This window comes from Crocodylus siamensis, chromosome 1 (assembly GCF_052110815.1).
Source record: "Crocodylus siamensis isolate JL-2025a chromosome 1, ASM5211081v1, whole genome shotgun sequence".
Lineage (NCBI taxonomy): Eukaryota > Metazoa > Chordata > Crocodylia > Crocodylidae > Crocodylus > Crocodylus siamensis.
This window is the reverse complement of record NC_143395.1, coordinates 271,075,992-271,332,105: the sequence shown is the minus strand read 5'-3', so window position 1 is coordinate 271,332,105 and position 256,114 is coordinate 271,075,992. Positions and strand designations below refer to the sequence as shown.

At 43.1% G+C, this 256,114-nt stretch overlaps 1 protein-coding gene across 1 annotated transcript; it reads left to right on the top strand.

Annotated features, from left to right (window-relative positions):
* The first annotated feature begins 16,307 nt into the window (after positions 1 to 16,307).
* On the top strand, positions 16,308 to 191,927 carry PHEX (phosphate regulating endopeptidase X-linked). Its single transcript, XM_090062296.1, has 22 exons — positions 16,308 to 16,990; positions 21,662 to 21,730; positions 25,361 to 25,522; positions 60,081 to 60,167; positions 63,475 to 63,701; positions 69,127 to 69,195; positions 70,545 to 70,661; positions 75,421 to 75,504; positions 75,823 to 75,968; positions 94,520 to 94,613; positions 102,679 to 102,807; positions 106,567 to 106,668; positions 140,478 to 140,555; positions 147,609 to 147,712; positions 158,843 to 158,901; positions 167,216 to 167,270; positions 172,298 to 172,365; positions 176,251 to 176,381; positions 181,855 to 181,920; positions 182,039 to 182,143; positions 183,789 to 183,865; positions 185,568 to 191,927. The coding sequence occupies exons 1-22, from the start codon at positions 16,867 to 16,869 to the stop codon at positions 185,668 to 185,670; spliced, it is 2,256 nt and encodes a 751-aa protein (XP_089918422.1). The 5' UTR covers positions 16,308 to 16,866; the 3' UTR covers positions 185,671 to 191,927.
* The last annotated feature ends 64,187 nt before the right edge of the window (positions 191,928 to 256,114 follow it).

Below are 256,114 nucleotides of genomic sequence, written 5' to 3'. Positions count from 1 at the left end.
AGTGTACCTTCAGCAAGATCATGAATGACAGCGAGCTGGTGGGAGTAATGGATACGTTGGAAGGTAGGGCTAGTATTCAGAGAGACCTAGACAAATAGGAGGATTTGGCTGAAAGAAATGTCAATAAAGAGAAGTCCTGTACTTGGGATTGAACAATCTCACGTGCTGCTACAGGCTGGGGACCTATTGGCTAAGCAGTAGCTCTGCAGAGAAGGACCTGGGGGTTAGTTGACAATAAGCTGAATATAAGCCAACAGTGTGCCCTTGTTGCAAAGGAGGCTAACAGCATGCTGGGCTTCAGCATTGCCAGCAGATTGAGAGAAGTTATTCTTCCCACTTTATTCAGCATGGGTGAGGCCACATCTAGAGTACTACATCTAGTTTTCCCCCTCCCCCCACTACAGAAAGGTTGTAAGTAAATTGGAAAGAGTGCAGCGGAGGATAATGAAAATGGTTAGTTGGGCTGAGGTGCATGACTTCTGAGGAGAGCCTGAGGACCTGGGCTTATTTAGTCTGGAGAACAGAAGACCAAGGCAAGATTTAATAGCAGCCTTCATCTTGCAGGGTGGTTCCAAAGAGGATGGAGCTAGACTAGTCTCCATGGTGGCAGGTAACAGAACAAGGAGCAACAGTCTCCAGTTGCAGCAGGGAAGTTTAGGTTAGATATTGAGAACAATTTTCTTACCAGGATGCTAGTAAAGCACTGGAACAGGTTACCCAGAGAGATGGTGGACTCTCTATCCCTGGAGGTTTTTAAAACCTGGCTAAACAAATCTTTAGCTGGGATGATATAATTGGGGATGGTCTTGCTTTGAGCAGGGGGTTGGGCTAAATGACCTCCTGAATTTCCTAATTTTCTATGATTTCCTCCCCCAACCCTCCAAAAAAAAATCTCTACCCCTTGTTTAAGGATGATACTAAGTTTGAAAAGAGCATACCAGCAATAAAACAAAGCACAAAGACCTTAGATCAATTCTACCCCCTCTCCTCCAAATAAATACCATTTTTTTCATAGCTCTGATGTTAACCTGCTCCACGTTTTTAAAATTCAGGGAGATGTGAAGCAATGATCTTCACAATGTATTTATGAACACAGTGTCCAATCTATTTAAGTTTCCATATTTTCCTCTATTGGATTTTTTCATAGAGATATAAATGGAGAAAAATGCATGGGAAATATATCTGCACACTTTATGTAGACTTGTGTTATTTATTTTTAAATTCCTTTAACATTTCTATCTGAAATAATAAAGGAAACATCAGGGAAGGGCTACCAGGGACATAGTAATTTGGTTTACCATGATAATTATATTTAGTTCTTTAATGTTTGGTTCTTGGGGACTTCTGTGACTTAAAGAAAGCAAACATTTGGTCTTGATTATTTTATTCTGTCAGACTGTGTGCAATGGTTTTAACCCAAAGTGATTCAGGTTTCCCCCACCATGAAAACTTTGCAAATAAAAGCCATTTAGATCCTTCTGAGCTGCTGCTGTTTGTAATTACTAGATGCATGCACAATCATTTAAGTAACATTAAAAATATGACCCACACAGACAATAGCTATAAATATGTAAGCCAAATACTAATGCTGACATGGCATGAGATGCGTTAAGGATGAAGTGTTTGTTTAAATTTCTGAAATTTCTGGCTGTAAACCATATGAAAGCTCTAGTTTAATTTTAATCCTGCATTGAGAAGGATGGAGGGGAGCAGGATTATGCTTTGTGAAAGACCTAAAACCAAAGTGAACTAGTTTTAGCAAAGTCCACAGATTTTTCTAATATTTTTTCTACGGTTTCTAACAGAATGGAGCAGCTTTTTCTGTAATGACGGGTATAAAGATACAGTTGGATTTAACAGAAGAGCAAATTCTTGCTATTGGTGTATGAAGATAATTAAAATGGGTGGCTAATCTGCATCACAGATGCCAGAAGCGGCATAGGCAGCTTTTGTGTGTGGCATGCAGCACACCAGGAAGGGGACAGGCAATACAGCAGCAGATAGAGCAGGAAGCAGAAAGCCAAGCAGTAAATGACGCAGGGGCACAGAGAAAGAAGCAGAGAGCAGAGGAGCAGATCAGTGAGGGATCACAGGACTGGGACCAGAAATCAGAGGAGCAGATTTGGCAGGGGGAGTGGACCGCAGTGGCTCTTGGGAAGGATGCAGGGCTAATTTGTAGCACACCTGCCAAGAAGGTTAGCTCCCATTGATTTAAAAGATATGTTCATGGAAAGCAATTATGGCAGCAAGGAAAATGGGTGAGATCCAAGCCCTTATGGCAGACTACCTTTTTCCCTTTGGACTCCCAAAAGTTCCTTACCAGCCTTCATCTGGGGCAGCAAATGAATTTGCCAGTCTTCTTTCTGCAGTGAAGGAGATGCTGCATTCTCTGGAAAGAATTTTGGTCTATTACTTTCATAGTGTTGAGCTATTTAGAAAATCTCTGTGGTTTTTTTGTCTTGGTAGCTGAGAGATGTAAGGGCACAGCAATATTAACTCACTGGTTGCCCAGCTGGATCATAGCCTGTATATGTCTGTGGTATGAGGTCCCTGAAATATCTCTGCCATCTATGCTGTGGGCACAGATGGATGGGGGTGAGGAGGAGGAGATGTGCACTGGTGCAATTGCACCCTGCTTTGTTTCCTCCTCCACCCAATCTTTAAAACCAACGCCTGGGAGGGGCAGCAGCTATTGACTTCATGGCTTATTATTGTTTACCTGAGTCCTGTGAATGTCTTCATTCCACAGGTGTTAACAACCCTTTCTCCATTTTAAATAGTGGAACATCAAGACTATTAAACTATCCTTTCTTTTGCAATATTGTTGTCTGTTAGCCATGCCTGGTATTCTCTGTCTTCTTTTGTGCAGCTCAGCGGACTGTTTCTAGCGTTAGCTAAAAACTTTAACTCAGCTGTAGCAATATTAAGTCAGATGTAGAAATGACTGACAGTGAGGTATCAGAGGTACTGTCAAGACACTCAAGAACACTAGATTTTGTTAATTTGCATAAGAGTTGTATTTCTAGCTTTAATGACTACAGGACTAATGAAACAGTGTCTTTTGACTATTTTGATTTTTTTTGTTTAGTTTCTCCTTTTTTTGCTTAATTTATAATCTAGCAAATTAAATCACATTCCAATAAAGTTATTTTTGCTTTAATTTTAATCTGAATAATAGTCCTAGCCTCCTAGCAGATTTATAAAGCTTCTCATTCTCTTTAACTGGAGAAAATGTGTCATGTTATATGTGAGGATGCACCACACCGGGGTGGGCAAAATGCAGCCCAGGGGCTGGATGTAGCCCACCAGGCCATTTTGTCTAGCCTTCAGGGCCCCTAAAAAATTTAGAAAATTAATGTTAATCTGCCCTGGGCTGCCTGTCATGTGGTCTTCGATGGCTTTCCGAAACTCAGTAAGCGGCTCTCTGTCCAAAATAATTGCTCGCCCCTACACCACACCATCTGCTCCCCGTTTTTCAAATCCTAGGGCCTTGTTACGCCTTATGCTGTAAACCATAGAACTGTTGAGCAGTTTAGTACAGTTTAGCTTGGAGTTTGGAGCAGTCTCACCTTAAGACTAAAAACTTTCTTCGGCTATCTCTCACCTGCACAGGTGTGACTTGCCACTAGAGGCCTGGTGAGCAGGGTGGTGAGCCAGGACAGGTTTCTATCCCTGGTCTATGGGCAGGTGTGTGAGAGATGGATTGCATGACTGTCAATGTTACCTGCCTTCTGTGGAGCCTGGTATGGGTGCAGGCTGGTGGCTCGCCCCAATGAGGCAGTGTTTTCCCTTTCTCCTCCTCCCCTCCCCCCACCTCTGCTAAGGCTGCAAAATGCGCTCAGCAGCCATGACATGGTGCTGCAGGAGGAAACCAGCAGGGCAGCATGGTGCAATGCTCCTGGGCCAGGCGACAATGGAGCCATCAGCACCTTGCAGGGCTGGGGAGCAGAGTCAGCACCAAAGCCTCCCCTGTGCAGCATCCTCTGCATCCTTGGTACCATCTCACAGCTTTCCTTTTTCACTTGCGCTGGGCCATGCACTGCTTAGACCATAGCAGTGGTCAGGCAGAGTACTGACCACTGGCCTACTGGCTCTGCCCTTCCATGCTCACCCCCACCCCACTTGCTACTGGCCCTGACTCACCTCAAACTGTCAACATCTTCAGCTCTGCACAGAAACCCACATGGGGGAGGGGGCACTGTACCCTGGGATACTAGACTTCAACTTGAGCAGCACAGTTGTGGGGAGTGGCCACACCTTAATGCAGGGGAGGGCAGTTATTTGGGCTGGAGGGTAACTTAAGGAGTCTGGGTAAGCTGTTGCAGGCTGGTGGGAGGAGGGGTGCTGACCCAGCCTGGCATGGAGGGGGTACTAACCCAGCCCTGTACAGTGGGGGGGGGGGGGGGCAATTGATCTTATCTGGCTACAGGCTCATCCCCCACACCCACCACCAGGGGCACTGGACAGAGTGGATGAGCAGGGTCTCCTTGAAATCCAGCTTGGGACTCCTGTGGGTAGGGTGTGCTCAGCTGGGCAGATGGGCTGGGGCTGCAGGTGGGCAGGGTGTGGTGTACAGGAGCAGGGCAGATGGGTGAGGATTGTGGGGCACTTGGAGTTCAGGACCGGGGCCTGGGGCAGAGCCACGATCTACTCATACATCCCTGCAATGGGTGCCAGTTCCATGGGCAGGCACATACAGGGAACAGACTATAGCTCTGGCCTGGGCCCCAGCCCCATGCTTTCAGCATCCCTTATTCCAGCCCTGGCTCCACCTGCCCACCCCTGCCTTAATGGAACAGGAGCAAAGTTATGTGGATCAGAGAGAATCCTGTTCTTGAGTGCCATAATTTTGAGCCACATGAGTGCTTTAAGCCACTTAAAGGTGTTAATGTACAGCTAATCTAGGGGTTAATTGCTCCAGGAATTTCCTAACATTACCATGTAACAAGCCATCTCAATATGCCCATGGCTGTGGGCACATTTCACTAGAGTTCAGGCTACTTCTATAGAGTCCCTTGGTTTCCATAGTTGACATAGCATCCACCTGGAGCTTCATCCAGACCTTCAGGAAGCATTATAACATCATAGAAAGCAATTGTTGTTTGTCTATGGGGACTTTTGACATCTGCTTCCATGTATGTAGGCACTCCTTTGAGTTGCTTGCAAGTGAGTATATAGATAGTTGCTCAAAGGCGAAAATGTAATTTCTTATCCACAATGAGTCATTTGAGGTGTATTGTCCACATATGTATTTGAATCCTACTTTGCTTCCCCTTTTCCTCAGAGTCAAGACTAATATAGGATTTTATAGTTGAGAGGAAATTGAGAAGCAGGAGAGGCTTTCACCACCTTCTCCCTTGGTGTTCAGGCACATGAAGGGCAGGGTAGGGCGCATTCTATGGGCGCTTCTGAGGCAAAAATGTCTCCAGCTAAAGCACAGGCCAAATGAGAATGGGTATGTGGATGATAGGTTTCCAATAGCAGCAGTTATTGGTAGTTAATTTCATTTTGTTGTGCATGCTAAATAAGGACACTACCCTAGAGGTGCTAAAGGATGAGTTCTGCATGCACAGAGGATGACCATTTATGAGGAACACATTTACAAATGTGAACACAGCCCTTAAGAGTAGGCTTCTTCAGTTTTGCCTTAATCCTTTCTGCTTCTTGAGAATAATTTATCCAAAGGCCTGAAGCAATTCATTTTTCTGAGCTATTTGCAAGCACATCTTTTTATTCAGTTGAAGCATTCTTTAAAACACTTTGAAAAAGGCTTTCCAAACTTGAGTGCTCAAGTTTAATCACTCAAGATGTTGGCTTTCATTGTTGCTCTTTGGGTCAGATACAAATTGTATTTGAAAGAGAGGCTACAGGTTTCATAAAATAACCCATAACACAAAGAAGCACGTTTGTTCTTATACTAATAAGAGTAGTTTAAGCCTCAGTTTGGAATTCACATTTTCAGTAGCATACTAGGTTGCATTGGTAGGTGTGTTACCAGCAGGTCAAGGAAAGTGATTATTCCCCTCTATTCACTGGTGAGGCCACATCTGGAGTACTGTGTTCAGTTTTGGGCCCCCCACTACAGAAAGGATGTGGACAAATTGGAGAGGGTCCAGCAGAGAGCAACAAAAATGGTGAGGGGGCTGGGGCCCATGGCTTACGAGGAGAGGCTGGGGGAACTGGGCTTATTTAGTTTGGAGAAGAGAAGACTGAGAGGGGATTTAATAGCCTTTAACTACCTGAAGAGAGGTTCAAGAGAGGATGGAGCTAGGCTGTTCTTAGTGGTGGCAGATGACACAACAAGGAGCAACAGTGTCAAGTTGCAGCAAGGGAAGTTTAGGTTAGATATTAGAAATAATTTTCTCACTAGGAGGGTGGTGAAGCACTGGAACAGGTTACCTAGAGAGGTGGTGGAAGCTCCATGCTTGGAGGTTTTTAAGACCTGGCTAGACAAAGCTTTGGCTGGGATGATCTAGTTGGGGATGGTCCTGCTTTGAGCAAGGGGTTGGATTAGATGACCTCCTGAGGTCCCTTCCAACCCTAACTTCCTATGATTCTATGAACCAAGCCCTGCCATGCAGCTGGCATGATGCAGGACCCTGCCATACATTCACTTTAAGGTGCAGGGGATCAAGCCACAAAATTATTTATACCTATTTTGTGGAATTAATTTTATGGCTAGTATTGTATTTTGTGGTGCCATTAATTGCTTGAATGAAGGTGAGTTAATATTTAAGATACATTAGCCAGTTAATTGTCAAGTGTAATATCTGCCAGGGGCCAAAGATTAGGAGCGAGACAGTACACAAAATAGGTATAAGCTGAATCTTGTGCTCTTCTGCTGACTCTGCAGCATCTGTTGCTGGCCAGGTTCTTCCAGCTGTCCTGATATTTTCTGAGCTGTTGCTATACCAATAACAAATTATTTTTTTCAGCTGTCTCAGAAACACATGAAGAGAATCAGAGTTTGTGCCAGGACTTGGCTGCTGCCCATCTGAGCAAGGCCATTTTTTAAAGTGGAGGAATGCAGAGTACAACTTGTGAGATTCAGAGATCCAGCGACAGATCTTCTGCCTATGTTCAAATATAGGTTCTGTGCTTTTTTTTCCATATTGTGTGGCCTTAAAGCACAATTGACTAATTCTAAAGGCAACAGATGCATAATCACAGGGTTTACAAACTTTATCCCAAATCAGTCAACTTTATTAGCTCTTTAATTGGGTACATTTAAACAAAAGAAAAGACTTTCTCTGATTTTTTTTTTCTGTTGACCCAAATTAATGTGTTTTAGCTAAGAGTTCTCCCTCAATCTGAGCTCTTCCTATCCAGAAACACAGCATTTAGTTCCATGGGTACTGATATGCCTATGCTCTTATCTGGACACCACCTTAACAGCATCTCAGTTTTTTAGATTTCTCTCAAACAGCATTAATCCCTTCTTTTAGTTATGTACTTTTTGTACTACCTTATCTTTAGTCAGCACACATTAAACTAGCTCCCAGAACTATGCATTCAGGTTTCCTCCTCTTACAATGGATTAAAATCACTCACTAGAGAAATCAAGTTATTTTTACTGCAGCTGAAAGTTGGTCTCTGAACTGCTCCTATCAAGCTAGACTGGGGTTTCTATATGGTAAACTGTCAATCAAAGCTGTATGTTCTGTCATAGACCCCATCGAGGAATCTGTGGCCTTGCAGGATGCAGATGCAAGGGACCTGAGATCCAGGCAGGCAGGAAGAGAGTCAGGAAAGAAGTGTTCCTTCTCCTGATCCCTGTATAACGCCTTTTTGAGTTTAAAGAAATGGGAAATAATTGAGTGAGGAACAAAAATGTATTTTCAGACTTTTAAGATTTCCAAAAAGGGAAGAATATATAAAATCCATCCCTTATGTAGTTAGCAATGTGTTTTAAATTTCACAGATTTGGTTTTCGTTTTGTGAGATTAAGTAACATGCTTTTTCTGATTATTGCCTTAAAATTATTATTATTATTATTTTTTTAATTATTTTAAAAATCTGAATGAGCACTGGGCAAGCATTTCTGAAAGCCTTAACTCATGTCAAGCAAACCTTTTGGTTAACTTGGGATGAGTTTGGGGCAAGTTATTCCCGACACTATGATGGAAATAGTGCAAACTCTGTGGTTTTGAATGTTTTTACTGGAAACTAGGCAAAATTTGTGGGTTTTGTGTTTCTGAAAGTTTTTGAAACTCAAAGCTCAAGAGACTGAAACCCACATGAACCAAAGGCTGGAGTAAAGGTTCACACAAACCACTGTGAAACAAAACATCCAAGTTTTTTGAAGTTTTAATTTGAGATCTTTCAGCTAAATTTTACCACATAATCAGGCATGACTAAATTGATTCCAGTGGGTCTAATACACATTTATACTGTGAATAGGTTTGTTCCTACCTCCTTAAAAAAAGTGAAGCCAACATACATGCACATCCGCAACATGTGAGTGAATAATAAGAGTAATAAAAAACAACCTAAACAATATTTCATGTTGTTCCAACTTCCAGTTGGTTTATTGGGTTTTGAAAATTGGGTACCAATAAAAATACTGATTCAATATTTTGTCCCTGTTAACTGATGCCAACATGATCCTATTATTAGACTGAAAACATGGCCAGGGTAACAGAGATTAAAGGTGTCAATAGTCAGCGCATGTTGTACTTTTCTTTCTGGGATTGCTCAGTTTTTTACAAATGTATAACTATATGTGAGAGGGGAGGCAAAAGCCGCCCCAGCATGGCCCAGACCCTCATCCAATGCACCCTGACACTCACCTTGAGCCGGGATGAACAGCAGCTGGGAGGAAACGCCAGTGCAGGCTTGGCAGTTTTGCAGCTGGGGACATGGCTTTGGAGCAGCGAGGTATTGAAGGCAGCTGGGGATTCAGCTGAGTCGGTGCTGGGAAGATGGGAGCAGAACGCCAGCTGGGACATGCCGCCTGCAGAGCCAGGACATTTCAGATCCAGCTGCTCTGGGAAGAAGTCAGCCGCCTGCCAGAGGACCCCAAATGGTGAAGCAGAAGGTAGCCTCGGGGGCCAACCAGGGCAAGGGAGCCCTGCGGAGGGGCAGCAACCAAAAGGGACGTTGCTGGGGGGTGGCAGGGCTCTGACCAGGAGCTCAGGCACCATGGCTGGGGATGGATCCTCAAGCCTGCAGGCTTCCTCAGACAGTCTCAAAGTGGGCAGAGCACAGGGGATCATGAGCCCCCAGAACAGGGAGAGAGGTGATGCCTGCTGGAAGGACCAGGACAAATGGACCTCAGTTCAGCTGGGCCACAGGGAGGGGATGCCAGAAGAGCTGGTAGAAACAGGACACAGGGTGGTCGCCTATACCCACACCTACTAAAGGAGAAGGGGATGGACGAGTATCCCAAGGGAATCAAGGGTCCTGAGAGAGAGAGAATCTTGGGATCCCCACCAGCAGGGGCTGGTCATTCTCAGTTAAGTTCATAGTTTGACCCTGGATGGGGCAGGTTAATTTTTTAGAAGAGGGGAAGCCATCCCAAAGACAAGTGGCAGATCCCTGAAGACTGACAGCCAGAAAGACCCGTCCCTTTCAAGGTGGGCAGTGTGGCAGATATGACGGGAGCAGCATCTACCCAAGGCCGAGGATGTGATAAGTGTGGGGTAAAGGGGATGTTTGAAGCCCCATGAAGACACCCCAGGGCTGAGACCCCTCCGGGTCACCAACAGGGAATTGCCTCCCCAACAATGACATCAACGTCGTGGCAGGAGAGAAAGGGGCAGCACCCAAGCCATCTAGGTGGCACTGAAGCTGGGTCTCGCCCTGACATCGCTGTGGGGCAAGGCAGTGACAAAGAGGGCCCTGAATCCTTACAACACATACCAGTGACATTAAACCACATGCAACCTCATTCCAGCTCTCTTTGGATAACAGTACTGTTGGCAGTTATAACAGGAGCATGGTGTATGATAAAACACTAGTTGTTCTCTTGCTCTTTGATCAGCTAAAGTAAGCACTTCTCCACAACATTAAACTTTTCTGCTAAAAAATAAGGCTCATGAGATTGGAGATAGCTGAGGGAGAGGGGATTTGAGTGTACTAGTCTGTCTTAGGAGAACCATGAACTGTCAGTGTGATGCAGCTATGTAAAAGGCTTGGGGTAATTCTGAGGTTTTAAGAGGGGTAGCTTTAGTACAGGCAGTCCTCAGACTTGCAATGCAATTGGTTCCTGAAAACCGTGTCTTAAGTCGAAAAGTTGTAACTCAGAGCCAATTTTCTCATAGAAACAATATTATAAATAGGGTATTGGTTCCTTTATGATGCTTGATACAGCTGCATCCAGCTGGTAAGTCTGGGGTGGTGGAAGGGGAGGGGCAAGGGAAGGGAGTGCGGGGGCAGATTTAAGTCCCCCATGGTGAGGGTGGGGCTGGAGCAAGTTGCTTGTCTGGTGGCTTGTCTGATGGCTCCCACTGCTCATCTGGGAGGGCATGGGGAACTGTTAGGGTGTGGGGTGTGAGTGTGGGGTGGGGGAGCATGTGGGTGTGTGTAGATATGTGTGGAATGTGTGTGGGGGAGTGGAAGGTGACAAGGGTCCAAGAAGGAGGCTGGTGGCAGGTACCAAAATGGTGAAAGCTTTTGACATACCTACCTGCCCCCCACACTGCTTGCCTCCCTGCAGTGGTTGGGTGGGGGGCGAGATGAATTAACGATGATTCTGCAATAATTAGATTCTATACATGGAAAATTATAACAAGTTTATAAACTTTCCATGTATCAACTATAATTATTGGGGAGTCATCTTACGTTCAGGGTTATCTTAAATTCAAGCAAATATAGTATTTGTTTTGAAAATAGTCAAGAATCATCCTTTAAAGCTGTGCCTTGACTTCATTTGACCTTTATTAATCACTTTCTACCATCTCTGACCCTGAAGGAGCCCAAAATGTTTTACAGACTGTGGGCCAGATTAGCCTGAACTGCAAGAAGATCTATGCAGATCAGTTCATCAACCCTATTCAACCTCTCATTCTGAGGTTTCAGTTTTTGGGCCAGGGCTGAATCCTCCCATTCCACTTCCTTCACAGCAGAGTACAATGTATAGCCGGTTGGTGATGCTTTTTGCTGCTTTACACTATGGATGTTGCACTATGAATTCAGGGGACTGAATCCTGCCTTCTCTGTTGGAGAGATCACCAGGGATCCTGGTTTTCCCTGGCAAAAAATCATAAATTCTCTCATTTAACACTTCCCCCCGCCCATCCGTGATTAAAATGAAAGACTCCCCCACAATCCCTCAGTGTTGCTGGTGCCCCTCACTCCTCCCCACAATCCCCCAGCCCCCCACCCACAGCTGGGTTTGCAGCCCCCTGCCCCTGGCAGGAGGCAGCAGCTGCTGCTATGGAGCGGACCCCAGCTCCCCACTTGCCTGCTGCAGGCTCGGACAGGGGGTGGGGGACTGTTCCCCACTGTGGTGCACACTCCTAGGGGGCAGAGGGGACTCTTGCCCCCCAGATCTGTGCCCAGGACAGGGGCTGCACACTGTCTGCTACAGGTTCCCACCTGCTGCCCTCCCCCAGCACCTCACAGCCCAGTGTGCATGACTCAGCACTGCAGGGAACAGTGGAGCCATGCAGGAAAACTGCCTGCTGCTGTCAGTTCTGCGTTGCCATGGTGGGGTGTCCCCTGCCTGCACAGCTGCAGCAGGGGTACTGATGCTGGGTTGCATGCAGGGGCCAGGGCAGCATGGAGCTCAGTGACAGGCAACTTCCTGTACAGTCCCGTTATTCCCTGCAGTGCTGGGCCACACATGCTGAGCTGCAGAGGCCCCAGGGGAGGGTAGCAGGGTGGGACGCATGAGCCTGAAGTGGGCAGCATGCAGCCCCCACCCTTTGCACAGATCTGCGGGGCACAGGTCTCCCCTAACCCCCAAGAGTGCATGCCATGATGGTATCAGTTCCCCCGGCAGAGCCATCAGTGGGTAGCCCACTCTGCCTCCACCCCACAAACAGATCTGGGGGGCTATGGGTCCCCTCCTGCCCCCTGAGAGTGTGCACAGTGGCTCCCACCCCTCCCACCCCTGAGATGAGCCTCTCAGGGCCCTGTCCTGCTCCCTGCCAGGGCCCTGCAGCTGTGCATTGTGGTTGTGGGCCCCAAGCCTTCTGCACCACCCAGCTGGCCAGCAGCCCCAGTCCTGCTCAACTTCCTCCCTCCCTATGGGGGCCTCAATTCCACCCCTCCCCCCAGTTTACCTGTGGGAGCTGCTCTCCAGGCTGCCTGGGGACATGTGCATTCGCATGCACAAGCAGAGGCGTTGCATGGGGGTGCACCCGGGTGCATGTGCACCCCTGAGCATGGCAGTGCACTCCCTACAAAAAGGCATGGTGCCTGCAGGCGGTCGCTGCTTGCCACTGCCCCCCACTTCCAATATCTGTGGGAGGTCAGCGATCACCTCTGGCCGCTGTCACCACTGAGGGTGGTCGCTGACCCCTGGTCAGTGCTCACTACCTCCCCCCCCCATCGCTGACAGTGCTGGCAGTGTCTGTGGGAACTCCTGCTTACCACGGCCACACTCCTGCCACCGCTGTGGCCCCCAGCCACTGGGGGCACACGTCATTCATGTGTACATGACCACTCTCTGCTTGACCACTCTCCTTCCATTCCCCCCCAGCCCCTTGCAGGCTGCAACTCTGCCAACCTATGGGCTCAATGCAAAACTGCCTAAATCCACAGGTTTCTTTGGTAGAATGAGAAATCTGTGTTTGCCTCCAATAAAAGGCAAAATCTGTGGTTTACTCTGTTTCTCTGTGGGAGATAACTTATCCAGCTGTGAAAGGCTACCAGGGTGGCCATAACATTCTTATACTAGGAATTGTATACTACTTCTCTAGGAAAAGAAACTCTTCCAGTGGAAACCTTAGGGTGAATCTGGAAAGCCTGAATGAAATAATTACCAAGACTTAATCAGAAGCCTTTTGCACAGTACTGAGTTGATAGGTATTATATAGTCTTTAATGAAGCATAATTGTTATTCCTTATTCACTCATTGATTTTAATACTAATTTAATAGGAAGCGTGTCCCTCCAATGAGTCACTTTTTTTTATGGGGCTTTCTTCTGAATTTTTCCATAATCTTGGCCCAGACACAATTAACTGGTGAGATCACTACACAAGACAGTAAGTCTGCATATTTTCTTTGTTAACACCATCTCCTGTTGGCAGCAGCTCTCAGACTCTACAGTGATTTTTGATATGGAAGTTTAAACCTCTCCTTTTTCTCATGTCCTTGCAACAAGGTATTTAGCAGACGTCATAGATTCATTGGAATATGTTATAGCTGTGCTATGAGCGCTTCTGCTATGGCCTTGAACTTGTGACCTCTGGGCTGTTACCCACGTGCCTTAGCATTTGCACCAGCTGAAAAGGCAATCTGTAATCAGTGCCCCTCAATTTGTACATGAAGTGGGTTGCTTATATGTCCCCTTCTTGTGGCCTTTGTCTCTACATCAGGATTCTCCCCTGCCTTCACCCTGCAAAGAGGATACAAGAAGTGGGTTAGATCAATAGGTGAATCAACAGCCTAGAGGGAATGTACATTCTTCCCTTTGGCACCCACCATGACTGGAAGTGAAGAGCTAGTATGGACATTTGCTGTTCTATATTTCTGCTTCACCTGGGCATAGCTTAATTCATTAAGCTTATGGACAGATATACATTTCTCCCGGAAGAAAGAAAGCCTTTTGTCCCAGGACCACATCCTGTATAAACACATCCACTGCCCCACTTCAAGTCCCTCTGAAGTATGCTGGATAAAATGTACTAACACACTTTTCTAAGATATTGTGTTGTATATCTATATGGTTATTGTGGTTCATTCCAGGGACAAGCCTGATGGGTGGTGTGCTCTCTCTGGCCACTGACGAAAGGAGCTGTGCATGTTGGAAGGGTGATCTCTAATTGACTGTGTCACTCCTGTTCTGACCCAGGTCAAACCCTGGGACAGTCAGTCCCAGATTAAATGAGATGTCTGTTTACAGACTAAGAGACTGAGAGAGGGCCACTCTTTTCTGGAGTCTCATTAGCATGTCTCCAACAGAGCTTAGGTGTAGGTTGAAGCAACAGACAGTTCCAGGGGACATAAAAACTCAGGGCGGCTTGTGGAGATTCATAGATTCACAGAAGCAGAAGCGGATTAAGGTGTCCTGGGGCCCTGGGCAAACACAAAATTGGAGGTCCCCTATCCCCATGGGAGCTGGGCTGCAGGGTGGGGGTCCGTTCCCCTCCTGGTGCTGGTGGGGGAGGCTGGGTGGGCCCCACCAGGATGGGGGTGCGGGGGCACATGTCTGCCTCTTCTGCTCCTCCCTCCCCCCGCTCTGGCCAAACATACACACACAGAGGCATACATGCACAGACAGGCATGCGCTCTATTCTTACTCTCTGCACATGGACACACAGACACAAACACACTCTTCCTGCAATGAACACAGACACATACACACATACATGCGCGTATGCACAGATGCATGCATGCACACACACACACACACACGCACATACATACACATGCACACACATGCAAACAGATGCATGCACACAAACAGATGCCCCCACACAAACAGATATACACACATGCAGAGATGGACACAGATGCACACATGCACTCACATGCACACAGACACACATGTACATGCACACACGTGGGCACACAAATACATGCAGCCACAGATGCACACACACATACACACTCTCACAGACACAAGCAGATGTTCATGCATGTGCACACACATACACACACGCGCACACTTTTCCCTTACAGGACCTCCTCCCTTCACCCTTGATCACTATGAGGCAGCCTCCTCCCCTCTTCACTCCCCACGAGCCACCTGTGGCTCTGTCTTATTCCCACTCAGCCCCTGTTGCACTGACTGGTGGGCACTGCTGCCCAGCTGCGTCTGTGCAGCCGCACACATGAATAAGGCCAGGCTGGGAATGCCATGCCATGCTTCTGCAGGTGAGTGGCAGTGCTGGGAGGGGTGGCTAAGGGGGGCTACAGTGAATTTTGTGGCGCTACAGCCCCCCAAGATCCCCTCCAGCGCTGCTGCCCACCTGCAGAGCTGTGGCACAGCACTCCTGACCCATCCCCTCCCCCCCAGGCTTGGCGCTGTGTAGCACTCCCGGCCAGCTGGGCCCCAGCCCCACAGCCACATTGGTGGAGGGGCCCCACTCCTGGCTGCAGGGAGACAAACGTGAAAGCCAGGGTTTTAAACCGCGAGCCATTTTTGTCTTTCTGCTTTTCCTTCCCTGCTGATGAGGATCCCGGAGCCCCTGGGCTCATGCCCAGTTGACCCGTGCGTTAATCCATCTATGCACAGAAGTTTAGGGCTGGAAGGGACCTCATGAGATTGTCAGGTCCAGCCTCCCTGCTCTGGGCAGGAAAGACTGCTGGGGTTAAATAAGCCCAGCAAAGTGTGTGCCCAGTCTCCTTTTGAAGATCTCCAGGGTAGTGATCTAGGCCTTCCTCTTAATGCACATGGTGGGTTGGAAGCAGGCTTTCTTGGCCTTTCCCCCTAGCGAAGGTAATTTTGCCTCTAAACAGATGATTTGGGGTGATTCTTTCATAAGACTACTGAGATTTCACTGTCTTCATTCCTCTCATTAAGTATTTACCAGCACAGGGTGTGATATGGGACAAATTAGCTGCCAGAAGAGTTACACAAATATTCCCTGCTGTCAAGGAGCATGAGTGTGGTATCTTTCTTTCTAACCTTCATACTTTATGGCAAAAGCCTAGATATGAGACATTTTGAAAATGACAGTATCAATTCCATCATTATGCTGCTATTTCACTGTTTAGCCTTAGGCCTTGATGTCCTCCATCTGATACAGGAAACTTTCAGTTTGAAATGATAAATGGTATTAAAGATTGTTCTGGGAAATTAACACTCCAGAGCTACCACCTCCAAGTTAAACCTTGTTCCTGGACATCCTAGTAGATAAAACCTTTCCTTCCTGCCTTTCTGCAGCCATACTTGTCAAAAACAGATGCATTCTCCAGTATCCCACGCAGAGTAGGAGAAATGCTTAATTCAGAAGCAGAGTATATTCTGCTAAGTTTCATAGCAGTCATTAAGGACTAAAATATGTCTTGTATGAAATAAGTCTTCTGTAGGTTGTCTTAATTACTGTTTTGTGCTGTACTTGAGCATAACTCTGATTTTTGCCACATGGTGTCACACACAAAGTTCCCAAAATAAATGCTATATGATATCCCAGGAGCTCTTAGGAAGTTTTAAAAAGGGCTTTGCTCACTGAGAGTCTCTCTTTTCTGCTGAAGCCAAATGATGCCGCAGGGTTGATTTGAGAAAGAGGAGTTGAGAGAATGTTTTTTAATTAGATGCAAGAAATATCACTCTATCAAATCAGTATTATAAATATTTGGAAGTCTAGTTGTGATTATAGAGGGTTTTGTAGCTATATATTTAAATAACCAAAACAGTTCAGCAACATTGTGAAATATTCACGGTCTGAATCTCTGATAGAGGAGTCTGTGAAGCAATTGGTTCATAGAGATGTTATAGATAGCAAAAGCTTAAATAAAGTGGTCAGTGTTTGCCTTTCCAGGTCCTGGTCAGAGTAAAACTTTCGACAGCTAGTGTTTTATGTGTGGGTTTTTATTTCTTTAGAGAGAGGGAGGGAGGGAGAGAGAGAGAGAGAGAGAGCAAGCAGAAGGGGGCTAGGAATGGTTTATGACAGGAACTTTTAAGCTCTCAAAAGAAAGAAGAGAGAGAGAAAGCTTATGGATGGCTTTTGTGAGTAACTAAAATCCTGCTAAAACCAAAGCAAAGGGGAAATAAACTTCTTGCAGAGTGAGTACGTTTACATCCCATCCTAATGGAAGGAGAGACAGTGGGGAGTTCGGTGCGAGGCACTAGGAAGACTGCCAGCAAAGCAGTTCGGATAGCCCTTGGTGCATTTGTAACTTGTACTATAGTGCTTGGCATTGCACTTTTTCTAGGTAAGTTAAAAGTTATGGGCTAATACAATTCATGCTCTCATGGGGTCCTTCTGCTTCCTGGGTTGCACCTACTTCTTGCTGTGTGGCTCACCTGTGCCTATTTTGATGCTGTTCACTATTGTTACCCCTTTGGCTTTCAGCTTAAATAGCAATGGAAATATTTCAGTATTTGTAAAAAGAAATGTTACATCTGGAAGCTGCAGCCCCAGCTAAAGTAGTGGTGAATACTTTATTTGAATTTGAATACTCTGTGGAATGTGCTGTATCTTGAATTGTGTTCTTTTAAAGAACAGGGAAACTAGCAAGACCATGCATATCAATAATGCTGATTAACATGTAGATTTTGACTAATACAGGCTAATATTCTCAGTTTGCAGAACATTGAGCAGTAATCCGCATGCTTTATGGAATCATTTTAGTTATTCATTTCATTTGGTTTTCATTAGGGTTTAACTAAATGTTCTGAAGAAGGTTTAGATAATGCATCTGCTTGCACATTTTTTAACAGCTAATGTTTTTCTCTGATTAATTGCAAAATCTTCTCTGCAAATATGGTAATCAAATGCATGCTGAATGAAATTAAACTATTTCCATCAGATTTATTAGCTATCGCTGAACATAGTAAAAGAAGAATATCTCCTCTTTGGGACTTAGGGTATGTTGTAAATGGGTTTTGGAAGTGCCCATATATTTTTATAAATTGATGTGAGGTATATTTGTGTATACCAAAAATGTCTGCTACTCAATGAAAAACATCTGGAAAAGTAGCAGTATGGAAAAGATAGCAGGGTCCAATCCTCATCTGAAGTAAATCAGCATTTCAGCAGATTGATTGACTGATTTCAACAGTTTTGCCAATTTGCACAAACTGAGATTACAGCCTCCAAGAATGTTAATATACTCTACTTCTCTCAGCTTTTCTTGTCTTATCACTATACTAGCACTAACCTTTCCAATTATAACTCCTTTTTAAAACTTGGAAAACATTGCCAGCACTTATATAGTAAATTTAAAGCAAAACACTTTCACGTTGCTCTAATTAGAAACTGATTTCATAAATGCTTCCATAGGAGTAAATAATATACAAAGAATCCAGATAAATTCACTTGTCTGAATTATTTGTAGGCATAAATATTGTCTCTTGGACATTGGTCCTCATTTTAACTGGGCAAAAAGATTCAATAATGGGCTTTAAAAGAATTTTAAAGATAATACAGTATTGCAAAACTTGCAATAAAGGAAGAGAGTGGTGTCTTTTACCGCTTGCGGAAAATGTAGAATAAGCTGCTCGGTAAGATTGATAAGAAATGCAAGTGGTTTATGCATAGATTAGATAAGAAAATACAGGCCAAAATATACAATATAAAAGAGACATTTTAATAAGAGTAAAGGGGCTGATCCTGAACCCATGCATTTTGGTTCTTGTTTTAAAAGCTCAATGGCTGAATATCACACCTTGAGTTTATATGGACTGAACATAAATTTTTGTTTGACCTTCCCCCCCTTTTAAAATAGTCAGGTAGTCATGGTCAGGTAGATTGAACCATGTTGTGCATGTGAGGCCAATTTCTCCAACTGTTTCAGCTGAAGAAAAGCTGAAATAAAAAAATTAGGTACAATCTTTTTTTTTTCTTTTTGTGGAAATTAATTTAATGAACAAATATTAACGTCCTTTCCCCCTCTTCCCTCCTTCTCCTTCCCACCCTTTTTTCAGGTCACATGCAACATTTAATTTACTCCAATATAAATTTTTGTTTCCTCCCAAAATTTAAAAAAATTAATTTTAGGACAATCTGAAACAACATTTTCACCCCCAGATTTTCAGTTTGCCCAGTGAACCAGTCAAATCAGTTATTTTCTCAACTCTAATAAGAAGCTGGAAAAAATCATGTCTTTTTATCTATCATCATTTCTAGTTTGTATATTCGCTCTAGCTATTGTTTAAGAGCTTCCAGAGAGCACTTCCCATTCTTTTCCGGGAAAATATCTAACATATATAGCAAAGGCATCCGGGTACTTACAACTTTGCTACCAGTTCAGCTGGACCTTTGCCAGTGCAGGGTAACTTTAGATTCTGTCTGTCATAACATACAATGTCATCCAGGAAAAATACTGATTCTGCACATCTCCCAAGCTTTGTAACCATACCCTCTTCTAGCTCCACCAGTTAAACTTTCATTGAGCACCTTGCTCATCTGTGTAAACTCAGAAACTCATGAGCCAGCTCTATTTCCTACTCTAAAAACAGGAAGAGAGTGGGAGAAAATTGCTGATCTCTTAGCCAGCAACACATAAATAAGGCAATTTAGTTTTCAGTGTTAACTTCCTATGTTTGCTAGCAACTTTGAAGTTGTAAGACTACTTTAATTATTTATTTCTGTTTTCTGATGTGCTCCCTAGAGCCACGTTGCACATTATATTTATGTTGTGATTAACATGTTAGTCACTTCATAAATAGTAAGGGTGCTATATGTGCACCCAATTTAAGGCACCATAAAATGGCAAATCACCCACAGAAAGGTTCCACATATAATGTAGACTATTTTTATGGCTGGTTTGTATAGTACCTTAAATCAAACCCAGCATGTCTCAGGACAGGTGCTGACAATCAGCAGATAGCTGTAACATATTGTATGCAATGGGTTCTGGTAATATCACAAGGCAGGCAATAGGGTTTAACTGAAAATGAAATGTTGTTTTAATTTTTTTAGGTAGGAAATTTCTAAACAAGCCCAAAGATTTGGGGCTGAATTTATTTTTGTTTTTTGAATACCAAAAACAGTTCTGAAATTTCAGATTTTTTGTTTCTTCATAACTTTTTCCCATTTTTCGTATTTTGCCACTAAAGGCAATAGAATGAATGAAGGCTAGGATTTTCAAATTTTCTTTTTTTTCAATTTTTTCTCTTTTTTTTCTGCTTTAACATTTTAGCACATGGAAACATTTTGAAAAGTTAGAGTGGAAACAGAAAAATCTAAAACCTCCTGGCTTCATGATAAAATGCAAAGAACTACAACATCATTACATGTTGGACTATGTAACAGAAACAAGGTTATAAGATTTGTCTATTACTTATGTCTTCAGGGTTGGAAGTATATTTTTAAGCACCTTTATAAAAACAAGATATTGAATGCTTATAAAAAAAACCCCCAATAAAAATGATATCATAGCTTCTGACACTCCTGAAGGGCTATTTGCAAACTACTAGGGTCAGGAAAAGATCACTCTTTTTAATTTCTGTACTGGACCTTTTTTTATTTTTCTGACACAAAATCTGCTTAAGGTTGCAAATACTGTAACTAATAAGTGTGAGGTCCTTCAAGCCACCAAATAAACAATGTAGTGATGTCAGTTCAAGAACTGTCAAGTATATCCTTCCATCACTGAGATTTTTCTGTGGCCACTTAACGGTGTTTGAAGGTAAGAGGCCTTCTTTTCATGCTGGTGGTTCTCCAGTTATAGAAAGCACACTGAAATACCCGTTTCTTTGGAGAAAATACTTGTGTTGTCTGGACTAGCAACTTGAACTGCGGGTTCTGCCATGGGAATTCACTTCTGACTTCTGTCTTATACTCTATCCAGCACATACCACCTACATGTACTGATAATTCAGTACGTTTCCCAGGCTGTCCTCCCTGTTTGGTTTGTTCCCTTTGTGCTATGCCAGCTAGTTCAAAGACCTGGATGAAGTGAGCATCTAGTTTTACCAGCTAATAGCAAACCAGCTGGTTGTAGGTGCTATTAGCTAGCCAGTGCAGGTTTATGCCTGATGCTCATATGTGCTCTTAACGCTCACGTTGTGTGCGCGAACGCTTGCACTCATTGTTAACTATTAGCATGTGAGAAGTTTTGTTGAAATTGAATGTTAAGCATGAGTGATTACAAGACTGGGGCCTAAACAAGGAAATGTTGTGTTATGGGCAATATTGGGGAGAGGAGGGTGGGGGTGTGTGTGTGAGGAAACCATGTAAGGTCATCTAAAGTCATGTTTGCACAGTAAATCAAGTGCACTTGTTAATAGTGCTGAGTGACCTGGACAGTTAGCCCACACTTCCAAGCTAATTAGCTTACCAGCAGTATAGTGCCTGGCTACACTGTTTTTAGGGTAAAAGGCAGCTTGCGCAGAATATGCTTGAAGGGTCTATGACTATACTGTACATTCATTTTGTTGGTTTTGCAAGGCAGTTGCTGTATCATAGCTGATTTAGTGACATTTTCATTGACCATAGCTTCAACTTGCTGGGGGTCATAACGACGGTCATTTTCAGAACTAGAAATAGAGCTTACTTTTCTGCACTCACTCCAGTGCCCTGTTTGCTGCCTTCTTCACTTTGATTATTGTTCTAGCTGGCCTGGTCCCTCAGTAATGCAGTTATCATTGCCTTGATGAGCAGAGGCTTTGGCAGAATGCCAGTTCTAGGATGGCAATATCAGTTAGGAAATTAAATCTTGTTATTTTACACAGCTATATTATATATGATTATATTCAATGTCTGGACTATGTTCTCTGTCATATTGAATGTGGCGATTGTTCAAGTACAATTGTATTTACTTAAGGTAAAAAAATACATTATTTGGTATATGTTGTGCTGGCTGAGCGACAGAGATCATGGTGCTTGATTGAACACAATAATAATAAATTCATCACAATACCTTTTTCTCATTTTGCAGTTAGTCAAGGACTTCTAAAACTTCAGCCTAAGCAACAGTATTGCTTAACTCCAGAATGCATTGAAGCTGGTAAGCAACATTATTTCTCTCTTTCATTGTGTCATAATTACAGTACCTTGATGAGGGAAGTATGGAATATTGATACTGTTTTAATAGTCCCATGGCTCTTCTTATTCCAGAAGCCTTGGTAATGGTGAATAATTTATGAGAGCCTTTTAAAATCCATGTATAAGCAACATATTGCAGATATGTTTTGTTGCTTTAATTCAACTGCATTGCTGTAGTCTCAGTTCTACTGTATTGTTACCAAAGTCAAAAGGCTCAGGTAGGACAAGAATTACAGTTGGCTACCTTAGGTGGTGTTCTAGTGCAGTGGTCTCCAAAGTGGGGTGCGCAAGATGATCCATTGGGGTGCGGGAAGAAAATATTAGAACTTCTATTTATATTTATATTTATATAAATATACGTATATTGGGGGTGAGTGCTCAAAAATTTTTTACTGATAGGGGAGCGCGATCAAAAAAGTTTGGAGACCACTGGTCTAGTGGATTCAGTTTTCCTTTTAGCAGCCAGCACAACAGTAAGTCTATATAGTTCATATTGAGAGAGGTGATTTGGTGCATGATCATATAAACACTTCATGCCACAGGGGATGACTGTGGCTCTTAACCTCCAACTTGTTACGTGCAGGGACCTTTATAGGATCAGGACCTATGGTGGTATTACACCATTAGAGGATTAATTCTTCATGGAGCTTGGGCAAAGCTTTCTCCACTGCTCAGTTTTGGCTTCAGCTTCTGCCATACCAGAAATGATTGCCATTTTACCATTGACTTAAATGGGAGCGCAATTGGATCAGTAGACAGCATTTTTGAAAATCTGACCTTCAAGGTGTCAAATTAGAAGCAAGATGACAATATATAAACAAACTGGGAACTTTCTTTCAAGTAATAAGTGAATATGATATACTGTATGATGGCCAGGTTGTATTTGAAACTGATTTCAAATTGTTTCGGAAAGATCAAAAGCTTTTTTTCCATGACATTTCCTATACTTGCTACTACTATTTTGCACTCTGCAAAATGAATGTGCCCTAACAATATTAGGCACTTTTGCTTTCATCTGAGCCCTGAAGGTTTTGAGACACAGAAAAATAAGAATTGGGACTAAATTAAATTGATGAAGTATGTCAGAACTCAAAAAGTAGGATATTCATTTTTGGAACTGGGGAAAAATAGCTTTTTAACTGGATTGTTTTTTCTATACAACATTTGGGTATGGTACTAAAATGACACTGTGTCCATTGAAAGTGTTACTTGTCTGTAGTGAAAACTCAGAGTTAGAACTGACCTTACTTTAGCATGTGTTCCATAATGATTGCCTCCAGCATACTATTGAAAACTAGCTACAACTTTTCAGATGTACAAGAATTGCCTAAGGGCAAAGCAGATACTATATTTAGTGAACATGGGCCCAATCTGTACAGTATAAATATGGATTTTACCACCAAGTTATGGGGGAATTCAGAGAGAGAATTTAGTCTGGGCCTCTGCTGTTTGAGGCATACCCCTTATAAACATCTGGAAGGTCATGTGAGGTGACTGAATGCCTTATAAAAGACTATGGCTAGCTTTGATTTAAATGCAGTGTTCTCTTACAAGCTTGTACGGTAGTTGGAAACTGAAGAAAAAATGTGCAAAGAATTTATGGCATGCCCATTCTGATTAAATATGAAACAATCCCATCTCCATCAATTCATTCTTTATGTTGAACTTTTAAAAGCTCGTTAAAAAAATATCCACGCACCTTTGTGCTATGCATGCTGAAACTGAAATATTGAGATAACACAAGAAAAGCTTTTTTTCTGAATGAAACTAGATTAACTGAATATCTGAATCTTTTGATATACAACTCACCCTCATTGTAACATACCGTGTTTATGACAAACCCCTGCATTCTTAACAGTCTTAACAGCAGGCACTAATCTGTCTATCTATCTATGTAGCTAACTAGCTAGCTAGCTATCTTTAGTAGCTAACCTTATAAACTTATATAATAGATAACCTTATATACTTTTCATTATTAAGCAGCAGCAAATTGACTAACCCTGTTACAGCAATGGACTTTTAATGGACGTTCTCTTGGCTACATTGAGTCTCATTGTAATGAAGCTGTACTTTATACCCACAAAAGGTTCAGGCAGCAACTGCCTGCGAGAAACAGTAGTGTGGTTTAAAGTCTATTCTAACCAATAGTGAAATTAGAACTAGGAACCTGTTTTATATTTTATTCTGTACATGCAGTATAAACCTTAGTTAACTGTGTCGCTGGGCACTAGTGTGCCCTGCTCCTAATGAAGGTTAAGAACTTAAGGGGGAAGGAGTGTAGCGGAGCGCTAGGGTGCTGGCTACTAGTGATGGTGATGTGGGCTTAGCTGCCAATCAATAGGGCAGCACAGCCGGGGGTTGCCTAAGCAACTGAGTGGGTCAGCTGACTGCCAGGGGACAGGGCCTAGCCTATATAAACACACAAGGCTGAGGCCTGAGGCAGTTCCCCTCTGGCAGCCCAAGGAGCAGGAGCTCTGCTGCCACAGAGCTGAGCTGAGCTGAGCTGACCAGAGTTAAGCAGAGCAGCCAGAGCGCTCCAGTGTTCGTATAATGATGAGAGGGGGTGAAGAGAACCCTGGCAGAGAGGTGAGGGAGCGCCTAGGTGGCACACAGTTTAGGTTATAGCCGGGCAGCTTCTTTTGGGTTGTAACCGGTGGGCTCAGGGCTTTATGTTGCTAGTTTGTTATCATTACACCGGAGGACCGGGTGAGGCTATAAGGGAACGGAGGAGGCCTCATTAGGAGCTCCCCAGTAAGGCGGGGGTGCTTCCAGCGCGGTAGAGAGCGCTGTGTTTTGGGGTGTCCTGACCCCAACCCCAGTGGGGGTGGCTATCGGGATAATTAGCGCGGTAGAGAGTGCTGCGTGTGGGGTGTCCCAACCCCAACCCCAGTGGGTGGTAACAGGGCGCTAGTTGTATGACAAGCTCAGGAGTGCCAGTAAGGGCGCTGGTTGTGTGACAAGCCCAGGGGCGTTGGCCAGGACGCCGGTTGAGTGACAAGGCCAGAGCGCCTGTGGGAGGCGCCAGTTGCGTGGCAAGCCCAAAAGCGCCAGTCAGGGCGCAGAGAGTAAACTGACCAGTCAACGTCTGGTACATCTGCGAGGCTTGGGGCGTGCTAAAGGGGAGGTTGGAGGCACGCGTAGCCCATAAGGCTGGGGTGTACCGGGTCACCCCTCATAGGATAGGGGCCAGGACGAACAGAGCACCGTGTCATAGGGAACAGTAAGGCAGCCTCCCTTAAAAGATATATAACACCAAGACGTGGCGGGCGAGACTGAGGGTGCTAAACAGTTAACTTGGCACGGTAGGGGGCGCTAGGGAGATCACGGCCTCTCCTAGGGCCCGCTCTGTGACAAACTGGTATGTATATTCATATCATGATCATTTACTGTGGACTTGGGTTTTAATGCTCACTATTTGGAGTGACCCTTTGGCTATATGGTATGGTATGGTATGCTAGGATGGGATTTTAATTTTCAGGTGAGGGCAAACAGCCTTGTTTTGGAAACTGGTAAATTATACTATCATTTCTGGTCTCTCATAAGTCTCTATGTTGCTAAAAATGTTCCATAAAACTAATGTGATCCTTTACAGCTGCTGCTATCCTGAGCAAAATAAACCAGTCTGTGGATCCCTGTATGAACTTTTATCGGTTTGCATGCGATGGTTGGATATATAATAACCCCATTCCTGAAGACTCGTCAAACTATGGTGTTTATCCTTGGCTGAGGCACAATGTAGACCTCAAGCTAAAAGGTAAGCTCTTCTTGAAACCTTAAGGTATATTTCCACTGTAGCTTGTCACTTAGCTCCATTTAAATTAATATTGGCTGCATTTCCTTTTTGTGCATATGTTCATGCTGAATAACAGTCAACATCACGTTCTTTATTATTGTGTTCTTGCTGAAGTTTTTGATAAAAAAATACATCAAGGGAAAATAAAAAATTACACATTTGGTGGAATTAACGTTACTTAAGAATTAAATAATTTATTCTGAGCCAAACAGAGAATGATGCCAGATGCTGTTAGATTTGAACCTTAGACTTTTTAGGACATAATGACACCAGGAAAACCGTGAAGACACTTTATCAATGGTTTATTTGAAGGGGAACGGTGTGATACCTTGTGTCAAGGAGGCTCTTGCAAACAGATCCATTTTTACAACCTGTTTAGAAAATCACCTCTTAGCAAAATTGCAGTAAAATCAGGTCAATCTGAGCTTGCCTTATATAAGGATATTACTGATTTTTAAGGAGCTGAAGAAGTGGAAGAACTAGTAGGGATTTTTTTTTTTATGGCTGTGCAAAGCTTTGGTCCCTAATTCAATTCAGCAGAGATTCAGCCTGATTTGGTGGCCAAATGTTCAAATCCAAACTGAATCCAAGGACCCTTTAATCTCTCCAAATTGATTCAGAACCCTTTGAATCGATTCAGAGAGATTCGAACAAATTCGGTGATTCAGACATAAGCAACGCTTTATATATGTTTTTTCTACATACCTGTAGGCACCCCCTTGGCTCAGCAAATGGTGCCTCCTGGGTTTGGGGAAGGCACCTGGGGTCCCCCCAGAGCTGATCACTGAGTCAGGTAGGTGCGGGGCAGTCCCCCAGCGTGCTCCCCAGCAGACCCGGAAGTGGACCGGAAGAACTTCCAGGTTCACTGCTGAGCACACTGGAGAGTCCCCCGAGCTCCTGTGGGATGCTCCATCCACTCCAGCATTGCAGCAATCACAAGCTGTGCCTGCTACATCAAGGTATACAGAAAAAAACTTTTAAAGTTGTGCCAAATTGCTGATTCACCGGATCAGCATCAAATCTTCAGATTCGGATTCAGCCATATTGAATCTGGGACAGTGATCTGAATTGACAGATCGAATCACTTTCCCTGATTCAGGCTGAATCCATATCCAAATTAAATAGGGCCCGTTTTGCACAGCCCTAATTCCCACCCCACCCCCAGTGTTGTCAAAGACTAATGAGGCACACTAGTCCTTCATTAGTGAAATGCACTAGTCCAGGGGCAGGCAATTATTTTGAGCAAAGGGCCACTTACCAAGTTTTAGCAAGCTGTTGAGGGCCGCATGGGTAGCCCCGCCTGTTAATAGATGCCCCAGCCCCTAGATCAGAAGTCACACCCCTTTAATCTCTGTCCTTTGCCACCAGAAGTCCCGCCCCTTGCCCCTGAAAGTACTTCCTTGGGGAAGAGGGTTTGCCATCTTAGGGGGAAAAACCCCAAATTATATACTAAAAATTAAACAGCCATAATAATATATTTTAATTTTTATTTGTATGTGTTTGTGCTGTGTATGTAGAAGTGATTGCATAAAACCTCAAAATGCAGTCCTACCTGTATATGGTGTGGGGTGTGCATTGCTATCAGGGGGCATGCGGTGGGTGTGGGGTTTGTGAGGAGTTGTGGGTTGGTGGGTATGGGGGTTTATGGAGTTATGTATGTGTGGGTATGGTATTGTGGGTATGGGAGCCGTGGAGTGCAGAGTGGCCAGTGGGTGGGCAGGAAAGTGGGGAAAGTGGTGGGGGGGAGCGCAAGTGGAAGTGAGTGGGCATGCAGGAACATGGGGCCTGTGGGGCCCTGTGTGGGATAGAAAGAGCATGGGGTGTGGGTTGGCAGGGGTCTATGGCAGGGGTTCCCAACTTTTTTATACTGTGGACCTACAAACTGTATAATTTACAGATTTAAATTTAATTTACACATTTAAACTTATTTTTTATGGAGGGGAGTGGGGCTGCGAGGATTGGATGGGGTTGGGGCATTGGAGGACCCTGCTGGGGGTGGGGCTGCACAGGTAGAGGCCCAGCGAAACCCATTTGGGGCTGCCCAGGAAGAAGAGACTCTGCTGCTTTTCCTAGGAGCAAGCAGCAGAACCACCTCCCTGTCCTCTGGCCCAGGCATTTCCCTGCCTGCATCCCCCTGCTCCCAGCTATGGGTGGGGTTGGAGGGCCCTTCCTAGCTTGGCACAGGGCAACCATGGTGGCAGAAGCAGGATAGGGCACACGGAGCCAGGTGCCTCCCTCCTGGGGCTGCCCTGTTGCACACACATAAATACTGGTGGTGGAAGCAATGGCTGCCACGTGCCCAAAGTCCAGCTGGCATACCTACTCACTCCCTGCCGCACGGCACAGGCAGGGATGACTGCAAGCAGCCCCAATCCTACATGCTCCACACTCACCTGTCTGGGCTGAGCAGCGGTGGTGGGTGGGAAACAAGCTGCTGCTCAGCACGAGGGGAAAAGCAGCCCCTCTCCTCCTGCCACTGGAGCTTCCTCTGGCAGCTGCCCAGAGCCCACACAGGGCTGTCCTGGCTCTCCGCTATGTCCTTGCCCCCCTCATGGCAGCAGTGGCAATGGAGAGCAGGCACAGGCAGCCCTATGTGGGCTCCATCAGCTGCTGCAGGGAGCACTGGTGGTGGGAGGGGGGGCTACTTTTCCCCCATGCTCAGCTGCAGTTTGTTCTTTGCCGCTGCTGCCAGCCTGGGCCCCATGCTGGCTCTGGGTTCACCCATCGGGGCAGAGTGGCACAGACTGCTGCTGGGGTGGAAGAAAGTGCCTCCCTCCTTGCTGCCAGTGGGCAGTATTTGCTGGGGGAGCCCACACTGTGCTAGGCTCTGCTGTGGCACCTTTGCCACCAGCTCTGTGCTGCCCAGAGTGGCTGCTCTGCATGGCCACTGCTGCCATGCTGGGCAGCACAGAGCCGGTGGCCAAGGACCCACAGCGAAGCTTAGCATAGTGTGGGTTCCCCCAGTAAACATTGCCCAGCAGTGGCAGGAGGTGGGGGCGCTTTTCCCCTGCACTCAGCTGCACTTTATTTCTCACTGCTGCTGCCAGCTTGGGCCACATGCTGGCTCTGGGCTTCCACAATGGGCTGAGCAGCAGTGGTGGCAGGGCACGAACTGCTACTGGGGCCCCCCCCCCCCCCACCAGCACTTCCTGTGGCAGCTGCTTGGAGCCCACACAGGGCTGCTGGTACCTGGTCTCCATTGCCACCGCAGTCCCATGGGCAGTGAGGGCACAGCAGAGAGGCAGGGCAGCTGTGTGGGCTCTGGGAGACTGCTGCAAGGAGTGCCAGTGGTGAGAGGGGGAGAGGCTGCTTTTCTCCCATGCTGAGCAGCAGCTTGTTCCCTGCCCACCGCAGCTTCTCAGCCCAGACAGGTGAGGTGTGGAGCATGCAGGGGCAGGACTACTTGCAGTCATCCCCACCTGTACCACAAGCCTGGGGCAGGTAGGGCTGGGAGCAAGCAGGTGTGTGGCAACCAGTGGCAGCTGGGCGGGAGTGCCTGACCTGCGTTGGTGCCCCAGGGCCAGCATCGGTGGGGCCCAGATTGGGGCAGCAGGAGTACAGGGTCCAGTTGGCTGTGGCTCTATGGAGCCAGGCCTGTTCCCCCCCTTTTCCTGCTGGCAGCCCAGCCCAGCTCCATAGACCCCTGCCAGCCCACAGCCCATGCTCCTGCTGCCCTGCTCTGGGCCCCATTGGCACTGGCCCTGGGACACTGGTGTGGGCCCCACACTCCCACATGCCCACTCCCTCTCACTACCCCTGCCCCCACCACCACTTTCCCCACTTTCCTGCCTGCTGCCCCCACCCCTTCCCACCTTAATTTCCCATTCAGCACAGGGAAGTGTGAACAGCCCCATGGTCCCAGGCCAGAAGACCCTGCTAGGCAGGGGCTTCAGCTGCGGGGTGGGGCTGGGTGGGCCCTGCAATTGCAGGAGCTTGCCATGACTTCCCCTGGGTACTACTGTCCCTGGCTCCTGTCTCCTTTGACAGGAAGCTGGGGGCAGATAAATATTAATTTTCTAAACTTTTTAGGGGCCCTGCAGGCTGGATAGAATGCCCTGGTGGGCTGAATTCGGCCTGCAGGCCATATTTTGCCCACCCCTGCATTAGCCTGATTGATGAAGAAAGTGAACAGAGGGCAGCTAATATATTATACAAATGATTTCCATGTTGCTTTGTTACATGCTGTCACGTTTTCCTCATCAATATGTTCTTTTAGAAGAATGCTGGGGAACTACATTTGTGTGATATTATTCATGATCTCTTTTTTTTTCCTATATTCCATGATTATTTGACGATAGGTATTTTGAACCAAAACTGATCTTACCCAAGGCAGTGATGTAGCTTTGCCTACAGACTGTTCCAATAACTATATTTTCAAGTCATGTTAGCATGTTTACTAAATTTGTTGGCTGAGGATGGCATGTCACAGCTCAGTATTCAGCTTCATTGAAGTTCTATTACCAACTGGTACATGAGGCACTGAAGTGGTTAAAGTACCTGACCTCTCATCAGGCAAACAGAAAAAATGCATGTCTAGAGAAAAAATAGCCTGGGGTGGAAATGTGTAGGAAGGGAGATATTTTCATCTGAATGTGACTTGACTTAAGAGCTAGATTCAGTGGCAAAACTACCTCTGCAGGAAGTTGTGCAGACTGGTTGTGGGGGGTGGGGGAAGGACAATGGTTGTTGTTTGTTCAAAAAAAAAGTGTCAGGTTTTTATAATCTTCGCTCAAAGTATGAGTCATGCAAAGGAAGGGAGATTTAATATTGTCCTTGAAGTGCCTTAATGTAGTAAACTGTAAATGTTAAGGCACTTCAAGGTACTATGTTGCTACTATATTACTTGAAATAACAGTGCTCTGGGCTCAGCAGACTAGAGAGAGATCAGCACTTTTGTGTTGCACTAAATAGATTTAGTGGATTTACTGTCTTCTGGGATTTTTGTGCATCATAAAGTCCATCTCCAACTACCTTTCTTCCATAAGGTCAGCATCCAGTGTACATTTATTCTAGACACCATAAAAGTTTATGGCTGTAGTCTATTCCAAATAGCATAGAACAGTAGTACTCAACCTTTTGACCCCATGGGACAGATGAGTGGTGTGGAACTGGTCTATGTGCTGGATTAAACTTCATGTACTAGAATTAGCTTGTCACCATCTCTGGGTACATCTAACAAGATGCTTAACTTCGTATTAGCATAGTATACTGCAAAGGACATTCCATCTATGCATGCACAAGCTTACTTCACAGTAAACTTTCCTAATAAGTAAATTTATTACTTGCAAATCCAAGTAGTAAATTTACTTAGCATTGGTAACAGCGTTGTACTGCTTGTGTAAACACCTGACTGGGAGCAAAATCTGCTTCTCATCAGCCATCTACTAGGGGGTGGGAGATAGTCCCTGCCTGGGATCCTGTGGCAGAGCCTGCCCTGGCAGCCAGCTGGGGGCAGCTCCTGGGGGCAGGGAGCTATGTCCCCTTGCCTGGGCAGCAGGGAACTCTAAGCCCCCTGCTCTGAGATTGCAATCGGGAAGTGGGGGCTGGGAGATCCTTATCTCCCACCCCCCACTTTGCCATTGCAATTAGGAAGCAGGGGGCTGGAGGACCTTTATCTCCCAGCCTGAGTCCCATGGTCATGGGACTTGGGTTGGGAGAACCTTATCTCAGTGCAACGAGACATACCCCTGTTCCTTTATTAGTTTATCTTACTAAATGTGAAACCCAACAAACTACTACCTTTCTCACAGACTTTATGTTGTGCCCTTCACTCCTAAGGACACACATAAAGGTTGTATGAGGGGAAATGTGGTCAAATATGTAGTTCTAGTGTGATTCCCTTGACTCATATCTGTTAAAGGAATTAAATCCCCAAACAAGGCTGAGGAGTGCTATATGATGGGGATAAAAGCAGCTGAGGAAACCTGGCCACAGCAAGTTTAATTAGTTTTAGCTTTTGTACAGTTGTCATTCATGCATGATGTGGATTTATTAATATGTATGTTGTTCCTATAAGAGCAGTATGATTTTTAAAAAGCAGCATGATTTTAACCTGTTTTAAACTGGTTACCACTAAAAACTTCAACATTAGTTCAGAGGTATCCTCAAGAAACACCTAAAATATCAATCATTAGTTTGTGTCCTGTGCCAAGGGTACTCAACCAGATCTAGCCACCAGTAGAGTCATCTGCTGTTTGGTGTCTCACAAGTCTGGAAATTTGGCAGCAGGAGAGCAGTGGTACCATTCTCTTGCTGCCAAATTTTGAGGCCCATGAGCTAGACAGCAGGGTCTTAGGGGACCCAATCCCAGTGTGCCAGGCCAGAACCAGGTGTGTGGGGGCACAGAGCACCCAATTCACGATCTAGGCATACAGGTATAGTGAGAGGCCCTCATCTCCTGATCCTGGCAAGCAGGCCTGGGTCAGGGTGGTACAGGGCATTACACAGGTCTAGGCAGGGATGGCCTGGGGCCCCAGAATCCAATCCTGGAGCATGGGGCTAGAGGGTGGGGAGGGGACACTGGGCCCTAATTCTGGTACATGGGGCCCAATCCCAGCACATGGGGCTGGACAGGAGTGGTACAGGGCCCCAGGGTCCAATCCTAGGACACAGAGGATGTGTCTATACATGCATTTACTCCAGCCTAGATGTACTGTGCAGTAAGCTACTGGTCACAGGACTCAGGCTGGGAGACCTTTATCTAACCTGTTTTGTGCTGTCCCCATCCAGCTCCAGACTGCACATGCAGACTCCCCCAGCCAGCCTGGGGCTGGCTGGGAATTGTCCCGGTCAGAGGCAGACCCCAGCTGCATGCCTCAATCAGGTGATCAAGGCATAGGGCTTGGAAAGAACTGCATGGGTCAGGTAGGTCCCAGCATCCTGCTGCACTGGCAGCTCTTTCCAAGCCCTGTGCCCCTGATTGGGGAACCATGGCCAGGATCTTCCTGTTGTCAGGGCAGGGGCACATTGTCCCTGCCCCAGCAGCAGGGAGCCACCCAGGGCCAGGAGACGGCTCTCTTCTGGCCCAGTGCTTCCTGCCAGCCCTTGGACTGGCACCTAGGGGGATGGGAGCACATCTTCTCCCTAATCCCCACATGTGTAGACACCTACCCAAAAACCCTTACTGGGTGCATCTACACATGCCCCTATAGTGTCATTGTTACTGCGCCATCAATATTAAATGGCTGTGCCAGCAGTGAAGTTATTTTTAGCCTCTACATTGCCGTAGAGATGTGCTGCAGTGAGGGAGTGTGTTGTTACGCTGACAGTTGTGGTGTCACGGTTTATGCCCGACACTGTTGCTGTAGCACATTGCTATGACGACATAGCATCTCTTGTAGACGCGCCTGCTATGCAGTAACCTACTGTACAGTAAATCTAGGCTGAAGTAAATGCATGTGTTGACGTGTCCACAGAGGACTTGAGTAATTAGCTTCATAGTAAAGCATTGCTATCTACATGTGTTCCAGTATTAGGTATTTGCACTTATAGATGCACCCAGTGGCTCATATATTTGGAGGTTCATACCTGATGCCATATAAAAGAGAGGGATGTGACATGTTCCATATCAGTCTGATGTGGTCTATCTTCACTGGCTGGTGATACTGGGGGGCTTAGTGTAAATTAATTGCCTGAAAAAGTATTCCATTCGTACCATTACTAAGTTAGCTAATTATGGGAGCAACTGAACAGAATGGTAGTCTCTCTGAAATTTGGCCTTTCTTCTTTCAACTTTCATTCTTTAAAATAAACTTTCCAAAAGAAATGACTTGTCAAAAGAGTACATTTCTTTCAAAGTTGGTGGTTGGTGGCTGAAATGACAGTGAATGTCTTCTGCCTGTATACTTGTGCTTTAACCAGAGATAATAAATTAACTGTACTTGACATTTCTGGTTAGCCATTTGTCCATGCTATCAAATGCTTTGGCAAAGTGTATAATTCTTACATAGCAAGAATATATGCTAGAGGTGAGCACTGGCAAGCAAAATCATTCACTATTTCCTTTGGAAATCAGGCCATGTATTTAGGGGCTTATATGTGGGCTTGGAAATGGAATTGTGGGCACCCACATTGAAAATTTTGGCCTACCACTTTGCATAGCATTTTGCATTTTTTTTAATAGTTGTATTTATTTAACATGCAGTTGTTTTTAGGAAGTAAAATTTTGAAAGAACTGATTATAAATATTTCAGAACTTGTCTAGTAATCTTAAATAATCCTGTTAATCTTACTATTTTAGCATAGCTTGGCTAGAGAATTGCATTCTTCATATTTTATGTTCTATGGTATGGTATGGCAATTTATTAAAGAATGATGTTTCTTTAGAACAGTGGTCTTTGGAACAATTCAGATGGTTCTTTAGGACAATTCAGTGTGTTTTCTGGTCTCTGAATACTCTTGAATCTGAATCAGAGAGAGAATAAGCCAGGGAAGTTTGGATATTTGTCTGTGAAAAGTCCTTGGCATTAGATTTTGATTTTGAATTCTTATTACCATGATCCAATGGGAGCAGAGGCAGATTCCCAAGCTTTCTTAGTGAAGTACTATAAGGAAAGTGCCAGCATAGGAGTGTGATTCAGTGAAGAAAAGTGTGAATAAACTGTAGCCCGACAATAATGAGAGCAGTTAATTCTTTCATGATGCTCATATGTAAAGAACCAGAATAAGCTAAAGGATGGAGGAGGTATCAGCTTGAAGATTGGAAGGAATATTCCCCTGTGTCACTGTGAAAGTGATAGGGAGCTCTGATAATGAAGGATAAAAAGAGGGATTATGGGGATGAAAAATGGAATTAGCAGATAGGCAGAGTGTAGTGATTTGGTGCACATTATTGTCCATATATTTTTTTATTTGTTGAAGCAAACAGACAAGAAAACCGTGTTTTGAGATTTTCTTTGTTTTACAAACGTATAAAAACAACACTATTTATTTGTGTTTTGAGGTAAGGTTTGAGTTCATGTGTACAGGAATATGTAAATATGATTTTTTAAAAAATCCTTTTGGTGTTTTCCCATATTCATAACAGCTTCAAATTTTAAAATAATTATATTTTACCCTTTAATTTTCCACTTGCTTTTGGACGGGGTAGAACTCAGGTGGATTTTGACAGAAGAGAAGGCTGAGAGGGGATCTGGTGGCTGTTCACAAAGTCACTGGGGGGACCAGTGGGAATTGGGGAAGGCTCTGTTCCCCTAGGCACCACCTGGGGTTACTAGGAATAATGGACACAAATTGTTAGAGAGAAGGTTCAGGCTGGACATCAGGAGACATTACTTTATAGTTAGGGCTCCCAAGTGAGTTGGTACTCTCTCCTACCTTGGGGGTCTTCAAGAAGAGGCTGGGCAGATATGTGGCTGGGTTGATATGATCCTGGCACCCGTTCCTGCCTGGGTCAGGGGCTGGACCTGATGATCTGTTTAGGTCCCTTCCAACCCTACTTACTATGATATTATGATACTAAGATTGGAAGCTAGAGACTGAAAATGAATTGGTTTCAGTACAGACAAATATATGGTGCTATGCCTAATAATTAAAAGCACAAATATGGGAAAGAAATGGCTATGTGGTAGCAAAGGACATCGGGTTTTGGGTGGATCACAGGTTCCACATGAGTCAGAAACATGATGCAGTTACAAAATAAAAGCAAACGTGATTTGAGGCTGCATCAATAGGAGTATTAGGTGCAAGACATTGGAGTTGATAGATAATATATTCAGCACTGGTTAGATCTTATTTAGAGAATTGTGAGTTTTGGTCTCTGTATTTTAAGAAGGATGAGGAGAATTTAGAGAAGGTCCAGAGGTGGGTGACAAAAATGATAAAGGGCTTGGAAGACAAAGCCATATGATGAAAGCTTGAGAAAATGAGGCATGTTCAGCCTGGAGAAAAGAAAATCCAATGGGGACATGACAGAAGTCTTCAAATATTTCAGGAGAGGTCCCAGATAATTGGAAAAGGGCAAACATGGTGCCTATATTTAAGAAAGGGGAAAAAAGGAGGATCCAGGGAATTACAGACCAGTCAGCCTCACCTCAGTCCCTGGAAAAATCGTGGAGCAGATCCTCAAGGAATCCATTTCTAAGCACTCAGAGGAGAAGAAGTTTTATTAGGAACATTCAGCATGGATTCACGAGGGGCAAGTCAAGCCTGACCAACCTGATTGCCTTCTATAATGAGATGATTGGCTCTGGGGTTGGTGGGTGTGATTTACCTTGATTTTAGCAAGGCTTTTGATACGGTCGCCCACAATGCAGGCAAGCTAAAGAAGTATGGACTGGATGAATAGACTGTAAGGTGGATAGAAAACTGGTTGGAGAACTGAGCTCAGAGAGTAGTAATCAATGGATCCATGACTGGCTGGCAGATGGTATCAAGTGGAGTGCCCCATGGGTCAGGCCTGGGGCCAGTTTTGTTCAATGTTTTCATCAATGATCTAGAAGATGGCATACAGTGTGGGCAACTGGTGCCTCCTGAGTGAGGGGGGGCAAGTGCCCCCCCCCCAGCAGCCAGTCAGCAACCGGGGGGGAAGATCTCCCCCATGGCCAATCGCACTGACCAGGGGTAGGTCTCCCCCAGGTATGTGCTCCAACCTCGGAGTGCCAGCAGCGCACCAGGAAGGGCCAGGGGTGCACTGATTTACTCCCCACAGGGAATGCTGGCTGTCAGAGGATGCACTAGTGCTCTTAGGGGTGTGCGTGCACCCCTGCTGTTCAGGGTTATATCAAGGTGAGCTTGTACTTTCTGTCTGGGTTAATAAATGTGTTCTTACCATAACACTTCCTGCTGTAAGCTATTTGAATTTCCACTAGATTTCCCTGTTGATTATTAAACGTTGTCTGGATTTTAGGTGCATGTATAATCTTTGTATTTGAATGCAGTTGGTTCTTTTGCACCCTCAGCAAGTTTTCAGATGACACCAAGCTGGGGGAGAGTAGTAGATATGCTGGAGGGTAGGATTAGGATTCAGAGTGACCTAGAGAAATTGAAGGATTGGGCCAAGAGGAATCTCATGAAGGTTAACAAGGACAAGTGAAAAGTCCTGCACTTTAGGATGGAACAATCCCATGCACCAGGACAGGCTGGGGACTGACTGGCTGTGCAGCAGCTCTGCAGAAAAGGACCTGGGGATGATAGTGGACAATGAGCTAAATATAAGCCAACAGTGTGCCCTTGTTGCCAGGAAGGCTAATGGCATATTGGGCTGCATTTGTAGGACGTTTGCCAGTAGGTCAAGGGAAGTGATCATTCCTCTCTATTCAGCACTGGTGAGGCCATGTTTGAAGTAACGTGTTCAGCTTTGGGCCCCCCACTACAAAAAGGATGTGGGCAAGTTGGAGACAGTCAAGTGGAGGGCAACAAAATTGGTTTGGGGGCTGGCGCAATTGACTCATGAGGACAGGCTGAGGGAACTGGGCTTATTTAGTCTGCAGGAGAAAAGACTAAGGGGGAATTCAATAACAGCCTTCAAGTCATGAAGGATGGTTCCAAAGAGGATGGAGCTAGATGGTTCTCAGTGGTGGCAGATGACAGAACAAGGAGCAACAGTCTCCAGTTACACCAACGGAAATTTAGGTTAGATATTAGGAAGAACTTTCTCACTAAGAGGAGGTTACCCAGAGAAGTGGTGCAATCACCATCCTTGGTCCCTCTTCATCCTCCCAAGGTCTTTCCAACACTATTTTTTTATGATTCTATGAAATGTTTGAAAAGATGCCATAAAGAAGAGGGAGAACAGATGTTTTCCTTTGCTGCAGGGGGCATGACATAAAGCAATGACTTTAAATTCAGCAAAATAGATTTAGACTCATTATACTCTCTAATGATAGACTCGTTTAAAGTTGAAGAACATTTTGAGTGTGGCCTCTCTTACTGAAAACGATTTTACAGACTGCTGTTCTTCAGGGTTAAATTAAGATGAGCTTGTACATTGTCTGGGTTAGGAAATGTGTTCTTACCATAACATTTTCTGCTGTAAGCTATTTGAATTTCCACTAGATTTCCCTGTTTTGATTATTGACCATTGTCTGGATTTTACGTTCATGTATAATCTTTGTGTTTGAATGCAGTTGGTTCTCTGCAAATAATGCACAACTGGAATCCTGGAGTGAGTAAATCGATACTTGTTGCCTATGGTGCACTCTGATCAAGTGCCAAATGATTTCTTATTGCTCCAAAGTCTGCAAAAGAACAATGTACAGCTGGTTTTTGAAATGTGTTTGTACAGGAAGCAATAAATTACAAAATTGTGCAAACATTTTTAAATCTCAGCAGTGCAAGAAAATTATTTAGAATTACATAAATAGTTTGTGAACATATCCTTCAATGCCTTTTCAAATCTAATCACCCTGTGTGTGGAAGCCATTGTATAGATTTTATCCATATATTGATCCTAGCACAATGGGGCACCTAGTTTACTCTAATTTGCTGAATTAAGCTATTTAGCATTGCTATTTGCTGATGAGAGCCCTTTTAAGTGAGGATTTTCTACTAAAGCAAATACAGAGGAGCAGATGCCTCTTGGATGATATTATATACAGTTTTTCTAAATAACAGAAAACAGGCAACAAATAAAATAACGTCCCAAAATAATTTGCAAGGATTTTCTGTAGAAAACACCTTCTGCATTTATATGATTTCAGGAAGGTAAAAATAACCCAGACATGTTGGCACTTGGAATCATCTGTGCATTGGTTCCTTTCATTCTAAAAGATTCCAGAAGGTCCAGTTGAGTAATCATTCTGTTGCCTCAAAGGATCCATCATGCAAGGAGAGAGAAATGGCAGAGAAATGACACAGGGTTCCATTTTGTTATCCATCCTCTTCAAGTCCCCAGTGTATGCAGCCATTATGATGGATAGGGTTTGGTGTCCATACATAAATTAATGCTCACTGCTGGTTTTCCATCTTCACCACTACCTAATAGATAGATGAAAGACTTGGACACTATCCAAAGAGATAGGGCATGGATGCGATACTCTTGAGTTCATGCTATTAGGATCGTGGAAGCAGGCAGTAGTGACATAGTTCTCCCTGTGACCCTAGAGCTTTCTGAGGTGGTGTTGGATAATTTGGTGCTTCTGGGTGACCAGGTAAGAAATTTGTTACATGAGGGCCTAGTTTGCACCTCAGTCACCTCAAACTTTTTCCAGATCCATCAAGATTTATAACTTGCATCTATGTTGAGGAGCATGCAGAGATGCTGAGTATGTGGGGGCCTGAGGTCCCTGGTCCCCCTCAGGGAGAGGGCTCTCACCTGAAATGTGTAAAACTTTTCACATGTCCATCATCTTAGGCTTTCCTCCCTGCCCGCCCTCCCTGGCAAAAATAAAAGTTGGCCCCCTTGGGAGTATGCGTTTAACTATTAAACTTTATTCCCTATTAAAGTCCCCAAAAAACTACTTACTTCCATTATCTGCACTGCAGGTCAGTTGATTTTGAGGGCTGTTTTGGGTGTTCACATTGCTCTGTATAGCACATAAGTAGGTATTCTGGATATATCTTGTTGGAAAAATTCCAATGGACATTTCCCCCCCCCCCAGTCAATGTCAACGTGTTATGAGGAGGCTGATTTTTTTTATGAAGTTCTGATAGAAATGGGTCAGAGGTCTGAAGGAACTTTGCTTCTAAGGAGGCTTAAAAATTAACTCCGAAGGCAGGTATCCATTAAAATCCCGCCTTGGGTTACCTATGACTCATTTACTAGGGGTGTGCGAAATGGGGCCCTATTCGGTTTGGATTTGGCCTGAATCGGGGACAGCGATTTGATTAGTTGATTTGGATCACTGTCCCCGATTTGATTCGGCCAACTCCAAATCTGAAGATTCGATGCTGATTCAGAGAATCAGTGATTTGGCCATAGACACAGCTTGAAATGTTTTTGCTACATACCTCGAGGCACCAGGCATAGCTCGTGATTGCTGTGATGCTGGGATGGATGGAGCATCCCACAGGAGTGCAGGGTAGGTCTCCAGCACGCTCTGCAGCAGACCCAGAAGTGGACCAGAAGTACTTCTGGTCCACTTCGGGGTTTGCTGCCAAACATGTGGAGAGCCTCCCCATGGTCCTGGGGGATGCTCCATCCACCCCAGCATCTCAGCAATCACGAGCCACACCTGGTACCTCGAGGTATGTAGAAAAAACATTTAAAACTGTGTCTGTATCTGAATTGCTGAATCTTTCTGAATCTCTCCAATTTGATTCAGAGAGATTAAAGGTCCGGATTCAATTCCATTCAGAAATTTGGTCCACTGAATCTGGCTGAATCTCCACCAAATTGAACCAGGTACTGAAGCTTCACATAGCCCTACAATTTGCCTAGGTCCGTGGCAGTTCAGCGGTAGTCAGCTTTGCAGCCAGAGACCACATGGCTTCCTGAATCCATTGTGGTGGCTGCTAGCCATATGGGTGCCTTAGAGCCAGGGCTCCACTGCCTTTCAGAGAGAATTTTTAAATATGTTTTTTCTTTTGGTTCCAAATCAGAATTAAAACATATTTCTAAGTGTCAAAACTCTCTGTGAAATGGAATTACCTTCCTCCACATAGTTCTATTTCTAGGAGCTGTACCTCTCATCACCATACTGATGTTCCTGAAGGTGCTTGATCTAACAGTGCTCTGGGTGCAAAAGGAGACAGGAGGGAGGATATTTCTGACAATGGATCCTTGATTCTGGAATGCATTTGCTCCTTGCTTCACCACCAAGCCTAGTGATAAGTGGCTTTCTGAACACTATGCAAGGCTCATCTCTTTGCTTTGAGGGTTGAGTATGTTGGTAGGATGTGGTAGGGGACTCTGATCGTGTTAAACAGGGAATTAGAAAGTTTCTAGATTATGAACGTTGGTTCAATTCATATTGGTTTTTTAGACATGACAGTACTTTGTATATGGGTGTTATACAGTTGTTTCCTATGGCCCCTGCTGTGGTAAAGATTTCTGAGAGTGATTCTTGTGTCTCTTGTGGCAGGCACCTGAGGCTGGTGCCCAGCTCTCTTGACCCTAGTTATGCTACTGTTGAGGCATTTCAAGCTGTGTCTATGGCCAAATACCTGCTTATTTTGTGTGTTGGTGACAGATTTCTTGTAGAGGTCTTTGCAGTACTATTAAAAGTTTAGTGGAAGTTTCTAATTGAGCAGCATATTCTGAAAAGTAAGGGTTTTACTAAGAAAGTATCAAGAAAAATTTTAATACTGTTAGCTGAGGTTTGTGCTTTCTCATCAGGCAATCTGTTTCATAGATTTCATAGACATTAGGGCTGGAAAGGACCTCAGAAGATCATCAAGTCCAGCCCCCCACCCAAAGGGCAGGAAGTCAGCTGGGGTCATAGGATCCCAGCAAGATAAGCATCCAATTTGCTCTTGAAGGTGTTCAGTGTAGGTGTTTGAACCACCTCCGATGGCAAGCTGCTCCAGACCTTGGGGGGCTTGGACAGTAAAGAAATTCTTCCTTATGTCCAGCCTGAAACAGTTTTGCAGTAGTTTATGACCATTCGACCTTGTCATCCCTTGGGGTGCTCTGGTGAACAAATGTTCCCACAGATACTGGTGGTCACCTGTGATAAACCATCAGATCACCCCTGAGCCTGAGGTTTTCCAAACTAAAGAACCCCATGGTCTGTAAGGTCTGTTTTCCTGACCTCTGATCATGCACGTGGCTCTTCTCTGGACTCTCTCGAGCTTCTCCACATCCTTTTTGAATTGTGGAGCCCAAAACTGGACGCAGTACTCCAGCTGCAGCCTCACCAAAGCCAAGTACAAGGGGAGAATGACGTCCCTGGATTTGCTCAAGAAGCATCTGTGGATACAAGCCAGCGCTTTAGTAGCCGCAGCGTCACATTGCAGGTTCATGTTCATCTTGTGGTCAATGATGACCCCCAAGTCTCTTTCTTCCATAGTGCTAGCCAGTGTAGCACTGCTGAGCCTATAAGGGTGCTGCAGGTTTTTCCTGCCAAGGTGGAGAACTTTGCATTTTTCGGTGTTAAACACCATCAAGTTCTCATCCGCCCATTTGCTGAGCTTGTCCAGGTCAGCCTGGATCACCCGCCTGTCTTGGCATGGATGCTTTGCCCCAAAGTTTGGTGTCATCGGTGAACTTGGCCAGTCCGCTCCTGACTCCAATGTCCACATCATTAATGAAGATGTTGAACAATATGGGTCCGAGGACAGAGCCTTGGGGGACCCCACTGGTCACAGGACACCATGATGAGTGACTGCCATCTATTACTTCCCTCTGGGTCTGACCATGCAGCCAATTTTCCAGCCAGTGGATCGTGGTGGACCCAAGGCCACAATTGGCCAGTTTCGCCAAGAGGTGATCATGGGATACCAGATCGAAGGCTTTTTTGAAGTCAAGATATATGACATCAATCTCTTTTCCCTTGTCCAGGTGCTAGGTCACCTGGTCGTAGAAGGAAATGAGACTGGTGAAGTAAGACCTACCAGCAACAAACCCATGCTTGCTATCCCTTAGGATGTTGGCATTGGCCAGTCCATTAAGGATGGCCTCTTTAATAAACTTTTCTAAGATCTTCCCTGGGACAGAAGTCAGGCTGATAGGCCTATTATTAGCTGGATCCACTTTCCTCCCTTTCTTAAAGATAGGCACCATATTGGCCTTCTTCCAGTCTTTGGGCACTACACCAGAGCACCAGGAGTTCTCAAAGATCCATGCCATAGGCTGGGCTATGATGTTCACCAGCTCCTTGAGTACCCTGCGATGTAGATTGTCAGGGCCGGCTCACTTGAAGGTATCCAGCTTCTCAAGGTGTTCCTTCATGAGGTCAGCATTAATAGAGGGCAGGGGATCTCCCTCACCTGGACCTCCCTGTCCCATAGCGGGCATAGGTGTCCCATAGGACTGATGAAAGACTGTCACGGAGGCACTGGGGTGCTCCGTGCCTAAGAAGGAGATAAGGTGAGCTGTCAGTCACCAGGGCAGCTCAGGTGCGGATTGTCAGAGCTGCCAATCAACAGGGCAGTGCAGCTGCAGGTTGCTAGGGCAACCAGCTGGTCAGGTGGCCAGAAGGGGGCAGGGCTGGGCCTTTATAAATAGCCCAGGCCGGAGCCTGACTAGCAGTTCCCTTCTGGCAGTCGTAGGAGTAGGAGCTCTGCGGCTGAGCTGAGCGGCCTGAAGTGGTAGCGGTAGTGGCAGCCTGGTGGTACTGATTGGCTGCGATGACGCCGGGGAGGAGAGCACCTTGATGAGAGGTATGGTTGGAGGCCCTGGAGGGGGCGCTCAGTGTTTATGTTATGAGCAGGAGGCTCTGTGTTTTATGTTGAAGCCAGGTGGCTGGAGTTTTGGTTATGGTTACACCGGAGGACCGGATGAGGCTGTAGGGGAGTGAGGAGGCCTCACGGGAGCTCCCCAGCAGCTTGGGGGTTCCCAGTGCCCAGTAGGGGCATGGTGCCAGTGGGGCACTATTGTTTGTGCCAGAGAGGCGCGGTGTTTGCCCAGTGGGGCGAGGGGGCCAGGCACGGCTGCGGCCACCTGAGCCCCAAGTGCAAGGAGCGCGGTATAGGCCCAGTAGGAGTAGGAGGGAAACCACTGCGGGGAGTGCGGCATGGGCCCAGTGGGGCAAAGGACCCAGAGAACGGTCAAGGGGGCCAGGCATGGCTGCGGCCACCTGAGCCCCAAGCGTGAGGAGTGCGGTATAGGCCCAGTAGGAGGGCAACCGCCATGGGGAGCGCGGCGTGGGCCCTAGAAAGGGCAAGGCCCCAGAGGGGGACAGAGAGCATGTGCAGAGAGCGCGGCGTGGGCCCAGAGGCAGGGCAACAGCCGCGGAGAGCGTGGCATGGGCCCTAGAGAGGGCAAGGCTCCAGAGGGGGCAGAGAGTGCGTGCGAGGAGCGCAGGTGTGGGCCCAGAAGGGGGGCAATGGCCGCGGATAGGGCGGCAGAGACCCGAGAGGCGCCGGAGGCGTGGTAGAGGCCCTGAGAAGGGCGCAAAAGCCCAGAGGTGGGCGATTCAGGCCCCAGAGTGGGGCAGTGGGCGGAGAGCCAGGCCCAAGGGGCACCGGAGGCTGGGCGGTGGCTGAGAGCCAGGCCCAGGGACACCAGGCGGGTGATGAGCCCGGGGTGCTAGTGAGAGCACCAGAGGGCAAGGGACCGTACAACGTCCCACGCGTACCCCTTAAGGGAGGGGTGCAGAGAAGCACCCCATATGGAGTAGGGGCAGGACCATTATGTACCATTCACCAGGGAGATAAAGGCAGCCTCCCATTTAAAAACTCATTTAAGATCAAAGTCGTGGAGGGCAAGAATCTGAGGGTGCTGAGTACGGCCTTGAGTGACAGTAGGGGGCGCTAGGGAGTTCACGGCTGCTCCTAGGCCCCACTCTCTCACAAAGACTAACACAAAGTACCCATTTAATAGGTTGGCTTTTTCCTGGGCATCAGTTGTCAGTTGCCCCATTCCCAAACCTCGATCTGTTTTTGGTGAGATGTCAGACCTCTTCCTTTTCTCTGTGAACCAGCTTGCTTGTCCCTTAAATGTGATGTCAAAAGATGGAAGAGTAGCGAGAAATGTTATCCAGTGATATAGATGCAGAACCTCCATCCAAGAGCTCTTAAACTCCTTGACTCTGATATTTTCAGTTTTGGTCTTTGGGCACTGTGCACTTCATTTTTTCTGCTCTGCAAAATGAAGATATCATTTGTATTTTGGAATTAGTATGAGAAGTTATTTAGCTAATAAACAGAAACTGCTTGGAAAATAAAAAATGTTACTGGGAACTCAGTATTTGTATTTCTAATTTAAGTTTGACAGTCGAATAATAGTCAAAGTAAGATCATACCAGCAAAGGAAAATAAGCAGCAAGGATCAGCCAACACTGTCTGAGTAACCAGTTAACAGTTTACTTTTTGTTAAAGTGAAATACCTGAATAGAAAGTGGAGAAGCCAGGATTTTTTTTTTTGCAGGCTGCTGTGGCTGTTAGAAAAGACAGTTGTTTCTGTAGTGGGTGTTTGGGAAACCATGGGCAATGAAAGGAGATCATTTTGGTTCCTGAATGAGGGTTTAAAACTCCACAGCAGCTGAGCCACAGGGTTCCCACAGAGTCTGTCTGGTCAGGAGAGCAGAATGACACCTTTTTTGGTTATGATTCTTCTTGGGAGTTCACTGCATTAGCACTGACTATCAAAAGTTTGTATAACCCTTTCATTCTATTTATGACAAAATATTTATAGAAGATTTAGACCAAGGTTAAATTTCAACAGTTATTTCCCCAGAATGATATACTGAATCTGTATGCAATGGCTTATTAAATTCTAAAACTGCCATATTTAGGTACCACATACTTTTAATCCTACCAAAAGATGCAGTTATTTTCTCAAAATCATAACAATCTTTGATTCATCTAATTCTCCATATTCCCTGATTAGAAACACTTACTGAAGAAGCATGGCAAAAATATTAATAACAAGAAGCAAAGCTTGATGTTGCCAATAAACATCCTGCTCCAGCTGTATTGTAACAATTATGCCCATCATATTTTTCTTTTATGCTCATATAAACTAGTGAGCCCGTCTATTCATGACATGCATATGTCATCCCCTGCAGCAGGATGCCAAGAAGAGACTATTTCTCCAAAGCTTTTATTAAAATGAATATTCAAATGGAATGCATTGAAAATAGACCCTCTTATTGCCAATAAATTATCTGCTGATATTGTTTAGTTTGTGTAATTACATTTGTTTACTTGGAGCTGAACTCTCACAATATGTTTTGACTTTTCTTACATTGACTTGGATCCGTTTAAAATTCAGAAACCTAGCTTTTACAAAATATTGAAACAGTAGCAACAAACTTTTCAAAGCATTGTCATTTAAGCAACATGCTGTATCTTATGGCATTCAAGCACCGCTGAACAGCATTAGAAAGCATTTACGTTAGCACAGCTGTCTAATTGCTATTTTCGTGAAAACCTCCGGATTGCTGAAATGGATATTCAAACTGTGGATGGTGAAATTGCTTTTTGGGGAAAAAAGGAGGACTAAAATGTCACTATTTTAATCAGATCTATTTGTGTAAATGCAGCATCTTTTCATTAAATAGGTTTTCAGAAAGATTTTTTTTTTTTTTTCAACCAATCTTATTCTCCTTCTTGAGATACTGATTGATTGATTGCTAAATCTTCATAGAATTCCTGTGGAAGTGCATATTAATTACCTCCTCATTACTGCCACATTAGTTCTCAATGATTGAGAGTGTTACCATGAATGCCAAAGGAATTAATGATGGACCAATTATTTTTGAGTGTCACTATTCATAGTAACTCCCTCTATTCATGGTAAGAAATACACTATCCTCAAGGAGGAGGTTCATGGTGGTTTATATGTCAAAACTGAAATGCGTTTGTCTGCATGGCTTAATGTGGTGTTGATGTTTGTAGCTATATGTGTCTTTTAAAGGGAAAGAGGAAGTTTTTATTAAAGCAGAATAGTCATAGATAAAAACTTGAGCCCATTTTTAGGACTTCTGGATTCACAAAAGGAGATAACAGGTTTATTTAAAATCGTGTTTTAAGCCCTCATGGATGCAAACAAAAGTCTTCAAAATGTGATTTCAGTGCCTGCCTATGTAGGTACTGTGGCTGGAGTGTAAACAAGGGGTAACTTCTGTGTCTGGAATGCAGCAGACCAGGGAAGGGACAGGCAGCAGAGCAGCAGATAGGGCAGAGAACAGAAAGCAGAGCAGGAGATCAGTCGGGGAGCACAGGGCAGAGAACAGAAAGCAGAGTATAGAGATCAGGCAGGGGAAGGTGACTGGAGTGGCATTTAGGGAGGATGTGGAGCTAATTTGTGGCATGCCTGCCAGAAAGGTTGGCCTTCACTGGTAGAAACAATCCAGTTAATTAGAACTCTAAAAATCCTGTTGCCAGCCAAGAATGGCTGGGAACTGAATGAAGTGGGAGAATACAAACAGTCCTGTCATGTTGGGTGTAGTGCTGTGGATTACCTTAATTTGATTTTGCAGGAGAAGAAAGAATATCTTTACATCCCTAATTGGACACTGTAGCATCAAACTTCTGCCTGTGGTGCCTTTGGGAGCACAAGGGAAGCTTTTGCAGTGCTAACTGCTTTGCAGGCTTTAGAAAGGTGCTTGTGATTACCAGGTGTCAGCTCATCTTCACTGACTGGCATGGAGGAGATTGTGGTCATGTTCCCGTCCTCTACCTTCCTCACGAGATTTTTTGTGATGGAGTAGCTGACAGGGTGTGCTAAAAAGGGGATAGAAAGAAGGCAATGTAGTGGAAGGTAGACAACAGACTGGATTAAAAATAGGGTAGCTAAAGATGGCATGGCACATGCTTTGGTGAAAATTAAGAATTTTATTATAAATTGCAAAAGAAGGAAGTGTGTGTATACATATGGATTATTTAAAGATATGGCTTTCACCAGGGTTAAGTTTATTTTTTTTCTGAATCCTGTATTTGTTGAAAAATGTGGTTTTAGCTCACTGAAGTAGTTGATTCTGAAAAACTTTTGGGAGAATAGATAAAGGGGGAGGATGTGATGCTGGACATTCTTGGTTTGTCCAGAAGCCATAGCATTCACCCAGAATATGGGAAATTTGAGCTCAATTTCCTCTTGACAGTGGGGACTGGCACCACATCTTCCATTTCCCAGGAACATATTCAACCAGCAAGCTAGAATAGGATTTGGAAACCTATAGCCTATGAAGTCAGGGAGCATTGGTGTTGTTTCTATGGTGTGGGACTTCACTTGGAAGCATAGGCTCTGACTTCTGTTTTCACTGTGGGGGGAGCTAAGATGCAACCTACCCCCCTCCCCGGTGGCATGGCTGGAGTGGAGCCTGTGGCAGGGGGTGGGGGTGGATGCAGGCTGCCTGTTGTGGGCTTCCAGAAGCCCTGTGCTGGCCGTGCTGCCATGGTGAGGTGCCCCCTGACTGCCCAGCAGCAGCAGCAGCGGTGGTGGTGAAGAGTTGTGCCTCCCACAGCTTCCAGGTGGGCAGGGGGCAGCTCACATCTGCCCCTACCCTGCACAGACATCTGGGGGCCATGTGCCTCCCCATGCCCCCCCTCCCTGGGACTGTGTGCAGCAGCTGACCCTGCCCCCTGGATGAGCTGCCCGTGGCTCTGTCCCACTCTCTACCCTGGCCCTGGGCCCCTTGCACTGCCCTGGCTGGCTGTCTGCCCCAGGCCCAGGTCCTGCTCCACTCTGCCGACCCCCCACCATAGACTTACCAGAAGGCAGCTGGGGGAGCTGTTCCCCACTGCTGCCTGGGGCTGTATTTCTGGCCACATGCATGTGTGAGGGCACACACATGCACCTGGCACCATGGGCAACTGGTGCCTCCTAATACTGGAGGGTCCCACAGTGGCTGATTGCTGCCACTGGCAGAAGTGCCAGCACCAACCCAGAAATGCCATCAGTGCTTCTCTCGGGGTGCACAGCCAATCTCAGGGGGTGCACATGCATGTGTCTCCAATGTCTGGCATTCCTTCTGCCCTGCTCTCCACAGCCCCTTGCAGGGTGGCATGCTGCCAGCTTGCAAGGAAAGCCTGCCATTTCCTGCATTTTTCTGTGGTGAGCAGAAAGCCTGAATCCCTGCATGATATTGGGAATCCAGGACAAATGCTGTCCTGGAGTCATGCAGCCCAGGACTGGGACTTGATGTTCCCATTTTGGGACTGTCCCACTCAATTAGGGACATGTGGTCACCCTACCCTCTTCCTGAGGTGGTGCAGGGCCCTTGGTCCACCCACATACTTGATGCCTGTATGTGAATGGGAGATATTGGTAACAACACTGCAGGGGGAGAGTGGTAGTGGCAGCTGTGCGGCTCTGGCAGTACCTGTTTGGGTCAGATTGGAAGCATTAAAAGTTGCCTACCCCTGGAATGGAAGCATTCTACAGGGGGTCGTTGTAAAGTTCTCCTGTTGATGCTGTTCCTCTTTGCAAAAAAAATGTAACTAATGAACTAGAGAAATGTGAGTGATTCTGTCACCTGTGTCTAGTGCACTCACCTGGGACAAGACACAGAGGGTTCCAGTTCCTTCTCCAAAGAATTTTTTGATATTTTATGATAAATGAAACAGCTCCAACTGGGAGAAATATATTCTGAGTATTCAGGCATGGCTATGCTTATAGCTAAGGTACTTTCCTGAGCGGTGACAGAGCTTGGGCCAAATCCATGTACTGAGTCAGGCAAAGAATAAATGTGAGCTTGGGTCTTCCATGTACAGCTATGTGAACTCTTCCCATGAATACTCGCACACAAATTGAAATTTCAGAGCTACCTCCCATTATTAATCCAAAAAATGACTAATTTTCAGAAAATATCCCATACTATTTGGTTTATTTTAGCATCTCCATCTCTTCCTCCTCCTTCTCATGTCTTGTCTGAGATTGTCAATTCTGCTAAATACCTGTCGTCAACAGATTTGTTAGAATCTGACAAGGCCACAATGTAAGTGCTTCTTCTAGGGCCATTATTTTGGTTTAATAACATAACAAGCCATTGTTCATTTTTAATTTTTAGTAAATGCCTCAATACTATACATTAAAAATCCACATCTTTATTTTTTGGATAAGGTTAATGTTAGCACATAAATTCAGATTTGCACATGTACATTGCTAAATTGATATTTGAATGATCATGCTTCATATATTTAGTTTTTAGTGACATGATGTATCCCAAAGGAAACCATAATTTCTTCTCTTTCTTATTTCTGTAGGAGAGCTGCCAGAGTTAGCAATATTGTAACCACTGAAGTTATAGGGTAAAAAAATCAGTCCATCCTAAACAGTCACCATCTCTGTATAAAAACGTTTATTTTTTTAGAGAACATGTCTTATGCTTAATTTCAGTACATGGCTAAATTTGTAATAGGTTTAACTAAATTAGCTGAATGAAAGCTGAAGGCATCCAACTTACACAAGCAGTATGCTTTCTTCTTTTGGAATCATACAGGTAACATTGCATATAAAAAAACAACCTTATAGAGTTCACCTTGGGTGAGAGTGGGAGTCATAGACTACGTACATTAGACATCTGGACACCTGAACTAGAGCCAAGGAGATGAACAAAGGGGAGTGACTAATGGAGTTGATGGTATGGGGTATGGGTGGAGTGGAAATAAATTTAGTCCAAATCTCAGTGAGGTTCCAGAAATAATATTGCCGTATACAATTTTTTAACAGGGAAAAATGGGTGGACTCAACAGTTTGACACTAGGGGAAGGTTTCATAGTTGTTTGTTTTTTTTCTAAGAGATAATGGAATAAATGAAAAACTATAAAATGTGAAAGCTATGTTAGGTTAGATAGATATGAAAAAAAACTACATGTAAGATTCCATAGACTGAAATATTTGTTTTTGCTCAGGAAGAGGCTTGCATACAGTTGAGTCAATTTTTTAAAATCTAATCCTAAGCTATAAACCTATCAATGTAAGACCCAAACTTGCAATAAGAGCCATGAGGAGCCATGGTCCCCCCAGGCAGGGAGTGGGAAGCTGCCTACCCACCACTGCTGTCCCAAGCTGAGCCCAGCCTCCACACAGCCCAGCTAGAGTGGCTCTGGAGCTCCCTTCTCCCCTGGGACAACAGGAACAGTGGTAGTGGCAGATAAAGAAAGACAGGAGGGGAGGGAGGAGAGAGGATGAGTCTCTGAGCATGGCTTGAAAAAGAAGGGCAGAATTCTTACCTTTTTGCAGAACTTACAGCAGCTGAGGACTTTTTATCTGCCCTGTGGTCAGGAAGGGGTGTGCAGCCGTGCCACTGCACCCCTCTGGATCTCTCCCTGGATGCAAAGTACCACTTATTCAGTTCTATTTGTGGGTTTAAGGCCACAGATGTGCCCTTCTGGTGATATTACAATGGCTTAATTTACCACAGATATAAACAGATGTAGCTCCATTGCTGGATCTGATGCTGTGTGACCAGACTGACAGAAAATATTTAGCTTTTGAGAGTTTGGGAGGCAATAATCTACTAGAAGAGAGCTAACGGGTAAATTCTGTTACCCAGGATGAAGCTGATTGACTGTTAGAGTGAGATGTGATTTGGAGGAGGTTTTGCAAGATCACCATACAGAATAAAGTGACAAGAGGAGCAATTGCTGCTTTGTTCCCAAGTTGTAAGGAAAACATCTACATTAAATTTGATTTCCTCCTTTTAGAATCTATACCTCAGGTTTTCCTTCTTGCAGAAATAGTATTTCCTGTTGTGTCACACTGGGCAGGTCTACATGTGCCCCTTTAGCAAGTACTAAATGACTGTGCAGTACCTGCTGGTACTGTGTAGTCCTGGCGGCACACAGGTCATTTTCAGCCCTACTGCTCAGTAGTAACAAGCCATTGTACAGTAGCTTGCTGCTACGGTGCAGTGGCAGCAGCATCACGGTTAGTGCCTGCTGATGCTATGTCACTGTAATGACAGTGATGTAGCATCTCATGTAGATGTGCCCACTGTGTGGAATTCAGCTTACTGATCTCACTTTCTGATAGAAAATACCAGAGGAAACCACTGGTAAAGTCACAGTAACAATGTTGTGTCTCATTTTTAGATGTTTGTGGTTGGCATTTTTATTTTGAGATGATAGAGCATTTTGTTAACCTTCCAGATGTCAGTCCTCTGTCTTTTGCTTCCAAGCCTTGTGGGAGCTCCCTGAAAAGTGAAAGTGGGTAGCTGATACTATATGAATGTCAGCTGATCTCCAAACCACTTTGAAATAAGCCTCCCTGGAATTTGGTACTGTAAATCTTAATTACTGTAACTTAAAGCTGTGTGTTTATCAAGCTATGACTTCCATAACAAAAGGCCTTGGGATTTGGGGGGGTTACTTTTTTTTAAGTTGTCTTGGTCTTTTAATCCTAGCCAGTGTGTTGCACAAGAATCCACCTTGCATTTTAATAAACGGGTTTATATATCCAGTACAGAGAAGAACAGCGGCAGAACAGGGCAGCTTTGTGTCCTGGGCAGTAATGGTGGATGGATTGACAGACTCCTGGCATTTGCTCTGGTTGCTATTTTTGTGCCCCTCTCTTTTGTGCCCCTTCACAACCAGCTTGGACAGCCTGGGGCTGTTGCCCCAGTCATAGTCCCTTCCCCTTTAGTTGCACTACTGGTAAAGAGGGAAGAAATTGTGGCATGAGATTAGAAAAGTAAAAGCCTATAATCATACACACAGAGACAGAACTAAGTTTGCAGTAGGTTGCTTCTTTAATGTATGATACAAGTTTTAGGATTGATTAATGGAGAGATTAACATATAAATTGGCAGTGAGGGAATGCAGGTGTTAACCTGGGGATGGATGTGGCTAGATAAAACCTATGTTGCTGTTAGTTACAAGAACAGCATTTTACTATTTATTATTTCAGGTGGTGATTGTCCACAATATTGGGGAAAGTTAGAGTTGTCTAGGGGTATGCATCTTTTTAAGATCATCTATTTGTTGCTTGCTTTTTGACACAACAGCATTGAAATCGGTAAGTAAGGTAAGTGAGAATTTGTCTATTACGGAACAATTTTTTATCCATAAATGTTGATAAGGTTGTACATACTGTAAGTTTAACATCTATGAAGTGCCTTATAATAATATTAATAATATGGGTGTAGACTTTAATGCCAAAAGGATTAGATCATCCTAGTTTAACCTTCTGTGTATTATAGGCCATTACCTTTCATCCAGTTACTCCCATATATAGCCCAATAACTTGTGTTTGGCTATAGAAATCTTCCAGAAATGTATCCAGTCTTGATCTGAATACCTCTACAAATCCATTTTCCTCTTAGTAGTGTGTTTCAGAGTTAATCTCTCTTCTTAGGAAAAAGGAAGAGAGAAAAATGTTTCATTTCTGATTTAAATTTGTTTGGCTTTATCTTCTGGCCATTGGCCCTGTCTCCTCTCTGAAATGGCCTTTTCATATCAGACATTTTCTTCACTAGGAAGGTATTTACAGATTGTAATCCAGTCATTCCTCAATATCCTTTATAATAGTTTCATAGTTTCTAGGGTCAGAAGGGACCTGAGCAGATCATTGAGTCTGACCCCCTGCCATGGCAGGAAAGAGTACTGGGGTCAAACAACCATAGCAAGGTATACATCTAACCTCCTCTTAAACACCCCCAGGGTAGGAGCCTGCACCACTTCTCTTGGAAGTTGGTTCCAGATCCTAGCCATCCTGACCATGAAGTAGCGCCTCCTGATATTTAACCTAAATCTACCCTCTGCCAGCTTGTGACTGTTATTCCTGGTCACTCCTGGCAGTGCTCAGGGGAACAAGGACTCCCCCAATGCCTGCTGGTCCCCCCCCCCCCCCCCCGACTAGTTTGTAACAGGCCACTAGATCCCCCTCAGCCTTCTCTTGTGGAGGCTGAACAGGTTCAGGTCCCGTTTCCTCTCCTTGTAGGGCCTGCCCTGCTGCCCCCGATCATGCGAGTGGCCCTTCTCTGGACCCTCTCCATGTTGTCCACATCCCTCTTGAAGCGCGGTGCCCAGAACTGGACGCAGTACTCCAGCTGCGGCCTGACCAGTGCTGCATAGAGAGGGAGGATCACCTCCTTGGACCTGCTCTAGATGCATCTGTGGACGCATGACAAGGTGCAGTTGATAATAATAAACTAAATAGATTGAGCCCATTGGGTTGCTCACTGTATAAGGTTTTTTACTAGCCCTTGGATTATTTTTGTGGCATTTTTTTGAACTTTCTCTAGCTGAACAACATCATTCTAAAAATAAAGACACCAGAATAGATATACCATGTCTGACCCAATGCCCCCTAGAGAGATTAATGTCCACTACTCACCTGTTCATAGGTTCTGGGATAGCACTTTTTGCTACATCATTACAAAGGGAGCTCATGTTTATTTCTGGTCCGCTTTCATCTTTCAATTTCCTTTATAGTCACTGTTCTCTAGGATATAGTATCATTCTATTGGGTTTTTCTACTTCACCCATTATTATGATTTATAGTATTTGTTTGTCTTTTAACTAGTGTATTCACAAATGTTTCCTTTTTTTTTCCTTGGTGAAAGGTACAACACATGTAATACATTTCAAGTTATTATCAAATATAATTTTCCAGTTATTTAAATTTGCAACTTCTACTTTTTATAAATGTTAGGAGAAAATAAAAACAAAACAAAAACAGTGCTGTCTTTATTACCATAAATACTCTTTGCCTATATGTTCTTTGGAAGATTTTCAGAAGAGTAAAAAATACCTCCTTATATTCTGTTGAGTACATTAAATAGCTGAGTTAATCAAATGCTTGGTTGATCTCTCTCTCTCTGAAGGATTTACTGTGTGTAGTAAATAGTCTGATGGCATAACATTTTCAAAGTCCACAGACCATGACTTTTTAGTAATTTGAATCAATATTTTTAATCTGAGTAAAAATGGAATACGGACCGATCTTATGCTTTCCCCCAAATCTGAGCATACAACAGATTCATTTAAAGATACTACAAATAAGGGTTTGCGGGGAGGGAAGAGATATCTCAGTACAGTAAATAAAGCAAGTTGCCTGAAAAACGAAGTGAAGCTATGTAGGACGGTAGTCTGGAAAATCAACAAGGCCCAGAAATAGTGAGTAAGATTAAAGGTAGCATTTAACAACAAAGCTATTCTTAAAACAGGGTTAGAATAGTATTAAAAACAAACAAACAAACAAAAAAAGTCAGCAAAGCTTATATTGTAGACTGAGCTGTACTCGCTTTTAACAGTAGATGATTGCTATTTACTATAGGAGTAGTAAACCTCAGAAAGTTTGCTTTTTTTAGCTCTCTTATTCTAAAAAGGCACTGTCTCAATAGAGTTTAGTAAGAGTAGTTTTTTCAAGGGAGAAATGTTGTGGTTGACTGGTTCTGTCTGCCTTTCTCTCAGGGTTTTTTATTCATATAACAGTGATATTTGAGAACCTGCAATTCATCCCATGGAGGACTGTTCCTGTTCATATTTTAGTTTATGGTTCAGGTATCAAGAGGTTTAGTTACAGCTGTACTGTCCACAGGACACCCTCCAGGACTTGTGGGATTCCATGCAAAATATGGGCCAACTTTTGCCCTCAGGCCTTTAAACTCAGAGAGGTTGCATGAATGCAACTGAGAACAGAACTATACTCAAGAGCTCTGTCATATCCCTTTTTTGTTAATAAAGTTAATTGTTCAAATGAATTAACTGCCCAAATCAATAAATGAATGAACCAAGGCTTATCTTTCCTCTTGTGAACTGAAATTGGTTATTTTTGGGCCCCTAAGCCCCTGCTGGCATGGGGGACTATAGGAGAAAGGTTAACCTGAAGGTTATAAACTTATGCTTTTAGAACAGTTTGGGTCACATTTAAGCACCAAACCTCTGTTGTTAGGTTTTCAAAAGCCATCTGTATATTGGGTACTGAACTCTTGAGGATGTGGCTGTAGGTTTTATGATGACTGCCATCTGCAGCATACATGAGGTGCCTAATTGAGCAGTTTTAGAAATTTGGCCTTAATGTTTAGTGTGGCAGGGCACTGTGTGCCTGCCACTTTAAGGGCCTGGAGCTGCCAGCTGCCAGGTGCTTGATTTAGGGCAGCAATTTTGGATCTGGGGCTGCCTATATAAACACAGCAGTTCTGCTGTGAGAGGTCAGGCAACAACATCACCTGGCTGGAGGGCTGCTAGTATCTTCTGGAGGTAAGGAAGGAGCTGTAGGGGATAGATAGGAGGCTCCTGGTCCTGGGCATGACCTAAAACTGCACCCTGCCAGGAGTGGGTAGCCTGGTGGGGCTCTCAGTGGTGCAGAAGTCCCCAGGAAATGCCAGGCCAATTACCACCTTGGGGAAAGGCAGGTTGGGGTGCCTTAACCCCTCACCCCCATGACCAGTTGGTGACCCCTTTGTCTGGAGAGCCCAGAGAGTGGACCCTAGGAGAGAGGAAAGGGACATAGACTCAATGCTTGTCTGAACTTCCCTTGACTGGCCCATGCTGGGGCCAGGACTGGAAGGGTCAAAGCGCTGGGGGTCTACCACGAGGGATGCCCAAGAGCTGCATGCCTGGGGTTCCAACTGGCCTGCAGGAGGGCCAGGGCTAGTAGCTGAAGGTCCTGGTAGGGGGAATCGCACCCAAAGGGGGAGCAGCTCAGGGAGCTATGTTGCCTGGTATGATGGAGGAAGAGTCTGCCTGAGGAGAGGAGTCCAGGTGGGGTTCAATAGTAGGATTCTGGGGCCCAGTGAGGGGCCGGTGATAGTGAGAACAACATGATGCCATCTGCGAGGCTTGGGCTGTGGTGTAGGGGAGGAAAGGAGCTGCAGATAGCACCCCCTGGCATCAGGGCAGGAAATGGGCAGCCTCCCACTTAATTAAATCTTTAAAGAATTAATTAACAACAAGGCATGGTGGGTAAGAACACGGGCGGTTAGCCCAGGAACAGGTGTACAGGCCATGGTTAGATCAGCCCCGAGCAGGTCTTCTGTTACACCAGAGCATTTGAAAACTGGATTCTGAGCCCCTTAAAATCTGCCCTCATCTGCATTTATCCTAGCCAGCTCTTACTGTTACTCTTCTTTACATGCATGATGCTGATGATAAAATTTAGAGAACAGTATGCTTTCTTCAAATAATTTTTATTTTAGCTTATGGGGAAAAAAGAATAAATGTACAGTCAGTCTCAGGGAGACTGAGACAAAGTGTCTTCTCTGTTACTTATTACAATTACCCTTGGTCTTAGATCATTCTCTGCATGAGATCACAACTTCCTCAGCCTCCAAAGGTGATGGAAGTAGATGTGAAAAAGTGAAGTTGTTTTCTAGGCAAAGCTCCCTCAGCCACCCTTCAGATGCAACAAAAAGCCTCAGTGGCCAGTGTCAGCCTCTGGGGCTAGGGACAGGCATTCAAAAAGCCTGAGCCTGAATTGATTCAATCTTTGCAAGTTAGTCTAACCTGTGTAGGTTGAATCAGTTTGCAAGTGCTTAGACATTTCCTCTGGACTGAGGAAACGCATGGACTTGTCTGTAGTGGCTCAAGCTAGAAACTGGGGAGTGCTAGAGCAGCCTTCCCTTTCCTTTCACAGTACTGAGTGGAGGGGTGGCCAAGCCCTGGCAGGACGCTTTGATTAGGGAGGGGTGTAAACCCTCACCTTGCCTGCAAAGTCCAGGCTTCTCCCGGCTTGCTGTTCAAGGGGCAGGGGTGTTGTCAGACCCCAGGCCCTGGCTAGCACTCTGAGGCAAAGTGGGGGTGTGCAGTACATTCATCTGTTGATGATACTGAGCTGTTCAATCTCCTTGCTTACATTCAATAAGGTTTACCTTAAACCAGTTTCAACCATTTTGAAACTGGTTTATGTGCTCTGAACTTCTGTTCTGTTACAGGTTTAAACCAGTTTCTGATCACTTAAACCAGTTTATGTGTAATGTCGGTCCCTAGCCTGAATGTACCACCTGAGGCAATGCCTAGGATGGGAGGCAGAGAAAGGGAGGAGAAGATCTGAAATGAGTAGCCTGTAACCCAGCTTGTGTCCCAATTTGCTGTGGCTGCTGATTTAGTTTTAAAGCTTGAAAGTGACAGTAGTAGTGTAACCAGTGGTAGGTGACAAGGGCACTAGGTCCAGTCACCAGTTTTGAAAGGGTGCAAGAATGGTGGCTATTATTGCTGTACGCCTGTCTGCCACAGCTGCTGCCAGCTAGGGTTAACATACATCCAGCTTTTCCTGGGCATGTCCTCTTTCTTGCCCCCTGTGCTGTGTCCGGGTGGGTTTTTAAAATAAGAGCAAATGTCCAGTCTTTTTGCTGTTCCCTCTACTCTCCTAGGCTGGCTGCTTGGGACTGGGAGCAGCAGGCAAGGTGACTGGCTGTCGGAGATCATGTGCTCCCCGCGTGGGCCAGTAAAGGGACAGTGTAAGTGTGCGCATGGCACAAAAATGGCTTGTTATGATCTTTCTTGTCATTCCAAGGCATAAGTCTTAGATATGGGTAGCATTGAAGGGCAGGGATAGGTGAGAAAAGAAATTGGGACTTGTGGAGAGGTATGAGAGAACTAGATAAAGGATAAATGATGCTGAAATTACTAAGAAATGGGTGAACTAAAGCTTGATCTGTGAATGCCTTTTAAACTAAAGGAAGGCAGGAGGTCTACATACACACAGAGGGAAAGAGTCTGTTGTGCCTTTGTTTCTTCCATGTTGCACATCAATACCTATAAGTATTCATCCTGTGTGGAGAGTTCAGGAGCCGTTTTATTCTCAGGGTTGCTGTAGCACAGTATGGAGGAGATGCATGCTGTGCTGTTTTCTAGAGGATTTATGTTTATTCTTGCTTCTCTCCCACCAGAAGTCCTTCAGAGAGTACAGTACAGCTGCAGCAGCACAGAGTCCAGTGCAGTCTAACCAATCAAACATTTGCTCAGCTTCCTCAGGTGGCTTTTCCAGCCCATGTTAAGTGACCAGTACCATAGCTATGATGCTATCAGCACCCAGGTCAACAAGTGTAAAACTAGGTCAGGAATGTCTGTGAGGGCAGCAGCTACAGCAGTGACTACATGTGGATATACCCACAGATAATCAAGAATGTGATACCAAAGAAAATTCTATTACTTGAATACACAAGTGAAAGAAGAAGTTTTTCTACATGGAAGTTTAAATCAGAGGAGGTTATCCAAATTCATATTCTGATATTTGTATCTGTGTATGGCAAAAGCATGGGGTGGCTTGAATTACAGCACCAGATTTGAGCCCCTGAAACACTGAGGCAGTTCAGATCTGGATCTCAACTTTGACATTCGGTGACCTTGGTAAAGTCTTTAATGTTATCTTAGAACCAAGCTGGGGGTCCAAATGCAGAGTCTGACCATGTTTGCTAAGTTTCCCCTGTTTGAACACTGGGCTTCCTCTGTTTCACAGGGTCAGAATCCAGCATTTGTCCTGCAAAACTCAATATTTTCCCAACCAAAGTGGAAGTGTATCGCTCCAAATTATTCTTGCAGTAATGTAATGAGTGTTACGTCTTTATTTTATACTATAGAGAAGTGATTCACTGGAAAGCACCAGGTCTGATTTTAATAGGATTTAATGCTAGTGCAGTTTTACAGTTGGTTTTATTTTATTGTATCTTATTCTCCTCTTCTCTCCTGGGCTTTTGCTATCCACTTTTATTAGCCTCAATGCTTCATGGCTGTTGCAACTCAGTTGCAAGAAACAGAAATGACTGCATTAGATTTAACAGGGTGCAATTTTTCTCTTCCTAACCTTATTTAGGACTGAGTTACTGTTTCCTTTGAATTACATATGTAAAACATTAATGGTTCTGTTAAAAATGGGTAGACTGATAAATACATGTCAGACTATGATTATATTGATAAATCGGGTGCATGAAATCAGTGCTTCTGGAAATCCTGTTCTGAAATAATTTCGGAAAAATTTTCAGGGAAGGGGGTGGGATTCTTAACCTACTTTGGGGACCTAGAGGATCCTGTGGTGGGTTCAAGTCCAAAAGTGGGGTGCAGCTGTACCACTGTCCATTCTTGATCTGCCCCTGGTGGTGCCAAGCTTCCTTAGCTCACATTGAGGATAGCGTCCCTTTGTCAGTGTGTTGGGGCTTGGTTTTGGGTACTGTCTGAGTAGTCTAAAACCTGTTCCTCAAGGACAGAATTGCTTGTCACTTACATGCTTCACTTTTTTGTCCTTTTTATACAAGACAACACTGGGGACAGAGCAGTAGCATAGCTCAGGGCAGGGAGCAGAGCACCAGTCCTGACCACCAACTTCATAGGAGAGCCAGAAATGTGCCCACACCCCTGCAGAGTCTGCACCCTGGTAGCAGAAGCAGCCTCATTGCATTGCTCTTGCAGCAGAAGCCAAGTGGATGGACACTGTGCTGCTGCTTTAGTAGGCACAGCTAGGTGGAGAGAGCATGTTGTGGCTCTTCTTGGGTCCCTGGTGTAGGTAAAACTTCCATGCCCTCCTTTCCCTTGAACTCTCAGAATCCCTGCCTCTAGTGCTCACAGGCACTTCTCACCCTCCCTATGCTCCTACTCTCTTGCACAGAGTTTGCATCTGGGACAGAGTTATGGGCAATTACTGGAAATGGCAAGGGCCATGAAATGAAAAGCTGGTCATGGTGTAGAAGAATAATGGCTTAACTCATGTTGAGGTGAAACTACTCACATTCAGTCACCTGAGAGTTCTGCCTTTAACCACTGAAAAGTTGCATTATAATAAGAGTGCACCAGAAAGATGTCCTGGCTTTTCCTTTTAAGTGTTCTTGTGCAATCTTTCATTTTCTTAATGTAATGGAACTTAATCAAATTTGTAACTCCAAGCTTGGTTTTGTAAGTCATTTGAAAGACTCCACATATTCAGAGGCCCTTTCCATTCCCAACCCTCCATGGTAATTCATTTTATGTACCTAGGAAGGACCAACGTCTGAGTCAACTCTGTTAGGTCTAAAGCCTGTTGTTTTGAGAAGTTTAGGTGGTATTTACATCATTAAGCCATCCCATGATAATGATACAGTTTCTAAATAAAATAAACAGTTAAGCCAACAGACAAAACCCTGCATTTTCTAAAAAGAAACATATTATTAATACTTTTCAGAACTGCTGGAGAAACCTCTTAGTAGAAGACGGGACAGTGAAGCTGTGCAGAAGGCCAAGATCCTTTATGCATCATGTATGAATGAAAGTAAGTAACTTGATTCTGTTTGGGGGGAAAAGGCATGTTGTATATTAGCTGCATCTGTATAAAGCACTCATAGAAGGAAGCAGTAAGGAAGGAAGTCCAGGTCCTGGAGTTGTATCCATTTGGGCAGATTTTTATGTTCTTTGAACTCAGTGTAGCTCTATACAGGTGAAAAAGTTCATCTACTGGGACCCAACTTTAGGTTCATGGCCTAATTTGGTAACTAAATGAGTCACAGTGACTTGTAATTCACAAAGACACAAGATACCTTGTTCATAATCATATTTCCAAAGAGAATTGTACTTTGAGGAACTCTCAAAGCAGTGTGGGAGTATTGACTGAGAAATTAAAAGGAGCAGGTTGCTTTATCACATTCTCTGATGGAATTGTTCAGGTTAGGTGGCAATTAAAGGCCAGTGGCTCAGAGCTCCCATAGCTTGTTCCATCTGAACACCTTCTCTAAACCCTTGCCTCAAAGGGCATATCTGTACTGTCTCCATAATTAGCCTGTGACCACTGCTGAGAAGCCCACCCCTCCCACTTGATCCTAGTCCACAAATGCCAAAGCCTAGAAATTAGGTTGAGAAGTATGTCAAAGACAGAGAACCTGAGAGCATGGCTCTGGGAAGTGCTGCAGACTCTGCTAAACTGGCTACTCCGATAGTTGCTGGGCTTTGCTGAGTGGTAGTGAATGGGCTGAGCTGTGCTTCTCAGTGATGTTCCTAGACTTGCTACAGCCACAGTATGGATATTCCCTCAGCAGCAAAGCTAACTTTCAGATTTCTTGTCAGATATCCATAATACATATTTGTCATGCCTGCTCCTTGGTGTTAACCACATTCTTTCCACTGTAATTATCCTGAAATGAACACAGCTGACCTGAGGATTTTGGAGCACCAGTCAAATGGTTCTATTTGACTGTAGCCCATATTCTGCCAATTTTGTTAATTCAGCCAATTTACATCAAAATTGTAAATGATAGAGGGGACAGAATCAGGTTTTCTCGGCTTTTTGGTGCACATGTGGAGCTTGCTAGTTCCATTTGACTTCAACATTAATCTTTCATCAGTTTCTGTTTTCATTCATTCATTTCTGTTTGTGTTTTCTGATGAAAGCTGAAATTCTCCTTTGCCTCCTTATTCCCTCTAATTTAGTGGGAACCAGAACACAAAGGATAAAAGCAAGACCTGCAAATAGACCCTGGCAGCGGAACCTTCTTAAAGTGTCTCCAGGATTTGGATGTTTGGCTGAGATGATCTAGGTGGGGATGGTCCTGCTTTGAGCAGGGGGTTGGTCTAGCTGACCTCCTGAGGTCCCTTCCAACCCTCATTTTCTATGATTCTGTGGTGATATCCCTGGATTATCCTCCTCTCTCTCCTCTCATTCTTGCAGCTGTGGATCTTCACCTGGCCCAAGGCTATAGTCCCTAATAATCTGTGTCTCTGCTTTATACTCCCAACCTCTTCACTGGCCATGTCCTAGTCTTCCATTATGTATATCTCTGAAACTTCTAAAACATTGCATACCAGCCTAGTGTCCTCATGCAACTAGTAAGATGACATCCCTTTTTTCTTGCTCATCTCGGTAAAATGGATAGTTGTTCGTTTTCCCTTAAAATTTCTGGGAAGGATCCGTTTCTTGGAGTCAAAAATATGGGATAGTTTCCTGTCTTTTTGTCAGAATTTCTGTAGGAGTTGTTTTCTTTCTTGTGGAGTATTTGTTCTGACATGCTGTGAAGTTGATTGCCTACATAGATTGTATGGGGCTGGAAGAGGACCTCGCAAGATCATCAGGTCCCCCTGAACTAGGCAGGAAAGACAACTGAGGTCAGGTGACCCCAGCAAAGTGACTGTCCAGTCTCCTCTTGAAGATTTCCAGGGTAGGTGATCACATCACCTCTGGAGGGAGCTTGTTCCACAGTCTGTGGAGAAAAAGTTTTTCCTAGTGTTAAGCCTGAAATGGTCTTCCAGGAGTTTGTGACCATTACTCCTGGTTTTCCCCAAGGATGCCCTGGTGAACAGTTGTTCGTCGAGCCCTGGGTGTATTCCCAGGATTTAGTGGTAAGCTGCTACCAAGTGCCCTCTCAACCTTCTCTTTTTTAGGTTGAAGAGACCCAACTCCCTCAGCCTTTCCTCGTATGGCTTACCTTACAAGTCTCTGATTATACGGGTGGCTCTTCTCTGGACTCTCTCAAGCTTTTCCACATCCTTGTTGAAATGCAGTACTCCAGCTGCGGTCTCACCACTGCTGAGTAAAGTGAGAGAATCACCTCCTTGGTTTTGCTTGAGATGCATCCGTTGATGCATGCCAGAGTATTGTTTGCCCCGCTGGCTACAGGATTGCACTGACAGCTCCTGTTCATAGTATGGTCTGTTATTACCCCTAGGTCCTTTTCAGTCATGGTGCCTAGTCAGTTTGGTGCTACTGAGCCTGTAAGTATGTTGGAGATTGTTCATCCCCAGATGGAGCACTTCACACTTCTCAGTGTTGAACTTCATCTGGTTCCAATCTGCCCAGCCTCCCAGCCTGTCTAGGTTTGCCTGTATCTGAAGCCTATTTTCAAGCATAACCATGCTCCTCCATAACTTAGTGTCACTCGTGAACTTGGCCAGTGAGCTCTTCACCCCGATCCAAATTATACATGCCCCTTCTGTTACAAATTCTGTTGCATTCTGTCACTGGTTACACCCAGGCCACTCCTAATTTTTTTCTACGCAACAATTATTCTTGTGAAACGATCCCATTTCTGTGCCAGACACTTAGCGAGCACCACCCAAGTTTTATAACTCAATTTTCAAAGTCCCTTTGCAATATTTATGACTGAGAGATCTTGTTCTCAATTTTCTTAAGCACATAACTCTGAAAACCCTATTTTAGTGTTTTCAGTATCCATCACTATATCGCCAGGGCTGATCCTTACTTTATATTTTTAATCTGGTCCATCTCATCACAACTTCAGAATCCTTTTTTCCCCTTTGGTTCTGGTGGATACCCTGAAGAAATGGAATGAGATTATCGTTGTAAGTTCTAAGGACAGGCACAGTGCAGCTTGAATACAAAGTCAGTACATGTTTGGATATGCTTTCATTTGTTGAGTTGGATACTGCTAGGAGTTGTCATGCTTTATGTTCATAGACAGCCTTTTAGCACAGGCCACCCAAGGTGTAATTGTTTAGCTATTGTGTTTAGTCTTGTCTAGAAAATGATCAAACACTATAAAGCTTGCATCTTACTGGTATGATATGACTTGTGGTTACTGCGGGTTTCAAATTATCTGGAACTTAACTGTTGTCACACCTTGACATTTTAGATAAAATTGAAAGAGCTGATGCAAAACCACTGTTAAATATATTGAAGCATTCACCTTTCCGCTGGCCTGTGTTGGAATCTAACATTGGACCAGAAGGACTGTGGTCAGAAAGGAAGTTCAGCATGCTCCAGACCCTTGCGACATTTCGGGGTCAGTACAGTAACTCTGTCTTCATCCGCCTGTATGTGGCCCCTGATGACAAAAACTCCAGTCGGTACATCTTGAAGGTACAGTACAACATGCCCAAGTGTTACTTGTCAGGGCAACACGATCCATTTTTAAAGATAGAGTTCAGCAATGGGAATTTAAGAGTAGCTATACTTAGTAGTACCCAATGACTTGTAAAGGTCCATGTTCATCAGCTTATAGGAAGTTAGAAGCTGTTAGGTTCCAAATACTTTGCTACCACAGGTGAAAACTGTTTGTGGATAGAAAAAGCAGAATTGTGGGTAATATGTGGTCCTGATGAACTAGTAAACAAGATCTATGTAAGCATGCATCTGAGGTCAAAATATAGTCCTGGGTGGTTTTAATATTCTTTATGTGAAGCACCAGTTGTGTGATACATTTTTTCTGTGCATCTTTTGTAGGTATTTTAAACTCTGGATGTTACACTTGTGATAGTAATGTATTATCCAATATTTTTATAGCATCTTTCATCTTAAATGATCCCCAAACGCTTTGAGATTTCACATATAGGATTCACTTAACCTTTTACTGAAATGCAGTCACTTCTGAAGTGAAACATAGCAGCTGGTTAACAACAATATTACACAGCATTTTAGGATGGCAAGTGAAGAAAACTGTTAGTTATAGCCCATAAAATCTTCAGGGGAAAAGTGGGTTGGCAGATGGAAATGATTATCATGGAAAATCACCAAGATGGGCCCACCTGGACTGATATGTTCCAAACCACTTTTTGTTGCTTGTTAAAGGGGAGGGACCCTAAATAACCCAGCCCTTCAGCAACCAGCAGTGACATTGTATATTAGAGTTAAGTTAGAGCAGTAATGTTCAACCAGGATGCCACAATGTGCAAACAAGAGTCACAAGATAAACCCAGAGGATGCATCTACATGTGCCATTAAGGCAACATGATAAAATGTTGGCACTGGAGTTTATCGTCATTTCTTAATAGTATGTGTAGATGCTCAAACTGCTGCAGTCCAGGGCACACATGCAGACACTGTGCCCAGGACCGCAGCAGTTTGAGCTGGGGTGGAGCAGCCCTGGGCTGGCAGGAGACCCAGAGGGATCAGCCACAGACTCTGGGTGGTGGTGTTAGGCAGCAGAAGGGCTGTGGTATGAAAGTGCCCCAGTGAGCAGAGTCTTGTGGCTAAGCAGCAGCCAGGAGGCCAGACTCCTGTCTGGGCTGACCAGGCACAATGTATGCCTAGGTCAGCATTACACATGCATTTAGGCACAATTATTTTAGCCACCGTAAGATAGTATTGTCTTCAGTACTATCTTATGGTGGCAAAAATTATTTTGCTGCAGTTGAATAGAATTGCACATGTAGACTGTGAAGTTTTACATTGCAGCGAATTAGTCACTGTGCGGTTAAGCGTGTGTGTAGATGCGCCCAGAGATTTCAAATAGTCACAGTGGACTCCAAGATGAACATGAGTTGTTAGTGTGACAAAGTCATCAGAAAAGCTAACTGCGCTTTATCATGCATCAGCAGATCCATGACAAACAGAACCAAGGAGGTGATACTTCCCCTCTATTGGGTGCTGGTCAGGCCACAGCTGGAGTACTGCGTCCAATTTTGGGCACCACACTTCAAGAGGGATGTGGATAACCTGGAGAGGGTCCAGAGAAGGGCCACTCATATGGTTAAGGGCTTGCAGACCAAACCGTATGAGGAGAGACTAGGGCACCTGGACCTCTTCAGCCTCCGTAAGAAAAGGTTGAGAGGTGACCTTGAGGTTGCCTATAAATTCATCATGGGGGCACGGAAGGGAACTGGTGAGGCTCTGCTCACCAAGGCGCCCCTGGGGGTCATGAGAAATAATGGCCATAAGCTAGCAGAGAGCAGACTTAGACTGGACGTTAGGAGGAACTTCTTCACAGTTAGAGTGGCCAAGGTCTGGAACAGGCTCCCAAGGGAGGTGGTGCATTCCCCTACCCTGGGGGTCTTCAAGAGGAGGTTGGATGGGCATCTGGCTGGGGTCAACTGAACCCAGCACTCTTTTTCCTGTCTCTGCAGGGGTCAGACTCAATGATCTATGGAGATCTCTTCTGACCCTAACATTGATGAATCTATTCAAAACTGACCTGTTGTAGTCTTCTGAATTCTTTGCAACAGAAAAACCGTTGTATAGATTTTCTCTAGTTAAAAAAAGGGTGAGAACTAAGAGCTAGCATTTTCTGAGGGCTACCTCAATTCTAATGAGAGGTGCCTCAAAACTAAAAAAGCTAAGAACCACTGAGACATAAAGGATGATGTCGAAAATTATTATATTAGTTACCACAGTGAAATAAAATTGGTCCTTATATTGCAAATGATATTCTGGCATTTTGAGTATATAATGTTGTTTAAGACTGAAGTGTCTCTTGTTTTGGTGCTAGATGGATTATTTTTCACAATGCTTTTTAAAAAAGTTATTTTAGGCAGTCATATCCAACTGAGATGAATTTCAGTTAATTATTTCCAGCAGTCCCTTAATGAGTTTGTTTCTACTTTTGAAGTCAAGTCAACAGTAAATCAAGATAAGTCACCTTGTTTTTACTAGCAGGTTTCTGTTTGAAGGTATTGATTCCATCAAAGTGATATTCAGATATTGGCAGATAGGCACCTGGCCTTTTACAGCTTCTGTTAAAGTGAGCCCCAGCTCATGAAAGCTTATGCTACATATATTTCTACTTCAGTCTAAGGTGCAAATCTACCCTGACTTCTTCAGGAGCAATTCAGCCAAAAGTCTCTTTCAAAAGGCTGAAACACTAGAATTAGCATAAGTAATATTTTGCAAGAAGCAGCTTAGGTAACTGTCTCTTCCAGTAATCCATCAGGTCCAAGTCAACCACTAAAATGGCCAATTGGAACAAAAGCATCCCTTTTTCATTTCTCTTGGCAATGGAGTATATGTGTCCTATGTGTCTCCACTGAGACTGTGTAATCAAAGAATTGCACAATATGAATGATCCTGTTATTCCCTAAGGTCATGAACGATGCATACCCCTGGAAGCTGGAGGGGCACAGCAACTGCCCACAGGCGGCAGTGTCAGCAGCAGGGGCATGATGGTGGTGAGCAGGGAGCTCCCACAGGTGGCTGCAGCGGTGTCGTCAGTGGGGGGAGGTGGTGAGCGCCAACCGATGGTTGGCAGCAGCCAGCGGCAATCGGCAACCGCCCGCAGATGCTGCCAGCAGTGTTGGCAGTGAGGGATTGGGGTGGTGAGCGGTGACTGCCCACAGGCGCTGCTGGGAGTCTTGGCCACAGCCAATTGCAGGGGGTGAAAGGCCAATCTCAGGGGTGCACGTGCACCTTCGTGCACCCACTACACGTCACCAGTGCTTAAGGTACTCCTCACATGCTGGTAGTTTGATTAGGAGCTTGATTTTCAGAATGTATTTCCAGATATTCTACTTTGTTAGTGATAATGAATTTCCAAGAAGGCAGATACAGTACAAAATCTATTTACAGCAAAAATCTGTTTCCCCTCTCTCTCAGGTGAAGATTCATGAATGAGCTGGTTTACATAATATTTAAAGGAAAAAAAATCCACTCAAAACTTTCTCTCTACTCAAACTCTTGGACCCTTTCTTGAATGCTAAAGAAGGTTGTTAATGTTTTTGCACTTTGCTTTTTTCACAATTTTCCACTTGGGTTCAACCAGAATGTTTTTCATAGAGCAGAGGGAAGGGGCCAGCCCTGCTGTGGAGCAGAGAGCCCAGCCCAGCCCGGGCCAGAGAGCGTGTTGGGATGCTGGGGGAGTCTGATTTATCTTAAACCAGCAAGGGGACTGGGACAGACATTGCATAAACTGGTTTGACCCAAATCAGTTAAGTCTGATACTGCGTTTCAACCAGGTTTATTTCAAACCGGTTTCAGCCATTTTCAAACTTATGTGCACTGAACATTTGCTCTGTTATAGGTTTAAACTAGTTTCTGATCACTTAAAGTGGTTTTTGTGTAATGTCTGTCTCTAGCCTTCAAGTTGAGTATAATATTTTTTGGTAGGAAATCTCTCTGCTCCCCCAAGAGTATAAGCCTCATTTTTGGGTCAGAAAGGTTTACTTAAGTGCTTAAACCATTGAAGATCTTATTGTACAAACGAAATCAGCTGAAGTCATTATTGCTGATGTAGATATCTTAAAAATTAGCACTGGAGTTCTCTTTTCTTTTGGGCACGTTAAAGGGAAAACTGTTAGTGTTTCTCAAGAATTTTTAAACTTTTAAAATATAGTAATGAAATTTTACACAACTAAAGGAGCCTTTCTAAATTCTTGTGTAAGGGAAAGTAATTTCTGTGAATTACTTGTTTTCCTATTGTATATGACCTTTTCTAAAAAGGTTTAAAATAGTTGGAAGTATAGAAAAGTTGATATTTATTTGATATTTGTTTGCTGCTTTATCTATTTCTTTATTTCAGCTTCTAGAAATTGAAATATTTAATATTTTGTATTTATTTTCTTTCCATTTAAAATTATGCCAGTTTGAAACTATATAAAGGAATCTAACCTTTCTTTATTGCATTTTTCTTTATTCCTTTTTAAAGAAAAAATGCTGCAGAAAAATAATCTTGTGACCATCAAAATTGCTTTTTGCAGCCTCATTAATATCTTGATCAGTGTTTTGGGTGACTAGGTTTAAATTCTGCCTCAAGACATGGTGACAGAGGGGTGCTTAAAGCATTTCACTATCACTTGTAAGGTCTGAGTTATGAGCCTTTTATTTGTATGGGTGCCAAAGACTGCCCTGAGTTTATAGGATACCCCATCCAGGTATCCAGTATCTGATGATGAGGTATCCACTAAACTGGATTCAGGCTGGGGAATGAAAGGCAGACAAATGCAATGCTAGCCATGTCATTCTCCTGCATGTTGTTGGCTACAGAAACTGAAGTGTCTTAACCATGCTAACCATTATGAGCTTGAGGAGGGACTTTGACTTCCATCTGAGCTGAGTCCTCTGAGTGCTTTGAGACGACCAGGAATAGGTTTTTTTTAATTAAGAATATGGGTTTGCAGTAAGTTTTCTCTAATTAAAAACTGACAGCAGTATGCAAATATCTTGCCATAGTTTTGTTATATTACAGAATGAAGGCAAATTAGCGTGAACGTTAATGACCGTGTTAGAAATGTTCTGTGGACTGTTTTCTTAAAAGCAGGACAACCTCAGTGTCTGGTTTTACTTTGGATTTTTCATGGTTCATATGTATTTAGGTGCTCCTGATGCTTTATTGGGGTTGACTTCAGGATGGTTGGGGTATTGTTAATGTCATTCAGGTGTAGTTTACAATGCTTTCCTTCTGTGAGCTCCTGTAGAATTTTTGCCATTTTTGTGCAATTTATTATTTGGGACAGTGTTATACTGCTACCTGTCATAATGGTAGAAAAATACCAGTCGTTCTGGAGGTGCATGGGTACAGGTAGGTTTTAATACAGATTATATAAGGACTGTTATATACTTTCCTTGTTTGTTTAAACAGCTAGACCAAGCAACCCTATCATTGTCATCACGTGAAGACTACTTTGATAACACCACAGAAGCTAAAGCTGTAAGTATTATTCACTTGAGCTTTGAGAAACCATTTGTCCACTAGAAAATTTTTCTTTTTTGTTGAGCTTCAAACTGAGAACAGACACTGATTATTTTATTTTTTTTTTCTTTTCCTGCTTATGCGCAACTACCATTAATTTTAACAGAAAACCTCTTTTTCTGTTTCTTCAGCATGTCATTCTTCCTCTTAAACAATAACAATAAGAATTTACCTCTTCCTGCCTTTCCTCTGAAACAGTTTTGGCTCGGTTCAGTTGAAGCGCATGAGGCAGGTCAATCACGCCAAGTATCAACCTTGTAGCAAGCTCTAGTATTTTAGATCAACACTGTCAAATGTTTTTAGAGTTACCTTAGTCAGGGAATAAGGTCCCTAATTCAATTCCATGGTCTTCAAGCTCCTTTTCTTGCCATGACCCTTCCCTTTTGGTATACTCTCTCTCCTCACAACCGCTCAGAGCGCCATCATAGAACCATGATAAGTCTGCGGCAACTTTTTCTCTGGAGTCTAGCTACTTCGGAATTGTGAATGAGTTGTAGTGTTCAAGCTTTCAGTGAGTGTGTTGATATCTGGCAACTACAACACCCTTTCCACTAAGTATGATTGAAAAATATTTAATGTCCAACACTAAGAAATTATGACACAGCTGAAAATAATCCACTAAACCTTTCTGGGGGAACAGTGGCCATTACTATCATCCATGTTGTTATCCTTCCTCTCCCACATGGTTCCTGTTCCATGAAGGGCTAGTGAATTTTACAATGCCATCCCTCTGGCTTGGAAATATTGTAATCCATTGAAGTCTGTTTTCAGACAGTGAAATATTGGTAGTTTATTGGAGTACACATTTATTCCTGGGATTCTCTGGCTAGTAGGTTCCATAAGACACCCTCCAATCCTGTCAGGGGATCTGGGATCTCCAGAATGACAAAGCCAAACTGAATGTGATGCATGAATTGTTGCAGCAGTGTCTTAGGACCATGCGTATATATTTAATAAATAAACGTGTATTGTTTGTGTTTTCTATTAAACTGCCTCACTCTAACACAAATGTCATTTTGTATGATCTGTAATTTGCAGTCCTTCCTTTCCTTTTTCAGGTCTTTGTGACAAGGTATTTAGCAGATATTTATATTTATGTTGTCACAACAATACGTGATGCAGGGTAATTTCCTGTTGCTTCCTGTCATGGAAATGAACTAATCTCACAGAATGCTTATTTTGCACTTGAAGTATAGACCTAAATGCCGAATATTTTTCTTGAGGCTTTAGCTATGCTCTTTGATACTACTAGTACAGATGTGCTCAGAAGCAAATGCAACATTTATGCAATTCTTCTTTCCTTACAGTACAGAGATGCCTTCTTGCAGTTCATGATTGATATAGCAGTACTTCTGGGTGCCAATGCAACACGAGCAGAGTCAGATATGAAGTCAGTTCTAAGGCTGGAAATTAAAATAGCTGAGGTTAGTAATGTTCTAATGTGTGATCACAGCTAACTGCTAGAAAAGGTGCATTAACAGAAGAAATAGCATATTAAAATAGCACAAGAGGAAGCCATTACTTTAACAGCTTTTGTAATTATTTTTCATGGAAGATGTTGTGGAAGGGTAGGGCAAATACAAAAAAGAAAAGCCTGGAGCAAGCCTCTTGCATTAGTAAATGGTTTAACTCACTTTTTGGTCTAAAAAAAATAACCATATTAGTAAATTCCATTCTTTAAACCTGAAAATAATTATTAGTTGTTGTATTTTGATATAGGGTGTTTTAGCCACATATGTTCCCTTTTGTGCAGTGAGATACTCTTTTATAATTAATTCTTCTGAAAAGGCTTGACAAGTAATTGTATGCCATTAAGGATTATTACATGTTGTCAGTTTTATAGCTAGCCATCCTCCTGGCATTTTTTATTTTATTTTTTTGCCATCTCAAAGAATTTTATCTCCCTCTGAGCTGTTGGGGCCGCCTTGTTTGACAAAACCAATTGTCCTACAGTTGCACAATCAGTGTTCCCATTGTAATTGCTTGCAGCATTTGGCTAGGATGGAAAAAACAGATATCCAGTTGAACCTATCTAGGAAGTGCGGAGGTTGCATGAACCAACAATCTTTGTTCTAAAATGGAATACTAAAGAGAGGATCTTTCCTTCCCTTCTCCCTTCCTGCCCACAACAGTAGGAGTAGAGATCAATACTCTTAATGTTGAAAGCAGAGACAGACTAAATGTGGCAGCAGAGTGAAGTGGGACATAGGTGTTTCCAACTGGAAGGATGGAATTTACAGTAATACTAGATTTAGCTCTCTATGGCCCCTGCCACATGATTCATTGATTAATCACATCTCAAGTGTATCATGCCTGAAGTTGTGATCCAGCCACATATTCAACCAATTAATGGTGTGGTAAAACAGGGAATAAGTCACCAAGTTATTCCACAAAAAATGTGTAGTAACTTTGTGGCTCATTCCCATCATGCCATTAATCGATGCTGTAGTCAGGTGCTCCCCTGTGGCTGGGCATCCTGTCAGCTGACTGGACTCCTGTTAGTTGATGGGGCCTGTAGCCATGGGAGCTCATGAAGTGCATGTGGACCTGGGAAACCCCAGTGGCTCTGAGGCCTATCAGCTGTGGGCTTGCAGCTGTGGGAATAATGGGGTGCCCCTGCAGCTGCAAGCCCTATCATGATCCTGGGCTCCCCTGGCACTGTCAGTAAGGTGTGATTGGATCTGATGTGCAATTCCATAGTCATGACACTTGCATGCACATGGGGCATGACAGGAGGCATGATTGTATAGATTATGCATCAGTTCCTATCATGTCCTTATCTGAATGTCTGGCAGGGGCCTATCATCCCCCTCATGGGCACCACTTAAGAGGGCCAGAAATCATGCAGGATTTTTGATTTGTGGGATCAGATTGACTTCAAGATTTGACTAAACAAATTTATGCCATGTACTGAGCACTTAGCCCTCAGAGCTCCTGACTGTCCTACTGAGGGTTAGAAATTTGCAACCTGTTGGGATTGCCAGTTGACTTGGGGAATGGTTGTAGGCTAACATACCCTTTGTGGTGGCCCTGTGCATTTCTACCTCCAAATCAAAAAGCCGCAGGGTTTTTGCAGGAGTTTTGCTCCTGGTGGTTGCACATCCTGCCGGAGTTTTAATTAGCATCCTTCTGTTAGTGGTGGGAAAACTAGCTTAAATTGGGGCTGCCCCTCAACTGCCATGGAGTTTGAGGTTTCTGTACACTGTCATGGAGGGCAGCCATCTCTCTGCCTCCTCTTATGTGGATTAAGTAAGTACTCTGCTTACAAAAGCTACAATTACAATCCAGTCTGTAAAGGTGCATATCTACCCTGTCTTCTGCCTGATTTTTAGACTAACACAGGTAACTATGTCTGTATCCTCTCATGTGGACCATGGGATCTATGGACAATAGCAAAGAGGCTTCTTGTAAAGTATCAGTACCTTGCCTTTGACCTGGGCCTCCTCACTTTCACATACACCTTTTAAATCCAGTTATGTTGATTGTTGATGCTACTGTTAACAGAAGACTTTGTAGAACTTGGGGTGATCCAGGAGTAGTGATAAGGGTTAGACTTCGGAGACAGTCCCTTACAAGGGAATGTCTTACAACTTGAGGAATTTGAACATGATCCCGGGTGGAATCAAGATGGAGGAAAACCATGCTGTGGTATCATTAAAGGTCTGTTCTCTTCCTCCTTCATAGTTGTCATTGTTCACTGCGGGACCTAAATTATTACACTGAGATGGTAGTTATGAGTATCCATTCTGTCCATGAAGGAAAAAAATACTTTTTTTTATTAAACCCAATACATAAAGTCAAATGTTCAGCTTTACTTATTTTTTTCAAGACAGCCTCTTGTAAAGTTCCATTGCTTTTAATGAGCGTATCCTATTGTATCTCAATATATAAAGCAAGAAATATTTATTCTATTTTTTACTGCTGCTGTCAATGGATGCAACGTTCCAGAAATTTCTTTGATAAAGACCTACAGAGTTTTGTCATTGATTTAAGTGCCTGTGTGAAGCTTCCATTTCACAGATGAAATGGACCATAACAGCCCTGAGGGTGAATAATGCACATTCAACTATAAAACAAATAGCATGGATGATAATTAGCCAATCTCTCTCTAAAAGGACCAACTTCCATAACCCACCCCCCACATATATAAAGAGGCAAGTCCAATGACTCTGTTATCCAATCTAATAAGCTCATTGGGCTTTATATATATGTTTTATATACATTTCTCAATGTGGCTTTAAGACAAGCTGTAGACTTCATTGCATTTTAGGCTCTTAATAAATACAGTATCGGGGAGCATCTACGCATGTTATTAATGCACTTGAAAACATTCTGGTGCAGTTTGGGCTGGAGTTTATAGCTCCCAGGTGCAGTGTTTACATGTGTGCCTGGGACCATAGCACATTGACTCGAGGCATGGAGCTCTGGCTGGCAGGGAGCCCAGGGGGGTCAGCCTGTCAGCCTGGAGCTGCTTCACCCCAACTCGGTGTGCTGCTGAGGGGCTGGCTGGGGCACAAGGGTGCGATAGTGCAGGGCTAGCTGGCAGGCAGTTCCCTGCATTGTAACACCCTCATGTTCCAGCCATCCCTGGTCACTATTTATACATACCTTATGATGCACTAAATAACTCCACCATAGGGTAGTACTTATGTCAGGCAGTACTATACTACAGTGGAGTTGATTAGTTTACTGTGGCATTATTGTGCTGTACATGTAGACGGTGATGCTTTACTGTGAAGCTAAGAAGTCAACTCCACAGTAAAACAAATGTGTAGATCTCCCCTCCCCCCCATATTCATTTTTAAGTGAACGTCATGGGGAGTACATGCCCAGGGAGCAGGACAACAGTTGGAATGGAAAGAAAATATTTCGGAGATCAAGTGTCATGATGGATGAAGTGGAATTTTTAGGGACAGTTTGGAGGCATGTTGGGAAACTGAGATTTCCAGTAGCTTTAGATGAATGGACTATATACAGCAAGAAGCATTTCCTGAAGGAAGAAAGCAAAGGGTGCAATCATTTTAAAGATTTCTCAGACTAATACACGTAAGAATGGAACACAATGGGATTTTGAGGAGGAGGGAGTAGGGTGACTTCAGGAATCCGACTCCATGGGAGTAGCTGAGACAATAAAAAAGATGGCGAGTGGAGTTGGAGACGAACTTAAACCTCTTTCAGTATGGCTTGAGGAATAATAAAAAACCAGAAAAATTTAGCATACGAGTTTAGATTGGAAAACTGCCAAGTCTGGAGTCACTGTTCAATTTCAGTGGGGTCCATAGTTTCAAATTTACCTTACAGTTGGGGTGAAACAAGCATCTACCAGCATCCAACCCCCCGTGAACTCTGAGAGAATTTTCAACTGGCTCTGTACGTTGTAGTTGGTCATTGTTTCTATTTTAAGCCAAACTAAGATGCTGAATATGCATAATCTTCCTCTTTTATGAATGCCCCTACTTCTACTCTCTTATTTCTTTGTGTCTAGATATTTTGAGCTGGAATGGACTTCTAGTTTAATTCATAGAGCATTAGTGATCCAAATTGTACTATCACTTATAGTGGTAGGAATCCAAATTGATACACTTTGAATTAAACCTGGATTTGGCCTAATGGGCATTTTTACATGTGCCAGGGATGGGGGGAATGCTTTAATTAAAGTGCACAGAGTATCTCGTGTATCAGCATTCCCACGCTTTAAAATGGCAGCAGGGGTGTTTTACCTAAAGCTTGTCAAATGAGCACAAAGCTTTGACAAGCTTTAGATAAAGTACCCCTACCACCATTTTGAAGTGTGGGGATGCTGATATGTGAGAAGTGGAGGCTGGCTGGAGTCTGCTAGTTAGCACGCTTCATCAGACTCTTTTAATCAAGTCTGCTCTCGTGTACTGTCATTAGAGCTTAGCTGAGCAGCCTCCCAGAATGTGTATAGGCACCCAGTGTGTTTGAAGAAAGAAAATTTAGGATGGTGAAAAAAAATGGAGTTAGTTTTAAAATATGGCTAATGGTAGCTGACATCTCTTTCTGAGATTTGGGAGGCAGTTATTTGCTTTGATTTTATTTTTTTTTATTTTTATTTTTTTTTGCTTCAGCTGTCATTAAATAGTTCTATGGGCAGATATGATGGAAATAAATAATGTGAGAGGATTTCTTAGGAGATCTTTTTTTTTCCTTTATGTTCTCCAGATTATGATTCCATACGAAAATCGAACCAGTGAGAATATGTACAATAAAATGAATATTTCAGAACTTAGCACCATGATCCCAGAGGTGGGTGAAGTTTTTGAAAAATTACTCTATTAATTCTGATATATAATTCCCTGTAGAAAATTAAAAGTGCTTCCACTATGTAGAAGGAAACACTTTAAATGAATATCAGTAGAAAATAATTGCTGTTACTTTCAGTACAGCTTCCTCTCTGCTGCAGTTTCAAAGTATTCACACTGAGGTACATATTTTTTTTTTTTCTAACTTTTAAATTGGTGACATCCCCTTAGCCACTGAAAAGAACCTTATAAATTCATCACTGTGTGGTCATCTCTATTTGTAAACTGTATTAACTAAGCTTTTGTTTGTTTGTTCTTTTAGTTTGACTGGCTGGGGTACATTAAGAAGGTGATTGACATCAGACTCTATCCTGATCTTAAAGACATTGGTCCTTCTGAAAAAGTGATTGTCCGTGCACCCCAATACTTCAAAGATTTATTCAGAATCCTGGAAAATGAGAGGAAAAAGTAAGGGTTATATGATGGTGTCATTTTAATGGGCTTTTCAGGTGCCTTCCAGCATCTCCTCAGATCAAATCTTTTTGCAGGCATTCAGTTTTACATGAATAAGGGCATTCATTAGGCCCCATATATAGTAAGGCCATTTTCAAATTTCAAACAGTTTCTTTGTTGAAAAAAAAAAAATGTTTCAATGGGGCTAGCACTTGATGGTACATTAAATACATCCATGCAAAAATGGACCTCATTGTCCTTGGCCTTGCATCTGATATAGTCTTTTACCTTTGTGGGATGTATTAAATGCTTCCTTCATAGAGCAGTAAGGCTGGGAGGGACCTCAAGAGATCATTTAGTCGAACCTGCTACCTTGGTGTTGTTAGTACCATGCTGTAACTGCCTGAGCTACAATGGGAGCAGCTTAGGATGGTCCTGCTTCGCATCCACTTTATATGAGAGGATGGAAGATCAGACCCGCCCAGGAGCATAACTAAGGGGAGTTACTTATGCGAACTCAACAGTCCCAGGCACTGACATGATGAGTAGGGGACAACAAAAAATAACAGCCGCCAACAGCAGCACTGAACTTCCCTGTTATGCCTCTGGGCCCTTCCTTTAGTGAACACAGTGTGCGCTCAGATTTTGTCCCATTCTGCAATGTTTTTTTTTATGATGAAAGCTCCCTAAGGACTTTATGAATTGCCCTGCTGCTTGTTTGAGCTGTTTGTGTAATGCATGCCTTTTGCAGTCCACTTTTTTTAGCTTGTCTTTGTTCTCGAAAAATGAGTTACTGCTAATAATAGTCACATTTTTTGGTCACAATATGTCAAACAAATCATGTTCCTATCAGCTAAGAAACACTAGAATAGTACAGAGACTTTTAAACCTTTTAGTACATTCAGAATACATGTAAAAATATCATGCAGGTCAGACAGTGCCAAAAATAAAAGTAATTTCCACCTCCCAATAATTGGGGATCCTTTAATTTAATCAGTTCAAACTAATGCCTTCCCTGCACTTCTGATTCATGCTGTTGAACAATGTCTTTGCTTTGGACCTGATTCTCCTTTGCTTTGCGCTTCATAAAGTCAGTTAAGAAAGTGAAAAGTGGGGGTGGAAATGCTGATTTGGTAGCATTTTATAACTGCAGTGCTCTGGATGAGAGCACAGGTAGCAGGACGGGTAGCAGGATGGGGGACGGGGCATTGCTGAGACTAGGGGGTCAGTGGGCACAACCGTTGAAGGCCTCAAATGCCTCTACACGAATGCTCGAAGTATGGGGAAGAAGCAGGAGGAACTCGCCCTCCTCCTAGCTGTCACCAGCCCTGACATAGTAGGGATCACAGAAACGTGGTGGGACTCATCGCATGACTGGGCGGTGAGTGTCAAGGGCTATAGGCTATACAGGAAGGACAGGATAGGAAGGAAAGGTGGAGGAGTAGCACTCTACATCAAGGAGGAATATACTTCCTCGTTAATTAGCAAGGGGGTAGAGGGGGGGCACTCTGAGGTGCTCTGGGTTAGAGTAAAAGGCAGTCCAGGGGAGAGAGACTTAACGGTGGGAGTCTACTATAGACCCCCCAACCAGGGAGAAGAGCTCGACCAGGAATTCTTAGGTCAGCTTACAGAGGCAGTGAGGGCTAAGGATGTGGTCATCATGGGGGACCTGAACTTCCCAGACATCTGCTGGGAGGAGCAGTCAGCCAAGTCTGATCGCTCACGTCGGTTCTTAGCCAGAGTGCAGGACCTCCATCTAACCCAGGAGGTGCACAGTCCCACCAGGGGAGACGCCTTGTTGGACCTGGTGCTGGCCACGGGTGATGACCTGGTGAGGGGGCTGCGGGTGATGGGCCACCTGGGAGACAGCGATCATCGCTTGCTGGAATTCACCATCCAGCGTAAGGTGGCAAAGGGCTGCAGCAAGGCAACAGCCCTAGACTTTAGGAGGGCTGACTTCACCAAGCTAAGGAGGATCGTTGAGGAAGCGCTGAGGACCCAGAGGGGAAGGGAATCGGATGTCAAAGGTGAGTGGTTGCTCCTTAAGGAGACGATCCTCCATGCCCAAAGGGAGGTAATCCCAACAAGGGTCAAAGGGAGCAGGAGGGCACATAAACCCCCATGGCTCACTAAGAGCATCCGGGAATGTCTCCTTGCTAAAAGGGAGGCATATACCCAATGGAGAGATGGGGTCATCGCCAAGAAGGACTATGTTACAGTCGCCCGAGGATGTAGGGGGGCAGTCAGGAGGGCCAAGGCAGAGTTGGAGATAGGACTAGCTTCCCGGATTAAGGACAATAAGAAGTCCTTCTTCAAATACATAGGGGGTAAAAAGAGGGTCCCGGGTAATGTGGGGCCCCTGCAGGACACGATGGGCAACTTAGTCGTCATGCCAGATGACAAAGCTAACATATTTAACGATTTCTTTGCCTCTGTCTTCCTAAGTAGGGACCAGTTCAGCCACCTCCCTGCTGGGCCCCCCTCGGGCCCCGAGAGAGACACGCCTGGGCCAAGGGTTAGCGAGGAGTTAGTTAGGGTACTTCTGGAGAGGCTGGACGTGTTCAAGTCTGCTGGTCCGGACGATCTTCACCCTAGGGTTCTACAGGAACTGGCCGAGGTCATTGCGGGACCCCTGGCGCGGCTCTATGAGCACTCGTGGTGCTCTGGCGAGGTGCCGGAGGACTGGAAGAGGGCCAATGTGGTCCCTATCTTCAAAAAGGGAAAAAAAGAGGACCCGGGAAATTACAGGCCAGTTAGTCTGACCTCAATCCCGGGTAAGCTCTTTGAAAAAATTATCCTGGCACACATCCAGGAGGGTCTTGCGGGGGAATGCATGCTCAGGGGCAACCAACATGGGTTCATCAGTGGCAGGTCTTGTCAGACCAACCTGGTGGCCTTTTACGATCAGGTCACCAAATCATTAGACGCAGGGGTTGCTGTGGATGTAGTCTTTTTGGACTTCCGGAAGGCTTTCGACACTGTCTCTCACCCTGTCCTCATCAAAAAGCTGGGAGACTGTGGTGTCGATGCCCACACGGTCAAATGGGTCGCCAACTGGTTGGAGGGCCGCACCCAGAGGGTGGTAGTGGATGGGTTCTTCTCGACCTGGAAGGACGTGGGCAGTGGGGTTCCGCAGGGCTCGGTCCTCGGGCCCGCACTGTTCAACATCTTCATCAGTGACTTGGATGACGGGGTAGAAAGCACCCTGTTCAAGTTTGCTGATGACACTAAGATGTGGGGGGATGTGGGCGCACTAGAAGGGTGCAATAGGCTACAAGCTGACCTTGACAGGTTGCAACGGTGGGCGGATGAGAATAGGATGGGGTTTAACACTGATAAGTGCAAGGTGTTGCACATGGGGAGGAAGAACCGGCACCACACTTACAGGTTGGGGAACTCCCCTCTTGCCAGCACGGAGACGGAAAAGGATCTTGGAGTCGTCATTGACTCCACGATGAACATGGGCCGGCAGTGTGGGGAGGCAGTCAAGAAGGCCAATCGTACCCTGTCATGCATCCACAGATGCATCTCGAGCAGGTCCAGGGAGGTGATCCTCCCCCTCTATGCGGCACTGGTCAGGCCGCAGCTGGAGTACTGCGTCCAGTTCTGGGCGCCACACTTCCAGAGGGACGTGGACAATATGGAAAGAGTTCAGAGGAGGGCCACTCGTATGATCAGGGGTCAGCAGGGCAGGCCTTATGAGGAGAGGCTACGGGACCTGAACCTGTTTAGCCTTCACAAGAGAAGGTTAAGGGGGGACCTTGTGGCCTGCTACAAACTGGTCAGGGGGGATCAGCAGGTATTGGGGGAGTCCCTGTTCCCCCGTGCGCTGCCAGGAGTGACCAGGAATAACGGTCACAAACTGGCGGAGGGTAAGTTTAGATTAGATATTAGGAGGCGCTACTTCACAGTCAGGGCGGCTAGGGTCTGGAACCAGCTTCCAGGGGAAGTGGTGCAGGCTCCTAGCCTGGGGATTTTTAAAAGGAAGTTAGATGAGCACCTTGCCGGGGTCATCTGACTCCGGTGCTCTTTCCTGCTAAGGCAGGGGGTCAGACTGGATGATCTACCTAGGTCCCTTCCGACTCTAGCTACTATGAAACTATGAAACTAGGACAGCACTGGAGAATCAATCCATCAGTGGCTGTGTTGGCATTCCAGGGGACATGTATAATAAGGCTGTGCAAAAGAGCACCGTTTCGTTTCGACTTCCATTTTGCCATTTCAAAAGAGACAGTGTTTCATTTCAAGTTTTGTTTGATTTCAAAGCGCTGTTCTGTTTCATTTCATTGAAGCTGTTTTGACGCTGTTTTGATGTTTTGCCCATAAGTTATAATGGGGAATCGGAAAACTGCCTATAACCTTGTCATTTCGTGCCTGATTTGAATGAAAACAGCAGGGAGAGTAGCATCTACTGAGACCACAAACCTTGTCAAGAGTCAAGGAGTTGGGTGCAGGGGTTTCTGAGAAACTGCATCTCAAACTGTTCAGAGCAAAACTCATGTCACTTGTAAGTGTGAAGGCGCAGGGGGCGTGAAAACAGCAGGGATAGTAGCCCCTGCTGAGGACACAGTCTGCCAGGTTTCAAGGAGGTAGGTGTAGGGGTTTCTGGGAAACTTCACCTCAAGCTGCTGACAAGCAAAACTCATGACTTGTGACTGTGTGTGTGTGTGTGTGTGTGTTTAAGGTGCAGCTGTTTTTCTGTCCCTTCCCAGAGCACTGGGATTGGAAGGGACCTCAGAAAAGGATGACAGTCACAGGCCAGCTACACAGTCAATATGAGAGCACTCCTTCCCCCCTCTTTCCCCTCCCTCTCCCTACTTTCTGTGTCCCTGCAAGCAAGCCAGGCTTTGAAACTCAATGTTTTGAGTGCCCTTGTTTTGTTTTTCCAGCTTGAAATGAGTTGCAACAGCATTGAAAGAAAACACCTGGCAAAATTTTGCACAGCCCTATTGTATAAGTATAAAGCAGCAGAAGTATTTACTGGTGCCTGAGGACTCCATCCCGAAGTTGCTGGAGGGACTAGGTCCACTGTATTAGGAGCTAATGAGTGCCTAACATTTCTGCAGGGACACAACAGAAGGGCATGGAAAAAAGCCTAACTTGCTTTCTGAGGCTGGCATATTATTGGGACAGAATTGCAGTATCTGGATTCATGGGAGTGCAAGAACTCCTTCTTAACTACTTCTCTTGGGCACATGGTACCCATTCTTCCACAACCTGCACACTGACACTTAAGATTGGAAGCAGTTTGTGGGAGTCTTCAGTACAGAGCTGTCTGAAGTGCACAATAGTAAACTGTTCTTAAGAGCCACTCCGTAGCAATATAAAGCTTTTTTCTTTTTAACTACTTGTAATGATTTACTGTTTAGAATGTCGCAATTTTGCTCTGGAAGTTGCATAATTATTTGCTTTGGGAAAATTAGTAGCAGGAATGAAAACTGTATTTTATCCCTTTTGCAAATGTCAATTCCTATCCCTATAATACAGTCTTTAAATCTGCCTAAATGTGAAATTCAGAATCAGGTTTTCTATAGTAAAATCCCATTTCTCAACCTCCAAAAAAGCTGTTTAAAAGGTGAAATTAATGAAAGCTGCATAGATTTGACTTAAGATTGTTCCAGTAAATATTTCTGCAGATCAGTTCCCCATTTCAATCCAAAGTCTCATTCTAGTGATTATAACGAGAATTAATTTCCAAATCACTTCAGGAGATACAATATCATGAGTACAGACAATTACATTTTTATGAGCATTTCCCCAGGGTGTCAAAAGATGATTTCACTTTAACTGAGTTCAGATTTCTTGCCAGTCACAACATGATGATGATGATTATTTCACTGTTGTCATCCAGTGCCCCAGGGCAAGAATCTGATTTTACAAGGTGCTGCAGAAATGCAGAACAAAAAGATGGCCTCGGCCCCAGAGAGCTGACAATCTCAGTATGTTATTTTTTCAGATAGAGGTAAAAGCAGTTTAAAATATAATGAGGCGAGCATTTCTGTGGGTGATACATTTTATTGGTTCAACTACATAGTTAGGAGAGATTTAGCTGAGCTTTCAGGCATAAAGTACCTGAAGTAGAACAGTGGTCTGTGTAAAACTCCATTCCTCTTGCATATTTTCTGGACCAACTACAACATCACTCGGGCACTATGTTTAAAAGAAATTATCCATTTTGAGAACGGAAGCAATTTTCTACAATGTAAGTGACAAATCACACCAGCTAAATATTAAATGTTGGATAATGATGATTCAAAGAAATGTTCACAAAAAACCGAGCCATCCATGTACTAAATCTTTCTCCCAGAGCACTCATTAAACAATTTTGGATAGCAAACAAGTTCATTAGTATTGCAATCTGAATGGAGACAGCACACAAACAGGATTAGCAGCTCAATACACTGATTGAATTCTTCATGGGCAGTTGCTCATTCAGCTCAAATCAATATACACCTTGCTGTGTAACACAGGAATGCCATCTTCTATGCTCAAGATATTGTGTGTCATATGCTAGGGGACTTTGGGCATGCATACATTGCAGAGCAGTATAGGCATGCTCAAACTAACTTTAAACTAGCTGGGGGCAGTTTAGCCGTGGCAAAATGGAACTCTCAGTACAAGCTAATTTAGCCATCTCTATAACTATAATGCACAGGTATCCTGAGATGGTTTTCTATATAAGGAATTGGTTCATTCCACAATATACATTTTATATTTTCTTAAGGAAGGAATAGTTACATGCATAACACAAGAGTAATAGATCTAACTACAATTATTTGTAACCATCATTACTAGCCTAACTCAGGAACTGGTTTCTGTTGCTTATCATATTAATCTTGCAAAAGACAAGTAACGCATTTGGAAACCTTGGCTAGGTTGCAAGCTTACCATACCTGGCAGCAAGACTCTCAAACATGCTGCCCTGCAGTATGCCTGCTGTAATGATAAAAGTTATAATTTAGAGATGCTCCCTTACTTATAAGACTATAGAAGTTGGGAATTGGAAGATGGTCCCTCAGTTCCAGTAGTCAATTAGAGGAAGATAGAGGGTCTTTAGAGGTTGCATACTGTACCACAGTTAGTTTGTTGCTTAATGGTTTTCATTCATGTATGCCTGTGTTTACTGAACCCTGGGCATGTCTAACTAGCTCCACAATAAAGCATCACTGTTTGCACGTGCATTGCTATTAGGTTGGAATAGGGTTACTATATATCTGGATTTTCACTGACATGTCCTCTGTTTTGGATTCTTCAATCTTCATCTGGATGTTTTTTTTAAATCTGAACAAATGTCCGGGATTTTGCTCAGCTCTGTAGGTGGGAGCAAGGGGAGGGTGGTTGGAGGCATGGGCACCATGTGCGAGTGCATGCACAGATGCATGTGTCTGGCATGCAGCCAGACAGGGTGGTGGGAACATCCTTGGCAACTGGACACAGGCAAGTCAGGTTGTGGGGGAGGGCTGGAGGCCCAGAGCTTGAGGACTGTCCAGGGGATGTGTGTGGCAGGGGTGTATGGAGAGGATGGGTGTGTTTGGGGGCCAGAGCCTCCTGGTGCTAGGGGAAGCTGTTTGGGTTCTGGGGCTGTAGTGGGGTGGCAGGGAGGTACTTGACTGTTCAGCAGTGGAAGTGGGGGCCTTTAGGGGGCAGCGGGGAGCTCTGTGGCTGGGTCAGCAACACCGGGGTTGGTACCCATGCTCGCAGGGGTGGAGTGACCAGGAGATGCTGCCTGGGGGGGAGGGGTGGCATAGCTAGGCCACTTGGAGCAGCGTGGGAACCCCAGCCCAGGGAACAAGGTGCCACAGGCCTCCTCTCTCTTTTTTTCTCTTCCACCCACACTGGGGCTGGACTTGTTCCACTGCCGCTCACAAGAACTGGAGCCACTGCACTCCGGCCCGGTTGGGATGGGGCATCTGGAGGCTGGGGGGAGCAAGGGACTGTGGGTCAGGAGTGATGGGCACCAGCAGGGCTGGGGTAGGGGAGCTGTGGCTTGGAAGTGGGGGCATGGAGGGGTGGGGAGATTGTGGGTTGAGAATGTGGGGCACTGGCAGTACCAAGGGCCTGTGGGTGAGGAGTGAGGGGCACCAGCATGGCCTGGGGGAGTGGGGAAACTATGGGCAGGGAGTGAGGGGCACTGGCAGGGTCAGGGGGTCTGTGGGTTGGGAGCGAGAGGCAGCAGCAGAGATGGGGAGCTGTGGGTTAGGAGTGAGGGTCATCAGCTTAGCCTGTGGGGATGAGGGACTGTGGGTCAGGTGTGAGGAGCACTGTCAGGGCCAGGGGTTTGTGGGTCAGGAGTGAGGGGCAGCAGCAGGGATGGGAGACTGCAGGTTGGCAGCGAGGGGCAGTGGAAGGGCCAGGGGGCTGTGGGTTGCGAATAAGGGGTCCTCCTGACATGTGCCCTCTTTTTTGGAACTGAGAATATAGTAACCACAGGCCAGAGTAAACTAGTTAAATCTGCTGTAGAATAGTACTGCCCAAGTTTTATTCTACAGCAGTTATTTAATGTGCTGCTATGCATGTGTAGATGGTGGCTGGGGCTGGTTGGGACATGAGAGTGTTATAGTGTCTGCCAGTTAGCCCTGTACTGTAGCACCCTTGGGCTCCCATACATATGTGCAGGGCCTGCTCTGACTAATTACAATTAATCAAGTCTGCTGGAGCACGGAAATTGACCCACTCTGACAGCCCTCCACGTCACATGTATTAGTGTCCCTATGGATCTCTGCACTGAAAAAATGCATGTGGGATGTGGGATGCTTTGAAATAAAATACATTTGATAAGCTTTAGTTCAAAGCACCCTGCTGCCATTTTTAGTGAGGGGAAGTGCTGGGACTCTGATACATGTGATGTGCCAGTGCTTTTAATTAGTGCAGCTCACTAATTAAAGCACCCAGTGCTGTGTCCTGCAACATATGTAAAATGCCCTGTGTGCCTGAGCCAGCTCCTCTGCAGAATGTTGATCCAAGCAGGAGCAGCTCTGGGTTGTCAGGCTGACCCCTTCAGCTTCTGGCCAGCTGGGAATGCTCCACCTTGACTCAGTGTGCTGTTATCTCAGGTATACATGTAAACACTGTGCCCCAGAGCAATCAACTCTGGTGTGAACTGTGCCAGAGTTTATTATTTTGAATTAATAGCATGTATAGACATGCCCCCTGTGATCTCTACACGTGCTACTTCTCAGTTGAAAGGAGTGCAAAATAAAAAGCACCAGAGATTTCATCAGAGAACCCATCCTCGGAGGATTTTTAGACCACTTTTTGTGGTTCCAAATTCAAATAACCTTTGTTTATTTATTAAAATAGCGCCATCTTCCACATTTTAGGCCTGATCTAAAACCCACTGAAATCAACAGAAAGATCCTCATTGATCTCAGTGGGATGTGCATGAGGCCTTTTTTTGAGGTTTATCCTTCATCAATTTAATTTTTTTCCATTTGTGTTCACCTCAAAATGGGTTGTCCAACAAAGATAAATGCATCTAAATGAGACCAAGAGCTGCATGCTTGGGATAATTGATTTTTTCATGGCTTTTGAGGTCTTTATTTTAGAATAGTTTATGGTGAATGCTGGCTATTGGGGTTCTTTCTCTAAATGACTTCTAGAGAAATTAAGACTCTAATCTTTTTAATCCACAGGACTAAATGAATATCACTTCTGGAGTCAGAGGACTACATTTTAATAAACTGCATTTACAGACTTGATGTCTGTACATTTATGGACATACCAGACAAAACCAGCCTACAAACTCTGTAAAAATATTTTAGCTGTCCATTTTAAAAAAAAAAAAAAAAAAAAAAGAGGAAAGAAAATAAGTAACTAGAACATGACTGAAGTACCCTCATCCGAGGCAGGTGTTCAAGGATAGACAGAGCAGAGCAGTGCCACAGGACCCAACTACAGAGAGTAAAAAAGCCTGAGGCTAAATTGATTCAGTCTCTTGATTCAGGAAATGCAGCCACATGCCTTCAGTGGCTCAAGCCAGAAGGCAGGGGGTTGCTAGAGCATGGCTCTCTGGTATGTAGCCAGCATGGGCTGTGTGTTTACTTCCTTTTCCTGCTACCCCTGAGGTCTCTGGGATTTCCAGTTTATAATCACAGTAGCAGGACTCTGCAGGGTTGCTCATCACTTCCTTTTCCTGCTTCCAGGGCTAGGGACAGACATTCAAAAAGGCTGAGCCTGAATTGATTCAGTCTTTTCAGGTTAGTCTAACCTGCAAAGCTTGAACCAATTTGGAGGTGGATAGACATTCCCTTTTCATTCTAGGAATGCATGTACATGCAGTGGCTCAGGCTAGAAGCTAGGTGGGGGGGGTAGGGAAGGGCTCTAGAGCAGCCCTTTTTTTGCTTCCCTGCCAAAGTGCTGAGCTGAGGGGGGTTTGGCTAGGCCCCAGCAGGATGCGCTTTTTATAGAAGAGTTCCCCCCATCCCTGACCAGCCCAGCAGGGAATTGATAACACGGTGTTTATCACCCCTAACTCGGTGTTTATCAGCCCATTAAGAAAATAAAAGGCTCTTTCATTAGTTCAAGCTTGTCTTAAACAACTTTTTCCAAGGAAGTAAGTGAGGGAAATTACCAGCTATCTGTTGATTAGCTCCAAAAAACCCTAAACTGACACTGTCCTGTCTCCCACAGCATGGATCGTAGCGAGCATATGGTATGCTAGCTAAGGCTGAGAGGTGTCTGTAAGGCAGAGGGGAGCAAGAGGAAGCCGGGCAGATGCCCTGTACCTGCAGTCTCTGCCGGAGCTACAGCCAGTTAGCAGAGGAGAGAGGGGCCAGCCCTGCTGGGCTGGAGCAGAGCCCCACCAAGAGTTGTGAAGCATCTGGGGTGCTGGAAAATTTTGATTTAACTTAAACCGGGGGGTGGGGGGTCTGGGTCTGGGTCTGGGACAGACATTGCATAAACCGGTTTGACCCAAATCAGTTAAGTTTGATACTACATTCAGCCAGGTTTATCTCAAACCAGTTTGAGCCATTTGCAAACTTTTCTGTGTGCACTGAACATATGTTCTGTTACAGGTTTAAATCTGTTTCTGATCACTTAAACTGGTTTATGTGTAATGTCTGTCCCCAGACCAGGTCACTCTGGGATATGTAGTCTACAGTCACAGACAGCACCAAGAAAACAAGTCAGGGCAGCTCTGTACTCAGGGGAAAGGAAGTTTAAATCCCCTCCCTAGCCCCATATTCTGCAGGGGTTTGTTGGGGGTGGGAACAGTGATCCAGCCTGTGAGGCCAGCGAGCTAGCCCTCGCTGCTGCAGCTAGGGAGCAGAGGGGCAGGGTTAGCCCTGCTCTCTGGAGCAGACAGCTTAGTTCAGGCCAGGGCTGCCAAATGCTGGGATGTTGGGGGACTCTGGGATGTTAGGGGACTCCCAAGGAGGGACTGGGACAGAAGTTTCATAAACCAGTTTGACCCAAATCAGTTAAGTCTGATACTACATTCAACCAGGTTTATCTTTAAACCAGTTTCAGCCATTTTGAAACTGGTTTATGTACACTGAACTTCTGTTCTGTTACAGGTTTAAACCAGTTTCTGATCACTTAAACTTATGTGTAACATCTGTCTCTAGCTCTGGTGTCTGCATGGGAGTACAGCACCTTGCAGGAAGCACAAGTAGCCTGTTGCTCCTCCCCACAGCCACGTGTTGCTGCTGCTGCTGTGTCTCTGCCTGTAACAGTACTGGGTCACAGTAATGCTTCATTAGTTCACAGGGGGTAGGGCAGTTGGGAGAAATGCATGGGGATATGGGTAAAGCACAATGCAGGGTGCAGTTAAGAGCATCAGGGTTTTGCAGTGAGTAGGTGTGGGGTCAGCCTAGTGTAAAACTGTTCCTTTAGTCAAGCAGGATTGCCATGCCAAGACTTTTTTTTACTGATCTGCAAACTTTATTGACAACCACACTTTTAAAATTATGTTTGGTATTAAACCCTAGATTTGAACCTGCCCTTGTCTAGGGCCTGGTAGAAGGGTTACATTTATGTTGGGTAAAACATATTAGTAAAAATCAGTGGAAAAAAAGGTTTGGTTGTTGGTTTAAAAAAAAAAAAAGCCTTGATTCGGCAACCTTGACAATTGTACTCCTGAAGTGCAAATTCAGCAGTGAAGGCAGAGAGCAGTGGCTGAAGTGTTGGCAGGGGCTGCATAGGTATCAAGTGGAGTGTGGCACAGGAATGCACCAGCAGCAGGCAGGAGGAGCCTGGGGGCACCCCCTCTTTGGCCTCTGATGCTGCATGCCACCAATCCCTGCATCTACTGCGGATCAGATCTGTTGTACGTACTCTACTTTACTGACCTCTACTCTGAAATATAAATGTGAAGCCAGTGGAAATTAACTCACTTGCAGATTGTTTTAATAGTATAAAGATTTATAGCATAGTTTAGTTTAATTTCTTTAGAAAATCCCTTGTCAAAGAGTGTGTGTGTGTGTGTGTGTGTGTGTGTGTATGCATGTTGTTAGGCGGGGTGGGGGGAGGGGTCGTAGAATTATTTTCTTGTAGTATTGCTGAACTTTTTTAACTTTTTGAGCACTAGCTTGAATGCATTTATTATTGTAGCGATAAGTAATCCAGGTGCCGTAACATGAAAGCCATTCTCTTTGATACTTTTTGTTATACATGTATATGTCAAAGGTGGTGGCAAAACATCCATCAGATACAGTATTTTATTTGATTACATGGACGTTTACATACAGAACAGATGATGCCTCCTAGATCCTATCAGAGGGAACTGACTGGCTGCTCATATATACAATACTAGCCAATTGCCCATCAAGAATGGAGCGGGGGGAGGCGGGGAGCAGGGTGAGGATAGTACTGGTGTCTTCAACTGCCTGCTCTGACCCTGCTGGGGGAGGATGGGGATGGTGCTGCCATCGCAGTGGGGACTGAGGGGTGGTGGCAGTGGAGTACCGAGGGTCCCTGGTGCCCAGGGGCCAACAACCTCCTTTTGCATCCCCCGGGATGATCTGAGCAGGGTGTGGGGCCAAGGCAAATCAGCCTGTCTGGGGCCCTGCCTCCCATCTCACGGCATGTCCACAGGGGAATTAGCAGTGCGGCACAGTGGGTGCGGGGGAGGGGTGCCGGCTAGAATTTCTGGCCAGAATAGCAGAACGAGCCCACAACTTGCTGGGCGAGTGGGAGGGCCACACAACAAACACGGGCCATGGCTTCCTACTGCCCCCCCCCCAGTAGGTACGCCACTGGGCCGGCCACTCTATCACTGCATCCTGTAGGGAACAGGGCTGGGGGAGGCGAGGCCAGAAGTGCTGGCCTTGCCTGCCCATTCTGTTCCCTCTGTTGTTACACAGATTACCAGTTGCTCAAATTACAAGCAAAACTTTATAAAGGGGGGGATAAGGCAAGGTGCTGCATTTATTGATTACATGAGTTAGACATAGAGGTTCGGACACACCATTCATACAAACACACACAAATCATCATACACATCATTACACACAGGCATACACATACACAAAACAACCATTTCATCCACATATACACCAGATATAGTTACCAGAAATAGTTGCTCAGTGTCAGCCCAGGGTGGCCAACCCGGGCTTATTGAATAGGTGGTGATGATTTGAAGATAGCAGATTTAAAGATAATAGCTGGAGCGGGGTGAACAGATGCATCTGTGCTCAGATGAAACATCAGTAGAGAAAGAGAGTCACCCAAGTTAGTATTTTCAAACTGTTCTTTTGTAGGGATTGGCATCCTTTGTTTCAGTGTTTTGGGGGGTTTTTTCATACCCAGCTTCTGCTTTTGTAGTTGTTCTTCTTTTGTGTTCAGCTTATTTTAGCCTTGGAGTGTTTTTGTTGCCCATCTGGCAGAACTTCTTCTGTTATCTCCTTTGTGCCCTTGAGGTTCAAAGGGATTCTTCAGCAGTTTGTTAGTTTGTGGTTGGTAACTTACATTTGGCACCTTGTTGCTTACATAAACAGCTGAATATTTTTCTCCTGTCTCTCAGCCATTTTCTCACCATTCACCCTTTTACACACAGTCATACATAAAGGCTATGCAAAGTTTATTTACTTATGTCAAGCAGGACGACACTAAATGGAGTTTTCAAGTTGCTTACAGGACAAGACTAACATGGTTACATTTCACTATTATTATACTCTATGTTAACATCAGCTACATTAGTTCAGTTCATGCTACAAGTCCCCCCTTTGACCCTTCAAACATTAGTGATGAATGGGTCTTAAATTACATTTGTCTGATAAGAAGATATTTTCTTTTTAATTGCAGTTTTGGATACATTTATTTTTATTTAACAACACATATAACACATGTCAAGAAATAAACTTTTTATTTTGATAAACAATATTATTATAGGGTGCAGCATGATATTAAGAATAGCTGTCTTTGAAGAAGCACATCTTGTGAAGATGTCATACTAATGATGTGTTAACGTTTGTTTGGCTAGTTCTGAAACTTTCAGGATTTATTTACCTAGATGCAATACAGACATACTGTGCATTTGTGTGTTATTATGAGTGGCAGTGGTTAATTGGGTTATTTGCAAATTTTGCATCAGAAGATTGAACAGGGTTGTTTAACTGACTTTTATGGAAACATTAAAATTTAGCAAATTGTTATCTTTTATACCTGTATCCTGAATTATTTGTTTCGTGAAATAATAAGTGAAACGTGGAGTTTGAATAACAGTGACATTACACATACGTTGCTGCATGGGAGGAAATGAAGCATTTTTCCCTTGTTAAATAATTTGTTTGAGTCTTACCACACACACACAATTTAATCAAAATGCAGTTTGGTTGTGCTATTATTCAATTCATCCCAATAACATGTGGATAGACTGTTGCTCTGGAATAAGCAGGGTTCTTCTACGAGCGGTAATGTGGGACATATCCATTGACATATCCGTCGATACGTCCCAAGTTTGCCACTGACATGTCCCACATGCTCTCACAAACTTTGGCTGGGCTCTGCTCTTTAGCACCCATTCTTAATTTTTTTTCTGTGCTCTGTGAGTCTGTTCTCAAACACTTTTAGAGATCTCTTACTTTCCAGCAGGTTTCTGGATCTATCAATTTTCTTTTAATTTTGATGGCAATACTTTTCCCAGCAGATTTCGCTCTTTAGCAACTGTCTAGAATCCCAACACTTCCTTTTTCTAGGTTTTACCTTACTTTCAGCTTCCCTTTCCTTTTATAGATCTTAACCATAACCTTTTCTGGGCTACAGGCTTCACAGTTTGTTCTCAACAGATTTTTAGTAGCTTGCTGTAAAAGCCACATTGCTGCAGCCTCCTTTTTCATGGAGTGTGGTGGTATATTATATCTCTGCATATAGTTCTTAAATTTGTTTTCTAAGTTGGCAGTGGTATATGCATCAGATACTGCCTGCTCGGTCTAAAGACTATGACCAAACTGCCGCAGCACATTTTTTAAAAAAAAAGACTTATCTTGCAGATATGTAGGCAGGGGATCTTTGAGATCTTTCACATCTGCCTCACTCTTTACTGTTTTTCTTTTGAACATCTTAACTTCCATCTCCTGTATTTTTCTTACTGCTTAAAGTTAGTTACTGTTAGTTACTACTCAAATCCAGTATACAAATATGTAAAAACATGCCAAAAAGTCCAATTTCCAAGATAACCAAGTCTGAAAACAAAACTCAAACCGACACAATGGACCCCTCTCTATCGGAGGTCCAGACTACCCTGGCAGTCCATAACCCACAAGGTGAGCTGCTTATTTATCCACAACCCAAAAGGTGAGCTTTCCAAGTTAAACAACTTGTCCAAGTATCCAAGTATTCCTCTATTTTTCTAAGTGGTTGGTTTAACCTGAGACCACTATACCCAGCACTTCTACCACTGGGCGGTGTGCATACCTTAAGCTAGACAGACAAACACGTATACAGACAAAACTTACTATACAGGTAACATGCAACTGATCAATAATCACAACATAGAACCTTATTCACCCCCACACGCATTCTCCACCAAAAATGTTACACAAATTGCCAGTTGCTCAAATTTTACAAGTGAAACTTTATAAAGGCGGATAAGGCGAGGTGCCATGTTTATTGATTACATGAGTTAGACTGTTCATGCTACACCATCTCCGCTGTCATGGCGGTGCTCTGCTGTGCTACCACTGACCCCCTCCTGTCCAGAATGCTGCTGGAGCACTCTGATTGGTGGTTTTAAAATGAAACGCCATGATAGATAGATTAGATAGATATCTTAGAAGTGTTTCATTTTAATCATGGAAAATGTGGATTCTAGGTTACTTTTTTTAAAACTGAAAATTGGGGATTTTTTTTAATCAGGGAAAACCAGGATCCCTGTTCATTATGGTGTGACACAGCCACGCTGGGCAAAGGAATTTAGTTTGGAAGCAGTCTACCTGTGCTTATGTTGGAAAACAGAGGACCAGGAATGGCTGTAAGGGGAGACTCGGAAGCTGTAGAAAGCTCCTAGAGAGGTGCAGCCTCTTTGCTGGAGGATTAGATTGCAGGCTCTGACCCTCATCCTCAGCCAAAGAGACTGTTTGCATGGGCCCTGACCCTAAGGTGACAGAGGGCAAAAGAGGGCCAGAGGGCAAAAGACTCTGTGAGCAGACCCAAAGCTTGAGAGGACAATACCAGGGCTGAGGGAGCTGATGCCTGAGAGGTTGAATCTGGGGGTGGGGCCCAGAAGCTGAGATCTGCGGCAGTGGACCTGACTTAAGGGCACAGTCAGCATAAGAGGGCCAAGGCCAGAAAGCCAAAGCCCAGGCAGAGATTTAAAGGTTGAAGGGCCAAGCTCTGTGATGGTCCTCTGGGGAACCCTCTGAGGCAATGCCCTTGAGATGGAGAGACTGTGCAGTGTGAAAAAGCTGAATTGAGCTGGCCCAGTTGAGCTTGAAAAGAAGCCAGGCAGAGATGGTGCCCAAGTCCACGGAGTTCTAAAGGCAATTATCCTGTTTTGCCTTTAACATCAAGACATGGCAAAAAAGACCGTGGGGTGGACCCCTGACAGGTCAGAGGGGTGAGTGGTGTTGGAGGGGGATCTAGGTGGTCACTAGGTGGGCCATGTAGCCACCCTCAGGGCCTGAACTGCTACAGTTGGGGATGCACTAGTTTACATTACAGCAGTGCAACAGTATTAAGCTCATCATACTGCCTAGGTCTATGTAGTTAAATGAAGGTGGGATTGTAGCTTGGGGTAGGCATATTACTACTAGCTTTAATCTGTTGAATGTAGATAACAAGACTTCTGAAAACATGGAAGGGAAGTACTCCAGGATGGGCTTAACATGCTGTCAAAGACTGTGTCCATTCCATGCTAAAATAGAATTCCCACATCTTCACAACAGTTGTTACTAGGGCTGTGCAAACCTTTGGTTCCTGATTTGATTTGGCAGAGATTCAGCCTGGTTTGGGGGCCAAAACTCTGAATCAAGTGAGCGGACTCTTTAATCTCTCTGAATCAGATCGGAGCCCTCTGAATTGATTCAGAGAGATTTGGAAAGATTCGGCAATTTGGACACAGACAGCTTTAAATGTTTTTTTTTCTACATACCTCTAGGTAGCAAGCAACTAGTGAATGTTGTGATGTTGGGACAGATGGAGCATCCCACAGAAGCACGGAGGGCTCTCCAGCATGCTCAGCAGCAGACCCAGAAATGAACCAGAAGCACTCCAGCTCAGCGACTGGTGCTCCCTGGGTGTGGGGGGGGCCATGCGGGATCCCCCCATGGCTGATTCCCCAAGATGGGAGGGGTTATGGGGGACCCCCGTGCGCTTCCCAGGTTTACTGCTGAGCACATCCTCCCACCCCCCCCGTGCTCCTGTAGGATGCTCCATCTGCCCAGCATTGCAATGTTCATGAGCCGTGCCTGGTACTTCAAGGTATGTAGGAAAAACATTTAAAGCTGTGTCTATGGCCATATCGCTGATTCTCGAATGTTCAGATTTGGATTTGGCCAAATCAAATCAGGCTGATTCAGCTGATTTGGGCTGAATCCAAATCAAATAGGGCCCTGTAAAGTACTGTGAGATTTTTAAAGGAAAGGTACTGTTACAATCTGATGACTATATATGCTAACTAATTATTGATTATTTTAGTTTAATTTGTCAGTTATCTGTCTCACTAACAAAGATAGACAACCAGCATTTTGATTCACTAGTAAAAAATTACCATAGTCTATAATCTCTGTAAAGTTACCTAACTACCAGCACTTCATAGTCCAAATATGAATACCACCTTATACAAATACTACCTGAACAGAGAATGCCTGAATAAAAATGACACTGTATGAAAAGTATTTATTGTAATACTAGGATAATATTAGGATATAGACTTGTAAGCATCTTCTAGAAGATGATTATAATTATACAATTTATATCATAAATTGTTGTTGTCATGCAGCAGCTTCTCTGAAATAGGATTTTATCTTTTTTTTTCCCCCCAACCTCTCATTAATTTTGAGGTAAAATATCCACTATTCAGGAACAAACATCTCTTACAGAAAGAGATGAATATTTCTTCCTTGGGTGCTTCAGTGTACTTCACGTATGGATCAGGGTGCCTAATAAAAGTATATTTGATTTAACAGGACTATTGCCAACTATTTGGTGTGGAGGATGGTGTATTCAAGAATATTTAACCTTAGCAGACGCTTTCAATATAGGTGGCTGGAATTTTCTCGGGTAAGTTTAAGAGTTTTTTTTCAGTTTTTGTTATGCATAAGATGAGTAGCACTTTCTGTAACTAAAGTTGACTGACAGCTCCCATTGTAAGGTTCTGTTTTCAGTATAACTTTGCCAAAACTTAACCATTTTCCATTTAGGGGACTATCTCAGTCGGAATAGTTTAAGCCATTTCTGAGTAGGAGACTAGTGGGAAGTATGTTACTTTGTCCATGCTAAGGAATACTTGAGACTTTTTTCCTTTGAACAACTCTAGTACCCTCATCCTTTAACTTTGGCAGAGGTGTGGTTTGTATGAAGGAAGCGCCCCTTGTCTTACCTGTAAAAGTCTGCCAACAATCGGACGACAGATAAAGCTTGGAAACAAGAACACCTACAATGTGTGCAGTAGAGACATCTTCGATTTTAGCAGACACATTTCTAAAATGTTTTACCCTCACTGAACATGCCCAAACTTCTTTCAGCACCCGATGCTGGCCAGACTGCAGAGCCCTCTCAGTGGAACAGCTGAGCCTAGTCAGAAGGACTTTTTCTGAGATTGCTGCTCTGCGCCAAAGTGGAGTTAGCCCTGAGGACTCATTATTAATTACTATTGACATTTATATAAGAATAACTAAACATTTTTAAATTCAGGAACAGTTACAAAAGCAGGTCAAAACTGGGATTTGTCCCTGGGAAAGGGCAGCCTGAAGTCTTATTGTCCTGTGAACATCAGAATATGACTGAGAGCCACAGTCAGGTTCTTGGTTCCCTCTTGTTTCAGAGGGAGGTTAATGTGCTGTCTGTCCATGCAAATAGATTTCTTCCCATGCCAGACTCGATATGATGGGGCTTTTGGGCAAGATAAGCTTATGAGGGTGAGAATTAGCTAACCCACAGGGGCTGCTTTCTTCATGTAATAAATCTACATGTGATATGTACCTGGCACAGCAAGGTGGGAGTTGTACACTCCCTACCTGAGATGAAGAAAATAACTAATGATCTTGCTCAGAATACATTTAATACATAGTATTTGAACAGCTATAGAGTTAGTCAGACTCCTAAATAATAATCAAGTACTTTTTTTTTTTTTTTTGAAATACGGCAAGTGATGCCAGTGTTCTTCTCTAATGACAGCTGTTTGAGTATGATGCAATAAATAATGTGAGTAACTGGCTCTCAAATCCTAGCTACCTGTGTCCTTTTTTGAGGTATTTCTTGGAAGCCTATGTATGTATGTATGTATGTATGTATAGCTGACCATTAACTAGCCTGGCAGGATATATGAATGAACATTTTTCCACGTGGCAGAACATTCCCAAAGGGCACCCTATGGGTTTAGTGACTGTTTTTTGACACACTAAATATCTCTATGTGTTTTTCTGTGTGTGGTCCTGGAGAGTGAAACAAAATATCTAAATGGAGTTGATGCAGCACTTTCCAAAATAACACTTGCAAAATTTCTTGTCAGTAGTGTGTAGGCTTTGTGCTGCCTTTTTTGCATTGGGGTAAATTCTGTCCATTGTGCATGTTTATGAGGGCCCCTCCTGAATCTTGCAGCTCATAAAAAGAAAGTGGTATCTTCTGCAAATTGCATCAAGATGTATTTTCTCAGGGAGATGCTTATACTGTGGCACCTAGCAGACATTATTTCCATCAAACAGGTAAAGTTGCCTGGTGGAAATTGTTGCTCTGTATCGCCTGCTTTGTATTTACAGGGCAAGTTAGCCAGAGGGGGGAAAAAGCACAAGAGGGGCTGGAGAGCTGCTAGCAGGGGCTGTCATTTCCCCCCTTACTACCTTTAGCTGTGCTGCTAATGAAAAATGAGCTCTGAGCTTACCAGTGGAGCTATTTCTATGACTCTTGTGCAGAGCAGGGGGAGACCTGTGCAAAGGGTGGGGGAGGCAAGGGGTGGAGCAAGAGTGGTAGGGCTCAAACTCTCCTGGGACACCTTATGCTTTTGTGTATGTGTTTTTATTTTTTCCTCAACACGTTCCTACTGTGTGCAAGTAAAGCATGTCGTGTTAAGTGTTTGTACACTTCAGCTCTCACAGGGAGCAAGTGCTAAAGGGCTCCTTAAAAAAGCATCCTTCAAGGGTGGAGTCAGATGTTGACTTGCAACAGTTGTAAATCATTGGACTGTGGTGACCTATTCCTGTTGGTATGTGTTAGGAGATAACCCTCTACTGAAAAGCAACAAGTTTGCAAAGCCCTGAGAGCACTAAACATATGCTAAACTGCCTGAATGTGTGTCAGCTCACATTTTAACTGCACATAGTAAGAGCTAAACTGAATGTGTGACACCACCTGAAGGCTGGTTGGGGAAAGGGAAACAAGGCAGTGAGTCATTATGACATCTTCTTGAAACACCCAAGTGCAGCAGCATTCACAATTCCCAGAGAAGCCCTTTGCAGACAAAAGAAGACTGTCTACCCTGGGATGCTGGAGGACCTAGCCAAACAATATTATTTTATGTATAACATGCCACATATTCAAATTAAAGTGTGATACAGATAAGCTGCAAAGATATTCTACATGTAATAAGTAACATTTCTGTGGGTGGGTCACCATTATTAAAGTTCAAAATTGGGTGATAAATTGCTTGAATATCAAGCATATTACAATTTATTGCTACATTAACACATTAATTGTACTTTAAATGCAACTCCTGCCAGGGACCTATAAATCAGAGCACAAAACCTTGAATGAGTGTAAAACAAGACTGTATATAGGGTCATGCCAAAGCCCTTTGCAGTGATGGATACAATGGGATTGAATACTATTATTGTTTATATCAGAGTCACAGTGCATTAAGCACAGTATAGATAGACAGGACCCTGAGGGCCTATCTACACTGCATTAGACAGGGCTAGGAAGCAGTGCTTTGAAAACATGCCTTATCTACTTACTCTTGCTCCAGGTGTTCAACATGCTGACTAAATGTCCCATCTGTGCTTTAGAGTGGTATATTGGGTATGCCCAGTGCTGCTCATGGGGACACCAAAGACTGGGATCCTGAGAACATCACTGGGCATGCCCTGAGCTATGCTAAAAAAACCTGACACTTTCCAGTATTTGGCATACGTTGAGCAGGAGTGAGTAGTTGGGCACTGATGTGGGATGGTAATGGGCCTGCTCCAAAGCTAACAGACTAACTATGCCTCATGTATCCAGCAGTACCTGAAGTATACAAGTGTATTAAAATAAGATGAATAGCCCTTTTTCCAGGTGATGGGAGGCAAGCAGAAAACACAGCTTTTACAGAAAGCAGAGGGACCTTTTCATAGGTTCTGGAATGCGGCATCCCTATATGCTAAGAAATGTATTTGCTTATTGGATTATCAGTGTCTCTACCCTGGATATGTGTGGTTGGTGACTTCTGGGGAGGACAGTAGTAAATTGGCTTGTAGAGCTCTAAATTGTGTTACAGAGCTATACCTTTGTAGCCCTGTGTGTTGCTCACAGTCCACTCTCACAAAAATAAAAATAATGTGCAATCCAAAATGCATCACTCTTTCCTAATTCTCCTGCCTGAAAAGTAATTTAAAACTCTCTGTGTGTTTCACTGCTGTAATGCGCTACCACACTGAAATACCATTGTCACGGATGATATGTTCTGGGTTTATAAAAGCTGAACACTAGTCCTTTCAGAGACCATCAGTGTTGCAAGTTAGTGAAGGATATCCATGGAGTGAGTCATTTTTCTCTCCCCATGGAGCTCTGCAGCAGAGAGGAGGGCCAGTGGGTTCTAAGCAATCCAGGCAGTTGATATATTTTGAGAAGGTAGAATGACCCATCTGCTCATCCTCATCTTATTATTTTTCTTACTATTCCTCCTGAGTCCCAAAGTTGGCCCTCCTCTTGCCATTTATCTTCCAAGCCTGATGATCAGACCACATGTATTTGCTGAATTAAAGAGTTATGAGCTGTGAGTTTGGCTGTCAAAAGACTGAGTTCATACACGCCAAACATTTTTCTCTGTGTAATTTTCAACTTTACAAAATATTCAGTGAAGTAATGCATTGTTTCTTCCTCCCTCTGTCCTTTTTCTGTTCTGCTACTCCAGTTTTTCTTTCCTTCATAGATCGATCGATCGATCGATCGATCGATCCTTCATAGATAGATAAATAGATATATCTATCTCACTGTTTGTTTCTTTATTTTTCCACTGTCTGTTCAGCTATCTGTAATTTCTTTTACTTATCCCTTCAATGGTCCTTCTATAAGTTCTTCCTTCTCTTCCTCTAACCTGTATGATCATTCACACCCTTTCATTACTGCTTACCCTACTTCAACCACATCCTCAGATCTGTCAGTCCATCCCCTGAATAGTGTGCCCCCTGTCCTCTCTCAGACAACTAAGGAGGTTCCCCCATTCCACATTGCTTTCCCTTTGCATTCATACACACTTGCCCAATTCCTCTGTACTCATTGTTACCCTTCTTCATTTCCACAGGTGTCCTACATCCATGAATTTACATTGGTGCCTTCTAACCAAATTAGTTGTCTTTTTTGCTTGCACATGAGTACCTCCTTCTACCCAAACCAAAAACACAGACATTAGTTGATGCAAGATTATCAGTCTGTACCTGTCTCTTGGTGGAAAATGTGATTAGGAGAAGTTTCCGTGGGGATAAGGCCTGGCTGCCAAACTAGACTGATACTCTTCTTGGGGACTGGTAAATAGTATGAGCCTCCTATCAGTGTGGATGGTGCCCTTTAGGAATAGGATGAGAACTGCACACACATTAAGCAGGCAGTAGCAAGATGGAAGTCATGGACAGGAACACAGCAGAGAACTAGAGTACAATACCTGACTGCTGCTATGGTTCTTAGACTCTGAGTCAAGAATTGGGGAAGAAATTATTTGGAGCTTTGTTACTCGAGAGACTGTCAGCACATCTGGCCAGAGGCTTTTGAGCTACCGTTGTAGCTTCCAACTTTCTAACTGGTGGTAATTAGCTTACCTCTTACCTTGGCATCTAGGTAGTATCAGTAGTGCCCTGTCACTTTAATCTGAGAGGTAGCATATGCCTAGGAGTTTTTCCCATATGCTCCCAATATTTCCAGATTAGCTGGATAAAAGTGGAGCTCTTCTATAGGCTCACTCTTCCTACTATCTTACAAGGCTGGAGGAAGAGTAGGGAGCTTGACTATACCTCTGTTTTGTGGCTACCTTGACTAGGGACCTACCAAATTCATGGCAGAAGTCGGCTGTGTGACAGCTCCTTTAATCTTGCAGGTTCCCATGTGCACTACTCCCCCATTACTGATTGGCTGAGGGGCCCTGGTGGCTCAGCTGATCAGCCAGGATGCAAAATGACACCATATTTAAAGCTGCAGTCTTCACCTCCCTGCTGATCAGGAGCAAGTGGCAGGGACCCTTTGCCAATTGACAGAATGGGTGCATGGGGGAACCTGAAAGATTAGAGGACCTGCTGTTCAGAACCACTCCTGTTATGAATTTGGTCGGTCCCTAACCATGACCCTGCAACCTATTATTGGAATGGGGTTTTTACTTCAGGTTGACTGTTCCACTCAGTGGGTGCATCCACACATGCAAGCATGTGTGCTTGCAGCAGCTCAAATAGAAGTGGTGCAAATTTGAGCTGGTGCTTTTTGCTTCAGCACACGTGCTCAGACATGCACTTTGTTGTGGAGCAAATTGTGCCACTTGGGGCAAAATAACCCTGCCTCGCTCCTCCCAGATCTGCAGCCAGGGAGAGCTAGAGCCAGGGGCCAGCAGTTGTGCTGCCCTCCGCAGTATAAAAAAAGCTTCCCTGTCCTTGCCCCATCAGTACAAAAAGCTGCCTTGGCAAGTAGCTCAGTGCTACTGTCTCAGGAGCTTTTGGGGCCCAGCCAGTTGGTGCCTGGGGACACTACCCCTTGTGCCAGCCAGACTCCTGAAGCAGCCCTGAGAGTTTTCTGCATGCTCTACCCACTGCAGCAGTCTGGCAGTGGAGGCTGATGCCTGGCTGTGACCTGCTGTGCACCTGCCAGACCCAGATGAGGCATCTGCCCTTCTGGGCCAGCTGCCAGTTGGCTGTGGCTGTGGAATTTGGCTTTTGTGCAGCACTACTGCCATGTGTGCCCCTGTCCAGCCATTTGGGCAGCTATCGCCTGGAAGATGTTCCGGGTTTGGTGGCCTGCTTTGAACTGCTAAAGCATATCCTCCTGGCTCCAGTTGGCCAGGAGGTCAGCCACAGCCAGCTGGGTCTAAGGTGCCAGCTCTGAGCAGGCAGGGTCCTGCCTAGCAGGAATTCTGGTGTTCCCCATTGGAAAACTGAAAAACCTCTGATACAAAAATCCCAAATTGGTTCTGTAAAATACCCCAAAATTCATATTCGTCCACACTTAAAGCAAAAGAACCACTATAGAGAGAGACCACAATCAGTTGGGCAATGTTTTATTGCTATATCTACAGTGTTAAAGCAAACTGGAAGACTACTAGTGTCTCTATAATAATAATAATAATAATAATAATAAAGTGAATTCTAAATATGTCTCCTGAATTTATGAATATATGAATGTATGTTTTGCTGCCCCCCTCAGGGGCTACATCTACCCCTCAGGGGCTACAGCTCTCCTCAGAGGCTATGGTCCTCCACAGGGGCCATGGCCCCCCCAAGGTTACAGTCCCCCCACTGGGGCCATGGCCCCCTGCAGAGCTTACATACCCCACCCCACTCCTGCTTGCCAGCCCCCTGGATTGCTACCCTGCCAGGCTCCATCCCCTACCAGCTCCTGCAGCTCCCCCAATGGCTGCCCTACCCAGCCCCATCCACCCACTTGCATTCCCAGCTCCCGATGGTTGCCCCCCCACCCCAGGCTCTGGCACTTAAAAACAAAACAAAACATGCCTCTACTTACTGAGCAGGGACTGTGGGGGCTCCAGGGCCTCCTGGCAGATGCCCCCCCCCAGCTGCATAGATGCCAGGGGTGGGGGCAAGGATCAGGGTGGCTTGGGGCTGGGCAGGGAGGAGGCTGAGGGAGCAGGCAGGGCCAGTGGGGGGTCCTCCCCCTATGGTCCCCTTCCCCCTCCTCTAGCCCCCCCAACCCCTTACTGACTGGCAGTGGAGCCTGGGTCCAGCTCCCTGCTGCTGGCACACTGCATGCCCTAAACAGACAGGCAGCATGCTTCTGCATCAGGGTGAGGGCTAACCACAGAGATGCTCTGGTAGCCAAAGTGTTTCTGTGGAGGACCCAGCCTCCAGTTGCCTCAGGGCATGGTCCCCCATGGGGTTTTTTGCAGCAGGAGGAACACTTTTTTATTCCTGCATGTCCCTCTTGCATCATCTCAAAGTGATTTGAGACACTGCAAGAGGCACCTGCAAGCTTGTCTGGATGCGCCCAGTGGGTGCCTCTCCACATGCTGTTGGGGGCAGCAATAAACTGTGGAGTTTATTGCATCCAGGAAGATCCCGGGCATGCATCTGCATCTGTGCCTGGACTGTAGCATGCCAAGCTGGGTTGCAACAGCCAGGGGATGCTGCGACTAGGCTCAATGTACTGCGGTGGGGCTGGCTGGGGCATGACAGTGCTGCAGTGCAGGGCTAGCCAGGAAGCAGCCCTCACGCTGAAGCACGCTTGTTCTCCAGCCAGCTGGTCAGTGTCTATATGTGCACTGCTGTGCACAGAAAAGATCTGCAGCAGGGTAGTACTCCCTGCTGCAGAATTTATTCATTTTTTGTGCCTTAATGGAGGATGCATGTAGTTGCAGAGATATTTACTGTGCAGTTAATTAGTCAACTGTGCAGTAAATGTCTCATGTAGATGCTCCGAGTCCCTGTTAAACCGGGCATCAACTGGAAATCCCACACAGTTTTCTGGCACTTCAGTACAGAAATCTATCCAGAAGCCTCCTGAGCTAGCTAAGGGTGTTTGAGGGTTTAGATGAATGTCACAGTTCTCTGAAGAACTGATTTGTGGTTCCTTACATTTTTTTGAGTACAGACCAAAAACAATTTTAAAATTGTACATATTAGGTAAATTATGTTGATTTTTTTTTTTTTTTCAGAATTTACTTTGTGAGGGTGCCACTCAATTTTTTCTTAATGGTTTATATTCCATTGTATGATACGAGCAGGTCATCCAGGGGACCACAACTTTGTTGCCTCAGTGGGATAAATGTGTCAGTCTCGTTGAAGGAGCGCTCCCTTACGTCGTTGGTAAGATGTTTGTGGATGTCCATTTTCAAGAAGACAAGAGGGGAATGGTAAGTTTGCCTTTTAATTAGTTTCTTTATCCCAGTAGACTAAATTTAATTCAACTTTTAAGAGAAACTTTCCACCAGCAGCACATTGAAAAAGTTACTTGAGCAAATAAAAGGCCACAATGGGAATTTAGTCTGGTCATTCACTACCACTACAAGTCTTTCAGACATGCATGTAGATGGTTTGAATAAAGGTTAACCTAAACTTGTGACTGCAAGAGAATAAGGGTCCTCAGCATGAGTAAAGTGGCCTAAGCTTTGCAACTGTGCTGATCTGCACTAGTTGAAGACTTTGCCCAAGATTTTTTTAGCTGCAAGGGTCCCTTCTGCACAATACAGAATTGCATGTCTGATTGCAATGTGGACTCTTAGTATTATTTTCCAGAGAACTGGGCCAGGACAAGGAATCTGTAATGTTGACAAAGTTCAGATCCAAATATCAGGATCACTCAGGATTTGTGATTCAGATATTTTTAGAGACAAAAGGTTCAACTGTAGTCATCAAGTCAAACCTTCTGTGTAGCACCTGTCATGAAATTTCAACTAGTCATTCCTACTGCGGAGGAAATTATTCTTCTATACTTTTGATGACAGAGGATAGTTTTGGATCTTCATCCATTCTCAATTTAAAAATACCACATTTATTACCAAAGGAAATCCTTTGATGAATTACCCTTAGAATAGGTTGATTTATCTTCAGGTTGAATTTTTCTAACTTTAAATTTTAGCTTTAACTCTTAGCTGGTGCATTTTCTTATTTTTTTGCTGGGTTGCCAATTGCTAATGTTGGGGGAAAATCACATTTCAATTTACGACTGCTCAAAAGCTTATTGCAGTCCTTGGAAATACTCTAATGGACATTTAATTAGGCCCAGAATCCTGATCTGAAAAAGTTGCCTTGAGTTCATCTTTGGTTTCATCAGCTTCATTTACAGCACCAGGTGTTACTCACTGTCAAAAGCAGGAACCCTAATTGGATGAACCAGAGTCAGTAGAGTAATTTCTTTCTTAGACTCTGGATAATTTTTTTTTTTGTTGAAGGAGTTATCTTTGAATTAGCAAAATGCACATCCAGCTTTTTCAGCAACTTGATTCGTCATTGAGATCATAAAGTATATTATAGTTTTTTGGCAAAGAAATTGCTAATGTTAAAAATGACCTGTAGGGCCGGATTAAGGAGGAAGAAAAGAAGGGCCATAAGAAATGCGAGTATTTTTGTTAATATTTTAAGATGTGAAGGAATGAAAAGAAAGATGGATTTCTGCTTAAATGCAATATAGTTCAGGCATTTCTTAGGTACTGTAGTAAGTTTTCCTTAAGGTCCGTTCTAAAAAAAAAGCAATAAAAAACCCCCAAGTGTGCATCCACAGTGTGCTACAGGGCACAAAATTGCTGGCACAGAAGGAAGTGTGGACCACTAACTGGCTGTGCAGATACAATAATAGAGGTCAGTTTTACTGAAACCTTTTAAAGTGTGGCTATTCAGTCTGTTTCGAATAATTCTTTTTTCCACATTTTTTTCCATTTTCTTTCTATCAAACTAGGAGCCCATTCTAATTTCTAGAACATTTCTGCCTTAGCTAAAGGAGTGTCATATCACTGTCCATGATAAGAAAATCACGAGTTATGGGGTAGCAGAGTGTTTTCAGGTTTTAGTCACTGATGCCTCATACCATATTTGCCTTTTCTCTCTTTTATCAAAATATATTATTTGTGTCTAAATATAGCACTAGTTTTGACCTACAGTGTCTGCAGTGTTTCTTACAGCTATGCCTGAGCAATTTCAGTAATAACTTTGATAGTATGAATAGGTTTTTCCTCCCACTCCCTACAGCTACAGCTGGTGCATAAAACTTAAATATACACGAGGGTCCAATTGCAGAGCTTGAGTTTGAACTTGCAACCTCCAAGTACAGGGAGTTCACCTCATTAGTGCACTAAGTTAATTGAGTCAGTGTTCTTCCATCAATATTCTTTAAGTTACCTTATTCTCTTGGATGCAGTTTACTGTGAATGTTGACTATTTGGTCATATTTAATGTTATGCCTCTTCTAGTTATCCTACATTGCCTATAAAATATGAGTTATTTAATAAAGAGGGAGCAAAATGACTAATAAATGGATGCCTAATGCTTTTTTCCCCCTATTATTTTGAGACAAATGCACCAAAAAGAAAATCACTTGAAGTTAAAATGCGACTGATGCATAAATAACAGCTTAGCTGAAAATGATGTTGCTATTTTGTCTGGTTTTTTTTTTGGGGGGGGGGGGGGGTTGCTCTCCAAGGACACTATAAATATTCCATATCTACTCATTAACATGTTCTATGTCACTGTTACTTGACATTTCCAGCTTTTTAAATTTAATACAGCTGATAAGCATTATATAATGATAGGCTTGAAACCTTTAGTTTATTTTGAATGCCTTTTCTTGTCCTGACTCTAGGTCTGATCCAGCTAGCTCCAATGACTTTAATAATTGTTGCCACATTGCCACACTCTCCTAATGCTGTCTTAGTAATTGCCTTCAGTCTCATCTGTTGACACAAGTAAAAATAATTGGCGACAAGTACCTCTTTTGTTCCAGTCAACCAGGATTGGACTGACAACATTTCTGCTATAGAAGAATCTCTCTCCCTTTTTTTTCCTCTCATTAGGGTTTTTGTAAAAACAGCATCCACCTGGTGTCTAAGCATTACTATTCCTACATTTGGAATGTACTTAACAATTTGTGTAGTCATTTATGAAAAGTGCACAAAAAATGCTACCAAAAGCCAGAATGGTGGCAAGTTTTCTCAACTTTGAACAGATGTAAATTACTACCCCAGTCAGGCCTGAGCTACTGTTTGAGCCCTTACTCTTTGTCATAAAACAATATGTACTTATATTACATTAGCAGCCTGCATTTAACATCTGATCGGTAAATACTAGAGCCTTTTGCAACTGGCTCATGATACAACCTATTTAAATTGAAGATTTTTCAGTAACTATTTATAAAGAGGAATATTGGTCTATACACACACATGCACCATGAGTGCAAGAAGGGCATTCTCTTGGGATGAAGTTGCAAGTTACAGTTAGACCATACTAAATCTGTGTAATGTTAAGTAGTGTTAAAGTTAGAATGTGTTGTGAGCAGTTGTATGTTCAGGCTTAATACTGTGTCTTGCTTGCACAGCTCTGACTTGCTACTAGAGGGCTGATGAGCAGGAGCATGGCTAGGAACCAGGACACCTGGGCTCCATCCCTGTTCTGGCAGGAGGGGAAGGGGACAGGGATCAGGGATCCTTGAGGATTGCAGATTGCTTGTTTTTTCTCCATGGAGCTGACCAAAGTTACCCTAACATGAGCTAAGTAGCAGAGCCCAGAGTTAACTCTTGCCTCAAGCATGTAACTTTGAGATGCTCAGAGGGGACTTAGAATGAGTTAGTGAGCCTTAATATACGAACACTGGCATTTTATGTGCCTTTAGAGTGGTCTAAGTGTAACATGTAACTTGATCCTTGATTGTTCATGGCTGTGTCATGAAAGGAAGGAAGTGAGGAAGTCATGCAAGTGAGCTGAAGAGAAGAAAAAAAAGACAAATTTGGTGGGACTAAAACACCCAGTGGTTGGGAGGAGGAGGAAGTTAGGTGGGAAGAGAGAAACTGGTGTTAGAGAGATAGATAGATATAGTCTCATTGCACCATCAAACAAAATTTGGGGGTTTTTTTTCCTGGTCAGTCTACCATGACATTCTTTACTGGGGTGAATTTGTCTTGCAGATGGAGGAATTGACTGAAGGCATTCGATGGGCCTTTGTTGATATGTTGGAAAAGGAAAATGACTGGATGGACTTGGAGACAAAGAGGAAAGCTTATGAAAAGGTGAGGATTCATTGGGAAAAATTAAACTGCTTGGTGAAATCCCACTCCATTGAGGTGAAGTGAAATTTTGTCATAGACAGTAGGGGCTGGAAGGGACCTTGTGAGATTGAGTCCAGCCCCCTAATTTTATTGGGGGATTTATTGGGACCAGCATTTTATTTAGTCTTCATTTACTAATTTATCTGAGAATTTACATAGACAATCTGTTGGCTTGATGCTGAGTAATCAGATTTTCTGTTAAATTCTGTTTATTTTGTTGCCTCATTTCCCTCTATTCCTTTTATATCTTGCATTGTGACTGACATATAGATTGTGAGTTCAGGGTGAAAGCAGCTGTCTTTGTTACTTACCAAAGTGCTTTCACAATGGAGTTCTTAGGTATTACCATAATCCAAATGCATAACAGTAATGTAAAACAGCAACAGGAATTTAGGATGTTCAGTGCCGAGTGCTTTGTAGAATGAGGCTCCAACCTATCATTGGGCATTTCAACAGTCCCTGTCTGGCACCTTGTCTACTGTCATTATTGAGGGTCTATCTCTGAAAGTAGTATTTCCAAAATTGATGTTACTATTGTAGCCAGTCAGCAGTGTCCAAATGCAGTGCCATCATTTATGAAAGCATCATTCTTAAGGAAGAGTCTTCCATTCATGATGGTTTATGAACTGTGTGATTACAGATGAAACAGATGTGAGCAGCAACTGCAGGTTTCCTACAACTGCCACTCCATGCCTTAGTTTCTTTTGTGAAGGGGCCTGGGAAGTGAGCTCATCCAAGCATAGCCCAGCACACAGAGCAACGGTTGCAATGGACTAAGGGCAGGGCATTCCACCTTATTGGTCAAAATTCAGTTAGGAATCATCATCTCTGAACAGAATTGCATTCAAATGCAACTGACTGTTGCTTCCATCTTGTGTGGTTGAACAAAAATAATAGTTTTTTGATGAAAAAATAGCAGGCTTCAAAACTTTTTGATGATTCAGATGAAAAGGCTGCTTAAGTCATTTTATCTTAGGAAACTTTTTAATTCAGCATGCAACTTGCTTAATTGTGCTTCATGATACCTTTTGCAAGAACTAATTAGATACATAGAGGGATGGGGTGAATCACTCAAAGCCATGAAGGCAGATCTTAACTAACCTGATGGTAAGTGGAGCGCATTGCTTTGGAACCACCAATTATCAACATTTTTTGTTCACTTTCTTAACAAGCCTTTGAAAGTGGTGATCTTAGTTCAATCAAGATATTTGCTTATCTTGAAGTGGGCTAATGCAATTTTTAGCCTTTGAAAAATGAAAGAAACTCTTACATAATTTTCCCCCACCACTAAATTCTCTTTAATCCCTTAGCAGAGTTTGCCTTATTTCCCACTTCATTGTATCTCTGGCATTTCTGCTCTTTGCTTTCTATCAGATGAAACATCAGGCAGAAGAGTAGAGACAATAAGAGTACCCGGTAGAAGAAATGGAAAGTTCATGAGGGGGAAAAAAAAAGTCCACGGGAGCCCTTTAGCCCATTGTGCTGCCGTGGTTAAGGTGCACCACAGTACCAAAAGAACACAATTCCTAGCATCATGGCAGGCTGCCTTTGACTCTCCAGCCTGGATGACTAGATAACTGTTTACAGCTTGGTCAATGGAGTCAATGGCTTTTTGCATGAACAGGGTTTGAACTTATTCCTCCAGAACCATAGTGAGACGCATCGACTGCTCTGCCACCACACGCCTAGAATATTATTATAGAGCGCATTTTTTAATAGAATAGAAATAGTATATTCATGTTTGGCATCTTGTGTGGTTTCACCAGGTCAGACATACTAGATGTTGTATGACATACAAAGTAAAATGCTCTGATATAATAGTGCATGTGTGTATTGTGTGCGTGCATGTGCCTCGTTGGAGGTGTTTCTAGAAAGAAAAAAGCCAGCCACTATGTATCTCAAATCCATTTATTCCAAGAATATTTTAAAGAACACTTATAAAATAACATATCACACCAAACAGTAATATAATATATTTAAAATTAAGGCCAAAAATATCAGCTCTATTTGAGTATTGACAGAAAACCTAAGGTACCTCCTGATACAACATTATCTTCTTACTAAAAAAGGGATGCTTGTAGCAAGAGATTCTCGGAGCAAGGTGAGTTTCTAGGAATGTTCAAACCTTACAATTGTAGCTTTATATTCAAATTTATAGGTAAAAACCTAACTTCCCTGTTTGGAAAAGTATGAAGAATAGAGACTTAGTTTTATGGGAATATGGGTGGCTTTTTATATGTGGATTCTTGGTGTGTATTATAGTATTTTTCTATAGTGCCAAGAACTTTGGTTGAAGATGTTATAAATAAACAATTTATAGAAATGTGAGACTTACTGTGTGGCAGAGCCCAAAAATTTTAATGAGCAGATAACCTTGTTTTATTAAAGCATGACCAGTAGTACTCATTATGCCATCAACTCTTTTTTCACTTTAATAAAATAACATATTAAACAAAAAGCTTGGGATTTTACCTGTATTTAGTTATCGGCTCAATGCACAAAATATTCATTTGTTTGCCTATAGTTGTCTCCTGCTTCCATAGTAGCAATGCAATGCAGTTAGTTTGAATTAGTGTTTGAAATATGGAATGTCAGCAGCAAGTGGTGGGGATCCTTCAGGTATCAATTGCAAACATAATGCCCGGCATTATGACAGAGGGAACTGTAACCCTGGATGTTCCCTCCTTAAGATGAAAGACTGGGAGAATGACTGGATCTCTCTAGCTTGACCTTCTGTTTAATACAGACCACATAATTTTAGCGAATTACACCTTCAGTGACCCCAATTGCAGGTAAAGTAATTGTTCTAACTTCTTATGGTACATAAAGATCACATGATATTTTTAATAAAATATGATTGCTTGATTAAAGACCACTTCAGGTTTTGGTGATGAATTCTGTTTCTTTGTATTGCCAGCACAGTTCCGTTTGATTTTGATATTCATTTCCTGTGTCTAATAGATGATGATAATACCTAGCTCTTCTACTGTATTTATCTGAATCCAAGACCACTCTGAATTTGAAATTATATACATGGAAAATTTATATACAACAGTTAGATGATATACATGGAAAATGTATAAATTTGTTCTAATTGTCCATGTATTGAATCTAGTTATTGGAGGGTCATCTTAAATTTATCCCCCCACCACTGCTGCAGTGGGGAAAGCAGTGGTAGGGGTGAGGGAATGAAGGGGCAGATAGTGGAGAGGTAGTAAGGGAGTAGGCAGTAGAAGGGAGGTGGTAGTGGGAAAGGCAGCTTTGAGGCAGGCAGTGAGGGAATCAAGCAGCCTGACCCCTGTCCTTTGCCCACAGCCATACCTGCTACCAGTTCCCTGGCACCTGCCCTCCCACCCCTGTGAGTTGTTGCCACTGCATGAACTGTTCCAAGGCATGGAGGGGGCGGGATAGGGGGTGGGGCATACAAAACATGTCCTTCATGCCCCTGATTAGAGCATACCCAGAGCCTGCTGGAGAGTAAGTGGATGAGAGATTCAGGGGGGCATGCATAGGGACAGAAACTATGGGGGTTGCAGGTAGCAGGAGGGCAGAGGTTGCAAAGAGGGGCAGAGAGCTGTGGGTGGTGTTTAGAGCCAGAGCCACAGCAGCTGCCTGCCCACATACCATGTCATATTTTAAATCTAAGATGAGGGTTTTTTCCCCCCAGGTTAAATGGGGAAAGTCCCTTGTCTGGAAATTGCATAGGTGTGGTAGTTTTCTCATCCACAGTTCTCAAAGCTACAGGGGAGGTCAAGCCTGGACCCCATTTTACAGATGGGAACAGAGAGGTGAAGAGCCTTAGACAGAAGTCACCCAGGGGCCCAGACAAGTGCTCTGTGTCCTTTGCTGTGCTGCAGCCCTTAATGATACATAGTGCAGTGTTTCTGGTGCAGATAAACAGCTAAATAACAGCTATTTCTAGAGTTTTACTCTGGAAATGGCTGGTTTTTACATATCTAGTTTTTCTATATGTAGTTGTTTAGCTAACTCTTGGAGTCTGCAAGGCACTTGGGGATGAAAAGAGACATAGAAATGAAGTTATTTTCAACAGTTCTATTTTTGTAGGTCAGTTTTCCATGTCATTTAATACTTCTTTAGTCCATGGGGAGTTTGGTCGCTAGCAGGCTTATTCCTTTCTTGGGAAATAAGTACAGTATTAGGGCCTTGCAGAAGCTGTAGGTTGTGATTTTGTTCATGGAAAATGTTTTTATGAAACTAACATGTTTGGGAGCTGCTGTGAAATTCACGGGCTTAATATACCTTTACATTTTTGTGATTCCACAAAAGACTTGGCAGGCTGCAGAGCCCTTCAGAGCGGGTAACTGCAGGTCCTACTTTTGCTAGGGAGTCTCAGTTCTGCTAGTTTCCACCTCTTTTACTGCTGATTGATATTTGGCTGATACCCTGTCACTCCTCTTATGAACCTTACCCAGAACACGCTGGCACTCCTTTCTGGGGGACTGACCTGCGCCTCAGTGAAGTCAACAGAAAGACTACCGTTGACCTCAGGGAGCTTTAGAGCAGATCCCTACAATAGGACCAGGGCTGTAGATTTGCTTTAGTAGAGCTCATTCTAAAGGTTGAAATGTTTCACAGTATGAGACCAGTCAGGTGTCCTTATTACTATCCTAGAAAGTTGTTTGAGCTGAAGCTCCACCCTGATGGAGACCATATATTCCATTGTCCTTGCTGCATCTGATAAGCTCAAACTCCATTATATATTGACCATTTTAGCAAGTGTGAACTTATGTGGCTTTCTGAACACTTTTCTTGCATCTGTGTGCTCTGTAATCTCATTTTTTTTTCTCTCTGGATATTTTGGAATGTAGGTGTGTTTCTTTCCCTCTGGAACAAAATAAAATAATTCAGATAAACTCTTTTAATCATTTCAAAACCTGAGGCTGGAGATTTAAATCTAAACTAGCCCCATGGAAAACACCTTACACAGAAAGCAGATTCTAATATGCAGTTCTCTGTTAATTCTCTGGATGGAGCTCATGCTGCTTCCAAAGACTTGAGTGAAGTCAGAGAATGATATTTGGCACTATACTTTCCTATACTGTTTTCTTCTTCTCTGTTCAAGTCTTACTTTATTATACTCTATTTGGCTATAGTCAGAGATTGTGTAAGCTGTGCCTGTTAATCCTTTGAATCGTAGAAGGAGACACCTGATTTTTTTTAACTGACTTTACGTCCTACTCTAAATTTTTCAATTTCATATTGTGAAGCTCATTATGCTTTGCCTGCCCTTTACGTTCCACTAAATTATTCAGATGAGTGCGGCTCCAAGGGTGCGCTTGGCGCTATTCTTTAGGCATGTGCCGGATGCATTATGTCAGCCATCCAGAAAGATACCTCATTGATAGCTCTTGTGCTGGCCCAGCTGTACGTCACTTTGCAGCCATTGAGAAAGCTGGCAAATATGATGCATGTTGGGGTTGAGGCTGGGAAGGGGGAGAAATCTAACAAGTCTTCTAACGTTGAGCATGCAGATACTAGACCCAAACTGTACTGACAGCTGCCTTTTGTTAGGGCATACCTGTAGAGAAAGGAGGGAACCTAAGACTGAAACTACATTGACATGCTTCTTGCAATCAGAATCTTAATTTTTAACATGGTAATTTACTGTTGCTGCTTTGAAAAGAAAAATGCATTGGCAAATCAGTGAAAGGAGTAAATTAAAATTCTGCTGTAAGGATGGACTAAATTAGTTTATTAATTACTTTTTGTTTTTTCTAAAAAGGCCCTTGTACTACAGCTGAATTGGGGTCTTGAAGGAGAGATTAAGATCTATGTGACAGAAACATGTTTTCGAGCTGTTTGCAAATTTGCTGGAAAATATTTTGCATCTTATATTTTGCTGGAAATGCTTTGCTAGTTTGCAGGACCATTTTTTTTATTGTTAAGTATGAATGACCAGGCACAGGATCCTGTGTTTGGGTAATAATATGTTTTTTTGTAACATTGTTAAACTTTCTAGGTCACAGAGCATGAATCCCAAGGTCACTGTGCATTAATTTTTAGTCCAGTTTATTTGGTTGTTGCCTAGTTTTATTTCTCTTTAAGTCATTTTTTTTTTTTTTTTTGCAATATTTGTTTGCAGTTTCACTTCCCCAAGTGTGAAAGATACAGCAGAACCACAGGAAAATACAAACATAATGTGTGTCTTTTGCCTTAGTCTTGTGCAATGAGTGTAGGCTCAGGATATATTACCTGGATCTTGCTCCTACTGGAGTCGATTGCAAAAGTTGCCTTCAGTTTTAAGGTGCAGATTAGGCCAAAAGCCTTTACAAAGTAAATATAATTTAGCACTATTCTGTACTAGAAAAGAAAACCCCTATTTAAAAAGTCATTCTAAGCATGACCTTTATTTTAAGCACACAGGTAGTCCCATTTCATCAGTCAGGCTGCTTATGTGCTTAAAATTAAGTCATGCCTAAGTAATGTATTGCATGCCAGTTAAACTATTTTAGCTGCACCAATTGTTTTGAATATAAGCTTCCTAGTCATTGAAAAAAGGCATAATTGTTCTGAAACTGTTTAAAGCTTGTTTCTACAAGTGCCCATCCTAAGCTCATTCCTCACACTGTAAACAAAGTAATTTGTATTATAAAAAAGAAATGCAAAAGTACGTTTGCAGATATAACCAACCCTGGCCTTCAACCCAGTAGCTGAAATGGAAGAAGATTGGCCTTTCAAAACAAGGCTAACAAACAAACAAAAAACTGCCAAAACCTTTCAGTATGTTGGAAAGTGGAGGCTTTGGATAGAACATGAATGGTATTCCTTAAACTGAAGGTACTTAACCCCTTCCAGCATTTTCTTTTTACCACCTACAAAACAAAACACTTTAAAAATCTTAAGATTCCTTTAGAAACATTAACAAATTATGCCATGTTTAGGTCTGTTGACTAACCCCCTTCTTCACAAAATTAGGAACCAATGGTTTCTACTGAAAGTCAGCAGGAGTTAGGTACCAGGTTCCCAGTTTTACTTTTGGAAACTTTTGAATTCAGATCTTACTCCCAGTTTGGGCTTTTAAACACCAGGCAATTCTTCTTCCTATAGTTAAAGTTCAGTTCTGACTGTTCTTTTGTTTCCGTGGGACGTTCTGAAACTTCTGGAGTTTAGTGCCGTGGAAGTGCTCTGTTTAGAGAAATTTGGGATTGGGACTGCACCTGTACTGTAAGAGCCACATCACCGTGGAACCTGATTGCAATATGTTAGTCTCTTGATATGGTTAAAACAGCAGTGGGAGGATGCTGAACCACAGTTTGGGAGCTGAACCATGGTCTGGGAGCACCAGCAGTCCTCAAGTCCTCCAGGACATTCATTCTTGATCTCTTAGGGGCTATGACCTTAGTTTGGGGTTAAAAGCCCAATTTTTAGTTTGATCCATCTATATTAATTGGTGAAATTCATTACCATTCTTTGCCTGCTCCATGATGGTGATGTGAGCGCTGGTCCACAGTAATGAATCCATCACAGATCTGTTTGAATTAAAGATGAGAGTTAAGCAAGGCTGCATCATTGCTCCAACACTCGTCTTGATATTCCTTATTGTGATGCTACATCTGACCACCAACAAGCATCCAAAGTGGAGCTAACCAACCAAATGGATGGCAAGCTATTTAATCTCAGCTGTCTCCAGGCCAAAATCAAGACCACCTTGACCTCAGTCATCAACAGGGATCCTGGTTTTCTCTGTTTAAAAATTGCAGATCCTCTGATTAAAATCACAAATTCCTCTGATTAAAAACCCCAAACTGCACATTTTCCCATGATTAAAATGAAATTCTTTTCTCTCTAGATAGATAGATATCAGTTGAACACAATGTTTTATTGGTATATTTACAATTTGGAAGCCTACCAGTGCCTCGATCACTAATAAAATACAATCTAAATATCTATAAATTTTGGTGTTTGATTTTGGGTCTCTCATGATGGAAAATCAGAGCTCTCCCTGCCCGCTTCATCCAGCTGTGGCTGTCCTCCACACTGCTTTGTGGTGCTGAGTAGCCCTGATATGCTGGTGCCGTGCCTATGCCATTGCCCCTTACTCCTGCCCCGCAGCTCCCTCAGCTCTGCTGGTGCCCCTCACTTCCCACCCGCAGCCTTCCACCCCCCAGCCCTGCCAGAGGGCCAGAGGGCCCCCCCAGCTGCTGGGGATATAGGGACAGCGACCCAGGTCCACAGGCCCTGCCTGAACCTCAGCTGCCATCCATGGGAGGCAACAGCTGCTGCAGGGGAGCGGAGCTTGGAGCCCGTCTCCCCTACCCCCACAGCTGGTATGGCTGGAGCAGACCCAGTGGGGGTGGAGATGGATATGGGATGCTAGCTACAGGTCTGGGCTTCCCCATCCTGCTGCCCTCCCCGCAAGGCCTCTGCGGCCCAGCGGATGAGATCTGGGGTGGCAGGACAGAGTGGGCTGGGTGGGGAAGCTCAGTGCCACTGCTGGGAGCCCCATGCTGCCATTGCAAGGTGCCCCCTGCCCACCTAGCAGAAGCAAGGGGCAAAACTCTGCGCTGACACCCCTGCTGTTGCTGGGTGGGCAGGTGGAGCTTTGCTGGGTGGTGTGGGGCTTGTGGCAGTGGCACCGAGCTGCCCCATTCTGCCCTGCTGCGCTGGGTCCTGCCCACTAGGCTGCAGAGGCCCTGAGGGGGGGCACCAGGGTGAGGATCCCTGAAGCCACTCCCACCCTGTGCACAAATCTGCGTGGCATGTGCCCCTAATGGCCCTTCCCGGGAGTGCAGGCAGTGGCAGGGTACCAGCCTCTCTGCCGCTCCCCAAATGAACTACCTAGAGCTCCATCCTGCTCCCTGCTGGGGCCCTGTGGCTGCATATTCCAGCCCCACACCAAGCCCCATACACCCCCCCACCCCTGGCTCGGCAACAACCCTGGCTTCACCCCTGCCCAATTCCCTCTCTCCCTATATGGGACTCGATCTCTCTGAACCCCAGACTTACCTGTGGGAGCTGCTCTCCAGGTTGCCTGGTGGCCATGTGTATGTGTGCACATGCATGTGGTGCCCCCTACCCTCTTCTTGCTTCCCTCAGCCCCTTGTAGGCTGGAACTCTGCCAGCCTGCAAGGGGAAACCCATAATTTCCTGTGTTTTTCTCCTTTAAAAGAGGAAAACTGGGTTTTTCTTCTTAAAATGAGAAAATCTGGGTTTTACCACATTTTTCTGTGGCAAATAGAAAACCTGGATCCCTGGACCTAGAGCTCTAGTATGCTGATGATGCTGTAGGAAGCAGACTTTCAGGAAATTGTCTACATCCTTACAGAGGGATACAAGAAAATGGGACTGATGCTTAACTTTCAGAAGACTAAGGTCCTATATCAACAAGCTATTAATGAGCAGTCTCCAGCTTTAGTAATTCAGATTTATGGTAAGACGCTGGAAAATATTGAGCATTTTCTGTACCTTGGAAGCCATCTCTCACAGAAGGCTGACATCAGGAAGAAATCCAATGTCACCTTAAAAATGCAAGCGCAGCCTTCAGATGCCTGAGGAAATGGGTATTCGAAGATTGCGACACCAGATCCAGAACCAAGTGCATGGTTTGGTAAGCAGTTGTGATCCCTACCTTACTGTACATAGCTGAGACATGGACAGTGTACAGGAGACACTTCAAGTCACTGGAAAAGCATTATCAATGCTGCCTGTGGAAGATCGTTTGAATCTAGTGGGAGGACATGCACAAACATGAGCACCCTCTTGCGAGCAAACACCATGAGAATCAAGGTAATGATGATCCAACATCAGTTTTGCTGGGCTAGCCACATCATCTGGGTGTCTGATTCCAGACTCCCGAAGCAGCTCAGTCAAGGCATATACTCAAGAGGAGGGGAAAGAAAGCACTTCAAGCACATCCTCAAGATCAACTTGAAAAAATGTAACATCAGAATAAACTCATGGCAGACTGTTGTGCAGGGCTACCTCAAATGGAGGAAGCATCCACTGCAAGGATCTCAGTATTTTGAAACCTGAAAATGACAAGAGATGGAAAAGTGAGAGCAGCCGAAACAGCATGTCAAGAATCCAGAGTCCCCCACCCCACATGGAAACATGTACCCAAATTGCAACAGAGTCTGTTGATCATGGATAAGCTTTGTCAGCAATCTCCAGACCCACAGATAAAGCAATCATGGAAGGCAATCATCCTCGACTGTGAGGGACTGCCAATGATGATGGTAATTGCATTTCTAGGAGGACCATGATCCCATGTGTAAATACTGCAACCCCCAAGATGGGGCAGGGAGGGTCATGACCTTATTCTTTATATCTGATGAAGTAGATTGTTGCCTATGAAAGTTCATGCCTCTCTAAAACAGGTAGTCTCCTACCATCTTCCTAACCCCTACTTTGGGAGCCATTGCTCTGAGATAAGCACTTTATGTCATTCAGTTCAGTTGTTCTTACAGGATGGCTAGTCCATTTCATGCTATGTTCATGAATATCAATAGTATAACTAGGGGTGCACTAAGTTAGGAGGAAAACTGGAATCATCTTCCCAGTCCTTCAGAGTCCTGGCAGCAGGCCCATGCTGGGAACTCCAAAACAGTCCCTGGCTGCTGCTGCTTTAAGGGCAATACCCGAGGCGGGCAGACTGCATGCAGCAGCAACAGCTCAGCTGGGACTGTTAGAAGTTCCCGGTGTGTGTAAGGCCTTGGTCTCTTGCCCCTGCTCTCAGAACCATGTGCCAACCCCCTTGCCCCCAACACACACGCTCCAACGGGGTTTGCCCCGGGCACCAACTCTGCTTGTTACACCACCGATGAATATTTGAAGAGAAGAAAATTATATGATTGGTGTAAGGCAGGAAAAGAACATTGTATTTATTAGAAGTGATGGAGAAAATTTAGAAAAGTTACTATAATTACCACGCTGGCATTTGGCCAGGGCACTGAGGGTAACTTTTTCCATACATTCAGTGCGGTAGCATTTTGAAAATGCCAGTGTCAAGGATTACATTTTTCAACTGACAGATAAAGGGAATGAGATATACTTTCCTTTCAATATGAGACTATTCTACACATTTTTGCCTTGATTGAAAAGGAATCCTCACACTTTCAGGTCAGTTGAGAATACAAACATTTCTTCCCTTCTGCATAAACTTTCATTTTGATCTTAAAGAACAATATCTTTCAAAAAAAACAAATTTTAATTTAATTTAACTTGCTCAGGAAGATGGGGGGTTTTGTGTTCAATAACCATAAGAGATGTTCTTCTTTGGCCTGAGTTGAAACTAATAGCCATGGCATGTTTTCTTATCTCTTATCTGTGGGGTTAGATTTGCTGCTGTCAGCTTCTCCCTTGTTATCTGGCTGCTGCTACTGCTCAGTCAGTTGTACAGGGATGTCAGTTCCATTAATAACCTGAGCACCATGTAGACAGATAGTGGGGAAATAGGTGAAGGGAAAGGAAATTGTATTTAACCCTGATCGCTCAGCTGTCATTTTTCAGACCTTCACACAACTCCATAAGGCCTGAGTGGGTGCGTGACATCAAAACACTTGTGACAAATTTCATGCTTAAAACTGAGGAAGAGAGACAGAGTAGTCTTTCTCCCTCTATATGCACAAACATTCATACTCACTTGTACACAAAACATACAGGTAAAGATGGGGATGAATCCAATGCTTTTAGAGGGAGAAAGTCAGGTAAAAGCAGTGAAAGCAAAACTTACTAAGTCATGTAAAGGGCAAGAAAGCCTTTTTCATTTCTCCAAACCAGAAATTGGTTTAGTTTTAACTCACATGTTTCTTGCTGTTTCTCTGATGAGTATAACCTTTTTTATAAGGGTATATTTAAGAAAAGGGGATTATTGCCCTCTCCTGCATCTTAACTGATTTTGAGACCTGGTAGGTCATTTTCTTACATGGAGCAGAATTGATGAGGGCAGGGCACAGTATCTGCTGAGTATAATTTGTTCAATTGCCAAATGCATGCACTTCTGGATCCCTTGAGCAGAGGTGATAGCAGGCTGTGTGCAAGAAGAACATTTGAGTAAGACTACTTTACTTCAAGAAGCAACTTTCTTGGGCCTCTGTTTTTTTCCAGGACAGGCATATAACCAACTGCTTAAAAAGGCACTGTACTGTAGTTCTCTAGACAGCAGATCCCAATTGCTTCTGGATTCTTTGTCATCTGCACTTTACACCAGAGGAGCCCCTAACCCCATTGTTCTCATCCAGGTTGCTGTAGCACAGGCAGCAGTGGCAAGGGCCAGATGGACCTGCTGCACATGCCTCCTGCACAACCAACTAAGCCTAAAGCAGGCAGGAGCACCTGCCTGCAGCCTTTCCCAATCCAACCTGCTCATGATTCTCCCAGAAATGGAGACACATGATGCAAGTGGAATGATGTAGGTCTTGCACACCTCTGCTTTTTGTAGGAGCACTGTGGGGTGCCAGACTGGGAAGGGCTGCAGCAAGAATGAGAACTCATGCCTGCTTTAGGCTTATCTGGCATGCAAGGTGGTTCCACCTGGGTGTGGTGATGGCAGCAGCACCTGGTTGAGAGCAAAGCATCGGTGATTCTCAGTTAGGGTGCCACCAAATTGTAAGAAGTTTTTGTAAGTTCCCTGAGTCTAAAAAGGCTGAAAACCGTTGTCCCAATCTAAGGGATGTCTTACATCTCATCTATACTTCAAAATTTCACCCTCTACCTGCGCCTCCACTCTGTGCATGACTATTCCCACAGAAGAGTACTATAGCCACATTGGCTAATGCTGTTCGAGGAGGTTGTGTAACTGTGCCTTAGAAAGGAACCCTTTGCCCACATGTGCTGTGTCTCCACTAGGGGGAATGATGCCAACAGAATGATATTGGTACAGCTAAACAACTGTAATGTTGTAATAGAGCCCTTATGTTACATGGTTTGGGAAAGGTGGCTTGCCTATTAACCTTCCTTTTGTTTAGCTGTTCTGCAATGAAAAGGAAGCTGAGAATTGTCTGATACCACCTTGACAAAAGAAAGTGTTTCCAACTCGCATGTTGCTCTTCTTGAGCCTGTAGGTATAGTAATTGTATGGCAGCTCATTCTTTCTCTGGAGAATTTTATACTGGATGCTTATTTATCTTCTTCTAATATGCACCATCAGCACCTGGCAGAGTAACAAGATCAGTCCTTTGGTGTGGATTCTGGTTTGTTAGTTCTTTCACCCAAAAGGGAGAATTGCTTGTATTAGAACTTGTCCAATTAAAAACATGGCTCTTTTTGGTGATGAAAACAAGTTTAAACGTGGCTTGATCAGCTAATGGAAGAAGACCAGTCATAGTTAAAGAGGTATGTTGCATATTTCAGACTAGGGTGGGGAAGTGCATAGACACTAATGGCAGCTAGGTGCACAACTCCCCTTGATTTTCAGTAAGTCACATTCCTAACAGCTGTTTATGCTTTGGAAAATGTCCACCTCTGTTTGACTAGCTGCTTTGGTATTTCACTGCATGCCTTGTTTAACTTGAGAGTGAAATGTAAGATGCACATTACAGGCCCAATTTTGCAATTCGCATGTGCTTTTGAGTATATCTGATATTCTCATAATCCTAGCAAGCAGATTTTTTTATATGGAGGTAAACCCTTCAGTAGCAGGAAAATGTTCAGTTAGGGAGTTATTTTCCCTCTCTTTGGCAGATAAGATCTTTTTCAGTTCCAAAGTGAACTCTGCTGCAACTTTGGGTGAATCAATTCCTAGAGGACAAGGAAATATGAAGGTACAGGCAGAGGCTTCTCTGTTTGTATTTAAGTCCATGATTCCCACAGAGGTTTGGGGGCAGTGCTTCTTAGCCTTTTTAGACTTGAGTGCCTCAGAAAATGCCAGCTCTTCACTTTCGAAAAATAAGAGCAATTTTCTTGTTGCAAACAAATCAAAAAGACCACAGTAAGTCAGATTATGGATTCCTCTGTGAAAACTTGTAGTTTATCTTGTGAATCATGATTGCACACCCAGCATTTCTAACTTCTGAGTGATACCCCTAGCAATGAAAGGGTCTCAAGGCACCCAAGGTGCTGCATCAGCCCGGTTGAGAATTACTGTTTTGGGGGATTGCAAGGGCTGGGGCTGGCTTCAGGGCCTTACAAAGGCACAGCCTGATGCAGACTGATGGCTCCTATGACTTTGGAGGGACTAGAGCTATAAAGATGACATTGGATTTCAATCATAAACATAGTGAATTTCTATTCCTTTTCCAGGGGAAAATAACCTTGAAAATGTCAGGTGCCTATAAACTGATGCAAACAAAAAGCTAAGCTCATACGACTATATTGCTATGAACTACATATGATTCATAGTCTCCCCCCCAGCTGCCAAGATAGAGATGCTTCAGGGTTTCATGGGAGCTTGGCACCTGCCTGTGTGGACATGGGCCCACTGCTGCCTTCACCTCCCTCTTTTGCACCCTTTGCCTCTGTGCCCAGATAATGCTGTGTTATGCAGAACCTACAGTTTCCTTTAACGCATTGAACGTGCCCTGAGGGGCTTTTATGATGTCACTCAAAGCAGAGCTTTTTGTTAAAGCTGACATACCAGAGATTGAACAAAAACATGGAGAGACAATTTGCCTAGAGGTGTTCATGTTTCCAGCAATAGGTGGTAACAATTTGTAGCAGGAGTCAAGCGAGCCGGACTTCTCTTGGTGTCTGTTGAGGCTGAGAATAGGTTCCTATGAAAAGGTCCATGTAATGAGTACTAGGGTTGTATGAAATTTCACTGGCCGTTTCATTTCAGCACCGTTTTGACTTGTTTTAAGCTTGAGACAGCAAAATCAAAATGAAACAGAGAGCTTTGAAACAGCCTTGAAACGAAACGAGGCAAGTCAAAACATTTCAAAATTTTCTAAACGTTTTGAGTTTCGAAGCTCAAGGTGGGCTTGCCTGCAGGGAAACGGAAACTAAAGTAAGGAGAGGGAGGGAAAAAAGGGGGGGGGGAGGAGGGCTCTCATTATTGACTGTGTAGCTGGCCAGTGACTGTCATCCTTTCCTGAGGTCCCTTCCAATCATAGTGCTCTGGGGGAGGGATGGAAAAACTGCATAAAAGCCAGCACTATTTGAACTGCCCTGCTTTCTGCCTTGGTGTCAGTTGAGTGAGGGTGCACCTTTTTTACACACACACACACACACACACACACACACACACACACACACACACACACACACACACACACACACACACAGTGTCACCCACCCATGTCATGAGTGTTGCCTGTCAGCAGCTAGAGGTGCAGGGCCCCAGAACCCAGACTCCCCCTGCACCGATCTCCTTGACAGCTAGCAGGCTTTGTGGCCATAGCAGGGACTAGCAGGCCTGCAGTTTTTACCCCCCTGTGCCCCAAAACAGACACAGTCCCAAAGCACCCATGTCATGAGTTTTGCTTGCTAGCAGCCAGAGGTGCAGGGCCCCAGAACCCAGAAGCCCTGCACCTAGCTCCTTGAAAGCTGGCAGGCTTCGTGGCCTCAGCAGGGGACTACCATTCCTGCAAGTTTTGAATCAAAACAAAATTCAATACTAAATGCTGTTCTGTCGAAACATCAAAATGCAAGTGGAAACGGAACGGTGCCATTTCTCACAGTCCCTAATGATTACCTCAATATGCTATCAAAAGTCCAATTAAAGGTAGGGGGTGAGGGGTTTAAATAGCAAACCCTCCTGAATCGGAATTGAAAGAAAAAGTATAAGACTATCTGGCTGACTTCAAAAGGACTAATAAAAAGGTTGCTTGTTAAAATGAAGCATGACTTTCTGTAGAATACATCATCATCTACAGGGACTGGGGACATACTTTTTCAAAGTACTCAGGTAACATAAAAACCTAAGTCCTATTGCAGGAATTTAGGCTTCTAAGCACGAGGGCTTAAGAAAAATGTACTGCAGTATAAAAGCTGTTGGGGGTGGTGGGGGGAGGTTACTGTACCCCATTGGCTCTGTACTAACTGCCTGTGTACATAATCTAAAAATGTGGCAAGTACATGTTAAATTGCGGTAATTTTCTCTTCTTTGACTGCTACTGTAGTTTGGCTTCTACTTATTACTGGTAAGAGCATGGAGATGGGCAGTTATTCTAGAACAGCTGATATGTGATATAGACCTGCCTCCTTTTACTTCACTGTAAATTGTTCCTGTAGCCATGCTTTCTTATTACTTAATAAACTTAACCTAGATGGACCAGGTTCTGTTCTACCTATTGAGCATCGAAGTGAACTTACATGCCTAAGTGCAGTTCTATTCTAGTATGTTCAAGACCCTGAAAATCAATTAATGCATCTGCTTCTACACACTGTATTCTTACCCTGAGTCACAAAAAAGAAGAAAAGACCCCAGGAAGAGGAGAACCTACCCACCTTTTGCATTTAACAGTGTTTATGGGGCTTGAGCCAGGTGGAACAGAATTGCATTCAGGCGCTTAATCAACTTATGTGCCTAATAGGCTGTCCTCCCTCTGGGATTTTGAGAGCACAATGAGGTGTCTGCCATCACTCCTTCAGGGCTCTACATGTCCACCTGGTCTTTCATAAGAGATTATGGCAATATTCTTCCATCCAGTTCCTGAATCAGTCATTTGATTTTGTTCAAAGATTTAGTGTGTCTCTTTTCATATCATACGGTACATAGAAAAGGCTGACATTTCCTTAGCGTGTCTGTTTAAATTCAGTGGACAGCACTTTGAAAATCTATTTCACATTTTTAAAGATGAGATTTTTATTTTTGCTGTTTTATTTTTGCCTGCTACTGTTTTGGTCATTGCTTATTGGCAGAAGTCTTAATGTATCACCCTTTAATTGGAGATTTAATGACCTTAGAGAAGCCAAGGTACATTTGGAAAGGATGTGGTTATTAGTCTGGCACTTTTAAAATAGCAATTATCATCAACATCATCATCCATCATCATCATGATCCACAGGATTTGTGTCACACTTTCTATCAGATGAGCTCAAAGCATTTTACAAAGGAAGGAAGCACCATGGTTCCAATTTTATAGATGGGGGAAACGGAGGTAGAAGGCTAGGGAAAAGAAGGAAGTTTGCTCAGGGTCACCCTACTGGGTAAAGGCAGCCAAGGACTAGAATCCAATTCATTAACTAAAAAAAGGAATAGTAACAGCTGCAGTTAACAGCTTTTTCAGTCCATTTAAATAGCCCTAACAGCAGAAAATTTATTGCAACTTTGAGGTTAATAAGCTGTGTTATAAAACAAACTGTTTAGCATATAGACATAGGATAAGACTTTAAAAAAAGTACTCAGACTTGGCAGTCTATTCTTGTTAAGGTCAATGAGGGTTTTATTGTTGACTCCAGTGAGACAAGAATTAGAACAGACTTGCATCTTTTAAAATCCCATTCATACTGATCTAATGCTTTGTGCCTAGTAATGGTTTTATAACATTCATCACTACCTGGGTACTGAAACCTTTTTTCTTAAATCTTTAACACTCCAATAAAAGTAGCTTTAGTTACTGAGTTCCAAAATTATACTTCACCCTGGTAACCAGTAGCCAGCCACTGAGATTTAGGATGAATAGCTGAGCCTTCATTTTTGCAAGAAAACTCTTTCTGTAGATTTGGCTTTATTTATATTGTCACTGACAAAAGTATATGCGAGTTGGATGTATTGGTTCCCAAAATGAGTTGCTGAGCAATTCTATATTTGGTACTTTTCAGTTCCAGACCTTTTTCCTGTATCTGTCAGCTGGCATTTGGGCAGAGAATAAACGGATTTAAGATTTGGACCATGTAACTGGCCCTTGGACCTGTTTAACTATGTTCTCCTTGAAAACATAATAAATCTTTAGTTAGCCCTGGAAACCTGGAGAACTAGACTACTGGATGGGAATCAGCTCAGAGTTGCCTTGTGGTTTAAAATACAAAATACAGTTGACCCATTGGAATTGTCCTGTTGTTCAAATTTAAAATGACAAGGGATATAGAAAACATAGTTCCAGCCATTCTGTATAAATCATGGATGAAGGTATTGCAGGGATGCTTTTCTGGTGTTACGAATGTACATGCTTGACCCTCCCCTCTGTGGTCCTGTACATTATGAAGTCTTTCATTCTTTTTGCCCATAACCCTAAAGTACAAAAATCACACAGCAATTATGATATAGCATCATGTACATCTACAGATTCAGTAGCAGTATAATTGAGTTTGAAACTGGATAACTGCTGATATGTAGAAATGTGAGGTGGTCGAATTGTACTGATAGACTGATCTAAGAAGTTGGGTCAGTTTTGTATTAATAGGACTTTATAGTTGCTGGTGTTCTGTTAACAAATTTAGTGATGTTGCAGGAATAAATGGGATTAATAGAATTAGAACTGGATCCAACTAAAATCTTTGTCCCAAAAATCAGTGTCAGTATGGCTACTCAGAGAATATTGTCAAACTGACAGCCAAAGGAGACCTCTAGATTATGGGGGACTTTTATCTGAAATAGGAAAAACAATATTATGTTTGTTGGTTGTGCTTCAGTGCTGAGCAGTGCTATGTGAGGGTGGTGATAAGTTTAGATACCATGAGAAATATAATTTCTCTCTTAACTGCTGCCTTGGTGGAGGTGCATCCCAGACATCCCTTTCTGTTGCATTTCTTACAAACCTGTGCCAATTTTGTTTCAGTACTATTACTTACCATAATGAGGGTGAAGTTGCATATTACAATTAGACCATACAGAAACAGTGGAATGTTAAGCAGTGTTTCAGTTACAGCAGGTTGTGAGCAGGCACATAGAAATGGTTAATACCGTTTCTTGCCTGTACAGCTACAACTTACCATTAGAGGGCTGGTAAGCAGGGGCATGGTTAGGAGCCAGGGCACCTTGGCTCTTTCTCTACTCTGGGGGAAGTAGGGGCTGGGCACAATAAATCTTAGGATTCTGGAGGACTACAAAGGAGGACTACAAATTGCTCTTTTTATCTCTGTGAAGCAGACTGAAGATACCCTAACATGAGCTAGGTAGCATGACTCAGAGTTAACCCTTGATTGAAGTGGTGTTGCTTTGAAATGCTCAGAGGACACTTTGCATAAGTTAACACGTTTTAATTTGTGAATACCGAAGTTTTAAGTGCCCTTATTATGGTCTAAATGTAATGTGTGGCTTCACCTAAGACTGAAACTCTCTTGAATGTGATAGGAATTTGGGGCAGAAAAGTTGTTGGAGGTGGTTAATGTTACTCATGAAGGTTGAAACACTGCATCTCTTGAAACCAACAGGAACTTTGCTTTTGACTCTGGTGGGATCAGTATTTTACTCTGAAGCTTGGGACTTTCAGCCAAATATTATGCAAATATAATGATGCTTTTGCAGTAGGCAAGAGGTTTACTTGAACCACACGGTCATCAAAGCATACAAGACCAGAATAAACTGGGATTTATGTAATAGAATGATGCAATCATGAAAATTGATGTGCCTAGGTAGGGGAGCCCTATGGCAAGGTTTCTGTTCTTTGCAACATTGAGTGATACTACCTTCAGTATGGTATTATTACTTTAATTACTGAAATATTACTGCTGAGCAAATCATTCCCAATAAACAATTCATCTGATAAATTTTGCTATAAATACCATCATGAAGAGATGTACATTTTACCAAATCTATGGTCATTTTTTGTTTTTCTTTTGAGAAGTTTTCTGTTTGCTGAGTTTGTTAAAAGTGGTTCCATTTATGTATTGACACACCAGATAGTTTACATTGGGACTGTGTTTCTGTGGCAATGGACACATATTCATCTGTAGCATAAAAAATGGCCTCAACACTTCAATTTCTTATGAACTGGGGGCAGGCATTTCTGCCATTATCACCAATGCTGGGGATGCACACTTGACACAAGGCTCAATGACAGCTCCAACAAGGCTTTAGGACAGCTTGATATGGCTGGAAAAGCTGTTAGAGCACGGAGTAGAAGGAAGAGTGAAGGACTCTAGGACGCTAGGGGCACTTCTATACGTGATGCTGCGTCGCCGTAGCAACACACTATGGTGATGCAGGCATCTACATGTGACCAGCTATTTCGCCATAGCGATGTGCTCCCCTGGTATAGTGTGCTGCTATGACAAGTAGCTACTAAAAATAACTGTGCTGTGTGCATACAGCACAGTACGGGCTATAACTGCACCAAAAGGAAGTACTAAATCTCAGCATTGTAACAACATTGCCATAGTGATAAATGTAAATATGCCTTGGGAGTCTAAGGGACCCCCTATAGAACCACATGTCACATGTGGTGCTATAGAAAAGTTCTCTTGGAAAGAGGAACATTTTTGTGGCAGACCTGCTGTTTTGGTGGCACTACAGATGGTATGAACATATGAATGCTCACTTTTTGGTGACACTACAAGGGTGCTTCTAGTGCTACAGTGTAATGCATGTCTATGGCTTGTGTTGTGATTAGTTGCATAAACCACCTGGTATGTTCTGCTCTCGAACCTAGGATATAAGAAGGGAGAAATGACCCACTGTTCCCATCCCCCAAATCTATTAGTTTAGCACATCTAAATAGTGATTAAAAATACAAAGAAGAGTGAAGTGCCATGGTGTGAAATCTACTTATTGAAACAAACTCTGCTGCTTAGGATCTTAATAAGTTAAGTTTTGATAGTTTAGTGCATATGTTTTATCATTAAATAGACAGGCATAGAAATACAACTGGTTAAACCTAGCATTCCGAGCTACTGCAGATACAGCATTATGGACACTAGCTATATTTTGGAGAATCAGCTGTCCACAGAATGAACACACATCAAAAACCTTTCAAAGACAAAAATACACGACTATCTGTGGGCTCACACTTCTCACAAGAAAACCACTCTCTCTCCAATCTCTCAGTGCTAATCCTCAAAGGGAATTTACAAAACACATTTAATAGACAAGCCTATGAACTTCACTTCATAAATCTGGGTACAAAAAATCATGGACTAAATATAGACGTTGGCTTTAATAGCACATTATAACCTGACTGCCATCTGATAATCCCAGGTAATCTGTCTGCATTTTACCAGCTACATTCTTCCCTCTTTTCTCCCCCACCCCACCTTTCTCTCACCTATTGTCTCATGGGGCCTCTCATCCCCCTGCATGTATCTGCATTTTCACAGACCAGCATTTTGCATATTGGCTTCCATTCTACCCAGGAGAGAACACAAAGAATCAACAAACTCTCCCTGTGCCTGAAGAAGGGTGTCTGTGCCTGAAAGCTTGCAAAGAACAAATTTTCCAACTATTTTGTTGGTCTAATACAAGATTTCACGTTTACCTAAATAAGCTCATCTGCCTGTCCACAGGTGAAGCACTCTTAATGCGTTAAATTATTATTTCAGATCAAGGAATAGAAAAGAGTGTGTTTGAATATCTACTTCAGTTTGATTGCACAAATACCTGACATTTTACACAGCCCCATTTAAGGAAACATTTGATCATGATGGATACAACTTAAGTCAGTAGAAAAATTAATTTAATGTTACTGGCCATTGGTTCAAGCCCCATATTTGTACTTGACTATGTTTTGAAAATGTCCATAATCCTTTTTTATTCCTTTTTCTTGCAATCATAATAGAAACCAGTGATATGTGTGCAGCAATTTTACCAGATGGCCCTTGAATCATGTATTTTCGATGAAAAATGAAAGGACTAGACACACACGTAAAGGCTGAATTAATCTTTGTAATTAAATGGAACATTACTTTGCCATGAATGATTTTAGCTTTCAGACTGTATTTCATGCTAATTTTTCAGTGAACTGTAATTGTATTAATTTTAAATTTTTTTAGCAGCTCCTAAAAAAATCTTTGCGAAGTTGTGTTTCATATACAAGAATTGCCTAGAATTGTTTAAAAGATTTTTGTGCTTATTTCAAAACCATTCTAGCAAATACAGTATTTAAATATACAAGGATGTTCATGCTTAAAGTCAACTATTTTTATATCATGATAAAAATAATCTATAATGCAATGCAGCATATGGTGAATTGGTTTATCCCTTTGGAGTTTGGTTAAACTATTAAAATATCCTAGCAAATATAAGTAGAAGGTCTATAATTCAAGGTAGCAGTAATACACTCCTACTTAAAGGCCTACCCATATTGTTAGGGTGGTTTACACAAACCTTGGTATAAAACAGAGTTTGGTCCCAAAGTACTATAATTATAATCTGGCTCAATAGTGAGCAAGATGTTGATAATTCTTAGATACCAAGTTTATGAACAGAATAGAAAAACATGAATAGATTAGGATAGAATGTTCTTCAGTTGCACTGAAATGCAAGCATTTGAAATCAGTTGGAAAGCAAAGAGAGAAAGTGTGGTGTTTAATTCTGAAACTACTCATCTGATTGACAATATAGGTAGAATGATGGTAATGCAACAAATTAATGATGAAATCCTGACCCCAGTAGCTTCTACTGAGCTGTAATTAAACCCATCTTTTTGGATTGTATTGAATGGTACTTAGAGGTAAAGAGTAGTAGGAGAGGAAATGAATGGGACTTGACACAACACAGGATGTGCTAGATGAAAAAACAAAAGGCACACTTGCGACGCAGTTCTTTGCACAGCTTCCTAACTGCAGACTTCTGTACACTTAATTTTGTATTTTCCCTATATTTCAGGGCATTGCCTTCTCTGAGTCTGGGATTATAAATGTGCCTTTAATCTAGCTAAGATTGCCAAAAAACTTTTTGGCCTTGACAGGCTTTCCACTTCCTAGTGCTGTGTGAATGAAGAGAGTTCAGGTAACACTTTAACATGAGGTAAACAAGGAGGAATGCATGGCTAATAAAAACTTTTTGAACTTGTTTGGGTGAAGATAGTTAGGGGTTACATCCTGCTTTCTCCTGCTTGGGATAGCTACTGTGGGAATGGAGTATATGCTAATTCAAAGTCAATGGAAGTAAACTGAAAGACCTCCATAACCCAATGGGCTTTAAGTCAATCTCACAGTGACCTGCTTATTACAAAACTCCTCCCTAAAATTGGCTATTTGTGGTATGGACAACATCCCCTAGCTTAGAGATGCATGTGGCTCCTTTTCCAACAAAAAGATGATGTTAAATTGGAGATTGCAGCCACTAACCCTACACGTTCGACCCTACACTAGCAGACCTCATGCAGTTATCACCACTCTGCTAATTCCTCCCCACATTAGTGCTTCAGGAAGAATAAGGTTTCTTCCCCTTTTCCCAACATTTTAACTTTTATAAAAGATAGTAAAGCCTTGATTCAAAAATATGTGCCTAAATTTAAGCCAGTGTCCTTTACCAAGCCTATATGAGACCACATGAATAACAGAAGATGTAATTTTTGATAACTATAATGCCAATCTAGGTAAGGTAAGAAGCAGAAGCACCTAGCAAGTAAGTACTGCTAGGATACTTTTTGTATGAACATTTTATTAGCTAAAAAAAAAAAAAGTTCCAGGTTGACCAAAACTATGTGAAGTTTAGCAAATAGTTTCAGCCAAAAATGAGAAGAATTTATGAAATATTTGAACACTTTATTCTGAGTTTTTTAAAAAGTGTTATGAATAATGTAGTTAGATTTTGAATGAATAATGTAGTTAGATTTTGTTAACAAGAATAAGAAACATTCAAAAATAAAACATGAGTTTAACCTTCTCCCCCCATTTCACCCACATTTAATTTTTTTTTTTTTTTTTGGTTTTTCATTGCCTTATGTGGAAAAAGGAAATATTTTCCCCATGCCAAGTGATTTTTTTTCAAATGTTTTCTTTGGTTCCCAAACTGAACTATCAGTTATTTTCACAGCAATCCCAGTGAGGCATATGACTAACTGTATTGTGATTGAGGTGGACTGGAGAAGTGAAGTGGTAGAATGGACCTCTCAAAGGAAATGATTCTTGTACATTTGTCAAAGGTTTCTATCAAGGGTGGGGAAGGCATGGCAAGCAGGTTTTTAATATGAATTTTGAGGTCTGAGAGCATGATTTGCACTATTACACTAGTATATTCTAGGGCTGCATTCCAACAAAGTACCAGAGACAATGCTTAACTTTTAAGCTTGCAAGCAGTCTGCTGGATTGCACAGGGACTGTTTACTCATTCAGTGTGTCTAGGTTTGTGCATTGGGGTATCTAAGGAGTTTACAGCACATAGATTTAAAAAAATTACCTCTTAACACGATGAATGACCTAATAAGAATCTACTCTGAAAAACCAAACATAGGCTTAAAAAAAAGCATCTCTGGATATGAAGCCTCTTTTATAGCTTTTTTTATAGGTCATATTATAAGCAGAACAGGTTTGCTGCTTGTTCAAGATCCATCTTCTTCTGTTGTGCTTGAGAACTTGAGTGGATGGACTTCATTAAAATCATATACATTCCTTTAACAGCATACAGGCCACCTGGGTGCAGTCATGCTGGTAATATAAGCCTCAAGTATAACCTGAAAATAGAACATATTTCAGTTGCTCCCAAAAGCACTCTTACGACTAATCAAAAGACACTATTCAGAAGCACACAGCCCACTGTAATAAAATTCTACCATGGTTTCAGAAATTGTGACTAGTTATACTGACGACATTGTATTTCTTTCTGAAAACAGAGTTAATTTAGAGTTTTCAAGATTTTGGGGTGGTGTGTCTTATGTGTTGGCTGTTTTTCATTTATTGTAGGCTGATTTGAGCTTTTCTGGATGGGATGAGATGTAAATCTGAATAATGATAATAATAATGATGAGGAGGAGGACCTACCCACCTTTTGATCAAGGGCATCAACTTCATTGCACCTATTATACAAATTCCTGTCCTTTCCATTCTTGTCTTTACTTGCTACAGAGTAAAGAAATCTATCCTATATATTTATAATTTTTTATTTCTTCAATGTAAAATAGCCATAAGAGTGCTTTTAATATAAATTAAAATTACATAATACAGGGTTTTCCTCGTGTATAACCTCAAAAGCATGTGTAGTATATTTTGTACTTTATCTGTTAATAGGATGAGGAGCTACTACAAACCTACTTTTTAGACTGAAAATCTTTTGTGGTAAGGCTCATCAAGTAGTGTACGTTTTATACAGTTTATCTATCTAGGTAGTTATGTGGCACGTGTTACGGTAATATCTGAACACTTTGGGCCAGATGCAGTTCCACATGTTAAGCCCACAAATGGATTTAGGTGTCTAAGTGAAACTATATTCTACTCTATTTGAGTCCAAGAAAATCCATGAATGCATCTAACTTTATAATGACTGCCATCTTAACTTGGAGTTGCAAGAAAACAGTGATGAGGAGGAGGACCTACCCACCTTTTGTATTAATTTTTTTCAGAGGTTCAAGCAGGATGGCATAGGATCATGCTTACATACCTAAATTCATGTATATGCCTAATACATGGAATAGAAACTGGCCCTTTGTCCTTACAGCAGCCTTAACAAAATGCAGATTTCATAACCTGACTAAAGTAATGAAGTGTGATTTGGGAATTTAGGTCTCTGAAGTCAAATCTAGTGGCTTGGCAGCTAGACAGTCCTTCTCACCTTATAATGTGCAGTGCAAGAGGCTCCGACTTAGCCTAAGGCATCTCAGTAGTTCCACAATATAAAATATATAAATAATAATAAGACTAATAATAATAGAAATGATACTTGGGTGAGGCTTGACATTTTCTATTAGGAAGTCTGGAGAAGTAGATTGTTTGCAGCATCAGAGCAATTTGGGCCTTTCTATATGATTTAAAGATATGCCTCAAATAAGTGCAAAAGGTGCATAAGTAGCATTTTGCTATTGAAACACACAAAAACAGGGAAATATAAAGGGCTTAGGTGGTACAACAGGAACAAGACATCTTTGGGATTGAGGGAGTGAGGTCTGAAGAGAAAGAAGTGTCATAACTACCCTTTCTCTCACAAAATTGCCTATCTTTTATCTGCAGTTTGTGATTCTTCCATCTCATTTAATGTGCTCTGCAAGCTAAACTTGGAGTGTAGCATTCCAGATTTCTTCATATAAAGGAGAATGAGTGGTAGTTATCTACATGCTGCTTGTAAAAGGACAGCTTGGGTTTCTTTGGAGAAAGGACACAAGAGGAAAGGTCCACAGTCAAAATTCTTATATAATAAAGGGCTTAGTCCATCTGTCTGTCTGTCCGTAACACATTTGGAGCACTCCGACTGGTTAGTGAAACAACCACTCAGATTGTGGAGTGCTACCATGATGACAGGGATGGAGAAGGGGAATGAGGCCAGCGCCACAAGCCTTGCCTGCCTCCCTGGCTCTGGTCAGGGCCTTGGAGGCAGTGGAGCGCTGCCATGACAGCACTCTGCTGCCTCTGAGGAGCAGGGCTGGAGGGGAGCAGACAAGGCCAGTGGCACTGTAAGCAGCAGCCGCGTGAGGTGCTGGTGGGGGGGGGGATAGAGGGGATGGGGCGGGGCAAGCTTTCCCTTCCCCCCAGTCCTAGGAGGCAGCAGAGGTGTGGAGTGGTGACTGGGGATGCTCCATCCCCACCCGGCCCCGTTCACCCATCATTCTTGACGGGCAATTGGCTGGCATATCATATGAGGCACTTCCTCAGCTTTAGCCATATGGGTTAAGGACAAACATTCAAAAAACCTGAGCCTGAATTGATTCAGTCTTTGCAGAGTAGTCTAACCTGCAGAGAGTTAGACTTTGCAGATTAGTCTAACCTGCAGTGGCTCAAGCCAGAAGCCCAGGGGTGCTAGAGCAGCCCTCCCTTCCACAAGGAACCTAAACTTGGAGGGGAGGGTGTGGCCAGGCTCTGGCAGGCCACCTCAGTGGCTCCCTGACAGCTGGGAGCAATCCGGGCACACACAACTGCCCAGCCCCAGAGGGGAACTCTTCCTCCTCCTCCCTCTCCTCCACTGTCATGGGGCTGGGAGGGGGGCCCTGATTGGTGTTGCAGGGGGCTCTTCTCCCTCTTCCTCCCTTCTTGTGTTGGAGTGGCGAGGGGACTCTGTGAGGCTGCCTGGTCCTAGGGGGGACTCTCCTCCCTGCTTCTCCCCCATTGCTCCTCTGTTGAGGCTCTGCACCATGCCTGTAGCTCTGCACTTGCACAGGGAAGCCTCATGCTAGACTCTGTGGGGAAGCAGGGGGCAGGACTCCCACCACTCCTGGCAGAGCATGGGACCTACACAGTGGGGAGCAGGGGAAGCAGCTGGCTCCAGTGCAGGGCTGGAGCTGCAGGCTCAGGGAGCAGAGCCATGGGGATAAGGCAGGCTCCACCCCTTTCCCCCATGCAGCACTGGCCGGAGCCATGTCTGTGCCGGGCATGAGCACCCTGACCTCCCTGCCTGCTGCTCCTATCAGGCAGCAGGGGTTGCACACCATGGGGGAGTGTGTGGGGTCCCTACACCCCTACCCTCCCTCACACCCCAAACACTCACACCCTGACCACCTGAGCTCCATGCTCCTGCTGCTCCCTTGGGGGGAGGAAGAAGAGGCAGAAGATTTCCCCCCAGCATAGAACAGCGCCTCCTCCTGCCTCCTCTGCTCCCGCTCTGGGGCTAGGCAGCATTGCATGGAGCCCCCATTCCCCCCTCCCACCCCTGCAGGGGCAGGGGAGGAAGGGGAGGAGGAGGAAGAGTCCCCATCCAGTGCCTCTCAGAATCTCCCACAGCACAAAACAGAGCCCCTCTCACAACTCTGCAGAACCACCAACCCAGCATAGCCCCGTTAAGGTGAAGGGGGTAGAAAGGAAGGTTAATTCCTCCCTTCCCTGGAGCTAGGTCCTGCCAGTTGAAGGGGCCACCACTGTAGCCCCCTCCCCTCTGCTCCCTGGGAGACCCTGAACCCAGCTGCAGTGGGGGAAGGGAGGAAGGAGGGAAGAATTAACCTCCTCCCTGCCCATTTTGCTGCTGCCCCTCCCTTTGCTCTTTGCCCCTCCCATGCCAGCTAGTGCTGGTCCTTGCTCCAGCTAGGCAGCAGAGGGGCAAGGGCATAGAGCCCCATCCAAAACCTGCCGCACTGCTAATACTTACACATGCACTGCGTGTAGTTTATAGTGCCTCAGACTGCTTTGAGGCACTGCAAATCACAAGGACATGCCCATGGAGGTTTTCATTTGGTTCAGCATCAGCCCATGGGAGATGGCATGGCCAGACTTGTCTAACATGCTCTTACTCCTAAGATGTTTCTCATTGCAAAACCAGACAGATCTGAGATTCTGACTTGTTTATGAATGATGGGATAGGATTACAAAAAGAAGAGTAGTGGAGGTATTGGTCATCCTCTTACTCCTCAGCTTTCAAGGCTATATTGATAGAGTTTATAGCTGGCCTGTTGTTGGAGTCTTAGTCTTCAGCCCTGGAAATAAGGTAGTGAGGATGCCTGGAGAGATTCCATGGCCAGTACACTTAGGGATACTGGCCAATGTGCTCAAGAAGCAGGGCTGGGTTGGGGGTGGGGGAGTTCACTTAGGTTTACCAATGTGCTCAAGAGTAGTAGCTTGCGGGGAGAGGGGAAAGATTCTCCAATTCAGGGTTGACATAGGTGTGAAAGAAGTTGGACAGGGCTTAATTCTTTTGCTGTGTAACTGTACTCTCTCCTCCTGTAGCATAGGCATACTCATAAATACACATTACTCATTGTTGATTCACACAGTGACTAGTATAGCTTTCACCAGCAGTGCTTGTGTTGAATCCTGGGGATCAAATGGGAGGACCAGAGGACCAGCGTGAGTGTCCTCCATGGAACAATGTCCACCAGCATCGAAGCCTTACTCTTGAGAAATCAACTCCAATGGCTGAACCACTGCATCCGAATGTCCAAGAACCACCCCCCTCATCAGATTCTCTTCTCCCAGCTCTCCATTGGCCAATGCTCAAAGGGTGGCCAAAGGAAATGGTATAAAAACATGCTCAAGGTCACCCTCAAGCATGGAGGTATTGACACCAATGGCTGGGAGGAGCAAGCTGGTGACTGTTGGTTGTGGCGCCATGTGGTCCACCAGGGCACATGTCACTTTGAGGCTCAGTGACTTGATATTGAGGTGGAATGGCAGCGACAGAGAAGGGAGGAGACTAACTCAGGGCTGCAAATCCCACTCCCCCATGCAACAACACGCCTCTGTTGCTGAAGAACATGCGCATCCAGAATTGGGCTTCTCAGTTACCTGAGAACCCATCAAGCCTGTGGGGTGTCATCCTCAATTTTGAGGGACCGCTGCCACCGCCGAGTATAGGCAGAAGCAAAATCATGGGATGTTGGAGGAGTGACAAAAATGACTAGAGGCCAGAGAAACACAATTTATGAGGCTGAAATCCAAAGAACTGGGATTATTTAGTCAGGAAAAGAGAAAACTGAGGGGTGATTTTGATAATAGTCTTTAAATCCCTGAAATGTGATTATAAAGGGAACAGATTGACTTTTCTCTGCAGCTATATGGGACAAATAGGAGCACTGACCTCAAACTGCAGCAGAGGAAATTTAGGAAGATCTTTCTGACTATGAAGGCGTTCTAACACTGGAGCAGGCTCCTAGAGAGGTTGTGGAATCTCTATCCCTGGAATTTTTCAAGAGCAAATTGGACGTACACTTGACTGATATGATCCTGCCTTGCACAGGGGCCTGGACTAGATGACTTTGTGAGGTCCCTTCCAACCTTACTTCCCCATGATTCTATGACATGATCAAATCATTGACACTCCTACTTTAAGGTCAGAGGCCACCTTTGCTCCTTTCAGAGAGTGGGATCTAGTTTTTATTGGGGGTGTTCACTGAGATTGCTGGATTTAAGAGGGTTTCAAGGTACTCACAATTTACACCAGCTAAGAATCCATTCCTTTAGTCTGCACTAGGCCTGGGCCTTGTACACCCACAGCTCCCCTCAGTGGGCGGGGGCTGGGCCAGGCCCTGCACAGGGCTGCTGACTGCAAGCTCCTGCCTGGCTTGGCACCAAGCACTGCCTCCAACAACCGTTCCCAGAGCCTAGGGGGCTCCTGCAGCTCCAGAGGCTCTGTCCCACTCGCACTGTACCTGGTGTGCAGAGACCAAGCCAGGAGACCCCTGAGCCTGGTGTCCTGCCTCGGCCAGGCTGCATCCCCTTGTGGGCAGGACAACTGCTACCCATTCCTGCACAGCTGTGTGGGTCAGCCTGAGCCCTCACCTCAGGTGCTGCTGGGTGCCCCCACTATGGCCTGAGAGTGAAAAGCCCCACAGCAGCTCCTGCTTCCCACCTAGCCCCCACTCTCCTCCAGCTGCCATCTTCCCAAGGGCCTGGCTGGGCCAGCCTTCCCAAGGTGCCACCCATGCTGCCCAGACCCTGACCCAAATGATCAACCTTGGTGCTGCCCCTGCCCATGTGGGAAGGGGAGTCCTTCTACCCGAGCCCTGGCTAGGCCTTCCCTCTCGGCTCTAGGCCTGGGTTGTCCTCCCTCCAAGACCATCAGGGAGGCTTGAGTGCTGCTGGGGTGTCACCGTTGGACATTGCCAGCAGGCCTGAGCCACAGCTGGTAGCGGTGAGAGACACTGGTGGTGAGGGTCGCACCCTCTTCCTTTTTTTGTCTCTTCTCTTTTGTTTTTTCTCTTATTTTTCTTTTGTCTTTGTTTTTCTTTTTTCTCTCTCCCATCTTCTTTGTCTCCTTTCTCTCCTCTTTCTTTCTCACTCTTTCTCACTCTCATCACAACATGCTTAGCAAATACACAAAAGCAAAGGTAACATATGAAGTTTTATTTTTTGTCACCAGGTTTAGAATTTTTATAAAATCTGGTATATACTGTAAAAAAAAAAAGGCAACATTTATGATTATTAACTATACTAATATGCAGTGTGTCTTGCCATTACCCCCCCCTACCCCCACAACCTCGTTTTGTTTTTCTGGCACGCTGGCACTCCGGCACCTTCCAAGATGGACATTGTGTTTTTTTTGGCACTCCGGCCAAAAACTGTTGCCTAACCCTGCTTTAGTGCTTTTTCTTGGAAAGCAGTCTGGAAAATGCCATTTTTAAAAAAGATCTAATGTTGTTCAAAACAGGGTAAATTCACTTTTGTTATACACTGAAATAGTCAGCTAATTTTTTGCTTATAGCTTTGTTCTGATTGGAGCTTTCATAATTCAGCATAATAGCGGAGTAGTTAATCCACACAGAATCTGTCAAAACCACTATGGATTTATGTAAGTTGCATTATAAATCAGTTTTAAAGGGCAGTTGTTTATCAGCTATTATAAATGATTTTGTTTATTGTGTTGATTTAATCAAAAATGTTAAGGGGCTCAATTATGTAGATGCAACACAAAGGCTGCTTAATTAAGTGATTAAAATGATAACTTTGAAATACATGCAAGACATTTGAGACCAGCTTAACTCATTTAGGCAGCCAACTTAGTGGAAATTAAAACTGATGAGTTTTTCTACTTGCTTCCTTGAGACTGATATAACAAATAGCTTTGGAAACATCTAAAATAAAGAAATCAAATGTTCTAACCCCTTACAAAAGTGCAGCCAGATGGACAAGACAGCATAGTCAGGGTAAAAAATAGATGCTGCTGATTATATGCAATCTCACAAATGAATTGTGGTTCTCCCTTTTTCTCAGGCATTTAAAGTACCTTGAACACCTTCTAAGCCTCATGGAAAACTGAGAAAACATTCTATTGAGAGATAATTTGGCTCATTTCATATTTCCTGTACAGCATTTGTCTTCTATTGTTTTTCTATCACTGGGGCTATTTGCATGACAATTGGATCTTTCTTGCTTAAGAGTTCATCTGCTCCTGCTGCTAATTTCCCACCTGAAGTCGTAATCTTCTGTTTGTGACATCTTAATTAGCCATATAGCAATTAATTGTGATGTCACAAGTGGAAGATTATAATTTTGGGATTGAAGTGAGCTCTAAGAATAGATGAACTCTCAAGAAATAAATGATCTGTTTTCTTGCAAATGTTTTTTATGAAAGGATGGAAAATAATTTGGGGTAAATCTATTAACCCTCCTTCAAGTGATCTAGTTATTGGAATTTCTCTAATTTTTATTATTCTCATTCTTGTCACTTCTTTTATAGGAGGTCCTGGTGCATGGGGGATTAGATTTTGATCTTTCTGGGATGGCAGAAGAAATTTTTTTAGTTCTGGTATTTTGTGGCCTTAATGCTATAAGCAGGATTGTAGCATGGAGTAAATTAGCCTTTAGAGGCTGAAATTGGTACGTAGGTGAACTGAGTTGCTTATCCTGGTTATGTTGCTGATGATTTTCACAAGATGCTGTTGCTTTTTTAATATAGGGGGATGGCCACTAGGGTGAAATGACTCCAAGGTGGCAGATGAGTTTTTTCTCCGTTATTTCAAAATTTCCAGTCATCTTGGTTTATAAGGCCTTAGTCTATTAGATTACATATGGGCAATGTGGTATCCACATGGAGGCTGGAAATCAATTTGGTACACCATGTGGACTCTTGGGTCTCCTCACATTGAAGAGATTGCTGGGTTGGAGATAAACACAGTTTCTTTCAAAGGCCCGAACAGTTCATTAGAGTTTTCCTTTTTCAGCTTCCATATGGTTTCAGATTTTTGTATTTGAAAGATGCCATTACTAGAGGGAAAAATTTATGGAAAAGTTTTGTAGTACAAAAAGGTACCTTCCTATAAAACACGGATTTAAAACATTGTACTGTCTCACTTGATCACATTAGTCTAGTCCATGTACTTGTCAGATTTTGTTTGTTTTCTCATCTTCTAGTCTTTTTCTCTCTTTGTGCTTTTTGTCTTAAAAACAAATTGTTTCCATGGCAACTATGGCTGGATGTCCTTTGTGTGGGCAAAGCTTAGTGCCTTCCATGAGTCACTATAAAGTCAGTTTGCATAATTGTTTGCAATTTGTACCATATTTTGTCACATGTAAGTGCTCAAGTCATAGCTTTTATGGTCACATATGGTGTGGGTATGTCCTCGCAAAAACACTAAGGAAAATTTGTATTGTTTAAACAAGTTATTGCTTTTTTATTAAACCAAGGAATTCAGAGCTTGTTATTGGGAGCAAATATTTTAAGAAGTGGATTATGTTAAAATAGAGAAGTGCAAAGAGTTTAGACTCCTCTGAAAGAATGAATCTGGCTCAATAGAGTGGTCAAACGAAATCATGTGCTCCATCAAACAATGTTCACCTCATGCATACTATCATACATTGATTTGTCTTAAAGAAAACAGTGTTAGTTTACACCTGTGAAGGCTCTGACCCTTTCATATTCCTATCCAAATAAATTTGCACAACTGGACTTGAGCAGCTGCTTTATGTAGTTGTGACCATCTTTTAGAGATGCTGTAGAAAATATCATGTGACCATAAGATTATCTCTGCTTGCAGTTCCTTACTGAGATTCAGCTCTTGCTAAGGATCAACTGAGTTCTTGTGTAAACTGGAAGCGGAACCTAGCCCTCAATGAGAGACCTATGGCAGGCCAAGCTGGAGATCTCCACTGAGAAATGCATAGCATCCTCCTTCTCTCCTTCCATACACACCAAAACCCATAAATAAGGCAAAGGACTGCCCTAGAATGGATGCTCAGAGCTGCATTCAGGTTCTCTTTCTCAGGCATGTGTTCAAGGCTGCTCTAAGGGTGGCTACATTCGAAGCATGAAGTGGGAGCAAATAGGCAGGACATGTGTCATGGCAGCACCCCTGGGTGATGTCCGCATGCCCAGTGTCCCACAGTGGAGTTGATTAGTTGTGCCTACTTTTCCAATAACGGGTTGTGGTGAAAACTAGATGATCTCTGAGACAGCAAGAGTACCATGCAGTAGGAATAGTATGAGGAAAGAGATGTACCTTGAAATGATTAAACTTACAAATGCTTTTTCTTTTCCCCCAAAGGCAAGAGCTGTTATGGCAAAAGTGGGATACCCTGAGTTCATAATGAATGACACATATATTATTGAAGATGTCAAAACAGTAAGTGTAACATTTATAGTTTTCTTTTTTTACTGTTATTGCAACCATTCCCTTCAACCATCCAAAATCAAAGCAGGTATTTTAAACAAATGTAGTGGAGCCCCCTCTACATGTTACAGATATTGTGCAATTAACTGGTTAATTGCACAATTACTTGGAGACCAGCTACATGTACAAAGTAGCTATCATCACACAATGAAAAACTCCAACCAGCTATAAAGTTAGACCTAAAAAAATGTGTACTAACTTTATAGCTGGTTGCTATCGGGTTTTCGTTTGCATGTGGAACAGGGTCTCTCTTGCAGCTGGGAGCCACATCAGCTAACAAGGTTCCCAGCTGCAGGGGTGAACCATGCCCAGAATGAAACCTCTGAGCCCTAGGGTTCTTGACAGTTGTGATCCCCAGGGTCCAGGGGTTTCACTCTGGGCATGGTGCACCCCAGATGTGGGATCCTACTTCTTGGCAGTCAGGGGAATCTCAGGATTGTGCTTCCCCCGCACTGACAATAAGGCACAGTGGGGATTGAATGCGCAGTCCCACAGTCACACTTCCTGCCATGCACATGTGGAGATGCAATTGTGTGAACTGCGCATTAGATCCCATCAGCCCTTAGCTTCATGAGTAGATGGGGCCTATAGTTCATTCCTTTCTTTGCATATTCATTCTTTCCTTTGCAGTTTTGCCTCCCCTACATCATACAGAATGTCTGTGGTACAACTATGCATTTGGACCCCTATTTCACCAGTCCCAGTTTAGTGATTTAATAACAAGACCATCCTACTCTGAGAACATGGAGAACTTTAAAAAATACATGCTTCTACTCAGAACTCTACAGGGTTTACCATGTCTGAGGCAGGTCTTAGGAACATGGGACCAAGCCTATCCCACCTATCCAAATATGCTGACACTGGAAGTTTGTCCCTGAGGCTTTTCTGGACTCGTCCCCAGTATTTGCCCACTAAAGGCTTGAAGGCAGGCTCTGGGGACAAATCTGGAGCAGCCTCAGGTGAGCTTCTGGCTCTGAAGTGCAGTGGTGCACACTCAGGGCATGCTCAGCCCAGTTCGGAGGGCTGATTCTAGACCTTTGACTCAGTCTTTGACTCAGTCTAGACAAGCTATAAGGAGTAAAACTCAGGAAGAGCAAAGAAACGGTGGAGAGAGCACCTTTACAATCTGTTTGAATGAGATTGAGGATGAGACTGGAGTAACCTTTCAGGGTTATTTGCTAGCGTAAGAAGTATGACTGGTAAAAGGCATTTGCAAACTGGGCCTAATTTTTTTTTAAATAGATAATTGCAGACTCTATACATCCAATTGCCTGCCTTTTTTCTGTATGGCTAATTGTGAAAATTTTGGAAATCTATCAGGAAACTTTTAGCAATATAGATCTTCATGTTTTCAGACACTGCCTTCAGCAATGATAAAGCATCCAGGCTAAGTTCATTGGAAGTAGAACTATGCAAATATATATGTAATAAAGTGCAACATAAATAAAAAATAAACTTCTTCCAAGTATTTGTGACATTCATGAAAATGTGGCTAAAGCAAACTTTTTAAAAGCAGCAGTGGCCCTGCTTTAATACTGAAATAGTTTTTTATAATGATACCTGTTGAACTATATGTTTTTGCATGTTTCCAGCAGGTCAATAGTAATATCATCAATAGTTTTTATAAACGTAAAATGTTCAGGTATGAAAACTCACAATAAATGATACAGCAATTATTCTTCATGATAATTTTCTAAGCACACACAGGTTCACATAGCTGTAGTTTGATTCAAGTGCTCATGTGCATCTCTCTCTAATTCAGAATAAAGTATATCACCTAAAATTACACAAAATGGTTTAATTACAACTTTTATTTTAAGTACCAATATAAAGAGGGGACTCTAGTGATTGACCTAGCATGATGATTTTTGAAGAAAATAAATATTTGTGCTCTAGCAATTGCTTTGAGGTACTGATTTATTCATATGAACATGTAATTATGTAGTAATGACCTCAATTTGTTGATGGTACAGTCTGGGTGTAAACCACTGATCTACAGGTGAAATCCCCTCTATCCAATTATCAATCATCTGAACTGCCCAAGATAAGCAATCCTGTTTTTTTCTTCTCTTTACAACTGTTGTGATAAAACATTCATTAGTCCTCAAAGGGTATACTTTGAAAAATAAATAGCTGATGTCAAATATTAAAACTCCCAAGAAAGAACACTGTTTGCTCACAGACTTCTCATGTTTAAATGCATGTTTTGGCTTAGCTTGTACTCATCAGTTTTCAGACTCATTAATTCTTTGTGTGTGCCTCAGGCTCAGATTAAATGTAGTTCTGTCCTTTCCTAGAAGAAAATAATATTAAAAAATTCGAAGCCCCTCATTTTACAAACGGTTTGAGAATTTGGTTTCCTTCCAAAAAGAAAATTTTACAAACATTATTATATTTAAAAGATCCAGTACTGTTTAGTGAACGGCGCAGCAGGTATTTGAAACAAAACTCATCATGAAATAAGTCTTAGAATTAAAAATGCTGTAGGACAATGGCTATGACTTCCTCTATTCCTGTATTACACATCCCATCACACTGGAGCTTTGAGGTTAACTGAGACCCATGTGCTCTATTATACTGAAAGTAGGAGTAGTAAGTAATTATAATTATACATGTGAATGAAATACAGGTATTTGGATGTGGAGTGTTTGCAAGTCTGCTTTAGCAATGCAATGTTTGCAAAATGAGTAGGAAAACATGAAACAATGGGAAAGTAGTTTTAAATTTGGTCAGCCAGGACATAGTCATGGTGGTTAAAAGGAGTGGTGACTACTGCTACCTTGGGTAGGCTTAAAGGCCTACATTTTTAAAGCAATTGGTGATAGTTGGGTATTTATGGAAACTGGTCTCCTAAATATTTTTACAAATCTGACTAGAGAGAATAGCTGGCCTGATTTTTCAAAAGTGCAGAACACTAGAGATCTCACTGAAGATGCTGGCAGCAGTAAATGTCCATACTTCTGATAACCAGGCCAGACATAGTCAGTGTAAGTAATGAATAGACATTTTGAAATGTCTTCTGTATCCCTGAATTTCATTTCAGAAGTTATCAGGACTGTATTTGGATCTTTTGTCTGCATTTTCAAATTGCTGTACCCATGTCCTGTTGTAAACATTTGCAAAAGATAATAGGAAATTGTTGCCGAGTTCTTAACAGGGCTGTCGTTTACCTATGATGCTATTAAGTAGTTCATTTGGTTAACATGAAGTAGGTTCTTGAGTATTAACTGACACAGCAAAATGCCATTGGGTGCATTTACATGTGAAATGAGTGTGACACAATAAACTCTGGCACGGTTTGCACCACAATTTATTGCTCCTGGGTGTAGCATTTATGGGTGTGCCGAGGACCACAGCTCATTGAACCAGGGTGGCACAGCCTGAGCTGGTAGGGAGCCTCGGGTCAGCCTGCCAGCCCAGGGCTGCTCTGACCTGGCTCAGCGTAATAAAGAGGGGCTGGCTGGGGCATGAGGGTACTCCAGTGTGGGGAAGCTGAATGGCAGCCCCCACACTGTAGCACCCTCATGCTCCAGCCTGCCCCATTATGGTCTACACATGCATTGCAGTGGAGTCAATAACTCCGCCAAGGATAGTACATGTATTGGGCCGTACCAACCTATGACAGAGCTAAGTAATTTACTCCAGCCTAATAGCTCAGCAAGTGTGGATGGAGATGCTTCACTGTAGAGCTAATTAAGCAGCTCCACTGTAAGCATCTCATGTAGATGCCCCCATTGGGTATGATATATTTTTATTTCATAGTAGTTGTACCTGTCTTATAAACTGCAGTGATAGGCATGTGATAAATTGCAGATCTTTGTGAAAAACAGCAATATTTTATCAAGCAGCTTTGATTGCCTTACCTACCCTCTGCTGTTCTTTTCTTTTCCCCAGAGGTTGATTCTAATGTGTCTAGCTATTCTAAACTTTGCATGGCTTGATATAGCAATTGGATTTTTTTAAAAAGGAATATTTCCTTTTTTCCATCAGTTGTGAAAAATTTCCTGCTAATTACACAGTTCCAAAACTCAACACAAATATTCTGTAATCCTCATCCAGTGTATCACAACTAGGAAGGACCAGAAAAGAAAGCTTTCTATGATGGGGAATTGGAGAGTTTCACTTTTTAGCTTTCATGTGGGATAGTTTTCATTTGCCTTTAATCTCAGAAGGTCCTAAAATGTCAGATTGAAGTTGTAAATAAGGCTGGCTGGAAAATTAAAACATTTTTTACTAGCCCCCCTTAATCTGCATAAAATTTGTCCTGTGATTTTATTAGAAAACTGTGAATTTGGATTTGGTTATGATATTTTATGTATTGGTGTTAAATCATTTCCAGAAACTTTCAAGGTTCTCATTGGGCTTACCCCTGCCACTCCTCATCTAACCAAGCCTATAGGCATGTGCCGAATTAGTGAGGCTGCTTTAGGATCATCCCCAGTGGCTGCTCTGAAGCACACTGGAGAGATAGCTCTTGAGAGTGACTTCAGAAGTCTGCTCCAAACAACCTCACTGATGAACTTCGAGATTTGGAGTGGGCTTCTGGTTGGTTGGGGAAAGGGTGTTTGGGCCTATCCTTGCCAAGACATGTTACTGCTGTAGTGTAATCAAGCCCATTGTAAATTTTGTCCCGAACACCTAGAATAATACAAACTGGGTCCAATATAATTTTAAACAATAATTTTTAAAACTAAAGTATTTGCATTTTTTTTGTAACATTTGTGGCAAAAGTATGTCATCCTGAATTCATTTGATAAAACTATAATATTATATCACACTCCTGTGTATTTTTATAGCTACATATATAACTCTATCACTGATAGATCAAGATACTATATTTACTTGAATACAAGATGAGGTCCCCTTCAGTTAGTATGGGGAAAAAGGCTCTCATCTTATAAATTCTCACTGAATTTATTGCATTCAAGAAATTCTCACTGAATACATTGTCTAGCATTAAACTACAGTACTGTCAAAACTAATTCAGAACATGTCCTCAGCAATAGAAGCCATCTAACAAGCTGATTAAATGCAGCCAACACTGAGTATTGCCCATGTTGGACCAAAAGAATAAGTTGTTATAACCCATATGAATAAGACATGTGATAGTGCCCATCAAATGCAGCCCGCTCACTACTGACTCTTTTTCAGGTTATGGTGAGCCACAGCACTGCATACTCAGAATCCCTCTGTCAGCCGCCCCTCTCAGCCTGGTGCATAGGATTGATTTGTGTGGCCTTGCCCTCCATGAGCTGAAGCCTGACTGGTTTGCCCTGTGCCTCACCTGCACATACATTTTTGGACTTATAACAAGAACACCCAGTTCCAGTCATAAGTGGGCCCTACTTAGCACATAGCTCCTTTGTGGGGGGTATCTGGAGTATATACATATACTGAGGAGTGCTGAGCTGTGGGGTCATCATAGAGGGCAGGGTCATACTAATCATATGTGTCAGGCTGAGAGAGGGAGTGACAGAGGAAGTGTGAATGAACTGTATGCAAGGTCATGGCTCACCATAGCTTGAAATGTCGGTGGCTCTGGTGGGGCTAGTCCAGTGAACTACATGTTAAATCATGAGACTTTTGGCTTTTGGATAATACCATGCATAGTTTGTTACATATAAGTACAGTAAAATCCCTATTATCCAGCAGTTGGGAAACTGGAACACTTTATTAACCAGATTTTCCGTCTGGCTGGGGGTTGGGCATTGGGGAAGTGCGAAAGCTTGCACACAGCATCCATGGCCACCCACCACCCTGTGCTACAGCTGCTTTGCGTGTGGCTGCTGACACCTCCCTCCCCACCCCCCCACTCCATGTCCGGCCAAAAACCACTGGCTCAGGTAACTGGCATTTTTGGATACCCGGCACCCTGCATTCCCCACTTGTGCTGGATAACAGGGATTTTACTATAGATGTCAGAAGTGCTCCTTAAATGTAGGTTTATGAGGTATTTGTGCCACAATTTGTGTAAATTCTGAAGGAACCAAGTCTATGGTTACTACATGCAAATTGCTACATCCGTGTTTAATTTCAAGGTTGTTGTTTTTCAAATTTGTTTTTTGTTTCCACATGCTCAGGAAGAGCAGGATATGACAGGAAGGGGAAGGGGAAGAGACTATCAGGGAAAAGAGTTGTGGGGGGAAGCAGAGAGCAAAAGGCTGTTTAATCCCCTCATTTTATTTTCCTTGCTCCAGCAATTGGAGGGGGATAAATTCAAGGCAAACCTCCAATAATTAGATTCTATACCTGGAAAATGGTAACAAATGTATACATTTTTCATATTTAGAATCTAATTATTGGGGGTTATCTTATAATCAGGCTTATCTTCTGTTCAATTAAATATGGTATATATCTGATCTTCAAAAGTAAAGCACCCTAATTCTTGCATACTTGTGAATGTGGTCCTATCTTTTGAATTACTTATTTGGGTATAAATTTGGGATACGCTTGAATTATTTGTAATATAGTAGCATGTGAGGTGAGGCCTACTCAGAATATCAAGGACCCATCATGCTAGTTGCTGTACAAATGCATTGTAAGAGATGGTATGTTCCCAAGCAGTGTACAGTATAACTGGTTAAGATGGACAAAAATTGCTTGTTTCAGTTTTACAGGTGAAGTGCTAGGTAGGCTCGTTTAGCTTCTGAGACAGGGTGGGACCCAGATCTCCTAAAACTGTCTGCAGTGTCTTTACTGGGAAACTATCCTGCTTCCCAAAGCAGGGTGCAGGTACTGAGTATCCTTCTCTTCGGGGCTGATCATGACCTTTTATCTGAAGCAAGATTTCTCAAGTATTTTTCTGCGCAGAGATTCTTGGGCAGCTGTGTGCAATGGTGTGAATTTTTTCCTAGCTCTTGCAGTGTGAATAATGCCACTACCTTAACAATTACAGCTAAAAACTATGTGGTTGTCATGTTAATGTGAAAGATCCTTTAAAAAAAATTATATCCTCTCTATATCTGTTGGTCATGTTTCAGCAATGGTTATGATTTATTTATACAGATGAAATTTTCAGAAAATGACTATTTTGGCAATGTACTACAGACCCGCAAGTACACGGCCCAGTCTGACTTCTATTGGCTTAGAAAAGAAGTTCCAAAAACTGAGTGAGTAAACAAATGTGTATATATAGCACACGTGTATGTTGGAAAAATACTACAAAAGAAGAAAAATCAACTAAGCAGAAATGCATATAAACGTTTCTATGCTTAAAATCTTTTGTAAAAGTTTGGGGTGGTGATGATTTAGCAGACACTATTCATGTGCATAGAGCTTAAAGTTTGAATTTAATGAAAAATGGTAATGGAATTTCAATTAAAATTGGATTATTTCTTTTTGTCACAGTAAGAATTTGGAATGACACAGCAGGGAATTTTATGCAATACATTTTCTATGAATAGAATTGCTATTAAGAGATAATTAGTAATTACTATTAGCAGACAACATTATTAGTTACCTGCTGCTGATAGTAGTGATGTGGAATAAAAGAGAACTAATTTAATTTAACGTTTTAAAATTTATTTAAAAAAAAGCCATGAGGACATACAGAATGCCGGAACACATGCAAGTAATCAGTTCTCTTTTCTTACTGGTGGGTAATCAAATCCTTATAATGCTAATTAAAACATAAACAGAAATCAGATGTCTAATCATGTTATTTAAAATGAGCCCTTGTACATAAAAATACATATTTAAATTAAGCACCTCGGCATCACTGTGCTGATCTTATCTCTCTATAAACTCTGATATCCTTACACACAGTGGTTTGTATTTTATTTCCTGGGTGGTTTTCTTGACTTCAGTGAATCTACTCTATGGGTAAGGCATTATATTTCTTCCTACAGTAGTAAGAATGTGGCCCTCTATTTTTTAAACATAATAAGGGCTTTTAGCAGCTTAACTTCAGTGGCAATATTCACAGCTAAAATCTCATGCACGTGCTATTTTAAAATTGCAAGGGTTAATCCTGAAATGATAATTTCGAAGACTCTGCGATATCCTTGGATTCCACAGCTAGATCATAATAATATATTCGCTTTGTCCAATATGAGCTCCCATAGAGCAGTGAAATAATATTTGCTTTCTTATAGAAATGGAGATAAACATTTTTTATCTTTCATTCTCTTGAAAGAATTTTTAGTTGCACTAATGTGGACTGAATAAGTTCTTAGCATGATGGAAAATTTCAACTAGAAGGAAATTAATTGGGATATAATCTCTGAAATGTATACCTTTAGGGCCATACTCTGAGAGCTGTCACATCACTGGGATGCTTAAAAAATAAGGAATTGTTCAGCAGGAGACTGAATAATTTCTCTCTTATCCTATTTTTTTCTCTCCTTTCATTCAAAGATTTCCTGAAGGCAGCTTCTCTATCACCTTATTCATGCCCTAGTCTAGTAGATCAGTTCTCTTCTGACTTTGTCTTGCAAGCAATATTAAAAACCAGATTTAAGAAAAGATATGTAGAAATCTAATGACCACATAGAGTGAGATTGTAGGTCTTCCTGGGCATGTCTATATGCATGTTTATATGTGCCCCCAGGGTTGCAGCAAGTTGAGCCAGGTCAGAGCAGCCCTGGCTGGCAGCCTGCCTGCTTGTGGGGGGAGGTAACGGGTGGTTTGGGGGGGGTGGTCAGCCTGCCACCTTGATGATGCTCCAACCTGACTCAGTGTGCTGCAGAGATGCTAGCTGGTGCACGAGGGTGCTCCAGTGCCAGACTAGCCAGTAGGCAGACCCTGCACTGAAGCATCCTCATGCCCCAGGCAGTCAGCTCCCATGGAATGCTCCATCCACCCCACCATCTCAGCGTTCACGAGCTGCGTCGGGTACCTCGAGGTACATAGAAAAAATATATAAATCTGTGTCTATGGCTGAATCGCTGATTCTCTGAATCAGAATCAAATCTTCAGATTCAGATCTGGCTGAATCGGGACAGTGATCCAAATCAGCTAATCGAATCATGAATCAGGCTGAATCCAAATCGAATACTGCCTGCTTTGCACACCCCTATGATGCACAGAGGGAGCTGGAGTTAGAACATGACCGTCTTTTTTCACTGAAAGTTGGCATTGTGACAAACATAGGTGTCCCTCCAAAAACTGGGGAAACGATTGAAAGAATTTTCAAAATTCCCCCTCTCCCTTAGTTTTTACAGCTGACTCTAGTTTTAATAAGAGAAAATACCAGGGATGTATAGAGGAACAGCTTGCAATTAGGATGGATGAGGCACTGGAATCCATGCATGACATAAGTACTGGTGTTAGTGGCGTAGTTCAAGCAAGGGGGCTATTAGAGCAGCGGACAAGGAAAAAGATGCTAACCACAGTCAGTTGAGCTGATTAGGACAAAGGGAAGGGAAAGCTGGGGCAGGTTAAAGCAGTCCAGCTGAAAGAGGATGAAAGATGGGAGTTTTTAAAAGATTTGTCATCTGTCTCTAGGACCATACACACACCTATTTTTTTAACCCAAATTTGGATGTCCAGAGGCCAATTACCTGGTTATCTCAATGACTGGATATATCTTTTGTAGCCTTCACTGCAAATTTATAAGCAGTGTCTGTGAAATTTGTTTCTTTTTCCACAGGACACAATCTGACACTAAAATTAATATGTTCATACCTCTTTGTTTGGCACTTGTTTAATATTAATCCTCCTCCTCTGAAACCTGGACATCTTCGCTAAGATTTTTTAAGTCTGGCAAAATATTTCATCATGTTCAAATGAATTCAGATGCTGGGGAGTTGCTGACAGTCTTGTTGGGAGACTGGGAGAGACAGACTGTAAACAAGAATGACCAAAAAAGCAATAAAAACTCTAAGTACCAGGAAGCCATTTGTATCTGTTGAGCTTTCCTTGTCCCTTTTTGTTTTATTTCCCCTTTTTTTGAGGGTTCCTTGATCCCTGCCCCATTGCTGGATGTAATCTCTAGTGCTCTGTGATTTTCCCAGTTTTCCTTTATAGGTGTTACTGGGAATCAAGGTTCCAAGGTTTCCACTGTGCTTTTTGATGGCTGCAGCTCAGGAAGGTCACACCTGCATGCACTCCAGCCACATGAAAATCAGTGAGCAGGCTGCCTGAGACATACTAAGTTATTTGCTCCATAGTCCTGTACGTAGGCTAGGCTGTCCAGTCAAAGGGAAGGCTTAAGAAGCCACTTGCGGCTTTTTTCCCATTCTATGAACATCATTTTAAGTGGTGATATAGTGGGGCTTGTGTGTCTGGTATTACCACAGCTTTCACAGGCCTCCCCTATTCCTGTACCCAGGGAGAGAGAACATGTAACCTGTTCAAGGATTCTTAATGCCTGGTGACTTATTATTACAAAATAAAGTGCATTATTAATAAGTGAAATGAGGAAATATTGTTTTTTAAGATAATCTGCCATTTTACTAATTTCTTTTATGTCCTCTTCTTACAGGAGAAGGCTTCATAGTACTGTATTTCAGTTTCAAGCACCATTAATGACCCTATACTGCCTTTTATTTTGAACCAGTTTTAGTGAACTGTGAATTCATGCATTTGTAGACTTTTTTTTACAAATGATCTTTGCTATTTTATTTTTCGCTACTTCGGATTAAGAGAATCAAGCCCATGTACACCTGAATGGGTGTATGGCTCTAACGTCCTTTCAAAAACTCGTCTTAGTAAAAAATAGTTTTAGCTTTATATTTTTTGCAATTCCCTTCACTCCTTTCTCTCCCCCTGGTCTTCCAATCCTCTCTTTTCACATTGTCAGAGCAGCATGTTTACTCCAGATGGTAGAAGGGCTGATGCCACAATAATGGCATCTCAATAATAATAATAACAGGGAAATATGAACACCTACATCCTCTAAAGTCACTGTTAATGCTTTCATATCAGCTAGAAGAGGTTGCCCTTTCTCATTTCTGATAGAAATTGCTTCTTTACAGACAGTAAGTCTACAGTTCTATGCTCAGTGCTTTTCTGATTGCATGTGATGCTGCAGGACATTGCTATGCTACAAAAGGGACATGATTTCTTTACATGTAAATAACATGATGAAACCACTAATTAAAATTGTAACTAAAAGATGTTAGGGCATTTACAGGAAATTTTGATGCTATGTTCTTTCTTCTATTTTTATGGTTAGATATTATTTCACAGGAAGTATAGAAAAATCAAGTATGGTTTTAAAATTTTGGAAGAATCTAGAATATATGTCCAAATAGAGAAGGAGCAACAGTAGTTTCTTCACTTTAAATTGAATACACAAACATAATTTTTTCTTCATAAAGTCTTTAGGTGTGATTATTTCCCTTTTTAGTGAAATAAGATAAAATCTGATCTCATTGAAAGGGCACAAGATATTCAGAATAAGGTTGAGTTTAATTTTAAAACAATGCAATTTCAGTGATTTAACTATAGATGCTGCTTTTTAATATGCACATTACTGTGGTACCCAAGTGCCATGTATAAATCTATGACCTACACTATTGTTGTCAGTAAAGTACTTTCATTCTCCCTTACTCCCTGGATACAGCTAATGTTTCTATCTAGTTAAAAAATGTTTCACTGAGAAATTATTCAAGGTCATTCTTCAACCCTCATTAAATATGGGACGCTTGCAAGAAATTGGCTTTGCATAAGTTTTTGGCTCATTCTGATCTCAGAATATTCTGTTCATTACCCCAAAACATTTTGCCATGGGCTCTGTCCTCACTGAGAAAGAAATTGTTTCCAAAATAGCCAGACCCCATACTTAGTCTTCATGGTTATTATAAGGAATGTGAAGTGGATCCAGACTGAACTGGCAGCCAGTTAAATGTTCATTCTTTCTTGTAGGCTGCTCAGTGTTGCATAAATTCACATTTCTATCAGCCTTTGAAGATGGACATTTAGGCAGAATGAGATACAGTAATCTGATTTTGAAGTTAGAACTACATGGCATATAGCTCAGCACCAACAATGGGACTAAATGATGTATTTCCACTCTTTTAACTTCTTTGTTTCAGTATTCCCCAAGTGTTTGACTATAACTCATTGGCTTGAATTGACAGCACTTGGGGGTTCCAAAGTTATCTCCAATTCAAATACAAGCCAGGCCCTTCCATGGTGAGAAAAAGTTAGGTACACTCAGTGAAGCGTGGTTGCTTCCAAATGACTGCACCACATCATTCAGAATAGTTAATCTTGTTAATAGTTATTGTGAATCAATGTGAAACTGAAAAATTTTCAATCCTAGTAAATGTTTCCTTTTCTTGACCCTTCTTCACCATAAGCATGAACCTTCATCTGACTTTCTTTATCTTCCTAATTTAATACGCTGTTTCATCACATTATTACAAAGAACACTCTTGGGGGCTGGAGGGGAGTCTTCAGTTTCTCCAAAATAAACTCAGCAGGGAGCATTATCTTGGCAATTAGAGTCTACAGAATGATGGATGGGTAAGAGATGCATATAACTTCATCCTCTGATGTTTTAATTGATTAATTCTCTGGTTCCCGCAGTGTAAAATAGACTGCACAACTTTAAACATCAAGTGTGAGAAGAGAGGCAGATAAATGTATCGATTAAGGGAAGCACACTACCATTTTAAGATACCATCCTTTATTGCACAATTTAACTAAGAATTGCAATTGGCAGCAAAAGCACATTAAGAATATAACTCACCGGATAACTAATTCAGAGGCTGATGCTATTTTAAAACAGTTATGGTATACTTCAGTGATACCGGCAGCATGCATTTTCCAGGTTCTCAGTAAGTGCTCTCTTACTCTTTCTATCCCATTTTCTTCATATGTGCCATTGTGCTCTCAACTCTGTTCTCACCCAGTGCAATCTCTTAAATCCATTCTTAATGCAGATATTTAACAGATCCCAACCCAGTCTCTTCTTCCCCTGACCTACAGGCTATCCAGTTTTGGCAGAGCCATATCTAGGCATGAAGTGGCTGCTTGCTTCCAGTATCGAAGCACTGCAGACCTCCTTTATTAGAGGGTACTTAATAGTGCTGTGTGAAGCTTCAGTTGCTGATTCAATTTGGCAGAGATTTGGCCTGATTTGGTGGCTGAATTTCCGAATCCGAATTGAATCAGGAGACCCTTTAATCTCTCCAAATGGAATTGGAACCCTCTGAATCGATTTGGAAGGATGGAGAAGGATTCAACGATTCGGACATAGACACAGCTTTAAATGTTTTTTCTACATATCCCAAGGTACCAGGTGGCTTGTGAATACTGAGATGCTGGGATGGATGGAGCATCCCACAGGAGTGCAAGGGGATCCCCAGTGTGCTCAGCAGCAGACCCAGAAGTGGACCAGAAGCACTGTTGCTTCTGGATTAGGATTCGGCCAAATTGAATTTGATGGGGGGCCCCCTCTGCATCTCCCTAACTCAGCAACTGGTGCCTCCTGGGTCTGGGGGGGCACCCAGGGTCCCCCATGGCTGATCACCAAGCTGGGGAGGTGTGGGAGGGCCCCCCAGTGTGCTTGGTGGTGGACCCAGAAGTGGACCAGAACTACTTTTGGTCCACTTCTGAATTCACTGCTGAGCACACGGGGGCCCTCTCCCCCATGCTCCTGTGGGACACTTCATCTGCTCCAGCATTGCAGCATTCATGAGCTGCACCTGGTACCTCGAGGTATATAGAAAAAACATGTAAAGCTGATTCTCTGAATAAGCATTGAATCTTCAGATTTGGCCAAATCATATCAGGGATAGCAATTTGAATCAATGAATTGAATCACTGTTCCTGATTTGGGCTGAGTCCAAATCAAATCCGGCCCGTTTTGCACACCCCTAGTACTTTCAGCATATTGCCTGCTTGAGTTTATAAGAGTTTGTTCACATCATATGAGGCACGGGGAAAGGAGCATGGGACTTGAATGAGCCTTCTGGGCTATCAAATCCAGTTATAGTCTCAGGTAACCATTTGGTGGTCTTATGGCAGGAAGCCAATTATTTTGGAAATGAATAAAGTGGTCTCCTGAATTTGGGTTTAAAAGCATAGATGCACTCCAAGCAAAAGTGCGTCTATGGATGCCACAGCTGTTGTCGCCAGTTTGGCCATTGCCACAGCCCCTGCTGTCCAGAGTGCAGAACTGGGTGATTATTATGTCACTGCTGTGAACCTCTGTAAAGGCACCTACTATTGTTACTAGTCCAAAACCTAACTTCCGGATGGTTATCCATATGAGGGCTTAAGGAACAGGCATGCATAATGTACTACAAAAAACCTCTCTAAAACTTTACTTTTAAATTCCACCTTTCTAAAGAGGAATGAAAATGCTTAATATAGAGTCGTTGTAAAGGCATTCACTGAAATGTATCTTTCAAGATTTTTTAAATCTCCTGGGTATTGCATAAGGCCCACAGACCACCAATTGGACAGCCCTGGCAGCTGGTGACAGCCCTGTTGGTTTAGAAGTATCAACATGAAGAATAACAAGGAAAGATCAGTATGAATTGAAAATCCTTATTTGCAAGCTAATACATTATTTTGAGTTTATTATCAACTATGTTTTTGTTAATAAGTGACTTTAGAAGGACAATGTAGGATAATACTTGTAGAGCAGCTTTTTACATCCTGTCTTGAGTGGGGGCCTGGATTGGATGACCTTGTGAGGCCTCTCCCAGCCCTGCTTTCCTATGATTCCTGTGAATAGCATTAATTAACCAGTGTAAAGAACAGTCCATATATGTAACAAGTATCTTGACTCGAGTCAGTAATGGTTTCACTTAATGATCCAAGACTATGATATGGGCCTGTTGAGAGGCCAGATGCACCCTGGGAAGGGGGTTGAGTGCACAGGGGCTCAGTGAGAGGCCAGGTCAGCTTGGAGAGTGAGGGTCTGAGTACACAAGGGCCTAGTGAGGAGCCAGGCAAGCCCTGGAAGACAGGCTGGGAGTTAGTGGGCCTGTTGAGGAGCTAGGCAAGCCCTGAGGCTAGGGACAGACATTCAAAAAGCCCTCCCTTCCACAGCATGGAGCTGAGGGGGGCATGGCCAGGCTCCCACAGGTGCTCTGATTAGCCCAGTGGGGAATTGATAACAGTGTTGATCACCCAATTAAGAAAACAATGGAGGGACACTACCAGCTACTTGTTGATTCTGCCTGTTGGTTCAGCACAACCGTAGCCAGCATGTAGTCTGCTAGCTAATACACAGACACCTGCTCAGCAAGGCAGATGGGAGGGGGGGAATTCCTTCTTAGCAGGGAGTGGTGAGAGGAGAGGGGAAGCAGCCCACAGTCTCTGGAGCTCCAGCCAGAGTGGAGGGGAGGAGCCAGCCCTGCTGTGGAGCCCAGAGAACATTCCAGGATGCTGGGGGAGTCTGGTTTATCTTAAACCAGGAAGGGGTCTGAGACAGACATTGCATAAACTCATTTGAGCCAAATCGGGTAAGTCTGATACTACATTCAATTAGGTGTATCTCAAACCAGTTTCAACCATTCTTAAATTGGTTTATGTGCACAGAACATCTGTTCTGTTACAGGTTTAAATCAGCTTCTGATCACTTAAACACGTTTATGTGTATGATGTCTGTCCGTAGCCTGAGAGAAGGGGTGGATGTGTGAGAGACCTAGGGAAGGACCTGTGTGAACCCAGTGAGTCTGGCAGAGTACCAGGGCCTATTGAGGGATCAGCCCAGAGAAGGAAAGGGGGCTGTGGTAAGAAAGATCTATTAGGGAATCTGGGTAAGCCCAGAGAAGGGATAATCTATGAAGGGGCCCAAGAGGGAAGACCCACAGAAAAGAGAAGGCTGGCTGCTTTGGGAGCTGACTTTGGATACCTCAAATGGTCCAAGCTGGGGCCCAAGTCCAGGAAGAGCCAAAGGGTGAAATAGCCCACTGGGAGCCTGGAGTCTCAATTGGCCCGGAGGCAGGGCTAAGAGAGGCCAAAGGTCCCTGTGAGGGGGCCACAGCCAAGAGGGAGGGGTCAAGCAGTGGGCAGCCGAGGATGATGATGACTGGTGCTTGGGTGTCTGAGGAGGAGGGATCAAGGACAAGGGTCCGAGAGTGAGCTGGGGACCAGAGATGGAGGATTCAGAATGGAGATGAAGCCAAGGCCAGGGGCCTGGTGGTTAGCAGCCCAGGAGGGGTATAGGACATCTAGGGGAACCCCAGAGAGGGACAAAGAAGATCAGGCAGGCCAGGAGACTGGTCCTGGGTATGACCTAAAACTGCACTGTACTGGAGTTGGTTGGTGTGGTGAGGTGGCATCCATGAAATGCCTTACATGGGCCACACCAGGGAAATGTGACAATGGGGTGCTGGAAAGCCTCAGCTCCCACTGCCTTGTGCATTACCCTGTGAAGGGGGAGCATACCTTGACAGAAAAGCACTTGGTAAGGAAGACCAGGTGGACCACAGGGGTCCAGAGGCCCAGGGAGGGGGCAGGCAAGACCAGGACTACGTGGGTCCAGAGGCCCAGTGAGAGGGGCCTATGGATCATAGTGAGGCCCAGCAAGAATAATAAGATCAGAGGGGTCCAGTGGCCCAGCAAGGGGCCGGGAATAGAGTGCAGGACCAGATGGGTGTAAGGGCTTGGAGGGTGTCTGGGAAAACTAAAAGGGTCCAGGACAAGGGACCAAAAGGAGCTGGCAGCCTAGAGAGGGACCAGAGAGAGAGACTGAGGGGTCTGGTAGCCCAGGGAGTGGTTGCACGAGACTGAGGAGTCTGAAGGCCCAGAGAGAGGCTGGAGGAGAGACCAAAGAGTCTGGCAGTCTGAGTGGGAGCCAAGGGAGAGATTGAGTGGGGCCGAGAGAGGCCGAGGGTCAGAAGGCCCAGTTAGGAGTTGTTTCAGCACTAGGTTGAACATCAATAAGGATGCCATTTGCAAGGCATGGGACATGGTGTAGAGGAGGTATGGAACCATGTGATAGGCCCAGAAGGTCATTACCATAAGTCAGGTGGTCATTATAGTAAGATCAGGGCAGCCTCCCACACATTATATATCTATTAACATCAAGCCATGGCAGGAGAGAGAGACTGCCCTTAGTATTTCAAAATTTTTTGGGGTACCTTGTGACACTGGCAGTCAATGATCGTGGGTCCCAGCCCCGGGACTGTACTTGGACTGGTCCCAGAACCCTGACATTCAGCCAGCATCAGGCTGCATGGTAAGGACCCTGCCATATGTTCAATTTAAAATGCAATGGAAACCAGCCACAAAATAATTGCATGTGGTTTTGCATTTTGTGATGCCATTAATTGCCTGAACAGGTGGCTGGGTTACAATTTGAGATGCTTGTTAATCGCATCCTAAGTGTAATGTGTGCCAGGGGCCCAGTGATAAAAAGCAAAGCAGCAGCCTACCAAATGGGAAGTAGTTTCTTACTTCTGTTCCCAAATGGGACATGTCTGTACAGTAGCATAACTAGAAATGTGTGAATAGACCACCTGTTAAGGCACTGATTTAGGGGGCACCAGAATGGTGGCTTCTTGGGAGCCCCTGTGGCAGCAGCTGCAACAGGTGTGCAGGGAGCTCTGCTACAATTCAGGGAGCCCATGCCTCCCTTGTGTTCTCTTTCCCAGGGCACTTTCAGCCATATCACTGAAATTATCCAAAGTAACATGACTAGGCATCCTGCCAAAAGTTGTAGCAATGGCTTTTCTACTGCAAAACAGCAAATCCTGGTATCAATGTGCCTGAGCATTTCCCATATAACCTGCCTACAGGCAAAACCCAGAAGTATGCCCTTGAGACTGCTCAGGCCTTGCCCCTGCACATGGGCCCCTTAGTGCTAGGACTTGTCTTTGTCCTCGTGCAGACAAGCTCAAAGAAGCCAAAAACTGAACAGGCTTATCTGTTCATTCCTATGTACTCATTCCTCTGGTTTCTACAGGTAGCTTCTCCATGAGTCTGTTATAGCACTGATAAGTGTGAAGAGAAGTTTGCACTGCTGCTGTCTGTATTGCTTTTGTCTTGTATAAATAAAGGACTTCTGTCTCCAAGGCTGGCATTGAGTGGCAGCTTTACAAACTCTAAAATCATTTTTAAAAGAACACAAAATACAGTAAGTGCTAGCCAGTGTGGCCTTGTCCTAATCTGCTAAGCACTTTTTGACTATGTTCATTTAAAATAATGTCAATAGACAATAGATTTAAATGATAGCAAATGTGGAATGGGAGAATAATTAACTTTTTATGCAACTAATGGTTTTTAATTTCTTGGTGCCGTTTAATTGAGTTAGCCTTTTATCTTTGTTCATTCCATTCATAAGCTCTGAGCACTGACAACCAATATATTTTCTTTTACTACTGTTTGTACAGGTGGTTTACCAGTCCTACTACTGTCAATGCTTTCTATAGTGCATCTACCAACCAGATCAGTGAGTACCTGACCTTTATCCCTTCCTTATGTATTGGAAAGATATATGTTTTAAGGTTGTATATTCTCACATGACTCCCCTAGGAGTTATGCCACTTTACAATCTGAAAATCTTCCCTAAGAGGTATCTACTTGGCCATGTACAAATCAAGATATCTTAAGTTACTTTTGGAAATATGAACAGTGATTCATTCCATAATCTTTTAATAATACAGCATATTGGTGCCAAAAACAGGTACAAAGGAATCAGTAAAGCTACATTTCAATCTCCATCACATATGCAAAGCTCCTTTGATGTCCATGGGCATAAACAATATTTTCAAGAGCTACATTTGGCCTTCAATCTCAGCTGTGTGACATTCTCATCTCATAATCATAGCACAACAGGCCTCTGGCATTAACTTCAGTGCTCCAGTTATTTTTAAGACATTCTGGCTAGCTGGCCTGTTCATACCACTTTCTGGTTTCAAGGTGCTGTGAGATATGGCTGAAATTTTCAAAGCTGTCTAGGAGGGTTGGGTGTCCAATTTTCTTTCATTATGATGGGGATTTTGAATTCAGATCTTGTAAGAAGCTTTGGCAATATTCAGTCTGTATTTCTAAGACAGGATGGATGATTGTGTTCTTTTATTTCCCAGCTGTGAGAGTTCATTCCCTTTCCCCTTCTGTGGCTGCAGGCTTTGCATACAGCTGGGGTACCATAACACAGCCGTCAAAGATTGCTAGTTGGCTCCCCCACCATTTTTCTAAGTCGCTCCTTATTATGCAGTGGAGTAATTCTTAAGACTAATGTAATGAAAACAGCACAGTGGAGATAGAGAGGAAGTATGTCTTGTGTTTAAAGACGGGACTTAGCAGTCACACATGCTGGGTCTCAGCTCTTTTGAATAGCTTGTGCCTCTGGGGAAGTCACTTAACTTCTCTGTGCTGGAATGTACTCATTTGTAAAATGGGTGCAATTATTAGGCAATTCCTTGTCTTAAAATTAGTCTTAGAAGTAGATTGTTTCACTTTTAATAAAAGACCACTCCCATTAAACAACTGCTTTTTTTCTGGTCCCTTGAATAGTCATTTAAGATACCATTTCACTGAACTGATTAATTCCCTAAACCACGTAAGTCTATTTAAGCAGAAACCTCCCCAGTTTTGTCAAATGCTTAGTATGAATAATATTAAAGTTTAGTCAACAGAGAATGAGAGCTGTTGCTGTTACCTATGCTTTAATATTGAATCCTTTCACATTTCAGCATCATTCAGCTCTCCCAGCTGCTCTGACACAGCACATTAGAGAAGGCTAAAATGAGAGGCTAGACTTACTGATGTTGAATTTCACACTCACTGTGCCTAACTATATCACGAAGCTGGGAGCTGTCAAATGTAACCAATCAGTCATGGGTATAGAAGCAATTGTATTTTATATCATAAGTACTGACCTTCGTGTACTGCTTGTGTTTGACCTTGAAATTTGGCTAGTATTGCTCACTGTTTTTTTAAGGCTGTTCTCAGGAACTACATGGCTCTCTTTGAGCAAGTTTATATCTAGCGTGGCATTTGCTACTGCACAGGAGTGGGATGCAAGTGTAAACATGCCTTGTAAATTATGTGGGCAAAGAAGTTAGCAAAGAAAGATGCAGAACAAACATGATATTTACATTGAAACTAGCCCCTTTTTAGATGCCAGAGGTATTTGCTGAAATCAGGAGGGTGGCCCTCAGTATTTCATATGACTCTCGGACCTCTGCTTTAAGAACTCTTTCCTATTAGTTGAGATGGTATTCACAATTTAAATATACCTGAGGTGGTCATATGCAACCTTTCAGTGCCCTTCATTCACAAAGGCTAGCAGACTACCTCTTAAGGCTATGTTTTCAGTAGCTGTCTCATGAATGCTTGAGGGGTTGGAGAAATAATGCAGAAATTGTGGCTATGGCCTATTCTCCTTAGATACTGTTGTGTTTGTATTCTTTTTACTTTTAATTAAGGGTTTACTAACTGGCATATTTGTAAACTGATTTTTAAGTAAAGAATAGAGATTGTTATGGTCCTAGATACACAACATGCAAACAGCAGTAATGCACATGAGGTTTATATCCTAATAGAAATTATATTTGTCTGGAGGCAACAGATGATCAACTCTCCGAAGGTTACTGCTGCAGCAGGTACTACTTATAGTGCCTTGCCACTCCGAGTCATGGGAGAGGGTAATTGTTTACACTGAACAGAGGACCACTCCTGAATAGAAGCAGACATTTGACAATGATATGTTGCAACTTATATCAGTACAACTTTTACTTTCCCCAGGGTAACACTAGTACAGTGCTTCTCAACTTTTTTAGATTCAAGGCAACCTCTCCATAAGTTTTCTGAATTTAGTGGCACTCTGGTTGAAAACCATGGTGATGGAGGAACACAGAGAAAATTTTTTTTTTCTTGCAGTCTTGATTTCCAGTGAGTTGTGTCTCTTAAATTAAAATAAAAGCTCTTAAAATGATTTTTTAAGAAAGGGATTTTTATGTAAAAACTGCTTTTAAAATGAATAGTACAGAGAGAGCTTGGGGAGCACTGATCCCTCTTCTCAGCTTCTCTTACAAATCAGAGATTCTGGTGCTACTTGTGTTGGGCCAGGCAAGTTCAGAGTACAGCACAGCTCTGCAAGACAATCTCTGACACAGTCCAGGCTAACCTCCTTCGGCAGGGGGAGCAGTTGTCACTGTGCTGATAGGAACAGTCTTGGTCAAAGGCACCAGAACTGCAGTCAGGGACTGAAGGCATTTTGTGGTAATGGTGGCAGCAGTGCTGGTATCACAGCAGCTCTGGCAGGTTCCTGGGGCAACCTTTTTGAGAACCTCTGCACTAATAAGTTACACTGGGGTAAGGCTTTGTGTTATGTGCCTAGGCTGTATGGGAAACAAATGTTATATTTCCATCAGAAATCCAAGATCATCCAATCAGGAGGCAGAGATATAAAAGGCAATCAATCAAAGTAACTAACTGTAGCAACCTGATTTTTAAGTTACAAAACTTGCTTGCAAGGAATTTAGAGACAAAGCATCTGTCTGCTTTGAATCATGGGTATTGAATAGTAGCTATGCTCAGTTTAGTTGTGTTTTGGATGAAGAAGAAATCTTTAGACTTTTTTTTTTTTTAGACAAGAAATCTTTGGATCTGCAACATGTCTTCCAAGCATACCCATGCCTCTCCAGCATTCTCTCACCCGTCACAGACATCTCTGTTCCAGTAAGGGGTATAACACTGATGGCCAAATCTTCTACTTTGAGCATTTGGTAGTTCTCCTCACCATATTTCCTGCCCCTCACAGCACAATGCTTGTTCCCATTTAGGGATTCAAAGTATGATCTGCAGCCCTGATATTTCCAACCAACTTCAAACAATATCATGTGTTCAAGGAAGCACCAAAAATTCCAGAAAAGCAAATTCTGAATGTTTTTAATTTTACCTTGATTATTACTCTACTGAGTACTAATGCAAAAAGAAAGAATGTCATCTACTTCAACACCAAATCTCCATTAGTAGAAAGAAGAAACATAATGATTTTAAAATGGAATAGTTAAATTTGGGAGGCTACAACATCTGCACTAGGATAAAATGGGTGACAATCTTTTGTCTATCTATTACCAATTTTTAGGTTTAAAATGTGGGTCCACACTATGAAATTGGCAAGACAGGTACAGACTTTATGGACGTGCATTAGAGATCTGCTTAATACAATTCTGAACAACATGCATGTATATTTAGGATCTCCATTTTATCTGTCTCACACTTGTCTACATACCAGATTAACAATCCATTCAAAAACTATTCTCAGGAAGTCATTTCAATTAGTCAGAAAGGAAGAGGCACTCTTGTAATTTGAAAAGTGGTTTTGCTAACTCCAGTCCTAGTCAATTAAAATTTATACAAGACAGAAATTGGAGATGGAGCTGAAGATTTAAAGCCAAAACCAATTTTCTCATGTTACTGTGGGTTGCATCTCTTGTTCTGATTCAGGATCAGTGGCATAACTGGGGGGAGCAACTAGAGCAACCACACCAGGTCCTAACTGGGAGGTTTGGGTGGGGGGAGTACAAAAAGAAAATGGCTCAATTGTGCCAGCAGTGGTACAAGCAACCAGAAATCACTGCTGTCCTGTGTGGCAGCTGCCCTGGGCACCCAACCATGTCATTACACTGCTGCTCAGGCTAAATTTCAATGTACAGTCAAGTTAAATATAATTATTTTTACTTATTTGGACGAGTAATACTATCTCCCTGTCCATCAGTTTATCCATCTGCAAAATGCGGTCAGTAGCATTTGTCTAATGAATTCATTGGCAAATGAATTCATTAATAGTAAAGCAGTCTGATGGGAGGCCACGATATGAGTGCAGAGTTTTAACATTTGAAATATACTTCATCATGCTGCCATCTTTCTTGGTAGGGAGATAGGTTGAAAGTTGTGATGACAATTAAAATGTATGAGGCAATTTTCCTTGATGCAGATCAAAGGTGCTATTATTTTTTTCAGATTCAGAATAAATTCAGAACGACACAATTTAAAAGTAGGTCAGGTGTATTCCATTCCCTGCAAAACTGGGAAATGTTTTGGAAGTATATTCTGAGCAAGAAGAGGGTTCAGCAGATAGCTAATGGAAAGGCAGCAGGAGCAGCAATATCAAATGTGTTTGAAGGTGGTTCTCTAGGACACCTGGGTATAATGAAAATTGCTTCCTTCTACAGAGCAAGGATAAGAGTGGAAAAAGTTTAATTCAAGTTAGCAGCATTTTTATTGCTACATCCCTATCACTCCCCCTGCCCCCCCACCCAAAAAAAAAAGAGAGAGAGAGTGAGAGAAGGAAGTTTGAGTGAGGGGGGAAAAACCACACGGTTGGCACCGAGTCCTACAAAGGCTTGAACACAGCCTGGCTCAGTCTCTACCCTCTGGGGAGATACCAACTGCAAACTGAGCCAATTGCTTGTTCCCATTTCCTCCTAGACATGCTAACCAAGCAGATCTGGGTTGTTGTACCAGGATCCGGTCTCTAAGGTTCTTCTCTGGGTTCCCTACAATCCAGGGGAGTCCTGCTCTCAAGCACACTGCATCCACCTGCTCCTACTCTCCCATGTCAAACCTGGAAATAAGCAGTGAAGATGCTCCAGGGGATTCCCCTCAGGGCTGTTTTCAAGATTTCTGCGTCTGGCTTGTGCAAGTGGGAGTAAATGGGTAGGTTCAGGGGCACGTGGTAGACATACCGAAGCCATCCTCCCTGTATGGGCTCAGAGATGGGGCTAATGTCAGTCCAAGACCTAAAAATCAGTGCCCCAACTTTCCTAAGCCCCAGGTGCTTATGGTATCCTTTGGTATCCTTTGGGTTTTTCATCATTTTAAACTTTGTGAGTACCTTGATCATCCCTTTGCACAATTTGGGAAGCAAGCAAGGGGTCCAGGCTTAGCGAATGATTTTTGTTACCAATTTTAGTCTTAAAAAACCTGGAGCAGGGGTGACCAAGATATGTTCCACAGAGTGGTTTTGGCCTGTTGAGCCATGCCATCCAGCCCACAGGTCTAAAATTTTGGTAGCATGATAAGCAGAAGTACTGTTAATTGTTGAAGTTCTTAGAGCCACAATAATTAACACTGTTATTGCTTGTCTTGCTTTCAAATTTCAGAATCCATGGGGAGCTCTGTGGGCTGGATCCAGAGCATTGGAGCCATGTCATCTAGCCTGTGGGGCTGCCATGGGGCCAGAACTTTGGTGGAGGGAGGAGTGGTGGCTTCTGCAGCTCCAAAAGCCACAACTATTAACACGGTTGCCACCAAATTTCTGCCCCACACTTCATATCCAGCCCATGATCTGTATTTAGACCATGGACCAGTCCTGCAGAGCTGGAAAAGTTCATATCTTCACAAAATAACAAACATTCCTGGGATCCACCCTCCTCAGTGTGAGCTCTCCCTTGTGTGGATTTCAGGTCTGGTCCATTCAAGGCTATTTGCACGGCATGTCACAGTTTGAAGGCATGAACTGGTATAAATGACCAAAAACTGGGAGGCATGCAGGAGAGCTCCCAACCTTCAGTCAGTGCAGGCAACCTGTGCTGCCGGCTTCAGTCAGTGCAGGCAAGCTGTGTCGCCACCTCCCCCCCCACTGAAGGGCAAACATCTGTTCGGTTTGCTCCCGACCTAACCTAGGGTGCTTAGAGTCAAGTGTGGCAAGGTTCTCTGGGTAAAGCTGAGAGCACAGACCAACTGCAGATGCTTCCTCAACCTGACAAAGGGGGGTTGTACCCGAAAGCTTGAAAAGAAGAATTTCCCCAACTATTTTAGTTGGTCTAGTAAAAGATATCAAATTTACCCAAAGAAACTTGTCTGCCTATGTCCTTAGGCTAACACAGCTACAACCTATACCCTAAAGTGTAAAACTTAGACCATGTCCACCTCAGGCTTTCTGAAAGTCTGTACTTGACTGAAATGGGAAGAAATGCTTTACTATAACTAGGTTTCCAGGTGCCAAAACTCAGTCTTGTGAGTCTTTCAATTGATCTTTGTGGTTTTTGGATCAGATCTACACAGAATGTCTGATTTGCCACTGTCTAAATTCAAGTGGTTTTGTAGACAAAGCCTGCTACTCTATCAATGCCTAGCATTTGCATATGGTGCAAAAAGTAGAGTAATCAGGGTACTTGAGAAGGCTAGTAATGTGAGTTGTTTAACAACATTTGGGTTGCCTGTGAATGCTTATTCTTCTAGGTGTGCTGTGATGCAAGAAGTAGATCATGAAAGTCTTGTTATCAGTACTTGCGTAAAGATATTTTTCAGCAGACAAAAGCAGACAGTGTATGCTCTGAGCAACAGGGCATCTGAGGAACCTAAAAAGATGCCAGAAAATAAGTCTTAAAAAATTGCTTTTCATAAACTAACTTTAAACAGGTGGTCATGGCAGCAAGGGAGCAACAGCAGGCAATGAGCAGATGGGCAGGCCAGGAGAGCATACTGCTCACTGCATTGCTTGACATGAATTACATCTAGTGTAATCTTTTAGAAGACTTCAGAAGGCAAATGAGGAAACGTTGCTTTACAATTTACCTCATCTCTGCAAATTCTGTGCCCTTTTTATCAATTAAAATAAGGCAGACATTATCAAATGTGAACACCTTTTGGTTTTGATTTCAATGATCAGGTGGTTTCTACAAGTGAACCATAGCAACTGAAGCAAAGCTGTCTGTTCTTTGGACAGCAAAATATGGTGGAAAATAGGTATGTAGTGAATAATCCAGAAAAATTGGTCTATCATTAACAATGATCATATTCATTCATACACTACAGAGTTGTGACTTGACATGTGCCTACAATACTCTCTCTCTAGATATATGCCATTTCTTCTAAAAGAAGACAATGGCATGAAGCTCTGTATCTAAGCAGCATGCATGTAAATTGTCTCATTTATACCTGTTTTTTTGGGGGAAAAATCTTTTTTCTGTGGTAGTGTTGTGCACTGTTAAACAGTGGCTCTGCTGAACCCTAGGTAAAGAAGTATCTCACTAGCAATGAAGTGAATTGTGTATGTTCAGTTGAATGTTGTCTACATTTCAGGAATTTGCTTGGTATTATGACTTATAGGAATTATTTCTGGTCCTGTGTATGACCTCTTTGGTATGGTACTCACAGACAGATTTTCACTTACCATATTCAGTTGAAGACTATTTTATCAGAATATCCAGCTAGGATAAATTTAAATTAAAGAGCTAGCATGGCTGTGTACATGTATCTGACCATAATGCCTTGGAAGAAGGAGACAGGACTCTTTGTCCTGAAGGGATTCAAATCTACCTCTTTCATTTTTCCAAGAGGGTGCACTAACCCGTCTAATATACTTTGAGTGGGTGTGTTTTCTACCCCTCCACCAGGAGCTGAACTTCTGTGCAGCCAGACACAAAAATGTGTTATTCTGGATTTTAGAAAGAAGCAGGAAGACTCTGTGTTCTCATTAAACCTCTATTGTAACAACCAACCCCTGACCCAAAATGGTCAACTGACCTCTTCTTGTGGATGACATCAGTCTTTAGTAAGGGAGTTAACTCTTACTACATGAAATAGCACACACAAGATATGACTTCAGCCTATAGGCTGTGCACTCAGCTGGGAACTAAGCAAACCTGAGTTCAACCCTGAACATTCTGCTTTATTTATGCTTTTTTTTTAATCCAATGACTGCCTAATTTAAATATAGAAGTAGTCCAGAAAGAATGGATCCTCAGGATTCTGTCTTTCATCTGAACTGAATTTGCCTCATTGCTTTTCTGTTTTTGCTCTTACAGGGTTTCCAGCAGGAGAACTCCAGAAACCTTTCTTTTGGGGAACAGAATATCCCAGGTAAGTAAGAAAAGACATGTTCAGTAAGTTGGAAATGTGTAACAAAAGTTAGACACGGAATTTTATGTGAGAAAAGAAAGTACGTGGAATGCAAGAATGTACTGGTAAGGCAGACCAAAAACATATGTACAGTAGGGCATTGCCCAAGGAAAATAGAGGCAGGAAGGCCCTTGGGATGGACAGGCACGCGCGCGCGTGCACACACACACACACACACACTTCATTCTATCTACTGAAAAATGAGACTGATCTCAGAAGGTACTACCTTGTGTGATACTTCTGTCTCTTGGGGAATTGGATGTTCCTATTGTCTTAAACTGTTGATTGATTTCTCTGAGGAATTTGTACATAATTGTCTGAGTGTGGGTGTCTGGGCACAACAATGAGCAGAATGAAGCAGTGTGCGTGCAAAGTCTAATAAATGAGAACTGAAAATCAGGAAAAATAGGCAAAAACTTCAAATTTCCTCAACAGTGCTTATTGTCTGCACTGCTCCCAGTGGCCAAGCTCAGAGATACATTTAGGGAATTGTTAATGTATTCTTCATTATTTTTCTGTTAACATTTTAAATTCCCAGTGAGCCTGCTTCCAGCCTCATTGTGGTGTTTTTCCATGGTCTTCAATGGGTTTTGGATTAGGCCCAAAGTATTTAATGTCCTTCTTAGGGTCCCATCCAGACATAAAATATCTCTTAGAATACTGGGCCTTAATCCAGTAAAACACTTAAGCATCTGCTTAATTTTGATTTCATGTACACCAGAAACTTACCATCCCTGGTAGTAGTGTTCTCACAAAACCCACATGGATCCACATGCACTATCTCCTGGAAAGGAAGCAATGTAACAGCACAGAGGGGAGGATAACTAGCACTGCTAATATACATTGCCTATTGGCCTGCATTTTGTACCATGTGAACTCATTTATATTGTTTCTGGTCTGGGAGATAGCATGCGCAGAACACTAGAACGTGCTTGGAGCAGTGCTGCAGGGTACAGTAAATTTGCATTGTAGGCATGGCCTTGGAGTACTCCTATGAGTAGTCAACAGTGGCATTACTCAAGGATTTAAAGCTCAGTATTTGCTTAAGCTCTTTTCTATGCATGTGGTGCTGTAGTTGAGGAGAAATAATAGCAGGTCAGCTTTAATCATGCTCAGTGAAAGCATGCTCATTTACTTCCACAATTCAATGTTTTTATATATGGGGTGGGATGTGGCAATGACAACGTCCTGGCAACTGTTTCAGTCAATTATCTTGTTGTACAAGACCAGTTACTCCTGACACACATTCTTAATACATTATCATTGTTCAGCTTTATAAAACATGTTGTATTTTGTTATATTTCTGTTTGGATGTGTGGTTCCAAAGAGGAAACTTGGCAGTGTGTATAAAGATAAACATTACATTTAGGAACAAAGAAATTCATGTTCAAGGTGAATTCTTATAAGCCAGGTGATTTTTTCCTTGGTGCTGTAATGAGGAATAAAGGAAAGCCCTTTCTAGTGAACTTGTTTTCTGCAATAGCTTTCTCACTGCAGCTCTGTTCCCTTGAGCAGATTTCTTTGTGCACTGGTTTTCTGGCCTAATGCTAAAGCCGTGAGGTTTTCAAATGATTATTGCTTTTTTCTGTTCTTTAAAGGTTACCTTAACTTAAACAAATTAGGCATGCTTGTATAATCATCAGAATGTTATTTAGGAAACAAATGCATCTTTTTTACATAAGACAACAGATTGGTTTGTCCTTGAAATATTTTAGAGATCCTGTCACTCCATTTAATAGAAACCCTACGTAATGCTGGCATAAAATAAAAATCAAGTTATAAATATTGACACTTGCTGAAAATGGATCATGCAGATATTAAATATGCACTGAACACTAATAGTATCAATTTACCATAGAACTTCAATAAAATCGACTGCTCTCTATTTGCATGATAAGAACCTAAATTAGGGGTCTGCATATCTGTATATCAGAAAGAACAAAACTGGATCTCTACCTACCATAATCAAATGGTAACCATTTTTGTGAGAGACATTAGCTTATTACTTTTATTGTGTTAATATTCATTTCAGATTGAATTTAATATCCGCAGAGCCTGCATGCTAGATACAGGAAGGATTTATAACCTTTAAAAATATCCTTATTCTATGTTTTAGTTGTATTTCTTGCTACTTTAAGGAAATTCTCAAAAATTTCCATCATTATAAATACCATCTCAGCACTGCCAGTGATAGCAATGTTGGGAACTCTAAGACGGATGGATTGTTAGACCTCTGCAGCTAACAGATTTTCTGTAAAAGTGTTCTAATGCTGCTTGTACCTCTAGAGCTGAAGTGTGATGAAAAAATCCTGAATTTAGATAAGACTTCTGCATTTACTCCTTTACCAGGACAAGGATTACATAGTAACAATAAACCAGATCAATCCCATTGGTCACTAAACAAAGCATAGGTGGAACTAAGGTACTTAAGTTCCACAAATCAGAAAACTTAGTAGGCACTTAAGTTCAGGAGGAGCCTCTGTTTGGACTACAAAGTTCCCTATGTGCCTAGACTTAGGCTTTTGAGCATCCTCAGAAGTGAAGCGATCTATTGTGATCACTTTGGTGCCTAATTCCAGCCCAAACCCTGCTACAAATCTAGATTGGGGATGGAGAGGCACCTAAATCCCTGTAGTCTTCTTACTCCATTCTGTGTGCTCAGTCTCACTTGCATTCAGCTAAACAATGAAGGTGGTGATCTACCTTTTGCCCAACAGCCTTAGAGGTGAGAGCAAGCTCCACGCACCGACACTTATATATATAACTACAGCCCTACTGTATATTAGGGCTGTGGGAAGCTTCGGTCACTGATTCAATTCAGCAGAGATTCAGCCCAATTCAGTGGCCAAATCTCCAAACCCAAATCAAATCAGGAGACCCTTTAATCTCTCTGAATTGAATCAGAACCCTCTGAATTGATTCAGGAAAATTCAATGATTTGGACATAGGAACAGCTTTACATGTTTTTTCTACATACCTCAAGGTACCAGGCGGCTTATGAATGCTGAGCTGGTGGGGTGGATGGAGTGTCCCACAGGAGTGTGTGTGAGGGGGGCAGCGTGCATGACAGTGGAACCAGAAGTGGACCAGAAGCACTTCCAATCCACTTCTGGGTCTGCCGCAAAGCGCACAGGAGACCCTCCCTCTGGCCCCCAGCTTGGTGGCTTGTCCCTCTCGAGTCTGAGGAAGCACCCGGGGTCCCTCTGTGGCTGATCACTGAGCCAGGAGGGTGCAGGGGGGAGTCTTCTATGCTCAACAGTGGACCTGGGAGTGGGCCAGAAGTATTTCTGGTCCACTTCCAGGTCTGCTGCCGAGCACGGGGGGACCCCCCCACGCTCCTGTAGAACGTTTCATCTGCCCCAGCATCGCAGCATTACACAAGGTAGAGGTATGTAGAAAAAAACATTTAAAGCTGTACCTGTGACTGAATCGCTGAAATCAGCATCGAATCTTCAGATTCGGATTCAGCTGAATCAAACTGGGACAGTGATCTGAATCAACAAATCAAATCACTGTCCCTCAATTCAGGCCGAATGTAAATTGAATATGGCCCGTTTTGCACACCCCTACTGTATATGTGGACACCTGGGGTCTGAAGCTCATGGGGTTTTACAGTGCTGGATTAGAGCCTTAAGAAATCCTTAAAAAAAAAGAGATATGCCTTACGCTAGCTATTTTGTGGGCTTTTGACCTTATCAAATATTTCATGAGAATCTTTTTGCACCAGTCTTTTTTCTTCCCTGGCTGAAGAAGCCTTTATGTTACCCTTTGACTTCAGATGTGGAAAAAACAAACCTAATGTTGTGCATTCAGTATGGATAATTATCACTGTGCCTACTACAAAATTACAAATTTGTCACACAACCAGTTGATGCTTGCATTGTTGGGGTGTATACTTTTAAACCTACCTTCTTTAATGAAGGTCGGCAATAATATAAAAAAAAACAGTAGGAAGCATTTTATTACATGCAAATTACTTTTCAGAAAAGAAATAACAAAAGGAAGAATTGTCATGGGGGGAGGAAATTAAATCATATAACACTCTTTTGGGCATGACTGAGATGAGCAATTAGCACGTTATGGATCATTAAGTCCCTTAATAGCATGTTACTTCAAAACCCTCAGCCTTTCCTTGTTAAAATACAATGTTATTAATACACTAAGCTACTTTGAAGTATGGCATCTCAGTAAACACTTAAATATGTAATATTGCACAATAGTTAAATGAAAAGCAAAGTTCTGCGTGAAAATTCCATGAACATCCATTTTCCCCAATGCACATGAACAGAACATGGAATGAAAAACTAGGTTACACGGACATACAAGGCAACATACCATTTGGTGTGTGCCAGGAACATGAAATAATCGTCTCCATTCTAGTTGTCTAGTAAATTAAATATGATTTTTTCTCTCTTTCTCTCTTTTCTTTCTTTCTCTCTCTTTCTGTCTCTTTTTCTCACTCTCACTCTTTCTTTCTCATTCTTTCTCTCTTTCAATGCACAGGAGCAGGGAAATAATATAATGTCTCTTTAAAAAGCGTAATGAAAATCTATTTAATATTGCTGGAATTCTGTTTAAGCCTCTCTGTCATATGGCCGGGAAGAGTGGTTAGAGCTGGCGTCAGGAAGAACCTTTGCAATCTTCCATGATTACAGTAACAAAATAGGTTTTCTCTGTGCTTTCTAGTTCCTGGGGAAAAAATTATAAATATGGAGATTAGTTGGAAGAACTTTTTTAATATAAGATAATGATACCAGAAATTTGTATAGAAAAATCTAGCTGCCTTGGATAAAACCTTCTTTAAGGTTTTCTTTCAAGTCTTTTTAAATAAGCAAGGTTTTTGTTTTCAGCCTTTCATACTCTGTGACGACAGGGAAAATGTAATTTTCAGATGCAAAAGAATCTTTTTCTCAGATGGATGCCTATCTCCTATAGTTTGATGTTCATAAGAATTCAGATATTTTTAGCAAAACTACTTTGTATTACAGGTCTTTAAGTTATGGAGCTATTGGAGTGATTGTTGGACATGAGTTTACCCATGGATTTGATAATAATGGTAAGTGTCCATATTTGGATAAGCCTACTTTAAAGGAATATTGAATACAAAGGGATGCCTTGGTGTAGCCTTTTCCTTTAATGAAAAATAATAAAGAAAAAATGATGAAACGTGTGAAAGGGCCATTTGATTATAGTAAGAATGTTTTGTTTTGTGTGCAGGTTTTCTTTTTTTCTTTGTTTTGAAAGGAATCCCATGGTTTTGGTTTTTTCTTCTTTTCTAAAACAGAGAAGGGGAAAATCAACATTTCCCACCAAAGGATAGTATAGAAAAAGGAATCTTTGAGGGCCCTTACAAATAGTTTATTATAAATAAAATGAAACCTTTTCATTCCAATTTTAATATTAAAAACATTAAATATTAATAAAATACAATGATTAAAAAAGAGCCATTTCAAAACAGAAAATTGCAAGTTTCTATTCTGAAAATGTCTAAATGGAACATTTCTGTTTTATTGAATTAAAAAAAGATTCTTAAAAAGAACTTTCATTACAATCAGTATAGGCCTGGAACATTGGCATTTTCCAGTAGAAAAACATTCCTAGGCAATTTCCATTTAGCTGTAGTCTCTTCCATTGCTGCAATGGGCACAAGAATTAATGGACTGATTGCATTATCTTCTTGTGGTAATGTTGGTCACAAGACAATAGAGACAGTAGTAAATTAAGGCAAAGTACAGTGACACACAATTTATGCTTGTGCATTATAATGCATTGTTTTTCTGAGTGTTCAGTAGCTTTGATTAGGTGATCTTTCTGTCACAACCTTAAGACAAGAGAACTGGGAAGCAGGTGGCATAAAGGTATGTCAGTGCTACAGCCTGTCACAACATTTCTGCTAAAATTTCTCTTTAGTGACACATGCCATTTTGCCAAAGCCAAAACATTTTACACAGATGTTTTAATTTCCAAACTGGGGAAGTGACAAAGGGAGAAATTGAGAGATACTTTATAGCTTGGTCATTAGACTACTTGTCTGGGATATGGGAGACCTAAATATGAATTCCTGCTCTTCTTGATTTGGAAGAATTAAGTGGGGTAAAGGGGTGAAGCATGGCTCCTCTCTCAACTAGGCAGAACCTGGTCTTGAGCTTGGGTCTCGTTTAGCCAAGGGCCCCAACCATGTGGCTACAGTTTGCGATCTATGCATTCTGCTTTATGAGCCCTTTGAAAGGTTTCAAAGTTTTATTCCAATGTGGAATAACTGGAACTGAAGTTTCAGTGAAACTTCAAAAGCTGCTGCAAAACCAAATTGTCCTCCAGTCAATCCCAGCCAGTTGTACAATATGTTAACAACCATTCTGTTTGCAGATGCAGAGTCATAAGTGCTTGGAAAGAAAATTAACTCTAGTTGGAGTTTATTGAAATGCTTCTTTTTGTGTCATATCACATACTTATAGAATATATCCTCTCTGTGTTGTGGGTGAATTTTAAATGTGAACAGAAGCTGAGAAACTGGATAAAAGCCTGGCCCCGTTTTTGCCATTTTCCTTGGATCAGGTTTTCACCCACTGTTTGAGCCACTTTAAACAAAAAAAATGGGAAGAAATATAAGGTGTGGGAGTAAGTAACTGTTGCCTGTTAAAAGGTCTCATGACTGTAATCTTTGCCACTTTCTTGGGCCAAACATTTTCATGTAAATTATTTTCATTCCTGTTGAGTTCTCTGATTTGAGCCTGGTAACCTGAAACAACTATCATGATTAAGTTGTTAAAGACTGATATTTCCTATGAAAAAATTACTGTTGACAAATAGGATTGCCTTCCTCAGCAAATCATGCTTCTTGGTATACTCAGAATTATATGTGGTTACTTTAATTGCAAAACTGAGTTTTGTTGCATTAACTCTGGTGGGCACTACAGAGCCAAGGCAGCTGGGGAGAAAGAATTGTTAGATTCTCTTCCTCCCCACAGGTCCTTTAACACAATTATTTAACTTCTGTGCCAAAATCTGCTTGCAGTTACTCCCTGGTTTTCTAATCTCAAGCAAAACAAGCTTGATTTATGCTCTAAGAAGTAAACAGAATTGTTTCTTTCTTCTGTATTAACAATTCCAAAGTAAGCCACATATGCAGTCACATGTGTGCAAGTCTGTTATTCAGACTTTCACTGCAGAATAAATATCATTATAGAATGGAAGAAGCTAAAGCAGAGGATGTGATAATATGTCTCTTACAAATAACATATATATATTCTAAACAAGGTACAGTATATAGCTGTACTATATGAAATGCCCAGACCATAGCCTTTGTCTTTAGTTGATAATTTCTTTTGACTATTAAATAGACCTGTGAAAACTGAATAATATATTGCAGGCTAACACTAAATGAAGGTCATTTTGATTTATTGGGGGGAAAAAAAAGGATGAGTGAGGGGGAAGAAAATTTTAATTTCAAACTGATTAAAGTGATTCCTTTTTATTTTCTAATTTGCTAACACTTTTTTCACCCCATTTATGATAGAATGTTGGCAATTTTTGTAGCAAAATCAATTTTTGAAATTTGAAACATTTGAATTTGAAACAAAATTCGAAGTTGAATAAAAACAAATTTTAAATGAATTTTAGACCTTTGCAAGTTTGATTTCCTCTCCCTAGCAAAAATCTTTCCCTAAATTCACCCCAGATTTGCAAGGCTTTTCTGTTCCCTTGAAGCTGCATTTTTCAGTGAAGTAGATATTCACCAAAATTTTTGCCCAACTCTTATTTAGTGTTTAGGGATGGGCAAAATTCAGCCCGTGGGCTGGATCTGGCTTTTCAAGGGATTTCATCAGGCCCACAGTGGGTCCCTTGGCCCCACGCAGCCCAGGCGCAGGGGGCAGCTTGGGCCATGGTGCATGCAGCTGGTCCTACTGCCCCCAGGCATGCAGCAGAGTTGGGGCAGTATGGCAACTGGACTCTGCTTCCCAGCAGCCCTGGCAGCAACAGCTCCTTCTGGCTGTGACCACTAGTGTTGCAGCCACTGCAGGACCTGGCCCTGCAACCAGGGCACCCTGGCCCATCTGCCCTGCATCCACCACTAGAGATACTGGCTGGGACAGGCAGGCGGGTGCTCCATGGAGACCAGCCTGGGACCCCCATGGATGCTGAGCCATGGGCATGGGATGGGGCCACAGGTGGACAGGAAGCAGCAACTGGTTGTGGGCCAGGTGAGTGGGGCCAGGTCAGGGCTGGCCAGGATCATGGGGTGGTGACAGAGCAGGGCTCTGCAGGGAGAGGATCACAGCTCTGTCCTGGGCCCCAGCCCTGGCCACTCACTGTCAGCACCCCGTGATCCTGGCCCAGGCCCCAGCCCTGCCCACTCATCCTGCTCTTGGACACTGCTTCTTGCCTGTCCATAGTCCCATCCCCATCCCATGCACATGGCCAAGCATGCCCTGTCTGCAGGGGTCCAAACCAGTCCCCATGGAGATCCTGTCCCCCACCTGTGTCTGATGCTCCTGGACCACTTAGGGAGCTTTTATGATGGTGGGAGGTGGAGTTGCTGACCTGGCACAGCACAGTGTGGGGGAGGGTGCTGATGTGGTCTGCAACAGTTCACCAAATCTCCCTAAGTGGTCTTCCAGTCCAAATAATTGCTTGTCCCTAGTTTAGAGAGTATCATTCATAGTGTTGTATCTCTCAAGATTCACTGGGAGGTGTCCTCAGGATACAATTAACAGGAGCCAGGTTTCCAAGTACTAATTCCAAATTCCAAGTTTCCAAGTAATAATATGCTGATGGATAAAAATCAGGCAATTGAGTTAAACAGAATAAATCTGGATGCAGCATATTAATAATACTGTTCCCACTTTTTGAATGTTAGTTTTAGTTTGACCCTTGACTTTGGTATACTCCTAGTACTGCAAAAGAATATTTTCCTCAAAGCACATATATATATATTTTGTAGGTCGTAAGTATGACAAGAATGGAAATTTGGACCCTTGGTGGTCTACTGACTCGGAAGAAAAATTTAAAGAGAAGACAAAATGCATGATTAACCAATACAACAACTATTATTGGAAGAGAGCTGGCTTACACGTATGTAAAATACCAGTGATTGAAGCCACTGGGGTTTTTTTTGTTTGTTTTTTCATGCATCCCATGACTCATGAAACTAGATTATTTATTGTAGTATTTATGACAAATGCTTTAGATGAATTTAGCCATTTTCTATCAATGAATTGAGCAAAAGTGCTTTTCAAATGATTAGTTTAAATTATAACAGCAGAATCCTTTTATTAAAGCTTAAACTACTTTTCAGAGTAATGTGAATGGTAGGAGCAATATAATTGATGGGTGTGTGTTAGGTGCCCTCTCATGCTGATGTCATCATAGACTAGTGATATAGTTGGAGCAATTGAAAAGTTTTAATAAGAAATAGTTTGTAGTTGTGCTAAGTAACCCCACCTATGACTCCATAAATTAGTAAGTACACTAAAATAATAAAGGAGACCCACTGACTTATGGCATATTTAAGTCTGCTGTTGTCTTTGTGTCCACCTACAGAGACACCTTGCAGATCAAATGAATGAATATGGAAACAGGTTTTTGAAGCAAGTTGAAGACTGAGGAAGCAAATATTAGTGAAATTACTTGTATTTTCTGTTATTCCTCAAAGTGTGAGGTTGACTAAAACTGTATATTTTCTCAACTGGAGGATAAACAGGGACCCGGGAAACTATAGGCCGATTAGTCTTACCTCAATCCTAGGCAAGCTGTTTGAGAAAATTATGCTGGCACACATCCAGGAGGGGCCAGCAGGGGACTGCATGCTTAGGGGCAACCAACACGGGTTCATCAGTGGCACGTCATGTCAGACCAACCTGGTGGCCTTCTACGATCAGATCACCAGATCATTAGATGTAGGGGTAGCAGTGGATATAGTCTTCCTGGACTTCCGGAAGGCTTTTGACACTGTCTCTCACCCCATTCTCATTAAGAAACTGGGGGGCTGTGGTGTAGACACCCACACAGTCAAATGGGTCGCCAACTGGCTGGAGGGCCGCACCCAGAGGGTGGTAGTGGATGGGTCCTTCTCAACCTGGAAGGACGTGGGCAGTGGGGTTCCACAGGGCTCGGTCCTTGGGCCCGCACTGTTCAACATCTTCATCAGCAATTTGGATGAGGGGGTAAAAAGCACCCTGTTCAAATGACACTAAGATGTGGGGGGACGTGGGCACACTGGAAGGATACAACAGGCTACAATCAGACCTAGACAGGTTACAAAGGTGGGCAGATGAGAATAGGATGGGTTTCAACACAGACAAGTGCAAGGTGGCGCACCTCGGGAGGAACAACCGGCACCATACCTACAGGTTAGGGAACTCCCCTCTTGTCAGCACGGAAGCAGAAAAGGATCTTGGGGTCATCATTGACTCCAAGATGAACATGGGCCAGCAGTGTGGGGAGGCAGTTAGGAAGGCCACCCGCACCTTGGCATGCATCCACAGATGCATCTCGAGCAGGTCCAAAGAGGTGATCCTCCCCCTCTATGCGCCACTACTCAGGCCGCAGTTGGAGTACTGCGTCCAGTTCTGGGCACCACACTTCAAGAGGGATGTCGACAGCATGGATAGGGTCCAGAGGAGGGCCACTCGTATGATCAGGGGACAGCAGGGCAGGCCCTATGAGGAGAGGCTACGGGACCTGAACCTGTTCAGCTTCCAAAAGAGAAGGCTGAGGGGGGATCTTGTGGCCTGTTACAAACTAGTCAGGGGGGATCAGCAGGCATTGGGGGAGTCACTGTTCCCCGAGCACCGCCAGGAGTGACCAGGAATAACGGTCACAAGCTGGCAGAGGATAGGTTTAGGCTAGATATCAGGAGGCGCTACTTCACAGTCAGGGCGGTTAGGGTCTGGAACCAACTTCTGAGAGAAGTGGTGCTGGCTCCTACCCTGGGGGTGTTTAAGAGGAGGTTAGATGAACACCTTGCTGGGGTCATTTGACCCCAGTATTATTTCCTGCCATGGCAAGGGGTCGGACTAGGTGATCTGCTCAGGTCCCTTCTGACCCTAGAAACTATGAAACTATGAAATGGACTCATTGAAATCGGTGCAGGGGTGACTGGTGCGTCCTGAGTCTGGAGGGGCACAATTTGTGGGCAGGGCCGAAGGCGGGCTAAAAGCTCCATATCCACTCCTATGCTCAGGGCTGGATTATGACAGGGTGGGGCCCTAAACTAGGGGTTTCCAATCTTTCTATGCCACAGCCCAGCAAACTGTGGACCAAAAGGGGCCAGCTCAGCAAACTACAGACCACTGTCTGTAGTATACAGGCAAAGCTACCTCCGCCCCCCAGGTGGGGTGGTGGGATCAAACCTCAACTATGGCTGCTGTGGGATCTGCAGGAGGAGCCACGGCTTCTCTGCCTAGCTCTGCGGGGCTGCAGTTTGCCGTCCCAAGTGGTGCCAAATTGGGGGCCAATCTCAGGGGGGCACGTGCTTCCCCACCCCCTCTACCAATCGCCTGTGAATCAGTGAAAAAACACTCATTTGCTTCCATGGGGCCAGCATTTAAACATGGTTTGGGGTTGAACTCTCACTCACAAGACCCACCCTCTGCTCTTTTTCCATTTCCATTTTAAAGTCAGGTTTAACTCACTTGCTTCTCACAGGAAATATATTGTTTAAATTACCACCCAGTTTTCAAATGCATCTTTTCTAGGGCTGTTTAAATTATACCTCTTATCTAAAAGATTTTCCTCTGACCAATCAGAAATCCAGCGACTCAAATTTTCCATAATATCTGTCACCAAATCGAAACATGAAAGAGCTCCAGCTGATTATGCTCTGTCACCACAGAAGAGCCTCTTAAGACCTAGATCAGTGATTCTCAACCAGGAAGTCAGGGCTCCCAAGGGTGCCACAATATCTTTTGTAGGTTACCATGAGGTGTAAGGAGATATGCCCTGGTCGAAGAGATAAGCAGACAAGCAGAGGTTCAGACTATTATGCAAATAGGCAAGCACTGTAATAAATAAGTTGACTTTTTAAATGGGGTGCTTGAGTCTATGAAGGGTTCCTTGAGTCTAAAATGGTTGAGAACTACTTATCTAGTTGATATAATGTAGGAACTCATCCACTTCCTCCATGATGCTTTTGTTGGCTCATCTATCAATCTGTCTTTCTGGGGGCTACCAGTATGATGAGAAAGATATGTATCTTTCCCACTGAACAATCGGAGCTATTGCTGCTCAGGTGGGAGCTGCTGTTGAGGCCATACCAGGACCATGGCTTCCGTACAGCTTTGCTGAGGTGTGGGCGTTGTAGTTTATCCTTTATACAGTACTTTGACTGGATCCTTTCAAATTGCCCCTCTTGGTGATGATGGCATATTTTCTTGTTTTTTCTTTGTATTTCTGTCTGGAACAATGGACATCAAAGAGCTCCGTTTTCCACATGTAACTTACCTTTCTAACATGGAGGCATGCTGCAGTTTTTACATATTATTAGTCTTAAGTATCTTATGATATGAAAATGTCTTTATTGAGATATTTAAAGAATGAAAAAGAAATATAGCGAGATATGCAGCCTCACAATTTGGATATATTGAAAATGCAATGTGTTGAGATTTGTTTAAAGAGCTTCTTTTGTTCTTCCATCATTTTCACAATCTTTTGTGGCACTATAATTTCTGAGATCTGACCCAGAGTCAAATGGAGAGAATCCCATTCATTACAATGGCTTTTCACCAAGCCATCTTGCCAATCATAGTTTGTCCTTGCCTCGTCTCAGAAACTATTTTTACTTCATTTTATCATCTCTTCATGCTTGGCAATCAAGTTTGAAAATAGGATTCTAAATTTTATTCTATAATTCATTAGATGAATATTCTAGAATACAACTGATTAATCACAAATGAAATTTGGTAACTCTAAGACTTTTATAGATGTGGCAATAATATAGATGCTCAGCTTGACAAGACAAGACAAGACAAAACAAAACCAAACCCTAGAAGTTCTTGAAAATGATAGTAACTCTTTGCAAGAAATCAGGATCTGGGGTTTAACAAAGCATTTAAATGATACTCATATCTATAGCACACATAGTGTTGTTTTGTTTTTTGGGAACCATGCTAGAAAATGAAAAGAAATCTCCTTTGTAAGTTTGTAAAACTTTTTATACACTATTCTTTCTCTGACATATTCTTCATCAGTGACCTGGATGAGGGTGTGGAAAGCACTCTGTCCAAATTCACAGATGACACAGAACTATGGGGCGAAGTAAACACACTGATGGGAAGAAAATGAATCTAGGTGGACCTGGACAGATTAGAGAAATGGGCAGAGAACAATAGGATGCAATTCAAGAAGGACAAGTGTAAGGTGCTGCACCTAGGGAGAGGGAATCACCAGCACATCTATAGGCAGGGGGGATGACCTTCTTAGCAGCACAGCAATGGAAAGAGATCTCGGAGTCGTTGTTGACGCCAAGATTAATATAAGTTGTCAATGTGGTGAAGTAATTAGCAGAGCTAACCTCACTTTGTCATGCATTGGTAGGTGCCTCACAAACAGGTCCAGGGAGGTGATGCTTCCCCTCTACAGGGAGCATCAGGCTGCAGTTGGAGGGTCCAGAGGAGAGCCACTCGTTGGTTAGAGGCCTGCAGGGAAGGCTCTACGAGGAAAGGCTGAGGGACCTGGACCTTTTCAGCCTCTGCAAGAGAAGGCTGAAGGGGGGATCTTGTGGCAGTATACAAATTCACCAGGTGGGACAACAAGGGATAGGAGATGCTTTGTTTACCAGGGCACCCCTTGGAATAACCAGGAACAATGGCCACAAGCTGATAGAGAGAAGATTTAGGTTGGACATCAGAAAGGACTTCTTCACAGTAAGGGTTGCAAGAATCTGGAACCTTCCATGGGAGGTGGTGTTCTCCCCTACCTTGGGGGGTCTTCAAGAAGAGACTGGACAAGCATCTAGCTGGGGTTACCTGACCCCAGCACTTTTTCCTGCTGAGGGCAGAGGGTCAGACTCAATGATCCACTGAGGTCCATTCTGACCCTAGCATCTATGAATCTGTGAAACTATGCTCCTCTATGTTGTACGCTGATAGTTGTAATGTAGCTTTGTAGCAGAAAATAGAAAGTTATGTGAAGAAATAAATGTAGCTTCTCTTATTTAGGTGAAAAAAGAAAAAGAAAAAAAACTTTGCAAATTCCCAAATGTAACTAGAGCAACATATGTTTCAGGAGAAATGAATGCTACTCATCGAAAGCACAGAACAGATTTTCTGGTGTATTGCTCCCACTTTATACTGTGTTGCCATTGGGATCTAAGCTCTAGGGTGACTAGCTATAGGAGAGCAAGTAATTATTTACTGAGATAAATCAAAATTATATTGAATACATTTTCTCATTGGAAAACAATTTTCTTTTCTTAAGCTGAGCAGATTTTACTGGCTAAGGATTTGGCTCATAACCTCTATCTGTTTTTTTCCCCTTTCTGTCAAAGTTGTCCTTGACATGAAGTTTATAAAACAGTCAATTGAATTATGTTCCTTTATTTCATTAGGTAAAAGGGAAGAGGACTTTGGCAGAAAACATTGCAGACAATGGAGGTTTGCGAGAGGCTTTCAGGGTAAGCAACTGTTTTATTTCTTTATACTAAGAGAAAAAAATCTGAAACAGTTCAGTAAAAGCAACTGCTCTTGAGTTCTGTATCTACTGAAGAACACTCAATATCTCTCTCTCTTCAGGCCTATAGAAAATGGATTAAAGAGAAGAGAGGTGATGTAGAAGAGCCTTTGTTGCCAGGCATTGAGTTCAATCACAACCAACTTTTCTTTCTGAGCTATGCCCATGTGAGTACAGGAAAAAGTTTTTAAGGTGTTTGTGTCTATTACACTTCATGTGGTACAGGGAATGAAACCCCCACTTGGTTTTAAATGGAATCCCACCCACCCCTACCATTTATGAAATATAAGAGACTTATAAATATAGAGCCATTCTTTTTCCAAACCTACTATTTTTTTTCTGCTATTTCTCTCCTGGTGCCTTTTCAAGGGCCTTCTCCACATTTTCTCTTATGCTCAACCTTTCCTACCCCCAACCTTGAGGTCCTGCCTTTCTCACTGAGATTATTCTTTTGAGAATAGCTTGTTAGTCATCCGTTTCCTTTTGCTTCTCTAACAGAAACATAACATGGAAAGAATGGCCCCGGGCAGTTCTCTCTCATCTGTCCTCCCTCTCTTGGCTTCCACATGGAGCAAGGGATGGCCCACTGGGGTTTTCCTCTCTATCCTTCTGGCCCTATCACCCTGTAAGACATGACTGCAGCAAGTGCCACACTCGCTCAGCCCATGGTATGCTACTGCTCTCTAAACCCACTTCATCAGAGTGCATCCTCTCTCTGCCACTTTTTAAGTAGTTTAACTTCCTGGTGCTGATGGCTTCTGCAGGTTAAACTGCAGTTAAAGTACTGAAAGGGACTAGGGGGTGCCTCACTCTCATGTACTCCTTTCCTCCCTCTCTCTTTGCCCTTGAACTTTTCAAGAAGTGGGGAGGTCAGAGCAGCAGTGGCAGTGTGGGGGTGAGTGTATAATCAAAACAGAAAACATAATTTATCAACTTTGAGTAAAACTCACCATTGCGCAGGGTTCTTTGTACCCCTTAAGTCTTTCATGCTGAGGCTTTAAGTGATACAAAGCACTTTTGTAAACCCTCTGAACAGAGATTCATTTGATCCTGTTTAATGGCTCTAGCTATTGCTCTGAAACAAAGTGTGTGATCTCAGTTCTGTGCCCACTTTGGGTACCTTACCTACTTGTGCACATTCAGAAAAGAGGCACCTGTATAGTAATATTAATAGATGTACACTAAATGTCCTTGAAGTCAGATTGTGTTACATAGAGCATAGGTACTGAGCAAGCTGAGTTCTGGCATAGATTGTGCCTAACCCCTTGTTATGGTCATTTATAAGCAGGGCAGGTATTACTAGTATGTTAGGAATTGTAAAGTAAGGCCCATTAAAGAAAACTTGAAAAAAGCCCTGTTAAAAAAGAAACCAATGTTCAAAATAATGAGCTAATGTACCAAATGCTATAGCTGAATCTCTTAAAAAAAAATCTCATGATAATTCATATAGAATGCACTGATATTTGATAATTTTAATGATGAGAGGGGAGGGGGTGACTATTGAGATGATGCAACTCAGGGCAGGGAGCAAGACTCATTCATTATGAATCTCAGGGGAAAGAACTGACAAGGAGACTAAGATTAGGTGACTTGAGCAAGTGGGTGGAGGACAGCAAGCAGTTTAGAGACTTAAAAACAGGACAGTACCAACCCAGAGCTAAATAAGAAGTGTGTGGAGGTGAAAAAATCGGGGAATCTGGTTTCTTTCTGTCTCATCTATGCAATAATACATATACAAAATATAGCAGCATCAGCTACATTTTGAAAATATGCATTCAAAATAATGTGTGTTCTGCTTTCTCCTTCTGTTAGGTACGATGTAATGCCTTTAGACCAGAAGCTGCAAGAGAACAGATACATATTGGAGCTCATAGTCCTCCCCAGTTCAGGTATCATTTACTTGGGTATCTGGACAGCTAATCAAGATGTGCAGTAGTACTGACATTATGGAAGGCATAGGAGTAAATGCAGTATGAGCTCACAGAGGCATAGCTAGTGATTGGTGTGCTCTAGGCAGAGATGCCAGAGACCGGGGAGTTGGGGAGGTGGTGCTAAGTACTGGAGCGTCTTACCTCACCCAGGCTGCTGTTACTGCAGCACAAGATGCCCTTTACCCAGGTAGCTGCTGCTGTTGCTGCCATAGCCCAGGCTGTCTGGGGTCACCATTCTGGTGTCCCCTCTAAACCAGTATCTGAAGCTGGTGCCCCACTCATACATGTCTAGTAACACTACTGTAAAATCAGCTTGCATTTGCTTAGAGCTCGGTTATCTGTATGCAAATGCTTCTATTATCCTGACTTCTGTTGTTGTGAAGTTTGCACCTCTCTTGAAATGTGTTTAGATTTGAACATAGTTTGATTTCCTCCATATTTCATGTTCCAGGCCTGAGCACAAAGGGGTCGGTTGTCTACTTCTGATTTCTGTGTAACAGACTTTTCTCAGAGAATGTTTCCATGTTCTAGGAATGTGAGACTCCTAGCTCTCTCACTCTCTCTCTCCTGTAATTATACAGTAGCTGAAATGTCTTAAACATAAATATATTTTCAAGAATTAGTTTCTGCTTGGTTAACTGTGGCAATAGCTGTATATAGTTTATGCCCAATTTGTCAAAAAGAATCCCTAGTGACTTCATTGCAGGTTACATAAGCAGAGCCCTCCAGAAGCAAGCTCTGAATATCTATTTGAAACCTTAATGTGAAGCTGTATTTTTTTATTGGGAGTCTAACGGTATATTATAATTCTCCTTACAAAACTGACCTTTAGACGTTCTTACGCTAGTTGACAACAAATTTCCTTACCAGCAAAAAGCCTAGTCACTATAAGGAGAATTTTTTTCTGCCATGCTGAGCTGCATTGAAAAGTTGATTGCATATAGTGGGGAGAAAGTGATCCTCTGCTGCATAATGAGGAGAATGAAAAAAGATGTGATTAATTACGTAATAGAGACATTTTCTGCCCTTAGTTGAGACTTCCGCTCATTTTAGTAGCACGTCAAATCTCAGATTAGTAAGTACACAGAGGCTTAAAAACATAGGAGTAAACAACAGCAAACAAAATCTGATTCTGGCAGTAATGAAGTAATCACCTTTTGATAGCACAAACAAATACAAATCTGGAAGAAAAGAATATGGGCTCTCTGCTGTAAGAGAAGGAATGATTCCCCACAGCTGGAGATGGTCTCTTCAGTTAGGGTTAAAAGGTGAACTGCTTCCTGTGCTATATGTTTTGTGGGTGAAGAAAAAGAATATGATACTGATGCACTGATATTTTGGCATGGCTCCTTGGCTGGTAAATTAAAGCCAAGTTCAGACATGATTGCTCAGAGTTACTTACATAAAGCTCCACAAAATTGTGTTGATCTTTGAAAAAAATGATAGCAAAACTGGTGGCTTAACCCTTTGAATGAAAGAACAAAATTCCCTGAAATTCCTAATCTCTCTGAAAGCTGAGAGTGGGGCAAGTAGAAATACAACTCCCACAAGTAGGAAAAAAAAGTAAGACGTGAACCTTAAACATTGAGCATCATTGTACAAAATGGATGGTGTATAATTTCAAATGAGCCCTGACACTTGTTTTCTTTATCCTTTACAGAGTTATTGGTGCAATGAGCAACTTTGAGGAGTTCCGTAAAGCTTTTAACTGCCCAATAAATTCAACCATGAATCGAGGTGCAGAATCCTGCCGGCTGTGGTAGATGGACCTTTCAAATTGTATCCTGAGAGGGGTCTATGACATAAACTGCTGTTTCTGAACTCTAATCTATTGCTACATTTTCAGAGCCTTATTCAACAGTGTGGAGAATTAGCTTTCTTTTTAATGCATCTTCATCATGCCGGTAGATAACCTGCACAGATCTAATCACTGTCTGTTCTGGTTCTGGTAACTTTAAAAACTGTACAAGAAAGGGGAAAAAAACAACCCCGACATCCCTCCAAACCCTTTCTATGCTGGTTGCATTGCTGTTGATTGATAGTTGCATTTACCCATCCTACTTTCTGATTCATAGGTCAGCAAGGGGTAAACGGTACAATCCAGTTTTAATCTATTGCTTTGCAGGGGAGCTGAGCAAAATGTTCCTATACAAAATTAATTCTTTCCAGATACGGGAATTCATGAGAATTGTGGCATAGCCATCTCCAATCTGCTGTGCTACAACATTTTGATCACTCACATTGTCATTGCCCAGCATGTCATAAATGATACTGTGTGATGTCAAGACACAGGATTTTATATCAATTCAGTTTAACGTGTCAGCTCAGTGCCTCAGGTTTTGGAATACTTTCAAGTTGGAATGGTTTCCATCTGCAGTAACCACACACAAGAGGCAGTGTTATATCCTTGTTTCTTCGTTTAATTGAAGAGCATGGTAAAAATCAGGAGAACTGTAATGGGCCTAGGGATGAGCACTCCTGACACTGCAAACACTTAATATTATATTGACTCCTGTTCCTAATGGGTATAGTATCACTCATTCAGGGTGGATGTCACTCCTTTTTAGAGGGACCAATGGCTTGTGTGTGCACTGTTTAGGTTTCACTTTAAGCCCTAGGCATTACTAGTCATCTAGTTAGTCTTGGCTCAAATGGAGCTTATGTGGTGCCCAGAGCTCAAAGCAGATGCGCTAGCTATGCACACTAAGTTGAAATCTACCTGGGCCTTTTAGAGAAGTGAGAAGCACAACTCAAGAACTTAGCATGCAACGTTTGGCTTGTCTGCCTCAAAAGAAATGCTCAGAAGCAAACAGTTTTCCAAATATGGTAATGTAATTAGGCCAATTAAGTCTGTCATCTGATTTTCAGCAACAGTATTCACAAAAGTGTGTTTAATGCAGTGGAAAAACTATACCACATAATAGTTATTAAGGAAAGGCCAATAAAACTATGAGCTCTCGGAAGGAAATAGAGAGAGATGGGTTTTATATATACAGATTGGGTATATCTAATTTTATGTAGAAGAATAATTCCACATTGGCAGTAGTTGGTTGGTATGGTTAAGTCAGGGATGATTTTGTTTTGAAGGGCTTTACTGGATGATCTCATGAGGCCCTTTACAGCCCTATTTCTTATGCTCCTAAGTTTTATGTTAGTATTTTTAACTACATTTTAAAAAGATCTTTCCCCTTATATTTGCCAAAGATTTTTTTTCTGGCAAATACTTTGTAGGAGTTGGTTTTAAACTAAACAAATGGGGTTTTTTTGGACAAGTGCCTATTTTCTGTATGTCTCATGAAAGAAGATGAGACACCATGGAAAATGTTATCTGATCAGGGAGATAAGCCCATAGAAGAGAATGGCTGTAAATGAAGAGGGACAGACAGGCACCTGGGGTCTGAGAAGTTATGCAATGTCTTTTTAACCAAAATATTGTTGCTTCCCATAGCTTTTCATTTTAGTCACTCAAACATAAAGTAGTCATATTTTTCCTGAACTATCTTCCAAAAATATCATTCAGATTGTTGGTATGTGTTGCAGGGCCCTTATTCATGCAAATAGTCCCGACTTTTTGCAAGTAAGTCTTGAACTGAACTGGACTTCTTGCATGATGAACAGTTACATTTATTAAGTTGCTTAGTACCAAATACACTCCTGTTTGGACATATGGACATTAAGATTACTTAGAGTTGCTTTGGATAAAAACCATAAGATCAGGAGTGAAACCCTGGCCTGATTAATGTCAATGTCACTGCTACTGTTGACTTCAGTGAAACCAGGATGTAAGTAAGCCCAGATGCCTATCTCTACTCTCTCAAGCTATAGAGTACAGAAACCCAGTTTCATAACAATTGGCTTTCTGTTCAGATTTCTAGCTCTTTCTCTGTATTCTGCTGGATATAAATACAGCCAAAATAACTTCTAACACTTATCCTGTTAGTGCCAGCCTCAGCTCACAACTGAAGAAATGCAAAAAAATGAAATCAGTAAAATTATCCAAATTGTTAACTGGCCCTGGAAAATCTTTAGATCCATTTTGAATGGACTGTTACATTATTTCATTCAAATTTGCTCAAAGCAATTCAAATATAGAGTTGGGCACAGAAAAACATATTCTTAAATACAAATCCTATGAGCAGTGTTCGTCAGTGTCAAAAACATCATCACACCTGTGACATGCAGTATGGATACGGATTAAATATGGCAGCATAATAATATTTGGAGATACATTATGGATGTAAAAGTGATACTACCCTTTCTCAGTCAGGACATAAATTGACAACTAAGAACTTCACCCTGGGAAGAAACTTCCTTTCCTTTCAGATGTCTCGTAGTATACTGGCCTTTGTCAGATACAGGAGAGTAGGTTAGATGGGCCATTGGTTGGATATTTTATAGCATTTTCCATGTTCCTAAAGACAGTTGTCTTTACAACTACAAAATTCTCATTCTTTAATGCCAAGGCCCACATGACCTTTAAGTCATTAACAGATTGATTGTGCTTCAAGTAATAACCCAGCTACACGTGCAACTCAATTAAAGACATGATAATTCGGTAAATGAGCCCCACAGTTATTACACATATATGTGGATATATGCTATTCTTTTATAATGTGGAATGACTCTGTGGCTCATTTGTATGATGCCCAGGTTTATAGCTGCAGTAGCCTGATGCCATGCTTGCAGCTGGTTGTCAGGTTGGGCTCCTCCTACATGCATGTGTGGCATGGCAGAATGCGTGACTCCTGGAACCAAAGATTAGATCCCATTATGTCTTAAAGTGAACATCTGTCAGGGGCCCAAGATAAAGAGATTTAGAGGAATCTATTACAAAGCCTCTTATGGTTTTAGTGTGCTTTGATTTTCCTGTGTTCTGCTACACAGACTACCACAAATGACCCTGTACATACAGATGCATGCATATATACAGAAGACAATAGATCCACCTTGTACGAGGAGTTGCTTGCAGGGCAAAGGTCAGATAGACAAATTGATTTTCAACCAAATATCTAGGGCTCCATAAATCATCATTTCTTCTTAAAATAAGAGTTGGGATATAAAAATTACAAATGATGCCATGAAGAATTTCAGCCATCTCCCTCTTAGTAACTTGAAAAGGAGAAAGAGAAAGAGAAACAGAACACAGGGTTTGTCCCTCTTCTATCCATTACTGCGACATCTTGCTGATGTGTGGTGCAAGAGTGGTTAAGATTTCTTGCTGCAGCTCTAGAGGCATGAGAATGGGCTCCACTGTAGACTCATTGCAAAAGCAGCCGCCACCCAACCCAGCTGTAGATTTGTACCAGACTGTACAGGCTGGGGAATCAAAGGTGGCTAAATGTAATACCAGCTTCTTCACTCCTTTATGTACCCTTGCCCATAGAAACTCATGTGCTATAACCATGCTTAGTTTAGGCATTTTTTAAATTTGATTCCTGTGCCTTTGTGGTGCTTAACCATCTAAGCAGGTGTTATTTCCATGGAGATAGCGTCTTCTTTATTAATTTAAATGTGACAGCTCATGGAGTATAATGATTCTCCTGGGTACCAATGGTGCCTTCCCCTTAAAGGCCTGAAATTTCACTTTTGTCTTTTTTAAATGTCGCTCTTGCTGATCCTGGGAGTTTCTAGTCTCAGGTCTTTCCAGGTTGCTACACGTTGTGTCTCTCTACGGGTTTAAAAGCCAGCCTTGATGTTGATAATCAAAATTGATCTTTAACTTGTGTTTAGTCTGTTAGTTGTTAGGTGCCCATTGGAAAACAAAACCAAAGATAATTAAAATATTCTTCAGATGTATGTTAACCAAATTCATAATAACGGCCTTGAAAAATCTTCATTACTAGTAAGGGAAATTTTTGAGAAATATTCACTGCCAGAAATTGTTCCAGGAAAGGGAGCAGTATAGGCATTTGGCCTGTAGTCACCCCGTCTCTCCTGCTCTCCGTGCCTTCCCCAGACCTGTGATTACTCTGGAAAAGACACAGGGAGTAGCAGCTGCTCCATTCTCCCTGTTTCTGGGGAAGTAGTAGGGCAAAGTCCCCTGCCTACACCTCAGACAGGGAACCCCACAAACGGGACTGAGCACAAGGCTCTTAAAATGTCATGTGTTGGGGAGGAAGCTCCCAAACTGCCCAGTTGGGGAAGAGGGAGGAAGCAGTGGCTGCTGTTGCCCTTTCCTCTCTGACCTATCCATTGGGGCAAAGATCTCCTCCCATTCCCCAAACCAGGGACTATCTTTTTTTGGGAGCAGGCAGGGAACAACTACTATTGCTGCTCCCCTCTTCTCCCGAACAAGACCAGGAGGGGAGCGTGCAAGTATTCACTCGTGTGAGAGAGTTTCTCTTGCAAGGGAGATGTTACAGGTTGAGACCTGGAAGATCTTTTTCCTAGAGGAGACATATTTCTCCTGGGAGAAATTGAATCCATGCCTGTATGCTTATATAGTTTCTACTGGTAGAACTTCAGTTTTCCCCATAGAAGCATAACACCTGTATGTGGCCGGTGTCTCATGAGCTTTTATTCATTCCCACTATCTCTGGACTCTCTTGTAACCAATGTCTGCTTTCACAATGGCCCTCCCTCTATATCTGCAGTGCTGTGCTTTAACACTGCCAACCTACCAACTAGACCTAGAGTTGGACCTAACTCCAGACCCACCAACTGCACTTACCTTACCAAATGATTTCACAATATACAGCTAGTACCTGCAGCTTCTAAACTGCACACATGTTTTGGAAAATACTGAAAATCAATATTTGCTCCCCATTAAAAGGGCCACAATACACCCCAATCCTGGAAGGTCTGGCAATAATCCTTTTAGCATCCTTCTCATTTTAAACACAATTCTTTATTTTAAAATGTTTTTGTTTCTTTGTCCAGTATTCAGACATTAGCTTCTGGTCAGGGTCAATGAAAAATAGCTAGATAAAATTCATCCAATATGTGCATTGTAGTGTGTGAGCTCAACGAAATTATCTCTGTTACAACCCAAACCAGAAATGAAAATATATGAACCTCACCCCACCCCACCTTAACTGATTTGGGTCTTAAGTATGCAAGCCCTTAATGCTTAGGGCATGTTTCCTTCACCTCAGGACTATGCCAGGAAGTGCAAAAGCACCCCACCAAAACCTATTTAAGCAGTGCTAGCACCTGCCAATAAACATAGTCAAGATAGACAGCTAATGAGCAGCACTGGGCAAGTGCCCATTAGCAGCTACATTATATTTCGGGACTCTAGCATGGAGTTGGATGCTCTGTGGCACTCCTTAGCCTAGTTGAAAGTGTAAACATGTCCTCAGGAAACTTATATACACTACATTTTATATGCTGAATATTTCCATCAACTTTCTTGGTACTTTTTCCAGTATGTGAAGTTATGCATGTGTTTAGGTCTTTGAAGAAGCAAGATCTTATGAGCTCATCTTTACACACAGGTAGCCCCATTGAGTTTATGCACATGTATAATGGATTTACATGCATAAATTATTGCTGGATTAGGGTGATGAGCTGGAGTACAGAAGGGGCAATAATTTGTAAACTAGTTAATATAAAATTCCATCTTTCCCCTTGTGCAGGGGAACTTTTACAGTTTTAAATGAGAAATTTATATTCTTATGCTAAATATGCTTATTAATAAAATATTCCAAAAGTTATGTACAAGTTTTCTTCAAGTATTATTCAACGGGTCCCACAGATGGGGGACTTATTACAGATTCAATTGCTGTAAAATATGTAATTCTCTAAAAAGGAATAGTAAATACCAGATGACTCAAGAGGCAGAGCTGCATTTCTGATTTGTCTTTTTTACCAGGATTTCATTTTTCTGTCAGCCTGTTGTATTTCCTACTTGTTTTTCTTTGCATAAGAACTTGAGTGAATAAATTACAAACAATCGATGAATTTAAAAAGCCAGATTTCAGTATACACTGTTTGGGATCTGAGTATGTTTCCAACTTGAAAAAGTCATTGTTGTAATGTGTAATATTTGTAAAATGTAATAAAGAACAGAAAGATCTGGCTTACATGGTCCCAGGTTTTCAAGGCAATGATTGTTATTTATGAGGAACATAAGACTGGAATGGACTTCTTGTCTCAGTCTCTTTGTGCTGTCCCAGGCAACCATGCCATATAATCTTGTTCATTAATGAATCAAGCTCATTAAGTTGTACTGGTTTGATGGTTATAAACCTCATTTTCATTCTAAATGTATTCGGCCAGTTCCTCCCTTCCCCCCTTTCTTTTTTTCCCCCTTAGCTTAAAGAAGTTTTTTCTCTCCCTTGTTTTTACTTTCTTGAAATATTTAGACAGAGCCATCCTTTCCTCTCTAAGTTTCTGTTTTGCTAGGCTAAAAAGGTCAAGCCCTTTGAGCTGTTCTTATAAAGTAGTTTCATAGTTATTAGGGTCGGAAGGGACCTGAGCAGATCATCAAGTCCGACCCCCTGCCATGGCAGGAAAGAGTACTGGGGTCAAATGACCCCAGCAAGGTGATTGTCTAGCCTTGTCTTAAAGACCCCAAGGTAGGAGCCAGCACCACTTCGCTTGGAAGTTGGTTCCAGACCCTAGCCGCCCTGACCGTGAAGTAGCGCCTCCTGATGTCTAGCCTAAACCTACCCTCTGTCAGCTTGTGACCGTTATTCCTAGTCACTCCTGGTAGTGCACGGGGCAACAGGGACTCCCCCAATGCCTGCTGGTCCCCTCTGACTGTAACAGGCCACTAGATCCCCCCTCAGCCTTCTCTTGTGGAGGCTGAATAGGTTCAGGTCCCGTAGCCTCTCATAGGGCCTGCCCTGCTGCCCTCTGACCATGTGAGTGGCCCTCCTCTGGACCCTCTACATGTTGTCCACATCCCTCTTGAAGTGCGGTGTCCAGAGCTGGATGCAGTACTTTAGCTGCGGCCTGACCAGTGTTGTATAGAGGGGGAGGATCACCTCCTTGGACCTGCTTCAGGTGCATCCACAGATGTACCTGACTGCAACCCCACACTGCCGGCCCATGTTCATCTTGGCATCAGTGATGACTCCAAGATCCTTTTCTGCCTCTGCGCTGACAAGAAGGGAGTTCCCCAGCCTGTAGGTATGGTGTTGGCTCTTCCTCCCCAGGTACATCACCCTGCACTTGTCAGTGTTGAATCCCATCCTATTCTCGTCCGCCCACCCCTGTAACCTGTCTAGGTCCGATTGCAGCCTATTCCTCCCTTCTAGTGTGCCCACATCCCCCCACATCTGAGTGTCATCTGCAGATTTGAACAGGGTGCTTTTTACCCCCTCATCCAAGTCACTGATGAAGATGTTGAACAGTGCGGGCCCGAGGACCAAGCCCTGCAGGACCCCACTGCCCACATCTCTCCAGGTCTAAAATGACCCATCTACCCCCACTCTCTGGGTGTGGCCCTACAGCCAGTTAGTGACCCATTTGACTGTGTAGTTGTCGACACCACAGTCCCCTAGTTTTTTAATGAGAATGGGGTGAGGGACTGTTGCTGGTTGGATCCAGACCTGTTTGCAGTAGGGTAGGCAGTGGGGAAACTAACAGTAATAGTGGGGCTCACCCCCACCCTGCCTGCTGCTGAAGGCCATCCCTATAGCCCTAAATTCTGCAGCAGGCCCTAATCCTGATCCTGAATTTAGGGGCCCACCAGGAACCTTGTGTGTTGGAGGAAACAGCTCTGCAAACTGGATCCCACTCAGACGCCCAATGTTGGACAATGTTTTATAGATTGTCTCTGCACCTGTTCTGTTTGAATTATTTTTTCTTGAACATGTTTCCCCAGAATTGTACATTGTAAGGTCTTCCCACACTTGCTGTATCATATTGTATAATAGCATTGCTACTTCCCTGTTTCTCACAAAAACATCTGGTCTCATAGGCTGCCTATATACATGCTTGGGGGGAGGGCATTTTCATTAAAGTGATTCCTGGACAGTCAGTCTTATTAGGAGGGCTCACCATTATGTGTATTAAGCCCCTCACATGTTTCAAAATGACCACAGGCTGCATTATCTAAAGCCCATCCAGTGAGGTTTAGATAAAGTGCCCCAGTACCCATTTTTAAATGCATAGAGGCTTAATATATATGATGGTGAAGCCATGCTGGAGTGTTCTAATTAAAACATGGAACAGACTCAATTAATCAGGTTTGCTCTGGCATGTTCTAATTAGAATGTGCACCAGCACGTATATAGGCAGTCATATATCTTAGGATGATGTTCAGCTCTTTCACAGCAGATCACACTTCCACTTTTTGCTCATCAGGGCCCAGGACTGGGCAAAACACTCATATCTGGTGAGAAACCATCTCAGTCTCAAATCTTCTGGGGTGTATCCGCATTAAAGGACCTCTGCTGCCAGTGGAGATGCACCCTGTGTTGGGAAAAGGCACCTGCAAATATTTTTCTGATGGTTTTGCTATGCTTTCTGCCTCCATCACATAATCCAGAGATCAAAAACCAACATTCTGTGGGTCAGATCTACTACACCAAGCAATTTCCTTGAGCCCTCAAGCTCAGATATTGGCAGTAGTTTGGTTGTGGGACGATTCTGTGGCAGTCTCCTGTCGATGGCAAGAAGCAGCAGTGAAGAGAAGTGGTGGTGGCAGCTGCCACATTAGAAGTCCTGGCCTGCCTCAAACTGATCCGAGTTACTTTACGTCACCACTCCTAAAAGGTTTCTGATCCCTAAGAGAAGCTAAGATGAATATTTTCTTCTCAGTCAGCATGCTAGAGGTTTTGTTGGCACAGCTCATGGCTATGATTGTAAACTTTGACTTGGGCTTTCTTATTTCAGATCTTCCCACATTCTTATAGCAATTTCAAATGTAAATTTAGACTTTTTAATATCATCACTCTTGTCCCACATTTTCTACTTGTTGTTTGATTTTGATTTGAGGGCAAGGGAATAGTTTTTAATATTTTATTGGAATTTATATTTGTCAGGGAGTTAGCAAGTTTTTCAAAAAAAATTTAAACAGTCCATGAGCTTGTGTTGGACAATGCACCTTTCAAGCAGACACTACATGGGCATAAGAACCCCCAGTAGTTGATACCAGTGGAGAATCAGGGCTCTAATACCTGACAGACTATCCGTCATGCTGAGCTTCTATAAAAACACCCCACCCCATGCTGAACAATGACTAAAATCCATAGTTTATGTAGTACAGCAGAAGCCTGCTTCATTAATCAGATAATTTAATCCTTTTTAAATATTGATATATATTTTATAAAGAAACTAGAGACTTTCCAGTGATTCTGCCAACACAGCACCACACTTTATTGAATATATCATCAAAGCTGGTAGTTAATTGAAGCTGGATAATGTGTTACACTAATATGTGATCACAGAAAGGGATAAGTAGATATAATTCTAATAACCCACAAGAGCTTTGTTTGAATACCTTTATATGAATTCACGTGTGCATGCACGCACGCACGCACACACACACAATTGCTGCTCATACACCACAGATACACACATCTACACTATATTGTTATATATCGTATGTGGTTTGTGAGTTTATACTGTATAAATAGTAACTGGTTTGTGAGCTTAAGGAACAGACTCTTCTGAAAACACGATCGAGTAATTCATTGGACTCCCTAGTGGTTTTTTTGAACTGATATTGTTGGCAGGCTGGATCTGCCCTGTGTAAAGAAGAATGGAAAAAGGTTTTAAAAGTGATTTTTAGGCTTTATTTTAGTAAGTGGCATGCCTATCTGCAAGGGCAACAGTGGTTAATACTTGGGTGGTACATGATCCCATTCTGACCAATCAGCACCAGAGGTTTAAATGCAGAAGCATGTAATCATTTTGTGTTCTATCTTTTCATACTGAAGCCAGGAATATGTCCAGACAAGATAAGTGGCCTACTGTTTTTCTCACAGTCTGTCCACTCTTTCTGGCTTTCTACTTTTTTCTCTCTCTTGAGCACAGATACAAACAGCTTCAGAGAATCAATGAACACTCCTTAATGTCCCCATTCAGGAAAGTATAGTGTCATCTTTAACAGGTCATAAGAACATATTGGTGTGTTTTGCATTGTTTTCCATAACAGTGGTGTACTGAACCACATTCTAAAGGTTTAGTGTGTCCTTAAGTAGTTATCAAAGTCAGGACTTCAGTGTTTGCATTAGGAGAGAGGTGATGTCGAAACATCAAGTATACTCTGAACGCAAGAATTAAAAAAGGATATTAGAAAAATCTTTTTACCTCTTGTATATCAAAGAAAACTATTTTTTTGTGCAAAATCTAGTCATGCTGCTTGAAAAGCTAACATATCTTTACAGTATAGGAAATCTGAGAGTCTAGATCATGCATATAAAAATACCAGAAAACTGGGGATACAATTTATTTTAGAAGTAATACAGTTTTGGAGCAAAATGCTGGCCCCACTGAATTCTATGGAGATGTGTGATTAAGATCAGTGGTGCTAGGTTTCATTCATTCCTTATAACAGTATGTAGGGATAGATGTTACTGACTTGGGATTGGTTTTTGACAAACAGGTTTTATTTAGTCCAGAAAGAAAAACAGCACCTTAAATGGAGTTTTAAAAAAAAGCAATTCTGCCTAGTTCTGAATTGTTTGAATAATGACTCATATTTTTATTTGACAGGTTCTATGTTTGCAACTGCATATGTTTTTATAAACGTTAATGTATTTGCCCTTATTTCAGTATTATAAAATGAGTGTGTAGCCACTCACTATGTAGAACAGGTCATGGGACTTCACACCTAGTCTTTTCCATTTTGAGAGAGCTTTAGTTCAACGTAAATTAGCTCCTCTGACAACCTAGGGGCATGATATCACCTACTGTGGACATAGGATTCCTGGTTGTATGTCTGCTTCTTAGTACAGAGCAAAATTCTGGGTAAATTACTCCATGGTAATTTGGGGTTTGTGTCTGCACCCTGGAATATGCACCACAGTTCTCAAAGTACTTTGCAAAGTAGCTAAATAGCATTATACCTATATGCGAGAGGCGAGGGGGGTTTTTTTGGGAGAGGTGTTATCTTTTATTGGACTCAATATTGATGCTTCCTGAATATTGAGGAAGGGTACCTTGCAACCTGAAGGGTCTAAAAACACTTGTCTAAAATCTCTTGCAACTGTACAGTTGGTCCAGTAAAAGATATCACACCCGCAAAATCCTTGACCCTCATATTTCAGGACCAACATAGCAACAGCATAAATCCAACACTACCATTGTTACCATTTGTCAGATTGGTAGTCTTGGGTATGGAGAACTGAAATGACTTGCCAAAAACCAGTAGCAGATCTGAGAAAATAATTTGTGTGTCTCAAGAAGAAGACCAATGCCTGCTCACCAATTCATACTGCCTCCTTGAAGTTTGACAGACTGAGATAGCATAACTCTTTCATGGTTTTCAATGGGAAAAAACATGACCTTTGGTGTTTTAAGATCACTTATCAAAGATCACTTTAAAGTATATGCACATACATGTTAACCATATGATTCTTTGGTTCCATAGAGGTAAGACAATCATGGAAGACAATCATCCCTGACTGCAAGAGATTGCCAAAGATGATTATTTACTCAGTTTCTTGGGTAGGTTGTTTTAGGCTATCATGAATAGACTGGCCCCCAGAACCCAAGCTGCCCATGGTGTGTGTGTGTGTGTGTGTTTCCAAGTTTACTTTTTTATAGGCAGATATGGGGGGATATTACATATGAAGAGAAAAACGCTTCAGTGATTTCATCAGCACAAAATGTCCAGGTAACAAATGTGCTTGGGCCCTGTTTATGTAGCCTTAACCACTGCTATAGCTGGTGGTTGCTGGCAAGAGTAACTTTTCCTGGGATAGATGGAGCCCTTACAGCATTGCTTTGTTAGCTTGGGGAGAGAATAATGTGAGAAGAGTCAGCCAGCAGCCTGGCTACACTGGAGAATGTATTTATTCTTAACTACAAGTGTCAGTGAAATGGCTCTTTTGCCCCACTCAAAGTTATGACCAGGAAAAACATCTTTCTACCTCTTTCTAGAAACCTGACTGCATCATTAACAAAAATACAGAGCCATTCATTTTCCTAAAAATAGGGACATATCTACACTATCCATTTCCTAAATTTAGGAAATTGGAATTTAGGAAATTTATGGAAATGGTGTTCTGGAGGTCATCTTATGGCTTATGCATTTGGCAGCACAAAAGGAATAAGGTACCAGAGCCTCCAAGGTGCCAGGGTGTTAAAGGCTGCTGTGTTCTCTGTATGCCCCGGACAGGCGAGTGACAAAGGGCCACAGGGGAGTGGAGGGGAAGTAGAGCTTTGATTCACTCCCAGTTCATTCTGGTGTTCAGCATGAGGTAGTGAACAGATCTAACACAGTTTCTTTCTCTCTGGAGCAGTAAAAAGACTCCTTGGTTGTTTTGGGGTCAATACAGAAACACTTTGTTTCCCTTAGTCTGGGCTACACCATAATGTCAAAGCCTTAATAACTATTACTCTAGCTATTCAGAATTTAATAGAGGAAGAAAAATATGGCATTTTCCTTTAATGAACATTTTAGTTAATTCGGCTGGGCTTTTTTCATTTGTTTTATTTTCAGCTCATCAGCAATGAGCAGTTTAGAACTGCAAGCACAGTATTCTTTGCAAGAACAACATGTGTTGAGGCAATCAGTGTGTCTTTATCCTTGTATTTATTCGGCTTTGTTTTAATAAATCCAGTAATAGGCTTTCAGAGGCAATGAAGGGAAAAGAATAATCTAAAACAAAGTGGTTGAAAAGAAGACAATGTGCAGAGAGTAGGGGAGAGACCTTCCACTGTGATTTTGGAGGCCTGTGCAGCTGTTTAATTCTTTAGCAGATTTTAATCAACTCAATTACACTGGAAAGCAACAAGATGCTACAACAGAGTGGCTATACTCAGGCAAAAGAGCAAACAAAGGGGAGCTTTCCTTATTTAAGTTCCTTTGCTTTATTTTCTTTCTTCCTCCCGCTCCCCTCCCCTCCTTTCTCTGCTTTTACAAAGAAAAACACCATATTAATTCATTTTAATTATAAACTTATCCATGCAGGTCTGTAGATAGACAAGTAATTTTATTCTTTGCCCAGTATATCATCATTTAATCAAAGGTTTCCTAAATACTTTCAGGATTACCACTGCTGTACCATTCCAATTGCCATCAGGGTATAATGGCTTTTCTAGCTGCCTTGAAAAGCTCTAATTGGATGTGAGCCCATCCTTTAAAGAGGGATTAGCAACTCATCTGCAGGCACTTATAGCTAAATTTTAGGCTTTGACTCACTTTTTGCATTTGCATTTGTACTCATGAAAACCAGTGCCCGGCTCATCCCAGAACAATGAGGAATTGGTGCCAAAGGCAACAGTTAAGACCAAAATTATCCCTACAAGTACCACTTAAAACTATGTTCCACTTTTAAATACATTCAGGTTGTCCAGGTGGTGGCCCTTGAGAACAGGGGCAGGCCAAGGGCGGCTGCATGCTGCCAGCACTGCTTGTGGGGGACACCATGCGGTCAGCGTCCATGCAGCTCACCTGGTGGTGGGAATTGGGTTGCAGTGGCAGGGGAGGGGGGGATCCAGGATGCTTCACAGGGTAGGGGGAAAAATCCCAAGGGCCTGTCCCTGCAGACGTGGTTGGTGCATTGTGCATCTCCTGCCTATAGGAAAGTTGGACAGCCCTGAAGAACATGTTTTTTCTAAGACTCTTATGATTCTTACTACGTGATAATGAACATCCTTCATGTTCATTGATAACAAACTCTCTCAGCTCTTTCTGAAGTTGAGCACTGGATTCCTCTGCACAGACTCTTTCTTTATCATGATGTAAATATCCAAGTGCAATGGGAGACTGAAAGGTCATAACAGATTTTAAATGGCATTGACTTTAATTTGAAAATGGCTGGAGGGAAGTGAAGGAAGAAGCAGCATTTGCTAATGGATCTACTGGGCTGTCTAGCTAAAAAAAAATCCTTTGGTTCAGCTGCAGGATATGGCCTTAATGGGTGACGTTCTTTGGCCTGTCTTATACAGGAAATCAGACTTGATAATGATCCCTTCTGGCCTTACAATCTGTGAAACTAAAAATAGTTGCTATTGTTCTTTTTTCTTGTCCTGCAGAGAGCAATTGCTCTTACTGGCCTTTGAAAAATCACATTATAGTTTTAAAGTTTGCAAAAGCACTTAAATGACTGTGTGTCTGCTATACCTGAGGATTCCTCTCAGCCCCTGCCACCCATGTTGTGCTTAACTTGCTGTATTTAGCTTCCTGTAACCAGAGGTCTGAGGAAGAATATTTTACATTTGAAAACTTGTCTAACTCTATTCCAACTACATAGTTGGTTCAATAACAGATATCACCCTAAGAAACCCTTGTATCTCACCAGCAACACCTGTGTCTTCAAGGCAACCCTAACCCTTGTTATCTACCAGCATCTGCAGGTAGGAGAGGCAGAACACACTGGCAGACAGGCAGTGCTGCACCAGTATGGCTACTCTACTTCCAGCTCAGAAGACTTAGCATGTGGATTAACTATGGCATGTCTCAAGATGGTGCTGTGTCACAATATCAACATACCCATTGAGAGAGCAAAGAGGCTAACAGAGTGGTATATTCGCTGGTTATTTTATAAAAAAATTATTGGATCTTCTCTTCTTTATAGACTTACATGAAATAAAATTAAAAGTGAGTGGGAATTCATGACAGAGATGGAGAAAAGGTTTTGGGGTGGATATTTGCTCTGATGCTTTAACAGGATTCTGGCAGATACCTTTAGAAAATGCAGAGTCCCTATTTGTGCATGTTCCAAAACCCCTTTGGGAGACAATGTTACATTAGGCTTTGCAAGTAGTACAGTAGCATAAGAAGCAGTGCGTGACCAAGTCATTGGCACCCATTTAGAAGGGATGTAAGAATAGTGGCCACCACCACTGCCAGCCCAGCCACCACTGCTGCTATCCAGGGTGCAGATCTGGTAGTTGTACCTCTGATTTGGTACCCCTAATGGGTCTGGGTTTTTTTGGATGGAATATAGGGTTCCAAAAAAATCTGTAAAACAAAGATATTTGAATATATCCTTCAACAGCGATTTGGACGACGGGGTGAAATGCAACCTGTTTAAATTTGCTGATGATACCAAAATTTGGGGTGAGGTGAGCACGCTAGTAGGGAGGGAAAGATTACAGTAAGATCTGGATAGGTTACAGGAGTGGGCTGACATAAACAGGATGCGTTTCAATACTGACAAGTGCAGGGTGCTGCACTTGAGTAGTAGTAACCAGCAGCACACTTATAGAATGGGAAACTCCCTTCTTCAGAGCAGGGAGGCAGAAAGGGATCTTGGAGTCATTATTGACTCCAAGATGAACATGGGCCAACAATGCGAGGTCACGGTTGGCAGGGCTAACCGGACCTTGTCGTGCATCCACAGGTGCATCTCAAGTAGAGCCAGGGAGGTGATCCTCCCCCTCTACGCGACACTGGTCAGGCCACAGCTGGAGTACTGTGTCCAGTTCTGTGCACCCCACTTCAGGAGGGATGTGGACAACATTGAGAGGGTCCAGAGGAGGGCCACCCGCATGATCCGGGGACAACAGGGCAGACCCTACAATGAAAGACTGCAGGACCTAAACCTGTTCAGCCTTCACAAGAGAAGGCTGAGGGGGGACCCGGTGACCGTCTATAAACTCACTAGGTGGGATCAGAAGGGTTTGGGGGAGACACTGTTTCCCCTAGCGCCCCCTGGCATGACAAGGAACAATGGACACAAGTTATTAGAGAGCAGATTTAGATTAGACATCCGCAAGAACTACTTCACAGTTAGGGCGGCTAGGATCTTTAAGAAGAGACTTGATGCCTACCTGGCTGGACTCATTTGAGTCCAGTTTTTTTCTCCCGCCCAGGCGTGGGGTCGGACTTGAATATCTACAAGGTCCCTTCCGACCCTACTTCTATGATTCTATGATCCAATTGAAGTGTAGAGTAATCATTAATGATTGTATATCTGTGGTTGTAAACCTGGACAGTTTGGTGAATAATGGACCTGAGCTACCAGAAAACTGAACAATTAGCAAAACTCATAAATCCAGGGGTCTGACAACTGCCATGTTCCCAGCTAGGAATGTTTCTGCATTTCCATTGCCTCATCTGAATGCTAGTTAAACTTACGTTTAACTTACCAATACATTGGATCTCTTGAGAAGGACAGGCATGTTCTCTCTTTATTTCAGGGCCCAGTCTGACAAAGTAAGCTCCTTTTGTTCAAACTTGGGGATGGACAGCCTTCCTTCATCTGCTCTCAGATGCATAGAGGGGAGCACAAAGACACTCTGGAATGGTAAACTATATAAAGAAATGTGTGCCTAGTGTGGCTGCCTGAATCAGCAGCCTCAGGATGTTACTGTACAAAGATGGCCAATTAACGTGATGCAAACCTTCATGGAGAGTTTGAGAAATTGAAGCAGTTAATTAAAGAAGCCCCTTTCCTGAGATGCTATGCATTTATTTGGAGAAGGTGGCTTCTTAATCCACAGATGTGGAAACTTTTATGTTTTTCTTTATTCAAGGTCATCATTAGTTGAAACTAACCTTAGCTAAATGACTACTTGTTATTGCCCAAAGAAGTTTGGCAAAGACTCCCTGAAAATCCAGAAATGGCTTTGTTCTGGTACAAATGTTTTGCAAAGGTGACTGAGAATTGGCAGCTATAGACACATGCCCTAGAACATCTGGCAAAATGTACTGAACCATTGTCCAGACATAAATTATGCACATGACAGTTTGATAAGAAACCTGCCAGATCTGGGCACTAATGACGTGGCCGGGAGTAGTCCAGACCGCATCATGAGAGACTACAAGGCTCTGGGGGCCATGCTTAGGGCGACAGGAGCCCATGTGGTTTTGTCCTCTGTTCTTCTGGTGAGCAGATGCGGATGAGGCCCGCATTACAGAGCTCAACCAGTGGCTTCAGAGCCGGTGTTACCAGGCAGGCTTTGGATTCTTTGACCATGACCCACACTTCTGCGCAGGAGACAACTAGGGCGGGACGGGCTACATCTCTCCCTGAAAGGTAAGCATTTTTTCTCTTCCAGGTTGGCTGATCTCATACAGTGAGCTTTAAACTAGGTTCGTTGGAGGATGGGGATGCAGAGGTGCAGAAAGACACTTCAACATCAAGCCAGGTGACGTGAGCAGGGACAACTCAGGTAAGTGACAAGGGCCCAGGCAACCTTGGGAACAAGAGGGCAGCAGAAACAGACATAGGAGGTCTCAATTGCCTCTACACAAATGCTAGAAGTATGGGGAATAAGCAGGAGGAACTCACTCTCCTGTTAGCTAGCAAAAACCCTGACCTGGTTGGGCTTACAGAAACCTGGTGGGATTTTATGCACAACTGGGCAATACACTTTGAGGGCTATAGGTTGTATAGATGGGATAGAGTAGGGAAAAAGTGGGGGTGTAGTGTTCTATCTTAAAGACCAGTACACATCCTCAGTGATCAGGATGGGTTCAGAAGAGGGGCAAACTAAGATGCTCTGGATTAGGATGCGAGAGGGGCATGGGTAAATGGACTTGATGGTGGGTATCTACTACAGACCACCTCACCAGGGGGATGAGCTGGACCTAGAATTTTCACTTCAGCTCACAGAGGCTGTGAGGACAGGTGAGAATAGAATGGAATTCAATGCAGACAGGTGCAAGGTGCTGCATCTAGGGAGAAGGAACCTGCAACATACCTATAGGCTGGGGAATACCCTTGGTTGAACAACAAGAGTGACTGAAAGGGATCTTGGAGTCATTGTTGACGCCAGGGTGGACTTGAGCTGCCAATGCGAGGAAGCAGTCAGTAAGGCTAACCGCACCTTGTCATGCATCTACAGATGCATCACAAGCATGTCCAGGGAGATGATCCTTCCCCTCATGTGGTGCTGATCAGGCTGGTTGGAGTACTGCATCCAGTTCTGGGCACCATACTTCAAGAGGGATGTGGCTAACCTTGAGAGGGTCCAGAGGAGGGCCACTCGCCTGGTCAGGGGGCAGCATGCCAGGCCCTACAAAGATTGGCTAAAGGGCCTGAATCTATTCAGCCTCCACAAAAGAAGACTGAGAGGGAATCTGGTGGCTGTCTATAAACTCACCAGAGGTGACCAGCAGAAAATAGGCGAGGCTCTTTTCCCCCGGGAACCACCTGGGATAACAAGGAATAACAGCCACAGATTGACTGAGAGTAGGTTCAGGCTTGATATCAGGAGGTATTACTTTACAGTTAGGGCTGCCAGCCTCTGCAGTGGGCTCCCAAGGGAGGTGGTGCTCTCTCCTACCTTGGAGGTCTTCAAGAGGAGGTTGGATAGATACCTGGCTGGGGTTTTATGATCCCAGCACTCATTCCTGCCCAGGGCAGGGGCTCATACTTGATGATCTATTCAGGTTCCTTCCGGCTTTAGAATCTATGAAACAAGGCCATGCATAGATATTCATTCTCCGCTGGGAGAATCACTGTTCTCCTGGTAGAAGCTATAAGGGTGCAGACATTTCAGTTTTCCTCACAGAGCAAAATAACCTGACTACAATAAACTAGGAGTCACTCCTGGGAAAGTTTCTCCTGGGAGACTGAAAGTCTGCATGCTTTCCTCAAGCTTGACTCCTCTGGGGCAACAGGAGGACTGGAACCGGGGGAAAGGCTCCTATGCCAGAGACTAGGGTCATGTATTCTGGAGACAAGAGAGGGTAGCTGCTCCCAGAGAGAGAAGCAGGTAGGTGGACTTGTGGAGTTGCTCCTTCTGTTTAGCTCCCAGATTTTTTAAAGAGCAAGATCTCTCTCTCTCCCCTTTAGGGCATACTTCATTTGTTACTCAAAAATTTGTCTTGAAACTCCTTGCTCTTCCATTGTGCAGGCCATTAGAAGGAGAGTCCTGTACCGCCTCCCCACCCTCACCCCCTGAAATTTCTGTTGGCATATAGACTGTTGTCTCAGGAGACCTAGGGGAGTAAGGTCCAGAGAAGATACATGCTTCATTGTCTATATGTAAGCTCAAACATGGATTTTTCAAAACTGTCTTTCATCTTCTAAAGCTAGAATGCTTTGTACTTGACAGAAATGGTATTATTCTCCATCATCCTAATTTAATGCAACCTATTCTGGGCAGCTTTATTAATTTCATACTTATCTTAATAGCCTAAAAAATAAATTATCCAAATGAAAATAGATAGTGTGCTGGAGAGACGCTAGCATATACTACAGAGTAGGCATCAAGTCCATTTACTGGTATTTAATGTGCATTGTGAGACAAAAAAATAAAGCAACAGGCTGTGGGAAAGGATTTCAGCTGTCCAGTTACAGAACAGACTATAACAGTTCCCTCTCTCCTATTGTTTTCCAGAAGATTAATTTTTCTTAAAGCTGCTTTCCCCTTGGATTTGAAATCTTGTTGTATTTCCATTGGCACAAATGGAGAGACAAAACCTGAAAGCTGGAATCTACCCTCTGGGTTTTGCTTCTGAGTCCTGAAAAATGTCAGCACATTTGGTTGGTTCCACTCAGCAAAATTGCTCCAAGAGTTTTCCTCTTGACTTCTTCATCCCACAGACATGTGAACGGGAAATATTTAACTAATTTTCTGTAATCAGTGAATAAGCAGAAGAGGGGCTGTGCCACTGAGGTGAAAATGAGGTCTTGTCTATGGTAGGCCAGCACTCTTTTAGCTATCATTTTTTCTCAGCTTAGTTGCATTCACTTTGCTTACCTTTTAGCTGTAAGTGCAAACAATAAAAAATGGGATCATCACAGTGAGACAAAGTGACGCTTGTGAGAGAAAGGGGAAAGAAGAAGAAAAGTGGTGTGTGTGGCTAAGACACACATTGACGGTAACTATATCAACAGATGTGCACAGTCATCTTTAACACATAGCTGCTATGGCTTCCATGAAGCGGTAACGTTGACTAGGCAGTATATATATACCTTTATAGATAGGTCTGAACTTGAGATCTGTTCTCTGCCTCCACTATAGACTAATTTGAAAATGCTGAATCTGATGCTCTGGAACTTCAGAAGAGCAAAGATCGGGGGTCACAGACTGTAACTTGAACCCAAATCTTGAATAACATCTAGACGTTACTGTTAGACATGGATATGCAGTTGGAGGAATTCCCATTTCAAACAGAGGCAGGCGAACAAAGCCAGTTTTGTTAAAAATATATGTGCTACATCTAATTATTTGACCGGTTTTTGCAAACAACAGACAGCCAGGTGCTTATTCTACCAGTAGCTTTGAATATTAAATACTCAGAATCAGATACTGAGTTTGTGGTTTGTCTCCTGGGTTACGTGATATAGTTTCTGTTTTCTGGTTGGATGACCTAATTATGCCTGCATTTTATCCCAAAGCAAATTTTATTTAATCAGAAAATGAAGCTGATTCTGTTCAGAACTCACTGTCATGTTCTCAGTGTACCTCAGTATTCTACCACTTCTGCATCTGGAAATAGTTATAGGCATCCTTTTTTGTGGGTTACATTTTTTAAATAAATATTTGGGTTCAATAGAACAGTTGGGCTATGCACAGACTTTCAAAAAGCTGGATTCTGGATTGATTCAATCTTTTCAGGCTAGTCTAACCTGTCTAGGTTGAACTGATGTGCGTGTGCACAGACATTCCCTCTGGACTGAGGAAATGCAGACACATGCCTGCAGTTGCTCAGGCCAGGTGCCGGGGGCACTAGAGCATACCCTGGGCTGCAGGGAAGCTGTGCTGGGGTGGTGGCCAGCCACAGCAGTAGCCTGAAGTAAACTGGCTGGGGAGGGAGTGTAATTCCCTCCTTCCAGTTCCACTTGCACGGACCTGAGCCGGGGTGCACCTGGCGTTCCCCCCTCGCTGCTGCAGCGGCAGAGCTGGGTGTGGCCGTGGTCCCTGAGGCAGAGGGAGCAGGGAGGGGGTTTATTCCCCGCTCGGCCCTCTCTGCCCCCAGTGGACTGCAGCAGGGTCTGGCGGCCCCAACTGTCACCGTCGCTTGCTCCCTACTTGGGGCAAGTGGTGGAATTAGCTCCACTGGATCCCGGACGGAGGGAGAAATAACCCTCCTCTCTGCCAGCCTGCCCCTGGACATGCCCCTGCCCCTGCCCCTGCCGCTGGATGGGGGCAGCAGCCCTGTCACGATGTCCAGGGAGCATGAGTACCTTTCCGGCAGGGGCCCCACTGTGGGGCGGGCAGACTGTGCACGGCAGCACTAGGGCTCAGAGGGGGCCAAAGCAGTCCGCAGCAGCTTTCCCTGTCCTGCAGCACAGCTCCCTACTGAGAAGGGGCTTGCACTCTGGGAAACCATGACAGGGGCTGCTGTCCCCCATCTGCTGCCCCCCGTCATTGTTGCTCCCCCTTTGCCGCTTCAGTGGCCAGCTGGGGGTGGGGCTAGATGCTGGCCGGCCAGGCCCCTTAGGTGGGGGGCAGGGAGCAGGGTTATTCCCCGCTTTGCCCCCAGGGCACTGTAGTGGGATCTGCCCACCCCAACTGCTTCCAGCACTGCCAGGGCAAGCGCTGAAATAAGCCCCTCCTGTCCCCCTCCCTCCAGCATCTGGCCGAGGGGGCTTATTTTGCCGCTTGCCCCAAGTAGGGAGTGAGCAGTAGTGGTCGGGGCAGACAGACCCGGCTGCGGTCCCCTGGGGCAGTTGGCATAGAAGAGGGACCCATCCTCCTCCCTGCCCCTCTGCCTCAGGGGCTATGCCGGCTGGCACTTAGCCATGTCCAGCTCTGCCACTGCAGCAGTGACGGGGGAGTACCCAGTGGACCCAGGCTTGGATCCCTGTTGATGGGACAGGGATGGAGAAATTAAATCCCTCCCTAGCCTCTACAGCCCAGGCTACTGCCCATGCCAGTGCCCCTGGAGCAGGCAGTGGAGAACTGCAGGGGGGGGAGGGGATGGAGTACATTTCTTCCTTGCTCTCTTCCAGGGCCAACTTCTGGCCAGCCCCCAGCCCTGCCTGTCCCTGCTCTGGCTGGTGAGCGGAGGAGCAGGACCACTCCTGATCTGCTGGAGCAGAGCCCAGCCCAGACAGCATGCCAGGATGCTGATTTAACTTAAACCAGCAAGGGCTCTGGGACAGACATTGCATAAACCAGTTTGAGTCAAATCAGTTAAGTCTGATACTACGTTCAACCAGGTTTGTCTCAAACCGGTTTCAGACATTTTCAGACTGGTTTATGTTCAGTGTTACAGGTTTAAACCAGTTTCTGATCACATTAACTGGTTTATGTGTAATGTCTGTCCCTAGCCTTGCTGTTATTTTATTTTTACAGCCAAGTGGCAATTTTTACTTAGCTAACAGTTACAAAAACTCCAAGATTTGAATATTTGTCAGTAGTGTTCTACAATACCTACAATGCCTGCTAAGAAAAAATATAACTTTATAAAACCCTCCACTGGATTTCTGTCTCTGTTGACATACAGTGATCCTAAGTCTAAGCAGTGCTGTTAATGACTTTGCTAAGAGCCTACACAATAAGAAGCACAATTTACATTAGCTATAAATCATCAGGACTCTTCAAGACTGTACAGTCTGCCATTGGAAATGAATGAGCTGGGCCATAAATCCCAACTGATTACATGTAATTGCACCAATCCAACAAACCATCACTTATCTTTCACCAGCTCTCATACTTTAAAGTATTTAAAAAGCAGAGAACAAATTACTGTAATAATTTTGCTCCTTAATTTCAGAGCTGTTTTCATAGGTAACAGAAAGGTGCAACACATCTAGGAAAGGTCAGCTAATAAAATCTAGAACATCAAAATAAGGTAATATTGTAATGTCAATGTAAAGTGTGTAACAGCAGGTGGAACCAGGGGATGGTCTGAGGAACTGTGATGTCTATTAATTTAGATTGCAACTCCCAGAAATCCTCAGGGGCTGAGGGGACAAGGGAAAAAGGAAGAGAAATTTGAGGTTGGAAGAAGGGAAGAGAGGGCAGCATGTATGTAAAACCTGGTCAGCCCTAAGCAGAGGAGTGCAGAGTGGAGCTGGAGATTTCACTGGCTTGGTCAGCCAGGACTGTGAACTGAAGGAGCTGGACTCAGACTTGGGGCCAGCTGCAGGATGCTGTTTGAGCACTTTAAGGACTAAACACTTGTTTGGGGACACTTCTGGAAGTTGAGTTGCTGAGTATGTTACCACAGTGTTGATGTTTCTTTACTTTATACCTAGTATTCCCTTCCTTTGGCCCATGGGCTTGTGACCCTAACCTATGATTTTCTATATAGAAGTGGGAACTTCCCCTTGTTGCTTGTGCCAGTTTCTGGGGCTACAGGGTTGGCACAGTATTGATACTAGCTTTACAAAACAGCCCCAGTAATTTAATCTGCCCTGTGGCTTCCAAATGTACCTGTGGCTTTATTATTTAAAAAAAAAGAGAGAAATGTAGTTCTGTGAGTACCTGGGAAAGGCATTAAGCTAGATTTTTGTCCTGCATCTTGAGAAAGTAAAGTTGCCTTCAGAAATGGTACAATGTTTTCACAACCTGCTGCAAAGCAGAGGTTCATGGGCAGACAACCAACTCATTTAAATACAGGTCTTTATTTTCAGTGTCACAAAGGCAATCCTGCCTGGTAGAGACAGAGGGCTGAGTGACTGAATCTTTCATGAAGTACATGAAAGGCATCACTTTCTCTCTGCATCAGGACCTCTTTTGAACCTTCAAACTTCCTTGCCTCAGGAGTTATGTACTGGTGAGGTATGAATAGAGCAATCTTCCCATGGTCAGTTTTTACACACATGTACCACGATTGCTTCCATTCTTTGCTTAGGTCTCATTTCCATATGCACACTGGCTAAGAATTGTTAAATGGTTTCAGTAAAATGTAACTGTCTCAAGTAGGAAAAAAATGGGCTTGGCTTAATTCCTATTGGACACTTTTTTCCTTACATTTTGGGTGCATATACATGTGCAGTAACCAAAATTATTGTGCAGTACAGATGCATATCTACATGTGCACACCTGTATTGCACAGTAAATATGGTGACTTATACCACCTTGGGCATAAATTTGATACCTGCATGGTGCAGGTATCAAATTTACACCTGATTAGTTACTGTGTAGTAACGCATGGATAGACACCTTACTGTGCAGTAACACTGTGTGTGTGTGTGTGTGTGTGTGTGTGTGTGTGTGTGGACTGACTTGGGACTAACTTTAGTCTAAAGTTAGTCCCAAGTCAGCCCACACACAGTGTTGTTGATGCACTTTAACACCTGCATGTGTAAATGCTGGCCTATTCCTGCTTACTGCACAGAAAATTTAACCTGGGGTAAATGCACGTGTAGACACGCCCTCTAGGTAGCAGAATGTGGCTATGCAATGAGCATTATCCATGTCTCCAATCAGTGTTATGCTTATTTTTTATGAACATTTAAGTTTTCCAAATGTATTTGACGCTCAGCTACCCTTGAATGTGAGCGATTGCTAGCTGATTTTCAAGAACTGGTTCTTTTAGTATGTCCTTCAAGTGGCGCTGAATGCATTATTCTAGTGCAGATGAGAGAAAACAAGAAAGACCTGGTGAAATATTGTTATACTGTGTTTCCAGTAACAGCAGTGAACATGATTTCTTCTAAGTTTGTTGTTACTATATTTGTATACTATAATATATATACTATATATACTATAATATACTATATATTATATAGTGGGACCCTGCTTAGTCTCAAGCTGCTATTACCATGTACATATTAATAATAATCTAGAGTAGCAGACAAACTGCTGTCAGCATCATGTGAGGGGGATCAGAGGAGACTTGTTATTGACAATTTCTGTTAGCAACAGGTGACTTTTCCTAATGCAATTGTGGGAAAATGTATGGCTCACAAAGATAGGGCTAGTCCTGACCAGAGCTAAGGAAGTTCACCCACAAAACTCCAGCAATCAACCTTAGTCTGCCTTGAACACTTATAATGTCCTATTTTTGCCTTTCAGACACTGAGATAAATCGTGTTAATTTTTTATATTTGCATAAACACCCATTAGGTGCTAGGGTGAGACCTGGTCAGTCTTAGGGGTACCTTTGCTGTATATTCTACCTAGGGACAATTCAGCTGAATACATCTATTCAGTATTTATTTCCCTCTCTGCCTATCTTTTTCTCCTTCTCTTCTACCTATATATATGTATTATGATTAGATCATTGTTTCTGTTCCTCTCACTGATTTGCCTGAAGTCAACATCCATGATGTCACAATTGTACTTTATGAAGGTATATTGTAGAAATAGAAAAGAATAGAAAAAACTCAAGTATGTGTGTTCAAATGTGCTTAGGCCTTACATTTTATGCTTTGCTATGCTTAGCTAGGCTTAAAACAATTGTAAAATAAGGGGAAGGCATATTTAGATCTCAGGGGCTGCATCTACATGTAACATTAAGATGACATGATAAACTCCAGTGCCGTTTGCACTGGAGTTAATTGCTCTCAGGAGCAGTCTGCACATGCACCTGGGACTGCAGCAGTTTGAGCTGGGGTGTAGAAGCCTTGGGCAGGCTCAAGGAGATCAGCCCTGGGCCTGGGTGGTGGCGTTGGGTGGCAGAGGGCCTGGCTGAGGCATAAGAATCCCCAAACTGGAGCTGTGTGGCTGACATACTGAGCCTGCTGCTAGCCTGAGGCTGCTGTGCCGCAGCTCAAACTGCTGTAATCCTGGTCAGCATCCACATGTATGGTTCTGTGCAGTAAATAACTCCACTGCAAGATAGAACTGTCTCTGACAGTACTGTCATAAGGCAGAGTTAATTAATTTACTGTGCCCTAATACCAATACACATGTACACAGTGAAATTTTACTGCGGAGCTAATTAGTCAACTCTGCAGTAAAGTGCACATATAGATGCATCTAAGGTCTCCTAACTGTTTATATTGAGTGTCCCAGTCCCAAGTAGTTCAGAGTGCAAATCTGAGAAACAAGCACCAGCCAGTTCACCCAAAGACCTACCACTTGTTCGTGTAAGTCAGTCGAGCAAAACTGTTAGGAAGATTGTATTTAAAGGGCCAACCTACCAAAAATAGTTGCTGTTGGCTGAGTCTGTTTAGCCAGCCAGAATGGGTGAGCATTTCCTAAACTACCCTGGTGGCCATTATCTAACCAATGTTTATGTTTATTTACTGTTTGAATGCAGCTACTTTGTCATTGGTGAGTGACTGGTGCCTCCTGAATCTTGGGGGGGCAGAATTAGGTAGAAGCCACTGACCCTGCCAGGGGGGCACCAGCTGTACCGACAGCATCAGTGTTGACTGTCGGGGGGGCACGTGCACCCCCGTGCACTCCCTACCAGTCACCTATGCATTAGTGAATACTTAGCAGAAACATGTTTTAAGTAACAGTTTATTATTGCTAATTGGCCATTTTATTGTGTTTTTAGCTGAATTACTGAGCAGTTTATTGAATTTTTGACATATATATATATGATAGCACACGCAGGAAGTGGACTTCAAATGGGGAATAGGAACAATAATAGATGAACTCTTGATGATAATCATCTTATTTTCATATAAATAAATAACTTTAAGATTATGCCATTAATCTCCCATCAACATCTGAAAATCTATGTAGATAACTTCTGTTTTCCATAGTTTATTTTGTAGTAGGTAGCCCAGCATAACCTAGAAGATGATTTAGTTTTGTCTCTTTGACAAGTTGGTATATAGCACATTTAGCTAGTTACTGTGTATATTGTCTAGAATTTCTTGGGTCTTGTAAAGCCGCAATCCAGATCCTCTGAATCTGTTTGTTTCTACAAAGATGGGAATAATAGCACTTCTGTAACGCACCTTTTTATGGTTAACAGGTTAAAGATTGTGAGGCAGTCAGATACTACAGTAATGGTAGTCATCTGAGTACCTTAGAAAGGTAGATAAAGTCTCATATAAATAGAATGATGCCATATACATTTTCCTATACACACTGTAATTCTGAAAGGAGACTCCAGTGTTTTTCTACATAGGTCATACCTATGCTGCTGTCAAAAGTATGACGGGCCATCACGTGGATGTAACCAATCTATCTTTAAACCAGTTTGCTTGCTGATGGTAACTATATAGTGATACCAGCTTCTCTGGCAGGCTCTGCCAGTGTAGTTACATTGTATGGGTACTGTAAACATAACCTTTTATATATATATTTCTTGAGCAAACCTAGATCAAGGTTGTAGTCTGAAGAAAACTGGTTTTGGCTCAAGCCTTGGCTTTCCCTTTTTTCTTCCTTTAACACACTGAACTATTGCTGAATTTGTGGCATTGACCTTTTGATTGTCTGAATTTAAACCCCCAGGACAGCTGATAGAAGGACAAATTTTATCATGAAATGGAAATGAAATCCAACATTTTTTTGGCAGGGGAATATCAAGATTTGCTCTAGCTGACCCAATGGTCTAATTCTATTAGAATTACTGCTCTTAGGCAGATAGCATCTGGTTAAAATCTATATTTCTCCTCATGCAGAGTACAATTGTCAAAGCTTCACTTCAGAATCATTTAGATTAAAAAAAATAGTGTCTACTTTTTTAGTGTCAGTGACAACTGCTTGGCCTACATTAAGTCCAAAAAATCTTAGCAAGCTCTGTTATTTTTTAGCTGCAGGGAAAAAAAGACCAAAGTATCTTATTGCTCTTAGGGACTAAGAAAAGTGATCCCTCTCTTTTATTAGTTTAAACAAACACTAGGTAGAATTAGCATGTTTCATTATTTAGATGAAGCAGTTAAAATGAAAGTTAATGCAGAGTGTTTCCATGAGCCATGCAAAGGTTTGACACAGATACAAAAGTTTCAAAGTAGTTGGACAAAGTTACTTTCCTTTTAATAAAGGAAAAGCTAAATGGAATCCACTGCCTTTCATATTAGGTTTAAATTCTGAATTGTTCCATGCAAAACACTTCATAGGCTTGTTTTCAAGTTGTTATGGGATGATATGGAAAGTAAAACATAGTGCCTAGATAACAGTACTGAAATCTCTTCACCTAAGAGGTATGTATGTATCTATTTAGAAGACATTGTTCACAGTCTTAAAGCTGGGCTTAATATTGATATAAGCTGAAGTGACGTATTTTGTGATATACTAGGTAAGATATTGCATGCTTATGCCCCTTGACTTCTCCAGATTTTTGTCTATGCTTCTAAAAATGTTCTTGCTAGAAACTGTTCATTAACACAAACAAAATGTTCGCACATCAGCAATGCTTTTGTGTAGATTCTATGTTTTTTCTCTGTATCCTCTGATATAACACAATGTAGAGGAAAATATTTCTTTCATTATACCAAACTGTTCTTTTAGAAAAATAACACCCACCTGTATAATTCAGCATTCTCCAGGCCTCTGTTAGTAGTCCACATCACCTTAGGGAATACCACCCCAGTCTCTTCTCTGTCAAATCACACATCTCCCATTACACCTCTCACCAGGCATCCACTTGCATACAAGGGTGGGGCGGGCATGGTGACGGATTTGTTTTCAGATCACTGGCTTAACAGTATAACTAGGGATGGGTAAGCAGGGCACCAGCCCAGGGGCACCAGACTTAGGAGGGGCACCAGAATCACCCTCCATCCCCACAGAGTCTGCAACCTGGCAGGAAAAACAGTGCTATGACATCACTTTTGCAGCAGCAACCACCTGTATGGGCACTTTACTGCTGTTGTTAGAGCAACAGCTGCCAAGGACTGTTTCTGAATCCCTGACATAGGAAAGACTCCTGTGTTTCTCCCCCACCACCAGTGCCCTCTGGTGCTTTCCCATTCCCCTCCCTACTCCCCTGTCTCTTCTCCTGCAAGGTTTGCCCAGGATGTCACCCCTGCTTGTTACGCTTCTGCTCTGGATACTACAGGCAAAAGTTTTCTCTAGCTTGTATCAAAGCAATTCCATCCTATTGTTTATTACATAAATATATTCCGGTTGCAATAATATTATTCCAGATTTATTTCAGTATAAGTGATCCTCTGACATTGGATAAAATGCATAAATAGCATTGCAAGAAGGGGATAATCAAGCTATCTGTACAGTGCCCACTTTTGTGGGACTACTGAATTAGTACTTCTGACTTGCTTTTCTAACCCCATGAATGTTTTTCTCTCTTGACTCACCAAGGACCAGCTTCAAAAGGAAGCATGGAAGAGGTAGTTTTCAGCTGTACCTGGCCCAGAATTTGGTGACAAGGACAGTTAACTGGGGAGTAGAAGCCAGGAATTCAAATCCCCTATGGTTTAGAGGATAAAGAAACCATGTTTTCTATTTCCACGGTAACTACTAACCACTAGGCTACTTAGGAAACAGGTTACTTTGCATTGAAATCAATGCTGCTATCTGGTAGGTAAACATACTGGTTTATATACATATCACCCTGCTCAGGTTTTGGATACTACTTACACAGGATCAGGATGAAGAATTGAATAGGAAAGAGGCTCTGAACAAAGGCTAGGGCCTTTATCATGCCCTATTGAGATCACAGAGTATGATATGCCTCCTTGGTGAAAAAGAATCCACCTTTTGGAATATATGACTACTGACATGGAAAATACTGGGAGAGCCCTATGATCCTGCAGGGCAAAATAGGATCTGCCTTCTGGGGGCATGCTAAGCTCTCCATTGAAATAAAAGGAGAGTTGTGCAACTCCAAAGGTCATCCCTTGTTGTGTTAACTTGAAATAAACAGAAATAAAGTGAGAGATATGACAGAAACCCAATCTCATTTTAGCACTTCACGCATTGTTTGTCCTCTAGTATTGGTGGCTGATATATGGGTTCTGCGTCATTACTGGTAGATAATTTGTGTCATGTCAAGCACATCAAGCTTCTCCTGGGCATTTCCCATTTTGTAAAATGGCAAGGTTACTCATACAACCCATATCAAGCTTCTGTTTTCCATGCTGAGGCCTGTACATTGCTTTGCAATTCTGCTGATATCCTGCACAGTCAAAGAGTAGCGTATTTATCCTTCCATGCCCAATCTGTTGCAAAAAAGATTTGTTTGAAAGCAAAATTTTTTATTATTGTAAATCCATCAAAGGGAAACAGCAGGATCAGAGTTCTGCACCTTGAGGGAAAAGGATGAAGGAATGCTCCTTTAGTCAGGAACTCAGCTAAATGGCTCAGGTTAGGATTTACTGAACAGGCAGACCCCTGAAGATACAAAATGAACATCAGGGTGCTTCAAGCAGAAGAGACTACAACAAATTGGAGGGGGTGCTCAAAAGGGATCACAAGTATCTCCTCCATAATGCTGTGTAATTTAGTAAGATTTTTTTCCATCAGCTGCCATGCAAAGGTTGAGCAAGACCTGATGTATTTATTCTTGATCTGCTGGGCAGGATGCTTGGTCAGGTGGCTGAGATGGCACCATGGACCAGTAGGGGGAGCAGCATCTAGGAGCAACTTGGGTGGGTGGAGCTGGGGAGACTCCTGGATCTTGGGGCATTGACAGTGAGGGGCCGGGGCCAGAGCCCAGAGCAGAGCTGTGATCTACTGCCCACATGCCCCGGCAATGGGTGCTGGTTCAACAGGCAGGAGTGTGCAGGAAGTGGATTGTGGCCCTGCCCCAGGCCTGGGCCCTGGCCCTGTACTGTCACCTCCCCAAGATCTGGCCCTGCCTGCCTGACTCCCTGCCTTACTGCAGACCCATCCCATTTGCTCGGCCATGTGTCTGGCCCATGCAGGTCCTGGATAGTTTCCATGGAGAATCTAGGATCATGGGGTAGTAACAGTGCAGGGCCAGAGCTAGGGCAGAGCCCTGGTTCTGCAGGAAAGGACCTGTGGGGAGCAGGTCATGGCTCTGCATGAGGTTTTGTGTGGCAGGTAGGGGAGCAGTGGCTCACAACAACTCAACAAAACTCCCTGTGTGGGCTACAGGCCCAAATAGTTGCCTAATGTAAAATATATAAACAAGCCGGGGAATCAACTTCACTTGATTCCACTCATGTTTCCTATTCTTATATTCCTGGTATCTGCCTTCTGACCAGTGGATTGATTCTGACAACAGCTCTTAGCTTCTGACTCTTGGACCGCTTCTGACTCTGATCTGTTTCTTAGATGCTGATCCTGGCTTGATCTGTGACTTCCTGACTTTGGTTTCCTGGCCCTGGCTCTCTTTGTAGCTTCCTGATAGAGGCTTCCTGACTTTGGCTTTCTTCTGCCTATTAATCAGCTTCCTGAACTTGCCCTGCTCTTTTCCACATTTTTGACATGTGGCCACTGTCTTGATCTATGGCTCGAGACTCCAGCTGTCACCCGGTTCTGCGCCAGGTCTGGGTTCAGATTCCCCAGACCTGGCTCAAGCCATTAGACATGACTGCTACATTCTGATTGGGCTCAGGCCTCCCATTTCCTGGGGGAGTGCTCTAATCCCTAGGCTGTTGTGTAACCACCAGTGCGGGAAGCCATGCCTGTGATCCTGGTATCAAGCAAGTGTTATGCTTACCTGTGAACACACAGGAGAATAGGATATTAGACAGAGTTTGGGTGCCTCCCAGCACTAATCTGGATCACAACAATGTTGAGGCAGGAGTTGGACCTAATTTTAGATCACTTAACAAACATGAGCATAAGCCTAAGGAACATTTCAGGATCCTGATGGATGTGTCTAATGAGAGTAGATACTCAAGTGTTTTTGTGATTTTTGGAATGGGGTTACCCTGGTTCACTTTTTGTGCCTTAGGCAGAATTTAGGTGCTTCAATACCATTTAGGCCCTTGTGCAAATGGTTTGCTTGTGACCCAGGAAATGGGAGCACTACATTCAATTTCATCCCTTTAACAGATTTCCATATTTCACACACATTTGCCTTAATTACCTGGTTATAGGCTATTCTGGGGTGATGGGAGGTCACACACCATCCCTGTTGTTGAAACTTTGCCACAATGCAGCTACAAATGCAATATTAATTAGTAGGGGACCTACTTAATCTGTGGTTTTCCAGATTTTGCAGAAACCACTGAATCCAGGATTGTCCACAAAATCTGCAAAATCAACAGGAAAAAAACTTAAAAATAAAATGCTGTTCCCCAGTGGGGAGGGTGGGGCACTGACTGGTGGGGCAGCATAAAGGGTAGCAGACAAAATGGCGGCTGCCCCCTCATCCCTCTCCCCCCCGCTGGGGCCTCTCTACCATTCAGCACCGAGAGTGGGGCAGCACAAAGGGCAGCCAGCCATCAAGATGGCGGCTTCCCCTTGTCCCTTTACCCCCCCCCAGGTGTTCTCCACCAATCAGTGCTGAGGGATGGAGCCACCGTGAATTGCTCACGAAATCAGCTTTGCGTGCCGTGAGCAGGCCATTAAAAACCTTTTGTCTCACACAATTTTAGTAGGTCCCTATTCATTAGACTAGAAAGAGAAGGCAGGAGGGGACACAATTGGCCTTATGGTTATAACACTTACCTAGGAGCGAGGAGACTTGGGTCCTAGTCTTTATGGCTTTTACCCAATGACTCTTGAATGTAAAATATTGAGCCCAAACTTGCTGCATTTTGAAATAGTATTCTAAACAATTAGAGAAAGGGGAGAGGCACTACCACTTCTCCTTTCAGGCATGATTCGAAAGAAAGACTAGAGCTCTATTGTTTTAAAGAAAATTTGTAGGTGCTTCTGTAGTGTAAGCATGATGTCGTAGCCATGATGGTCCAGAAATTATGTGAGAGGCCTTTACATTTTTTCTATGAGAGTTCAATCTTGTGCATAGTTGCTGTTTATAGTTTCACCCATGCAGTTGCCATGAGGGTATTTGGTGCACTGGATTAGTATATCCCATTTTGGGAATGACATGTAGAAACCAGGGGTTCTGATGGTTTCTTTACGGGGGGGGTGTTGATATGGCGATGTGTTGGCAGGTTAAGCGTTTCTTGCCAAGGCAAGGTTGTGTTCCGCTTGATGTCTGTTGGGCAGTGGAAAGTTTGGGCAAAGTTTGGGGGAAAGCCAGGAGTAGAGGGGCTGGGAATATTTGTTCAATAGGGTTGTAGTTGTTTGATGATTCTTTTAATTGGTTCCAGTATGGGGTGGTGTGAGATTACCAGCGAGAAACAGTTGTAGGGGGGTTTCTTTTTGCTTTGTAGAAGAGTATTTGGACAGCTCTTTCAAATGTATGGTCTGTTTCTCTACTGGAATGTCCTTGTTGTATAAAGGCAGATTTTAGGTGCTTCTGGGAAGTGTCCTGGCTGCAAATTCCATATGTAGAAAGGGGCTTTTCTGTTGCCAAGCAAAAGATGTCTTGGGGGAGCTTTGAGACTTGCCCCTGTATTCAGCATTTCTTTTGGCTGGCTCTAGGCAACCCACTGAGCATGTTGTATACTGAATGTGCTGACTTTACATGCAGCTTCACATTAAGAGTGTTTACACATTCACCCTGAAAGTTCTCTGAGGGTGTAAACAGACACAACACCTAGATTATTTTACATGCAGTTTAAACTTACATCTTACCATTCGCATAATTTTCAGCCATATGTAGAGAGTCACCTGTGGAATCGCCCATATGGAGTTGTGTGTACACTTCCCCTGGCATGAGGCCCACCACAGTACAAAACATTGTGAATAATTTATAATCTAGCTCAAAGGTTGAATACTAAATGTTTAACAAACTAGTGAAAATCCAGTTGGTTTGCTGACAATTTACAAATAGCCAGAATGATTATATTAACTGGATAAATTATTTGCTTCAATCAGTCCTCCCAATATTACATGATACAATGTTCATCACACAGATCATCTGATGAGAAAATGTAATTTTCTCAAATATATAATTTTCTCAAAATTACCAAATAACTGCTGGAGAAAAAGGAAGCAAGGCAATATATTGTTCTAAAAATAATTTATTTGTATTTCTGTGGGAAATATGAACATATTTTCACAGGTCTTTTCTGATTACTTGAAGGACGATAGTCTGGTGCTTAAAATACAGGACTGGGAAATGGGTCATTCCTTACAAAAACATACTGGAATGACTAACTATTTCATGCTAATATATAAAACTGAGCCTAGAAAATCAGGTTCAAGAAACTAATAACATTTCAAACCAAATAGGAGCTGAACCACTGGTAACTTGGAATCTACATCCTCTCCCTCATTGCTTATTCCTGGTCATAGATCAACAAAGATCTCTATCTTTACTGAAGTAGATCACTGATTCTCATCAGGTTTGGTAATCTCTGCCCAGAGACGCCCAGAACATAGAGCACCCAGAGAGAACCAAGCCTGAGACTGCCCTCCTCTTTAATGAAAATGATTTTTAATAGAGACTCTGGGGATATGAGAGTATGAAAGAAAAGTAGCTGAGGGAAAATAATAATAATAGAATCAGGAGTTGGAAAAAAGGTAAAAAGGTATGAGACTGAAAAGTCTGAATGATCTTCAGCTTAACCTCCCTTCACCAATCACTTTACCCATCACTAGTGCACTACATGTTCTCCCTCACTCTGTGCAGATTGCAGCCTCTTGCAGTTGCCATTCCATTCACCTGCTGATACTTCAGGTGGACTTTTCTGCCTGCCTAGATAAGGAGGTGATAAGAAGGTCTATAGAACAAGTTTAATAGATATATATGGTTAGAGAGAGAACAATATTGCTTCCTTTTGTTCCTTTCTTTATGTACTTTTTATTTGTACTTCTGCTTTTGGCTTTGTTCGTGTTTTTAGATGTTTTGATATGGAAACCCAATTTTTATCCCACAGTTCTCCATCCTGCATGTCACCCATAAACTCTTCTATTTTTGCTGCCACTAAAATGACCGTCCTCTCCCATTCAAGGTCTCAGTCTGACAGGAAGTGTTGCTTGCTGAATACATGGGTGAATACTGAGATCAATACTGAATGATATAGTGAACTAGGTTTGAACTTGGTCTTCTCTCTCTCTTTCCCTCTTTCCTCCTGGCTGTGACTCACTACTTTAGGCAAGGAAAAATAAGAGTTTGCATCACCAGAAACTGCACTTATAATTTCTATAACCAAACTATGTGCGGCACACACTGTATATGGCAGTCAACAAAGTATTCAACAAGTATTTGAAAAGTAAAGGATGATCTTTTTGCTTTATGCACGAACTTGCTAGCACAGACTCTGATAATGTGAAGGTGATTACAGTGAGTGCTGGAGCTATTCAGAACCTGATATACATTAACTTCAAAATGCATTTGTTACACACACACACACACACACTTACACACTTATTTTTATATAATAAGTGTTTGTAATAAAACAACGAATATAACACCAGTATAATAAAAACAAATAATAATAATAATAATAGCCTTACTACAGTCTTAACATGAGCACAGGACCAGAATCTACCCATGATATATTAGCTTATATATATAGATATATGATATCTATATATCATATCTGTTGATCATATATCTTATCATATACCATAATCTTCCCATAACATATAAGCTTATCTATCTATCTATCTATCTATCATGAATGATGGGGAGGAGGGCAGGAGAGGATGGAACGCCACCACCCAGTACCCTGTGGTGCTGCTGCTTTGCCTCTGGCCCCATGTGCCCCCCCACCCCCTGTATCCAGCCTGTGGGCCCCCTTCTACCCACCACTCCTCCTGGTGAAGCCCCATATACCCCTCCTGGCCCCTGCTGCCCCATCCTGTGCTGCTGCCAGCTCCCAGGGCCAGGGAAGAGGAGATCTTGCACATAGTGGCAGCTGCCAACACTCAGTGGCATGAAACATGCCCCCTGCCTCCCCTCCCCCTCCCTTTCCCCCTTTCCTCCTCTCTATAGACTGTCAGGACTGGGTGGCAGCAGCTGCAGCGGTGGCGGGCAGGGGCACGGCCACCAGAAACACCCCCTTTCCCTTCCCACTCCCCTCTCTCTCAACCTTCCTCCCCTCTTCCCTGTCACCTCCCCCTCCCTGCTGGCTGTTGTTGGGAGGAGGGGGGCCAGTTCAGTGACTCCCTTGGCCCCTCTATCCATAATGCTCCGGGCTTTCGCAGCCAATTGGCATGTCCTCTTGGCAGTGCATGCACAGTTGGCCCAGAGCATTATAGACAGACAGATAGACAGACTAAGGGTTTTATTATATTAGAATATATACTAATATATCATGGGCAGATTCTGGTCCTGTGCTCATGTTAAGTCTGGAGTAAGGCTATTATTATTTGTTGTTTTTATTATAGCAGCACTTAGGAGACCCAACCAACATTGGGATTCCAATATGTCATCACTACACAAATGCATAGAAAAGCAAGCCTTGCTCTAAAGTCTTTATGGTCTGATGGTATAAATGGACAGAACTATTGTACTGAGTTAGAAGGGAAAGGGCACTTACTGTTGTCAAGCTGAAATACTATGTTTTGTGTGTGCTCTATCCCACAATAAAGTGAAGTTAAATCACAGCAATTTAGCGCCTGTTTAATTCAGGGGCATCCTGTCCTGGCTTAGCTTGCATTTGCTATAGGATAGAATGGACGGACAATACAGTTATGATGTGGTATAATGGTTTTGTCCTTATACCTGCTAAGTCAATGAGAGAGACAAAAGTTGACAGATAAAAAAGAACCGCTAACCTTTTACAGATCAGGAAGACAGGCAAAGAGTGACCAGCTAATTTTCCAAGGTTACACACAAAAGTCTATGGCAGATCCTGGTATTTAATATAGGACTTAGTGCCTTCATTATGATAGTGTTCCTCCTCACTGAAGTAATGGCTCATTTCAAAGGCAGATATTGCTAATGGTTAATTCATTTACCAAATAGCTGAATTCTGAGTAATTTAAGTAATGCATGAAAAAGAAGTAGTTTTTCTTTCTCTGCTACCTGCTGGGCAGCCATTATAATGCAAGAGACACATTGCTTTTAGCAACTCTAAAAATCAATAAGGCTGCAGGGCCTGACAAGAACATTAGAGAAAGTTGTTCTCTCATCATTAACTCTATCTGTATATCATTGTGCAGTTTGGTGGCAGGCGTGTGAGGTACTGTGATGCTTTTATAAAGAGCACAGGATTAAAAAAAGATCATCTCCATGAAATACCCCATAAATACAAAAACCCAGGTTGCTGCTCATCAAAATTCCATATGAAATCCAGGTGAATACAGTAAGAAGTACACATGACGGCAAGGAAATTACTGCATGCAGTATTTGTTGGCAATTCATCTTTGTCAGGAAATGTTCTTTCTTAATTTTGTGCATAGAGCTCTCACTGAATGCTTAACATCATTGAGCAACATTCCCATAATAATAAACTCCACACAATATAAAGTCTTCCTACTATGAGTTGTTTGCTTAGAAACCCTCTGCTTCAGCCATTTAATATTTTATAGGGTATTATATACTTGCAAAATATAATTTGTCAGAATCTTTTTGAATGGGTAACAAGGCATCTCATCTATGAGTTGATAATAACTATGAAACTATAACCTTGAACATATAGTTTTAATCCATCTTCCCACTGAGTTTCTCAAATTTATGCTAACTAAACATAGACAAAAAGGTAGGAACTATGAAAAATGTTTTAAGAGTTCATGCAAAAAAGGTGATGCCAGCTAAGCAGTGACACATAAGCTACTATTTTGGTGGAAAACAAAATAGTTGGTACCGAAGACATCCTGCAGCTGTTCTTGTGTAGTTCTCAAAAGGCCAAGGAGTTCAGTTTATAGAAAGATAAAGCTTGTTAATTCAGAGAGGAGTACTCTGCCTACTGTTCTGCTGTTCCCTCCTGCCATCCCTGTATATAGCACTCTTAAAGGGAGCCTTACTGATGCTTCAAAGGAACTCCCGTACACAATACGCCTTCATGGACCAGGTTCAGTCTGTTGCTAGGAACATCACGCACCCTGGAAGCAGCTGTGCATAAGCTTCTCTCTCCTGTTCTTTAGAACAGTGAAATAATGGCTCTGCAGAAATTAATGGAAGAACTCTTTTTTTTCCCCCCTTCATTGAGGGTAGGCTTCCATCCTCAGCCTGCATTAAGGGGTAGAGGAGTGACTCCATATGCCAACTTGTCCCTAGTACTCTCACAAAACCTGTGTAAAGATATAGGCTTGGGTCAACTGTGCTACAGAAGAGCATTAGTTATATATCTGATTCTTACACAATTCTCAGTTACTAGCGTTAGCTGGATAAGAAGAGTATAGTGCAGTAAAAAGTTGCCAAAATATTGTTCAGTGGGTTGGTTCCCACCTAAGAGGGAACAGACACTTCACCCAGGAACTAGGCTTCACACAAGGTTGGTTTTAGATGCTAGTTCTTATTATGAGGTTTTAATTTGTCTCTGTCTTGTTATTTGCACTACACTAGCACCTGGAGAACCTAGGCAGTCTCCTAGTTCAGGGACTGGTTTCTGTTGCAATAGGCGAAAGGTGGATAAAACAAACACGGGGAAGAAAGAGGGGGAAATGAGATAACAGTGAAACTCAAGAGCTCTTTCATTGCTTGAGTATCTATAAGGGCCAGATCACAGTGCTTGTGGCAGGAGACTTCTTTACCAGTAGCGATTCAATGGGACTAGTCAAGGTATATTATTTAGTGTAAGAAAGGTAATCATAACCTGGCTTTAATTTCCCAGATATATCCTAACTGAAGGAATCATCTTTACCATTATTAAATTGCTTTGTTTTTTTAAAAACCCACCTCAGCTAGAATTTTAAATAAATATTTATCACAGGAGTTCGCTATTGTAGCAGGACCACTCATTTTCAATTTAAAGCGCTGAGAAGCACTTCACATTGTTATTCAAAAGGGCAAGAGAAAAAAGGTTTGGGTTTTCAAACCTAATTGATCTAGTCCTGAGCTTGTGTTGTATAGCAGCACTGGAAATAGAGCGTGGGAGGATGCTAATTTTACAGCGCTTAAGCATTTTCATTTTAAACTCCTAATCCCGACAACAATTCTATAATTCACTTACCGTACAAGCCAGTGTACAATGTATGCTTTGAATTTAAGACACCCAAGGCACAGTAGGTAATGAAGAATTTTCTCTTGTGCATCAAGGTTGAATGTTGATTGATTTTTCAATAGAGTAAAAAAACCCACAATACTTATCTTTTCAGTGTTTAGAAATCAAGTGCTACATTTTCTTTGTAACAAAAGCTAGTAGTTTGGTCTCAATTTTCTGGGTACATTTTCTTCCTGTTCCAAAGCTCAAGTTGCTGCATTATTTTTACAATAAAAACCATTTTTAAGGGTTATTTGGTAGGTTGGAGAAAGTGCAAATTGCCTTGTGTTAATAAAAGATTTAATTCTCACTTACAAAAAAGTTGAACTATTAGATTAATAGATATGTTTTAAGGCCTACAGGGAAACATTATGGATACCTGGTTTGAGGCCACTGAATCTGTCTTTACATGACTGTCATGAAGAGAACCAAAGAAGCTTAAATCACTGCTTTTACTTCTATATGTTTTTATTTAGGCTTGAAACCGGTATTGTCCATGGAGTGTGATTAGTTGTGCTGTGATATGTCACGGCACAGCTGCTCCCAATTCATTGACATCTACAGATGTCCCCTGGTTGCCGTGTCCTGTCTTCAGGCACATCTGCATGCCTGGGGGTTACTTCTGCTTGCAGATGAGCCCATGTTGGACACCAGGGGAATCCTCTTCAGATTTCCCTGTGTGTACCCTCCGGCAGTGAGCCGGAAACCCCTCTGGGAGTTCCCCCCTTCTGTGCTTGCAGGCACATGCTTGGAAATCCCCTGGAGAAGGATTCCCCCATCCTCCTCTCTGCAAGAGGGAAGTCGGGAATCCTGGGAGTGCACTCCCAGCAGCAGCATGGGGCACCGGCTGCAAACATGGAAGGGGGACCCTGTTATGGGAGTTCCCCACTCCACACTTTCAGGAAAATCCACTACAGAGGGATCCACACCCCCACTCCCCATATTACTGCTGCATGAGGCAGGTGTCTGCAAGTGGGAATCTCTGTTTGTGGACAAATGCCCCAAAGCCTAACAAGGCAGGCACTCCCAGGGCTTGAGGCACCTGCTTCTTCCCAGAAATTCCCAGAGCGTGCATCACTGGGCCCCTCAAGCCCACAAAGCCCCGGCCCAGGAGCAGCTGAAGAGCACATAAGCTCTTCTGCCATAAACAAATGGACATGCTCTACAATAAAAGTGGCCTAATTTATTACTACCTTCTGTCATGGCTACAAATGTGAGTGCTTGTGGCATAGCAGAAGGCCTGGATATCTGTTTGCTGTCACTTTGCTTTCCTAACCATTTTTATAGAGGCAAAAAGTCAGTGTTGGGTCTCCTGTTAGGTCAGAGGTGGCCATTTATTTTGGGTGGAGGGCTACTTAGTGAGTTTTGGCAAGCCATCAAGGGCCGTATAACAGGCAGCCGGAGGCAGATAAATGTTAATTGTCTACATTTTTTTAGGGGCCCCACAGGCCAGATAGAATGGCCTGGCAGGCTGCATATGGTCCATGGGCTGAATTTTGCCCACCCCTGTGTGATGTGTAGGCTAAACTGTGGTAACAAGTTATACCATCTGTTATCATAGATTTCTGCAATGTCAGGTCAGAATACCCTGGGAGCATGTATGTGAGGGGGCCTGTTCTCAGCTAATCCCCGGGTAATATTCCACTTAGTTTTGGATCTGATGTAAACTGTAATTGTGGATTTGGTAAAGTGACCAAAATGCTGGCTTGCATCCATAGATGCTTCTCAAGGAAATCCTGGGACATCATTCTCCCCTTGTACTCGGCCTTGGTGAGGCCGCAGCTGGAGTACTGCATCCAGTTTTGGGCTCCACAATTCAAAAAGGATGTGGAGAAGCTTGAGAGAGTCCAGAGAAGAGCCACGCGCATGATCAGAGGTCAGGAAAACAGACCTTTCGACGACAGGCTGAGCCATGGGGCTCTTTAGCCTGGAAAAGCGCAGGCTCAGGGGTGATCTGATGGCCACCTATAAGTTTATCAGGGGTGACCACCAGGATCTGGGGGAACGTTTGTTCACCAGAGCGCCCCAAGGGATGATGAGGTTGAATGGTTATAAACTACTGCAAGACCATTTCAGGTTGGACATAAGGAAGAATTTCTTTACTGTCTGAGCCCCCAAGGTCTGGAATAGCCTGCCATCGGAGGTGGTTCAAGCACCTACATTGAACAGTTTCAAGAGTAAATTGGATGCTTATCTTGCTGGGATCCTATGACCCCAGCTGACTTCCTGCCCCCGGGGCAGGGGGCTGGACTCGATTTTCTGAGGTCCCTTCCAGCCCTAATGTCTATGAAATCTATGAAATCCATGAACTCCAGTCCAAACCTTTCTGGATGGTCAATTCATATTTTCATTCATTCCCAACTACAAGGCACAATTCATAGATTGCACCCTCTTGGGGAGGCTACACCCATGCCCAGGCAGTCTAGGACTTGGGACATCATTCAATTCATCTCCTTTTCCTCAGCTAGGCAACAAACTTGCTTATATGAAGTTCTTAAGTATTCCAGCTTTATACCAAAGTTCCTCAAAATAAGGTTGTGCATAACAGGAAAAAACCCATAATTAATAATTATTACTGTCTGCTGCTGCGTGACTGCAAGGCTATGTTTAGAAATCAGATGCCAGTGATTTCAAGCATCTATGAAGGTTGTTTAAGCAGCTAGGATAGTTAAAAAGGCTCCCCTGTCTTACACAGTACATAGCATACCACACTCCTTGTTTGCATTCTGTTTCAGGGATATCTTTAACAACCCCTCAGATCCCAGCATCTATGTACACTCCTCCAGGTGTACTTGCCTGGTATCGCTGGGTGTGTCTACACATTCATTAATGCACTGTAGTTACAGTGCATTAAGTTTAGTACTTGTATGTAACCCTTCTGCCGGGCACTGGTTGGCAGCAACAAGGGTTGGGTTCAATTTTGGGGTCAAAATATATTTTACCTTGGCTCAAGCCCCAACCCAGACTACCTGGCAAACATTAAATAAATTACTAGTGTGTCCTGCATAAACAAAAGCCCCTGCCTCACAAGCAGTGTAAACACAGAAGATACATTTATTCCAGAAATAAAGGCAAAGAAAACAAAGAAAACACTAAGTACAATTTAAAACGCTACCAACTACAAGGCATAGTTCATAGATTGCACCCCCTTGGGGAGGTTACACCCATGCCCAGGCAGTCTAGGACTTGGAGCTCACCCAAAAGGCAGGTCCAGGGGCTTGTACCCTTATATTTTCCCTTCAGCAATGGGCTGGAGATGGGGGCTTCACTGGGGAGTCCTTCAAACTGTTCCTTGGGTTTGCTGGGCCACAGGAAGCTGCTAGAGAGAGTGGGTCCTTTTTTGTTGCAAGGGGTCCCTCGTTGCTTTCTATGATGCTGTAGGGTGATTCCCACTTCCACGTGGTGGCCTTGAGGCATTAACTGTGGCTCCAGACAGCTTGCTGCACCCCTAAATTCCTAGTCCCAATCTCAGCTCTGCTGGGCAGAAACTGCAAGAAGAAAGCTTCAAAGGAGAGGTCAGGCCTCCCTCACTGGGCTTGAACTGGGAAGCAAAAGCTGGCCAGGCTTCTGTTGCACTCAGGCCTGAACAGATAGCTGGGGTTTAGCCATGCAGCTAGACTGAAACACCATAGCTGCAGAAACAGCACAAAAAAGGCCCAGGTCTATGACTGTGGCCTGGACATCCCATCTTAACTATATCCCATGCTGAGATGATACAATACAAAACAGAGGAGGCCGGGCCCCTGTAGCCACTAACTGCCAGGACCCATTCCTGGGCAGTTTGCTCCAGTGATTAGCACCCCCCATGGTGTTAATCCCACTTAAGAAAAAAAGAAAAAGAAAAGAAAGAGGGAGGGAGGAAATAGGAGTCTCAAACTCCAAAACAGACTTTCTTTTCCTCTACCTGAGGCTTTCCCTTCAAATAGTGCTCCAGCAAAGAAAGGTGGGGAGGGGGAGACTGCCCACATGGGGAACAGGTTTTCTGGTCCCCAATGTATCTGTGCAGCTTTTGGGAGGCAGGTGAGTAATAGCCCCAGGAGAAAAAGGGAGAGAACCCTAGTGAGTGTTTTTTATATACCTGGTGTGACATCACACAAGGCTTGTCCAGTCTGGGAGGGCCACAATTCAGTCTCTTTCCCAACCAATCTTCCCATCCTCTGACCAATGAGACCAGAGGATTTTTCATATTTTCCCCAGCTTGGCTTGTGCTGAGTACTTGGCCAGAACAACAGGGGCCATACTGCCCATATTAAAAACACACAGTGTGTGCGGGGGTGTTACATGTTTAGCCAAGTACTAAATCAGTGTGCAGGAACTGGTGCTACTGTACAGCAGTGCAGGTGCACAGCTTTTTAGTGATGCTAAATCCTAATACTACTGTGCAGTAGCATATTAGCACGGTTTTTCCCCCTGTATGCTACTGCACAATAGAGTTAGGCTATTGTTAGCATCTTGTGTATCCCACTATCTCCAAATCACCTTAATCTCCTCAGCTCCCAGAATTATTAAGCAAAACTGATTTGGAATGAATGTACAGATTGCTAAGCAAATTAAATCCAAGAGTGATGGGATTTTGGGGCCAGAATCCTAATCAGCCTACAGAACTGCATGGCTTTTCCTTTTTCTTCAATGGGGAGCAGTAGGGTGACTCCAGAGATGGATCCCACTTTACCTAGAAAGTGCATAACTTCCCAGTCTCTCAGTGGAGAATTCTAACCTTTTCTTAGGTGCTTTCATCCTCTTGTGACTATTTTTGATCTTCAAGGCATTTTAATGGGAGCAAAACCTAAGTGGAGAACACATACCTGACAAACAGCAGCATTGACATCCATGCAAAGTAAGTCCTGTTCTTTGAGTAGTCTAGTGGTTCAAGAACTTTTCCAGAATATGATTGAGGTGGCTTTTAGGCTCCCCTTCAGTTTCTGGAGATTTGAATAAATGTTTCCAGCGTCCCAGCAGAGTATTCTAACTATTAAGATACAGCACAGACTTAAAATGTCCTAAAATGTCCTTAAATGAAGCTGGCCCACTGGTCAGTCAAGAGGAAAGATTCGTGGAACTAGAAGAGGCTAGAGGAGGTCTAATGCTCAAAACTCTGAAGTTGTGTAGACATGGGCAACTGGTGCCTCCTGAGTCTGGGGGGCCACCAGCAGGGGGGAGATCCCCCAGAAGCGCCAGTGGCAAAACCAGAAGCGCCAGCGGCACTTCTCTCAGCACCCCCACTACCTGGCCAGCTAGGACCAATCTCAAGAGGGGTGCGTGCCCCCCATGGCCCCCCCTCTATGAATTGCCTATGTGGGTAGATGCGCATCTGTGCAAGTATGAAGGATTTCTGGCCTGTAGAACCCAAGGTGATCCAAAAATAAATTTGTCAGCAACAATTAGCATTTTACTCTTCTTTGCATAATGAGTGGTGTGATGGGATAATGCTGTGATTTCAGGTGAAATTTGACAGTGGAAAAGGTAGGCTGATGTACTCTTAAGTGGGGCAGACCAATGACAGAGGCCATGAGAATACTAAATATTGTACATGCATTGGCCTTATTTTTGTGAAAGGTATGTAAGAGACTTTACATCAGGCTTTATTTTCCTCTCTTTAAACAGATACATTCTCCTTCCTGTTAAGGATTCTGGTTCTAGTCTTCCAACAGACCTTTCCTGCATTAAGTACTACTATCACTAGAAGGCCTTCTAAATAGTTCAGCTTAGTCCTATACCATATCCCAGTCTTACTGGGAGTGAGGTTTAAGCCATCATGTGAAAAAGCCTGCTGTGCTGTTTGTGCATTTTCCCCATGACTGCTGCAAAATGCACAAATAATATTGGAAACAAGGGCTTCTTCCAAAGACATCTCTTTAACCCATGGAGTTGGGTTCCTTAATTGTTTTCCTTTTGCTCTCATGATTTATTTTTTCTTCATGATTGCTTACTAACTCAGCATCAATATGGGAGCCAGCGAGTGCTGTCTAGCCTGTGGCCAGGTGTTTAGGGTCCTGTCCAGGGATGTGGGAGGCCTTGGTTCAAATTCTTCCAGGTGAAGGTAGACCTTGAACCTTGGTTTCCTGCACCAAAGGCATGTCCCTTAATCATCAGGCTGATGCAAAAAGCGGGTGTCAAACCCCACCTGGTTACAGTATTTCTTTTTTCCAGCTGCAGTTTGGGGAGGCATAAAATTGAAGTGCCTCTGTGGTCAAAATGAATCTCAAGAGAGCCTAAATGGAATGAATGTTGTTATAACCATATTGGATAGCATCCAAGCAGGCACAGTAGGACAAGCTTAGACACAGAAGGTGAAATACAAAAGGCATGTAGGCATCATAATACAATTCAAGAGGCTGTGTGAGGTGAAGTAGAATCATGTTAGTTGCTTACACAGCCCCAAACTGCTTAAGTACCACTTAGCTTATTGAGAAAATAGTTCCAGACCTAAGTGTTTAAGTGCAGTCCTATTGCACCGGGGTTTGTTTCTGAATAAACCATTAATGTAATAAACAGGCAGCTGGGACCATTTTTCTCATCACTACTTTTTGTGCCTTATTCTCAAGGCTAAAATGAAGTTGTGTTAAAAATTGACACACACAATTTTTGGGGAGGCATTGCACAGGGTACAATTGGATCATGCTTTGAAGCCTAGTAGATGGAAAAGAATCTGGCCCCAAGTGTTTTGGGACATTCTCTGAAACGTAAAATTAATTTTCATTATTATAAGTCATCAACTCTATTTCTTTCAGTTAAATAATATAAACAAATTCCATTGAACAGGACATAAGATATTAAACTCTTCAATACTGGCAGTTTCACATCTCTGAAATTGTTCTGACTAGAAGAACATCATGTAATATTATACTGCATTATGAACTCCCTTAGATTTCAATTTCTCCCCCATTGGTTATAATATCAAATCTAACTCTGGGTCTTTTCCCAATGTTTCCTATAAATACATCTCTTCCTGTATTGTACCTTGAAGGCTCACATTTCATTTTTATTAGCTGAGCAGTGTGAGTCATCCTATTAATCGGCATTACTGGCAACACATCACCAGACTGGCCTTTGCAGCACAATCTATATTTAGAAACAGAATGAGACTACTGCTGGGTTATAGGATGATGCAGCTATTTTTAGCTCTCTATTATACCTGGAGAGCACTGATCTGCTAACAACAGGCTGACAGAAATGTGATTATTGATTCCATGCCCTCCTCCATCTCTCATTCTCTGGAGACATTTGCAGTTTCGTTTGTCTGCCATTATTTATGTTTATGCCATCTGCAGTATGAGCACATTTAAAATCAAGTGTATTCAAACAGTCTAGCCTAAGAATCTCCATCTGCAGATAGTGAAAAAGAGCAATTGGAATCCCAATTAAAGGTCTAAAGTATCATCTGATTTTTTTTCTTTTTTTGTTGTTTTGAGGGGCATAATCAAATGTAGCATCTCCCCAAAATGTACCTTGTTTAACAGTGTCCCTCTCCAAAACATGTTGTCTTTTGGTGCTGTTCCATCAATGACTTTTTCAGCCCAATCATTGCTACTGAAGAAAATAAACATAAGAAATGGAACTTGCTTTTTAGACTGAGCAAAAAAAATGGATATGTGTATGTGCTGGAGACAGAATGTGAGCTGTGGCTTGTTTCTAGCAAGTCCCATGACAAACTAGCTGATGCATTTTGTGGCAGTAGAAAAATCAGGTAAACTGCATCCTTAGCAGCACTGCTGCTCAGGCAGAATATCGGTCATTTTACATGGACAAATGGGCCCTAGATCTTGCTACACTATGACGCTTACCTTTTAGCACAGTATCCAAGTTAAGTGCCTGTGTCCAGGGGAAAGTTTAAGTACCAAAGAATGCAACCCCCCAAAGCCAACAAGTTGAGAGTGGAAACATCCAACAGAAACTTTAAACATCCAACAGAAACTGCCAAAGATAGAGGTACATCTAAAGCAGTGCACCTCTCTCTCTGTCTTAAATGCCTTTCTCTGGACATCAGGGAGGTGCCTGTCTTTAACTGAGAATCACAGTTAAAGCACTCTTTGCTATGTGCCTAAGACTTTTTCTTTAAAAAAAAGAGAGTAGGGGCTGGCCCTTTTTTAAAAAAGGCAGGAGAAGATGGGTCCTTCCCTTTTTATCCAGTAGTTGGGTGTTTAAAGTATTTACATATAGGTATATTCTGTGGTAGAGGCATTGGTATATGGGAGTGTACTTACTTCCTCCAATGGAGCCTGATGCACTTTGCGTGAAATAACTTGTCTGTTTATTAGGACTGTGTGAAGCTTCGGTTGCTGATTCAGCTCGATTTGGCAGCTGAATCTCTGAAATTGAATCAAATCAGGAAACCCTTTAATCTTTCCGAATTGAATCAGACCCTCTGAATTGATTTGGAGAGATTCGGAGAGAGTCGATGATTCAGACCTAGACGCAGCTTTAAATGTTTTTTCTATATACCTCAAGGTACCAGGCAGCTTGTGAATGCTGAGATGCTGTGGAGGATGAAGCATCCCACAGGAGCGTGGGGGGGTCCCCAGTGCACTCGTCAGTGGACCCAGAAGAGGACCAGAAGCACTGCCAGTCCACTTGGAGGTCCACTGGGGAGCACACGGAGGACTGTCCTCCAGAACGCTGACTGGTGCCTAAAACATTTAGAGCTGTGTTTATAGCTGAATCGCTGATTCTCTGAGTCAGCATCGAACCTTCAGATTCGGATTCAGCTGAATAAAATCAGGACAGTGATCTGAATCAACCAATCAAATCACTGTCCCTGATTCAGGCCAAAACTGAATCCGAACCAAATACGGCCCATTTTGCACGCCCCTACTGTTCAAAAGACATGGTAAAAGGGAAGCATAAACTGGTAGCTTCCAGTTCTGCTCCAGAAACAGGGGCCAGAAGTTTTCCAGTATTCTTGGCCCTGAGGCTGACCTACCAGGTTTGTCTGCTATTGAGTATAGGCGGACCCGCCAGGAATCCAGACAGCAGGGCTCTTTCACCCTCAGATTTGGCCACACTTTGTCAAAACCATTATGTTAATTTTCCAATAAAACTCCATTTTCTGGAAAATTTCTGTTCAGCTCCATTTAGGGCATTCAGCTGAGAAGATGACATAGACTCTAGTTCCTTTGCTATTGAATATTTCATATAAAACCGTGACTTTTTTAATGGAATGAGGACTGAAATCCAGGTCATCTCTAATTATGGATCAATGATATATGGACTGCACTGCCTGCTGTTGGTGCTCAATATAATGGCACCAGCTACTACTGTGCACTTTCCATGAAATACTGTACTTCTGATAAAAGACAGGTCCTTTAGGTGTTCTCAGAACATCCCTACCTGATCAAGCCCTGTGAACAAGACAGGCAGAAAAGAACTAGATTGTGGAACCTGACTGAGATTAGATATGAAAGTGAAGCAAGTTTGCTTAGCGTTGTCATGTCTAAGGCACTTCAAGGTATGCCTGCCAGCAGAACTTTGGGCACTTGGAGAATTTAATGTCAAAGCATAAGTGCCTACAAAAATGTGGATGCCTCCACAGTTAGGCCACAGATGAGCCAAAGGTCTAAAGATCACAGTTTCATATTTGATATTGGGACATCTATGTCCCTTTTTAAAGTTTGCCCTTAAGTCCTGAATATTTTTAATAGAATCAGAGAAAATGAGGGTTGGAAGGGGCTTCAGGAGGTCATCTAGTCCAACACCCCTGCTCAAAGTAGGACCATCTCCAACTAGATCATCCCAACCAAGGCTTTGTCTAGCTGGGTCTTGAAAACCTCCAAGGATGGAGAGTCCACAGCCTCTCTGGGTAGCCTGTTCTAGTCTTTTACTACCCTCCAAGTGAGAAAATTCTTCCTAACATCTAACCTAAACTTCCCTTGCTGCAACTTGAGACCGTTGCTCCTGGTTCTGTCATCTGCCACCACTGAAAACAGTCTAGCTCCAGCCTCTTTGGAACCACACTTCAGGTAGTTGAAGGGTGGTATTAAATCTCCTCTCAGTCTTCTCATCTCCAGACTGAATAAGCCCAGTTCCCTCAGCCTCTCCTCAGAAGTCAAAGGGCCCCCTCACCATTTTCACTGCCCTCAACTTGAGTCTTTCTAATTTGTCCACATCCTTTCTATAGTGAGGGGCCCAAAACTGGACACAGTTCTCCAGATGTGACCTCACCGGTGCTGAATAGAGGGGAATAATTACTTCCCTTGACCTGCTGGCAACACACCAGCCAATGCAGCCCAGTATGCCTCTAGCCCTTTTAGCAACAATGGCACACTGCTGGCTCACATTCAGCTTATTGTCCACTGTAATCCCCATGTCCTTTTCTGCAGAGCTTCTGCCCAGCCAGTCAATCCCCAGCCTGTATTGGTACATGGGATTGTCCCACCCTAAGTGCAGGACTTTGCATGTCTCCTTATTGAATCTCATGAGATTTCTTTTGGTTCAATCCTTCAATTTTTCTAGGTCTCTCTGAATCCTAATCCTACCTTCCAGCATATCTACTACTCCCCCCAGCTTGGTGTCATCTGCAAACTTGCTCAGGGTGCACTCTATGCCATCTACCACATCATTGCTGAAGATACTGAACAAAACCAGCCACAGGACCCACCCCTGGGGACCCACTCCACTTGATACCAGCTGCCAACTAGATGTCAAACCATTGATTACTACCTTCTGAGCCTGATGATCCGGTAGTTTTCTGTCCACCTTACAGCCCATTCATCTAACCCATACCTCCTTGGCTTGCCTGCAAGAATGTTGTGGGAGACTTTAAGAAAATGCCATGCTAAAATCAAGGTATATCACATCCATTGGTCTTCATGCATCCACAGAGCCAGTCATCTCATCATAGAAGGCAATTGCCCTTGGTGAATCCATGCTGACTGTTCCTAATAACCTTCTCCTCCAAGTGCTTAAAAATGGATTCCTTGATAATGGTTTCCATGATTTTTCCAGGGATTGAAGTGACGCAGACTGGTCTGTAGTTCTCTGGATCCTCCTTTTTCCCTTTCTTAAATATGAACACTATATTTGCCCTCTTTCAGTTATCTGGTACTTCTCCTGATTGCTATAAGTTTTCAGGGGCTTTGCAATCATATTGGCCAACTCCCACAGCACCCTCAGGTGTATTCTGCCCAGCCTTGTGGACTTGTATATGTCCAGCTGTTCTAAATAGTCCCTAACCTATTCTTCCACCAATGTTGGCTGCTCACCTGCTTCCCAAACTGTGCTGCCAGGTGCAGTATTTCAGGAGCTGACCTTGCCTGTGAAAACTGAGGTGAAAAAGGCATTGAGCACTTCAACCTTTTTTGCATCCTCTGTCAGTAGGCTCCCCCATTCAGTAAGAGACTCGCACTTTCCCTGATCTTCCTCTTGTTACTGACATCCTTGTAGAAACCCTTATTTTTACCCTTCATGTCCTTTGCTAGCTGCAACTCCAATTGTGCTTTGGCCTTCCTGACTTCATCCCTGCACGCCTGAACAATATTCTTATACTTCTGTCTTGTTGTTTGTCCACATTTTCACTTCTTATAGGCTTCCTTTTTGTGATTTAGCTTACTGAAGAGTTCCCTGCTAAGCCACGCTGGTTTTCTACTATATTTGCTAGTTTTCCTCCACATTGGGATGGTTTGTTCTTGCACTCTCAGTAAAGTTTCTTTAAAGTACAGCCAGGTCTCCTGGACTCCACACCCCTTCAGACTGGCTTCCCAGGGGATCTTGCCCTTGAGTTCCCTGAGCAAGCTGAAGTCTGGTTTGCTGATGCCCAGGGGCCTTACTCAGCTGTTCTCCATCCTTCCTTTCCTCTGGATCCTGAACTCAATCAACTTGTGGTTGCTACTGCTGTCCACTACTACATTCCCCACCGATTCCTCTCTGTTTACAAGCAGCAGGTCAAGAAGAGTACAACCCCTAGTTGGCTGCTCCAGCACTTGTCCCCAATAACTTTTGCTCTCAACCTTAACAAATATATGATCAGGTTCTTGGTAGCTAGTCCTAATTCAGCCCCTTGACTTTACACAAGCTCCTTATCAACTTTAACTAATATTTGGGTTAGGGAACATAGATCCCTACTGTCCTACTCTACCCTTTCTGTTACACCAAGATAAGTCATGGAATAGGGGACGGTACTGACTTCTATGCCTTTACAGTGTCACTGGGGCTCTCCTATTCCTGTCTTCTATCTCACTGGTAGTGTTTTCACAGTGAAACCACAATGCCAGTGACTGTTTCTGTAGGAACATCTCTGAGTAGGTGTCACAAAAGTTAATATTAACTTAAGTCCACATCCACAAAGATACATAGCCACCTAGCTCCAATATAGAGGCCTGAGTCACCTTGCTCCTATATATCATGGATCTGCCCTTAGTCCTGAACCCTTCTCATTCCCATTTCACTGCATATATAACTTATCAAGTCCTCCCAGGAGGCTGAAGATGGGCTAACATAGTGTCCATCTCTGAAAAGGTGGGAAAAAGAAAGAGCTGGGGTATTATAGACCAGCCAGCCTGACTTCAGTATCTAGAGAGTTACTGGAGCAAATATATACAACAGCCAATTGTAAAACAGCAAAAAGAAGCAAAAGTTTTAAAACTGCAGCAGACTGATTTCCATTATATCTCATTATAGAGTCTTTGCTTTCAGAACAGTAGAACAAGGTCTCCAGAGTTGTGGCAACTCCCTCACTGGATGTTTTCTTAACAAGGCTGTACGGGCATTTGTCTGGGATAGTATATGAGTAGCATGTCCTGCCCCAGTAATTTGGAGCTAAGTGATTGTACAGTTGGAAGGCAGATTTTGCTGAAGTAGCCAGTAATGAGAGGCATAATCAGTACCAGTAGTGTAATGATGGGTACCTGAGTGGGCCATGAGGCCCTAGAGGGCAGGGTATCTTGCCCTCCTGCCTCCCCTGGGCCCACTCCCCACACACACCCTGCACTTTCCTTGCAGTGACAAAGCAACGTGCAAAAGCAGTGGCCAGAGGTCACTGCTGCAGGGTCGGGGGATATATCACTTTTTCTGCCACTGAAAATCATTGTTTAAATGGCAACACAACACACTTGTTGATGACAAAAAGGAACTACCTCTCCAGCAGCAGTGAACTCAAGCTGCTCCTCCAGCACCATGTGCTACGACTGTCCAAGGCACAGTAGTGGACAGTTATATCTCAGTACCTAAACCCCATCAACTTTTAGAGTATTGTCTGCAAGTTAAAGTTACACTTTATTAAAACAACAGCAGTCATGCACACCAGGTCAAGCCTTCATTACACTTAACAGTTTGTTCCTCTGCAGGGATCCAGGGTGGGGTGATGCACTTGGGCACTTGCATTCCCCTTTGACTCCTGTCGCACCTGAAGTTTAAAACCAATTGCCTGGCAGTGGCAGCGGCAGCGGCAGCGGCAGGCAGCGGCAGCGGCAGCAGTGTTTCTAGTCAAGCAGCACTGAGGTGGTCAGTTGACTTCATTTCCCATTATAATATACCTGGTCTCTTCTAAACTCTCCATTCCACAGGTGTTAATGACCCTCTCTTCTTTTTAATGCTCTTGATGTTCCATCAATCAAGCTATCCTTTGTTTTGCAGTTCTGCTGTGTGTTTGCTGTTGGCTGCTCCTGGTAATGAAGCTCCTATTTCACAGTCCTGCAGATTGTTTTTAACTCATTCCAATGAAGTTATCTTTGTTTATGCTTCAAACTTAAACTGAGTAATAGAGCTCCAGGCCCCTAGCATATTAATAAAGGGTCTAGTTTATTTTTAACTGGAGAAAAATGTGTTGTTTTATATGTGATGGTTCACCTCAACATCTATATCCCCTTTGTCAAAATTCTAGATCTGCCTATGTTCCTGCATATCAATGATTCTCAACTAGAGTGCTGGGGCACCCTGGGGTGTTACCAGATATTTTGCAGCATGAGATGAGTTGTGAGCAGATAAGTGAGGAGAGAGGAGATAAGCTAAACAGCTAAGTACAGGCTCAGACTTGTCTCTACCCACCCACCACTGCCTGGCCCCCTGGCAAGAATATAAGCACTGTGATAAATAAATTAGTTTTTAAAATGGAGTGCTACTCAATTCACAGAAGTAATGGAGGGGTGCCTTGAGTCCAATGAGGGTGCCTTGAGTCCAAAATGTTGACAACCACTCTTCTATATATTGAGCAGCACAATGGTAAAAACTCCCAAATCCCACAAACTGTTTCTAGTCATTTCCCTCAAACTTGTAGCTTCCTTTGTACACTCACTTATGCTTGCTTACACAAAGCATGCATAAATGTCATGAAATAATAATAGTTAAAAAAAAGTGTTTCTTCATTCTGATGGCCATTAAAATATGGTCACTGACCAAATCCCTTAATACACTGCGCCACTGCTGTTAGCTTTAGAATGTGCTTTGGAGAGGATTAGCTGCAAAACACATTAAACCAAGGACATATCTCTTGTTCTCAGGCACCACAAATGGGCTGTGAGTTTTTTGCATACATCAGGGAGGAAAAGGTGGGGGTTTTTATAGCTGGAGATGCTTATCTTTCCTTACCACAGGGAAGGCTGGACAAGATGCTGCCTGCCACCCTTCAAGAATGACATTATCTAAACATCAGAGAAGCTGCTGAATGTCAGTATGTGATAACCAGAGAGCACTTGCTTCTTATGCAGAGGCGCTTACAGCGGCACAAAAGAAACCAGATAAGACTTTTTATATTCAGGTGGCCAAATGTACATTTGGAATACAGGTAGTCCCTGCTTGTTAGTTTTACATAGTATTGCTTATTTAAACAAGATATATATAATGACTATGTAAAATACCAATGATATTAAATTGTTAAGCCACAGACTCTATTAATCCATTGAAATATAATTTACTACAAATAGCTTGTTATGTACATAAACTTGTATATAAAAGATAATTAAATGCATTTTGCAGACAGTAGGGCCTGATCCAATGTCAAAGAATCATAGAAAACAGGGCTGAACAGAGCTGTCTAGTCCAACCCCCTGCTCAAGGCAAGATCATCTCTGTGTAACCTGTTCTTAAAAATTTACAAGGATAGAGATTTACAAGCCCCCTGGATAGCCTTTTCCAATGTTTAAGTACCCTCATAGTGTAAACTTTTATGGATAACAGCCTACTTCATCAAATGTTGTCACCTACAAAAGCTTCTGTCTAAACCAGTCTGTAACATGCTACCCTGCCCTGCTTTTGTCTGACCTCAGACTAACCCAGCTCTCTCCAACTTGCAGTGCTGTTCATAGACACTTATTCAATGCTTTACATACATTGTCAAATAAAAAATTGATATTTTTTTCTTCATATCCTGAATAATCACTGCTGATCTAGCAGAAAGTTCTTAATAGCCAACCTAAAGTTCCCTGGCTGAAATTTAAGATGTTTACTTGTCCAGTCTCTTGTGGCCACCTTCATATATTTGAAGACTGTCCTCTTCTTCAGACTAAATATTCCCCAATTTATTCCCAAGAAGCTCATAAATGTGTTTGTAATGAGTGTTAATGTCTTCTATGGATTAGGAAAAAAGCAAAGATACAATAAAAGAGCATTCAGGAAATTACTTTGTAACATTCTGCATCTAAAAGAAAGTACAAAATATTAGCTGGCCCTGCAGTGGAGATGAGGGAACTCCTCTATATTTAGCTGACTCAGACAACAGATGATCAGTCTTTTCAGTTACCAAGCTACATGCCACATTGGATAGTGACTGAAAATGTTTAAAGCAGAAAATGTGATAATAAACAGCCTCTCAGCAGGCTTTATAAAATAAGCCACAAAGTCCAATTTTGAAATAAAAAGTAGCGTTTCAAACTATATAAATGCAAAATCATGTGGGCAATGTTTTCTTGGAACTGTATTTTTGTTTATACTGTTGTAGTGACTGAATGGTAGCAATAAAGGATCAGGGCTCCACTGTGCAAGACAGGGGTATCAAACCCATCTAGCACCATGGGCCAAATCATCGGTGACTGGTGCCACCTTAGTCGGGGGGGGGGGGGCACGTACCCCCCCAGTGACCAGTCAATGACCTGGAAGGGGAGGTCTCCCTGTGGCCAATCATGAGATGGCTGATTGCTGCGGCCAATCACTGCGGCTACTTCTGGGAATGGCTGCAGCCACCTCTGGGAGCACAGTAGTGCTCCACTCCCTGGCCAGTGCTTGCAGTGGGGGCACCAGCGCTCCTGCATGCCCCCCCACCCATTGCCTAAGTGGCGAGGACAGCTGGTCAGGAGGTGCACCGACACTCTCAGGGGGTACACAGGCACCCACTATATGTTACCACTGGGTCAAATATATGGTGCAGAGCCTGTACACAAGCCAAATCAAACTCACAGGATGACCCTGCATTTCAGGGAATGTCTTGGAGCAGCCAGAGTGAGTCCCTTATGCAATCCAATCTTAATCTAGAAACTGGAACGTGGTAAAGAGCATAAGGTAATAGTGATAGAGTTTTTGCTACAAGAATAAGCAGTGGTTATAGCACATGATCTATTTAACCACTGGCAAATCTATCTGGAACATCTTGAACTGATTTGGAAATATTTATTTCATATCTGTATGTAAGCATTCTAAGAACCAGAATGGTTAAAATGTGTTTGCATGTTTTTTATTACACAGATGAGGAAAGTAAAGGTGCATGAGGAAAACATGTGTAATACTGCTCTACTGCTCTCAGAATTTCCTTGAAAGTCAACAACACAGTAAGTATGGTAATATAACTGTAAGCATTGTAGAATCAGCTGAATCATACTGGCTACAGTTCTAGCCATCTGGAAATCTAGGGCATCTTTGTTGTCTGCAATGGGGTAGAATTGCACCCTTTTGAATTGGACCTTTTCTTTTTTGCAAGTTTTTTTAATATATTTCCTGTTTTCTTACTGGCTTTTAATTCAGAGAATCATAGAAAATTAGGGTTGAAAGAGATCTCAGGAGGTCACATCTAGTCCAGCATCTTTTATGCTTAATAGGGTTCTGAAATAAAAATCCCCACTGATCAGGGTAGCAATACAGCATTGCAGTGCTGCTCATAGGCACTGACTCAAACAATATTTTCCATACATTGTCAAAGAAAAAATTGATTTTTTTCCCTCACACTCAGCATAATCACTGAAGGTCTACCAGATTCCCTCCTTAGACTCATAAACAATAGCCTTATTTAAAGATTACTCCCCAGCACCATGATGGATCAGGCTGGGGAAGGGAGCAGAGCCCGATCACTCAGTTCCCCTCTCCAGCACTGTGATCCATCAGGCTGGAGAAGGGAACTGAGACTGATTGCTCAGGACCAGTCCTGAACCCTGTGATCAGTTGGGCTGTGGAAGGGAACTCAGCCCAGCTGGGCTAAGTTCCCTTCCTCAACCTGATCCTAGTGGTGGGGAGGGGAATGCAGCTCAGTTGGGCTTAGTTCACTTCCCCAGACTGATGGATCACAGTGCTGGGGAGGGGAACTGAGTGATCAGGCTCAGTTCCCTTTCCCATCCCCATCAATCAGAGTTCTGGGCAGGGGAACTGAGCTATCAGACTCAGTTTCCTTCCCCAGCCCAATCACAGCACTGGGGAGGGAATTCCCCTGTGCTGTGATCAGCTTCCCGCAGTCTGGCCATGGGAGGTGGGGAGAGCCACGGTTGCACTCCTGACTGAGCCACATGGGGCTGCAGAGCCACTGGGAGTGCAGCCCTGGTTCTTCCCTGTCTCCCACCATCTGGCTGCGGGCAGCTTTGAAACTCGAAACATTTTGAAACTTTTGAAACATTTTGACTGGCCTTGTTTCATTTCAAGGAAAATGTTTCAAAACCCTTTGTTTTATTTAATTTTACTGTTTCAAGCTCAGAATGAGTTGAAACAGTGTTGAAACGAAACAGACAATGAAATTTCACACAGCCCTTATATGCACACCCCTTGTGGATGTATGCTGTTGTCTAAGGTCTGAAAATATAAGAGGCTGGAATAAGTAGCTGGTATTAGATTGAAGCAGAACAGGTACATTTTTATCTCAGTAACTGAGTGGTAGCCGAGAGAGGGAAAAACATAGAGCCAGGAGATAAAAGCCTACCAGAAGCTGTGTGGCTTGGTGAAATGGGTGCTGCTCTGGTAAGAAGCTGGACCTAGGTTCTTTTGTGGATCTTGGCACCTAATGAAGCAAAAAGCATCTGCAATGTACTACTATCTATAGCATGACTATTAAATAAAAGGGGCAGTTTGCTCAGCTTCAGGAGGAATCCTGGGTCTGCATAATGCCTGACCTGTGGCAGTCTGGTTTGGGCAGTATACTGGGAAATCAGGAAGGCATGTGTTCAGGGATTCTCCATAGGGAAAGTAGGGGATTGCTGTCTGATTCAGCAAGCATCTCTGCTGCCTGCCTCAGTTTGGCTCTTACAAAGCCTTGGCGGAATCTGTGGAGCATACAGATAGATTGCTGTGCCTGTGAAGAGCCCAGGGATGTAGCAGTTTCTGTATGCATTACACAATATAGAACCATGGCCTGCTAAGGGTAGATGGTATTACCATGCTACTTCCTACCCACAGTTCCTGTGGATTAGAAGGCACAGTTAGGGGTAGTTCAAATTTCTAAGCATCAGGTTGATTGGATCATGCACAATATCTCATTTTCCTTGTATCATTGAGGTTAGAGGATGGAAGCAGATGTCTTTGTTCTTGTTCCCAGCTCCTGGGAGATATTGGAAGGAACTCTACCTATTCCAACTCTTTATTATTTTGTAGCTTTCTAGTACTTTGCATGCCAAGCAAGGCACCTTTCTGTGACTAACTCCTAAGGCAGTGACTGATCAATTCTGCCAGTTATTTAAAGCAGTGGTTGGTGTTCAACCTCCTGCCCATGGGCCAAATCTGGTCTATGTGGCCATGACATTCAGCCCATGGGGTTCTGGGCCCAGAAATTTCACAGCGGAGGACTGGTGTCAGCGTTAATCACCGCAGCTTTCTGAGCCATGGGAATTAATGCTTCCACCACCTCTCTGCTGCCTAATTTCCAGACCTGTGGGGAGTCCTGTAGTCCAAATTTCATGACCCCATGCAGTAGTGTGCAGAGTTGCTTTGAAGCCAGATCCAGTGCATAGGGTTGTTCCACAGCTGGGCTGGTGCATGGGGACCAACTCCGCATGCTGACCCCATGGTGAATACGGCCTGCAGACTGGCCCTATACCACTCATCTGGCCCACAAGGTTGACCACCATTGATAAGAACTTGGACTTACAAGTCATAAAGGACTTGGAGTCACAAGCTGAGTATCAAATGAAGAGACACATCTCCCTGAGGGAACCTTATGTATAAGTTTCAATATATTAATATGCAGTCATCCATATAAAATGTATATTTCAAATAGAAAGAGATACAGCATGTACATATAAAAATAGATTAGCTGCTCCCAAACTCATTTATAAAATGCCAATAAACTCAATTCCCCCTTCCAAAAAGTTGATTGTGAAAAGATTTTTTATAACATTTGATTCAAAATATGCTCCATCAGTAAAGTCCAAATGCTGCTTCCGTCTCTCAGAGGAAAGGTGAAAAGATACTTCAAACACTGCAATTTAAGCACAATGACATCTCAGCTAAACAAGCAGAGCTCCTGTTAACTTTTTACAACTGCACTAGTTTGGAGAAGACTGGCTTGCTAAAGTGTAAGTTTTCATCTAAGCCATCCTAAGATAGGTTATGTCTTTTACTAATCTAAAGCCCACTGCACAACAGGAAGTGATGATTTGCCAAAGCTGAAGTACCTGCTGGATGTAGTCCTTTAACAGGAAATGGGCATAAGGTTCCATTATCTTGCATCTCGTGGGGAATGTCTACACATGCATTCATGCTGGCTTAAATTTACTGCATAATAAATTAATGTGCAGTAAGTGGGAATAGGCTGGTGTCTACATGTGCAGGCATTAAAGGGCATTAATGCTGTGTTAATTAACTAAAGTTAGTCCTAAATCAGCCCACACACACAGTGTTACTATGCAGTAAGGTGTCTACATGTGCATTACTGTGCAGTAACTAATCAAGCGTAAATTTGATACCTTCATGATACAGGTATCAAATTTATGCTCAAGTCGGTGTAAGTCACTGTGAGAGTTGAGTTATACCCTCACAATAAATAACAGTCTCTTGTTTTAATATAAACTGGTTAATTTCCCTTTTTTCTTGCCTGACACGACTTTGATGGAATAAGGTAGGGAAATAAACAGTCCTGAGAGACAAAGAAGATAGCATGTCTGTGATTCAGCAAAATAACTGTTCTTCACAGTTATTATGTCTCTCTTGGACAACTAACATTTTAGATACATTCAGTTCCCTCTCTCTTTGGGAACTCTCACTTTCTTGGTTGCTTGCCCCGTTCTCCTTCATTTACCTCACATGCTCCAGCTCAATGTTTGCTCGTTTTGCATTAGAAGAGCAGGGCTCTCCACTTCCTCTCCATATAGCAGAAACATTCAAACCGAACAAATCTCTTTTTGTATTACTGATCACTCTGAACCTCAGAGATCATTTTAATTTGGGGCTCTGACAGAAGCTTGCTGTAATTCAGAGCAGATAATTTATTTTTGTACTTTGGAAAAAGAAATTGCCACTAGATTCCTCTCCACCCACTGCCACTCCCATCTGCTCCTGAAGTGAGCTACGCCCACATAAGCAATAGTGCCAAGTCACAACAATCTGAAGTAGACCAGCTCTCTATATAAAAGTGGAAAATAAATGGAAATTGGAGCTCTTGCTTTTATCAACCTGCAGGCAGCTGGATCTTTTGTCTCGTATAACACAAGAATCCTTCTCCTATTCTTTTGCAATAGATTTGGTGGCTAAGAATAGACATAGCAAGTTCCAGTGACAGATTTCAGTGCCGTCTCTTGAGAAAAAGCAAGCAATCAACATCCGTCAAGTTTAGAATCTCAGAAAAGGAAGACAACCCAGTAGACAGAGGACTAGCATATTGACTAGCTGTCTTACTTACCATTATTTTAGGTGCTACTGCTATTAAAAGTTTAGGTTTTCTTTTAATAAATCTTACCTTGCTGGTACATGATGCTTCCTTAAATACTTGATCCAAAAAAAACCCCATTTCAGGTTCAGCTCATAAGGGAAGCAAACTTTAATTTGCTTAAAAAAACACAAGATTGCATAATACTACTGGGATAGTTGTTGTGAAATGTAGAAGCTTATTATTATTATAATATCATTATATGCTTATTATACATTATTAGTATACTAATATTATTATTAATAATAAGAAAACCTTGCATTTATATCACTATACATGCAAAGAGTATAACTATTAACTCATTAATCCTCACAACACCCCTGCCAGGTAGGAAGGTGACACATATCACCTAATGTATGGAGTTTTTCTATGGTTTTAAATAAAACTCTAATGACAACTATTTATAATGCATGTGATTGGAACACTTACATTTCAGAATGCCTATCTATCAGATTCTTGTGGCTAGAATGATAAGACCAAATATATTTTGCAAAAATCCACACTAAGTTTAGTTCCTCTTTGAAAAGGCAGCAATGCTTTGTCTTGTTTTATGTCTGTTACATGCTTTCCGCAGTTTTGGGTGGTAAATAAATAAGTGCCAAACTGACTTTGGCAAGGTGAAAATGGATAGTAGGGTATTTATGTTTAATTATGTTGCCTAGGACACATCAATCTATGAATTTTGTAAAACCAGCTGAGTTTGTGTTTGATAAAACATGAGAGAGAAACTCTTCCACGGAAAACAGCGAGACACAAAACCCTCCCTGTTCCATAAACCAGTGCATGACAGGCAAGGTTATATAAGTGACTGAGGATTGGCTCTACAAAAGGACTTAGGCATTTGGGCCAGGTACAGGCATTCAAAAAGCCCAAGGTGGAATCCATCTAGGTTACGTGGTTTTCTATAAGTGATGTAGTTTAGATTGGTTGTGAACAGAAAACACATTCACACTTTGGGAGGGAAAAATCTTAAACTGGGTTCTGCCATTTTTAAACCAGTTGGTGTGTGCCAAATTTCTGTTCTGTTATAGCTATAGACTGGTTTCCAATTGCTTATACATGTAAAAGTATAATGTCTGTACTTGTGCCTAGTGAACAGATTCCACCTAACTAGGGCACAATCCAAACTTGTGAAGTAGATGTGTATACAGGAATGATACAGAATGTTGGTGTCTAAGTCACAAAAAGTGAACCAGAATACATTAGTTCTGGTAGCCACAAAATACTGAAGGCACCTAAATCCATCCAATGTTTACACATTAGATCGCAAAGAGGGTTAGTTGTCTCTGCTCCGAGTAGCTACATGCCTAGCCTCTGCCTGGGCTCTGTTGCAGTCCAGAGCGCTACTTAAATTCTGTCCAAACTCCTGGAAAGATCCATCTGTTAGGCATGCTTTGCACACTAACCACATTGAATTCAGTATATGGTTGTTTTCACTCAAAATAGGGCTGGGAGTGAGGCCTCCCACAGCTATAGAATGGTCATCATTCCTAACCCTTCTGCTGGAAAAGTTGGACTACTAGGTAAGCTATGAGTGCAAGTCACAGGACCAGAAAAAGGGTAAGGCTCTAAGCTACTGGTCAGATCACTACATTGGGAGAAATGAGCCCTCAGCCCAGATCCGTTTTATGCATTTTATATTTACAGTTATTGAATAAAAAAAGCAAACAGTCTACCTCCCAGGTATGTTAGGACACAGGGGCCATGTCTACATTGGGTGTTGGCTGTGCAGTTATTACTCTGCAGTCATTTAGTACTTGTTTATACAAGTACTAAATGACTGTGCAGCACCTGCATTACTGGACAGTAGCACCAACGAATGGCTTTTTTGCGACCTTACTGCACATTAGCCTGACACTACTAGTGCCATGTTATGATTTTTGCCATGCGATGCTACTGCGCAGTATTCTTGGTCTACTTGTAGAGCTATTCTTGGGCAGCTAGTGTCTGCGGTTCAGTCCATGCTTCCAGTACTGTTTCTATATTTTAACCAATGACTGCTTAGAAATGTAACCATCAGACAACAAATTACTGGTAGTCTGTAACATCAAGACTTCAGAGTACCATCAATCTGCTCCTTCTCTGTATCTCTATCTTGCCCACTGAATGGTAAATTGGCATAGCTTCAACTGGAAGAATGAAAAATTTCCTTTTATTTCCCCACCTCCTATTCCAACAACAGCATATAGGCTTGTGGCTAGGGAAGGCTCTTGGGAGTGTGGTTTTGAATCCCATCCAGGCTGAGAAGGCCCTGAACCTTGGTGTCTCACTTGCTGTGTGAAAGCTTTAACCACAAGGCTTTTATAAATAAAAATAAAAATGAGGGCATAGCACATGTTCTTCTAAATTAATTTCAAAGAAAAGCGAGCCCTTCTCAAATCTTTGACATAAAAGTTATATTTATGTTCAGGAGAGGGTTTACAAAAGAGTAGAAGTTGCTGGATGTTTTGGTCACCTTTCTGAAAATCCCAGCTCAGAATTTTTACTTGTTGTTTGACTATGGAAAAACAGTAGAGCAATTCTTCTGATGTAAAGAACTCAGAAAAACTACAACAGTTCAGAATGGTTTGTCACTATGTATCCTTATCTGAAATTTCTGGCTATTCCACATGAGTGTGGCATTTTGTTTCCCCAGGGACAAGAAGCAATGGCACATGTGGAACGCTTGTGCCACATGCCTTCTGGAGTGTGGCAGCTTACCCTGGGTGGGGTAGGAAAGGCTGGGGGCCCAGCAGCCTTGTCAGGACCCTAACTGCGCTGGCCCCAGCAGCCTTACCTGGGGTCCTGGGGGGCCTTGGGGAGTTGCAGCCACAGGGATCCTGTTGCTCAGATCCTGGCCGGCAGCTGGAGCATAGCTTCAGCTGGCTTGGCTCTGGTTTGGGGTGGCACGTGCTGCCCCTGCACACAGCACTACATTGTTTTTTTCACGTGCATTTTTTTTGACCGAGGGTCAAAACTGTCTTGCTTTGTTGCAGTGTGGGAAACACCTGAATATGTGGTGTGTGGTGCCACAGATGGGTCTGCAACACCATATACCACACAGCCACACTTGTCTGGACATGGCCTCTGGGTTTATCTTGTGTATTGTGTGGCTCACAATTATGTGTATGTGTTGGTTCATCTAATACTGCTAAAATTGAGCTGCTCCCTTAAAAATATCTAATGGCAATCCAGGGTGCCATATCACCTAGTTTGAGAATCACTAGTATAGGGAGACTTAACTCTGAAGGCCAGGCACCTAAATCAAGGAGGGCTTATATTCTCTCATTTTGTTGTTGCCATTCTGCATGATTACACATCCAGGAATAATATTTCCCTGGATTCCCACTTAGATGACCAGAAAGGATAGAACGCCACCATTAGGGCAGAATTCAATGGCACTGCTGACATGCAAGGGACATGCACGCAATGACTTTCTACTTCATTGGGCATAAAGGCCTCAATTTTATGTACCCGTCTACATGCCTTTGTTGGCTATAGTTTCATCCCACACGATTGTTTCCTTCCCCTGCACATGACTAGAAGCAATTCAGTTGTGTCCCAAAGACATCAAAGTCCATTTATGTCGCAGTGTAATTCAACTTTTCCATGAAAATCCTAAACATTTTAGTTCATTCAAACATGACTAGCAACTGTTTGATCTGTGTGTGCTACTTCTTGGCCAATAGCCTATTGGATAAAGCAGTTGCCCAGAGATGTGAGACCTAAGAGAACCACATTCTAGGTTTGCATTTTCTTGTGGGGATTTTAACTCTGACTTCCCTTATAACATTTCCTATCCCTAGGGAATAGATTCTACCAGAGGAAGTCATGTGTCTGTTCTCTATCACTCAGGCCATAGGGCAAAAAAAGCACCTTCTCAGTCAGGGTAAGCCACTCAAGCATCCAAGAAGGAAAGCACCACCAGAAGGAAAATGGGCAACAGGGAGCTCTTGTGACTCTCTGGCTTAGGGAGCTATGGATGCATGCCTAGCAGTGGGGATATGAGGTGATATCCACCCTCACTTGAGGCAACCTGATTGGGTCAGATCCTGACCCCTAACTAAAATACAGACTGGTATAAAGGATGTACATGTTGCAATTGGCACTATATATTTATTGGTTAAAATGCCTCTAATATTGTGCATTTTACATTACAGAATGACTGGAGATACCTACATGAGCAACACTGAGGACAGACGGTAGCCTTCTCAAGGGAGTGACCCAATGTCTGGAAACTCCTTCCCCATGGAAATGGAATGGATGTCCAGAGTGCAGTACTTGGAGAGCTTTCAAATGGGCTTCCTTATTGCAGTACTTCATGCAGACCTGTTGAAACACGTGAATCAGTGTCTCTACTGGAAAGGATCACATGCCTGTGTTTGAAAGGAAAAGAATGCCTGGTGGCTTGGCAGTAGCAAACCACAAAGCCTCTGATTGAAAAGAAAACCACTGCTATTCAACATTCTCCAGCCATCTGTACCTACCTCGGCACCCTTGAAGGGCACCAGTTGACTTGTTTCACCGCTCAGTCTCTCCTGGTGTAACACTCTTCCTCTTACATCTCTCACCATACATCCAGGTAACACAGAAGGGTGGAGCAGGCATACTGATGATTGACGATCCATTTGTTTTCATATCACCTTGAGCAGTGCAAGCTAGTCTCTTCCCCATTTGCTTTGAGGCAACTTCATTGGGTCAGATCATGCCTTCTGTTACTAAAATGCAAATCATCAGGCCACAGGGTGAAACAGCACTTTCTTATTGAGGATAAGCCAATCAAGCATCCAGGAAAGAAAGCATCCTGAGGCCAGAAAGAGAATGAACAAGAGGGAGCCTGACTTCATGGTTTTGGAAGATATGGATGTGTGTCTAGCAGAGGGGCACATGAGATGATGTCCTCTCCACTTGCTTTGGGGCAACTTCTTTGGGTCAGATCCTGCCCCTCTTACTAAAATGCAAATTGGTATAAATGATGTACATTCTGCCTTTGGCACTAAAGAGTCATTGGTTAAAATGCATGGGAGCAGAAGTTGGAACCGGCATTCCCTTTTTTCTGGCAGTACCCTCCTGATGCACAGAATTCACCTCCCTCTTGCTTGTTCCCTAGCCCAATGGCTCCTTCTGTCTTGACTTCTAGGGGGAGGAAGAGAGAAGGGCTATCTTAAGAGGAGGGGAAATAGAAACTGCTCATAGCCATATCTGTCCCAGAGTTGGGACACTAGGGCAGTCTTGTGGGACATAGATAGTGTACCTTCAAATCCACTGAGACTTCATACCATGTCTTGGGCAAGTGCTCGATTGGCGCTTTCTCTCTTCAGCTAGAGCTCCATCAGTGCTTTCCAAAAGCAAGATCTTGCTGTTCTTCCTTTACTGGTAACGGAGGTAGTTTGTGGGGAACTTAATGCTAGTTGTGATGCTTTTATGGGTGGATATATGAGAAATTAAAAATAGTACCTAGTTTTGGAAAGTTCAGTGGACAGAGAAGCATTTGGGTAGTGTTGAAGTAAGGGTGATACTCATCTTAATTTTCTCAGAAGTAAAGTGGAATACTCTTAGTTCCACTTCAAAGTGACTACATGAAACAGCTGTCTGTAGAGGTCATGAGAGCACTCCCCAAAGGTGAACAGTTTGAATTGGACCATAGGCATTGGGGAGGCCAGAGCAAGGCTGTGCTCTTTGGCTGCATTCCACCTCACACTACAAAGACAGTGCAAGAGGAGGAGGATATTTGGGTGATATGTTTTCTGTGACCTGCATGATGTTATCATTTTTCTGAGCCATCTGGAGATTTCTGAGAGCATTGGTTTTCATTTCAGAATATTAAGCTTGTAATAGTCAAGCTGTATCATCTGTGTGGAAGACAACATGCAAAGTTAGGGTCTGCTTTTATAAGAGCATAGAAAACTGTGGCCAACGAATCAAGTTTAACCATCTGCCCAGGGACAGATGGATGCAGCATTTTTTTTAACCACTCTGGCATATGTATTTCCAAGTGCATTGGAAAAGGCAAGGTGTCAAAGAGGACCTGGAGGCTATGGACCGGTTTAATAATTTGCCGGGGAAGAGGCTTTTAATGAGTAGGGTTATTAAAGGAGAAACAAGCTGTCAAAAAGCTTCTTGCTTCCCACTTGTACTAGTCACACCTAAATTGAACATAGGGCACAGGGATCTATCAAAATAGCCACAAATTGCTGAATAGTGACAAATGTATGGGACAGATTTTCTCTTTTTCTGCTTGACAAGATAGGAATACATACCCTCTGGGTTACATAAATGCTAACCCTCTGAGTACCCATTTCCCCGGCCATATGTTATGTTTGCAACAATATATTTACTGGCTCAGTTCAGTGTAACCCTTTCTGCATCTAACTGACAGAAGCTAGAGTAGAAGATCAGGGAGTGAAACATTCTGGACATGCCCTGCTCACTCTCCCCTTCAGCATCCGCTTCCTGCCACTGTGGGCACATCTTGTACATGAGACATTTAAGGTGGACTAGTTTAATTAGCTGCACAGTAAACACTGCATGTCACAGCAGTTAGGCTGGAGTAAACTAACTTACTCTGCAGCAGGATAGTACTTGTAAGTACAAGTACTTGTAAAAAAACTCCACAGTAGAGCTTATGTAGACACTGATAGGGCTGGTTGGGGCAAGAGGGTGCTTCAGCATGAGGCTCCCTGCTGACTAGCCACATGCTAAAGCACCCTCATGCCGCATGCTCCAGCATATGGAGCTGGAGGGAGCAGTCCTGTGCAGGCAGGCTGACCCTCTGGGGCCCTGCCAGCTGGGGCTGCTCCAGCCCAGCTCAATATGCTGTGTAAACGAGTTCCTGAGAGCAATAAACTTTGGTGCAATAACTACTGGAGTTTATTGCAGCACATTAATATGCTTGTGTAGATGTACCCTGTGTGAGACAGGATATAGAGCTACATTATGATCTGACCCAGTAAAGGGCAGTTCTTACATTCTTGTGTCTCAAATGAAGCTGAGAATAGCTGATGAATATCTGTGTTGTTCTCAGGGTACAAAGAAAATCCATAGATCATTCAGCCTAGGAGTTTGACCTCTTACAGTGCACTAGGAGCAGGCTACAACTGCCCTGATATTTATTATATTGTCCTTTAAAGCTCAATTGGAAATATCAAGAAATGAATTCAAAACTTTCTCCATAATTGATTTTGATAAGCAATTGTCATTTTTTGTGTAGAGGCAACAACATTTCAAGCAGTCACAGTTTGACAATTGTGAGTTGGCTCCAGGACAGTGTGGAAATAAAAAATGAACAAATTTATCTCCTTGAATGCAAAATAATTTAGACTGAAAACCCCAAATGTGCTAATTAACTGATTTTCCTGAAACAGTGATGCAAATCAAACACATCATCCATGCTGAGGTAAAGTGTGAAGTTAGCACTAGCTCTTTGACTTTTTTTTTGTACCTCCTACATGCGTCTCTGCAGTATTAACCTTAGTGTCAAAGACATTTAGAAGATTCCTCTGGGCCACATCCAGAGCTCATGTAAAATGGAATGGTTACATCTAAATAAATGGGCTACACCAATTTACAGTAGCTGAGGAGGTCACTCTTTTGTCTTTCTGACAAAATCTGAGAATCAAGCATGCCAGAAAAGTGCAGGGAATATGATGATTGCACAAAGGTTTGATCAAGTTAGCCTTTTTTCTGTGATATATATGGATGCCTAAAGGCTATTGGGGCTCGCTATTCATTTTACATTTCTTTTTTTGGCAGGACTGTTGCTACCTAGTTGTCCCACTTGAGAAGCTTGTTCTGTGTTTTAATATATTACTACCAACTCAGATGGTAATCCCTGCATCAGCAATAAGCACTAAAGTTTAGACTAACATAATCTCTCTCAGGAAAGAACTTTTAAAGTGCTACTAGTGTACTTATTCCATTTTATTGCCTCCTACATGAGAAATAAAAATTGTTCTTACAGCATATTCAAGAAGTTCTGGGGGATCAAAAATGTCACAACTGTCCTTAAACAGCATTTTTCCCCCTTCAGGATAATGAATTGCAACTTCTTTAAAAAGGAGCTACATTACTAGGAGCAGGGAACAGACCACAGAATTGCAGAAGAAAGAATGGCTCGATTAGTAGAACATCAGGACCATTAAAAGGTTGTAAACACCTGTGAAATGAAAGATTAGAACAATGGCGCTCAACCTTTGTGGCCAGCAGGCTAGATAGGCAGTGCCAGTCCTTCCATGGGCCAGATCTGCCAATCTGGCACTCAAGGTGGGTGTTGCAGGTCTGCATCTGGCCATGCAGAGTGGGGTGGAGGGACAGCCTGGCCTGATCCAGCTGGGGATGGGGGCATGGGGCATGACCCAACCCCAGAGGGGTAAGGAGGCATGGCTTGGCCCCAGCTGGGTAGGGCAGAGGGAAAGGAGGCATCACATAGCCTTAACCAGCTATGTAGGGATGCAGGGCGAAGGGGTGTGGCTTGACTTTGTGAGAAGAAGGGGGCATGGCTTGGCCCCTTTGCTGCTGGAAGGTGGATTGGAGGGTGTGGTCCAGCCCCACGAGGAAATGGTGTAGTTCAGCCCCAACCCAGCCACATGGGTGGAAGGAGGTATAGCCTGGCTCTGATGTGGCCATGGGGAAGGCGGAGGGAGGGTCATAGGCCAGCTCTGACCCACAGCTCGGGGCTTGGGATTTTGGCAGCAGGGAGGAATGCCAGTATTAATTGGCACTGCTCCCCTGCTTGCCAACCTTCCTGACCCACAAGTCATATTCCAAGGCTCCATGGATCAGATCTGGCTCATGGACCAAAGGTTGAACACCCTTTGTTTAGAAGGAATCAGGTAGATTATAATGAGCCATGAAGTCAGTTGACTCCCTCACTCCACTAAATAGAAATGCTGCTGCCTGTCAGGCAGTTGGTTTTAAACTTGGTGTGGACCATGGGATGTTACTTTATGTGGATCAAGGAGTGTAACTGCATCACTGTATCGCCCCTGGATCCACCCCAGTGTTCACCACCATCTGTGTACCACTGTTTACAGAGACTTGTATGGCTTCACCATGCTTGTTATTTAGGCTACTAGAGTCAGGTGAACCTTGCACTCTTTTTGCACAAGTAGACAAAATCATATTGAACTTACTATTAAAATATTAACAAATTAAGGGCCAGATTCAGAAGTTCTTCCTCTCTCTTCAGTTAGACTGTTATAGAAATAAAAAACTGATCTAGAACTATGGGACTTAACTGTGTGTGTGTGTGCACTCATGAGCCAGGTTTGTCCACAATGTTTTTCCACAGTTAAAACGACAGACCACTCTGGTGCAGCATGCAGGGACCAGCCAGCCCTGGGGACCATCCGCCGTCAGGCTGGGCTGGGCCCTTGGTGTACCCAGTGCAGCATGTTTGTAGCGCCAGGAAACTTTTTTTGTTCCTTCACATGCCTCTTGCCCTGCCTCAAATGGGTTTGACATGGGGCAAGAGGCATGTGAATGTTCATCTGGACGCACCCTGGGTGTCTAACCTTCTCTGGTATTAAATGGAGGTAAAATGCATGGAAAACTGGCAATTATGAATATTTTAATGTGTTGTTATCCACACAGTATTTATACACTTGCATTTCCTAAACATATGAACAACTTGTTTATCCAGATCAGATCCTCAGTTGAGATAAATGAACATTGGCCTGTTGAAGTCACTAGTGTTAGGCTGATTTACATCAGCTGCACCAGAGAGATCTTTTGTTTTAATTGTTGAAAAACATTAGATTTTGGGATATTTTAAAAATTGGATTTGGGATGCTGCTGCAGCAGTCCAGCTGGCACAAGCGGTAGTGTCCCCAGGTACCAAGTGGCTGGGCCTCAGAAGCTCCTGAGAGCAAGTAGCCCTAAGCAACTTGCCAGGACAGCTTTTTGTATGGATGGGGCCAGGACAGGGCAGCTTTTTATAGTGCTGGGGACAGCACAGGTGCTGGCCCCAGGCTCTAGCTTCCCCTGGCTGCAGATATGGAAGGAGCCAGGTAGGGTTATTTTGCCCCAAGTGGCACAATTTGCTTCACAGCAAAGTGCATGTCCAAGCATGTGCACTGAGATTAAAAAGCCCCGGCTCAAATTTGTACCACTTCTATTTGAGCTGCTGCAAGTGCACGTGCTTGCATGTGTGGACGCACCCCTAATGCTTATAACACGTACTATAAGCTATAACACATGCTAAAAGTTGAGCAAGCTTAGAGGTGAAGCTCAGTTTGGATTTGAACTATTCAAACTTATTGTTTGTACCAGAAGTCTCAAAAGAGTAGGTTTTGACCTTTTAGATCAGGAACCTAAAGGTATTGATGCTTATAGCAATTACTGATGATGGAGAAGGGTGTTATCTAATCTTTGGTGGACATGAAAAAAGGC

Excerpts from the sequence above, each read along its gene's own strand:
- PHEX (XM_090062296.1), top strand. The coding sequence starts at position 16,867 with ATGGAAGGAGAGACAGTGGGGAGTTCGGTGCGAGGCACTAGGAAGACT. Across the intron at positions 60,168-63,474 it reads TGCATCATGTATGAATGAAA|ATAAAATTGAAAGAGCTGAT; the intron begins GTAAGTAACTTG and ends TTGACATTTTAG. Across the intron at positions 75,969-94,519 it reads CTGGAAAATGAGAGGAAAAA|GACTATTGCCAACTATTTGG; the intron begins GTAAGGGTTATA and ends TTGATTTAACAG.